The sequence below is a fragment of the Manis pentadactyla genome, chromosome 4 (assembly GCF_030020395.1).
Source record: "Manis pentadactyla isolate mManPen7 chromosome 4, mManPen7.hap1, whole genome shotgun sequence".
In the NCBI taxonomy this organism is placed as follows: Eukaryota; Metazoa; Chordata; class Mammalia; order Pholidota; family Manidae; genus Manis; species Manis pentadactyla.
This window is the reverse complement of record NC_080022.1, coordinates 85,425,747-85,714,104: the sequence shown is the minus strand read 5'-3', so window position 1 is coordinate 85,714,104 and position 288,358 is coordinate 85,425,747. Positions and strand designations below refer to the sequence as shown.

The 288,358-nt window shown below is 37.2% G+C and overlaps 1 protein-coding gene and 1 long non-coding RNA gene across 7 annotated transcripts; one reads left to right on the top strand and one right to left on the bottom strand.

The window, feature by feature from the left end:
• Positions 1 to 88,986: 88,986 nt before the first annotated feature.
• Positions 88,987 to 128,385, bottom strand: LOC118911619 (uncharacterized). Of its 3 annotated transcripts, none has more exons than XR_005024513.2 (4): positions 128,309 to 128,385; positions 98,390 to 98,444; positions 97,096 to 97,131; positions 88,987 to 91,032 (listed from the first exon to the last, which is right to left on the bottom strand). It is a non-coding gene; the product is annotated as an uncharacterized LOC118911619 (long non-coding RNA). The 3 variants fall into 3 exon arrangements; XR_008997069.1 differs by lacking the exon at positions 128,309 to 128,385 and adding an exon at positions 127,797 to 127,900; XR_008997070.1 differs by lacking the exon at positions 128,309 to 128,385 and adding an exon at positions 104,696 to 104,719.
• On the top strand, positions 128,031 to 253,006 carry PLPPR5 (phospholipid phosphatase related 5). 4 transcript variants are annotated; one of them, XM_057500457.1, is made up of 7 exons: positions 128,031 to 128,519; positions 168,133 to 168,265; positions 171,357 to 171,607; positions 214,765 to 214,941; positions 222,767 to 222,886; positions 243,173 to 243,309; positions 251,391 to 253,006. In XM_057500457.1, the coding sequence occupies exons 1-6, from the start codon at positions 128,283 to 128,285 to the stop codon at positions 243,305 to 243,307; spliced, it is 1,053 nt and encodes a 350-aa protein (XP_057356440.1). In that variant the 5' UTR covers positions 128,031 to 128,282; the 3' UTR covers positions 243,308 to 243,309; positions 251,391 to 253,006. The 4 variants fall into 4 exon arrangements, with proteins under 4 accessions (XP_057356440.1, XP_036739774.2, XP_036739777.1 ...); XM_036883879.2 differs by having other exon boundaries at positions 222,767 to 222,901; XM_036883882.2 differs by lacking the exon at positions 243,173 to 243,309.
• Positions 253,007 to 288,358: the final 35,352 nt, after the last annotated feature.

Here is a 288,358-nt window from a genome sequence, read left to right as displayed (position 1 = left end):
ATTGAGGGGTGAGACAGTAGGAAGAGAAAGAAGAAATAAGGGGAAAAGGAAGAGAAACTCAGTTTTTGCATAACTACACCTAAAGGCTGAGCACCCGGCCCTAGATTAGTATAGTCCATGGGAAGCTTTTAAATTACAAAAGTAAATATTAATATCACTCTACTGAGCACTTGTTAGGTGTTCATCTTTAAGTGCATTAGCTTTGATCTTCATAACAACATTGCAAGTTAATTATTTTTATCTCCATCTGACAGATAAGAATACTGAGATTCAAACATGTCAAGTAACTCCCATGGCCACGGTGCTAAGTGTGGGAGATGTCAGTCAATCCTCTTGTCAATTTTGTTCTACAGCTCAAAAGTGTTTTTTTTTTTTCTCTTAATGCTGTGTAGCCTCTGGGAACTGCAACAAATGTGACTATAACTGCTAAAATCAGCCAGAGACAGCGTCTTTTGTGTACTGCGTTACAATGCACAAATAAACAAACTACTCATGTCCCATCTAGAAGATGTTTCTTTTCAGGTTGCCTTCATGTATTTTCTACCTCTCCCCCTTATGACCACCCATGGCCAACGCCACCATTAGGAATTATGGAAGCTCAGATTTACCTGTCACTTTCAACCCCTGAACAGGGAACCACTTTCTGTTAGGTGAGAAATATACTGTTGTGAGTTATCACCAGGAAAATACCTGGCTCCCAGGATGGTAGACCCCTAGCAAATGTCTTGGGACACTGTCAGAGACAGGCAACCAGGTAAAAAGTGAAAATAAGAAAGTTACAACTTCAAATCCAAATCACTTTCATCCCCAAATTCATCCATAGAAGGTGTGAGGTTCAGAACTGCACCTACGAGATTCTTGTGGGTAGATAAGGTCACTCACATAAACCTCGGGTTTGCCATCTGAAGTGCATCCCCTGAAACTTGTATTATCTGAGTAAAAAAATATTTCCTTGGAAAAATATTTCTGTCCTGTTGCCATCGTCATAATTGCACTTTTTTTCTCTTTGTATCATGTGCATGCTTTCTTTTAACTTGACCTATTTTGGGGATGTATTTCAGAAACAGAAAGAGTATTCAAGTTGAGATATTAGCATCTGGTTTTCCGGGATAAAAAGGTTATATTTATTACCTTAATTTTCCCTTTGATTATTAGCGATAGGAGCACTTTAGAGTGTGTTTTGATTTTAAATATTAGGTTCATATGTTTTGAATCACATTTCTAAAATCAATTTGTATCTCTCCAGAAAGTTAGCCACTGGAGTCTTAAAGACAACATCAGCTATGTCTGACATTAGAAGTCAAACAGATACAGACCGTTATATTTAAATATTTTAATTAGTCAAATATTTCCTATGTAAAGATTTAGCAAAAATATTTGTGAAGCCTGTCTTCAGTGGTTTTACTTCTTGTTTCAAGGAGCTTTTAAAGCTTTGAGTTCATTTTGTTATTTTCACCAGATAACAAACAGTCAGATTTCCCAAACTCCTTTATGGATAAATATATGAGTTAATATGTATCCTTAAAAATTTGTCTGTCTTGTTATTGACAAACTAAAAAAAGTCCTGTTTCAGGGAACAAATAATGCATAGCTGTGGGTAATCATATTTTAGAGATTCCTTTGTCCCTGATATAAGAAAAACAAAATCTTGATGTACTCAGGCATACACAAACACACACACACACACGTATTTTCTAAGCAAATAAGAATCAACTCGATTACCTTTGAAATTGACCAAGAAAAATAAAATTCTCAATGATTAAAAATAATAAGAAAGAAAACAGGGTATTTGATCATCTAAGCCAGGAATGTTCAAATAATTTTTTTTTTATCTTTAGTGTATTCTGTAAGTAGGTTATTTGATGTTATGGAGAGACAATAGAAATGTCTAGTTCTATATTTTAAAATAAGCCTTGCATTTTATATTTTTAACATATGTACTCATTTGGAGAGAAAATACCTTAACATAAACTCTACAGTATGAAGACTCAAATGTCAAATTCCAATTATGTCAACAAAGAGCATTTCATAAATTGTGTATGTGAGAATATTGCTTCTTTGAAAAACTCAAGGTTTTCAATTCCTTTTGTCTATATGGATTGATCATTACATAGTAAGAGTTGGACTAGTAGTCTTATTAACTTTATTTGATAGGTGCCATTGATTTTACTAAAATTTTATCAGCAAAAGGTTTTAGTATGGCTTTGTTTTAAAATATGAATAAATGACAGAAACTCAATAACAACTATCATATCTACTTTCACCAGAGCCAACTACACTCCCGGTGTTCAACAAATATTTTTATTTAATCCTTAGAGAAATTCCCCCAGGTAGTTGCTAATTCAATTTTGGAAATGAGAAAACTGAACTTGCAGAAGGTAAGGAACAGTCATAGTCATGCAATTTGTGAATCAACCCCAAAACTGATTTCAAAGCCTATGCTTTTGCTACTAAATTGTCTGTCTTTATTTTCTGTCTGTGTCAACTGTTTTAATGTTCAGTTTAGCTTACACTGCATGTGCTTACAGTCTCTTCTCTATTCGGATCAGTCAGAAGAGACTAGGATTTTCTGTGGTAACAAATTTTAACTCTGAAATGTGCATGACAACATAGTCGAGGCTTAGATCTCACCCACAGGCACTGTTGCTTCGGTGGTGTGAGCTCTCCACAAGTCCCTGAAGGTCCCAGGGTGACGAGGGCTCCCCCGTGTGGAACCTCGCGGGTGCTGCATCAGAGGGAGAGATGGAACATAGCACAGACGTCAGGGCCGTAGCCTGGGGTGACAGAAGTCACTTCTACTCACATATCAAGGACCAGGACTAGTCCCAGGGCCCCACTTAACCTACAAGGTCTTCCCATCTAACTATTTAGGGAAGTCCACCTTTTCTTATAAGACAAGGAAATATTGGAAAATTGTTTATTGGTGAACACTAGTAATGTCTACTAGAAGTTTTGTAACATATTCTAATTTTATTTGCATTAAAAAGTGTCTTAGGAATTCACTGATATAACTAAGACAAAAAAATTCCTTCCAGAGTATTTAAGGAAAAGCACACAATCTAGCAAATGTTGAATATGAAAAGAACAGTAAAAGAAGCACCAGAACAAATAAGCAAAAAGAATGAAATGGATGAGTGAAAAAAAGCCATACATAATTGTATAAAAATATTTATGAGAAAATAACATGAAGCCAGAATTAAATGTTAAAAAAATGGTGTCAGCTGAATTCAAGAAGAAAGAAACAACTTTAACTCCAATACATGCTGTGTGAATGAGTCATACCTCATTCTAGCTGGTTGAAGTATAGGTAATTCTATATGAGTCAAATACAGATAAAAAGATAGAAGAAGAGGCAGTCAAAGATGTACACAGAGCAGCTCATATGATCTACGACAGATTCACTACAAAAAAATGAAAAAACTAAAATCAGCTAATTTTAATTAAACATCTAACCCAAGCAACTTGGAAAGATCACCTAAATATATGTGATGCAAGCAATAGGAATGATGAATTAATAAAGATGTCAATGAATTTTGGAATAAGAGAGGGAAAAAAGTCATATCAATCACAAATTCTGCAGATGTGGTTTTCAGCAATGACAACTGCAAGAGCATGAATTCAACAGATGATGCAAATGAAGAGCAAGAAACCTCACACCTGCTCCCCATAATCACAAGAGGATCAGGGTATGGGAAGGATTAGGATTAAAAAGCTTAGGGACTCATACTTCTCTCAACTAACAATATCTGCAACCCAAGATGAAGCAGCATTGTTGGTCAAATATCTATTACATAATTCGACCCAAGTAGAGAAAAACATCTAGAGTCTAACAACTATAAAATAAATCAAGAAAGTTGTCAAGAGATATCCTTGAAAACTATTTCAAATCCAGATTATTTCAAGTGCAGATTCTTTTAAAATTAATGGAGAGAGAAACATTCTGTTATTTAAACTATGCCTGATCTCATAGAAAGAAGAAAATATTTCCAATTATTTTGTACAGTGAGTATCTGACAAAGATAACACTGGAATCTGGCAAAGATAACATAGAATTGTTAAAAACCAAATTTGCCTGTAATATTGTTGCAAAAACATGACAGTCTCCCAAAATTGTTAATACAACATAATGACATATTTAAAAGTTTTGCATTATGACCAAATGGAATTATCCTTAGAATGAAAGGATAGCTCAACGTCAGGAATGTAGTAATAAGATCAGTTGTATTAGAGAAGTCATATGATCTTATAAAAAAACACTCAAACATTTGCTAAAACTCAACATCTATTTCTTTTTAAAAGCCATGAAAATAAAAAATAGGAATAGAAGGATACTTTCTTATATACTAAAACTGTATTTTATTTAGAAAGAGAATTACATAAATACCAACATATATTACAACATACATCTCATAGTTTGCAAAATGCTTTATAATAAGGTATAAATACATTTTATTAACGTCAAAAATTAGAAATACAAAGATGTTTGCTGCCATCTCTATTATATAATATTGTCAGCAAATGCCAAAGGAGTTAGGGAAGGAAATAAAATGTGTGAGTAATGGAAAGAAAATGAAAATACATGAATGTCTCTAAGTGATATCATCATATGCCTCGAAATGCCAAGAAATTAACTGAAAAACCAATAGAAGCAGTAAGACAGCTTAGTAAATTTCCAAATAATCTAATCTAAATAAATCGCACAGTAATCTAAAAGTATTCTAATAATAAAATAGAAATGAAACGAAGGAAAAAAGATGTCATCTGCAATAATAATAAAAATTTACATGGAAAAAACTTTAAATAAATGTGCAATATGCATAAATATGTATAAACTACAGAACTTATTAAGAGATATAAAAAAGATTTGAGTAGAGATATCCTCTTTTCATCATGTGGGATACTTAAATTAGAATGATATTGACTCCAGTAAATTAATCCAAACATTCAGTGCAATTCTACCAGGGTGTTTGGAACTATATTAAGTGATTCTAAAATTCATCTAGAAGAGCAACCACGGGGATATTTTGAAATATAACAGAAATGTGGTATGTAGTAATAAGCAGTGTAGCACTAGCCCAGAATAGGCAAATCAATAGAAAGAACCAGATATAAGAGAGAAAGCCAAGTCAAAATTTTATTATAAACTATATGATAAAAACAGCATTCCAAATCAGTGGCAGATAGATTGTTCAATAAATAGCATTGAGATAACTAGCTAGCCTAAGAGGAAAAAAAAGTCTGTAATCATGTACACCCACAGCCTGTTGATTTGGCTCCTAAGTTTCCAGTCCTTCCTCTTCTCCCTTCCAGACTGCCAGTGACTAGGGAAGCCATCACCACTTCTCCTGAACGATAAAGACAGTCTTTTAACTACTCCCCCAAAATTCCATTTATCTGGATTAAGTCATGTTTAAATGCCTAGAAATCAAGATGACGTATTCAGAGTTTAAAAGGGTAGGAATTCAGAGTAAGATATTTACATTAGTAGGAATTTTCAAAAAAGTTTTCTGAAACATGTTAGTCATTCCATAATTTTGTTTATGGATGTATTATAAGGGCAATATTTAAAAATATCTCATCTTTTAAATGATTTCAGAGCTAGAATGAAATCTTGAAATGTGATATAAAATGAAAGGCTTCTTCGTTAAACTGCAATTATGCATTGGTTATTCTCTGATTTCACACTAAGGACTAAACTTTGCTGTGAATAATATGCAATAGATGATGCAGAAGTGTTTGCTTTGGAATAAGTTATGTATTTCTGGAAATAGCCTTTTCTTTATAATAATTACATTTAACATAGGCTCACATTAAAATTTGTGGCATTTTCTGGGAGCGGGACTAGACCTTGGAGCTCACAAAGTATGGTCCTCCGACCAGCTGAATCAGCATTCCCTGGGGACTTGTGTGGAATGCAGTATCCTAAGCGACACTCCAGAGAGACCCACTGAACCAGAAACTGAATTTTCACAAAATCCCCCTGACATTCTTGAGAACATTAATGCTATGAATTAAAAATTAATTTAATTGAAAATTCATTTAATTTAGGATTATATTCTAGGATAATCCATGCTCAGTCTACTATTTGAAATTTTCTTTCCACAAAACCTAAAGTCACAAGTGGTATTCAGCTCAGTGTGTCCTTCTACCTGTCCACCTCTTTTCTTCTCTACCCCTTTGCCAAATGTAGAAATTAATTTATATCATAGGAAATGAGAATTGACAAAGACCCTCCCTTTTTTTCTATTATATCAAGTTTTACCAAGCTTCAACTGTAATCACCCAAAGTAAAACATTAATGACATAAGTAGTATATACTTTTTCTTTCCAGAAGAAATTATATTTTGCTTTTAATCATTCCAAGCTATATTTCATTGCTAACTCTAGACTATTTTATTCTATTGCTAAAGGCATTATTTTTTTAAAATTTATAATGCAAAACTATATATACATGAAAACACTGAAATAATTTGTTTCAGTATGTCAATGTATTACTCCCTAGGACATATATAATCTCTGCTTGCAACTATAATTTCAGTTTAATGAATGATCTTGAAAGTACATATTTGAATTATATGTCCTAAATTCTGAGCATATGCCTCTAAAGTTGTCGTCTATTAAATGTATTATATATATATATATTTTTTCTTTTTTTTTCTCCCCAGAAGAGACACATTTTTTCATCTCATTTTATCCCTTCAGTCACAGTAACCTTGGACAATAATTGTGGGTGTGTTTTTGAGGGATAAGCATTTTCTAATCTTTCTACGGTTGTCACAGCAGGAAATTGCTTATTGAAATCATGTATTTCATTTAAAGGCAGACAATCTACCCAATAAGATAAATCTTGGCTGTATGTTTGTAGTCTAAAAAAATGTAATAAACAGAGAACATATTGTGAAAGTAAGGTACTTACAAAATTGTCCAAGCTGTCATTATTTCAGGGGTTTGGTAAAGGTAAACGTAAGATGTATATATGCTGTTCTTCTGGGTCTCAAAATACACAATGATTTTTATTTCTTATAACAATGTATCTCAACTACTGGAGAGTTTTTCAATGTATTTTCTTAGACTATAAAAGAAGGAAGAATCTCTTTTTGTTCCAAAGGGAAACTTCAGATTGAGTGGTTCCTGGAGAGGAGGGATACAGAATATGGAGGGAGGAAAGGAGCTGGTTCTGCAGGGCTTTGCAGTGTGGAGGTGCTGGGTGACTCCAAAGGAGGCAATGGCATCACACGCAAGGCAGTTGGCTCTGTGGGGTCACACAGATATTGGGATTTGCACAATTACAGTCTACCTGCATGTATTCACTCTTTCAGAAACTGTGTATTGAACACCTACAATATTGAACACCTATATATGGAACACCTACACTATCCTAAGCACTCAAATCAAAGTAATAAAGGAGACACACAAAATTGCCTTTAAGCAGCTGTCATTCTAGTGGTTGAAGACAAAAATAAATTGACCGCAAAACAAGTATGTAGAATATTAGGTGATAAGGGACATGGAAAAAAGGGAAAGGAGGAAAGGAGCACAGGCAGTATTAGGAGGGGTCTCCTTGAATAATACAGTGGTCAGTCACATTACAGTAACCAGGTCCACACTGAGTCTCAGAGCTCCTTTCTATTTTGTTAGATGGATGCTGACAAAATGAGAAAGAGAGCCCTATGTTTCAACACTTATTTTTTTTTCCGGTTTTTGTTCACTTAGCCATACAGCTCTATTTTTAAAATATAGGCTTGATTGTAAAATGCTTTAAGGGTTTACTGTCTCTCCTAGGATGGGACCCCAAACCTTTTCCATGCCCTACAGGAGCACTGTGTGAGCTGGCCTGTTGCCGGCTGTCTGGCTTCACCCCCCTGTGCCCCTGGCTCACGCAGCTCCAGCCACCGTGGCCCCCTTGCTCCTCCTCAGACGCACCGACTCTTGTCTAAGCCTTGGCTTGGCCGCTCCCTTTACCTTGAAAATTCATCCTACAGGTATCTAAATGGTTTGTTCTCACCTAGTTTTGGTCTTTCTTCAATATGACATCTTCAGAGCAGTCTTCTTGAACCTTCTACCCCCTATCCTTTTCTGGCCCCATCAATCTGTTTTCTTACTGGATTTCATTTTTTATCTTAAAAAAAGGCTGAGTATTTACCTTGAATTGGATGGTCCATGTAGGACCTCCTCATGTAGGTGACGCTGAGGCTGAGAAAATGACAAAAATTGATTCGGTCACATGAAAATCAAAAGAAATGCTTTCTCGACAAATGGAAATTGATGCAAAGTATCTAAAGCTTGACAAGTTTGAGTTACAGATACATCAACAAGGTGGAGCAAATGGAACAAGGAGAAGTGAGTTTTTAGATGAGGTTAGAAAGGTGGACAAGGGCCAGATCAAGTAAGAACTCTGATTTACAGTGAAGAGGTTAGGTGTTCTTGTGCATCTGAATGGAAGACATGATCAAATTTTAAGTAGGGTAGTAGTATTTTTGAAGGATCACTTTACTCACTTTATAGTGTCCTTTTCCAGATGGCAGAAGACTCCAGGAGAAATCAATAATTTTACTCTGACCCTTTTTTGTTCGATATGTATATATACAAGTCTATATGGACATGAATGAATTTAAAGTTCTGGGGAAATATGGCATCAATAATGTCTTAGTATCTTAACAAAATGAAAATAACAATTAAGCAAGAAGTATTTAATTGAGTACCTTCTATGTGCTGTTCACTATGCAACTTGCCAGAGGGATACAAAAAATATATTAGACATATTTCTTTCACTGAGGAGATGCAAGCTAACCAGCAGTATTTATAAAGTCATAAATTAATTGTAGTGCATTCAAGGGCTAAACTTGATGACTTCACCAGTAAGTATTGGGAGAAGAGGATCAGTTTGAGTGTTAATTGTCAAAGAATAACTTATGATTACTTGCCAGATTTTTTCCTAGGTGAATTACTATTAACTATAAACTCATTCATTCTTTGTAATTGGAACACAATGGTGAGCAAAATATACATAGCTCTGCCCTTCATGGAGTTTACAGTCTATTAAAAAATATTTAAAAATCCATGGCTTAAAACTATAATGATTCCTATAAATGAGCACTCCTGTGCATTCTAAAATCATTTGCGATGCCTGATCAAATCTTTGTTATCAAGTTAAACTTCTGTGCTCAAGTGTCATTTGAGTTAAATCTGAATGAAGAACAGGAAGAAGATGGGTATAGGAGTGGAGGGAAAATTATTGCATGCAGAAAAACACGTGTGAAGCCCCTCACTGGTGGAAGTATGGTGCACTTGAGAAATGGAGAGAAATCCACTGGGACTAGAAGGCAGAGATGCCTGGCCAGAGGAGAGTCAAGAGGTTGGCCCAATAGGTACTTGTAACCCATGTTAGGAGCTACGGAAAATCACTGAAGGATTCTAAATAGGCAATGCCATAATCAGATTCTCACATTTTAAAGCAACTCGCGAGTGAGCATAGGGCAGTTTGGGCAGGAGTAGGAAGTTCTTACAGGATCAAGACCTAAGGCCCTCTGTGCGTGGCTCTTTTATATACGCATCAAAGTAAAGAGGGCCAGTGGTTAGACTGGAATGATATTCTGGTGTTGGGGATGTTGAGAATATATAAATTCATGATTACAGACATCGAATATATATATAGAAAGGTTAAAATTTGCCAGACGTGGCGGCATATTACGTGAGGCCTTGAAGAAGATGGGAGAGTCAAGGGCAACCTCTGGGTCCTTGGTTTGTACAGTCGGAGAAGGCTGGTGCCCTCCACTGAGAGAGGGCGCTTAGTAACACCACGTTGGTTTCTAAAACAGTATGTTGTCCTAGTCACTGCACAGTGATCTGGTAAAGCCAAGTGAAGGTTTAAAGACCACACTATATTATAGGTATTACTTTATTTGTAAAGACTTAATTTTTTTAGAAACAGTTATTGCATTTAAGCGAGATACATTCTCTATAAACAGAAACTCTAATACTTGGTCAATTTTGCATACTTATGAGACATGTTTAGCAAGTTAGTCTGGTTAATTTTCCTCACAAAGGCATATTTAGCAATACATTCCTACCAAGAAAACCTTCTTCTTAGATAATAATTATGACTGATGAAGAGTAATTCTGTTTGCCTCAGATCTAACCTTCTGTTTTCTCACTTTATAAGCTATCTTTATCCTTGGGAGCACAAAGGGGGAATTTAATTCAATGAGCGGCATACACTTGTTACTTTCTTACCTAATTCCAGATAATGGAAATTTAAGAATGCCAAAATTCTTTTCTCCCATCTCCCTTTTTATATTATTTCCTGATGGCATGCCTTTTTAAAACAGTGAATTCCACATCACACAAAACTAATCATTTTAAAGTGTAAAATTTAGTGACATTTAGTACATTCACAATGTGCTATCAAGTTCGTCATCTCTATCAAGTTCCAAAACGTGCTCATCACCCCAAAGGAAAGCCCTACAGCCATTAAGCAGTTATTTCCCATTTCCTTTTCCTGCCAGTGCCTAGCACCCATTCATTTGCTTTCTATCAACAGCATGTTATTTTAAGAATTCTTGTTAATACTACTTTTAAATATAAAAATCTTATAGTTCATCAGAATGCACTTAACATTTAATAATATGGAAATTTTGATATATAAAATTTCAAAACCTCACCAGCACAAAATTAGTATTCAAATATGACTTGTAAATTCTAAGTGAATACACAAATTTAAATTACCCAATTCTATTAAATATTCAAATTCACTCAACAAATATTCACTGATATCTTCTATATGTTAGGGATTGCAAGGATTAAAAAAGGGCATGATTCATGATCCTTACATTTGGGGAATAAATTTCAATAAATTTACTTTGTGTAGTCAGTTTAAATTCAGAATTCATCTTATTTCACAGGTGGAGACACTGAAGCCCGTATGCTAAGAAATGTTTCCATACTACACACTGTCACAACCAGAAGCTATTTGCTAATCAAGGTGCTAGAGTTTTATTGACTGAATCTATGCAATAGAAAAGGTTCAATGGGTGGAGTCTGTCTGGCAGTCTATTAGGAACATGATGTGTTTGGTCTAGTATACAGCAAAAAGAGAATCTAATTGTCTGGTAGGACAATTTCAATGGTTTAAGTGGAATAATTTACATTCTCAATAAAGTTCAAATGCTGCTTCCAAGAAAAGAAAAACGCATTTCAAACTTATGAGGACTGGAGTACATCTTTAACAGATAAATTGATAGATGATAGATAGATAAATAGATTGATAGATGGGCAGGTAGATAGATAAATAAAAAGATGATAGATAGCAATGGGCAGAGAAATGGACAAACTATTTCTTTTTTTGAAAGAAACTATTTCAACTGCTTTTGAAAAAAGAGGGGAGGAGGTGGAAGAAATTTTTTGACAAGACCTTAGACATCTCCAGTAATTCAGAAAAAGTTGAACAATTATGTCATTTAAATCCAAGGACTCTCAAGCTCTGTATCTCTCTTTTCTAAATTTCAAATTCCTTGTGGAGAATTAGATTTTCCTGGCTTGGGTCTGTTGTCTGCCCATGGACCAGTCATTTACAGTGAGGGTTAGAGGGACAAGGAGAATAGTCATGACTTCTGGGGATGTTCCATTCAGTACAGGAATCTTTTCCAGAAAAGAGGAAATAATGTCAGAAGGATAAATAGCTCAGGAGGTTATCTATTATGAAAATATTAATGTTTTTTTATGTGCAATTAGAATATATATATATATTTTTAAGTATGACATTAGAAGTGTCAGATAAACTACATTTTGTAAACGAAGCAACTTATGTGGCCAGACAAGAAAAAACAAAGCAAAATAACTTTAGCACTGCCTTACACAACTACCAGTTTGAACAAAGACACAGGATTATAGTGAAATTATTCAGTGTGTTCTAGCTGTGCAGTTTCTGTGATTGGAGTTGTATGTTTTAGACATTAGAAAATAATAGAATACTAATGCAAAGTTGCCAGTTGTTCTCTGGATTGAAAAATGTTATTCCTAAAAGAACTACTGATCATATTCTTATCTCTCTGATCTTCTGTGAAGAGAGTTCATTTCTTCTGCATGGTCTGATACCCTACCCAGATGCACCAGGGAGGGTAACCTGCAAGTCTAGAGCATCTCTGTATCTTTAGCTCAAGATCTAGAAAAAGGTCTGAACAATTTTTTTTTTTTACCTCCTTAAAGTCTGGACAGTACCTGAGTCATGGCAAACAGATGGCAAGAGGAAACACAGCTCCAGACAGAGGGAAGAGTGAGTGACAACTAATCAGCAGATGTAGAGGTGCAAAGAACTTCCTCCAACACCCGCAATCACATTTTCCATCTTCCAATATTTAATCAGTCATTTTCCTTTTCAAAAAAAATGTTCCTAGGGTTAAGGGGGAGAAAAGGAGTCAGAAAACCAGGGTTGAGTTATGATTATGCTATATAATGGTTGTGATATTTGAGAAATTATTTACCCCTCTAAACCTTTTTTTTCTTATTTGTAAAAGAAGTCTTATAATAACACCTGGTTTATAAAGTCTGTCTTATGGAGTTTACACTCTGTAGGGGAATAGAGACAAAGAAAAACAAAATAAACATAAACAATGCTAACTGATAATAAGGACTAGCTAAAAAATTTAGAGGAAATGTGGTTTAGTTGGGCAGAGCAGTGGAAGGTGTGTGCCTTTTACATGTAGAGACCAGAGGGGTCCTCTGAAAGAACGTCATTTGAGCAAAGACTTGAATGAAATGATGAACCAAACCATGCAGTTTTCTAGAAGAATCTTTTAGGCAAAGAGAATAGCAAATAAAAAGGTCCTGAAGTGGGAGAACATTTGGTATAATCTAAGAAGAGTAAGGAAGCAGAATAGTTGAAGCAGAAGGTCCAAAGATTGAGAATGTTATCAGAGAGAAGCTGCTCTGGGGATGAGGGAACAGAGAATGGAAGGTCTTACGGGTTGTGGTGAAGACCGGATCTTGTCATGAGAGATACAGGAAACCATTGGAGGGTTTTGAGCAGAGAAGTGACATAAAGTGACATACTTTAAATAACCAACTCAGGCTATTCTAAAAATAGACAGCATAAGGTCATGAACAGCAGGGGGATCAGTTAGAAGGTAATTGCAACAGTTCAGGTGAAATATAATGCTATTCTACACATTTTATTTGTAGCTGTAATATAAATAGTTATATTTTCCTTTCCCTCCATTCCAACCCAAGAAAGCCAGTGTACCTTTGAGCATTTTCACATGTTTCTTGCTAGATCCAGGAAGAGAAGAGGAAGAGAAGATTGGCCCACAGAATGCGATTTCCACTAAAACTAATTTTTATTATCTAGTTCCCATTATTAACCAGGTTCTGGTCTGTCCCACTTGACGATACATAGTCACGAATGCTTGAAAATGGGATGTCAGATAGCACAAGAAGGTATTTTGAAATTTGCTTTTTAACTTCACAGGTGTAGAGTTCTCTTTATTGGATAGAAGCAAATAAGAAACATAACTTTTCCTGGGCCAGATTTCTTTTAGACAAGTATCTGTAATGAAAAGCACCTTGCTTAGGGAGGGCTCTTAGCTCAGAAAACTAGAAAGAAAAAAAGACTGGATTAAGGGATATTTTATTATAAGTCCTATGAAAACACTGTAAGTTTAAGAAAAATACAGTATAAACCAGTAATTTTAAAATAGCATATTAGTACTTGCACTGTTTGGTGGTAATGGGTGGTTGTTGACACAATCATGAATACATGGGAGTCATAAATTAGTGCACTGAAGTCAATAAATGTAGTTATTCAAATTTAAAAATAAGACAAACTTTATAAAATGTTGCTCCTTCTTCTTGTCTCTAAATACTTATTTTACAGCTCAGTGTTTTGCAAAGGTGAACAATGAAAGAAGTCTTTAGTAGTTTCTTTTTCTATCCTCAGTGTAGATCTGTTTTAGTACAAAAGCTTTCATCTGGGACTGGCTTAAATGCCACATATACCCAAACCTATGATCTTCTAAGGCCCCAGGTTTAAGGAAAACAGCAGTGAAGAATATTATTTTGGAATCAGTTTTAAAACTGCACATTTTTCTCTTGTGAAAAAACAAAGAATCACCTTATTTGCCCTTCATTTCAAAAGAAGCTGGTGATGATTTGAGAGTTGTTATTTTCATTGGTATTCATCCTGCCACCTCATCTTATATTTTCCACAGAGACTTCTATGTTATAGTGAACCACACTTCCAAAAAAATGCCATCTCCCAAATTTCACTGAAATGACTCAGTTACTGCTTGGATTTTCTGACTTTGTTGCCAAACTGCTGTCATTTCTCTATAATTTTTTAAAGAAATTCAGCAAGCATTCCTTTTCTAGCCCTATTTCTTGCCTGGTAATTTTTTTAATAGACTGCTACCACTCCAGATACTCCATAATTTTTCCAGTAAATAGAGTCATAGATGATATAGGGATCAATAGGGGTATAGGGTGGAGAGGTTAGAGGGATAGAAATATTTATCAGAGACAAGAGAGCTCAGTATAGGTATGGATAGACTTCTATTTCTTCATTTCTCATAGAAAAATTACCATAGAAAACTAATCCATTTTCCAATAAATGAAGCACTCAAAACTCGATGAAAAACACAACTGGAACTACAAAATATATTTTCATTCTTCAGAAGGCTTTGTGAGTAACGCAAGTCAATATTATGGCAAATTATCTTCTTGTGTACAGCCTGTGCATATTATTGAATCTATTTACTTGTCCTAAAGATTTCTGGATAGGAAAAAAAGTATAGGATCAGAACAAAAGGTAGTTGTGTGACTTTGGTCAGTCATTTAAATGTTCTTCTCTTCATTGCTTCATTTTTCTTATTTATATATTTAAACATCTTTATAATCTCATATATATCTCACAGGATTGATATAAGAATAAAATGGGTTACAAATGCAAAAGCGTTTTGAAACCACCAAAATAGTTATTATAAATATTTAATTTATCTAGTTATTTAATTGTTACCATTAAAAAAACTAACAAATGACTTAAAGAAAGGAAAGGCAGATTATCATAATTTAGGCAGATAATAATTTTATACAATGTCTTCTGAATTTGCATGATTTGTACACAATTTATTTTAGTCCTTTCTAGCATATTTCATTTGGATTAAACTGTAAATTAAGGCACTTAAAAAAGAGATCAATTTATCTTTCCATTGTGGACAGAATAGTGAAGATAAAAGGCGAGCCTCTAATGAAGAAGGAACTGTTCTTCATTATAACTGCATCAGAAACAGCGACTTACCTTAATATTTCCAGGTTGTATATGTTGTTGTTTGACAAATACTCCCTCCCCACCCCCAAGAGCTCTATAGAGAGCCACTACCTTAACCCCCAGGTGTTGCCCTGGCTGTGGTCCTTGGCTCTGTCCACTAGGTGGGAGTTAGAGTACGCCAGTTTCAAAACTAAGTCCTTAAGAGACAACAACTCTTCCACTGGTCTTTTTTGGAGCTTCTGATCTTCAGTATGGGACGAATGTGTCCCAGGTATTTGCTGCAACTCCTCTCCGGGCCCCAGAATGTGACACATTGAGCACAACAACACCTTCTCCAGCCTATCTGCAGACCTCATGTGAGCATGAGACCAAGTGGCTGTTGTTCCACCCTACTCATTTGGGGGATGTTTGTCATGGTGCATTATCAGAACAATGGCTAGTTACTGTAGTCAGTTATTATGAAGACTTACTGAGGAAGCTTTTGGAGACTATGAAGTCCAAACTGGGCTTGCTGATTCCTTCTTCCCAGTCTAGTCTCTGGAAGATCCCTCTGGCGGGAAATTTTGAGTCTCCAGAGAAGAACATTAGTACCCAGATCACTTATCCTGTTGCGAGCAAGAGGTAGAGGGAAAAAAGACCAAATGCACCCAGTTTTTTAATTTGAGATAGCCACCAAAGCCACCAAATTGAGGGAAAAAAAACACCAGGTAAAGTGTCAGTTTAACCTCTGGTGGGGGATCAAGGGAGTAAAGCAAGAGGCTCCAGTGTTTCAGGAGGATCCTTCTTCCTGGAAAGTAGAAAATTAGAAATGAAAGATAGTCCTTACACACACATACACACACACACACACACACACACACACACACACACACACACACACACACACACATTATGTGTTCATAATCCACTGGACTTAACTATTCAGTTCAAGACCAAATAGACTGTGTCTATGTCCCTTGGATATGGAAGTCAACAGTTCATCAGATAGTCTGTCTTCTAATAGTGTTCAGAACATCTACCCCAAAATCTGGCACGCTGACAAACTGAATACTTCAAGCTGAAGGAATCTGAGAAGTGGCAGGTGCAAAAAGGATTTTTTTAATCTTCTGAAGCAGGTTATAAGACCTTCATGTGCGAGATGCCCTCCCTCACCTGGAGGAAAGGACCATTCTTAACTCTGATAAGAATTAAGGCTGAGAGGAACCTGAGGGAATGGGTCTTGCTAAGTCCCTCAGGTTACTGCATGTAGCTCATCCCTTTTTGTATGATCCCATTTTTGTAGGACTCTCTACTCTTCATCAGATTTTGCATGAAAACACACAGGTTTCTTCAGATTTTCATTTCCTTAGGAAGTCTCTCCTCTTGTGTGTTTTTCTCTTTTTAATCTGTCTTTTGTTAACAAGGGTTCCAGCCAAGAACTTAGAAGAGTAGATGAAAAAGGTATTTCTCTGTCCTTACATGTCTGTCTTCTTCATAGGGCCCTAACATCTCACTTCCACCCCTTTCTGGGTCCTTCTGGTGGGCAGTAGAGATTTTGTTCAGGAAGACTCTGAAATGTGTCACTATTGTGTGTTAATTAAATTGAACCCAAGGTAATGCTATACTCCAAGCTAAAAGTTTATTCTTTATTTATGTCTTATTTCAAATTCTAACTATCCCTACAGTCCAACAGAGCAAGGAAATTAAGATACTCCAATAATAAATGAAAATATTCTAGAAATGCTGAAAAAATATCTCCTAGAAACCTTGTCATATTTCCAAATTCTCAGGGAGAAATTACTTTTAACGTGAAAATATTCTTATAAATCCATAATTAAAGTCTAAAATGAACCCAATTCTGATATAAAATTCTCTTGTCCAATGAATAAAATGTTTAAGGAAATAAAAAAGTCTCAAACCCATCCTCTAAAATGTCTTATTGTCCTCAGGCTCAGTTGGGGAAGTTTTCCGTATTGGGTGAAGTTGGGATTCCCTCTGAAGTTGAATCCTGGACTGTCCCTTAATGGAATGGGTGATCATTTCAGGGCCTCAGAAGTAACAAGTTAGTAACTGACATTAGTCTAAAGAAGCCCAAAGGCTTAAAAGGACACTTGAGGTTTTTATAGCTGTGCTCCTATGTTCTCAAGATTTAAAGTTAGCTAGTCCAGGAGTTGCCAAAGGAGCTCTCCAGGGAGGTACTCTGTACCCCTGCTTCTACTCAGTGTCGTCAGAGCAGCAGCACAGGTTCAATGGTAACTAGGTAAAGGGGTATGGATGAAGAAAAAAACCTTGATTTTGACCTTATTCTATACCAGTTTGCCAGAGTCAATGACCACTGAACTAAAAGTCATTTGGGAAAACTCTCCTCGAAAAAGGTTAATCTGGCCAATTCTCATCTCTAGGGAAATAAAAAAATCTTGCTCTGCTTAAAATCCTTTAGTTTCCGTTTTGCCTTTGGACACTGAATTTCTGGCACTGTTTTAATGAGTGGAGTGTGAGTTCTATCTACACACTCTCACGAGCATTAGGCATCTTATGCCATCATGGCTATTGTCCCTGCATTTTGTCTTGCTTAGGCCTGTGAAATCATCTGTCAGGAAGATCTTTTCTTCATCCCTGAATTTGTTCAAGTGGAGCAATTCCTTCCACAGATTCCTGAAATGTAGCTACTGTGGATGCTTCTGAAGCTTCTGCCTGTGATGGCTAAGAAGGGCCAATACCTCTGCCATATGCCCAGCTAGACTGTATGCAAACTGGATAAGGAAAAACCTGCAGCCACAGTCAGAGCTGGTGTAATAAATGAATCCAGACCAGTTAGAGACCACAGGACAGGATGTTGACTCTGGAGCCTCTAGACCAGTTACACAATCCATAAGGTTTGTCCCTTGACAGGGCTGCAGATGCAGACTGGAATTTGAGCACTTTTCTAATACTGCCTCTCTAGAACTAATACTGGCAACTTAAAGCCAAAAGTGTACTAATTCACAAACTGGCTTGCAATTAAAAGTAGCAAATAATATGCGGCATACCAGTGTCTGAAAACAGTGGAGTCCCATGTCAGCCTCCCTGCAATGCCAGGCCAAGCTGTCCCCAGGTAGCACATGGTGAAGTTGGCAGCGGCCAAGGGCCTGTGAGCCCTGCCTGGTGTTTGTTGGGTTAAAGCAACTCGGCTGCAATCTCACCTGTACAAGAGCGGCCACTCACACCTAACAGACAAAGGATACCTGCTGCAGGGACACAGTATTTACTACAATTTTATTGCATGTCTGAGCAGGCAGGAGAGATGCTCTCTGCATGCACCAAGCCAAAAGAGAGAGAACAGGGAGAGCTAAGTCAGCTTTTTGTATTCAACCCTCTAATGACTGAAAGGAGTGATGGCAGAAAGGCCAGAGTGCTCAGGAAAATTCAGAAGTGTGGGGAAGAAGTATTACAGATCCCTCAGAGTAAGTGTCCAAAGTTAGTTATTTTTTTCCCAAGCATCTTTTATCAAAAGACACTTGCTCCAACTGACTGGAAATGCCATTTCTTCAATTACTACATTTACATTTATTCATGGGCCTGTATTGCCCATTCCTTCACCAATTACAAACCAGTTAAATTACAAAACTGTTAAACATTATATTTTGAAATATTTAACTAGGTCATTCTTCTCTCTTACTATTTTTGCCCCATTGTGTTAATGTATATCAATGTTAATTTCTCAGATTTTAAAAAATTATATTGTCATATTTTGTTTGAGATAACTTTATAGGTTTGGCTTAGAATTCTAATATAATAAACAAACATTTTATACCATTTATTTGTACATTTTTCTTAAACTTTTAAGTTTTGAGCTCCAAAAGGGCACTTTATTTCACCTCTGCATTTCATAAATAATTAAGTGATACATGCAATGAGATTTTTCCAAATACAATATTCTTCTACATCAATGCTTTTTACCAAAAAAACCCCATAAAACCAAATGTATCCTCTACCTAGATCTCCTTTCCTACCTTCTCTTCTCCTGTAGTTCGCTTGTTCTTCCATACCCACCTAAAGGTGACCTTTGCTGAAAGCCTACACTTACACCTGTCCAGATAGTTTCAGTTTTCACTGTCACTGCATTACTACCTGTCATAAATCTTTTGCCTGACCCAACCATCCTTCACTGTGTAGGTACTAAGCTATCCTCCTAGATGTACCAAGTTAGGCTTCTGGATAGAAGGACTGTGATATTCATCTTTTTTTTTCACTCTGCAAATTTCCTGATATATAATATAGATTTCAATGTATTTGATAAATGAATAATTGCAAAAAGTGAAAATTGGTTTTGCTTTACAGTATTTATCACAATTGAAAGTAACTAAATCCTTCTTGTGTAATTCCCACCTACCTTTTATGATTGTCTTTCCCATCAGAGAGCATGCTTCACAGTCAGAGACCATGTCAGCCTTGTTTACTGCTGTATCCTCAGGGTCTGACATAGAATAATGCATTAATAAATATTTACTGGATAAATTAATATTTTTTATTATTATAAATTAATAATATCAATATTATGATGAGACCATAGAAAATATTCATATTAAACACTTGCGTAAATAAATTGTTATATAAATGATTAATAGATATTTCAGGAAAAGAAATATTACTTTATGAGGTTTTGAGGATTAAATTCCTTATTTTAAAACTCACTAAGATGCTGTGACCACAGGAAGAGATGTCCTTCAACAGAGTAATATCTTTATTTTGCTCTAAGTCAAAATATGATGGGAAGTATACCCACAAAACATTTATATGTTGCTTATAATAGCTGTAGGAACAGCAGCCAACAGATTTACCCTGTCAATAGCAATTTATTAACATGACAAATAGATAACATAAAATGAGCTATATCCTGCTTCATTTTCATTTCAATGGTCACTTCCAAAAGAAACCTTGTCATCATTGTACTTACTTTACTTATTTTTATTTTTATTTATTTATTTTTTATTTTGATATCATTAATATACAATCATATGAGCAACATTGTGGTTACTAGATTCCCCCCATAATCAAGTCCCCACCGCATACCCCATTACAGTCACTGTCCATCAGCACAGTAAGATGCTGTAGAGTCACTACTTGTCTTTGTACTATACTTCCTTCCCTATGCACCCCATTACATTATGTGTGCTAATCATAATGCCCCTTATTCCCCTTATCCCTCCCTTCCCACCCATCCTCCCCAGTCCCTTTCCCTTTGGTAACTGTTAGTTCATTCTTGGGTTCTGTGAGTCTGCTGCTGTTTTGTTCCTTCAGTTTTTTTTTTGTTCTTATACTCCACAGATCAGTGAAATCATTTGATACTTGTCTTTCTCTGCCTGGCTTATTTCACTGAACATAATACCCTCTAGCTCCATCCATGTTGCTGCAAATGTAGGATTTGTTTTCTTCTTATGGCTGAATAATATTCCATTGCATATATGTGCCACCTCTTCTTTATCCATTTATCTACTGATGAATACATAGGTTGCTTCCATTTCCTGGTGATTGTTATAGTGCTGTGATAAACATAGAGGTGCATATGCATTTTTCAAACTGGGCTGCTGTATTCTAGGGTAAATTCCTAGGAGTGGAATTCCTGGGTCAAATGTTATTTCTATTTTGAGCTTTTTGAGGAACCTCCATACTGCTTTCCACAAAGGTTGAACTAATTTACATTCCCACCAGCAGTGTAGGAGGGTTCCCCTTTCTCCACAACCTCGCCAACATTTATTGTTGTTTGTCTTTGGATTTTGGCCATCCTAACTGGTGTGAGGTGATATCTCATTGTGATTTTAATTTGCATTTCTCTGATGATTTGTGATGTGGAGCATCTTTTCATGTGCCTGTTGGCCATCTGAATTTCTTCTTTGGAGAACTGTCTGTTCAGCTCCTCTGCCCATTTTTTAATTGGCTTATTTGCTTTTTGTTTGTTGAGGTGTGTGCGCTGTTTGTGTATTTTGGATGTCAACCCCTTATTGTACATGCCATTTATGAATATATTCTGTAGGATGCCTATTTTTTCTACTGATGGTATCCTTTGCTGTACAGAAGCTTTTTAGTTTGATATAGTCCCACTTGTTCATTTTTGCTTTTGTTTCCCTTGCCTGTGGAGATATGTTCATGAAGAAGTTGCTCGTGTTTATATCGAAGAGATTTTGGCCTATGTTTTCTTCTAAGAGTTTTATAGTTTCATAACTTACATACAGGTCTTTGATCCATTTTGAGTTTACTTTTGTGTATGGAGTTAGACAGTAATCCAGTTTCATTCTCTTGCATGTAGCTGTCCAGTTTCGCCAATACCAGCTGTTGAAGAGGTTGTCATTTCCCCATTGTATGTCCATGGCTCCTTTATCATATATTAATTGTCCACATATGCTTTGGTTAATATCTGGGCTCTCTATTCTGTTCCACTTGTCTATGGGATTGTTCTTGTGTCAGTACCAAATTGTCTTGATTACTGGGGATTTGTAGTACAGCTTGAAGTCAGGGAGTGCAATTCCCCCCGCTTGATTCTTCTTTCTCAAGATTGCTTTGGCTATTCAGGGTCTTTTGTGGTTTCATATAAATTTTAGAACTATTTGTTCCAGTTTGGTGAAGAATGCTGTCGATATTTTGGTAAGGATTGCATTGAATCTGTAGATTGCTTTTGGCAGGATGGCCATTTTGCTTATTTTAATTCTTTCTACCCAAGAGCATGAGATTAATTTCCATTTATTAGTGTCCTCTTTAATTTCTCTTAAGAGTGTCTTGTAGTATTCAGGGTATAGGTTTTTCATTTCTTTAGGCTTATTCCTAGGTATTTTATTCTTTTTGATGCAATTGTGAATGGAATTGTTTTCCTGATTTCTCTTTCTGCTAGTTCATCGTTAGTGTATAGGAATGCAACAGATTTCTGTCTATTAACTTTATACCTTGCAACTTTGCTGAATTCAGATATTAGTTCTAGTAGTTTTGGAGTGGATTCCTTAGGGTATTTTATGTACAATATCATGTCATCTGCAAACAGTGACAGTTTGACTTCTTCCTTACCAATCTGGATGCCTTTTATTTCTTTGTGTTGTTTGATTACTGTTGCTAGGACCTCCAGAACTATGTTGAATTAAAGTGGGGGGGAGTGGGCATCCTTGTCTTGTTCCCGATCTTAAAAGAGAAGCTTTCAGCTTCTCGCTGTTAAGTATAATGTTGGCTGTGGGTTTGTCATATATGGCCTTTATTATGTTGAGGTACTTGCCCTCTATACCCATTTTGTAGAGAGTTTTTATCATGAATGGATGTTGAATTTTGTCAAATGATTCTTCAGCACCTATGGAAATGATCATGTGGTTTTTGTCCTTCTTTTTGTTGATGTGGTGGGTGATGTTGATGGATTTTCAAATGTTGTACCATCCTTGCATCCCTGGGATGAATCCCACTTGATCATGGTGTATGATCCTCCTTATGTATTTTTGAGCTAGGTTTGCTAATATTTTGTAGAGTATTTTTGCATCTATGTTCATTAGGCATATTGGTCTGTACTTTTCTTTTTTGTGATGTTTTTGCCTGGCTTTGGTATTAGAGTGACAGTGGCTTCATAGAATTAGTTTAGAAGTATTCCCTCCTCTTCTATTTTTTGGAAAACTTTAAGGAGAATGAGTATTATGTCTTCTCTAAATGTCTGATAAAGTTCAGTGATGAATCTTTCTGGTCTGGGAGTTTTGTTCTTGGGTAGTTTTTTGATTACCGATAAATTTCATTGCTGGTAATTGGTCTGTTTAGATTTTCTGTTTCTTCCTTGGTTAGTCTTGGAAGGTTCTATTTTTCTAGAAAGCTGTCCATTTCTTCTAGGTTATCCAGTGTGTTAGCATATAGTTTTTCTTAGTATTCTCTAATAATTCTTTGTATTTCGGTGGTATCCATAGTAATTTTTCCTTTCTCATTTCTGATTTTGTTTATGTGTGTTGAATATTTTTTTTCTTAGTAAGTCTTGCTAGGGGTTTATCTATTTTGTTTATTTTCTCAAAGAACCAGCTCGTGGTTTCATTTATTTTTCAATTGTTTTATTCTTCTCAATTTTATTTATTTCTTCTCTGATCTTTATTATGTCCCTCCTTCTGCTGACTTTCGGCCTCATTTGTTCTTCTTTTCCCAGTTTCAATCATTGTAACTTTGGACTATTCATTTGGGATTCTTCTTTCTTCTTTAAATAGGCCTGGATTGCTATATACTTTCTTCTAAGAACTGCCTTTGCTGTGTTGCACAGAAGTTGGGGCACTGTGCTGTTGTTTTTATTTGTCTCCATATATTGCTTGATATCTGTTTTAATTTGATCATTCATCCATTGATTATTTAGGAGCATGTTGTTAAGCCTCCATGTTTTTCTGAGCCTTTTTGTTTTCTTTGTACAATTTATTTCTAGTTTTATACCTTTGTGATCTGAGAAATTGGTTGGTACAATTTCAATCTGTTTGAATTTACTGAGGCTCTTTTTGTGGCCTAGTATATAACCTATTCTTGAAATGTTCCATGTGCACTTGAGAAGAATGTGCATCCTGCTGCTTTTGGGTGGAATGTTCTATAGATGCTTGTTAGGTCCTTCTGTTCTGATGTGTTGTTCCATGCCTCTGTGTCCTTACTTATTTTCTGTGTGGTTGATCTGTCCTTTGGAGTGAGTGGTGAGTTGAAGTCTCCTAAAATGAATGCACTGCCTTCTATTTCATCCTTTGATTCTGTTAGTATTTGTTTCACATATATAGATGCTCCTTTGTTGGGTGCATAGACATTATAATGGTTATATCCTCTTGTTGGACTGACCCCTTTATCATTATGTAATGTCCTTCTTTGTCTCTTGTTACTTTCTTTGTTTTGAAGTCTATTTTCTGATACAAGTACTGCAACACCTGCTCTTTTCTCCCTATTGTTTGCATGAAATATCTTTTTCCATCCCTTCACCTTTAGTCTGTGCATATCTTTGGGTTTGAAGTGAGTCTCTTGTAGGCATCATATAGTTGGGTCTTGCTTCTTTATCCATTCTGTAACTCTGTGTCCTTTGATTGGTGCATTCAGTCCATTTACATTTAGGGTGATTATCAATAGATATGTACTTATCACCATTGCAGGCTTTGGATTCATGGTTACCAAAGGTTCAAGGGCAGCTTCTATACTATCTATCTGGCTACCTTAACTCACTTATTATGCTATTATAAACATAGTCTGATGATTCTTTATTTCTTTCCCTTCTTTTTCTTCCTCCTCCACTTTTTATATGTTAGGTGTTTTATTCTGTACTCTTTCTGTTTCCCTTGACTGATTTTATGGATAGCTGTTTTTATTTTGCATTTAGTTAGTATTTAGTTGGTCTTATTTCCTTTGCTGTGGTTTTATTTTCTCTGTGATAGCTATTTAGCCTTAGGCATACTTCCATCTAGAGCAGTCCCTTTAAAATACACTGTAGAAATGGTTTGTGGGAGGTAAATTACCTCAACTTTTGCTTATCTGGGAAATGTTTAATCCCTTCTTTAAATTTAAATGATAATCTTGCTGATATGGTATGCTTGGTTCAAGGCCCTTCTGTTTCATTGCATTAAATATAACGTGCCATTCTCTTCTGGCCTGTAAGGTTTCTGTTGAGAAATCTGATGATAGCCTGATGGGTTTTCCTTTGTAGGTGACCTTTTTCCTCTCTCTAGATGCCTTTAAAACTCTGTCCTTGTCCTTGATCTTTGCCATTTTAATTATTATATGTCTTGGTGTTGTCCTCCTTTTGTGCCTTGTGTTGGGAGATCTGTGGGCTTTCATGGCCTGAGAGACTATTTCCTTCCCAAGATTGGGGAAGTTTTCAGCAGTTATTTCTTCAAAGACACTTTCTGTCCTTTTTTCTCTCTTCTTCTTCTTCTGGTACCCCTATAATGTGAATATTGTTCCATTTGGATTGGTCATACAATCCTCTTTAAGATTCTTTGATTCCTAGAGATTCTTTTGTCTCTCTCTGCCTCAGCTTCTCTGTATTCCTGTGCTCTGATATCTATTCCATTAACAATCTCTTCCACCTCATCCAGTGTGCTCTTAAATCCTTCCATTGCTTGTTTCATTTCTGTTATCCCCCTCTGGACTTCATCCCTTAGCTCTTGAATATTTCTCTGTAGCTCCATCAGCATGCTTATGACTTTTATTTAAATTCTTTTTCAAGAAGATTTGTGATTTCAGTCTCACCAAGCCCTATCTCTGGTGTTTTAGGGATTTGGGGCTGAACAAGGCTCTTCTGAGTTTTCATGGCGATGGGAATGGTCTCCGGTGAGTGGTGTGTGTGTCGATTGGGAGAACAAAGTCCCTTCCGGCTTGCTGGCCACCTTGCCTGTCTCCACTGTCTGTGCCAGTTAACCACACACAAGAATCAGCCTTTGCATTAATCCCATAGGCTGCTGTGGGCAGGGCAGCCCTTGGGATGGCCTAGGGCACTGCTGGGGGTCACAGGCAACTGGTGTGTGTTCTGCCACAAGAGCAAAGCCCCTTCATGCCTCCTGGTCTCTGTATCTATGCCACTGTCTGTGCCGGTCTACCAGACACAGGGAGCAGCCTCTGGGTCTGGGCTAGTTAGCTGTGCACAGGGAGAAGCTTCTGTGTTAAGCTGTGTGGTTTCTGTAGGCTGCACTGCTCTCCGGCTGGTCTGCAGCAATGTCTGGGACAGCCAGTTTGCTTGCAGGTGCCAGTGTGGAGGAAGGAACAGCAGGCTGCTTATCGTTGTGAGGGGTCTCAGAGCTGTGTTGCATTCACGGGGTTAGGGTGCCTGAAGTTCCTTAGAGTTCCCATCCTGCTGGGCTGAGCGTGCCAGGACGATTTTGTCCATCTGTTAAACCCTTGTGCCATTAAGACTTTTAAAGCATCTGCTTTTCTTTTGTCCCAGAGCAGCCAGCTGTGGGAACCTGTTCGCAGTCTTATTTTTGTATTTTGCATTTCCATGCAGTGTGTGTCTGTGCTCCTAGTGCAGATTACTAAGGCTGGTTATTTAGCAGTACTGTGCTTCCATTCCCTCCCCACACTGATTCTTTTCCTCCTGCCAGTGAGCTGGGGTGTGGGGAGTGCTCAGATCCCCCTGGGTCACAGTTTTGTATCTTACCCTTTTCCATGAGATGTTGGGTTCTTGCAGATGTAGCCTGGCTGATGTACTGTATCTTCTGGCCACTCTTTTAGGAATAGTTGTATTTGCTGTATTTTCAAAATATATATGGTTTTGGGAGGAGATTTCTGCCACCCTACTCACACCACAATCTTTTCCTCATAGCTCTAAGTGATTCTTTATTTAATATTTACAATTGTTTTTAATAAAGAAGGGTATGCAGAATGACAAACATTTTTTAAAAATTACATTCTGTAAGAAGGTTCCCAGAGCTGCACACTTTTGAAGGGAAATAATTCTGAGAATATAGAAAACACAGATTCCACATGAATGTTACAGAAAAGATGTAAATGCCAGTACTGAATAATGGATTAGCTGTGAGTTATCAGTAAGTCACATACTAATATGTGATCACATGCATTATACTTGTGTGAATAACTACAGGCATAGATTCTAATAATAACCTCCCAGGAAAACTAAATCGTATACCCTCTTTGGAAAATTTGGCTAAGATTCATTAATACTAATAACAGCTAATATTTAGTGAGAACTCATTATGCATCAGCACTGTACAAAGCAATTTATACACATTACTTCATAATTTGATCTTTATTATAACCTATGAAGTAGCTACTGCTATTAGTTTAAAATCCTTTAATTTAAAAGGAATAGAAGGCTAACAGTGGTCCATAACAAGACCTGTGTTACCAAAGTTACACAGAGTTCTAGCAGAGCTAGAATTTGAAATTAATTTGACTGTCATAATAAATATTTTAACTACTGAGGTAGGGCAGAGACATGGGACAAGGGTCATGCCACTGTAAAATCTACTTAACCTGTGAAAAAGGCCCGTCTTATTCATTTTTTAAAATTAAGATATCATTGATATACACTCTTATGAAGGTTTCACAAGAAAAACAATGTGGTTATTACATTCACCCTTATTATTGAGTACCTCCCCACACTCCACTGCAGTCACTGTCCATCAGTGTAGTAAGATGCCACAGGGTCCCTATTTGTCTTCCAGATTATTCTTCAGTTTAATCTGTATGCTGTTCTTCCTCTTCTTCCAGCCCCTTAATCAGTTAAATTACTTTGTAATCAGGACAAGAGATAGATCTCCCATTTCTAAATAAGCCTATGTGGATAAAGAATGCCCAGATGCGGACCAACGGTCACCTAAATAACCCTATTGTTAAGACAGGACTTCAGATGAATTATGAATCACCTGTATATATCATGCCTTATGCTGGCCTCTACCAAAAAGGTCCTATAAAACCCTAAACCCTTAAGTGTGCCTCCTCTCTGAGGTTGCTTGCACTCACATCTGAGTGAATACTGTCTTGTATGAAATAAACTTTGTTGCATAAGCAGATTGCACTTGTCTTTGTCACTTTGATATTTTATTCTAGAGTTAACACAATCCTTTTCTCTATCCCTGTTTTATTTCAGACCAGTAGGGAAGTGGAAGTTCTCAGACCATAATCTCACTCCATCTAGTGCTCTGCGGTTCCCAAATCCAGGGGTGGTAGGGGCTTAGTTCCCACACTGTGTAGATTCAAGCGGGCACTGGACACCAGGTGACCATGGCTTTAGGAGTTGGCGAGGGATTTTCCCTATGCTGAGCGGGAATTCAATGAACTTCCCTTTCCTCCCCCTACTCTTACTTGCTCTCTACTGCCTCCATGGCTGCTGCCATTTGTTACCACTTTACCGCTTGAAAGAATTCCTTCCTTACCCACACTCATCTGACCTGGTTGAGAATTCTTTCTCAATCAGAGTCAAGAATCCTCCCCTGTCTGGGTTGAGGTTTCACCTAGTGTGCAGGGAGAGACCTCCCCTGACACAGCTGCCTGGCAAGACCACTGTGCTCTCATCTATAGAACAAACTGGCAGTGAAAGAAACAGATCTGGTTGAAGTATTGGTCAGGACACTATTAAAAATATATTTGAATTTAAATACATTTTGGCATGGTATCACTTTACAGCTCTCAGCATTTTTGCATTTCTTTATTGCCTGATTACCCAGCTGATTTTGCTTGAAACAGTTAGTTCATCTCCCCGGCCACAGAAGATATTTGATTTTGAGACTTCTGTTCTACCACATCAAAGAGGCACAATGGAATAGTAAATGTTGGAGACTGGGAAGAAAAATGAAAGGGCTTAGGATCAAAAAGACTAGTTGAAAATCCAGTTCAAGTATAACTCTAAGGCTCTAATTAATGTCTATGTCTGTATCTACATATGCATGTACTCACCAACCTCTCCATTTGAATTGACTTTTAGTATAGACCTTATTTAGTTTTAAATTAGTATCAGTTTTTGCATGCAGAGACCTCAATTTGGGATTACAGGAAATGGAACTGGCTAGAGAACACAGATCTTGCCCATAATTTGAGATACAGAATTTTGTAACAGAAAAAGCCCAGGCATTTTGGTGTCAGGATAACCTAATAAAAATCCCAGAGTTTATATTTAATAACTCTTACCTCTGGAAAATACCTTAATCATCCTGTTTTACTTCTGATGTATCTAGGGAAGAGAATAACAGAACATTCCCTCTCCCCTAGGAAGAGTTAATGGAGCTCTGACATAAAGTTCATTTATCTCTTTTGTACCTTAACTTTCTAATGGGTGTAAAACTACACCTTTTGTCATCCATTGTTCTTTTCTTTTGAATTATCCTTTCTGCCATTAGACATATGAGATGATTTTCATTTTCAGTATTAAATTTTCAGTTCTAGAGTTATCATTTAATGTTTTATTTCGCATTGTTAATTTTTTGCTAAATTTCTGTATCTGTTCATACCTGTTGTTTACCTTTCCACCAAACACATTAACATATTTAATAATAGTTATTTTAAAGTTGTTGTCTGTTCTAATCTCTGGCGCTCTCCTTCTATTGACCATTTCCTCTTTTGAGAATAGGTTATATTTTTGTGCCTCTTCACATGTCTTTTAATTGTGTTCTGGATATTGGTGAAAAGAATAGTAGAGACTGAAGTAAATTATTTTTGCTCAATTAAAGATCTTGTGCCATCCTAGAACCCATAATTGAGCTGAGTCTGGGAGAGGTTACAGTTTGGGTAAATTTCAGGACACCACTGGTTCCACAATATCTGATGGTCCAATTAATACTGTCCCTCAAGCAGAACTTGGGATTTAAGCGCCAATAAAAATCTTGAGATGCCTGAGTGCTTCACAGTCCAGCTTTTCAGGTTACCAGAAAACTTTCTCTGAACTCTAGACCAGTGTTCATAGTTCCAGATATGGCTCTCTGCCCTCCTTCCCTGCGCTTAGCCCTCAGTGAGCTCTGCCATGCACACAGGGTGGCTCCACACACTTCGTGGGATTTCTTTCAGCATCTCTTCTACTTCCCCATCCTTTGCCCTGTGTTCCAGTGAAGCTCCCATGGGTAGGAACTGGCAGATGGGTACAGACTCACTCTGCATCTGGAGCCCCTCAAGAGCCTCATCTGCCATGCCAACCTACATGTGACCTTCAAAAGTTTGGCTTCTCCTTATGCTGCAAATCTCACCATCTATGCCAGCCTTGTGTCTTCTCTCACTGTGCTTCCAGGGTGTTTCTTCTTTCCTAGAAGTAGCATGTAAGCCTGAAATTGAGTTCCATCAATTTTTTGTGTGTATATTTCACCTCTCTGATGGGTGTAAAAAACTGTACTTTTTGTAGTTTATCCATCCTTTCCATTGTTCTATTGGTAGAAATAATTTCTTGTGATTTTTCTATATTCTGAGCAAGAAAATCTTACCTTAACCATTCTGAGTCACTATTTTGTCATCTTTGAAACTTTGTGAAGATTTAAATATAGCATGTGAAAATTACATAGTATGGTGCCTGACATTGGTAGGTGCTTGATAAATATTAATGTCCTTTCTCCATGAAGTTGGATATCAAGGGATGTCAAGGAGAGAATTAAACAGTTGTGTGGGTTTTGCCTAAATAGTATTTTGAAGGGGTTAAGTTGAGAAGACACAGGCTGTGGACTGACAGAAAACAATTATAAAAACTGAGTCTTTGCTGCTTTTCTTTCTTTCAACCAAGATTTGCAGAATGCTTCCCTATGGACAGTGCTTATGGTAGAGATTATTCTTAAGAAGCCTTATAAATTAGAGATCTTGGGCTCATCTATTAATTATTTTAAATCCTGTCTGTGCTCCATGCATCCAGTGCATTCCACAGAACCAAAGATGGTATTTCCACTTAGGGAATGAAGGATGAAGGGGAAGTTGTGGAAACGTCACAGAATCAGGTAAACTGAGGAGTAAAGCAAACACCACAGGTAACAAATTAAAAGAGGAGGAAGACTCTAAAATCAGGGACAGCAGACAACTGCTGACAGCATTATGTTTCAGGAAGAAAGTGCGTTTGTAAACACTGTCTTATTATAAACTAGGAAAAAGCTGTAGATCACTGTTAAGATTCACCTAAGTGGTCCTCACCTGGAAGAATAAACTGGCTTAGAGAGGGGTGGGGAAAAAACTCAAAAGGAAGTGGCATTGTCAGTTACATTTAGTCCTGCCTGGGTTTTCTCTTGATGGTTTGCATTTACTCACACCAAAAAGAGTCTTTTTGTTCAAACTACTTTTCTCTCACCCAGATAGCCAGATGGGTGACCCCAATAGAAAGGTGAATCAAACCTTTATGTATTAGGAGATTGTTGTTGAACACAATAGTTACATTTGGGAGTATGTGAATTTTCATATTATCCAATTTCAATGTGAATACATTATTCATGAAACAAAAGAAGGGCAGAAAATAAAAAGCAAAGGAAAAAATAAGAAGAGAGCCTCTTGCACATTTTATTTAGGTCAGTAACAAACCAAAACCTCAATGAACTGAAATCCTGTGGGAAAGGGAGCAGGAGCGAATTTATCCATTTGTGATCTTGACCTATCAGCTATTACACGAGGCTTCCCAGCTGCAGGCAAAATCATTCAGTGTTCTCTGGAGGCGGAAGCTGGGCCCTCAGCCTCCCCTCTACCAATTCTTGCAAACCAATTTAACAAACCTTAAAGTGTATATAGAAAGTCAGATACTTTATTTCTCCAAAAGGTACTTTTTTTCATGCATGAGGGTTATGCTGTGTCATTCTGCAGTGCAGCCATTTTATATCCCTTCCCCCCTCCTTCATTTCCTGTATCTCCGTGGAAGGAAACATTCCATAAGAAATTTGCATTGCTATGTAATGCTCTAAAATTGGGAATTAAGAGTCTTTTGATTATGACTTTCTTTGCTGAATATCTAACCATACACATGTTTTTTAATTATGCATATTACTTCTTGCTAGTTTATTTGTGACAATTACTACTCTAGGAAACACAAATACACCCTGAGTGTTTAGTTAATTTATGGCTCACTGACCTTGGTAACTATTTCATGGCTTATCCTTCCCTAGTCTATTTGAAACCATCACCCCTGGGCTTACCTGCATCCCAACATTTATCACATTGTATTTTAATTGGGAGATGTGATGGTACAGTAAAAAGCACATGCGCCTTGATATTCAGAATACTAGCCTAAACACTAGCTGTTCGATATTAGGCAAGTTATTCTAAGATTCATTCTCTTACCTATAAAATGGGCTTAATAAACTTTCTGTTCCACATTTTAGCCCTAAGGGAATGGAGTTGGTGACGAGCAGAAGTAGATGGCAACAGACTGGCTGCCTTAGGATTTCTCCTTTTTATACAGATTCAGATTTTTTTCCCATATCAACTCATTAATTTCTAAGCCTTCTTTGAGGCCAAACAGGGCATCTTAGGCATATTGTCTCTCAGGACAATATGGTTTACTTATGGTCTGTCTGATGCACACCTACCTTATGTTCTCAAGTTCCTTCAGGTTTAAACATTTGCTAAACCCCGATCTCTGAAATTACTAGGGCAAAAGAGCCTGTGATCTGTGAGGGACATTGAGAGGACATTCTGCTTTATTTCCCAATTTAGAGTCTTGGTGGATATTAAATAGTCTGTGATGGCGGCTGTGAGTATCAGAGACCCAGAGGAAAGGAATGGTGGAATTGATCAATTTCCAAATGAACAGATAAAGAACAACAGAACTCTTGCCACCTAGGGAATATGGTTTGTTCTTAAACAAAGGTGAAGGAAAAACCAAATGAAATAATTACAAATTCAAAAGCCTCACACTCCATACCTACACAGTTTGATCTACCATCTCACTGAAAAGTCTGCCCCATTCCTAGAGAATCTCTGTCTTTCAAATGAAAATTTACCAATCAAATATCCAGCCCTGTTAATATCCCAGTATTATTTGCTCTATTCACTCCATATTTAAACAGCATTTAAAAAGGAAATGAAGGATATTAAGAGAGAAGAAATCTTTAAGGAACCCATGACCCCAAATATATTCAGACTTCAACAACCACTACACCCTTACATGTTTCTTAAAGGAGAATTAGAGAACTCAAGGAAAAATGTTGGCAAATAAACACTTTAAAACACTTTACTACTGTCTTAAATTTAAGCCCCTAATGCTAATGAAGTTCTATTTCTTCAAGGAATAATCTATCTTTGCTTGTGATAGTGTCATTGACCCCAACAAGTCAATGACCTCCTCCGCTCTCTCCAAATCTTGCATCTTATCACTCCAATAACAAGAAAAAAGAAATCCAGAATACACACACATCAGAGGAAAAAGGAAACAGTGCTGACCCTGATGCCCAGGTTAGACTGTCCGAGGCTGCAGCTTTTCCATACTGGGCAGCCTCAGTGGCCCCTGAGCCCACCTCTTTTGACCAATTGTGTGTTTGGAGAAATACCTTATTTTTGGCACTGGAAAGATGTATAAAGAGAAATGGCTGGTAATATTTTCCCAGCCCGGGTCAAATTACCTCTGAAACCGAAAACAGTCAAAGGGAGAAATTAAGTGGGAGAAACCTATATATTGCTTCCAAGCAGTCATCCACTTCTGCTCACCCATGTCTCTCACCACCCAGCCCCGAAAAGGGACCCCACCCAACCTCTCCAGTCCAGACATTCCCTTGCTACCCCTTGTAATCACCTATTGATATGGAGATGCACTAAGGCCAGGTGAGAGATTCTGGAAATATTTCAGTTTTACCCACACTGGTCATTTGTCCAAGAACTAGCAGCACTGGCTTTATTTCTATACCAGCTCTTGGGAAGAGCTATATCTAAAAAGAGATTTGAGGCCTGGACTTTATTTCTCATTTGAAAAAAAAATAGTAATATATATTGTAGCTCTCCATTTTCTATTCTACATGTCTATTTTATTATCAGTCTTCTTATTTCTGCTTTCTAGAAGAACATGTCGATTTTTTCTCTCAATTATTTGGTTTCCTTTCTATGGCTTCAGTTCTCCAGTTTATGAACTCAACGGTAAATTTATATTGTCCATATTTCATCTTAAGTTTTCTAATATTTTAACATTATTTCAGCCTCCTTACATTTACTTAGTAATTATTCATGAAGTTCTATATTATTTTACTGCACCGATATTGGATCTTGGCCAATTAAAATATTATATAGTTGTGGTAAGCAATAATTTAAAATTTAGTGGTGACAAATTGATGTTACTTATGAAAGTTACAATATCTAATTTTCAATGTCTATGTGCACAAAAAAGGAGTATCGACTTATACACCTCCTTGTCTCCATATGATGTTTCCACAATACAAAAAATACTGAATGAGATAAAAGAAAATCCTCCAGAATGTACAGGATAAAGACAAAAGCATAAAAAACAATAAAAAGGAGTGACGAGAGATGGAAAATTAAATAAAGAGGTCAAACATACATTAAGAACTGTCAGAGAAAGAGGAAACATTAATAAAAATAATAAAGGGCAGTTATCAGACACAAAGAAAAAGAAAAATCTTAAGATTAAAAGTATCAAGCAATATGATTTTAAAAACCCACAGTTAGGCATATACTCCTAATATTTTTCAAACCAGGAATACAAAGAAGTTTCTAAAAACTTACTTAAAGAGAAAGGAGTAAAATTGGCTATCTACAGAGAAGTGAGAAATGGAATTACACCTTTTTTTTTCAACAGCAGCACTGAATGATAAAAGACAATGAGACATGTTTAACTGAAAAAATTTTAGAATATTAGGAAAATGAAACTTATGCAAGAGTGCACATAAATTTCTCTATAACACCTTACTTAGGTAAGCACCAACTACAAGAAGATGTCTTCAGCTAAGTCTAATGAAGAATTAGCTTTCCTGTTAAACAGTAGAAAATAAAATCCCCTCATTTCCTTGCCAGAGAGAGTGTAGCCATGTAAATAATACAGGGATCGCATCTCAACCAGAAGGTGAACATCCCAGCATCGAACACTCAGAACAAAAGGCAGAAAGACAGAGTTGCTGTATCACAAGATCTCAGGTTAAGTATAAATCAGAATATTGGGGTAAGTAAATCTTTTCACAGACTTTTTATAGTAAAAGCATCATAAATATATAAGCAAAATTATAAAAATTTTAAGCATCCCAAGCCAAGAATTTGCACCACGGTGTGGATAGGGATGACACTCTGACAGAAACCTTAAGAAAACCAAAAAAACCAGAACATCTCCAAATGCTGAGGGTCCCAAGTAAGCTGTTTAGAGTTTCCCTTAGAACTCTGAGTAATGTCATTGTTGCCAAATAATTTATTCTTAAGGTAATATGTCCTGAACTTACTGGTTCACAGTCCACATGGATTGAAGAAGTCTAGAAGAATATATAATACATTGCTAATAGGAGTTACCTTTGGATGGTACGATTATAAATTAACTTTTTCTTTGAATTTTTTAAAGAAAATCAAATATTTCTATATTCAGAAAAAATAAAGCAATTGTTTTCAATTGATAATATAGATATCAAAACTATATGAATAATGGCAAAACTATGCTATGTAAATTCAGGCTGCTGTGATGAGCATACTGCTTAATACAATTAGAAAAACTGAGATTAGCCCAATAGAGCAAAAGAAAACTGAAAGGATTAGTAACCAACTACAGTATTTTTTTTATGGTTACAAAGTGGTAATCACCTAAGTTTATCTCACAGTTTTGTTCCTACTGAGAAAAAAATGCTGTCACGGCACTTGTATGACCACAACTCTGAAATGTACAGTGAGACTCTCTGAATCATTATAAATCACCAGTACATACTGCTGGATGTCAGCCATCCAATTCCATTTTTTAGGTTGAGTTTTACTACATTTCATGCAAAGCCTAAATACATAGGTTGAGTGCCCAACGTGGCATTGCTGGATTCCCAGGTTCACAGGTTCTGAATTAAGATTTGCAAAGATGAAAAAAAATACATTATTCATTCAGGTAGCACAAATCACTGGTCTCCCAACTTCCATCTGTAAACAGAAGTTTCAGCAGAGCATATTTCCCAGCCCCACATGCAGCTAGCTGTAGCCTTTTCAATATGTAAGTGATGAGCACATGGGAGAGAACATGCTCCCCTTCCTCTCCCTTCCTCCCTCTTGTTTCATAGAAAGCAGGCATCGTGAAAATGAGCTATACTGGATTATACAGATGAGGGCGAGGTTAGATGGCAGAACAATATGATAGGAAGAGCCTGGATCTTACCACAGGGCAGCTGTCTTATCATTCCTACACCATGCACACCTGGACTATTACTTAAATGGGAAATAAAATTATTTTTAGTTTAAGCTACTGTGATTTTGGTTTGCTGTTATAGCACTTATATGACTAGTATCCTAAATAATACACTTCTGTTTTCAAAATTAATGGAGCAACAAGGGAATTATTAAGATGGTCATTATAAACATACATACAAGAACTCAATATGAAATCAGTAGCATTTCACAAGGTGCTCCCTCACCTGTTAGAAAGCTCATACATTCACTTAATATTTTAGAATCTCATAAAGCTCATTATTTAAAAAAATTAGACATCAACAGAGGAAATCTTGTATATTCATGTTATTTTTTTCTCTCTTGAAGAAAATGCAGTATAAAAACTACCAGGGAAATTACTGTGGGGGTGAAAAGATAATCTAACTAAATAGTCCCTGAAATTAGACACTACCCATTATGACAGTTCCCTAGGGCATACAAGTTTATTGGTGTTATGGAAGATTTTAATTTCTTTTTGTGAAATTCTTCAATAGAAGCTGCAATCAGTAGTCAATAAAGTTATTTTCTTCTGGAGGGTGAGTTCATATTTACACACTGCTTTAGGCACAAGAGGACAATTAATGTAAATCAATTAATATAGAATAGGGTATTAAAACAATATATAAATGGTAATAAAATGTAGAATAATATTGTAGGAATCTCTGGCAATAATAGAATAGCATTGGTGCAACCAAACTATATTAATTTTGCCTTCAAAATATTATGTGAATTTTTCTGCTGATAGTTACATACTTTAAGAACACAATAATATTACAAAAGTAGCAATAATGTCCAGCCCCCTCATTTTTCTCACTAACGATGAATAGATTATAGCAAAGTAGAGCCAAATTTCTCATCATCCTTAAATCATTTCTAATGGAATGCATTATTTGGTTTGAGGGATAGAAAATGAACAGATTTACCTTCCTAATTATGTTTCTTTGAGACAAATATTAACATTAATTAGCATTCCATTTGCAACCACAAGGAAAAACACTCTAGAATTAAAATTTGCCACAGTTGAGCCATATTCAAATTAAGTAGGTTTTTCTGTGTATATTACTTTCCTTGTGAAAAATGTTAAATATCCCCTGAGTGGGGAAAAAAAAGAGACTTAAAAATGACTTATATTTGAATAATTTTTTCGGCTTTTCAAACTGTTTTATGTAGAAGTTTTTCCAAGACTGTACAACATAATATTTTCAAGGCAAAAAGACCACACTAAAAAAAACCAACAATTTTTTTCTTTCCACTATACTACTGCTCAAATACCAACCAGCTAGTCCCAAATCCATATAGCTAAATGATGACTGAATCTGAAATAGCAAATGAGACCCCACTTGAACACCTTGGTGACTGTTGTCTCAGGCATTAGCTTGCTAAAGGTGGAGGACTGAAACAGCAGAACTTTAATTTTCTCATGATTCTGGAGGCTGGAAGTCTGAGACCAAGGTGCAGGCAGGTTGTTTGTTACAAGGCCTCTCTTGTTGGCTTGATGACCATCTCCTCCCTGCGCCTTCACTTGCTCTTCTTTCTGTGTGTATGTGTGTCCTAACTCCTCTTCCTGTGAGGATCTAAGTCATGTTGGAATAGAATTTACCCTAAGGACTTCATTTTAACATACTTTCCTCTTTAAAACCCCTATCTCCAAATATAGTCTCATTTTGAGATACTGAGAGGTTAAGACTTCAACATATGAATATTGTGAAAGACACTACCTAATTCTTAACACCTAGAAAATATAATATCCTTTTTTCCTATCACAAAGATCCCAACCTAGTTTTACTAGTCAGAAGGGGACAGTTCATCTGTTCGTTTCATCTGAGGTCTGGAGTACCAGGTCTCATATCCAGTCTATTTAGAGTGGACGGTATTCCATAATGTCCTCTTCACACACAATATTTCATTTGATCCTCAAAACAAACTTGTGTTGTGGGTATTATTATTGCACCCTTGAAACAGATGTAAAAACTGAGATCATGAGGTGTAATGACTCGCACAAGGTTACCCAGCGGCTGGCAAAGCCAGGACACCAGCTAGGTCCTCAGGCTGTACTGCCTGCGAGGATTTAACTAACCAAATTCCCTCCTCCTGTTTCCCCCTCTCCCTCCCTTCCTTCTCTCCTTTTTCCCTCCTTGCCTTTAACTTTTTTGTTCTTAAATTTTAGGTGTTCTATTCAATCTTTAAAATGTTTTCAAATTCTGTAGAATCAATGAAGATTGGTCTTTATTATACATATATATAAATAATTATATATTATATATATACATACATATGTTTTATATATAAAATCAAATGAAATTGCCAATATTCAATCAGCTTTGACTGACAAAAGTGGCAATTTCATGATTTAATCAAGAAATGCACACACTGAACACAGTTTCCTTGAATTCTTTCTCTTGAGATTTGCCCACCCGTTTGCCTTTCATCTCACCCCAAAGGGAACCTAGCCATTTGTCAGCCAGTTGTGTGCTTCATGATACCAATCTGGGAACAAACTGGGAAGGGTTGGAGCAGATATAACAATGTGTATGTTGGAAACTTTTCATGACCTAGTCTCTGAAGTCACACAGCATCGCTTTTGCTATTACATTCCCTAGCAGTGAGTCCTTAAGCCCGGGGAGGGAAATCAGTCTTCACCTCTTGAAAGGAGGAGCATCAAAGAATTACTAGACCTCTTCTAAAACTACCACCCTACATACAGGGAATGCCAAGAGGCGCTCAAATCTTTAAGAAAGACTATTGCTCTCAAAAAGTAACTGTAAGTCAAGCACAGGAATTTTTAAGTCTTAACCTTGTACATATACAGTTGAATCCATCAAACAGGTTCAAGTAGCATTAAACTCTTCTGAAAAATAATTCAACAAAACTGAACATAACAGCAGAAAATTGTCTTGGCGTATTTAAAATAACAAGATATTTTATTCTAAACCACTGTATACCTGATATAACATAGGCTAGTTCATCTGTTCCTGCTATGTCTAGCTTCTGACTTTATTTAAATCCCAAGTAATTGATAATTTGCACAGAATTCAAATAAAATTTACAGAAATTATTAGTTTCCTGATGAGTATGACAAATTAGCACATAAAAGTTATCAAATGATCCTCCTTACCTTGCTCCTGGTCTCCAAGAGGGAGTACTAAGGGCTGAAGAATAGCATCTTCATTTTGAAAGGAAGTTTCTGGCAACTTATACTAAGATTGAAGATTGTTTAAAATGCTGCTTGCAATATGCCATTATAGTATTCATCACTATTTTCTTTACAGTTGAATAAAGACCACATTTCCTTTTTCATCACACATTCACTGTGCATTTTAAATTTCATTTAATGATTTACATTAAACAATAAATAAAGGATTACATTATGTTATATTTGGAGTGGGGAAGGTGAATAGTGTGAGAACAAATGGCTACCCTGGTAACCCTGCCTGGCTGGTAGTGCTCGCAGCATGCAGGCAAATAAGGGCTACGTGCATGACCCACAACTGAAGTAAGAATCCCAGTTATCAGCCATCAGCTTTTCTCTCTCTTTCTTTCATTCTCATCTTAATTTTTTTTGGGGGGGGCTCATTTAATTTATTTTCATCATTGTCAGTTAAGATTAGTCTTTGTGGCAGAATTAATTCACAGTCAGCTTTGATTTTTCTCCCAGGGCTCCTGCAAAGGTTCTTTGCCAGGGAGCTCAGAACCCATTCCCTTTCCCACATGCCCTCGGCCCCCACCCAAGCTGGTCCTCCCTGCACCCTCTTTCTGCCTGGATATCCTGGTGGCTTTCTTGAGTGGTGCAAGTAGCCTGAAACCCTGCTGCATGTGTGGGAATATTACTCATCCCTCCTTTGTCACACAGTGGGAGCGCAGACCACTTTTATGCTACCCTTTGTCCTCAGCCTTATCATTTCTTTGCAAGAATGAAGTCAGAATAAAATTTAAAAACATGTGCACCCCCAAAATAAATATTTTGAATATGCAATTTTCCTTACACAGATTTCTTATTATGCTCAAAAAGAAAAACAAGTGTAGGTAGATGATCAACAGATAGAAGTAAAGTGAAATATTTTTAAATGAACTTTATTAATGAAATTCACCTCTCCACTAACTTAATCCACACAAAGGAAACCTATTAATCTAAGTGTGTAGTGGCAAACTATCTTTGGTGAACAGAATGCTCTATGTAAATCAAAATTTTATAATTGTTGAACAATGACATTATTCCATTTCAGCTTCCCTATCCATAATAACCTTGTCTTAAATTATTGGAATTTTCACATAACTTGTATTTTTTTTATTATCACAACTAAACTATAACTGACATATTTAAAATGGGTGTAAGCGAGGAGGACATTAGCAAGTGGGGTAGCAGGCAGAACAGGTCTTCATTGTGTGAAGGACTGTCCTGTGCACTGCAGAAAGTGTAGCTCTCCTGGTCCTTGTCCCTAAGTGCCCATAAAGGGTCCAGTGCATTGTGACAACTCAAGTCCCACATACAATTGCTAAATATCTCTTTAAGTGAGGCTCTCTATTGAAAACTACTGAATTATGGGGAAAGAGTGGGATTTGTGGGGCTGGCTTGGCTCCTCTCAGGAAGGAGGCAGACCCCAGCTGCTGACAACAGTTCAACCTAGAATGGGACATATTTATTTTTGAACTTGGGCATGCTTCTGTGACCCAGAAGAAAAATCACGCTTCACCACCACTTCCGCTTCACCTACAGAGGAATGAAGCAATTTGGATATTTCATTTTTGATGAACTGTTTATGCACATTTATTTTTGCATATCTTTCTTTGCTGGTAATTCCAAATAAACATTTAATTTTGATTCTGTAAGGTCTGGACCCTGTAAGGTTTTGCCTCTTTGACTATCTGAAGGAGATAAACTGTACTTTTTAAAAATAAGAATCAGATCACAATGTATTGATTAATAATTCTGCATATGCATTTCCAACATTTTGACTCATGCACACCTAATCAAGTGATTTTTACATTAAGATCATATTTCATTCTGCAAATTTTCCAAACTCAGTTGTGGGGCTAATGTGGAATGTCCTTGAAATTTGAGCTTCTGCTGCAGATCAGAGTTCAAGTCCTCTTCCTCCTTCACCATATTCCTGGGGTCAGGGGTACCTAGTCAGGTTACTGACAAAGGTCATTTCAAAAATGTTTTAATATTGTGATAAGATTGGGGAGGGAGAATGATAGAGTTGCAGGGTGAGGTGTGGCTAGGGTGCACCCTGACCTCCAACACATTATTTCCACAGTCATAATGTCTATCTCTTTGACAGACATAATCAGACGTTGGATATCTGATTATGCCTGCACCATGGTAGAAGTGGATATGTTTGATGATCTCTCAAGTCAGAAGTAACATTAAAAAAAGAAGGATCTTTGTGGATGCTAGGGGCAATATAGGTAGAAGATATTGATTTTTCTGACATTCCAAATAATAACTTAGGATTCAAGATGTCAGTTCCTAATAAAGACAAATTTAGCTATGTAATGAGAATTTATGGAGCTTCCACAGAGCATATAGCCATGTCCAAGCTGACTTCAAAGTCACTGTATTCTTTCCCCCCATCCTAACAGGAAAACATGTTTCCAAATCATCGAAGCCAAGCATTTAGGAGCTACACAATTTTCCCCTGCTTCATCTTTGTAGAGGTAAGAATATTCTGGAAATTGATCTTCAGAACATATATTATTCAAAATAAAAATGCTGTTTATTAAAAAATTACTCTATGTATTCTCTTCTATCTACACTATTCCATGTATTCTCATCTATTGACACTGAAACTTTAACTGTAGACATCCATGCCATGGCTTCTTTTCCTCTGAAATGTTTTGGCATCATGGTGATGATGGACATGGGTGCCATGACTCAGCAAACACCTTTCTAGATCCAGTTTCATTACCTCATCAGTGCATCCCCTTCTCTCTGATCCCACTTTCTAATATCCACTCCCCTCCCCACAAGCTTTTCCTTCTTCCAGGATCTTTCAGCTTTGTTCTGAAACTCCACAGTGTTGACTTTACTTGATGCTTGATGCAGCTATACCTGCCCCTAAATTAGCCGGCAAGCCCTCGGGTTGTGCATCTTGGGATCTTCCGTCTCTCTCCCAGGATCAGCCCCACTACCTATTTTGGTTCCCTCCACTTCATTTTGCTTTTCTTACCTTCTTTTCCCATCTATCAAGACAAAATCTCTGAGGTCTCACTCATATGCTCTTTTGGACTCATTCAGTCCATCAGGGATTATAAGGAAATTGGCTGATGGGAAGTTAGAATACATCTCCAAGAGTGTTGTAGCACACAACATAATTGTGTGTTCCTATTAAGAGCACATGAGAGATTTAATGTGCATCTGGATGACCCATTACTCATATTGGCCTTTCTAGTGTCTTTTACAGAGCCCTCATCCTTATTGTATGTATATGATTTCCATGTTATCATGAAAAAAATTAATATTTTAATGAGTCCAACAATACTCATTTAGCAATAGCTTCCTTCAATGAAGGCTTTAACAAGATACAGCTTAGTGCTCAGACATTGCAATTGCTTTTTTGGAGTAAGCTTCTTTTTTATGACTGCAATGAAGTATTTAAATTCCACCCAGTCATATGATTCCACACAATCCCATGTATTGAAAGGCAAACTTTACAAGATATTAGGGGAAGGAGGATGATGAAATAACCTAGCAAAGGGATGTTTAATCTTTCAAACTTTTCAATCATTTTAATATACGCCTGAAAGCTTTAGAACTACAAGAGGTAAATCTACTTTAAGAAACTAGGTTTTGGAAAAAATCCAGTAAAAACACAAATGTAAGCTAAAATTAATATGTTTGATATTTATGGAAAGGAACTTCAGCCTAAGCAGGAGCAACATTTATGTAAAGATAAATGAACGAGTGATAGAGTAGAGATTATGTTTTCTTTATAGTTTGGTAACAGATATACAACATCTATTGCTACTAATTTTTCTTTCATGATCTGGAAAGGAAATATCATGGATGGCAGTAGAAAGAATTTGAAAACTCAATCAGACTTTCAAGCAAAGCAAGTAGAAGGTAGCTAAATGTAGCTTAATGGGGCTGGGGATGGGAAGCACAGACACAAGTTTTCACTAAAGCTCTCAAGATTAGATAGAGCAAGAGAACTGGAGCACAGCAGGATAAATGCCACCCTCCAACACCAAATCACATTGTTCTTTAAACTGAAACAATTCTGGCGTTTGGGGAGCAATGGATGTTCTTTAGAAGGATTCTAACAACTGAAAAAAAAATGCTTCAAGGTGAGCTGGTTACACTTGCTGCGTTGTCAGTGAGGTAAATCCAGTAAAACAGACAGTTAAGCAGAGATAGAAAATAGTGGAGACTGAAGGAGAGAAAGCATGATTGGTAACTAGGTGTTTTAAATTAAACAGTATGTTAACTGATGTTAATATATGAACAGACAATGTTAGTCTGCCAATTTACTTTAGGCGCTATTAACCTGTGCCTCAGTAAACTAGAAACTAGATAAAAAAACGTTTAGCACAGCATCCATTAATCTAACGTTGCAGAGCTAGGGGAGAAAAAAAGCAGCATGTCTTTCCTTGCCCTCTCATTTCATCTACTCCACCCACCCTGGACCGAATTACATAGGTCAGACTATAAAACGATACTCTGATCAATCTGGTTTCCTTGATATTTCTTGGGATGTTTTGGGATCAAGAAAGATCCCAAGAAAGCTCAGCTCCTGTGCTTTCACAGGCCGAATGCTGTCAAATGGACTTTGTTTCAACTATTTTCATCAGTCTCAAAGCAGCAAGACAAAACCACCTCTCCTAACTTGACTATCCACCTCGCTCCCTATTTTCCTTCTAGACAGCATTTTTTCATTTTCCTTGAAAATGGAAATAACTTTATTCTTCTGGTTTTAAAGGAATAAAAGCTCATTAAGTTTTAAAAATTGATATTTTTGCAAAGTTTTAAAAATTTCATATATTCTTTCTGTTTACTGAATCCCTCCTGCATAGCAAGCTTTGTTTTAGGCTCTTGGGGACAGAAGATACGAAAAGGGGTAAAATGTCCTTGCTCATGGGTGTTGCATTTTAATGATCTGGGAAAAAACAACAAACACGTAAGTGAACAGAATATTTAGATTATAAATTGTGGATAAGTGTTACGGGGATAAAGCAAGCAAGCAATGAGGATGGAGTCTGCTGATGGCAAGCGGCCTCAAAATGTTCCTTATAGTACGGCCACCCATAGATTCCCATAAATTATACTTCTTAAAATTCATTTTATATTTTATTTATAAATGCATGCACATAGTTTAAATGTTAAAAAGTATTAAAAAGTTGTAACCAAAAGTTGCTGTCTGTTAATCTTGTGTTCTCCTCCCATAAAGAAACATGTTTATCAATTTCTCCAAATAATGTGTGTATACTGCTGTGTCTTGATTCATAAACTTTAGATATCATTTATTGGCTTCTTTTTTAAGGGAATGGAGACTTTAGCTTTTACATTCTCTAGTCTTTTCCCTGTCCTCCATTCTCCTTTAATAGATACACCACAGTTGTCAGCAAAAATCTATCCACATTTTCATTCTTATGGCAATGTAAATTCTATTCAGGTGATATTCTATTGGTTCATTTTCTTGTACAATTTTTTGCTTTTCTTGAAGTTAATAACAGCTTCGTTATCTTATTTGCTTAGTTTACTTTAAATCTCTGAGTGACTCTTCGCACACAATTTAATAGCTCTGTTAAAAATGTCTTGTTATAATTTTCTACATGATCAAAGGTATCAGATAAGCTATTAGTTGCTTTTTTCCCTCTGAATATTTTCCGGTGTCTTTTATGCTCTTCTTTCAGACTGGTCTGGTTGCTTTGTAGGTCTGGTCAAAATGGTTTCCTTTTGGCGCCATCTGGGAAATAATTCTCCTTTCCTCTCTCCTGGGTTGTATTGCCTGTTTGCTCTACCCCAGGTCTCCTGTTCTTGGTTTATTCTGCTGTGTTAGTGGAGAAAACCTAACAGGTCCTCAAAAAAGTACATTATTAGTTTTCTACAGCTTCCGCAACAAATCACTACAAATTTAGTAGCTTGAAATAACACACCCTTATTATCTTGCAGTTCTACATATTAAATGTTGACTGACACAGACTGCATTGGACTAAAACCAAGGTGTGTACAGGGCTGCAATCCTTTCTAGAAGGCTAAGGGCAAATCCTAATCTTTTTTAGTTCCTAGAGGCTGCCCCACTCCTTGACTTGGGACCCCCTCCATCTTCAAAGTCAGCACCAGCAGGTTGAGCCCTTTCCACACCACATCTCTCTGATCCCTCCTGCCTTCCTCTTCTACTTTTAAGGACTTTTGTGATTACATTGGCCCCAGTGGGATAATCTCTCTATTTTAAGGTTAGCTGATTAGTGAACTTTACTCCATTTGCAACCTTAATTTATCTTTATGTAAGATAATATATTCAAGGGTTCCAGAGATTACAACATGGATATCTTTGGGGAATCTATCCACCTCAGGATACATGGCAAATACATTGTTGTTGTACATAGACATCTGGTTAATTGATTCACTGCATATAGAATTTTAGGTTTAAAATAATCCCATTCATAATTTATAAAACATGACTTGATTCTCCTGCAGTGTGCAAATACTTCTCTTCAATTCAGATGACATTTTGGGTCTCAAGATGCCTTAAGGAACTTAATGTTACTGGTATTATATAATTATATAATCAGGTGTCTTAGTTTTTACATTTTTTATTTACTGTTTTATACATGCTTAGTTTATATATTTTTTATTTACTGTTTTATACATACTTAGTTTATATATTTTTCATTTACTGTTTTATACATATGGGCAGGATCCTTCCACTTTGGAGACAGATATCCTTCAGTCCCAAATATTGCTTGCAAGTACTGATTTCCTTCTCATCTTTTATTTTATTTTCTCTATCTTGAATTCCTATGGTTTGGACATTGGACTTCCTGTATATCATGCATATCTGAGATAGAAGAGACATCATATGCACACACATAGATAAAAGTAGAGAAAGAGGAATTATTTTTACATTAAGTTATATATACACATACATAATTTCTTTGTTGTTCTTTTGTTAACTCCTTATCTTATTTTCTGGAAGGGTTCCTCAATTTTATCTTCTAAAATTCTCACTGAGTTTGTAAAAAATTAAAATAGCTATAAAATGGTTAATTTATAAGAACTGAACTCTATTACTCATCCTTTTTTGTCTCATATTTCCATATCTATTTCTTGAAAGAATTTTTTTGAAGTTTTCTTCTGCTTCCTACATTATCTCTGTTCTTTTAATTGCTTTTATTTCTGTGTTCTTTTGTTTTTTGGTCCCTCTCATACTCTTACCAATATATAATGATATTCTAATATCCATCACATATAAGAATAAGACACAAAAGGTGATCAGATATTTTGCATGTAGGGGTCAAACTTATTGATAAGAGTGTTAGGGTACAAGGTGAGAAATAACATTTGGGGATTATTGATTGCATATGGCTCTATGATTGAACTAAATCTATAGTTACTAAAACCCACTGGACTCATAACCAACAAACAGAGAGACTAGAGACCATATCTCTCCCACTCTATTTTATTGCTAATTGTAGAACTTTCTCACATTATGCAAAGTACAGGCACCCCTCAGAGATATGACAGGTTCAGTTCCAGACTGCCACAATAAAATGGGTATTGCAGTAATGTGAGTCAAATGGATTTTTTGGTTTACACTGTTAAAATTATGTTTACACCATACTGTAGTCTAATAAGTCTATACATTATTGCTAGAGATGTGTAAATCTTAATTAGAAATACTTTATTGTTAAAAAATGCTAACCATCTTCTGAGCTTTCAGCAGCACAATCTGTTTGCTGGCAGAGGGTCTTGCCTGAATGCTGATGGCTGCTAACTGATCAGGGTGGTGGTTGCTGAAGGCTGGGGTGGCGGTGGCAATTTCTTCAAATAAGACAACAATGAAGTTTGCTCCATCAATTGACTCTTCCTTTCATGAACAATTTCTCTGTCATATGCAATGCTGTTCGACAGCATTTTACACACAGAACGCCCTTCAAAATTGGAGCCAACCCTCTCAAACCCTGCTGCGGCTTTATTAGCAAAGTTTATGTCATATTCTTTTCATTTCAACAATGTTCACAGTAGGAGTAGCTTCACCAGGAGTAGCTTCTATCTCAGGAAACCACTTCCTTTGCTTATCCATTAAAAAAAAAGGGAAAAAAACTCATCTGTGAAAATTTTATCATGAGATTTCAGCAATTCAGTCACATCTCCAGGCTCCATTTCTCATGCTAGTTCTCTTGCTATTTCCACCATATCCACAGTAACTTCTTCCACTGAAGTCTTGAACCCCTTAAGTCATCCACAGGGGTTGGAATCAACTTCTGCCAAATTTCTGTTAATGTTGATATTTTTACCTCTTCTCATGAATAACACATGTCCTTAGGAATCTAGAATGGTAAATGCTCTCTAGAAGATTTTCAGTTTATTTTTCCCAGATCCATCATAGGAATAGCTATGGCAGCTAGCCTTATGATATGTAATACCTCTGCAGTAATAAGACTTGAAAGTTGAAATGACTCCATAATCCACGGGCTGCAGAATGGATGCTGTGTTAGCAGACATGAAAACATTATTGTCATTGTTCATCTCCCTCAGAGCTATTGGGTGACCAGGTACATTGTAATGAGCAGCCATATTTTGAAAGAAATCTTTTTGTCTGAGCAGTAGATCTCAATAGTGGGCTTCGAATATTCAGTAAGCTATGTTACAAACAGATGGGCTTTCATCCAGGTTTCATTATTCCATTTATGGAGCACAGACAGAGTATATTTGGCATCATTCTTAAGAGCCCTAGGAGTTTTGGAATAATAAGTGAGCACTGGTTTCAACTTATAGTCACCCAGCAAGTCAGCTTGGCCTTTGAAGCTTTGAAGCCTGAAGCCAGCAATGACTCCTCCCTCATACTTAACGTAAGTCCTAGATGAAATCTTCTTCCAATAAAAGGCTGTTTCATCTACATTGAAAATCTATTGTTTAGTGTAGCTCCTTTCATTAATGATCATAGCTGGATCTTCTGGACAATTTGCTGCAGTTCTATATCAGCACTCGCTGCTTCACCTGCACTTTCATGTTACGGAGACGGCCTCTTTCCTTAAACCTCATGATCCAACCTCTGCGAGCTTTCAGCTTTTCTTCTGCAGCGTGCTCACCTCTCTCGGCCTTCATAGAATTGAAGAGAGTTAGGAACTTGCTCTGGATTAGGCTTTGGCTTAAGGGAATGTGGCTGTCCTGATTTTCTATCCAGACCACTAAAACTTTCTCCGTATCAGCCAATAAGCCTCTTTTCTTTTCTTACCATCAGCATGCTCACTGGAGCAGCACTTTTAATTTCTTCATGAACTTTTCCTTTGCGTTCACACAGTGGCTGTCTTGTGCAAGAAGCACAGCTTTTGGTCTGTCTCAGCTTGGGACATGCCTTCCTCACTAATCTGAATCACGCCTGGCTTTGGTTTTAAAGTGAGAGATGTGTGACTCCTCCTGTCACTTGAATGTTTAGAAGTCACTGTAGGGTTTTTAATTGGCCTCATTTCAATATTGTTGTGTCTCATTGGATAGTGAGGCCCGAGGAGAATGAGAAAAACAAGGGAATGAACGGCTGGTCCATGGAACAGTCAGAACACACAATTTTTTTGGTAAATCTACTCTCTTCTATGGGCACAATTCATAGTGCCCAAAAATAATTATGACAGTAACATCAAAGATCACTGATCACAGATACCATAGCAAATACAACAATAATGAAAAAGTTTGAAATATCACAAGGATTTCCAAAATGTGACACAAAATGAACAAATGCTATTGGAAAAATGGTGTTAAGTAGACTTGCTTGTGCAGGGTTGCCACAGACCTCCAACTTATAAAAAAACACAGTATGTGCCAAGTGCAATAGAGTGAAGCACAGTAAGACAAGCTAGGACTGTACCCATCACATATGTTTTTTTAAAAATAATGTTCTGTACCTTTAAGAAGTTTTCTTTTTATTATTTTAAAAATCCTTGACTAATTTATTCAGGTGCTCTTAAGTATTATTGATTGTGACTATTAATACTTAAATAATTATAATTAAGACTGTGACAAGTGTCTATAGTAACTCTATACTTTTTTTAGAACAAGCCAGGAAACAAAATTGTCCTTGTGTTTCTCTTGGTCTGTTGACAAGTATTACTTAAATCCTACCAAATGCAACATAGTGATACATTTTAAAAAGCCCAAAACATATAGCAGTCACTGTCTTGAGCAAGTTGTTTATGTTATGATGCCTTAACTATGATCATATAAATGTGAAACCAGAAAAAAAAATATTGTGTGAAAGTGGACTGTGAAACTTTTATGAAAAAGGTCTTCCTTAAAGGTGCATAGTACTTATTTTGGAAAGAGAGGAAAAAAGACCATTCTAGCTCAATAAACAACAATCCAAATTGTTTTTCAAGTTCCTGTTGCCAAGTGGATCTTAAAATTTGATAGGTTGTGCAGCTCCAGCTTTCATGGAGTTCCATGCAAGACAACAGGAAACTTTATAGCTTTTGTTTGCTTTTTAATGAAGGAAGCTTCACTGGTAAGTAATTTCTAAAATAATTAAATTGGTGCTGGTATTCCAAATGGCTTTTTTTTTTTTTTAAGTGAAGGTTTGGGGCAGGGAGACCACACTGGAGGATATTTTATTAATCAGGCTTTTTGGTGAAAAGATCCTGAACTTTGAGTGCCACTGAGTATGAAGAGGAAATGAGGAGTCTGAGATATTTCTAAAGAAAACATCAATTTTTGCTCAGTGACTAAATATGTAGAAAAGAGGATGGAGAATTGAAGACCACCTAAAGAGTTGAGGCATAGGCAACTAGCTTTAAATAATTTGTATGGTAAGGAATATTTTCAGTATAAGCCCTGAGTGTTTTCTGCTTATGATTTAAAAATTTTATTCACTATTTAGAGCATTGTCACTTTCTTGTCTTCATTTTTGTGACCAAGCTTTGGCTGTTTCTTGAAAAGTGTCATATTTCTAAACAACTTTTTAATTAATTACTTAACATTTGATATGCCAACATGACTGAAATGTCCATGCAATTGCTACCTTCTCTGGAATTTAAAATGGATCATGTGGGAGTGATCTGAATATTATAGCATAGATTCATCATGTGGTATAATCCTCAAGTTGAGATATATATGTTTTATAAATTTCTTAATTGATGATTTTTTAATATCTATTTTTTCTTTCTATTTCCAACATGGGTAAAATTGATAAATTATATATATATTATTTTTTTAATTTGATAAATATTCTTTCCTTGACCAAACTTTGCTCAGGTCTCCCTTGAGCTCTTTTTCAACTAGGTCTTGACTTTTGGACTTTGATGTTCATCTCTGCATTATCCAATCTTAGCAAGGGTCCTGCTAAGTCAGTTTAATCAGAATCCTCCACCTTCCATATTTGATCAGCTCAGATATCCAATCAGTTTCCTCATCACCTTCCCCCCAGGTGGTGTCTGATCACCTTGACCAGCTTTCAGGAAGAAATCTGTTAGGTGGGTTTAGCCAGAATTTCCTCTCACCCCTGATGTTTCCGCTTAGTAATTTTCCATCCACTGACCTCCATCCAGCTCCTGGGCTCTAAGTCCCTACTTGTCTGTGTTATATTGGAAATTGAACTCAATTTCTCCTTCCACCACAAGACCCCATTGCAATGGTTCCTATACTTATCACGATACTACCCCACCTTGAACAAAGTCCTCCTTACCTTCTTCAACAACTACCATGAATAATGTTTTCTTTAAAAGTCTTATGCTCAAGTTTCATTAGCTTCTCATAATTAATATTTGCATAGGAGCAAATGACTGTACCTAAATGCTCAGAGTCTGTGTAGATTAGTGTGTCATCACCAGTCACCCCATAACAATGACAAACTGACCAAACCACCTACTAGTGCATAGAACTGTGCTAGGTTCTGGGGGTACAGGCAGATATAAGACATTTCCATGGCAAATAAAAGATTGCAATTGTTGGAAAGGAAAAATATATATTCCAAATGGCAAATAACTATTTACATCTGCCTTAGGTCAATATTTCATTTCATGGCTTATGTTAAATCCCAATCTTCTCTTCAAAACTAAGCTTTAACTAAAATTGTCGCCGTAAGTCTACCAGAGAAATTTTACATGTATTAATTCTTCAGTATTGTCAGGACAGAGGAATGTGTAAGCAAACAAAATAAAAGAGGAAATGGAACAATATTGCCAATAGACTACTTTCATGTGTCTGAATTTGTCTTATGCTTACACGGTTTACTAGATAATGAGAATGCATACTGCCTCAAAAATCCACCATGGGAAGAAGGTAATGTTTCCTATTCTAATTTATCAGAGAACAAAAGGATATTTATCTAATTCATATTCCATCTGACACATTTAAACTCAGTTGGATGTCTAAAATTTTTGTGGCTCCTGCTGATTCTTCACCTCACCCTCTCATGTTTTCTTTTTATCTTTAGAGAAGCACAGTTTTCAAAAGTTACTTCTAAAGGAACAAAGAGCAGTGTTGTTGCTGTATATAATACTCTTTCCATCAGACAATTTCAATTGCTTTGGTAACCTGGCAATTTACATTCACGTCCTTCAGGTAGCTTTCAGACTCCACAAAAGCATCCTCCCCAGCAGGCTTATTGCTTTTTCATTCCTAGGGAGTCCTGTGCTGAGACAACTTCAGACACAGGTCTTTCATCCAATCAAAATGCTTGGACACAGCAATACCCTGCCGAGGTTCTTATATCCAGTGCAGGACGATTTGATGGTTGACATTGCCATAATTTCCACAGAAATAATAAAAGCAGAAATGTTTAGAGGATTTGGCCTTTTAGTCTCTGTAAGAATTGGCCAATTAAAAACAACTATAAAAAAGAGCTTCCAAACAAAAGCTTTTCTTCATACTGAAGAAATGCAGAATGACCCACTGTGTACTTCACCAAAGAAAGGCAATCTGTCAAGCTTTGTGTAAGTAGCTGTACGGGTATATTCTTAAGAATGTTTGTTTTTTTCTTACTTGGTTCATTTTTTAGGAGAAAAAGAAATAACCGTACTTTAACCGAGGCTGCTAAATACTAATACAAATGAAGAATAGGCAGTGCTAGAGAGGAAGAACACTCAACTGAGATGTTTATTATCCCTAGGAAACCTGGGATTACTTGGTACAGAGTAAGTTTGTTTAGTGGATAATCATGAGTCAGGTTCCTGGATTCAAGTCATCTCCTAATAGAAGGGAAAGCTTAGGAAGTTACTTTAACCACTCTCTGAGACTCAGTTTCTATATTTGAAAAATAAAAATAATCAGAGTGGCTACTTCACAGGATTGTTGTGAGGAATGAATAAAGAATTTTAGCAATGTATTTAACACAATGCCTAGTACATATTTCTTTCTTAATAATGTTAATTGTTAATGTTTTTTGTTTATTCAACAAATGTCTTTTATGCTACTTTTGTGTCCTTTTGGAGTATCTCAAACTGAGAAGTTCCTGGACTCAAGGACCATGACATTTAGTATAAGAGATAACTTTAAACAGGCAAGATCCAATAGTGGTGAGCCTGGGAAGCCATATTTTCTTTCTATAATTTGCTCTTTTCACCAGCTGATTGTACCAGGATTCAGGGTGAATCAGTCAGTTTGTAACTTTGAAGAATTTGGAATTGATAGTAAGAAATACAAATTAGTCTCTGAAAATTGCCTATAATGAGGAGAAGCATATTCAGGAATTGTGTAAATCATGGTCAAAATGAATCTGAGAAATCTGTTACTCCAAAAGAGGAAAAGCCTGAGAATATAACCGCCATGCTTCCTGGTAGTTTTCCAATTTCAGATTCCATTTCTTTGTGAAAGCAAAGAAAGAAAGTGATTTCTGCATATGGGTTACATGAATATATATATATACACACACACCAATAACTGATTTTCCAGTTTTGTTTAAGTTTGTAAGATTTAATTTATGTTACTTAAAGCCAAAGTGCTTTAACTAAGACCCATAATTTGATATAAGCAAGTGAACTGTTATTTAAAGATCTGGAAATAAAGTCAGATCTGCAAAAGGATTTGTTGTCAGTCATAGCTACAAGAAAAGCAATAGAAAAGAAGTCCGTAAGCTCAAGCAAAACTGTGTATCAAGAATAATTCTTACCCAGGGCCCAAACCTAGTTGTGTTGAAGGTGTTTTTGCTTCCTCAGAAGACTTATTCTCAGCCATTCACTATGAAAATTTCAGACCAGATTACATTTAAGGAAGGCATTGTGGGGCTTCTAATAATAGTAATTGTCAAAGGCTGTGGATACTATAATTTGAAAATACTATTTATTAGCAATAGAAACCCTTGCTCCAATACTGTGTGTTCTATTCTAGCAAAGCCTTGAATAGTTTTGTTTTAATATACTTTTCGCATGGAACACACACAATTACTTAATAAAATCTATGCTTTGCATAATTAATAAATATTGGGTTTCTGAGAAATGCTTGATGGAATATAAGTTGATAATTTATACTAATGATATGTCCTAATTAACCAACATAAAATATGTAAATTATCTTCTGGCAACACTACAGTTATTAGTTAATGCTACTGCTTTGAGACTCAAATTTTAGTTAATTAAAAAATAAACCTCAATAATATAAAGATTATTTTGAGATGTATAGAGGATACTTCCTCAGTAATAAAACCAGTTTTATATAGATAAACTTTTTATTCTGATTCTCTGTGTTGTTTGAATAACAAAAATATTTACTTCTCCTACTGTGATTTACTCTGAAAAATTTAAGCACTGTTTCCAGAGGAAGAGAAATGCAAATTTAGTGATCTACATATGAATTGAATGAGATCCTCCAAATTTCTACTTAAAACTTTAAGTATTAGGAAAATATGTTGAATGCTTTACCATGTAACAGTTTCTTTTCCAGGAAGTATTTGGCAGTGCATTTACATACTTAAAAATACCCTTCTCAAGTATTCTTTTAAAACACTTTTGTAGGGTTTTGCATCAGTCCAAGATGGAGGAACAAAAATTATATTTACATTCCCACTTAAAACAATGTAAGAAGTAGCCTAATATGTCAAACAACAGTTTTCACCTATTGAACATCAGGCAGACCAGGGAAATGATTCATGAGACAGATGAACAATTGATGCAGTTCAGTAATTGCTTCAGTATTCCCAGAGAGAGTTTCCAGGCACCGATCAGGGAAGGGGAAGACAAGCAGAGCCCAGTGTTCTCCTTGAGTTGAGGTGATAAAGTTGGGAGTCCAGGCTTAGGTTGTTGATATCTAAAGAGCCGAACAGAGAGAGGAAGAGAGAGGAAGGGAGGAAGGGAAGAAGACACAGAGATTGAGAGCTGCAAAGGGACCCTTCTCAAGTATTCAGCTGACTGTTATTCAGCACATGCATGTGAGAAAACTACTCAAATCTAGGGAAAGAATTATTTGAAGGAGCAGAGAAAACAATTCCTGGAGATTACATAAAGCCAAGAATAGTTTGTGTTGTCATCAGACAAAATTTTTTTAAAAATTCATAATTCAAGTGAAATTTTACAGAGTATTCAAAAGCATACTGCTTTAGTAGTTGGAAAAGCTAGTCCTACATTTAATGCTGCTTTGATCCTGACTAACAAACTTAAAGTAAGCTTTGAAAAGATGTAGCTGTTATCAAATAATTTAATCTCAGAACAAAGCTCAAGAATATTTATAGAAATACAAAACATACCATGCCCAAAAGAGGAAAACTTATAATGCCTTGCATCCAACCAAAAAATACTAGGCATTCAAGGAAGCAGGGAACATGATATATAATGAAAATTAAAATTAACCAATCAAAACCAACATGGAAACTACAAATGTGACAGAATTAGTGGACAAGATCATAATAGTTATCTAACTCTATTTCATATGTTCAAAAAACACAGTAGAGAATGGAAGATACAAAAACCCAAATAAAAAGTCCAAAGATGAAAACTACAAAATCTGAACTAAAAATTATTCTGGATAAGATTAATAGCAAATTAGACCCTGCAGAATAAAAGATTAGTGAACTTGAAGACATATCAATAGAAACTATGTATAGAGAAGAACAGTGAGCTATGGAGATATAGCAACAGAAACTATAGTTTTAACCTAAAATGAAACACAAAGGAAAAAATATGGATATAAATGAACAGACCATCTGTGAAATATGGGACAATTTCAAGTGGTGTAAAGTGCATGGAAATGTAGTATGCTCAAAGAGGAGGAGGGTGGGAAAAATATGTGAAGAAAAGAATGGGTAAAAATTTTCTAAGTTTCATGTAAATTATAAGCCTGCAGATCCAAGAACCTCAGTGAATCACTAAAAAAAATATAAAGAAAAACTCAACAATTCATATTGCAATCAAATTTGTAAAAAGTAGTGATGAAGGAAAAATCTTATGTGCAGAGGAAGAAAGATAGAAATGACAACAGACTTCTGGTGGAAAACAATGTAAGGGAGAAGACCACAGAATAACATCTTTAAATCACTGGAAAATAACTGTTAACCTAAACTTCTATATCCAAAAGAAAAAAAAAAAGTAAAGAAAGAAAGCAAAATAAAGACTTTTTCTGCACATACAGAAGCCAAAACAATTCATTGTCAGCACTCTTTCATTCGCTACAAGAAATGACAAAGAAGACCTCCAGGCAGCAAGAATATTATGCTAAATAGAAAGCTGAATGACACAAAAAATGAGCACTAGAAATGCTAACTGTATGACTAATACAAAATACATTTTTTCTTTTAAAATCTCCTTAAAATATGATTTACAGTCTAAAGCAAAAATAAATAGTTTGGGGGAAGAAAATATTTTTCCCTCTCTGCTCCCAGCTTCTTGGCTAAGATCCCTCTGTAATAAAAAACACATTAACAGGAGAAAAAAAGTAAGTGTAATTATATAAGATATAAAAACCCAAATTAAAAACCTAGAGATGAAGACATGCCACAAAGATTATGAGACTCAAAAAGGCAGCCTGACAATTGAAGTTTATATAGCACCCGAGCTAAAGAAAGGGTAGGGGTCTGGGGCCCAAAGGGGAGAAAGGCAGTTCACAGGAAGCTGAGAAGAGGAAATGTTTGGTAAGCAAGGGTTATCCTACCATACAGGTGGTTTCTCACATGAAAAAGTTAGCTCTGATAATAGCTCTCTTCCTGGTAGAGTCCCCCTTTCTAAAGTAATTTCTCTTACAAAAAGGCAGCATCTAATCTGCTTCAGAGCTTCTCCTATATCTGCCATTTCTCAAAATAATCAGCTCAAAAAATCTTTATGCCAAAGAGGCACATCTTCAGGTGGCATATTGTGCTATGCTACCCTTTAAGAGCAAGGTATTGCAGGGTTTATTACATATATAGAAGTGAAATATTTGACAAGCACAGCAGAAAGACTGATAGATGAGAAACAGAAGTATATCATTTGAAGGTCCTTATACTATAAAGTGGTATGATAGCCATTTTATTATTGCATTTTCCAGCTTCTAGAATGTGTACTGCTGCTCTTCTAGGATACAGAATGTTCAATACTGTGTAGCATAGTATTCTATAATGTATGGGAGTATGGAGTATGGGTGTGGAGTGTTTTACAGCTGTTAATTAAGTCAAGTTGGCTAAGTCAGGTTGAAAATTTAAATTTAAAAAATCATTTACAATAGAATTAAAAATAAAATAAGTAGGCAAAAACTTATTTAATGTGGTATACCCAAAACTTCAAAACTTGTAAGAAATTACAGAAAGCCTAAATATATGTAGAGATATAACATATTCATGGATCACAAAATTTAATTTTATTAAGATGTCAGTTCTACCCAAACCGATCTACATGTTTAATGCAATCCCAATCAAAATCCTGATAGGCATTTTTTTTTGTAGAAGTTAAAAAACTGATACTAAAATATATGTGGAAAATCAAAGGACAAATAAGAGCCCAAGTCAACACTGAAAAAAAGGAATAAATTTGAAGAACATACATTACTTTATTTCAAGATTTATTTTAAAGCTACTGTAATCAACACAGTGTAGTATTTTTACAAAATTAGACAATTAAGTAAATGAAATAGAATGGAAAGTACAGAAACAGATACATACATCCATAGTCAAATAATTTTCAACATAGGTGCAATTCAGTGAGGAAGGAAAAATGTTTTTCTAATTTTCCATGTAACATTGCATTGCTATATACAGAAAACCAAAACCAAAACCAAAAATGAACTTTAATCTCACCATATTTACAAAAATTAATTTGCAATAGACGGTAGACCTAAATGAATAAGTTAGAACTATGAAGACTTCTATAAGAAACCAGGAAATCTTAGCAACTTCGGATTTGGCAAAGATTCTTACACACCAAAAAACCCACAAACTTTTAAAAAGTAAATCAAACTTCATCACAATTAAAATGTTTGCTCTTCAAAAGATACTGTAACAAATATGAGAAGACAAATCACAGACTGGGAAAAATATTTATGAAAACATAGAGTATATATATGATACACTTTCATCTTAATAAGTAAACCAAAGAAACCAGTACAAAAGGAAAAAAAAAGATTTGGATAAACACCACCAAATAATACATATGGGTGGCAAAGCACATGAAAAGATATGTAATATCATTAGTCATTAGGGAAATGCAAATTAAAACCACAATGAGATACCATTACCCATTCAATAAAATGGCTAAACTTAGGAAGACTGACCAAATTAAGTGTTGGCAAAGAAATGAAGCAATTGACACAATCACTTTGGAAAACAAACTATGCGCCCATCAACAAGTGAATGATAAACCAATTGTTGTGTAACCATATAATGTCAGCCTTTCAGCAGTAACAAGGAATAAACTATAAATACAACAGCACACATGAATCTCAATTATGGCAAATGGAAGAAGTGACACCAAAAAAATGGCTGTATCCTATATGATTTCATTTGTGTTTACTTCTAGAATGTGAAAAATAATATACAGTGAAAGAAAGCAGATTAAGTCTTTTCTGAGCCTGGGGAATAGGGAGGTGGCAAGGGGAAGAAGTGATTTATAAAGGGTATGAGAAAACATTAAGCCGATGGATTCGTTTATTACCTTATTATGGGGATGGTTTCATGGGTATATATATTTTCTGAAATTATATTTTAAAATATGTGCAGTGTATTGTATATATGTATATATAAGCAAAATATCTTTTACATGCAGTAAATTGCAGCAGTTTTACCTAATAAAACCAAAAAACTATTTTAAAAAGCAAAACAAAATGCTTTCTTAAATATTAAATATTTCAGCATTTTAAAATTTTCAAATAACGAAACCAATCTAAACCAATTTACATTAAAACACTTGTAAACAATCTTTTATGTCTTTAGGAGGAATGGAAATGTGAGCTGTGCTATTAAATATCAATATTGCTTCAGGGTAATACTTAGCTCTAGGCCTAAGTTACTTATAATCTTCATCACTTAAATCTATGTTCTTTGCTTCCTTGTTCATTTATCTATAAAATAATATACATTTTAAATTAAAAACTGATCCAAATGGCTAATTGATGGGATAAAGGCCAAAATATATTTTATTACTATGCCATGTATTGATGAGGTTATCCATTTGTATATTACCTGTTATAAGCAAAGATTCTTTTGTCTTATTTTAATCAGACAAATTTAGATAATTTACTTAATGAACATTGATGAATGGAGAAATAAAGCATGCTCCATCTCCTTATCATTTCCCATTAAGGAACTTTTGCTGGAAACATATAGCCCTCAGCCGGAGCATGGAGGATAGTTTTGTTTCAGATTTTTAATCGATAAATTGCCATATGTCTAGGCAATGGAATATTGCTCAGCCATAAAAACTTTTGATACATACACTAGCTTAGAAAAGTCTCAAGCATTACGCTCAGTAAGTCAGTCTCAGTAGATTACATATAGTATGATCCCATTTGCATGGCGTTCTGAAAAAGGCAAACTATTGGGTCAGAAAGCAGATCAACGGATACCAGAAGTTAGGGATGTGGGAGGGTCAGACTACAGCGGGACAGCAGGAGGGCCGTCTTCGGGGTGTTGGAATTGTTCTGTGTCCTGTGTTGTCCTGTGTTGCCAGAAAGCTTTCTTTTAAAGTTCTTGTGTTCTAAATCAAAATTCAGATTTTGAATATCTAAATTTTAAATTTAAAGTTTGAAAAAATGCTGACATTTTTATTACTAAATTTATGATTTAAGAAGACTGTTTTTCAAGTTAATAAACTGCCTCAGAAAACTGTACTTAATTTACAAAGAGCTTTGCCTTTTATTAGTAGCATGCAAATTTTAGTGGTCTTTCATAAAGTTTCCCCTTTGATTTCCTCTGTAAATTTTTGGAGTGATCACTAAATCTACTGACAAAAAAGACTTTGCCTTTTGTGGGTAATACAACGTTGCACTCTTTATCAACCTGCCAATGTATTCGGCTTCTATAGCTATTACTCAGAGATTCACTCCGTCTTATCTTGAAGTGGTAGTAGCTTGTAAAAGTTATCTGTGGGGAAAAAATTTCTCCTTAAAGCCCTAGCACCTACCTTTTATAATAAAGTAGCAAAAGAAAAGCTAATTGTTTCTAGAGTATATAAGGATGTAAACACACATATATAATATGGGTAAATATGTATACTGTGTATAGGTAGATAGATAGATAGATAGATAGATAGATAGATAGATAGATAGATAGATAGATAGATAGATAGATGTAAATGCAAAAGCATGGAGTTATCCCCTACAGACATTAAGAAATTTGAGACCTCCTGAACTTGTATTTGAGGAAGTACTATGATTTTAAACAATTAATAAAATACAATGAGGCATTTGCTAATGTTAAGAGAGAGCACAATCTTTTTAACAAGGAGAGAAATAAATCTTATTAAATAAAATTGTATAGAGTATTACTTAGCTACTTTTGTACACTGCCAAAATCAGTGATTCTGGACTGTAATAATCAGGTGGGGTCACTCCAATGTATTATCCATGACATCTAACCCACTTTCTTAGGAGAAAATAGGCATTATACCAAACAGGTGCTTTAACATAGAAAGGAAAACGAATTTCAACAATTCACCATCAGTCTATTGGTAGTGGTTGTCGGGAGCATGTTAGTGAGAAGAAATCTGAAGTTAAGGCTGGGTTTCATGTAGAAGAAGTGATCAAATATTAAGTAGTCAGTGAACGTGCAATCCTCATAAGCATTGGGAAAGTCTTTGGTGGCCTAAGTTTTATAGTTTTTTTCTAGAACTTTATATTTCATATTTGTACCAATGATCTGATAAATTTCTCTAGAATTTTTATGTTAAATCAGAACAGCATGAACAGTTTAAATACAGTTTCTGTTTTGTTAATTGTTATGGCTTTTGCAGAAATTCGGCTAAGCAGTTCATTTGTTACTTATCATGAGCGTCCAGGTCAATACTATTTACTCCATCCCTAGAATATGGTGTTAGCTTGTGCTTGGTTCAAGTCAATTAAATTCAGAACACAGTGTTAGGAAATGTAGGGATTTGCTAAAGAAAATGACACATTTCCTTCAAAGAGTGTCAGTTCTAACATTAGAACTGCAAATTGGGTCTCTTTCTGCCTATGATGCTTGGTCTGTGTCCAGCTGAGTCAGTTCTCATCTTGGTTTCCCAGCTGAAAAATAAAGCTAATAATATCACTGTCAGGAAAAAATAACGGAGAGTAGTAAGGTAATGTTTAGAGTTTGGACTTGTTAGGAAGGTACAGCTTAGGTCAATACTTTCTAGAATGCTTTGGATGTGTGAAACAACAAATAAAGAAAACAGTCTCTTCTAATATCTTTTAGAGCTAGAATATTAGAACTGGAATCCCAACAGTCCTAACAAAAACAACTAACCTAGTATTGTTCAAACTTTTAAAAATTGGAACTGTGTTTAAATGAAATCTAAAGCTGAAGTATAAGCAAGTAAAGTAGTTAAAAGTGGGACTGTGTATCTACCCATAGACTGCTTAAATAGAATCTGACGTCTCTGAGACACGCCTCCTGGGAATCTGTCTCACGTACACATACAGTGACAGTTTTATGGTCACTTGTGCCAATCCAGATAGTTTTCTCTTTGGCACCATTTGACAGAGATTACTCATTTCTGGGGCAGCAGTGTAAGTTGTCAAGCACATAAAAAGGAAGAAACATAGTTGCCTTGGATATGAGATCTCTACTCTTGATCTCAGCAACTTCCTGTACATATTTTGAACTATTGTCAGCCTTCCTTAATGCATGCTATCTCACTCTTGTTTCTGTGATGTTTCCTGAAAAATAAGGAGCCCATCTGTGTCTAACACTCTCCCTATATGATTATCTGTCACACAAATGTATACACACACACACACACACACACACACACACACACACACACATTGTCTGATCCCATTCAAGGTGTTCGTCAGAATTCAAAGTGGCCTTGCTCTTATCTGCTCTACCAAGACTGTGCAGTAAAATATCTTTAGAGCTTGTTCACCATCATATCACAAGCATCTATCACGCTGCCCGTATTCACACATGTATGCATTAATTTATTTATTTATTATTTAGTTAAACACCTACACACTTGCTCTGTATCGGACCCTGTTCTCACCACAGGGAAACAATGTTCGTGGGTCTCCCTGTCCTATGTATGGTTGGTAGTCTATAAATTATTGGTTCAATTAATGAATAAAGTTTCTTTGCTGGCAAATAAAGACAGAAGCAGTCTAGGCTTTTTGAAAAAATAAACTTTATTTTTTATAGCAGGTTTAGGCTCACAGCAAAATTGAGTAGAAAATACAGAGAATTCCACGTAATCCCTGTTCCTCCACACCCACAGCTTCCCCCACTATCGATATCTGGCAATATGTATGTTACAATTAATGGATACACACTGACACATAATTGGCACCCAAAATCCACAGCTTACTTGGGGTTTACTCTTAGCATTGTATATTCAATGGACTTGGACGTATGTATAATGGCATGCATCTGTCATTTTAGTATCATACAGGGTAGTTTCACTGCCTTCTAGACTTGTAAAATTCTATTTAAGGATTGATAGAAATTAGATTGAGTAGCATCTCCTTTCAGATTTTCTGAACAAAAGTTCTGACTTGGATATTATTTGGTTTTCTGAGAAACCAGCCCATTCTGGCTGAACATGCTTTCAGATCAGGTGATCTCACAAAGGGAAAAGGATCTGGCTTCTCATCTTCTCACAGCAAAGTTATTCCTGAAAAGTTGCCAAAATGAGGCCGTGTAGGGAATGAAAAAAAAAATATCTGCCTTTATCATCACTAGACATGAATGTCACTCTGATAATCTTTTGTTTGACCTTTTTTTTTTAAGTTGGAAAAGGTGCCTGAGTTGGCTGATTTCATTTTCAGAAACCCATATAATCTAGGGTGCTTCTTCATAAATTAGAAACTAATTCTGGCATGAACTCCTCCCTAGTCATGACACAGCCATTAGGCCCAACAGGATGACCTCAGATATCCCTTTTATGCTCGACCACTCATAAGTGGTCTCTAGGCTCAGAGCTTAGGGAACCTCAGGCTTCAGAAAACAGGATCTATTGAGCACAGTCCCCCCGCCCCCCCCCCGCCCCCGGGGCAGTGACCCCTGAGGCACCCAACACAATCTGAAAGTCGTATTTCTAGTTCTCTTATTCTTTTAGAAAAGAAAACAGACCCACCCAGGTGACACTGCCTACTTGCTTTAGACCAAATAGCTGGGTAGAGGCAGAGGCTATACGGAACAGTGAGATCCGGAACACTCATTTCAAAGTTATTTCTACTGCTTTGTATTAGTGATGTATTTGCTGATGCACTGATGTCCACCAGTCAAAATAAATTTATCATACATAATCCAAGATTTACTACAATTTTGCATAGAGATAGTAATTTACTAATTTAGTAAAACATTTTATAACAAGATGAATCAAAATTTTCCAATTGAGGAAACAGTTCTCCGAAAACAGTCCCATGATGTTTATACTTCTGCAACTATTTTCTTGTCCTGGAAATGTTTGGGGCACCCTTTGATGACACCACCCCTTCCTTTCTGCCTTCCATGTGCAGGGCACCAGCAGCCATGTGCATGGATTTCTTCAAACTCTGCCTTTTGTTTGGTATGAGTGGTGTGGACATATGAAACAGAACTCAACATATGCACACATATGTAAATATCACACATATGGGAATTTGATCCCATCACTTCAACTTAAATACAAATATGACCAAGACAACTCTGAACTACTAAAATCTGAAGGGAATAATGTCGTAAGCACTGAAATCCCCAGGACCCTTAGGCAAGCCAAATAATAATATTCTGTTGGAAGCTGGATCTGGCATGAGAATAGTCACCGTCACCCCAGAGAAATTTCCATGGTATTTTTAGTAAGAAGATATGGTAAAACGTTAGGTTCTTCCTTCAAAAAAAAGGTATCATATTTAAATCCTTTGAGAGTAGTGCAATAATTCACCACTACTTCCATTTGATCATAGAATTACAGGAAAAAAAATCTGTTTTGAATAGACAGAAGATGAATTCATTAAGCCAAGGGCTACTGCATCCCTCAAGGTTTCACTGGAGTACTCACAACAGATGGACATCTAGACTGCTTTTGAACACTCCAGGGACAAAATTCCACAGTTTTAGTTATGGAAATCATTTATATGATACATTAATATGCTTGTACATGGTTTTCTTACTTTATATAGCAAGGGTGATGATAAAGTGAGAGAACACATGCAAAATGTTGAACAGTCTCTGTGAATATTTCAGAGTTTAATACATTTTATTTTCACTTCCTTTTTGGTCACCAAAGGTGATCAAAAAATAAATTTTAAAGACAGTAAGTGAAGTGCATGTGCATTTTTTTCTTATATATAAGCCCTTAGAGCAGACATTGTCATATTTCTCTCTGCACTTTGCATGCATAATTCAGAGCATTGATGAGTAGCAGGAAAGAGAATGAGATAAATAGAGAAAAAAGGAGGGAAGGAAGGAGGAATAAAGGAAAGAAAAGAAACAGGAAGGGAGAGGATAGGGGACAGCAAGCAGCCAGCCAGCCTGATATTTCTCCAATAATTCCCTGACATTTTCAGGAATGAGATATCCAACCCATTAGTTTGGTTTGCAAGGCAGCTCTTACCTGGCCCTGGCGACCCCAGTAACCTCTATAAATACACCTCCTGGTCAGCCTGTTACACTCAATTAGTAGCCCAGTTGATATTACCTCAGATATGCCCTGTAGTCATAGCCCTGGCTTTTTGCATATGATACACTTCTAACTAGAACATATCCAGATTGTTTTCTGTCCTGTTATCAGCCAAACTATTTTCTCCTCCTCTAAGCCTCAGCTATGAGGCTTATACATGAAATATATTTTATATCAACACAGTTAAGTACATTGTTTTCATTCTTTTCCCTTCTCTTGCCTCCTGATATTTTGTCATTTTTTTCATGTCTTCACACATGATTATATATTTGCTTTCTCAGAATGTAACCCCACTATTTTTTTCTTGTTTCCTATCCTATCCATCTTATTTAGACCAAATCCACCTATACACCTTTAACCAGAATATGTGTGATCTTCTTCCCACTAAATGTTGCTGGTTTTCACCTAGTCTTTTCCTGCTGTGCACTTAGGAATCAGTGTTGCATCCTCCTCCCTTAAATAGATGTTCTTTTTGTCTCTGGAACTCTGGAATACTCTATAGGAGAGCTTTTTTAGATTCCAGTGCTACTATACTTTTTATTAAGATTTTTATTTTACATGATTGTAGTTTTATATGCAATTATAAGAAATAGAACTGAGAGATGCTTAATACTCTTTACCTAGTTTTCTCAAAGGTAACATCTTTCAAACCTCTATTACAGCATCAGAACAGGAATTTAATATTGATATAGTCAAGATACTCAGTTCCATCACCTCAAGGATCCCCGGCCTTGCCTTTTATATTACAAACACTTTCACTTCCCCAATCCTATCCCTGGCAGGGAACAATCATTAATCTGTTCTCTAGTTCTATAATTTTTTTCTCATTTCAAAAATGTCATAATGATGAGATCATGCAGTGTGTGACTTACCAGGATTAGCTTTTTTCACTTAGCATATTTCCTGGAGATTCATCTAGGTTATTGCATGTATCAATAGTCCATTCTTTTATGTGGCTCACTAGCATTCCATGGTATGGTCAGACTTAGTTTGTTTAACCACTCACCCACTGAAGGACATCTAGGTTGTTTCCGGTTTTTGACTATGACAAACAGAAGTGCAATCCATGTGTAGGTTTTGTGTGAAAATTAGTTTTCAGTTTTTTGGAATAAATGCTCAGGAGTGTAATGACTGGGCCATATGGAAATTGCATGTTGAGTTTTGTAAGAAACTATCAGTGTCATTTATAGCTACAATGTTACTATCAGCAACATTTACATTCCCACTCCCCATTCTCACCAGCTTTTGGTGTTGCACCATTTTTTTCATTTAGCCATTTTAATATGTGTATAGTGATATATCGTTGGAGTTTAATTTGAATTTTCCTAACAGCCATGATGTTAAACATCTTTTCATATGCCTTTTTTGCCACTGAGTGTCTTTTCATGAGCTTATTTGCCATCTGCATAGCCTTTTTGGTGAACTGTCTCTTCATGCCTTTTGCCTGTTTTCTATTTGGATTTCTTTTTAGTGTTGAGTTTTAAAGTTCTTTATATTAATATTCATTAACACATTAATATTAATTAAAATTAATGTGTAATGAATACTAGTCCTTTGTTGGTTATGTGGTTTGAAAACATTTTCTTCCAGTCTGTAGTAATATTTTCATCCTCAACAGTGCAGAGCAAAATTTTTAAATTTTGATGAGGTTCAAGTTACTGTTTTTTTCCTTCTATAGGTCATGTTTTTTATGTAAAGTCTAAGAACTTTCTGTCTAGCCCTAGTTCCAAATTTTTTCTCCTAATTTTAAAAATGATTTTGTAGTTTCATGTTTCACATATACATTCCTGATCCATTTTGAGTTAATAAAATGTGTAAAGTTTAAGCCGAGGACCAATTTTTTTCCTTATGTATGACCATTGGCTGTAGCATCATTTGTTGAAAAAGCCACCTTTCTTTCATTGAATTTTGCTGGAATATTTGTAAAAGATCTGCTTGGCATATTTGCATGAGTCTATTTCTGGGTTGTCTATTCTATTCTATTGATCTATCTATGTATTTATTCCTTCATCAATACCAACTATCTTGATTGTTGTAACTGTGGTTGACCTCATAACAGACAGAGTGATTCCCCCCACTTTATTATTTCTCAAGATCATTTGTTATTCTAGGGCCTCTGCGTTTCCATATAAATTTTAGAATAAGTTTGTCCATGTCTACAAAACACCTGTTGAAATTTTGATAGGAATAGCAATAAAACTATAGATCAATTTAGAGATCATTTGTATCTTCATTATGTTGAGTATCCCGATCCATGAACTTGTTCTGTCTCTCCGTTTGTTTAAGTTGTCTTTATTTTCTTTCATCAGCATTTTGGAATTTTTAGCATACAGTTCCTGTACATGTTCTATTAAAGTTATACCTAAGTATCTCATTTTCTTTAGAGAAATTTTAAATGGTACTGTGTTTTTAATTTCAATTACTACATGTTCATTTTTAGTATATAGAAAAGCAATTTATATGTTTTTATTGAGATATAATCAACATATTAAAAAACTCACTATTTTAAAGTGACATGATTTCTTTGAGTTTATCCTTTTTGTGATGTACTCAATTACTTGAATCTGTACTTTTATTTCTTTTGTTAAACTTAGGAAGTTTTAAGCTACTATTTCACAGAATACTTTTTCAGTCCCACTCTCTCCTCTCCTTCTGGAACTCTGATAATATGAATACTAATTATTTTGTTATTATCCCGTTGGTTCTTAAAATGCTGTTCATTTTACTTCTAGTCAATTTTCTCTTTGTTGCTCAAATCATGTAAATTCCATTGATCTGTCCTCAAGTTCACTCACTCTATCTTCTGTCTTCTGCGTTTTACTATTGGTCCCATCCAGCAATTTTTGCAAGTCTTTGGATACTGCATTTTTCAGTCCTCCATTTCCACATGGTTCTTTTTTATGACTTCAATTTTTTTCTTGAGGTTCGTAATTGTTGTTGAAGCACTTTTATGATGGTTGCTTCAAAATCCTCATCAGATATTTCCAACATCTGACTCATGTCAGTGTTGGTGTCTGTTGATTTTCTCTTCTCATTCGTGTTGTATTTTCCCTGGTTCTTGATATGATAAGTGACTTTTTTTTTGCCTTGAACATGCTATGCTGATCTAGTTCCATTAAACAATGCAAGATAGTGATTAGATTCTGCTCACTAATTTTCTCTTTTCTACATTGCACTTTTCACTTATTCATTTATTCATTCACTAACCCAGTTGATCTATCTTTGTTGGCTACCTAAAAACTATAGGAATATAAAGACTAAAATATGTTTTTTATTCATTTTCCAACACTTAGAAGATGACCCTGAATTTACCCAATAGTCCAGTTCAGAAATTTGGATATAATCCTTGACTCCTCTCTCTCCATTAGCCCCACTGCTCCATCCAGTCCATTAACAAGTTTAAAAGTTTTCCTCCAAAATAGATATTGAATCCATCCCATTCTCTCCACAGTCATTGCCAATCTAATTCAAGCTAACACCCTTTCTCTTCTGGGCTATTCATCCACCTTTCAAGCTGGTCTCTCAGCTTCTTCTCTTACCCAGGAGCCAAGCCATCTTTTAAGTGTAAATAGGAACATGTCAGTGCCTTAAAATCCCCCAATGACTTCATATACATAAAAAAGAAAATGTAAATTCTTCATCATGGATCTCAAGGGTTTGCCTACTTTTCCAAACTATCTTGTACCATTATACTTTCTCTCTAGGCTTTACACTTCTCCAGCTGCTCAAACTCCCAACACCTTTTCCACCCTGAGTTCCTTGTCCATGGCACCTTAGCGGGGAGGAGAGGGGAGGAGAGGGTTGTTACAGTTTGGAGGTCATGCCAATACTCTTGAGTCTCTTTCATTCCTCCTCTAGTAATTAACCACCCTCTCCCGGATAAGAGCACCACTATGCTAGCTTTTAAAAGCAACTTAAGTGTTTCTTGTTTTGTCTTGTTTTGTAATCTATGTAATTGGAGTCACACAGTGTGGACTCTCATGTCTTTCACTCACATTTTTCCATGCTGTTGCATGCGGTGGTAGTTTAATTCTCATTCCCATATGTGATTCCAGTAAGTGATTCTCTATATAAGTCTAAACATTTATCTACAGAGATGTGAATTTTTACATTTTATACAAATTTAGTGATTGTCTTATATTTCTTCCCTTTGAAGCCAGAAATGGAAAAAAACTTCTTGTCAGTGTGGTTGAACTTGTAAAATTTTTGCCATTTTTCCATTCTTTGTCTTGTCTTAATAATCTTAATAATCTTAATTTCTTAATTCTTTCTTAGGTCCTGATATCTGTTTGAATTTTAAAAGTTGTTCTTTGAGGATTAAAGCAGCTGTATCAGTAACACTTTATCATTATAAACAGACATATTTGGCAGCTGTATAAATAAAACTTTATCATTATAAATGGACATATCTGTTGTGTAAATTGTGAGTTACTAATCGCTCACCATCTTCGCCTCCTGGCTCTAGCTAATCACGAAATAGAATCAAGGGGCTAAAGAAGGACTAAAATTAAGTACCAAATGTATTACTGGCAGAGCTGGGTTGAAGGCGCAGCCTGTTTCTGTGGCCAAAATAACACTTCCTATGGCCCCTCCTGAACTGCTGCTCCTGGCTCCCAGGGAGCTATTCACTCATTCTCAGGCAAAGATGTTGGTTAGAGCCTGCAGAGGACAAGCGGGGCTCACCATGGCACCTTTAAGTCTGACAACCAGAGGATGGGGGCAGTGCTTGGGTGGCCAAGCCCTCCTCACTTGAGGATACATGGGTGCCTGGAATGGGGGGGTGCACAGGGAATTACTTCCAATACAGCATTTCAACACAGTGATGTTGCCTCCCAGTAAACATGGCCAGGAGACATTGAGTTCTCCTGGAGCTCACCAATCAGACATTTTACCTGTGCTCCTGTATGTGGTGTATGCATAGACTGCCCTCTCTCCATGGAAAAAGGGAACAAGACATCAGTGAATGAGCTTTCTTCTCCAACATTCCCAAACTTCTACTCATTTCATTATTTATGAATAACAAGCAAATCTATGATAAACCAAGGCTGTGGCTCTGCCTCTTCAAAGGAGGGACTAGTAGAGTATCAGAGATATCCTGCTTCCCGCTACTGCCCCTCTTGGCCTCCTGCGGGGTCAATAGTGAGTAGCTCAGTTTTTGCACCCAAAAGTCTGGCAAAGTTCTGAATAAACATTAATTGATGTTCCCACTGAATACTATGTAGTCACTGCCAAATCTCATTCCCTATTCAATTTTCAACCTCAAATTTTGCCTGGCTAACTTTCCCTTTTATAGTCATGAGGAAAGAGGGAATAATTGTGTTCTCTCTTAATATCCAAATGCAGGACACTCAGCCAAGGATGTGACTGCTCACAATTATATTGGAAGAGAACCTGTTGCTTCATTCACCTCGTATGTCTCTTTGTCAAATATTTCTTATTAGAAACTACAAAAAAAAATCCATACAAAAGTAAAAGTACCTCCAATAAAAGAGTATAACTTCATAGTGTATCACACACTTGAACAACATGAAATTCCTCCTGCTATTACATTCTCAGAGAGATACCGAAGACCAAATGCAAAATCTAATTCAACTTAATCTTCAAAGAGATGAAAAGTCCAAAATCTTGCCTATGCAATGTATTTTTCTGTTTTTGGCAGGAAGGGTCTCACTTACTGCAATCTGAGTTCTTTCAGGAATAGACTGGCCTTTCTCTATGGGGATGTGGGTAGCCCTTCAGCAACTTCAAGATTTAATTACTCCAGTTTCAAGACACAGTCCTGTGTGGCGGGTTATCAGAGACAAAGAATCCAAAGAGTCTATAGGACACATAAAATGATTTCAGCTGCAACCCTCACTCATACAATTTTGAAAAGAAAAGATAATGTCAATCCTCCTACTGCCATTATCCCCATACATAATACAGTGTCACCGTGCAATTGCCAGAATTGAGCCATAGTAGAAAAAAAAGAGTGGATTTGATTTCACTTTTGCCAGAATGTCTGATAGTCTCAACAAATTTATTTTGAGTCCTTCAACCATGAACTTAAATTATGAGAATGCTTCCACTAAGAGGGTTAATTGTGACATTTTTTCTCACATTCGTTATATTCCGACATTTTAAAATTATAAATTACAAATAAAGATCATAAATTTGCTGTCTTGGCCTCTCCATCCTCCAGGCTATTTGAAGCTCTCTTTTTTCACTTTATGTACATTTCACATCTTTCCATTTCCATATCTCCTTTGAGCCATACGATTCTGGTGTGATTCTGGCATGTGCATGAGGAGAAGTGAGCATGCTGCCTGCAGAGACGGTCTCCACTTCCCTTTGACAGCTGGGTGCCCTGCACAGCAAAAGAGCTGACATGGTAGAGTTCATGGCTTTGCATTCTCCTCAGTGTCAGTCTTTGGCTCTTTTTCTGGATTTCTTCAACCTCAGAAATATCTGAAGCCATTTTTAGTAGTGTGCCTTGTGCTATTACTGCCTTTCCTGGAGTTCCTGGGGCCCATGAATCCTATATCTAAGGGGAATCTTTCCCTTGCCTCTACATTTGCCCCAGCTGGAGATTTTCCTTCAATATATTCCTGAGCCAAAGCTGTTATTGGTTTTTCCAATGCTTATGCCTTTAGTGGATTAAGAGAAGAGAAATATATCCTTTTCATGTGCATTTTGTCCAACTCCACATTCCCAGATCATTAGAGTTGGTAGAACATATTTCTTATGCTCCTTCCATAATATCCCAAACACTCGCTCATTGCTATCTCATTCTTGCAGTTTCCATTTGCTTCCAGTGTTCTAGTTCTTTCTTGTTTCCCTACTCTTAATCTAGGCCTGGTTTTTAAAATTCTCCTCACTTCTTAAATTCTTCTTTCCTTCTTGAAAGCAACAACTATAATATTAATGGTAACAATCACCATTCATTGATACTTATGAAGTGATAAATCCTATGCCAGGAGATTTAAAGGTAGGCATGTTTATGAGGTTAAGGTATTTTCTGAAGCTTATAAAATTTGGGGGAAGATTAATTATTCATTGTTCACATTTCAATAGAATATCTCTATCCTAAATAATTATAACCGAAGTTTCTTCATTTTGCCAGTCAAATCGCTATTCCTTCAATAGAGAGGAGTCTCATTGTGGTCATGGGCACAAAATCTCTAACTGAGTTGCTGGGGAGACTAAATGATTGGATAAGCTAGCTGTCATTACTAAAATCAGTAATTGCTGCTGCTTTCTCAAGAGTGTTGCAAAATCTCCTCCTTTTTATAGTCATGAGGAAAGAGGGAATAATTGTGTTCTCTCCTAATATCCAAATGCAGGACACTCAGCCAAGGATGTGACTGCTCACAATTATATTGGAAGGAGAACCTGTTGCTTCATTCACCTCGTATGTCTTCCTGTCCTGAAGCATTGCATCAGAGTGTGCTGACTAGAATACACTTGTGATTATGTCCCGCATGATAATGGCACTTGGTCTTTTATGCATAGGGATATATAAAGACCTTAAGGATTTTTTTTCTAAAAAATGGCCTTACTGCTTTTACTGTAAATATGAAGTATGCCATTGCAAATATTTTATACAATTCTTAAACAGGGAAAAGAAAATGAAAATCACTGATTATTCCACTTGCAATAAATGATTATTGTTAACATTTTGGTGGTGACCTTCATTAATATACCTATTTCCTTATGAATGAGTATTTAGGTTCATTCCAGTGTTTCACTATTAAAATATGTGCTAACATGCTTTGTGCATGTATTTTTGTGCATTTTTCACATTATAACCCCAAAGATCAACAAATATATCATTTTTTAATCCTTTTCAGGTGTATTAAAAATTCTGGGACATCTTGCGGTACACAACTCTGTGTATCTGTGAGGGGGGACATATATTGGGAACATATTCTGTTTGTGAAGGCAGAAAGGGTTTAGTCATGAATTGTTGCTCAATTCAGTTTCACTAATCTTGTAATTAGCAGAATTTCCTGTAAGATTTTGGAACTAGTTTGACTGTAAATTTAGTTTCCAATGTCATTATAAACTTCTCTATTATTCAGTGCTTTCATAGGTTTTTAAACTATTTTTTTCATAAAAGTGTATTTTTTAAACAGAATTACAGATAACACAACATTTTTACAACAATTTTTTAAAACACTGTGTCTTTAATATCACAAGAACAGTCTGTTATATTCTACAGCATTTTTCTGTTCCATTGGAAACTTTCTTTATCTCTAGGTTATTCAAGCACTAATTAAAACAATGAGGTTAAAGAGAGAAATTCTCTTCTGGATTAAGTTACAAGGAAGGTCTCTATAATTTTTTAAGGATAAGCATATCTGTTCTAGGGATTCAGAAGTAGCCCATATCTACAGGGCAACAGAGGTGGAGTCTTACAACCCTTGGACTTGTCCATGTTTACTATGGAATCTTTTTAGATCACCAATTAAGAACAGAAGGAAAGTCAATAAACCAAACTCAGGGGTTGGCCTCACAATAAAAATAAGCAGAAGAAAGATAGCTGTGAGTTTTTAGACATTCAGTCTTTCGCAACTTCACTTCAAGAAGACAAACAGCCTCGTAGTGTGCTATGGCTAGCCTGCGAACCTGAACTATGTTTCTTCAATTCTTGATTCTGCTCCCTTGTGTTTCTGGCTTCATCATCCATATTTCATTCTTAATTCATTCACTCATTCATTCAATAAATACTTATTGAACATTTATTATAGTCTAGGATATATTATAGTTCTGGAGATACATCAGTAAACCAAACAGAAAGCAAAACAGAAAGAAATTTCTGTCCTCCTAATTAATCAATGAATATTTTATGATTCAGTAACCTGCTTCAGATATGCCTGGATATTTAATATATAATTCAGACCTTCTAATTTCCTAACATAGGGTTCCCTGACTCCTTCTCAGACTAGTGGTTTGAGTTTTTTATGTTTGACTCCTGACAGTCTTAACATGGACAAACTCACCAGAGTGGTTGGTAACAAAGACTCCCAGAACTGTGCATTCAAACAGTGTCAGAGTTTGCAAATGAGTCCTAAATTTCCATCCATGGAAAACATGGCTTATTTCCAACAACTGAGGTAATCTTTATTTCCAATCATCCTTCTGCTGCCTTTACCAACAATGTTGGGGAACAGAGAAAATATAACTTGGTTTTATGTAGCAACTTAATAATTAAAACTCTTTTCTTTAGATGATGGTCTTATTCAAATAAATTCCCCACCTTTCAGATTTCCTCTCCTTGCCATCTGATATGTTCAAGATGGTCTCAAGTTAGAAGAAAGATAGGGCTGTGTAACTCATGGAAATTGAGAGGAGGTGGGGATTCTTACACATTGGCCCTTATACCTGCTGGCATACTGTGCTAAGTTTGTGCTTGGGAAATTTGTTGCATCCTCTTCAGTTTGATCAAAATCCAGAGATCCTCCTTTCCTGACTCAACCTTAAATTTTGCTTACTGGAGCTTAAGTGGCCTTGGGTGTGGTTGCGGGACACACAATCCCTGTCAGATTTCTGTGGGGCTCCGGCAGTTATTGCAGCTGGACTCTCACCTACCTCCGTATCCCCACATCCGCTCCACTCTGAGGGCATGTGGCATCTTCCAGGTCCTTTCTCTGGCACATAGGAGTTATAGTGCCTCAGGTGACTTATCTAAGGCTCTTATTCTGCCTAAAGACTCTGGGAGGAAGACAGAAAGGGTGCTGTCTGCAGCTAATGTCCTCTTCAAGGTAGACTTGTTTAGACAACTCTTGACCCAGGACTCAGTGCTAGCTGTTATCTTTCATCTGACTATTGACGCTTCCTGTTTGGTGCGGCAGACGTGTGTGTGTGTGTGTGTGTGTGTGTGTGTGTGTGTGTCAGGTATGATAGAACCCCTATATTCCCAGCTTATCCCCAAACTGCCTTTGATTTTCCTCAGGATTTTCCAGTTAAAAAGTTGACCTAGCTTAGGATAGATGATCTTAAGTCACAGCCCATAAAGCAGAACTACCATCACCAAGTGGCTACAGAAATCATTTGACTGAGGCTGATGGGGAGGTTGATACAAACAAGTGTATTAGCGATATGTCCTTTGGCAGGTGAAAAGGTATCTAGATCAGCATTGTCGTATAAAAGTTGTTGCCTGCACTCTTTATTTCTCAAGTCATTTGCAATTTTACAGATGCCCAGTTTGCATTAAAGCATAATGAACCCCATGAGATTTTAACATTGTCGGCCCAGTTTTAAAATGTGGTTAGCTTACTTGTTAATGTAGTGTGAGTTCCTAGGACTGCATTAGGCCAATCAGTCTAATTAGGTTGCAGGCCCACTGGGCGCAGGCTGTGAGTGCTTTACTAAGTGTTTCTTTAAGACAATGCATTTTTTTTTGTCTCAATAAATTTCTTTTGCATTAAATCTCAAAAAGTGGTATGCAAATTACCGGTTAAATATTGTAAATATGAAAACACATGGCATATGAAGCTAATATTTTTACTCAGTTTGAAAACTGACTTCTGATTTTATAAAAGTGCTATGGGACTGTTACATAATGTTTTCCCAAAACAGTGAAGACAGAAGGTAAAAAAACAAAACAAAATGTGCATGTACATTAGATAGATGTTAGGCTTCTGGACCCCAGTAGAACTCTATAATATGTATATATAAAGTAATTACATTGTTTTTGTTCTACATTATTTCCACCCAAAGTTTGGTAGACTGATTTATTAGTTGTTCAGTTATGTAATCAATAGCTCAAGATTTTCATGGGAGTTTTCACTTGGTCCACTCAATTGGTCCACATAAACTTTTGTCTTTCATTGATAGCTCATTTTTAAAACCTTATCAGAACTAGCCTTTTTTCTGCTGTTCACAGGGATTTATACTATTTCTGTATACTCAGAGTTAAAATATTTTTCAAAAGAAATTTTCTAAGCATATGCTATATAGTGGTACTTAAACTATAAGATTTATGAGGGTACCTGGAGTCTTGTCCATCTTTGTTTTACAACACAGAATCTGGCACATGGTAAGGACACAACCAAATATAATGAACAAATACCTGATTTAAATCCCCTAGTGGTAAGGAGCTCTCACCTTGGAAAAGAGAAAGGACAGTGACTCCAGGAGACTCTGCCTATGGAGATCCACAGGACTCCTAAGAACTTCAGTCAGGAGGAACTATTCATTCAAGATGAAAAGATTTGTGTAGAGAGGTATTTTCCTGCAAATAGTATACCTGTATCTTTCTTTGGTCATTGAGACATTAATTTATTTAAGAATACCCAGTAGGTTTCACAGAGTCCATAAGGTCCTTATCAAGTCCACCAAAGAGAAAATAAATTTAACATCTTATGATATTCCATAGTGTCAGAGAATCCTAGAGTTGAGAAGACTCTTAGAGATCATTAGTCCAAGCTTCTATCAAAAGTTAGAGATCCATTCCCAGTTATAGAATCTTCCAGCCTGAATCATTCTACTTATAGGAACTATATACTTTATAATTATATACTTAGGTGCTTATAATCCAAACCAAACAGATCTAGATTTTAAAGAAATGAGTGGGCCTGAAAGAAGAACTGTAAGTATGAGACAGACAAAAAGATTCCAGATACAACAGAAGAAAACTTATCTAATTAGGAATAAGACCTGAATATAAAGCAAGGGAAAACATCATGTTTCAGTGACTAAAATTAATTAAAGTAGCCAAACATATGTTGGAGAGATTGTAACTTCAAGGATAAAATATCTTTCAGGCTGTATCAGAGACTTCTAATTGACACTCCCAACCCATTATCATTCCCCATCTTCTTTTGTAATAAGAGTATTTTAATAAGGCTACCTAAAATTATCATTTTCTTTCTCAACTTCCCTTGCATCTCAGTGAGGTTATGTGCCAAGTTCTGGCCCAAAGAATATGAATGGAATTTGCATATGTGACTTCTAGGTGATACTCTTAGTAAGAAGAGGCATATTCACTCCTTTGCCCACTTTCTCTTTCCAGCTGGCTTAGATGTGAGCATGGTGGTGAGCCATCTTCCATGTAGATGAGAGCAATTTCCTAGAAATGGCAGAACAACAAGATGAAACGACTTCCATATTAACCCTGGATCACTGATGTTTAAACTGTTACAAGAGAGAAAGAAACTTTTGATTTATTTAAACACCTTTTATTTTAGGGTCTTGATTAATGCACAGGTTTCAAGACTGACAAATTGCAAAATATCAGGATCTAAATAATAAAGATATAAATTTAAGTACACCTTAAATATCAAATACAAATATATAATAAATTTAAAATACTTTCTCTTCAAGAGCTGATGAAATATTTTCAAATATTATATTGTCACAAGAAACCCTTTAAATAATAACCAAAATTTGTAAAGATTGTTATCTTTGGTTAACAAATAACAATAATGGAAAACAGATAATCAAAAAATATTTGACTGCTTGGCAGATATTTATACTTTCTAGGTCAAAGAATTAATTAAATTTATAATTATAGAGGACTTAAAAAATAAGTGTTAAGAAGTTTCTATTAAAACTTATGAGCTATGACCACAACCACATGTGACTGTGGTCTGTGGATGTCATTTTCTACTAAAAGGAACTAGGATTCGTGGAAGAAGGCTGATTTCAGGTCTGGGTAAGAAATGTACAATATGAGTCCAGAGCATCTGTCATTACAGAAAGTAAAAATTTCATAATATACTGGGTTTATGTCAGAATGACTCAGGAACAAGCACGAAGAGATTTCCACTAGACAAAGATAAGCATTTTGAACAACACTAAGAATAATGTCTGCTCCGGATTGAAACACATAGAATATGTTTATATCCATATGTTCATGGGATAAATGCCTTCCCCACTCCCTGGCAACTAAAACAAAAATTCTTTGGATACCTATGACAGTACTAGGGAACCAACTCTATATTTCAAAAAATGTAAGAAAAGAAAATAATCAATCATGTATACTACCCTTCCTGTAGGAACTATACCTCAGAATAACAAAATAATGGGTGAGTAGAAGTTTTTTATGGAAATTTTACAGCTAATACATGAAAAAGGAATGGTAAGTGCAAATCACCATTCTTCAACCCCTAAAATAAATCTAATGTAAATAATCTAGGCAGTGATCAGCAATAGTTGTTAATATGACAAAAAGAAAATTGACATAATATCTCTGATAGAAGTATGCAACTGTACTTTTGACCAAAACTAAATCTGCTCTGATAAGGGCTAATCTGTTAAGGACTGGGAAAATAAGGGACAAAGAAAACATGGTAAATTATACCTAAGGAAAATAATCATCAAAATCCAGACTGTGGGAAACTCTAGAATAATAAAAAGTCAGGTTTCTTTTATATAAAATGGAGAGAGATGGAGACTGAGACAAGGATCTGCAGAGTATAAGATACTGAGAAGAATTATCAAGTTATGTACAAATGCTTTTACTTTAGGGATACTTATGGGGGAAATGATAATGTCCAAGAACTAATTCAAAATAATCCAATGGTAGGCAATCTAGCCAGAGGTCTATAAATGAAAGAAGCTGGTCATCAGTCGATACAGTTCCAGTTGGGTAATAAATATACATGGCAGTTCATTATACTGTTCTAGTGCTGAGTATGTTTAAATTTTTCTCAAAAAGTTAAAAAATTTTGGAATAGGAGCAAAGCATATCTCAGAGAAAACATTTTAACCATGAATGTCTTCATTATTAAACAAGATATGAATTAAACATTCAACCCAAAGACTTCAAAAAGAGTAGCGAAGCAAACCCAAAGAATATAAGGCAAATTTTAAAAATTAGAGCAGATTTAAAAATTTTCAAAAGTACATGACTTGTATTTCATAAATGTTCTTCAGTGTTGTAATTAGTTCCTATTCCCTCTCTAACCTATTGAGGGCATAAAAATCATGCAGTTTTACAATCCAGCTTAGCAAAAAATCCATCCAATGTAATTCAGTCAGTCTTCTTTCTTCATGTATAATTCTCATTTCTAAGACTTTGTAGACTTTTTATGGCTTCTGGTATATCACAGAATCCATAGAGGTGATGGTAATGATTTCTTTCAATTATTAGAACACTAGAATCCTGGTCTTTTTTCTGGGACCTCATAGCTATAACCTTAAGACTGTTGACTCTCTTCTGACTTGAACTCTTGCCAGTAATACAAGTGGTAACCCACTATGTAGCCCAAATCACTATCAATGCACCAAATCCTCAAGGAGTTTTCTAGTCATGCCATAGTTATCTATTGCCTTGCCTTCTACAGATTGCTGCCCTACCTCTTCCCATCCCCACCACATCCCTGCCTGTTCCCTGGTGCCTCCATATATAACCTTTATTTAAGACACAGCTATCTGGAAGGCAAACTTCATATGATCCATTTCTTCTACTCAATCAGGATAGATTTCCAAATCAAAATCATTAACACACATCAGATGACAGACTCTTCCATTTATAAAGGATCTTGACATTCAGTTTGTAAAGTGTCTAATGCTGAAAGTCACTTTATAACACACTCCATAAGGAAACAGCAAATATCTAGCCATGGTTTATGATAGGTATTTTCAATATGTGAAGTCATTTCTTTTTTCCTTAAATGTTCTCCCTAAGTTGTGAATTACCAAAAGCTCATGTAAGGCATTATTTTATGTGTCTATGTATCTAATATTTTTGCTAAAGGATCTATGCAATATTGGGAAAAATACTTTGTTTCTCTGAAGCTAAATTTCTTCATAGATGATACCAAGACAGTAACAGCTAATACTGATATGTAAGTTAAATAAAAATGTAAAAGTTCAACATAGTGCCTGATGCATGGTATATACACTGTATGTCTTAAGTTTTTCTTAACAAATTAAAAGGACAAGTATGTAAACACTAAACACATATTCCTTATGAGGCTATACTATAAATATAATATATTCCTTATGAGGTATATTACTACGCTATTACAGTGGCAATACTAAAACACTTTGGCAATAGTGCCTTAGTCATGGCATTCTTTCTGTTTTAATCATAACATTCTTTCCATTCTCATTCAGAAGAAATTTTTAGAGAAAAATCATTTATAAAGTAATACAAGTTACATTTTTTTGACAAATTAATTATGCACTATATGCACCTAAGAGAAAAAAAATGTCATGTGAAGAAAGTCAAAATGAAGCTATTAATGGTAGCTTATTCATGGGGTATTAATTATGGTGATTTAATTGCACACACTTATAAGATTTTAGAGCTAAAAAATCTGGAGATACATCCAGTGCAACCCAGGTCATCTCTTCCTCTGAGTTTGGGAGTATTATTCATCTGTTTAGGGAGAACGTAGGTTCCAATAAAAATAAATAAATATATTGTTCTTCTGTTAAGTCATTTGGGATATAAATTTGACAGAAGCATTGAAGATTTAGCAAAACCTTCAGCTTTCTATATATCTTTAATTCCTTTAATGGGGTGAGGGCAAAAGGTAGGCCAAGAAAAGATGAACAAAGGTGTAATTTGTGTTTATTCTAAGGCATAAGCTAGTATTATTTCTGTCCTTCATGGTATCGAATAGAATACAAAAAAACATTTATTTTCAGAAAAGAAGCAGAAGAAAAATAAACCTACTGAAGTGCATCTTTGATCATAGGTTTCCTAATCAATATCGTTGTTACTGATTTAACTTGTTTCCTTCAGGGAACTTTAAAAATTGAAATCTTTCCCAAATGGATAAAAAATTTTCTTCGCCTTTTTTAGTCTTAGTTTATTTCCTAAATTTGGTGTAGGTTTTCCCAATCCAGAAAAATGTTTTGAGTTAAGTGGGTATAAGGGGTGCAGCCAGTAGGGTTTTCTGTCAAATCAAAAGTTCATGATTCTGCCATGTGTTACATAAGACAACGCAGATCACCAAAATCCATTCCCTTCCAATCACAGCTTTCTCACCTTTCCTTCTTTTTCATCACCACCCATTCCTGCCCACCCAATTAAAATATTTCCACATAATACATAAACCAATAAAGCACCTCTCATTGACAATCTGTGATTCTTTACATCCCTTAGACTTATTTCTCACAATTTACTTCTTTGGAGAGACTGCTCAAACATTTTGGCTATTTGAGGTCTATACAAACCTAGTTGTATCCATCTTCAATCTGTCTCCTGCCAGGAAACCACCTTTGAGTTCTCCATTTGGAATTAATATCTCTGCATTGTAGTTACTTGTGGAAACCCAATCTTAGTTAAATTAAATTTTCTCCTCTCCTTCCCCAAGGAGCTGAACTTGGCTGGAAGAAAACAGGCAGCATGCTGATCAGTATAATTCTTAACTGTCATCAACACTGACTTCAAGTTACAGGCAATTCTACCACATTTGCTAAGTTACACAGTTATGCTGTACTGAATGGAAGGGGGTGCAGTCAGGTGAACTTTGGCTGTTGCCTTATCAAACACATGAAAAAATAATGAACTTCTGATTTGACAGAAAACCGTATGGGATGTATTCTGTTTGCCTATATAATGCAAACATTTTTCTGGGTTTGAAAAACCTGCATTTCCACTGTCTCACTCTCCTAGGTAAACATTCCACATTCTCTTCTATCTCATAAAACTCCAACACACCTTAAGCTTCTATCATTTTATTTCCTTTATTCCTATGTTATTGAGAAAATATGACCAATAAGAAGAAAATTTCCACATGCTCTTACTACCAGATTAGCCCAATGACTTGCATCTGTACTTACCTAACCAGCTTTTCTTCCTCTGACAATGGCAAACTAAGGGTGCCTTTACCTGTGGATGAGCCCCGCCTCTGTGTATGAGATTCTGTCCTTGTCACTTACTCTGGGGTGTTCACTCCTGCAACTGTTCCTTTCTCTCCTGCATCATTTTCCTTCTTTAAGTGGACAATTTTTATCAGCATAAAAACAATCATCATATCTTCCTTGTTAAGAAAAAAGCTTTCTTTACTACACATCCCCTTCCAGCCACACTACAATTTCCTTCCCCTTTATGACAAAATTCTTCGAATGAGTTGTCCATCCTCACACTGTCCATTTATCCTTTTATTCTCTCTTGAACCCAAGAGAGGCATCAGAAAATTGGTTGGTTTTACCTTCAAAAGATATCCAAATCCCAATTATTCACACCTTCACCTACTTCCAAAGAGCCGTGGTTTCTCACCTGAGCTGGTGCTTCAGCGCTGGCTTTCCTACTTCCTTCATTGTCCCCACCCACGCAGTCTGAGTGATGCTTTTAAAACAGCAGTCAGTTAGATCATGACACTCTTTTGCTCATACCCCACTAGGGGTTTTACATCAAACTAATGCAACATGTTCTGCAAAGCTCCCATTGTATGGTCCTCCACTAATTCTATGATGTCATCTTCTACGAATTTCTCCTCTTGCCCTCATCTCATCTCAATCACTGCTGCGGCCACATTGCCCTAGTCGGAGTTCCTCAGGCATGCTGTGCACCCCCCTGCCTCAGAACTTGGTACTGGCTGTTTTCCTGTATGAGGTTTTCCCCTTCTCCAAGGTGTTTGCTTTTCACTTCCTCTAGTCTCTGCTCAAATGCCACTTCCTAATCAAGGAGCCCTCAACTAATCACTCTATGTTATGTCTCTCTCCCTCTCTCTGCATTGTTTTTCTGCATAGCATTTATCACTACCCAAAGAGTAATAGGTATTTGTCTGCCATCAGTTCCCCCTGCTGGGATATAATCTACATAAATTAGGCTTTTTTGTTCCCGTCTCTATTCCTAGCATTTAGAACAATATATTTCATGTAATTGCTCTGAATAAACATTTATTGGCTTAATAGTAATAGCACATGCTTGATCTTTCATTATGTAACTTATAGTGATTTGTTTGCACTATATAATACATAGGCATGTTTTTTTCCTATACATAATGTCTTCTGTAGAGCGACCAATGACCCTTAACACTATTTCCTGCATCATATATACATTATTTGTTTTAGTTCTTAAAACTTTATAAGGGTTATGGTATCCTCATTTTATAGGTATAGAAACAAATCCAAACAGATTAAAATTGTTGAATGTGGTTACCATTCACAAACTCCAGTTCCAACTCCTCAAACTGAAGGTTTTCTCTATTACTTTACATTTGAATTTAGTTTTCTAACATTTAGTCCAAAATGTGCTATTTGTTGGAAATTTAATTAAATTAAGTAACAGGTCAATTAAATGTAAGTATTCTTATATACCTTTGAAACTTGAACCTATAAAAATAGCAGTCGAATTGACTATTTTATAAGAACTATTTCCCCATTTGCCTTTAGTTTCCTCTACATTCATTAATGAAAACACACTTAAGTTCCATGAAATGGAGTTTCCTAAACCACTGGGCATGAAAGGCTGGAAAAATACTCTGTTTCAACTCAGTGAGACATTGAAATTTCTAGTTTTAGACATATTTTTAGAGAGAGTAGGGCTTGATAAAATAAATGAAAACTTGAACCTAAATGTTTTATTCATTGATCTAAATTTTTTTAATAATCCAAACTTTAACATTTTTTTCTGATTTATTTTTATGCCACTAATTTATACTACTTTTTACTCATGTTCCCATATCCCCTCCCTAATACTTTACATTTCTAATTCTTACAGATATAATATAGGCGGAGCAAATTGATGGGAAAAAAGTAGAAATTTGCCTTACAAGATCTGTTCTGTAATTTCCTAGATGTGCTTCCTCTGCTCCCAAACTAGCTACAGTTTAGGAAGTATTGCCACTAAAGCTCCAAACTAAGTGTATGGGAAGATCAAGACATTTGACAGAAGCTGGACTTCACACAGAGTATCTTTTCTGCACTGCTGTCCCTCTCGCTGTTGTTTATGTCCACATGGTTGTGCTGTCCACCCGGGGGCATGAGGTCTATTTCCAAAATGCTTGAGAATCACCCTGGGCATGTCTTTTCCCTCTCTGTGCTTCCATCCCTTCATATCAAATCCATTATTAAATCCTGTTGGCTTTACTTTCCAAATAATCTCTAATCTATGAACTTCTCTGCCTATTTATTGTCATAAATCTGGTCCAGGCCTCTGGCTTATGGCAACATTTTTCAAACATATCTTCCAATGTTCAAACCCTAGATAAACAGCCAGTATGATTTATTTTAAACACAAATCAATTCATATCTATGTAAAACCCTTCAGTGTCTTCCCTCTGTGTCTAGGAAAAAGTCAACTCCTTTCCCAAAGCTGCAATGTCCTCTAGGATTTAGCCCAGTTAAAAGCACTGTCTCCCTCTCACTCCCCACCAACCTGCGCATGAAACTCCGCTGGAAGTCTGCAGATGGTCCTCTGCCCAGGATGCTCTTTCCCAGACTCTGCAAGGCTGGCTTCTTTCACTTTCAGTTTTCGGTTTACGTGACTCTTGCCCAGAGAGCCTCTCCCTGACCACCTGAAGTAAAAAGTGATTGTTCTCCTTGGGCGCTGTCAAACAGTCTTACTTATTTTCTTTGTAATAATCTTTGCATTCACAATGACATATTTGGTTGTTAGTTGTATGTGTCTTTCATCAGACTGTGAGTTTCATGGGGACAGAGACAATGTCTATATTGCCCTCCGGTGTACACCCAGGGTCTATCACAGCACCTGGCATGTGGTAGTTTCTCAATAAATTATGGTTGAATGGTGAATGAATGAACAAAGGAATGGTTTGATAAACTTAGTAAAGCAAATCATTTGTTTTAGAATGTTGTACAAGATGTTTAAATCAAATGAGTTTAATTACAGATAAAATAGAAATGTATATAGTCATCATTTTTATAACAGTGATTTACACTTTTCATAGTATATGAGTAAATTTCTCTTTGTGGAAACACCAGTCTTATCACCAAGACATTAACTATTAAACAGACTATAAATGTTGGGCTCCTTAGTTAAAGGTGAAGGCATAGCTAAGTCAGCACTGCAGGTGCTGTGTCTACATCCCTCGTGAAAGCATCTCTTCCAGTTTATGCTTCATGTCCCTCTTCACAGGGCTAAGATCTGTTTATGTTGTATTGGTCTAGAAGAGGACACCACTCTGTCTACTTCCCATTGCCCTCAAACTCTCCTCGTTCAAATCAGCTCATACAAACAGGTGGCTGAGAGCAACTGTGTCTGTCTCTACCCACTCAGCAAATATGTGTGTATCTTTGTTTAGCTCTACCAGGTCCCATATCATGTGTATCTCCAGATGGCATAAAAATAAAAATTATTTTTTATTTTTAAAGGTAAGTCCTTAATACAAAGACTGAAGCTAAAAGCATAGGATACATACTAATATGGGAAAGAAATCATGGGAAATTTGACCACAAACATAATATGTAAAGTTATGTTATAATCCAAGAAAATTCATTAGAGCAGAGATTAGAAAGCATTTAGTCATATCATTTATTCACTTTTCCAAAATACTGCCAAATGCTGGAAAGAACATGTAGAAAACAATAACAAACATTTCTTGAACCCATGGTTTATGACAGGTACATTTCTAAGCACTTTATTTACATTCATTAGTTGTTTATTCTCCACAAAAATTCAAGGATATAGGTAGTGTTATCCACCCTATTTTACAGATGAGTAAACAGGACACAGATATATTAAGTACCTTGTACAAAGTCACACAGCTAGTAAGTGGTATGGTTAAGATCTGAACCTAAAACTCACATTCTTAAATACTGTGCAATACTGCCTCTGATAAATATGTTATATTCCAATCCATTCTTAAAGAACCAACAGACTAATAAAGTGTGAAGACATGCAAAAGCAAAGTATTAGCCCTTTAATATAATAAATAGTTACAATTTCCAACACACTTCCAATATAGCATTACATTAGTTCATATAGATAAAGAAAAAAACTTTGTAAATAGTATATGTTTGAAAACTCTTTTTCACTGAATGCCCACCTCAACTCTGTGAGATAGGAGAGTATAGGTGTCAGGATTAAGATAAGCTATTCATGATTATAAATTAACCCTGAAATTCCAGTGACATAGTCAATAAAAGTTTATTTCTCACTCATGCAACCATCTGGGTCAAGAAGGGTTCTCCTTCAATCATGCATTAGAGACCGTGGTCACAGCAAAAAACCTCAGTTCTGTTCCATCTCAACACATGGCCACTGCGAGGATAGAGCATAGTCACAGAGGCACACCAGCTGATAATGCCCTCAACCTAATTCAACACAAGCTGTTTCTGCTCACATTTTCTTAATCAGAGCCAGTCATATAACCGGAATGCAAATCCAAGAGTAGTTGGAAAGTATTGTTTTCTTGTGAGCCCAAAAAAGAAAATAATGTAATAAACAAAAGCATTGTCTCTGCTACCAGCATTAGTATTCCTCTTAGTCAAATCACTATAACAAAGCCTATAGGGTACAGTGACCTGTTTTTGACCATTCAGCCAGTAAATGTTGAACTGGACCTTTAAATAATCTTTCTACATTTTAAATTAGTGGTCATTGTGCCACAAATCATACACAGGTAGTTAACATTTTATGAAGAAAGTAATTATTTCAGTTGAGATTTATAGAAAGCCTTCATGGAAGAGGTACCATTGAAATTGTTATTAAAGGGTAGATAGGATTTATGGGGAAAGGGAATCCTAGGAAGAGATACATAAGCAGAGTAGCAGAGAATAGAAACTAACTCAGCCTAGGAAATCAGGATAACTATTTCACATAACATAAGATTATCATGCGTAAGTAAAAAATTTCACCTTGATCACCTGATTTACATAAAAGTCTGATTGCTAAGTTGATGTGGATATTAAGACAATTCATTATTTCATGGTTTGATCACTTCTCCTTTTATTTTTAAACTAGACACAGCCTTAGGTTCTGAAATACACCTATGATACCTGAAAACATATTTTATTTAAAGTTTGTTAGTGGTAAAATGTTTCAAAATATTCTCCTAATTTCAAGAATGGTCATTAATGAGTAAATATTAGTATATGATTGGGAAGATAATCTGAACATCCACTAATATAGAAATAGTAAATTTAAAAAAATACTTGCATTCCTTCACTTATTTATTCATTTGACATTTACCTTTCAAGGATTTATTATGTTCCAGGCAAGGTGCTAGATGCAGGTTGGATATGATTAGATAGGTCACTTTTCTTTTTTAGTTACAAGCTCATGCATTCAATATAGAATCAGGAAAATCTGGATTTGCAATAATAAAGACATACTTTACAAGTACTTGTATTTTTCCCCTTTTTAAAATAACTCAAATGTTAAACTAGCAATAAAATGAAGTTGGGTATAATTATACTGCCATACAAAGAACAGAATTTTATTTAATCATACCTGGGTTTAACCTAAGTACAACAGAGGATCAGCTTTTTCTCTCTTTCTGTATATATTATCCTGAACAAAGGGGAGATTTGGAAATTGTGGCAGTGGACTTGGGTAAGAAGCTCTTATCTGCCTAGGCAAATTTCAAACAAGATTTAAACTCTGTTTCTATGAAACATGCTCTATTTGATATTATTAGGAAGAAGTAGCCGAGGGCATGGAAACTAACAAAAATACTCCAGCTCCCCATTTGTAAAAGATTATCTCCATTTTGAAAATTAGGCAAAGAGGATTCACTCAAGGACATATTAGCTACATTAAACATGACGCATGTACCCACGTTCATGTTTAAGTTCTTTAGTCTCTGTGGTTACAGAAAGCTGGACCACATGAAGACTGGCTTGCCTTCCACTTGGTCATAAAGTGAATGCTGATAGGCAGATACATTGGCCCACAGTTTTACCATGCAGTTGGGACATCAAGGATGATAAAATATCACCACAATTTTCTATATGAAATTTTTTTTAAAGTTAGGGTTGTTGGCATAAGAAGGTAATAGGTGGATTTTGGTTTGACTTATGATGTGTTATAATTTAAAACCAACTATTTATTCTAGAAGGCACTCCAGGATTAAAGGAAGTTCTAATAGCAAACAAAAGTAAATACTCTGATATAAATGTTCTCTAGGGTTACATTTTTGTGACTTCATTATTTACTTCTGATGTGGGAAACCAAAGTATTACTGGAGATAGATGGTGACATATGTTATCTTTGAGAGGTAGACTATGTCAAGTACAGCTTCAAGGTTCAACTGTAGCAGGGAGGTTAACAACCCAAGGAAGGGTCTTTAGGTTTTATGTCTTAAGAAGGAAAAGATTGCCTTCTTTGACTACTAAAATTAACTGACCCACATGATGCTCCCTAATTCTCTTCATGCGTTTCTGTTTCATAGCTTTCCTGACCTCTTTATTTTTTATTGGCTATCTTTCTCCTATAGTATAAGTAAATTCTTTTTGTTTTGTTTTTCATTTTTTCGTTGTTATATTTCCACGGCCTAGAAGAGTGTGTGACATATAGTAGGTGCTCAATAAATATCTTTTCTGATAAATTAAAGACTAAATATTACAAAAATGCTGAAGGAAGTAACAGTAGCAGATTGAATGTAAAGAATTATGGAGAGAAACAAAAACCTAAAATAAGAAATCCAAAGAATTCAGCCTAAAATATTTTTTTTAAATGATAGGAACACTTGGAGAGTTTTTATGCAGTGGTGGGGGATGAGGGTTGGAGTTGATTTTAGGTTGTAACCTTAATCATGTTAGGAAAGCATTATTTGGTTAGCTCTGTCTTTCCCATACTTAACACAGTACCTACAAGTTTGGTGTTCATAAATAGGTTTTGAAAGAATGCATGTGATATTGGGCTTGAGGGTTAGTAAATGTGTTCTGCTTGGAGTTGAAAAGGTAGGACTGGAGAACAGGAACAAAAAGGTAGATTTGGGAATCTTCAGCATAGAAGCTAGATGATCTGGTGTGGCAGAGGAGTTTTCAGAGCTTCGAAATGTGTAGTTTAATGTGTTTATGCAACTAATTTTTTTAAAGAAAGTTTACTCTCATTTGACTAAAAACCCATTTTAACCCATTTAAAAATTAAATGAGAAATTTGCAACCTAGAGGCAGAGCACACAAACGCTGAACTTCTGAATTAATTTTATGCATAGGTGTCTTATTCATTAGGTAAATTTCTGAAAAGTTATGTGCAAATCAAATAAGGGTAATTCTAATTACATTGGCTTACATTAGAAGAGCTATTTTACCTGCATTTCTGATTGATTTGCAATTGGCAATCCTTCCTAACACCTTCACCATTTCTCTGCCCTTCAAGATTTTATGTCAATTAGTTGATGAAGTATCAGCATTTAAATTCATCAGGAGCTTACTATTTAAAGGATGCCTGTAATAAATGCTTCAGTTATATGAGAAAATCACATTTGGATATATATATTTTTTTAGATTTATTTCTTTTTATTGAAGAATAGTTGACTTATAATATTATACTGGTTTTACATATACAACACAACGATTCAACAGTTATATAACCTTATTATTTTTTTTATTAAGGTATTATTGATAAACACTCTTATGAAGGTTTCACATGAAAAACAATGTGGTTACTAAATTTACCCATATTATCAAGTCCCCTCTCATACCCCAATGCAGTCACTGTCCATCAGTGTCGTAAGATGCCTTACTACACTGATTTACTATGTTCCTTCTCTGTGCTACACTGTTCTCCCTGTGATCCCCCACACTATGTGTACTAAACATAATACCCCTCAATCCCCTTCTCCCTCCCTCCCCATCTGCCCTCCCACACCCCTCCCCTTTGGTAACCACTAGTTCCTTCTATGAGTCTCTGAGTCTGCTGCTATTTTGTTCTTTCAGTCTTGCTTGGTTGTTATCTCCACAAATGAGGGAAATCATTTGGCACTTGTCTTTCTCCACCTGACTTATTTTACTGAGCATAATATCCTCCAGCTCCATCCATGTTGTTGCAAATGGTAAGATTTGTTTCTTTCTTATTGCTGAATAGTATTCCATTGTGTATATGCACCACCTCTTCTTTATCCATTCATCTACTGACGGACACTTAGGTTGCTTCCATATCTTGGCTGTTGTAAAAAGTGCTGCAATAAAAATAGGGGTGCGTATGTCTTTTTGAATGTGAGAACTTGTATTCTTTGGGTAAATTCCAAGGAGTGGGATTCCCAGGTCAAATGGTATTTCTATTTTCAGTTTTTTGAGGAACCTCCATATAGCTTTCCACAATGGTTGAACTAGCTTACATGCCCACCAGCAGTGTAGGAGGGTTCCCCTTTCTCCGCATCCTCGCCAGCATTTGTGGTTCTTAGTCTTTTCGATGCTAGCCATCCTTACTGGTGTGAGGTGATATCTCATTGTGGTTTTAATTTGCATTTCCCTGATTATTAATGATGTGGAGCATCTTTTCATGTGTCTGTTGGCCATCTGAATTTCTTCTCTGGAGAACTGTCTCTTCATATTGGATATACTGTTTCATAAGGAGCAATGAACATGTATTATAAAGTCTCAGAAGTTGTTTAGCATTGTAAGTATCATTAAAACATAGGATATAAGATAATAGCTGCTTAAAACAACAAATGTTGATAAAGTAAGGTATATAGTGCTTTTCATCAGTGTCAGAATTTAGTAAACTATTATGATTTCTGAACTCACATTTTCCAAGACTGGGGACTTGATATAGAAACTTAGAAATGTCATTGATTTTCTTCCATTTCATTCTCTTTAATCATAAGACAAGCTTAATATTTTTATTATGGGGATACTTTAATTATGTGTTTTTGTGTGGATAAATGTGTGCTCACCATATACACATACTCATAAGCTATTGATCAATTTATCTTACTTTTTGTTTCTTCTTAGAATACCTTTAGTGCACAGTCTGAGTTCACTTGAACCAACTGATATATTCAAGAAAGTATTTTTTACACCATCTACATGAAACATTGGGGAAATAAGTTTGAATGCATATTGAACATAACCCAGTGAGTCCTGCAAGCAGTGATCCAAGACCAACCTGAGAGGGAAGACCTAGGCGAGCATGAATCCTTGTAGATCCTCCAGTACCAGCTAAAGCTGTGCAGTCAGTACTAATAAAAAATGTGTCCTCTGCTCCAAATATAATTGGATTTATTCGATTATATATTGATATAGTTTTCCTGCTTTTTCCTATCTTCTGAAAAACATAGACAAAAGTGTAAGCAATATGACTGAGTTGGGCCTTGGGCACCAACTCTTTTCTTCCAGACCAAATGCACTTCTTAACTTCTTCACCCTTTCTCAGCTCTACCTTTTCTCTCACCAAAAGTCATGATTTTAGTACTGGTGGTCTAAATTTCTCTCCTTAGGCATTCCTGCTAAAGATATGGGCAGAATCAGCATGGGCATTTCACTATATAACTATTCACAGATTTGATCTTTGCATAGATTAAATATAACTAGAGATGAGATTAAATTAAATAGGGAAATATCATTATATAGTTCTCATATGTGAACATTCAAAGTAGACTAGAATATGTTGCAGTAACAAAAATCCCTAAAAATCTCAGTAGCTTTAAGCAACATAAAGTTTGGATTTCGTTTGTTGCCTTTTCTGTCTTCCTTACTCCTAGAGCATATCCATTTCAGGTTGTTAGTGAGCTCTATTCCTTGCTGCCTTCATTTGGGGGTGCACAATGATATTGTTGCATGTCCAGGAAAGCCAGCACCATCTCCTGACAGCTGCCACCTGGAAGTGGCATGCTCAGCTCCCTTCATGCTGCGCTGGCCAGAGTACATCCCATAACCATGCCCTGCCTCAAAGGGATGGAGAGTGCGGTCCCTGCAGATGCCTGCAAGGAGGAAAGTTACAAATCACAAGTGCTCTCATAACCACCTCACCCTGAAATGAACAAGAGTTATGTGCATGTAATTTATTGTAAATATAAATTTTTGGTTTAAACTAGTTCAAATGCATTTTGGAAAGAATACAGCACTGTGTAAACTTAGGTATTATTACTATTATTAATATATTTTAGACATCATATGATAATTAGAATGGAGAATTTGGTAGTTATAGTAAATGACTCACTTTAAAGTGGCCCTTGATTTTTTTTCTCACTCATAATTGAGTGCTCCTGTCTTCCTAATACTAGGTACGGAGAGATAAACCAGTCACCCAAGAAAATTACAACAACCAAATAGAAGAGTCATTAATACATTAACAATTATGATAGATTATATTAAATATGATGACAGAAACAAATACAGGATGCAAAGAACACACTGAAGAGAGAAATTTCACAATGAGGTCAGAATGATTTTGTGTACCCAGACAGATTGCAAAGAGTAGATGACTTTGAGATATTTTAAATACTGAATAGAAAGTTTTAGGGATAAGGATGGCCTGGGCAAAGGGAATGCCATATCCAAAAGCACAGAAACATGCAAGTTTATATGATGGTGAGAAATTGCAAGGAGTTCTAAATGGCTGGAAAATAGATTTATGGGGGCAAGGGGTACAGACAGCAAAATATAAGGTGAGAGAGGTAGATAGATGTGTGTGCCATGATAAAAAAAACTTAAGCCAAAAGATAATGGTGAAACACAGGAGATTTTTCTCTAGAAAGAACCTTCCATTGGTGGGTGAAGAATGGATCTTCACTGCATTGTAAAATACCTGGGATATAATCAGCATTCAATAAACAATGTTGAGTTAATGAGTGAATAGTGGAATGTAGGGCTAAGGTAAGACTGTCGCACTACAATACTTCAAGCAATTTTTCTAAAATATGAAAATATACACTCAAAGATATTGGTAATATTTATGGTGAGTGACCCTAAATGATGATTCAGAAATGTAACTATTCAGTATTCATTCATTCATTTACTCATCCACTGATTTTTGGTTTAGGGCATTCATGTAACAGATATTTTTTCTATGCATAGCACTATATTAAGTGCCATGAGAAGCAAAGGTGAATATTATAGAGATTTTTTTCCTGAAGGAACTCTAGAGACCAAAAAAAATAAGTAAGACCCATACACAGATAATTGGTGCAATGTGGCCTGTGTCTAAAGGAATAAAAGAAAAACAGATTGATGCTTACCCTAGGCTAATGGTTATAAATGGTTTCTAGAAAAGGTATTATTCAGGCTGGCCTACTGACAGGTTAGATTTACTTTAGAATTCATAGATATTTGAGGTAGAAGTAAATAAGGTAAGCAGCAATATATATTCCAGATAATCTGTTCAATTTTGTTTTTATTGTTATTGTTTATTTAAATCAGCCAAAATTATGAGTCAGGCTAATTTTTAACTAAGCAGCTTATTCCAGCAAAAACAATCAGATAACCCTGAATTTATTTTGCAAACAAATGAGCTTTCAATTCATCAGCTACTCCTATTTAGTTACTTTTTCTGACTTGTGGAACAAATATTGACAGTCTTTCTATCACCAATATTTCCAGAAAATTAAAATTTGGTAGCATTCCAAGGTTTTCAGATTTTATCAGAAAAAACAGTAATGGACAGTAATTAAATGGATGTGTAGATTTTGCAGAAAATGTTACATCTTACAACTTGATAGTTGATGAAGTGCTTTCATTATATTATTGCATTTCACTAATTTATTAATCCTTTGAGCATTTATTGTGTTCCAGAAAATGTACCAAATGATCAATAATAATATCAAATTCATTAAGCTTTTCAGTTTGACAGACACTGAACTGCTCGCTATATATACCTTATCTCACTTCATCCTCAAAATGACAATAGGAGATAAGCATTATATTCTCATTTGACAAATGAGAAAATTTAATTGTAGAGAGTTTAGTAATCTGCCCTAAGTCATATAAAAATATGTGGACATCCAAGATTCAAACCCAGATTTGCCTTTCCAAAATCAGTGCTCTTAATTGCCCTACATACTAATGAGGAAATAATGATACAGGAGGGACTGGAGAAGTAGGAGACATTATCGTATAAGAAGAAATCAAGAGGTTAAATGTCCATTCAATGCCAAACATCTATCTTATCAAAGTGTCTGGGCTTGAACCCAGACCACCTAATTCTAACTCTGTTCTTTCCTGTGAAATCACAGCTGCCTGCTATTGGCACTATTTCAGGAAGATGGCATTTAGAACTAGAGATGACACCTATAATTTACTGAGATGACAATATCCTTGAACTCAGGTTTTAGTCCACATGTACTCCAATGCTCTGGCATGCACCAGGGGACAGACTGCAGTGGCTGAGAGCCCAACCTCTTAGTCAGGTAGAGCAGGTTCAAATTTTGTTTCTGCCCTTTCCTATCTGTGATCCCAGGCAAACTGCTTAAACTCACTAAACCTCAGTATTACTATTTATAAAATGGACATAATAGTGTCTGACCTGTAGAACTGTGAAGATCGAATGTGAAAAGCCATGAAAAATGCTTAGACTAGTCTCAAATGCATATTACATAGCCTGCAAGAACTGGCTATTATTTTATACCACCAGATGTATTAGTTTCCTAAGGTCACCTCAACGAAGTTCCAAAAACTTGGAGGCTTAAAACAATAGAAATTTGTTGCCTCACAGTTTTAGAGGTCCAAAAGTAACGTGTTGGCAAGATCATGCTCTCTCTGATGCATTCTAGGGGAAGAATCTTTCCTTGCCTCTTTTAGCTTCTGTGGTTTGATGGCAATCTTTGGCATTCTTTGGCTGGTAGATACATTACTCCAGTCATATGACGTCTTCTCTCTGTGTGTCCTCACGTCATCTTCTCTCTGAGCATGTCTGTCTCTGTGTTCAAATTTCCCCTTTTATAAGGGCACCAGTCATACTGGATTACAGTCCACTCTAATGACTTCACTTTAAAGAGATTACCTCTGTGAAGACCCAATTTCCAAATACGGTTACATTTTGAGGTTCTGAAGATTAGGGCTTCGACACACACACACACACATATATTTTAGTGGAGGGTGGGAGCTACCATTCTACCTATACACCAAGCATCTACATTTAACACTGCTTCTTAAAGGAGCCATGTAACTTAAAATCTCCCAACCCGTAAGGGCTGTGAAAAAGTACTTTCCTGAGAACTGTCCCTTGTGTGCCCTACTTTTCTTTACCTAGCTTCTCCTGACAGTCTCAATTGAGATTTGCCTCTTGGGTCTGGTTTAGCTTTTGTCTTGGTCTAATTAGGGGAGCCACTTGCTGACCTACAGCTTACATCCCCAGTAGGCCCCAGTTCTGCTTTTCCTGCTTCAATACCTGTCTCTGATGATAGGACTGCCTCCCTTGGAGGCTGACCTTGTCCTCATTTTACCTTCATTAATCCTCTGTTGACATAAATGATGACAGTAACAGTTCATATTCATTGAAAGCTCTTTTGAGCTAGGAGTTATGCCAAACACTATTATTATTGCCTCATTTAATTCCACAACACCCTATGTGTTGTGTTGGCCATTATACAAAGGAGGAAACTGAGGTTCAGATAGGTTAAATTGTCCAAAATTGTGCAGCTAGGAAAAGACAAAACAGGAGTGTAAGTCTGAGTGTGCTTAACACCAAAGATTGGTTCTCAATTATATAGTTTCTGCTGTAAAGGAGTACACAGTGTTTTAGAGAAATAAGATCATGAAAGCAATAATTATAGAAAGTAAAACGAGTGGAATAAGAAGTAAAGTTAGAAAACTATGTGAACACGCGGGAAGGGTCCTAATTCCCATGAGGGTTATCAGAGAAGGCTCCCAAAGGATTATACTTCATCTACCGTATGTGGAAGTGTGTGTCATGAGCAGAGACAGGCAAAAGAAGAGGGATCAGGTAGCATGCAGGAGTCTGAAATCTTAGAGATGATAGAAGAGAGAATACACCCAGAGAAGATGGCATTAAAAATTCTTATTTAAGCAAGGAAATGACATGATCTGTTCAAATGCTGGGAGAGTCATACAGAAAGAAATGTGGAGAGGAGATTAGAGACACACGTTGAGAGGTAGGGCATGTCTATTCCATGAAGTAAACAAGAAATGAGGAGGCTTGAACTAAGATGGGTAGCTGGGGGATGGAGGAAGAAGGGCTTCAGAGAGAGCATGAATAATTCACAGCATTTGAACCTGATTTAATGTGCACATGAAAGAGAAGGTAAACAATGAAATAACTTCCAAGATTCCAGTCAGGTGCCTGGATGGATGCAAAGTCATGCTTTTAATAGGAATAGGGAATGAGAAGAAAAACCATGAGTGGAAAAGGTGGAAGCCAATTCTGCCTGGCATTCCGAATATGTTGCATGACATTTGAGAGGTATCTTAGTGAAGATGAGCATCAGGCAGTTGGACATGTGGGCCCAGAGGTCAGAGCGTCACTGCAATCACTTTCAAACTGGTCTCCTTGCTTCTGCCTCTGCCCTTCTCCATCCTTCTGCAGTCTATGCTCTACACAGTTAGATACTACCACTTCCCTCCTTCTCATCTCATTTAAAGCCAAACCCAAGGCCTGACAGTGACCTCTAAGGCCAGACATAATCTGGTGCCCTGTGAATCTCTCTCCTACTCCTCTTCCCCTCCCACACTCCACTCTAGTCATGCCAACCCTGTTACTTTTTATTCAAGCCAGACAAGTTCTACATCAAGGCCTTTTCACTTGCTGTTTCTTTGACTTGGAATGTTCTTTCCCCCTAGATATAAGTATGGCTGGTTCACTCACTTCTTATAGACCTTTCTTCTCAGTGGGGTCCACCTTGACCATTGTATCTAAAATTTCAACTCCCACCTAATATTTCAAGTCCTCCTCTGCTTTATTTTTTCTCCCTTGTGCTTATTGCTACTTAACCTACACTACAGTTTGCTTACCTATCTTGTTTATCTGCTCAACTGTAAGTTCCGTGGGAACAGGAATTTTGTCTGCTTTTGCTCAATGCTCTATCCCCAGTGTCTAGATGAGTGCCTGCACACAGTAAGTATGCATTAAATATTTGAATAAATGACTGCATGGGAAAACCTGGTCAAGATATATATTATATATGTATATTTTATTCATTTATTCAGCAATTATTTCTTGAATATCTATCTTATGTGCCAAGCATTGTTCTAAGTTCCAGGAAATAACAAAATAGATCATATGTCCACAATCATGGAGCTTACTTCCTAATTAGAGAGAGTAAAAATAACAGGTAGACAATTAAATATACCAGATGCCAGAAGGTAATAATCCGTACAGAAAAAAATAAAGTGAGCTAAGAATAATGGATTTCAGAATCATGAATATAAAATGTTGGATTCCCATGTGAAAATGAGGGCTCCTACAGCCAACCCTAGAGATATTGCAGGCTTTCTCCAGACCACCATGATAAAGCAATATGGCAATAAAGCAAGTCAAGTGAACGGTTAGGCTTCCCAGTGCATACAAAAAGTATGTTTGCTCTATTAAGTATGCAAGAGCTATTTTAAGTGCTCTATTAAGTATTGTGTCTATAAAAACAATGAACAAACCTTAATTTAAATATACTTTATGGACACAGAGGCACAAAGTGAACAAATGTTGGAAAAATGGCTCTGATAGGCATGCTCTATCGGAGGGTTGACACAAACCTTCAATTTGTAAAGAGTGCAATATCTGCAAAGTACATTAAAGCAAAATGCAATAAAACAAAATATGCCTACATGTAGTTTGTGATATGAGGAAACATATCACACTTTTCAAGAAGCTCTGCTTTAAGTTAAAAATAATAGAGAAAAGAAAAAAGAAAGTAATGTAAATAGAGAAACCATGAAAACTGCATTAGAATTTTTCTGTATACAGTCAGGAACTTGAAGCACAGCTTGCACTCTGTACACACACACACACACACACACACACATCCCCACAATAGTTTCATTCATTAATAACCTTAATTTTTAAGCAAAAATGAAGTTCTTAGAAGCTTACATACCTGTGAAAGTTTGGGCCAGGATTCATGGTCAGCAAGCTGCAAGTTCAGTTTTACCCACAGGTTTAATGAAAACAAACAGGTCAGTCACAACATACGTATTAACAGTAAGAATAATAGTAGCAACTTATGTTGATTGATTACTTACTGGAGGTCAAATACTATGACAATTACTTTAAATTTATTTGTCTTCATTTTATAGATGTGGAAACTGTTAAATAATTGCTCAAGTTTACAGAGCTTGATAATAGGGGGAGTCTAGTAACCATAATGTTGTTCAAGTAATTGTACATTAGTGATATTAAAAAAAAAACAACAGAAGGAAAAGAAAAAAAAAGCAGAGCTGAGATTCAAATGCAATCTTTTAACTTTACGAATCTACTATACCAGGCTACCTAAACCGTATAGTGCTTTAGTGTCTTATGCTAATCCAATTTGTGGAAAAATTCCAAGTGGATCAGAGGCCAAAATATAAAATATATGAAACCACATATGAACTAGGATGAATACATGAGTAAATTCTATAACCTGGTTGTGGAAAACTTTCCTGTGATCAAAATTGAGAAAAATAAGGGAAAAGATTAAAAATTTGAGTACTTAAAAATAAAATAATTTCAACTGGGAAAATATTTGAGGTACAGGCAAAGAGATAATAACTCTGACATACAAAGCACTTCTAAAAATAAAAAGAAAACTGCCATTGACCTTATATAAAACTGGGCTAAATGTAGGAACAAGAAAGGAAATGTGGTGTATTAGTAATCTGTTGCAAAACTAACAAATTATCCAAAAATTTTGCACCTGGAAATGAAGGTTCATTAAGGTTTAATCAAGGGTTCGCTGAGGCTGCAGGAACCTTAAAGTTTGACTGAGGAAGGATCTGTTTCTGATTTCTTCTATAAATGATTTATATACTATAAAACCAAATTAGAGGGAAAAAGTAAAAACTCAAAAGCAAACTGAAACAAAATAACCTATCTGGGTGTCAACTTGGTGGTATAAAGACATAGGGAGAAACTATTTAAAATGACTTTAAAACACAGGAATTTGTCTTTACATTTCTAATGACAAATACAGGAAAATCAAACAAACAAATAAAACTATCTCCACCCTGAAGGAAAATACACAACAGAAAAAAATTTTTTATATTGTTTGTGGTGTGTTGATGTTATTCTGTTGTTTATTCATTGTATGATAAACCAGATGTGTAATTCTGCAAGTATCTTTGTGAAGCAAAATTTTCAGAAACAGGGAAAGGAGGTGCAGATGTAGTAAGACAATGAGGTTAAGTACAAACCTGGTATTCCTGACTTTAAATTGGAATATCAGTGTGGACACATGTTGTATTTTCTCTAAAAGGAAAAAAATATATAGCTTGATCATTAAAAAAGCCTATAAGCAATGGCCAATTTGGTGGCAATAAAGCAACCACCATTGACCTGATTGTGGTCTCTAAATACCATTTACCTCTAAAAGGAACCAAAGTACCCTGGAAAAATAGCTGGTTCTAGGTCTGTGGCAAACATGTAAGAGATGATCCTGGAACATTTTATCATGTAAGAAGCAAGGAAACTAACCATGATAATGAAAATTATATCAAAAGGACCTAGGAAACCAATGGGAAGACATTCCTTCTGGCCTAAAATAGTATAATTAGAGTATAAATGAGAATAACAACTTAATGGAATGAAACACTTCAAATACCTTTAAATCTGTATGAGTTTATAATTATATAAAATGTAATGTAAAATTATGTAATATTACTATATATAATGTGTAATTATATTAGTATATTAGAGTATATAATCTTAATAGAATATTTTATTAAAATACTACTATATTAATATAACTAATACATATTAATATTATATATGTAATGTATATTAAACTCTCATTGTTCACCTTTGGAGAATGTTAAGAAACCAACTTATGTTTTTGAACTGGTAAACAAAGGGAACTAATCAAGAATTTATCCTGCTTCTCCTATATAAACTGTACTATTGAATGATCAAATCATTGATTAGGCAAATTTCTCTTATAGGTGTATTAGAGCTAATAAAAAAGGAATGATAAAATTAATATATGATAAAAAAATAATATCAATGTTTTCCAATCCTTAAATGAATGAACAGATCTAAGAATTAAGCATCAATGGTTGATATCACTAATAGAGGTCTGGCCAAAAAAATAAAACTAGACCTCCCTTCCTTTACCCAGAAATACAGGGGATGAGAACATGTTAATTGACCCTCCAGGATGTAATTATCAAAATCTCGACTATGAGACTCTATGGGCTAAATGACTGATTTCTTTAATAAATTTCAATGGAAAAACTTATGATGAGGGATAGAAATAAGAGACATAACAACCAATTGAAAACCTTGAACTTTATTTGGATTTTTATTTAAACAAACTAAAAAAAAAGATGACACAATGAAGAAAATCTGAATCTTAAGTGGACAGATAGCAGATAATATTATAGTTATTAAGTATGATTACTCTAATTTTGTTTCTTTTGAAGAGTACGTATCTTTATGTAGATATATATGCTGAATAATTTATGGATAAAATGATATATTGGGAATTTGCTTCCAAATAATCTAGAAGAATGAAGAATTAAAGATAAAACAAAATTAAGGTGATAATTATTAAAAGTGGCAACAATAATTGAAATTGTCCTTAATTTTTTAAAAACTGAGTGGTGATGGGCCCACAGGTTTTTAAAAATATTATTTTTGTACTTTTCTGAAAGTTTGAAATGCTTCATTATAATAAGGCAAAAGAAATAGGGTAATTAGCATACTGCTGAACATATGCAGGACATAAATTGGATCTCTTACTTTGTTATTACATCCTAAAAGTAGCTAGCCCCCAGCATAACACATTTTGCCCATGTTTTCATGTTAAGACTTTCATTTTCAATTGCTACTAACTTGCTGATTCGAGGAAAATCATTGAAATAATGTATTCTTCTTGGTCCTCTATATTTTTATTTTTAAATGAGATCAAGAGAAGATGGATAATTAATAACTTTATTTTTCTGTGCTTCAAGTTACTTGAATATAATGATTTTATATGTAACCAATGTTGCCTTCAACTACATTGCTTCTGCCTTTTGGTTTTAATACAAACCTGTTTTACTGTACATTTTGAAATGTTTTTATATTAAAAAGGGAAACATAGCACATTACTGATTTTCACTGACAAGAGTTTGACCATGTGAAAAACCTCCTGGGATTAATTTTCCGTTTTGTGTTTTTCCCATGCTATGCTGATTGGACGTGTCCCATGACTTCGTTCAGTCTCAAAACATGGCACTGGATCAATCGGTGGGTTTGGCACAACTTTAGTGTCTTTGATATAGGAGTCATTAAAAAGGGCCACATTCATAAGATATTTTAACTGCTAAAAGAGAAAAATAAGTGTTTTGTTTTCTCGCTGTTTTTTCCCAAAGGGAAAGGGAAGATTGGGGTGTTAAGGGGATTGAAAGGGTTGAAGGAGTGGAAACCATGTTTCCTGGTGGTGCAGATCTCAAGGTCTGCCTTTCAACTTCAAGATCAAGCTTCTTCTCATGGGAGTTTGGGGTTTCTTTCTAAATTGGGATGCCCAGCCCCACATACATACATACACATACACATATACCCTTCAAAAGCTGCTTTTCAATTGGGTTATTGGATTCTGTTTCAGTCCACATCTCACTTACTCTGCAATCTAAAGGAGTGACTTTGATACAGGATCCAAATTAAAGAGGAAACAGTACTTGTTTTCAAAGTGCGTTCCTTCAGCCTTCTTTAGAGCATCACGCTTTGATCCACCTGCTTTCTCGCTGGCTCTTTTCTCTCGGCTTCCCCTTGGCATACGACCTCATCAGCTTCCCTTCTCTGTTTTCATACCTTCACCCTCCAGTCTCAGTGAAGGAAGCCAGCTCCACAGAGCTAACCCTGTCACCCATCTCTCCTTCTCGCTCTCTTCTCTTTCAAAATCTACCCCCATGAACAGGTTCTTCACCTTTAACCTCTTCATTCACTCATACCTGTATGGGTGCTTAATCATCAAATGTGTATGCTGATCTTCCCCTTCTTGGGAAACAAAACAGAACACAAAAGTCTTTACCTTGTGGCCTCCTCCAACCACTATCTAGTCCCCTGAACTAACTGATTGTCAAACAACTGTAACAAATAATCTGGATCTGCTGCTTCTGTTTCTTTACTGCTTCTGGAAATCTGGATTCTTCTTTGACCATTCAATGTAGAGTAAAATTGTACAGGTGATCAGGTATCTAACATCCAAAGCCAGGGGCTCCAGCTCTGTTCTCCTTCTCCCTCCTATTTGGCAGATTTGGGCTGTGCTCCTCTCACACATCCTTTGTGAACTCTCCCTCCTTAGTCTCCTTGACAACAGGAAATCCTTGATATCTTCAAACATTTTCAACATTACTTCTCTGTTTCAGTGGCTGCTCTATTTTCCTTCACCCTTACACTTTCTTTTCTAAACATTTCTAGAATATTGGGGTTCTAAGGGACTAATACATAACATCAATTCATTCTACTGCATAATGTTGAACCAACTGAAAAACTAGACATAAGAGATCAGAAAATGGATATCAACTGTTTCTACAGGTCCATGGCCAAAAAGAAATGCTAATATTCTCTGTCTCTCCACTTATCCCAAGTTCAGAGATTGAAAAAAAATAAAATAAAAATCCTAATTAAAAAAACAAATTAGATCATACCCAGAATTATGTCTCCCACAAAAAGGGGGAAGTATCTCCAGATCTTTCAGCCTTTAAACAGATAAGATTTATCCAGTGGAAAAGACGTGAACCAGTGGCTGTCACTGTCACTCCCAATCACATAAATCACTGCTTCTGCTTGGGGAGAAATGAGTAAGACATTTCAGGAGTGTAACTCTTAGCACAAGTCCCTCCATAAGGAAATATGAAACTATATATACATACACATAGTGTGGGATATTCCTCGTTCTTATTTTAATCACCATTTTTATGTAGATAATTCTCAAATCGGTGTATCTGAGTCTGATGTATTTCTAACCTCTAGAATATTAAATCTACCTGTTCTCCTTCACCCCATGCTCCTCTCCATGGTAGTCAATGGCCTTACCATCCCAAATCATCCAGTGTTCTTTGGCATCATCTTATATTTATCATTTTCCTTTGTTTCTATGGTTCTTTAAAAAAGTCTCTCCTACTCATCTCTTCAATTCATACCTCTACCACCCTTTCTACTCCTTATTTATCACGCATGCATTCAACAACTATTTATTAAGTATGTACCAGGTGTCAGAAAATTTTTTAAGCAGTGGGGTTATAAATGAAAGTTAAAACATTGATTCAGTCCACATGGGCCTGAGAAGAGTGAGCAGCAGGTTAACAAATAGTAATCCAAACAAATGCACAATATCAACATAGATGATTATAATGCCTGAAAGGCACTTGGTACTATGTGAGCCTATAATGGGAGGATTAGGGAGGTAGGAGATGGTGTCTCCAGGAAGTGACACTTTAATTGAAATATCAAGTATAAGCAGAAGTTAATTGGGCCAAGAGGGCAGAAATGAGCATTCCAGGCAGCAGTCTCTAAGCATAAATGCCTTATGACTGGAAGTAGTATGGTGAGTAGACATTCCAAGAAGCAGATTAAAGGGCAGTCTGGTACAGAATAGGGGATCTGGAAAGGTAGATAATGAGTAATGCTATGTAAGGCCTTATACATCATGTTAAGAGGATTTTCTTTATTTTGAGATCAGAGAACATCTCTGAAGTTTTTAGACAATGGGGAAATATGATTAGCCTTGAATTTTTAAAAGATCACTCTTGAATTTTTGGATCACTGTTTTTGCTTCTCAATCGATCATCTGTGTGTCTCCCATCTCTACTTTGTGAATTATCATACAAACTAGTATTCTCATAATCCTCACAATGTGCTGCTTCAACCTTATCCATTTCCTAATCAAATAGTTCAGATGATTTCCCATTATTTTTAGGATAGAGCACAGATTGTTAGATCTGTCTTGCTAGAGCTTGCTACCATCTGGGTTCAGTCTCCTTGTCTAAAACAATTTCCGTCTTCTCCCCAACACTCTAGCCAAGCCTGTCTTCCACCTACCTCCAAAACACACCAGCCTCACTCCTGCCTTCCATTTCTTTGTTCAAACCTTTGAGAGTATGAAACTTCTGCTCAAATTTTTCCTCTTAGTAAAACCCAAACATAGGAGAACTTCCATTCAAATCTTACTTCCTCTTTAAAACTGTAACTCTGGACAACAGCATGAGCTCACTCGTGCTAAACTCAGTATTTGTGCAGTTATGAAAGAGCTTAACAGGAATGGACTTCGTATAGGCCTTTCCTTTGGGGGACACAATTTATTTCCCATTTTATACACTGTCATCTTGGCTTACTGTGTCAATCTAGATGATTTTATGGCCTCAGTGATATCATTTTTTCTTTCCATTATGAATGTGATATATTTTTCCAAAGAAACATTTAGAAACAGAGAAAAAGAAGAGGATGATGAATATAATTGTAATAAAATATTTTCTGTGTTCTTAAATATTTAAAAATATTTTTATGTTCTACATGTTATATATAACTGAATAGTATATATAATATATAGAATATATGTTATATTTGCTATATGACATTGAGTTGCTATTTTACAATTAACTCAAACATGCCCTGTTGCTGGACATTTGAATCTTTTTATTTCACCATATTATAAATAATATGGCTAAGCCATAATTTCTGAAGTTTCGATTATCTTCTAAGGATAGATTTAAAAATGCACTTAATGTGTCAGGGAGCCAGTTTTTGCAGCCTTAGTGATATAGGCTGAAAGCATTCCAATGAAGCCATACTATGAGTAAGTATGAAGATGTTCACTGTAGCACATTCTCACTAGGATTGGGTCTTATCATTGCATATATCATTTGTAACTCAATGTTTAAGAAAAACCAGTATGATGGTATTTTGATTTTAATATCTGTAGCTAAAAAGGTTCAACATTTGTTTCTAAGTTATCTGGTGGAAGTATTCACAAAGTTAATGTGAAAAAGGGTACACGTGAACTCCAACAGCTAGAAGGATTTTTTATCTGAGGCTAGATTCCTCCATTTATCTCCAGATACACATGGAGTGCCAGCCTTCTATCAGTCAGTATAATCTATGTCAGACTAGCCACAAAGTAGCAGTTCCCAAATTTTGCTGCATATCAGTACTGCCTGGTGACTATTAAAAACTACTACTGGCAGCTTCCCACCTCTTGACATTCTGATATAGTTGGTATAGGGTGGGACTTGGGTAGCAAAAGGTTTAAAACCTTTCTAGGAATTCTAATGTGCAGCAAAGTTTGGAAACCATGTTGGAGTAAAGAAGGATGACATCATAGAATATGGTTAGGGTACCAGTGCTCTGAGGTGTATAAAGTGAAAAAGACACACTCACACAGACAAAAACCACAATGTTTTGTCTTGCAGACTTACTCTGCACTAGGTTGCCTCAGACAGAACTCTGAACAGTCCTGCTTGGATGACTTCAAAAGGATAAGGTGGAATGAGACACTAATGATAAAACAAATAGCTATTTACCATTTCAGTGTGAATCTTAGTTTTCATTTAAGAAGCCTGGGAGCCACAGATGCATCAGCTGTGACATTCTCACCATCACTGTGAGTCAGTTGGGTGGAGAGGAGCTCTTCCTGTTAAAGTCATTGTGAAAACAGAGCTCAAGCCTTTGCTCAGTGTGCCTGGGAGAAAGCATCAGTGCAATGTTGTAAATACCTTCATATTTTGATATATGTGAGTTGTTCCTCTAAGCTAGTGCATACTTATATATTTCCTCTCTGAATTGCTCATTATGGAAAAATCTCTCTTCTAGCAAATATATGTAAAATGTGTGCAAAGGTTTTTATCCAGCTCCTTTTGATTTAGTTATAAGAACATCAAACATCTGCTAAAACTGAGGCCCACAGTCTTAGAAATATTTCTTTCATTGCCCCCTCAGTTTGCACATCATTAGTACAATTCAGATGGAAATTCTGTAGAGATGCAACATTGCAAACAGACTGTATTTCCCCAGAAAACTTGACCCCCCGAATCTGATTTATTTAACATATTTCATTTTAATGGGTTTTTCTCAAAGGCTAATCCTATCCAGATGGGTTGCTGTGGTTTTACTAATTTACAATTTTCAGTTCATTTATATGCATCTATTAATGTGAAGTATGAATATTTGCACAATGTGCAGGCACATATGGATTATATCTACCTAAAATGCACATTTAAAAATTTGAAAGATTGAGCTTTGGTATTTGGGCTACTTTACAGATGTTAATCATCAACTTAACATATTCCATTGAGTCAGTCTCCCAGTCTTAAGGTTAATAATAACTAACGCTTCTGTGGTAGCCTACAATTTATAGAGCTCTTTTCTCATACATTAACTCATTTAATAACATGCCTGAAGCCTTGGGAAGGCTCAATATAACCTTTTGAAGCTACAGAAGAACCACTTAAAGGGCCAATTCTTCCCTCCCCAGCTTCGGTACCTAATCTTCAACGATGCAAATTCTTAGGCCAGTGCTGACTCACCTGTTCCATTTAGGTAGGGCAAGTAGATGTGGTCAGTGGGTGTGCCCAGAGGGTAAACCACGATCTGATGTGACCAGATTAAATTCTGGCATCCTCTCCTTCTACCAGCCCCAGCTTCCTTCCAATCTCCATTATCTAAGTGCAGTTGGCACAAATGTGTTTTTTCCAATGTCTCTTTTCTAGTTCTTTAATTTTCCACAGGAATTGGTGCATTTTTCCCCTCATCACAGTGAAAGGGTGCCTATTTCTGCCACCAGGAGCCACGAGAAGGAGCTCTAGCAAAAGGACCCTATCTACACTCTACACTATCAGATGGGATGTCCCTCTTAATACACTGAATTCTTATCTGAAAAGTTCACAACATTCCTTAGGATAATAAATATATATATATGAACTCCACAAGACTGTGGCAGGTACATATCAGTTTTCATTATTCTTCAGCTCATGTTTTATCATCTTGTAAATACAGATAACTCAGAATGTATACCTTCCCATGTGGGATTACAAACTCTCCCAAAAGATGTCACCTTTACTTGTAAGAACAAAACTTATAAAAAATATTAGAAGTTTTATTAGTACATAGTGATGCCTTTTCTACAATTTTCCCATGCTTCAAATATTTCCTTTTCCTTTTTGTATTGATGTTTGGTGTATAGTTCTGTGAATTATAACACATGCACAGTCCAGGTAATTGTCACAACAATTGGGATGTAAAACAGCTCCAGCATCCCAAAGAATTCCCATATGCTGTTCCTCTATAGTCACAGCACACAGACACTTCTAGCCCCTGTCAATCACTAATCTGTTTTCTACCATTGTAAATGTGTCTATTCAATAATGACATATAAATGGACTCATATTTTGAGACTTGCTTCTTTCACTTAACATAATGGCTTTGAGATTTGTCTAGGCTGTGGGACTTATAATTCTTTTTACTGTTAAGTAATATTTTCTAATATGGATATACCACTGCTTGTTTATCTATTAAATATATATATTTTAACATATTTGTATTGAATATAAATAGTACTTATAGAATTGACATAACATAAAAATGTTACTATGACACAGTAGAAATTTCTTGGGAAACAACCAAATCTAGATGTAAACATCAATTCTACTGCTACTTATTAGTTATGAGCAAGAGGGAAAGGGGAAAGTCTTCCTGAAATTCAGATTTGGCAAAGAGCAAGGGTAATGATATTTTTATTTCACAGGGTTCTAAAAATAATTAAATAAGACTGAAGCATGAAAACTGTCTGGCACACAATACATAACCAAACATGTTTATTTTTACTCCCATCTGCCACCAAGCTGAGGTAGCATAATAGATATTTTAGAAATTTTTATCCTTCTGATTCTCAGGTGTGGAAACTCATAATATTGATTTTATTATAATCTGTTTTGTGAGCATAAGGGAGGTAATCTATTGCAGTTTGCTTGGTACATCTTTGCAGAGCATAAATTCTTAATAATTATGTTTCTAAACAAGTGCAAAATACAAGTTTGCATGTTTTTTTAGTACAAGGGTATCTTGTGGGGTGAGTTTCTAGAGGCCAGGAATTTGGTAAACTTGTTTTCAGCAGCACCAGCAGAACTGGGAATCCATTTAGTCTGGTCATGATACATGATAGATGCATATTTATGCGGTCCCTGTCAAGCAGTCACAACCAGCTGGAGAGAAGGAGCCAATATTTAAATACAAAGAGGGCTTGGGTGATTCAGATCGCAACAGTAAGTCCTCTGACGAAGCTGATTTCTAAGCATCCTTATCTCACTTGATACTGGACTCCATTACTTGTCAGTAATTGATTTGTTGCAATTCCTGGATTGACCATTTGGCTTTCTTATCAGCATGAGCAAGAAGAAGCAATTAAAATTTCTGACCCAGAGGTAAAAATATGTGTGTGCTTAGCCCAAACCCCACATATTTTATTCATTTTATGCTTCTAGCTGCACAACTGAGTAACACTGTCCTTCAGATACCAACATTTATAGTCCAAAAATCATGTTGAGGAGGGTTTTAGTGCAGTTGAACTGTCAAGTAAATCATTAAAGTTATGTGCCATTGATTCAGTTTTAACTCACACTTTCTGACTTTTGCAGTGAGGTAATAAAAGTTCAGGTGGTCTCAAACTTAACACTATAAAGAGTTCAACTGGAAATCTATCAGATTGGGGGACATAGACATCATTAAAAATGAGTCAATATAACTCATTATCTCCTAGTTTTACCACAATTTATGAGATAACCACATGGACATTTCAGCAATCAAGCATATTTGTATTGACCATGTACAGGTTGATACATTTGAAGTTACTGATAATCAGCTAGTTTTCACCTGTAGAAATGGCAATTTCATAAGTTTTAACCTAATGAAGCATTCTTATGTTGAATTGGGAAGGCAATGGGATGCTGTTAAGGACTAAATTACACCCCCTCCTAATTCATAGGCTGAAGCTGTAATCTCCGTTGTGACTGTATTTGGAGATAGGGCTTTTAGAGAGATAACTGAGGTAAAATGGGGTCTATAAGTGTGGGTCCCCAATCTGAAAGGACTGGTGTTCTTATAAGAAAAGGAACAAACATCAGAGTTCTCTCTCTCCATGCAAGCACAGAGTAAGGACCATGTGAGGACACAGTGAGAAAGCACTATCTACCAGTTAGAAAGAGAGGTCTCACCAGAAACCAACCCTGATGGGACCTTGATCTTACACTTCAGCTTCCAAAACTGCAACAATACAAATTTCTGTTGTGTAAACTACTCACTCTATGGCACTTTGTTAGGGCAGCCCGAGCTGACTCATACAGGTGCCAATTCCCCATTCTCCATGGGTCTTCCACTCCTGCTTCAGTAGCTAAACTGCATTATCAGATTTGTTAAAGGGACATAAGGGAATCTGCTCCTCAATTCTATGATCTCAATTCCAGATCCACTAAATAGCAAAATGAAAACTCTGTGTCACTCCAAAGTAGCCTTCTTTTATGTTGCTGGAGAACTACAAATAGGTATCTTGATTAGGAAAAACCTGATTTATTTGAATTGGACTCCACACACACTGGAAGCCTCAATTAAGGGAGGTAATTGTTTTTTTTTTTTTTTGCTATCATTAATCTACAATTACATGAAGAACACTATGTTTACCAGGCTCCCCCTCCCACACCAAGTCCCCCCGCCACACCCCACTACAGTCACTGTCCATCAGCATAGCAAGATGCTGTATAATCACCACCTGTCTTCTCTGTGTTGCACAGCCCTCCCTGTACCCCCCACAACACTATACATGCTAATTGTAATGCCCTCTTTCTTTTTCCCTGCCTTTATCCCTCCCTTCCCACCCATCCTCCCCAGTCCCTTTCCCTTTGGTAACTGTTAGTCCATTCTTGGGTTCTGTGATTCTGCTGCTGTTTTGTTCCTTGAGTTTTTCTGTTCTTATACTCCACATATGAGTGAAATCATTTGGTACTTGTCTTTCTCTGCCTGGCTTATTTCACTGACCATAATACCCTCTAGCTCCATCCATGTTGTTGCAAATGGTAGGATTTGTTTTCTTCTTATGGCTGAATAATATTTCATACTGTATATGTACCACATCTTCTTTATCCATTCATCTACTGATGGACATTTAGCATTTCTTGGCTACTGTAAATAGTGCTGTGATAAACATAGGGGTGCATCTGTGTTTTTCAAATTGGAGTGCTGCATTCTTAGGGTAAATTCCTAGAAGTGGAATTCCTGAGTCAAATGGTATTTCTATTTTGAGCATTTTTAGGAACCTCCATACTGCTTTCCACAATGGTTGAACTAATTTACATTCCCACCAGCAGTGTAGGAGGGTTCCCCTTTCTCCACAATCTCGCCAACATTTGTTGTTGACTGTCTTTTGGATGGTAGCCATCCTTATTGGTGTGAGGTGATATCTCATTGTGGTTTTAATTTGCATTTCTCTGATGACAAGCAATGTGGAGCATCTTTTCATGTGTCTGTTGGCCATCTGAATTTCTTCTTTAGAGAACTGTCTATTCAGCTCCTCTGCCCATTTTTTAATTGGATTATTTGCTTTTTGTTTGTTGAGGTTTGTGAGCTCTTTATATATTTTGGATGTCAACCCTTTAGCGAATCTGTCATTTATGAATATATTTTCCCATACTGTAGGATACCTTTTTGTTCTATTGATGGTGTCCTTTGCTGTACAGAAGCTTTTCAGCTTGATATAGTCCCACTTGTTCATTTTTGCTGTTGTTTCCCTTGCCCCGGGAGATATGTTCAAGAAGAGGTCACTCATGTTTATGTCTGAGAGATTTTTGCCTATGTATTTTTCTAAGAGTTTTATGGTTTCATGACTTATGCTCAAGTCTTTGATCCATTTCTAATTTACTTTTGTGTATGGGGTTAGACAGTGATCCAGTTTCATTCTCTTACATGTAGCTGTCCAGTTTTGCCAGCACCATCTGTTGAAGAGACTATTATTTCCCCATTGTATGTCCATGGCTCCTTTATTGAATATTAATTGACCATATATGTTTGGGTTAATGTTTGGAGTCTCTATTCTGTTCCATTGGTCTGTGGCTCTGTTCTTGTGCCAGTACCAAATTGTCTTGATTACTGTGACTTTGTAGTAGAGTTTGAAGTTGGAGAATGAGATCTCCCCCACTTTATTCTTCCTTCTCAGGATTGCTTTGGCTATTTGGGGTCTTTGCTGTTTCCATATGAATTTTTGAACTATTTGTTCCAGTTCATTGAAGAATGCTGTTGGTAATTCGATAAGGATTGCATCGAATCTGTATATTGTTTAGGGTAGGATGGCCATTTTGACAATATTAATTCTTCCTAGCCAGGAGCAGAGGATGAGTTTCCATTTGTTAGTGACCTCTTTAATTTCTCTTAAGAGTGTCTTGTAGTTTTCAGGGTACAGGTCTTTCACTTCCTTAGTTAGGTTTATTCCTAGGTATTTTATTCTTTTTGATGCTATTTTGAATGGAATTGTTTTCCTGATTTCTCTATTAGTTCATTTTTAGTGTATAGGAAAGCCACATATTTCTGTGTATTAATTTTGTATCCTGCAACTTTGCTGAATTCCGATATTAGTTCTAGTAGTTTTGGAGTGGAGTCTTTAGGGTTTTTTATGTACAATATCATGTCATCTGCAAATAGTGGCAGTTTAACTTCTTCTTTACCCATCTCGATTTCTTGTATTTCTTTGTTTTGTCTAATTGCCATGGCTAGGACCTCCAGTACTATGTTGAATAACAGTGGGGAGGGTGGACATCCATCCCTGCCTTGTTCCCGATCTCAGAGGAAAAGCTTTCAGCTTCTCGCTGTTCAGTATGATGTGGGTTTATCATATATGGCCTTTATTATGTTAAGGTACTTGCCCTCTATACCCATGCTAAGAGTTTTTATCATGAATGGATGTTGAATTTTGTTGGATGGTTTTCAGCAACTATGGAGATGATCATGTGGTTTTGGTCCTTCCCTTTGTTGATGTGGTGAATAATGTTGATGGATTTTCGAATGTTGCACCATTCTTGCATCCCTGGGATGAATCCCACTTGGTCATGGTGTATGATCCTTTTGATGTATTTTTGAATTGGTTTTGCTAATATTTTGTTGAGAATTTCTGCATCTACCTTTATCAGGGATATTGGTCTGTAATTTTCTTTTTTGGTGGGGTCTTTGATTGGTTTTGGTATTAGGGTGATGTTGGCTTCATAGAATGAGTTTGGGAGTATTCCCTCCTCTTCTATTTTTGGGAAAACTTTAAGGAGAATGGGTGTTATGTCTTCTCTGTATGTTTGATAAAATTCCGAGGTAAATCCATCTGGCCCAGGGGTTTTGTTATTGGGTAGTTTTTTGATTACCGCTTCAATTTCGTTGCTGGTAATTGGTCTGTTTAGATTTTCTGTTTCTTTCTGGGTCAGTCTTGGAAGGTTGTATTTTTCTAGGAAGTTGTCCATTTCTCCTAGGTTTTCCAGCTTGTTAGCATATAGGTTTTCATAGTATTCTCTAATAATTCTTTGTATTTCTGTGGGGTCTGTCGTGATTTTTCCTTTCTTGTTTCTGATTCTGTTGATGAGTGTTGATTCTCTTTTTCTCTTAATAAGTCTGGCTAGAAGTTTATCTATCTTGTTTATTCTCTCAAAGAATCAGCTCTTGGTTTCATTGATTTTTTCTATTTTTTTATTCTTTTCAATTTTGTTTATTTCTTCTCTTATCTTTATTATGTCCCTCCTTTGGCTGACCTTAGGCCTCATTTGTTCTTTCTTTTCCAATTTTGATAATTGTGACATTAGACTATTCATTTGGGATTGTTCTTTCTTCTTTAAATATGCCTGGATTGCTATATACTTTCCTCTCAAGACTGCTTTACTTGCGTCCCACAGTAGTTGGGGCTTTGTGTTGTTGTTGTCATTTGTTTCCATATATTGCTGGATCTCCATTTTAATTTTGGCCATTGATCCATTGACTATTTAGAAGCATGTTTTAAACCTCCATGTGTTTGTGAGCCTTTTTGCTTTTTTTGTACAATTTATTTCTAGTTTTATATCTTTGTGGTCTGAAAAGTTGGTTGCTAGGATTTCAATCTTTTTGAATTTACTGAGGCTCTTTTTGTGGCCTCGTATGTGGTCTATTCTGGAGAATGTTCCATGTGCACTTGAGAAGAATGTGTATGCTGTTGCTTTTGGACATAAAGTTCTATAGATGTCTATTAGGTCCATCTGTTCTTGTGTGTTTTTCTGTGCCTCTGTGTCCTTACTTATTTTCTGTCTGGTGGATCTATCCTTTGGAGTGAGTGGTGTGTTGAAGTCTCCCAAAATGTATGCATCGCATTCTATTTCCTCCTTTAATTCTGTTAGTATTTGTTTCACATATGTGGTGCTCCTGTATTGGGTGCATGTATATTTATAATGGTTATGTCCTCTTATTGGACTGAGCCCTTTATCCTTATGTAATGTCCTTCTTTATCTCTTGTTACTTTCTTTGTTTTGAAGTCTATTTTGTCTGATGCTAGTACTGCAACACCTGCTTTTTTCTCCCTGTTGTTTTCATGAAAAATCTTTCTCCATCCCTTGACTTTTAATCTGTGCATGTCTTTGGGTTTGAGGTGAGTCTCTTGTAAGCAGCATATAGATGGGTCTTGCTTTTTTATCCATTGTATTACTCTGTGTCTTTTGATTGGTGCATTCAGTCCATTTACATTTAGGGTGATTATTGAAAGATACATACTTACTGCCATTGCAGGCTTTAAGTTTCTGGTTACCAAAGGTTCAAGGTTAGCTTCTTTACTATCTTACTGTCTAACTTAACTCGCTTATTGAGCTATTTTAAACACTGTCTGATGATTCTTTATTTCTCTCCCTTCTTATTCTTCCTCCTCCATTCTTCATATGTTGGGTATTTTGTTCTGTGCTCTTTTTAGGTGTGCTCCCATCCAGAGCAGTCCTTCTAAGATACCTTGTAGAGGTCGTTTGTGGGAGGCAAATTCCCTCAAGTTTTGCTTGTCTGAGAATTATTTAATCCCTCCTTCATATTTAAATGATAATCGTGGTGGATACAGTATTCTTGGTTCAAGTCTCTTTTGTTTCATTGCATTAAATATATCATGCCATTCTCTTCTGGCCTGTAAGGTTTCTGTTGAGAAGTCTGATGATAGCCTGATGGGTTTTCCTTTGTTGGTGACCTGTTTTTTTCTCTCTGGCTTCCTTTAATACTCTGTCCTTGTCTTTGATCTTTGCCATTTTAATTATTATGTGTCTTGGTGTTACCCTCCTTGGGTCCCTTGTCATGGGAGTTCTGTGTGCTTCCTCCCCCGGTTTGGGGAAGTTTTCAGCAATTATTTCTTCAAAGACATTTTCTATCCCTTTTTCTCTCTCTTCTTCTTCTGGTACTCCTATAATGCGAATATTGTTCTGTTTCTATTGGTCACACAGTTCCCTTAATATTCTTTCATTCCTGGAGATCCATTTATCTCTCTCTGCATCAGCTTCTCTGTGTTTCTGTTCTCTGATTTCTAGTCCATTAATGGTCTCTTGCATCTTGTCCATTCTGCTTTGAAGTCCTTCCAGAGATTGTTTTATTTCTGTATTCTCCCCCCTTAGCTCTTGCATATTCTCTGCAAGTCCATCAGCATGGTTATGACTTTTAGTTTGAATTCTTTTTCAGGAAGATTAGTTAACTCTATCTTCCCAGATTCCTTCTCAGGGGACAATGTGGAGAATGTCTGGGTTAGTCTGGTCTGGATCAAATTTTTCTGCCTTTTCATGTTGATAGATGCAGTGGTATGCTGTTGGCTCATCTGTTCAGCTGGGAGAACCAAGACCCTTTCATATTGCTCTTGGCCTTTCTTTACTGGGACAATGGCGACCCCTATCAGCTTGTGTTGGGCAGTTGTGCACAGATGGGGTCTCTGTTTCTTGCCTGGCTGCTATGGAGGAAGGTCCCTTTCTGTGGGGGTGGCCAGCCTCAGGCTGCTGTTCTGCTATGGCGGGGCCGCACTGGAAGGGGAACAGGTGGGGTGCTGTTTATCACCGTGAGGGGTCTCAGAGCTGCACTGCTGCCCAGGAGGTTAGGGCTCCCAGAATTCCCCGGGATTCCCAGTTGCCGGGCTATGTGTCCCGGGATGCTGCCGTCCAGCTGTGGGGTCCCTGTCCCTTTAAGACTTTCAAAAAGCACTTGCTTTTCTTTGTCCCAGGGGAGCCGGCTGCAAGGGCCCACTTGCAGGTTTTACTGTCCCGTTTCACTAGTTTCCCACACTCTTCACACTGTGTGTCTGCATTCGAGGCACGGAAGGCTAGGGCTAGCTATTTAGCAATCCTGGACTCCCTCTCCCTCCCTGCTCTGACTCCTCTCCTCCCACTGGGAGCTGGGGTGAGGGGGGCTTAGGTCCCGCCAGGCCAGTGCTTGTATCTTACTCCCTTCATGAGGCACTGGGTTCTCACAGGTGTGGATGTAGTCTGGTTGTTGTCCTATACCTTCTGGTCTCTCTTTTAAGGATAGTTGTATTTGTTGTATTTTCAAAAATATATATGTTTTTGGGAGGAGATTCCCACTGTCCTACTCATGCCACCATCTTGGCTCCGCCCCCGGGGAATAGTTTTATTGGTAGTATTCTGCACGTTTCTTTTTGGAAGACAGGCAAACCAAGACTGATTCTATCACATCTCTTCACTAAACTGGGGCTACTTATAGGGATCAGAGATATACGAATAAAACACCTCTCTTTATTTCTAGCATAGAGTAGTCACTCAATAAACATTATTGCTATTTCAAGGAAACAAACATTTAGGCATCTTTTTTCATAAAATATCCAGAGTTTATCCTACCATAAGTATGTACATAAATTAAACTCCTACATCTTGTACCACTATAGTAATGAACAATAAGAACTGAACTTCAAAATAAAGACCCCTATGCCAGATCATCAAAGAAAAATGTAGTATGTTCAGCACCCTTTGTTTATTAATTTAAGTGCATGACAGAGACATCACCAAGATGGTGACATAGGTCATTGCTGACTTTGCTCCCCCTCACAAGAAGAACAACTAACAACTATTCAAGAATAAGACATTATTCATAGACTCCTAGAACACGGGCATGGGCCTGAAGCAGTCTCTGCACCACAACAGCCTGCATTAGAAGGGTAAGAAAGGAGGCTATACCTCCATGCAGAGAGGTCACCTGTGAGTGGAGAGATCTCTGGCTCCTCCAGTGGGAAAAGAGAACATGGGGAGACAACCAATACTGCACAACATTTAGGAAGGGCTCCCTCCTTTAGGCTTACAGCACAGGGATTGCAGAGGAATCTGCAGGACTCAATGATTGGAACTCTGACTATGACAGAAAAGGAGGGAGGGGTTTGCAACACCAGCACACAGACTTTGGTAGACCAAATTCATACTGGCAGTGCCCAAGTAGTAATCCAAACCAGTGGTTTTGTTCATCTGCAAAACTGACTTGAGAGTGTATCTAAATCAGGGAATTCAGTAGGGTGCAGAACTGCCTCATTCAGGCACCCAAACAAGGAGGTTTGTCAACCCTAGACACTGGTTTGCACACATCCAGGCAAGGAGCTGAATCACAACCCAACTTGTGCTGTGGAGAGTGTCTTCTGGACATCTGAACACAAGGGCTGGTGACAACTCCTGGAAGTTGTACAGCTCAGCAGCACTCACGCTGAGAGGCAGGTAGGGACAGCTAATCATTTGCAGATTAAAGACAGTGGCCCTGTTTGATCAGAGAACTTAGGGTGTGGGTCATTTTGAATTAAGACAACAAAGAGCATTACAAGTTTTAGAGCTGTGTCTGGGCAGGACATTTAATCCATAGCCAAACTTATCACTGAATACAGCCTTCAGTCTGCCCAAACAGAGCAGACCACATGGGAAACTGCACAGCTCATTCAATAGCCATTTGTACAGTGGCTATTGAACAGAGAACACAGATGATGGGTTCCTCATTGCACAGGAAAAACCAGTGGTCTTACCTGACCAGGGAATTCAGTGAAAATGGTATCCTGATTCAGATCTTCAAACAATGAACTATAAAAGCCCTGGGTCACATCCTACTTCAGGAAAACTAATTCATAGTCCCATCCAATACTGAATATAGTACCCAGTTCTAAACATTAGAAAGCTTGGACCAGAAAATCCAGACAAACACAGACCCTATCTTACAGCATCTCTTGGGTAGGAAACCAAATAATCAGTCTATTCTACTGTACTCAGCCAGTGGCATATATATTCATCCACATCCTCAGGGCTCAAACAGTTGGCTTGCCCCAAAATAGACTGCCCCACCTTCCCCAGGACATTATAGGCAGACACACACAGAAACCCAAGTTGAGTTGACTGGTGAAGAGCTGTCTCTGCCAAAACAAATCTGTAAAGTCTAGATGAAGAGCCTGATTACTCAAATGTATTACCAACATAAGGGATCAAGAATCACGAAAGACATGACACTACCAAAGGAAACTAATAAAGCTATGGAAAGCTATGAATTTAATTCAAAGAATTCAGAGTAATCCTTTAAGGAAGCTAGTGAACAGTAAGAAAACACAAACATCTAAACAAAATAAAGAAAACAATGAATGAACAAAATGAGAAATTTGATAAGGAAATAACAATATCATAAAAACAAAGAAAAATCCTAGAATTGAAAAAATACAATAGCAAAACAGAAGAATTCAACAAGAGTTTAAAAACTATATTTGGCTATGCATAAAATGCAAATCAATGACCTGGAGGACAGGACATTAGGAATTACCTAGAGCAGCAAAAAAAAAAAAAAAAGAAAGAAAAAAGAAAAAGAATGAAGCTACAGGAATTATCAGACACAATGAAAAGAAATAATATATTCACACTAGGGGAATTCCAGAAGGAAAAGAGATAGAAAAAGGGACAAAAATTGCATTTGAAGTAATAATGGCTAAAAACTTACCAAACATGAGGAAAAAAATGGACATTCATACCCATGAAGCCCAAAGGATCACAAATAGATACAACCTGAATAGGGCTCCATCAACACACATTATATTTAAATTGTCTAAAGTCAACAATAAAGAGAGAACTTTCAAAGCAGCAAGAGAAAAAAGAGAAATTACATATAAAGAAGCCTTCATAAGACAATAGGCAGATTTTTCAACAGATACTTTATAGGCCAGGAGAGAATAGGAAGACATTGAAAATACTGAAAGAAAAAAACTGTCAATAGAATTTGATACCCAGTGAAGCTGTCCTTCAGAAAAAAAGAAGAGATAGTTTCCTGAGTAAACAAAAGCTGAGGGATTTCTTACCACCAGACCTGACTTATAAGAAAAGCCAAAGGGATTTCTTTGATTAGAAGTAAACAAATGCTAATTTATATCATAAAAACATAAAGATCATATAAATCTCACTGGCAATGGTAAATATATAGTCATGCTTAGATTTTGCAAAACATTAATAGTGTTTCAAAATTCACTTACAACTCTAGTTTAAAAGTTAAAAAAAAACATAGTAAAACTAACAATAATTATAATTATCTGTTTTAGTCACACAATACCATGTAAATTCTAACAGCAATAACTTAAAGTGTTAGAGAGAGGAGAAAAAAAAAGTGTAAAATTTACAAATTCAACTCATGTTAAGTTGTTTAAAATAGGGTGTTATAAGTTTAAGATATTTTATGTAAGCCTCATGATAATTACAGAGGAAAATCCTGTAGTAATACACACACACACACACACACAAAAAAAAAAAAAAAAAAAAAAACACATCAAAAAAGTCAAACTGTACTGATACCAAAGACATCAAAATGCACACAAAAAAGGCAGCAAGATAAGAAACAAGGAACAATGGGCCTATAAAACAACCAGAAAAACAATCAATAAAATAGCAATAGTAATTCCTTACCTATCAATAATTACTTAAATGTAAGTGGATTAAGTTATCAAATTAAAAGACACAGAATGGCTGAATGGATTTAAAAAAAAAAACCAAGATCCAAAAATATGCCTACAAGAGACTCACTTTTGCCTTAAAGACACATTAGACTGACAGTGAAGGGGCAGAAAAAAGACACTTCAAGCAAATGGTAAACAAAAGAATTTTTTTTAAGAAAGGAGTAGCTATACTTATATCTGACAAAGTAGACTTTAATCTAAAAATGGTAAAAAAGAGAGAAAGAAAGTTATTATATAATATTAAAAGGATCAATTAATCAAGATATAATAATTGTGAATATTTATGCAACCAATGCTGGAGCATCTACATATATAAAGCAAAACCTAACTGGGCTAAAAAGACAAATAATCAGTAATACAATAATAACTGTGGTTTTAATACTCCACTCTGAAAAATATATAGATTACTCAGAAAGAAACTCAGCAAAGAAACAGAAGATTTGAACAGCACTATAGACCAAATGTACCTAATAGACATATACAAAACATTCTGTCAAACAACAGAAGAATACACATTACTTTCAAACGAGCATGGAACTTTTCTTAGTTAGACCATATGTCAGTACACAAAACAACTCATCAAATTCAAGAAGACTGCAATCATATCAAGTATCTTCTCTGATAACAATGGCATGAAACTAAAAATCAATAACAAGAAGAAAACTGGAAAATCCATGAACTCATGGATAAGAACAATACTTTCCTGAACAACCAATGCATCAAAAAGAAATTAAAGGGGAAACTGAAAGTTTATTGAGTCAAAAGAGAATGGCAACACAACAAACCAGAAACTGTTGAATGTAGCAGAAGCATTGCTAAGAGGGAAGTTTATAGCCATGAATCAAGGAGCAAGAGAGATCCCAAATAAACAACCTAACTCTACACCTTAAGGAACTAGAAAAAGAACAAACTGGTCCCAAAGTTAGCAGAAGAAAGGAAATAATAAAAATTAGAGTAAAAATAAATAAAATAAATATTTTTTTTTCTATTAGAAAAGAAAATTAAAGGTAAATATCCCTGGTGACTATAGATGCAACAATTCTCAATACAATACTAGCAAACAAAATTCAGCAGCACATCAAAAGAATCATTCACCATGATCAAGTGGGATTTATCCCTAGGATTCAAGGATGGTTCAATATACACAAATCAACCAATGTGATATACCATACTAATAAAATTAAAGAAAAGAATCATCTCAGCAGATGCAGAAAAAACATTTGACAAAATTCAATATCCATTCATGATAAAAACTTAATAAATTAGGCATAGAAAGAATATTATCAACATAATAAAGGCCATATATGACAAGTCCATTTCTAGCTAACATCATATTTAATGATGAAAGGATGAAATTTTTTCCTGTAAGATCAGGAATAAAACAAGAGTGCTTATTGTCACCACTCTTATTTAACATAGTACTGAAAGTCCTACCTAGAACAATTACACAATAAAAAGGACTAACAGACATCAGAATTAGAAAGGCAGAAGTAAAATTGTCTCTATTTGCTTATGACATGATTTTATATATAGAAAATCCTAGAGATTCAATCATAAAACTGTTAATGAATTCAGTGAAGTTGCAGGATATGAAATTAACTTAGCAAAATCAGTACTTTTTCTGTACACTAAGAATAAAATTTCTGAAAAAGAAATAAAGAAATTGATCCAATTTACAATTGGATCAAAACAATAAAATACTTTGGAATAAATTCAACCAAGGAGGTGAAAGATCTCTATGTGGAAAACTATAAGACATTGAAAGAAATCAAAGGAGACACAAATAAATAGAAAGGTATCTCATGTTCATGGATTGGAAGATTAATATTGTTACAATGCCAATTCTACAGAAAGCCATCTATAGATTCAATGCAATGCTTATCAAGATTCCAATGTCATTTTTTACAGAAGTAGAAAAAAAATGACCCTAAAATTTATACAGAAGCACAAATGATCCCAAATAGCCAAATAAATCCTGAGAAAAAAGAACAAAGCAGGAGGCATCACACTTCCCAGTTTTAAGCTACACTATAAAGCAATAGTCATCAAAAGAGTATGGTACTGGCATAAAAACAGGCAAATAAACCAATAGAACAGAATCAAGAACCCAAAATAAACCCAAGTATATATGTCCAAATAGTATTTGACAAGGGAGCCAAGAATATTCAATGGAGAAAAGAGAGTCTCTTCAATAAATTGCGCTGGGATAATTGGAAATTCACATGTAAAAAAATGAAACTGGACCCCTACCTTACACATGAAAATTAACTCAAAATGGATTAAAGACTTAAATGTAAGACCTGAAACTGTGAAACTCTTAGAAGAAAATACAGGAATAAAGCTCCTTGATGTGAGTCTTCATTATATTTTTGGATATGCCACCAATAAAATTTAAAATAAACAAGTGGGATTACATCAAACTAAAAAGCTTCTTCACAGCAAAAGAAACAACCAACAAAATGGAAAGACAACCCATGGAATGGGAAAAAATACTTGCAAACCATTTATCTGATAAGGGCTTAATATCCAAAGTATATACAGAACTCAGTAGAAAAACCCAATGCAACTCAAAAATGGACAAGCAACCTGAACAGACATTTCTCCAAGGAAGACATACAGGTACATGAAAAGATACTCAATATCATTAGTCATTAAGGAAATGCAAATTTAAACTACAATGAGATATCACCTCACACCTGTTAGAAGGACCATGATCAAAAAGACAAGAGATAACAAAAGCTCATGTGGATGGGGAGAAAAGGATGTCTTTATGTACTATTAGTGGGATTGTATTTCCACAGTGTGGAAGATCCTCAAAAACTTAAAAATGGAACTATTATTTGATCCAACAATTCTACTTCTGGGAATATATTTCAAAAGAAACTAGAGAAGTAGAAAAGATATCTAAATCCCCAGGTTAATAGTAGCATTATTTATAACAGCCAAGACATGGAAACAAATAAAGTGTCCATTGATGAATGAAAGGATAAAGAAGTTGTGGTATATATATGTAATTGATAATATTCAGCCATAAAAAATGAGGAAGTCCTATCATTTTTAACAATGTGGATGGACCTTGAAGACATTATGCTAAGTAAATAATTAATCAAAGATAAATAATGTATGATCTCACTTATATGTGGAATACAAGTAAGTGAATAAAACCAGTCTCAGAAAAAGAGATCAGACTTAACAGAAATGGAGGGAGGACAGGAGGGGGAACTGGAGGCAAGTGGTCAAAAGTTACAAACTTCCATTTATAAATATAAATAAGTACTAGGGATGCAATGTACACATGATGACTACAGCTAACATTGCTGTATGACATATAGGAAAGTTGCTAAGAGATTAAATCCTAAGAGTTCTAATCACAAGAGGAATGTTTTTTTTTTTTTTAAATTTTCAGTGTACCTGTGTGAGAAGATGGATATTAGCCATCCCTATTGTGGAATCTTTTCACAATATTTGTAAATCAAGCCACCATGTTGTATACTTTAAACTTACACATTGATGGATATCAGTTATTTCTTGATAAAACTGGAATAAGAAAAGAATTCTGGCAAAAAACACATAGGGTTTCTATTAATAAAAGCAGTAGTTCCCCAAGATGTCCTATTTCATGAGACTTTTGTTAATTAAGATTTTACCATTCATGTTCTATTTTTATTGGAGATCTATATTAGCTGAAAGTAGCAAGTCATCATTGAATGGAAAACAAACACATTTTGTTCTTTTCCATGACATTAAATTGGAGACATTATTACACACCAAAGCTGTGATTATAAGAAGATAAAATTGATATAATGAAATGATTAATCAATACCTGATCTAATAACAAAGAGTGATAATCTGAAGAGTCAACAAAATAAATACACATTTCTTTTCCAATTAGTTCCCCCAACTCTCATTCAAGGTGGTACAATGTATAAATACTTAATTTTTGCTATCTTCCAATTCAGCAATTAATTTAATAATTCATTCAAGTATGATGATATTCAGGGCAGAAATTCATCAAGCCAAAAGCCTTGGTGCCCTCATTAAAATAGCATTCTGAAAATCATCTGATTCTAAACTAATCAATGAGTATGGTCCATATATGAATATAAGGAACCATGAGGAAAGCTGTATTTTTGTTTCATTCATTACGTAGGACACTGAAGGACAACCAAATGCTGATTAGCATTCACATTCTGTATCTTTGACAAAGGACCTGCAGCTGTCATCAGCATAGTTTGCCCCACGTGTTCCATATCATTGCTAAAGAAGCTCTGTTTTTCAAAGTGTTAGCAGGATTTGTGATTTTGTTTAGGATGGTCCTCGTTTATCATAGCATACATAACGACTTTCAGGTATCTTCAAGTAACATGAAGTACACAGACAATTCAGCAGTATTTTATGTGGGCACATATCCAAATGGATCAATGAAAGTTTTGCTAATCCAGCAGTGGTGGGATTATTATACCGGCGGAGTAACAATTACCCTAATGATAGTTTATTGTCATGAGTAGACTAGTTTCTGGACTACATGCTGGTGAAGTAGGCAACATCCTCATTTTAGGATATTATAGGAACTGAGAATGCAAAATGTCCTGTCAAGGTCCCATAATTATGAATCTACAGAGCAAAGATATGAACTCAATTCTATTGAGTCCCTAGTCCTTGGGCTTAACCATCACTTCACTGGCACACCCCTATGTCCTTATCCTTAATAGTTGTTTAAAGTTATTCTCAGAGAAATTGAATATTTTGAAGCTTCCCTTGATGTGATGTACCAGTGGATTTGTAATTAGCCAAACAATGTGATTTTTTAATGATTAAATATACGGTAAATAATGAACATTCACAGTTGTGGAAACAGACTGGGCACCAATTAATCTGAGTTTTTGTAAGATAGACCTCAGTGCTGGGGAGAAAATTCAGGATCCACTTAGATTAGGGATTCTCTCTTCATAATTATAATGTTTTCTAATGCAGATTTACCCACTGCTTTAATATTTATGAAGCATTTCATAAATATGAGCCTATCAATGTCTTTGTAAAGATTCATTAACCCAGTTTTACAGATGAGCAAACTGAGAGTCAGGGGGGCTAATTGGTATGGCCACTCAGAAGGTATTATCATGTTCCAATTAAATTTTGCTAACTTAATAATTTAAAATCTTTATTTTAATATAGGAGCATTCAAATGATATATTGAATTTTTTTAGCTTCCTATTTTTATAAATTTTGGCTGTTTTACATCAATTTCCTACCTATGCCTTCAGTTTAATATGTTACCTCATAAAATATGTTTTTTGACATTTTGAAAGTGAAAACTTAAAATACAAAAAAAAAAAATGTAGATGAATAGAATAAACTATAAAACAGTCGCAAAGTAAGGCACTTTAAAGATATCTTAGTGGTTCTCTCTGAAGATAAGTATCACTTGTCCAAGTCAGAAGCATCTGGCCTTTGAGATAAACATCCCATTACAGCTGGAACCTCATAGACAGACCTACAAATGACTACAGGAGCTGTTTTTCTTCCTCTAGCAGCTGCCTCCTCAGTCAAGCACTGAAGATCATGCTGTGAGGTTGCAGTGCACTGTGATGGCAATAGTAAGAGATCAAAGGTGTAATCTAAAAAATCCCTTGCTCTCTTTAGTTTTCCTTTGAGGATATTGTATTTTTGAATTTATATGTATGTTTGTGTTTGAGCACATTTCTTGAGGTAACCAGTCCTACATCTTATTTTTTATTCCAACTTCATGGGTGTTCTCTGCAATTGTCGAGGAGTTAGTAAACTAGTTGTATTTATTCTCTAGGTCTGTTCAATAAAGATCTGTTAAGATATTGCCTGTAGTTAAACAGTTATTCAAATGAATTGCCAGATGCCCTTAACTTATTCTAAAAGCAGTTACCTGACCTATTCAAAATTTATCTTTTCAAATTTATTCCCATGAGCTGTTCCACCAATCTATATGTTAATATTTAAAGTTTCTCATTAGCACAAAGTCATCTAACTTTTCACACTTGTGATTCTCCTTAAACATCTCTAGCTCAGATGTAGCATTATGAGTACAGATCTGTGTTGCTGCTGTTACAAGAGGACTCTATTGGAAAGGCTTACCTAATTTGTCTTACTAAAAGACTTCTGAATCCTTCAGACCTCACCATCTCAACCATGCACTGAAAGTAATGTTCCTTTTCACTGTTTTGCAAAGGGAATGAGAGCATTTTTGGAAAATACCTGGGTTTATCTCTCATCTTCGACAAAAACATTCTGTCTATAAACTAATGAGGGCAAAATTCTTGAGTCTTATCAGAAAATCTCAAGCTGGCTTTCTTGATAGTCACAGATTTGTTGTATAGAACCCATTTGGTAATAATCTTGAGGAGCCAGGTATCTTCTGTTCACTTCTAACAGGCACCTTAGGTTTTCATGGCTAAAGAAAAAGACTACATTCACTCACTCATCTAGCTATCTACAAATATTCAGTGATTGGTTTCCCCAGGACTATTTAGTTCGTCTTTTCATTGCACCACCATGAAGGTTCCCTCCACCCTGACTTTTTGCACTTTGGAAGAATATTTATAAACCTTAAAGATAAGAACCACATCCTCTTATGTTGTCTAGTACCTTACTAGTTCTTACTAGAACATGAGTATTGGGGTGAGGAGATGGGACGTATTAGAACTGATAAATTGTTCTCCAAGATTTGTCTCAGTATTTATTGTGGTTCACATTTTATTGGTGGAGAAACATAGTGGGATAGGAGTGGTTTGTAAATCATGCACATACATATACAATATGAAACACTGGAAGTTGGAAAATAAAAGTTAAAAATGCCACATTTTTCACCCATATTATCCACCTTGGTAGGAGCTGAGATGGAAAGAGTTTGAAGAACAGGACAATGTTGTGTTAAAAAAGATTGTTGTGATACGTTGGAAAGCCCAATGATGTATCTCAGAATTCAATTAAATTAAGAATTTAGGTAAGGATTCCAAAGGATTAAATAGGAGTAGGGCTGTTGTTCTTCTAGAAAGGGAAAGTTAAATTAAGAATTGAGGTAGGATTCCCAAAGAATCTTTGAAGTAGAAAAAGTGTATTTTGGAAAAGAATTAGCATAAATGATTTTTAAGAAAGTGAAGAATCACAGTAAGTACCTTCTTCAGGCCAGGCATTTGACATATTCTCATTTAATTGTCAAAGTGAGCCCAGAGGTAGAAAAAATTGGTTTGTTTTGTCCCCAAAGAAGCTCAGACTCAGGAAAGTAAAGTAACCAGCCCAAGGGCATATAGCTCATGCTCTTTCATCTACCTTAAACCATTTCTATGAATAACCAATCTGTTCAAATATTCATGGAGCTGAATAATGTTGGTATATTTACAATATGAGTTAAAGAGTCAGGATTAACTGTGAATTTCAGCATTGGATTGCTAGGCAACCGTGAATCAATCAACAGTGCTCTCTGACCACCTAATATGGAAAAACGATGGGATACTGAGAATTCTGTAGGAAAGTAATATCTTATTCCTGAGATGGATAGTATTTTTCTCAGCAAAGAGAAAACAGAATGTAAATAAATCTATAGCAAAATGTATACACGTGGATACACCCTGAACCATTTAGTAAGCAATAAAATGTGAAGGAAGTGACTGCTGACTGATGCGGGAGTGACCGGAATTAAAGCTAGTCTATATATAGAGAGGTCTAGAGTTAATTTTTTATAGAATTTAAACATGATGTAGGTGTTTATTATGAGCTAGATATAATAAATTAAGCACCATTAATTCTCATCAACCTTGTAAAGTAGGTGGATTATCCTGATTTTCTTGATGCTGAAACTATGGCACAAAGAGGTCAAACAACTTGTCCAGGTTTCTACAGCTTGTAAGTGGCAGAGCTGGGATTTGAACTGAAGCAATACCAGAGTTGCTACTCTTACACTGAACTTAAGCCTTCAGTGTCAGTGTGCCATGGAAGAATGTGAGCTATATTTATTTGGAGACATAAAGATTGTCATTCCTAACCCCTTGACATAAGTTTTATATGTGAAAACACTTCCCCATTATTCTCGGAGTAAATTTATTAATTTATTTAACAGATATTTATTGAATACCTACCATGTGTGATATATTGATCGCACTGGGGTAAAGCAGTGAACAGGACAGACAAGGAAGGACTCATGCTTTCCTACACACAAAGTACCAGGCACTCAATACATATTAACGATGCATCACAATGCTTTACTTTCAAATATATATAATGCACATTTTCATTAGCTTGGATAAGATACCTACAGTAGACTCTCCTTAATCCAAAATTACCCTTAAAAATGACTACCATTCATCAAAAACTCTACTAAGTAGTAAGGTTTGGGAGCTTCCTATTTAGAACCAGAGGAGCAGTCCAAACACCCTTATAGTCTCCCAATGACTTTCTGAATGGAGCATTAAACTATGTATCTTTGTAATAGTTACACTTTGACAGTATGGTAAACCACTCTAATCCATTTAGGCACAATTTACTCCCACTGCCCCAACATTGCTCATTATATATTTGTTCAGTGTCTTTTATGTGGTAAGAATTAAGCAATTAGTTATCAAATGATGTTTGTAATAATGTGGAGGGTAAGGTATTCTACGTTAAAGCAATTCCCGTTACGATCCCATCCCCAAATTACTCATCATTTGCCAAATTTAATCAGTCTTTTTTGCCAATGCTGTGTTTCCCTGATTCTAAAGGCCCACATCTAAAAATCATCAAACTGCAACCCATTAAAATGAATGTACATTCTAGAAACTGCTAAGGTAATCCACATTTTAATGAGAAGGGCAAGGCTGTAGGAGTATTTCCATTCCCTTGCCTTTTATATATACTCCCTTACCTGCTCTCTGGAGTGGAGGGGGAGAGCAGTGTTGGGCTCCACAAGGACCCCCTTCCAGTCTGCTGCCTCAGCTTGCACACTGGGGACCCCCATGGCACGCCATAGGGGCTCTTTACATATATGCAGTTCCGTGTATGCCCGTGTATGGGTGTGCTCTGTAGGCATGGTGTGAGCCCACGTTGGTCTTCCTCTCCCCTTGACCCCTAGGGAATCCCGGCAGTTCCCAGGAACTCAGGGAATGGGAAGCTGAGGCAAACAGCCCCTTTCCCTTCCCTGGTGGCTGGCCACAGTGGGCCCAGGAATCTGCAAAGCCTCGTCTCTTAAGCAGCGAACAACGGGAGACTGAAAAGACGAACGACAGGAGAACACATGAACGAGGACGGGGCCATTGTACAAGAGATGATGCTTCGGGAGCTACTCAACTGTGATTTTTCTGTTTTTACACGCAAAGCCCTAGGAAGCCGGAAGGGAGGCAAATAAACTCCGAATCTAAAATCCTGAGATTATTTTTTTAATTGCAACAAGAAACTACCGCCTGCCGTGTGTCCTGCGCGAGGTCAAGGCAGCCTAGGGAGCGCGGACTAAAAGTCGCCGCGCCGCATCCTGCACTTAGCCCACTGGAAGGGTCTGCGCCCCGAGCGCAAAAATAAAAACGGGGCTCCGCACCATTTTCTCAGGCATTGTGAGGGTTTCTTAAACCGCCCAGCTGTTGCCTCAGAAGGGAGTTTCTAGAAGCTCCTTCTCCACTGCCTCCCCGCCCCCTCCCTTTTTTTTTTTTGGTTTTTACCCCTGCGAGGAGCTTCTCCAGCTCCAGTGCGTCCGCCCTCCAAGGGGTACAGGTGCAGCCGTCCCAGCTGTTGCCGCCCAGTTCGCCACCGCCGCCGCCTCCTCCGGGCGGGCCGGGGGCTTGACCCCGCGCTGCCGCATCGCCAGCTGCCTCCTGCCCGCGCGCTGCGGCCGCGGCCCGCCGCCGGGGACTCCCCGCCCTCCCGCGCGACCCCGCGCTGGGTCGGGCGGCGTTTGCGGCGGGCGGGGGGCGGCGAGGGGAGCGGGGGCTCGTCCGGGGATAGCCGCCTCCGCCGCAGCCTGCCGGCGCCTGGAAACCTGGACCTATCTCCGCGTCTTTCTCCGGCGGCTCCATCGCTCCTCCCGCGCCTCGTCCTCCCGCCGCCCCCGCCGCCGCGCCCCCGGTGGCTGCCTGCGAGGCCCCGGGAGGGGGCCCGGCGCGTCCGCCGCCCGCTCGGCGCGGCTCGGCCCGGCCCGGGAGGCGTGCATGCCCCTGCTGCCCGCGGCGCTCACCAGCAGCATGCTCTATTTCCAGATGGTGATCATGGCAGGGACGGTGATGCTGGCTTACTACTTCGAGTACACGGACACGTTCACCGTGAACGTGCAGGGCTTCTTCTGCCACGACAGCGCCTACCGCAAGCCCTACCCGGGCCCGGAGGACAGCAGCGCCGTGCCCCCCGTGCTCCTCTACTCGCTGGCCGCCGGGGTCCCCGTGCTCGTGGTAAGTCCGGGGGCTCGCGCTCGCCTCCGACTCGCTTCTCTCTCCCTCGCCTTCGGGGCTGAGGCCCCGTCGGGGGTCGGGGCGCGGCAGCCTTTGCCATCTAAGTTCCTCCAAGTTGTGGGCAGCCCTTTTCCAGAGAACATTCTTCTGGGGGCTTCAGGGTGGGTGCAGAGGAAGCCCGCATATCTCCTACATGCCACCCCGCACCCCCTGCGGTGGCTGTAGTGCTGGTGACCCGGAGGGAAGGGGGCTGTAGGAAGTGATGATGGATGGAGATCGGGGCTGGGGATGAGGTGAGCCACTGGGATGGATTTTTACTTCATCCACCGCGTAGCCTCGCTCCGCTGGCCGCCTTCTCTCAGACTGCGCCTGGAAGGGGAGCAGCCGCGGGCCAGCGGGAGGGAGATGGGGGTCAGTTGCTGGGCGTGTAAGGGACTCCTGCTTCCCAAATCGGGCGCGTATTCCTATTTTACCACCCCCTGTCTCTCAGATGAAAGTGCCAGGGGGACTAAGCCGACCAGGGAACAAATATTAAAAAAAGAGTATAAGAACTCTTAAATGAAGAGACTGCAGCAGCATCCGTGCTGGCTGAAAAGCAGGAGCTGTGCCTAAATTACAAGGTTTATTTAAAGGCTGCTCCGCTCCCTGGGCAGCTTAAACACCTTCCTCGCGGAGCCTCACTGGGAATGCCTTTTGGATTTATGCATTGGGTGTGTGTTTACACAGATACAAGCACACATACGCACACACATACACATACATGATTGCTAGGATACTAGTCACATATTTTACATAGGTGAATATGGTGTAAAGTTATTGGTAGGGGAATTAATGGTGTTTCTTCAGGAAACATTACAGTTCCTTTAATATTGTCAAAGTATTGGAGATTCTCTTACTGTGGTACTGCTTCTGTCTTTCAACAGATAACAAATTGGAAATTAGAAAATGAAAGAGAGGGAAAGGGAAGTTCTTTTCCAGTGGTTGAATGTGTAAATTTCAGTAATGAATGTTATGAACACCGGTTGTACCTGTTAGGTTTGGATATTCATATTTTCTCTGCGTTTAGGATAAATTATTTAATAATTTACAAAATGGAGAATTCCTAACACACGTAATGGAATTCCACTAACAAACCACATAACTCCTCAGTAACTTCAAAGTAACTTTATCACAGGTACTGTGATAGTTGACTTCAACCACAGCTCCAGAATACAGGTTTGAAAAGTGTTAGATCTTGCACCAGAAAATGTTTTGTTTTCTCCTTTTAATATTGTAATTTGTTAAAATACATTGGAAACACCAAATCCAGCTTCGTGTTTGTGTTTCCGCTCCTCCTTTTGAAAAGTTGAAAGAGAACAACAACAACAAAAAAGGCTTTTCTTGGGGCCCTCTCTGCTTTCTGGGGAAGTTGAGTGTTCAGGCCCATGTTTTCTAGGAGACTAAATAGCTCAGAGATTTTTCAAAGATTTTTTAAAAGAGAAAATAATCCTGTCACTTTCAGGTCACTGATTTGGTTGCAACCATATTCAATAATGTTTGGAATGCCAATGATGTCTGGGATGCATCCCTTGGGAATTACCATTCTGTGTCTTATTTAAATGAGGTACCACTCTTCCCATCCTAAGCTTCTATCCATGGTGGCAGGTGCTAGTTAGAGACAAGAACACACTAGCCCAGAGATTTTGATTTTTTCTCCACTTAAGGGGAACTTAGGAGGGGGAAAGGAATTAGTCATTAGTGAGTACCCACTTTGTGCTGGGCACTGAACAGTCATGGCTACATATTTTCCTCAGAGCAGCCCTTTCCAGAGATATTCTCTCTAGTTAATATTTGAGGACACTGAAGATCTGCAAACAAATTAGAAACACCTGAATACAAAAATGGTGGGGCTGGTGCTGCCTGGCCATGGGACTGATGTCAAACACTGCGCTGCTTCTACTGCTTCTAAACACTGTTTTCTGAGAGAAGATGAGATGGCTGATGGAGCAGGCATCTAGAATGAAAACTAAGGGATTTTTAAAGGGAGGATCCAACTCGACTTCCTTATTTTGACTCTTAGTTCTTTGGGGATCAGCCTGTAGAGAAGGAAGCATTGGGTTTTAGAGACTAGCTGCACCAGTGGCCTCTGTTTCCCCTCTGGTCTTTGGAGCAGAGTACTCTCACAATGGGAAAAGTTGGGAACAGTAATTCAAGCTCTGCCTTTCCATTCCTCTCAAGAATACTGGATTAGCACAGTCACTTTGCATGAACAGAATATTATTAATAATAATGTTAGTAGTGCCCATCATTTGTTGAGTCATATTGCTTATGTCCATCTAACATTTGCATTATCTGTGAAAGCAACTATTATTATTGTCACCGAATATTTGGGAAAACTGGGACTTGGAAAGATTAAGTTGTCCAAGGACCAGGGCTAAAGGGTTATCCTCCTAATTTTAACCCTATTCTGTCCAACTCCTAAGCCTGTGCCTTTTCAATTATGATATGCAAATTAAGTTTGCTCATAGACCATTCTTCTAAATAATCCATGGTGTCTGTCCCCATCTCTTACATTTGGACTATAGTGATAAAGGTTCTTTATGTTATGTATTTGTTTACCTTCAAAACTAATTTCTGATCCCTTAGATTAATTTTGAAAAGCAATTCTCCTCACTAGCACAATCTGTGAGTTTGTTTCATACTTGCTAAATTCATCTGAAAATTAAAAGCAATGTATTTTTTCAGTTTTATCACTTCAGTATGGTGTTGAGTTGGGGTCTAGATTTTGAGCCTAACAAATTTGGATTCAGATTCAAAGTATATCCTGCTGATATGTTAATAGTTGGTAACTCTATTTGCTGTGTAACCTTGAATAATTTATTCAAGCTCATTAAGTCTCGATTCCCTAAGTCACAGGATTTTGAATATTAAATTAGATACATAAATGTCATCCTTGGCCCAAAGTTGATAAGAAATACATGATACATCACTATATTAGCATTATTAATAAAATAATAATTGAGAAAATGTTTATTGAATTCCTGTGTTGCAAGAAACATATCAGGCAGAGAAGAGGTTATAAGGGAAACTTCAGAAGTAAACCATGGTCACTAACCCTAAGGAGTTTACATCCTAATTTGAGAAATAAGGTAAGCATGCCAAAGGTCATAATATAAAGCCATAATAATAAAAGTGTTATATATGTGTGTGTGTGTGTGTATGAGAAAGAGAAAGATTATAAAAGAATATACACACACACACATATATATGTGTGTATGTATATATATATGTATATGTATATATGTACCACAAAGACCTCTGGTAGTTCAGAAGAGGAAGAGATGATCTTTATCGGAGGGGTGAAGAAAGGCTTCATGAATAAAATGGTGACATTTGAGAGCAACTTGAAGAAGATGCCAAAATGGAGTTTGGTTGAGTCAGGACATCACAAAAGCAGCCACATGAGCAGCTGCTTGGTAGCAGAAAATGCAGGCTGTACTCTTGAAACAGGGTCATTTATCGTGTTTCTAAGAATGGTGTGTGGGGAACACAGCAGGTATGTGGCTGAAGAGGAAGACTAAGGTCTCTTTGATGAGTCCTGGAATAGCAGGGTGAGTTTTTCTCAATTGTTGGGAATTGGGGGAGGGGGTATTGTATGATAGGTGGTGTTTTAGGACATTTTAGGGACACTAGAGTAGGGCTCTTCCATTATTAAAATATCTACATAGGAAAATTTTAAACTCTTTATTATCCTCCTTAATTGTGCTTTCAGAAAATACCTATAATGTGGGCTCATCTAAACATCTGCTGTTCAGTTTGGTCTGTATAGCATTTGCCGAAGCACCAGGAACAGAATTTACAGATATAAATTTAATTAGTGATCTTTAGTGCTCAGTGGTTTGAAGATCTGGTGGTGACAATGCTTTCTGTTCAAATTTGGATACAGTGGCTGACTAGCATTGTGCCTTTGATCTCTGAGCAGTACACATGGTTTGAAGGAGACAGAGCTAGCCCATTCATCATCATAGAGCGAGAACCAAGTCGGAGAAAACTTGCACTGAGCAGGCAGGCATGAGGGTTAGGGAATATCTGATTCCTTATGTCTGCCTTAGGACTCTGAGACTGAGCAGTGTAACCACTGCTCCTATCCTGAGGGTGTTGTGTGGTGGTGGTAGATGATGACAGAAAGCATCTCGCATCCAGAGCTCCACCTTGTGAGATCCAAGTGCCCACCATTTTCCCACGACTCTCCTTGCTCAACCTGGCCTTGAGTGCCCGCTCCTTTGCCCTAACCTAAGTTAAGTAGGTACATGCTTCACATATGTAAGTAGCAGAGTGGTGTCCAGATATATAGGCATTAGCTACCATTAGTCCTCCCAGGGTTATGATGATTAATCAAGATAACCTATTTAAAGCAACTAGCAAAATACCTTTGTGTGTTAGTGGATTCCAGGGTTGGCAAAATATCAGAGGTAGGCAGAGGCCACCTAGCTCAATCCACTCACCTACAAAAGCTGGGGAGTCGGAATGGCAAAAATAATAAAACTCAAGTCAGAACTTATTTTCGGAATTAAGTCGATGATTTCTAACTTTGACGACATCTTCATTTCTTCAAGTGGGCTCACATTAGCTCAAACTTCCAGGCACCAGGCACTGGTTAGGTACATTCAGTGCAGGGCTTCATTTAACGCACAGCACGGTAGTACCTACTCTAAGCATAGGTACTACCTTTAAACACACTTATACATGAGAAATCTGATGTCTAGTGAGATTGTATTTTAGACTTTATTAAATTATTTAAATCCATTAATGTAATTAATTTTACAATAAACTTAACGAAGGAGACTTGGATGTAAAAAGGTTAGGTGACCAATCTGGAATCCCACAATCATCAAAACCTGTTCATTTAGTTCTTTTTGTTTTATACCTTTTTTCCAATACAGTAAACAAATCCTTAAAAGTTTTTTTGTTATAGTGATTCAATACTAGAAAAGTCAAAATTTTCTCAAACCTGTTATTTTCAGTTTTAGCTTTTCTGGTTTGATGGGAAGCGTTGTGTTCCAGGGTAAAAAATGCTTTCAGTGTGTGGTGGAGGAAACTGTTTCTTATTAAGTTTGATACATGGAGAGGTGGGTGGCAGCAGAAAGAGTTCACAAGTATTTCTGTTGTTCTGATCTGAAGCCATATTTCTTTTCTCTGTAGCACACACTCACACAGTGCTTTTATGTAGGTCCACTCTCTGGTTCTAGATTTGCAAACTACTATTCACAGAGCACTGAGGACCTTCTTTTTCTAAAACATGTTTCTCATAACGGGACCTAGCACTAGATTCGGGGAGCGGTGGGCACACTGACATTGTGTATAAATACTGTCTGTATGTATATATGCATTTTTCTAGTGAGAGCCTCCATGGCTTTATCAGATTGTTAGAGATGTCCAAGTTTCCCTTAACATTAGAAATGACTGAGGGTTTATGGATCTGTTTAAACTCCTCCTTCTGTCTCTTAGGATCTTGCTTTAGATATTCTCATTCTTATTCACTCATTCATGTGCTCTCTCCTCCTTACCCTCCTTACCTCCCTGCATTCCATTTTGTCTCTTTTCCTGTTTATCCCCTTTCCTTTGCATACGAATAAGAACTTGTGATGCTCAGGGGAGAACAAAGGCTCAGGAATCTGAACACTAGCTAGCTTTTCCTCCCCTGTTCTCCCTTTCCTTCTCCCTGTCTCCTCCTTCCCCTGCATCCCAATCACACATTAACCCTGTGGCTTCTCTGAGCCAGTTACCTTACCTAAAAAATGTTGAATTATTCCCTCTACCTTTCTGAACAGTTGTGAGAATCAAATGTACTGGAATGTGCTTTGGAAACGATAAACTTCCTACATACGAGGAAAACATAGTGTAAGCAGATTACATGAGTTCTGTAGCCAGCTGGTCACTGGAGGTAGCTATACTGCTCATAGTATAGCTTTGCCAGTCTAATACACTTACTTTGTGGTGTGAAAAAAATGAATAAGCCTTTTATACTTCTTTTCTAATTTTCCTGAATAGCAAAAATAAATAAAGTGAAAATCCAACAGTATGAAATGGTGTCCTATGACAGACTATTACTCTAATACCCAATGTTGTTTTTCAAAATATTCCAAGATTATTTCAAGATAGTTTCAAGATTATTTTAATAATCATCCCATTCATTTGAGTAGTTTGAAGTGTTTCCAGGGAGCAATGTTGGCACCATCTGTTAAGTGGGCATGGTATCATGTTAATTTTTAAATTTGTACTGTGCCAAAAAGGCATTATTTGTAAAAGTTTTGAATGATAATACATCACTTATGTACTAGGTACAATGCTATTACTTGAGCTTGCATAATGAGTAGGGCATATTCACTGCCCTTCCGAAGTTCAGATAATATACATGAAATTATATTTCCAAGCTTCAGTTCTGTCTGTAAGATCTAGATAATGATACTTAGCATGATACCTTATGAGAATTAAATATAGCATGTGGTAAGTACTTAATAAGTGATAGCTTCTCTTTTAGCATAAATTCCAATACATATTTATTCATAGAACACAGCAAAATGACATCATGTGTACGTAATCATTTTTGTTGAATGACTGAGGTAAAGTATTTACTCTTCACGTTAACCCTTTCAGATAATATATGCAGTAACACATCTAGGGAGCTTAAACAATTCTCTCCAGTTGGTAAATGACACATAGAGGATCTGAATCTATTATTTCAAGTCCAATTCTCTGATGGCTACGTGCATTTGCACACTAATTGATTCACAGCATTAATGGTGGCATTCCTAGAAGATGGGAGAATTAGAGAATATTGATTATGTATCAGTGTGGTCTTTACAGTATTCATGTGCTTTTTAATGTATAGGCTCAGTTACAGTCAAACATGAACAGGGGAATTTAAAATATATGTTCCAAAGACAAAACTTCATTGGTTCCTAAGATGGGTGGAATAGCCAATAGAACTTGATTTTCCCAGCTCAGCATTCCCCACTATACAAGTCGAGAAGGCAGGCTCTGATGTCAGAGTTCTTAACCTCAGTTACGTTAGGAGGATCCTTTCATCAGACTTCAGAAAATCATAGGAATATCATTTTGATGGAAGATATTTTGAAATATGTGAAATGGAGTTCTATATTCAGTACTATTTAAACTATTTCTGAGAATGCCAGTTTTCACTCAGCAGGCTGGTTACTTTTTTCATCTTATTATGACAGTTGTAGTTTGAGAATCACTGTCAGTAAAATCACCACTTTTTTTTTGGTAAAAACAAAATCCTAGAGATGTTTTTCCAGACCAGGTGCATTTAAAACTATAAAGAGTCTTTTGTGGACATTTCTCAGTGGGAGAACATGTATGAGTGAGGGCATATATAATGTGTGTGTGTGTATTTGTAGTGTGTACTGTGTAATTGCATGTTGTGTGTGTGTGTCTATATATATTTGGCATATAATGAATTTGGAATTTCTTGTACGAATTCATTTTTAGCTCCCTTACTTCTAAGTTCTGTAATGGTTAGAAAACAACTTTTGGGGACACTTGGCTCTATCCTTCCAGATCTAGCAACAACTCCTCTGAGCAGATCTTGGACTCCTCTAGGTAAAACAACTGTATTCTCCTCTATGATTCTTTTACCTCTTTAACAAATCAAGGCATTAAAATAACCTTCTATCATGCTTTATGTTGTATTTATTTTTATTCATTTTATCACCACTAGACTTGAGCATCTCAAAGTTAGAGTGTGATCATCTGACTGAGGCCAGTTTTGTCACATCCAGCTCTTCAGTTATTTTTGGTAGATAAGTTATCCAGGTACCAGTTGAAGTTTGTGAGGGTGAGGTTGTAATGACCAAATCTTCTGAGCATGGAGTTACTTAATTATCATTCCTTAAAACATGCAGAATGGTCCATATACCTGTTATGTAAGTCTAGTGAACTGACAACTTCCGGTCCTTTGAGGTGTCGGTGTATGAAGCCCTGCATGAAAGGTTCAGCACAGCCAAGGGATGATTCCCTGTCCTCAGGGTGACATGCTTCAAGCTCCCAAACTAGTGGCTGGACCATAGATTCATTGGGAATAAGCCATTGGGGTATAAGGTTACAGGCTTCACTGGTTTCTTATACCATGTTCATTCAAGGGTGGGAAAAGCTCCAAACTATTTTAGTCAATCCACGTGGCTTAAAATTCTTTAATTTTGCTGATGAACAGTCCATTTTTAGCATTCAGCATGCTAATTAAAAGTCAGTATTTTCATCAATAAAAAAAATCATTTATCTTTGCAATGCTAATTAAATTCATTGTTAATTAACATATGGACAGCAAAAGACTGTAGCAGCCTCTGTGGAGTGAGACCTTTCTGATAAAATGCTAATGACTGCCCAGGCTTCCTCCTCCCTGCCTTCCGTTTCCCTCTTTCCCTGAACAGAAATTTGCTGAGCATGTTCCATGGGTGGCATATCTTGAAAATAAGGCTAAAAGAGGTTACTTGACTTCTCTAAATCCCCAGCCCACGATTAAAGTTGATTTCTCCCTTCCCCAAATCTGTCAAAGTGGTACCATGACAAAAAAAAAAAACAACTTATGGAATCCACAGACTAGTTAAGTACAGATATAGTCCTGCCATAGCTATGTATTGCTGCAATAACTTGTGACCTTGCCACTCTAAGGGAAGCAGGAGTTGTACTGATAGAACCAGAACCTCTATGCAGAGTAAATTGTGTACTGTTTCTAGTCTGCTGATCCCTTTCTTTTTTTAAGAGTGCTTTCAGCAGTACCAGCAAAAACTGTACTTTCCTGTCAAGATTTTTTATCGAGATTTCAGTTTTAGCTTTTCCTCACACTGGGGTAGACAAAGCACTTTTCACACTGAGAGGCATCTTATACGTCCAGAGATCTCATCAAAGCAGAAGACCATGCCCTCACAGACACCAAAACTGAGCAGTGTCAGATACAGTGCACCTGGAGCCTCCTCTTGTAATTTAAAATGAACCCCTGACATTCCTAATTAAAAAGCAGAACGACGTCTTTGGGCTGGGGCGACACCCTCCACCTGCACATGCGCCTTTGCTGCATAGGGTTTGCTCAGCACTTCAGTGAATGAAGAGACTTAGTCAAAACTACGTGACGCCCCTTTGGGTCTTTCACAAAGAGACCTTTGTTTCCTTGGCTCTGTGGCTCCTCAGCACATGATTACTTGGGGGTCCCCTTTTCATTTTTCCTGAGGCTAAGTCTAGAATACAGATATAGGAATCCAGTAGCACTTTATTCAAGCAACACTATCAGGCTTTTTCTGCCATTCCATTTTTGGAAAAGATGGATGAATTCAGTGTGAGAGAGAACATGCTTCTTTGTAGCTGGGATTTTTTGGTCTTGAAAGAGGCCTTAGAGATCATTTAGTTTTGTCTCTTAATTTTCAAATGAACGGCCAGAGAGATTAAGTGACTTACCCAAGGCCATGCAACTAATGAGAAGTAACACAACTAGTTAACATATATGGGTACTCGGCATATATCAGCTAATGCTGTAGGTGCATTACACAGATTAACTAATCAAATCCTCATAACAGTGGAAGTGGATACTATTGTTTCAATTTACAGATGAGGACGCCAAGGCACAGAAAGATTAAGCAACTAGCCTGTGACTCCACAGCAAGGAAGTGACCTACATTGGCAGAATGGCTCCATGTGCTTTTAACACAGGAATGGTCCTCGTCCCCAGCACCAAGTTTTTTGTTGTCTAGGGGAGTGGGGCTTAAGACCACCTGTGACAAATATTTCTGTATACCTGAATTAGTTGGGAGAAAGAGAGGAAGAGTATGTCATTAGTATGATAGCTTTTTTTCTTGTGACTTTATAGATGGGTCAAAATGATTTTGCTGAACATTATATTTATAATTAGCATTTATATGATAGTAAAGAGATAGTAGCAAATAAGAAAAAAGAGCACTTAATTCCCAAATCATTTGGTTCTGTGGGGCCTTCTTTTATGTTTCTAACATCAAATCTTTTCAGACAAAAAATAGAACTACATTTGAAACTCTCTACAAGTGGATAAAACAAAAACCTACCCATTTTGGTTCATGGATTTCAAATTCTTACAGTGTGATTTTAACATAACACAATCTAATGTAGTTTAACACTATACATAATTAACATATAGCAGATCTGCTGCACCCAAGGCATAGTCATTACATTAACTGTGGCAACTCGTTAGAAGCATTGAAGAACTATTCAGTGGTTTAAGTATTCCAAGGAAAAGTGTAGACATTGATATATTTTGCAGTCTTTTATTTTTTTTGGAAGGGACTTAGGGACTCTCAAAATGATTGCAAAAACCCTTGGTCCAGTCCTGTGGTGCCATTTCCTTGGAAGCAGCAGTGATGTGAGACCGCAGTTCTCTGCTGTGCTGGGCTTTATGTTTTTCCACCTGCTCCTCATTACCATCTATTTACATACTTCCTATGCTTTAATGTAGTTGACTCCAGTCCCACCTCCTTGATAAGTCTTTGATGCTTCTAGTCAACAGTGATCTGTCTTTCCTATAAGCTCCTTTTTTGAATAATCATCTTTCCCCTTATCTCATACACTTTCCATAAAAGAGAAGAGTAGTTGCAGGTATGGGATGGGGAACTAGAGAGAAAGCCAGACAGAATAAAGGAACAGTAACAATAATGCATTATTTTATGGAAATAGTGAATGCAGAGTATTGATAATGAATTCTGTGTATGCAGATTTCATGATGATCTGAAATTAAAACAAGTAAGTAAAAGGAACAGTGACTCACTGGCCTGACAGGCAGATAACCTGAGATTTCCTCCTCGCTCTGCTGCTTTCTACCTTTGTGGCCTTGAGGAAATCAAGTAGCTTTTTATCTTCTGTCTCACAGGATAATGGTTTGGAAGAGTTTGAACTCCATGCCCTCAGGGCAGGAGACCCTCTCATTGCTCCCCGGGGCAGGCTTCCCTGCGTACAAAGCAAGCTTCACTATTAGATCGCTGTATCTTACAATGAAATAAAGCCTGTCTCCCTGTAGCTTCTGGTCATTGGCCTCCTTTACCTTTTGAAGCCTTATAGAACAACCTGTGTGGTCTCTCAATGTGTAAAGCTACTTTTCAGTTCTCTGACTCTTCTTTAAAAAAGATATTTAGAGTTTTCATCGTCACATGACATAGATTTGAGTCCTTGCCACCATTCTGGCTGCTCACATCGGACTGCACTTGAGAGGTCCTATGTTCTTAAATGTGGTATCAGCGCTGAATGGTGTTTTCAGGTATACCTGCACCCCTGGCAAAGAGAGCAAGAGTTTTACACACGATTTTTTCGTTAATGCATTAACTTTGGAGTCTGTATAATGTCACCTGTGATGTTATCTCATCTGTAAAGGGAGTAGTTTAAACTTTTTGTCAAGTTGGCAAAAACACAGCACCAGTGATGTACACTATCCCCTCCACATGACCACAGCAGACATGGCTAAGAGACTGGGGCATTTCTTTCCAGCCGATACTGATTCTGGGCTTTCAATCTTTAAGACAGAACTCCAGGCACCCTCATCTCACTGGATTTGTCATTGCCATCATTTGTCAGATGATTATTAAAATTATTTGAGTTGTATATAGCTTATACAATATAGTCTGTTACATGGTTTTTCATTATAATTACATACAAATAATTTGGCCATCAAAAGGTGATAAATTCCTATAGACCAGCAACTATGTCTTGTATATCTTTGCTTCTTGCTGACCACATAGTGCCTAGTACAATACCTTTTAAATGGTAGATATAAGCAATGATCTGTATATTTTAAGAAAACAGAATTAGAGAAGCAAAAATTAAAATTATTTGGTACCCTTTCATAGATATTTAGGTTATAAAGTCCAAATTATTTTTCTAAAATCTGTCTTTAATGTTTTACTTTATTTACCTGTCCCTGACTTCAGGTAGTTTCCCTTGTATATTCATTTAATCAGTTTTACAGAATGTAGTTCAAAATAAATCTTACTTACCTCAAATGGAGAATATTTTAAAGACTATCATTTTGCTTAAAAAAATATTTAACATCATTTTTTGGCTCTGTAACACTATTTTATTTCCCTATGTCTTTAATTGTCCATAGCACATACTTTTATAACTTTAAATTGCCATTATTTAAGCATTTATGCAACACATGATCTTTTTTCATCAGGTGTGACATTTTCTGTATTTTAAATGCTTTGCCATTTTCTAAAACAAATTGGTTGATTTGAAGAGCATATCATCTTCCATTCTATTTTGCAAATCAAACTAATGATATAATTTATACCTGAAATTTATATATGTGGTAAATTAGGAAACTTTTTGATGTTCTGATGTAGAAGTCAGATAGCTGGCAGTGTTTCTAAATGAGATGAGTCATGATTTTATTGTCAGTCAGGGTCTATGAGTCATACTCTGTACATTTTCATTAGTAATCATAAATTAAGAGTTGAAACATTTGACACAATACATGAACTATTTTTGAGAAGAATTTCCTCAGAGAGTGATAAAAATTAATAGTTCTTTAGAGAGTAACATTAATGAGTAAAGAAAGTTTCAATGCTGGTTGGACAGACAAATTACTTATGACTTCAATTAACTTGAGGAGGAATCAGGGAAAATGAAATTGGGATTTTATTGTTTATGGATACTTTGCATTGAGATTCAGGATTTCCCAATGAGAGTGAAATATCAAACAAGTGCACATTAGCTTCTCACCTTATCAGATGGGTACAAATGCAATAGCCCTCTAACAATCATATTAAAGCACAATGATGTGGTATTCAGTAACTCATTCCTTCATTTATTCATTTAAAAAAACTTACTGAGTCCTCCTTGGACAAGGCTTTGTGTGTATAATACATCTACATGTTCAAAGGTGGAAGAAAGGATCCTGCCCTCAAGGAACTCAATATAAGATGTGAGTGAAGAGTTAAAGTATATGAATTCTGATAACTGGCCATGGGAGTGGGGTGAAGAAGATAGAAGGAATCAAGAAAGAAAATTCTGAGAGGAGGTGATCTTGGCTGGTCAGGGAAGCCAGAGGAGGTCTGTTCCAAACAAAGAGCAAACATGAAGTGATTGTGGCTGGAGAAAACTTCATAGGTTGAAGGAACTCCAAGAATGTCTGGAATGGAAAGGAATATAGCACAGAAGTAATTAGGATCAGAATATAAGGATGTTCAATAGAAAATACATTACAATAATACCCAGAGATTGGAATCAAAATTCTCTTAGCAGCCTGAAGAGGTGAACCTGAGGTACACCTCTTATCTTCACTCTGTCTGTCTACAAAATGGAACATCTAAATCTAATCTACCTTACAAAGTAATTCTATTTCTGTGACTGCTATTAATTTAGTAAACCAAAATAAAAAAAAATTAGGATATCATTTGAGAGTTTTTAGGAATCTAGTGCAACCTTCATCATATAAATCTTGGCTTTGGCAGCCAAATGTGTTCCAGAATACTTATATTTTTCTATTTTAAATAAAAATAAAACTGTGACATAAACTTTCAATTAGATGCTGATACATTAATCCCTCTACACATATATTGCATGATTTTAAATTATTACTTGCAACATGGACACTGCTAAAAACCGATATTTGTGTAATTATGAAAGCTTATGTTGGTATGCACAATTAAAATTTAAACTGGCAAGCATATTTTTGTTACTCTTGCTATGTTTTGATTCTATAATTAGGTCATTTTGACTGCTTTTTCTAAATGATATCCCAGGTGTGCTCACCTGTATAGTAAATGTCTTCAATCTCCTCATTTCAAATTGGAAATTAAAGTGAAATATATATACATCTGTATATTGCTCTATAAATTTGAGGATATGATCATGCAGTTCTTTTAGGAAGTATGGATTGAAATTTATGTGAAATTAAACAGTACTATTCTTGGTAGGTGAAACTCAGGTTTTCCAGTTTATGATATTAAGAATTAGATGTGCTTGGTTTTCTTATAAGATGCTCTATCCTTCTAAGTTTAGTCATCTAATTAAGGTTTCCATTCATGGGAAATGACTTTAAAGAGCACATAAGACAGGCTTTTACACAAACAAGCTTTGATTGGATTAATTGGATTTGCATAAATTGTATGATGTGAATGTGCTAGTGTCTTGGCTTTATTCATTTAGAAAGGAGAACTTAGAGGAATTTGAAAGAGGAAAGACATTAAAGATTGCAAAGGAAGCATATAAACTTAGTCAGGTTAATGGCAAAAACAAACCATCCAGAGGTAACGCAGTGAATGCTTCGACAACAGAAAAGCTGGCCAAGCCTGGAAATGCACGGCAGAGGGAAAAGAGATGGGACATTCAGACAGACCACAGAATTCTGGTTTTGTATTTTTTTCAAAAGAGCAGGGATCTAGAGCAGCCCTGTGTCTGCCATGGGTGTAGTTACAGACCAGAGGCGCTGGTGGCATACACTTAGGACTGAGGGGGCCAAGGCGAGGATGGCAGCTTGGGTTATGGGCAGTTAGGCTTCTGGCAAGTGGCTGTAATAGAGGGCATCAGATCATCAGAGACTGGTGCTACCCTAGAGTTACTGAAGAGATGGCAGCTGGGAACTGGGACACTGGAGAGTAGGGCAATATGGAGGAAGCAAAGAGGCAGTAAGGAGGAGGAAGTCACCTGTGAGTAAGACAAGGTGGGCTGGTCAGAACAGGCAAGTCCAGAGGGTCACAGGACAGGATCAGTGGTGTGATGAGGTCTTGGGCATGCACTGGGGCACTGGGGCTTGGTGGCCTGAGTGATCACCAGCATCCGAGACTAGGAACCCTTCCAGCAAGCAGCAACCAGGGTCTCAGAAATCAGTCCTGAGCAGGCCTGAACAACAGATGTGAGGTAATGGAATTAAGAAAGTCTTGATTTGGAATCAAACTTCTGACCTTACCACTGCTAGTGCAGAAAGGATCTGCAGAACATTCATTCTGGCATTCATGTATTAAATAATAATAAAGTGCCATCAACAATAGTAACAACGGGACCCGTTATAATTGCATGAAGCTCTGTCAGTCACAGAATGGCTCACAATAATCACATACATGATGAGTATTATAATCATTCAGAGATGATAAAACCCAGCTTCAGGAAAATGAGCTTCTTCATGGTTTTTCAGTCAAAACAGTGGCAAAGCTTAAATTAGAACCTGTCCCTGGTGTTGTAGACCTTTGTAAAGTACTTTGCAGTGAGTAAAGAAAACAATTGGTGTGAAAATAAATGAAGAGGGTGCTTTTGACCTCAGGCAGTTTATAGCCTAGTCAAGAATCCAGGCTGATGCAGAAATAACCTTAACATTTCAAAAACTCACCCCTCAGTGCGAGGAATACCTGGGACTTGGATGGGGGCACTCAGACACTGTTTTATGTATTAATAAATAGTGAAATGCCATGGCCATCTAGTGAAGAAAATAAATCAGTTTGGACTAACTCTATAGAGAAGGCTTCTGTGAGAGCATGACATTTTAGCTACTCAATGGCAGGATGCTACCATGAGGGACAGGTGTGTTTGGATGTGTTAGAAGGGAAAAACAACTAATTTCCTGAGGTCTATTTAGAATCAGACATACTTGGGTGGATCCTGGATCTACTACTAATTAGTTTAATATGGCGCCAGTTACTTGGCTGCATTAAGTCTCTGTTTTCTTGCAATAGGTGCTCATTGTATAGGAGCTAATGATTTTGATCGTATTAATTTGTGTCTGTGGGGTAATTTAATTTTCACAACAGTTCTATCATTTTGTTTTATCATCATCCTTTTGCAAAAGAGGAACCTGAGACAAAAAATGTTAAGTAACTTACATAATGTTAAGTAATTTGAAAGCAGAAGGTCTTCCTGGCTTCAAAACATTCTTTCTACCACTGTCCAATGACATGCACGGGATGTATTGAAAGGATCCAGGGGGAGTTTTGAAATGAAGGATTGTGCTTCTTCCATTTAGTCCATTTGATTGAATTAGAGAATGTAGAAGGAGAAAGAGCTGGGTACAAACGAAGAGAGCAATAATTTATGTGTGACTGAAGCAAGTCCAAAATGTAGCAATGAACCATCACTGATGGAGAAAAGGAGGTTTAGAGGATGGGATAAAAATTCCATATGAACATCAAATAGCTGAGATGCCAACTGAAAATATAATACCTGTAAAGTTAGGTAAAGTAGGTCTAAAGATATAAATAGATCCAACTAATGAATCAGACAATATTGAGTTGAAATAAACAACCAGAATAATTTATGTCTTGTGGGTGTTTTGAATTAGGAAAAAATAGCTAGGCCAGTAAGAACATTAAGTAGGATGGACATGAACAAAAAAGTGGCTTCTAGTCTCTTTCCAGAGAAATATGTGTGATCTATTTGGATTTAACTATCTTTTCATATCTCCTTCTGTCAATTTTGCTTTTCCTAAATTATTCTCAATTGATGTAGGATCCCAGATAAGTAGATACCATAAAAGTGTAAATGGTGAGGGCTTGTGGAGTCTCATAGTACCATAAAAGTGGAAGCTGTCCTGTGACTGGGTATGTGATATGAATCAAGAAATTTTACTATCTTAGAGTATTGGCAAAGGCATGAATTCTGAGCCACACAGTTTGTATATGAGTGTGTGGCAGGGTGATGAAACATTAACACCAAGGCACGGCCATCATGTAAGGTACACAAAGTGTCTGTCCCAGTCAGATCTTACATCTACCATAGATTGACGCCATTTATTCAGACAGCATCTATTCCACTTTGTGCATCAACCAAGCCAAGTCTCTTTTCATTTGTCCAAAATCTCTGTCCTTCCCTTACTTCCTCCTTTCCTCTGTTCCTTTCTTTCTTCAGCAAACATTCATTGATTATCTTCTCTGTTCCAGGAACTGAGCAAAGTTCTGATAATTCAAAGATAAGTTAAAGAGTTAGGAATTCATAGTTGAGACTTGACCATTGTAGACATTAGAGGAATTGAAATTCATTTCTACTTTTCTCCCTTTACCTTTTGATTGACAAAAGTTTGGAGCTGTCAAAAGAATTTACAACTTTTGTCTGAAGTTACATTCATGATCTATGTGATAGCTTTAATTATCAGAGATAGTTATGACTGAGTTTTGCAGGGTCATTTTGAAAGAGTTAACATTCTTGCTATTCCACCATCTCCTTAGAATTTGTTATCTTTGGTTGCTGCTTTGTAAGACTGATTGATAGGTACTTCCTAAATGTTCCATCTACTATATGGATGTGAATGTTCTGTAAGAATCTTCTTTACAAAAGAGGACATTTCCCTACCAGAGGATAAGCCATCCCTCCCTAGCAAACATCAGCAAGCATTAGCCACTTGCAGGGGAGCTAGCCTGATCAAAAGTATACCAAGAAGAAGGTATGCTTAAATTATACCAAGATGATGAACTAGGTAAAGGGAGGAGCTGGTTCACTTAAAAGAGTTTATTGAACTGACTGTATTTACATAGCTGATGTTTCAAGAGCTGATTTAAGAATCCTAGTTGATGGGCAAAAAAAATTTCAAGGAAAACCAAGTTAGAAATTCTAGATATATTAGCATACTTTCATAGAGATAATAATAACAGTGCTTTCAGAAAGAAAGGTAGAAAAAAAATCAAGGTATAAATTTTGTTAGTTGAGTCCTTTCTGATCTGTTTGTTTTGATTAGAATATGTAGGAATAATGGATAGTGAATTGATTATTTCAGATTAGACCTCAAATGTGATTGACATGTCAGAGCTGGGTCTAATTCAGGAACATGACAGATGTCAGGACAGCTGATTAAAATATGCAGTCAGCATACTCGAGTTTCACGTGTATTTATTTAATCCATCGTCAAATGTATGCTCATTTGTTTGGTGGAGTCTGTATTAGAGAGCATGTTGTCTTTTAAAGGTCAAGGTGCTATAATAAATTTGATGAAAAGTTTTCTAAAAGCTCTCCTCATATTTAATTTTATATTTGTACTTTACAAAATCAGTTAGCTGTGCATTAAATAAATGCATTAAAGTCTACATTGATAGAACCCGTGCAGCTCCTCTCTCTGCTCTGACTCCTCTGAAAACCCAGGACCAATTGAGCCATTTGCAGGTATGATGGACTAGAGGATGTGAAAATGGAACCTAGCCCCATGATGTCCAATATAATGAAATATAGTACAATAGAAGTATATCCAACTGAAATATAGAGTCCAGTAGAAAGCTAATAGAAATATAATATGAAACATATTTTTAATTCTCTAATAGCCACAATTTTTCAATATTAAAAAAAGGAAAACAGATGAAATTAATTTTAATAATATGTATCATTAATCCTTTATATCCAAAATATTATTTCAACAAGTAGTTAATACAAAAACTTACTAATAATTTTTTTCCCATTGCTTTTTGTACGAAGTCTTTGAAATCCAGTGTGTTTCACAGCACATCTCAATTTGGAGCAGTCATCTTTTGAATACTCAATAGCCAAGTGATCAAGCCTAGTGGCACCAGTATTAGATATATACAGTTAGATATATATATATTAGATATATAAAATATTTGGGCTAAATATTCTTTCTCCTGTTATTATAAAGAAGCATAGTGGTTTCCTAGTCTACTTTTTCTCTAATTTTAGGGAATACTGTTGTATTGATATGTACCATTTTGATCTGTACTTCAGAAGACAGCTGAAGAGATTTTTGAAAGAAGTGTTCTCAAATTGACAGTTTACTGTAATTGTTTCAAATGTGATTTAAAAAACACTTTAAGTAAAATATTCTTTGTCATCAAATTTGGAAATAGAGAAGGATGTGAAAATATTAGAACACTTTTGAAGCTTAAACTCGGAGTGCAGTGTATTACAGATTTCCTTCCCATTTGTCCTATTGGAGGAAAGAAGATTAATTTCTGTGTGTAGGTTCTCCCCCAGTTGCCTCTTCCTTTTTTCCAGCTCTTTATATATATTCATGACATCATTTAGTCATTCTTGCTTTTTTATATATATATATATAATAGCCTAATATCTTATCTTCAGCACACATGGGGGCAGTAAGTGACCTAAAGATTGTAGTTCTATATAAATTTATAAATATTCATTCATTTATATAACCGAATGAGTATCTGTTACATGCTAAACAACTTGCTAGGCATGGAAGACAAATGACAGGAAGGATCTCACAATGTCATGGGGAAATTGTGTCAATAAATTATAAATATGAAAATCTGGTGTCCATCACTTCCCTAAAGTAGGCGTATTTATTCTTTGTTGGTATCATAGAGCTTGGGCCCAGATGTCTTGGAAATGGGAACATGTTCCTCTCTTCTTTCAGTTTTATTAAAGATGCTAATTTTGTGAATATTCCTGAGTTCTAGCTAATTCTTTTTTCAAGCAAACACCTCTTTCAAGAGAAGCTTATATTTCTTTCTGTGCTCAACTATCAGAGGTATCAGATCAATTGGATAGATATGAGGAGAAATTAATACTTTACTATTTGAAATTATACTTACTATATTCACATTTTTATTTCAAGTATTGTCACCAAAATATCATTGTTGACAACTTCATTTATACAGCCAATACTGACAACATATATGGTGCTGAGACCTTCAGTTTCATCTATGTGCATGGATCAGTGCTTCTCAACACTTCCTATATATCTTCAAGTACATGAATCACATGCCATGATTTTTGTTAATAGATAGGGACAGTGCTGAATCTGTTTTCCTCTGATTCCAATTTACAAGTGTTCCTTCCCACTTTCCTGATGTTCTTTGCAAAAGTGAGATTGGATTTGAAAACCTGTTACCATGTGTCAGGGTAAGTAAGGCAGAGACCCACTCTGTAACCCAATGTGATGGATTGAGTCAGGAAGCTGGAGTTGGGCATGGAAAAGATTAAGGAATGGGTACAGAAGGACAGACTCCCCAGAAGTGCTCCAGGTATCTGGTCTTGTAGTAGAACTTGGTCCTTGGAAGGAATAGTTGCAGAAGGCAGGTGTTCTAGGAAAGTCTGTCCAGGGAGGTTGGTGGGGAGTAGTGGCATGTGCTGGTACTGAGAAGAACACAGCTCCCAGAAATCTAGGAGCTGGTGGGTGTTTGGAGAATCTGTTGCTAAGTAAGATTCAGTAAGTAAATAAGTATTCTGAGTAAGAGAATAGGGCCTTAGCCACCATATAGGGATAAATAGAAGAACTCCAGTGCCTGGAAGACAGACGGGAACCCACAGTCTTACCCTTAGAGGGACTGGAGTGCTAAGTAGGTGACTGAAGCAGAGACTTAGGAACAGGGATCAGCTAGCAGAAATCAGGCATAATATAGAAGTTGCATTTCAGGAACAATGCGTAAATCTCATTATCAAAATAGGGCAGAATGTGAAATCTGAGTTATCAGCAGAGACTTGGTGCTGAATCACAGAGATGGGGCTAGCTGTGTAAATCTCTCCTGCCTAAGGTCAAGTCTTTTCAGAGATCAGGGAGAGCTTGGGAACATGGGGAAGAAGTATATTTAAGTGATGCTGGCTTGTGAAGAGGGTGAGAGGTTGGAGGTTGCAGAGCTAGGAATGAAGTAGGATGTAATCCATTTCAGAGACCCATTGTCTACTCCTCCCTGAATTGATTTCATTATTTAAGTCAAACCCATTGTGAGGTTATTTAAGGTCAGACCTTGGAGAATAACTCCACTGATTCAGCTATCAAGTTTTCTATAAGGCAAAGGCAATGTGAAAAAGTTTTCTGCAGTCATCACTGTCAAACCTTTCCTGGGAGGTCACCATCAACAGCCTTCTTGTGTGGACATCAACTTCTCCACTTTGCAACCCTGAAGGCAGCTGGTCAAGGACTCCCTACTCCCCTTGAAATCCCTCTCCTGGTCTCTTCGGTGTGACCATTCTCTTCCATCTCACCAGCACTCCTGCTCTGCGTCCTTTGTTCGCTCCTCTTTTTGTTTCCCGCTCCCTAGTTGTAGGTGATCTTAACATTTACCCCGAGCCTTTCTTTCTCTCTGCTCACCTCTCTATACTTGCAGGCATGGGCCCCTTTGCTTTCCCACTGCTGTAAGCCTGGCTCATTACCTGGAAGGATTACTGCAACAGCTACTTACCGAGCTGTTCCCCTCTGTCGCTAATCTCCTCTGCTTCCAGATTGATTTTCCTGAAGTGTAGGTCAGATCACACTATTCCCCTGCCCAGAAACTTCACAGCCTCCCTCTGTGAGCAAAATTAAGTACAAACTTCTCCCTTGGATCTTAAGGCATTTACATCATGGTCGCAAGATAATCTCCCACTAGGCCCCAGTCACCTGTCTACATTCCAGCCAAACTGGGCCACTTACTGTTTTTCAAGGGCATTCTATACGTTTCCTCTTCTGAGACTTTATGTTTTCCTTTTGCCCTATAATCAAGGTAACCTTGTGTCCCAGTTTGCCTGGGTCGATCCCGATTTATTCCTGTCATCTTGAATATTCCTGAACTCCTATTTTACACTCAAAAGTGTAGTAGTTTGGGTGATAAATTATATGGTCACCATACCTAGAAGGCTCTTTTTCCTTTTTCTTCTCAGTCTTAATTCCCCAGTCTGCACCCTGTTTAACTTTGATTGTGGTAAACATAGCCCTATCTTTTTAAGCTATGTGCCTTACAAAAAACCTTAACTTTCGTGAGATTTTTTTTTTTTTCTTCTTACTTTCCACCTTATCCTCATTCCCTTCCTACTTTCAGCCTCTACATTTACCAACATGGTATGGTACTTGTTTACATTTACATGTAGTTATTCACATATTTTTAAAACATTTATCCACCTTTGTACTTCATAAGTTCAAGACCTTATTCTTTGTATCAACTACATTCTTTTTCACTTGTAAATAACAGAAAACTATGACTTAAAGTTTATACAATAAGGAAAATTATTATGTTAGGTAACAGGGACTGCCGAGTTAGGATGGCTCAAAAATGACTAATTCAGTATCCGAACAACAGGTTAAAGTTCCAGGTTTCTCTTCTCTTTCTACTCTGAAGTCATATATGTCTGCTCTGCTCTTGGCTGGCTCCTCTCCAGATTGTACAATGGCCACACTTGTTCTAGAAATCATATGCAGACATGATGATGTTTAGCAGATTATTTCTTATGTGAGTTTCTTTTTAAAACAAGAAGCCCTATTTCAAAGCACCTCTCTCTAGCAAAAGTCTTCTCATTCTTCCTTGTGTGGAATTTCAACCCACACCCAGGCCTAAATATGCAGAGATGGGACCAGGATTTGGCAGATCATTCATCCTTTGAGGCTTAGGATGGCCCTGATTCCCCAGAAGATCATGGCCACAAGAGAAGATTGGTAACTGAACAAAATCAAGGCCCTGGGAGGAAGAGGGATAGTTAACATTGATTAGGCAAACAACAATGCCTGCTACATATAAGCTAGAGTTCAATCAATGTTTATTAAATAGGGTTTTAGTTTTATTCCAGGATATGAATAATTTTAATTATCTTGAATATTCTCATGCTGCCATGAATTCTAAGTACTGAAATTAAATAAACATTTAAAATGATCAGAGCTACGCATAACAGGTTCATTTCAATACTATCTTGCTTCAGTTCATATGGAAGGATTATAATTAAGATTTTGAAAGAAAACTTGATTGAGATTTTAATAGCCATCTAAAACTGCTGGCCAGCAAACTGCACAGAATTGCTCATTAAGTAGAATTGTTTCCTCCTGATTTTGAGGGAATGTTTTTCTGAGTATTTGAGTTCTATATTTATTGGAAATCTATACTCATTGAGTCAAATGTTCATAGGATTTCAATGATCTGTTACAAATTTTCCTTTTGATGCTGAATTTCAGAATTCTCAAAATGTCTGCCAATTGTGAAATGCAATAAACAATTGCTCAAAACACAGTGATTTTGAAATGTGCTGTGGCACCAAGGGAGCTTGGAAAGAGAGACTGCTAAATGAGGACCATCTTCTTGCACGTCCATAACAGGAGGTGGTCTTCCCACCCACTGTCTGTTCGGGCCCAACCTTTCCCTCAGTCCTCTGTGGATAAGTCAGAGGTGGAAGCCTGAGAATCCAGGGCAGAGCTCACATCCTCTGCACAGCAGTTAGGACCAAGTTCTGCAAATGGGGGCTTGTCCTACCTTCTGAAGTGTTGTCACCAGTCTGCAACACAGATGGTCTCAGCAGGGAAACCACAGGGCCCAGCACCCTCTGGTCAACATGACAAGGAGCCAGTACTATTAACATGAAAATATTCTATGCAATAAAAGGATTGGAAAGAATCACTTTGTATTTGAATGATATAGAAAGAACGGAACAAAGGAAAATCGCTTTCAAACCTTTCATTGGGTTTTGCTGCTCAGAGTTATGGACCGTGGTGCCAGAGGGCTTGGAGGTGGTACTTTATGTTTTCAGCAACTCTTGCTAACTGCTAAGATGTGATGACTCTAAATGTTTTGACAGCCCACAATTGGAATCAATAGAGAAGAAGAATCTAAGATTATGCATGGTTTAGAGATTTGAACAAGTTTTCTGAAGGACAAAGGACCTGCATAAGATTGAATTCCTTCCAAGTGTAAAAGTCAAGCAGTCTTATCTGAGGGCAGATCTTTACATGCATATTCAAATACATGTTAAAGCTAATCTGAATCTTGCAGCGAGCAGTGGAAAGAAAACAGCATAGAAACAGGAAATTACATATGGAAGAGAGAACAGATTTCAGTCATCCTTTTTTTTTCTCTTAATTCAATTCAATAGAAAGGCTTTCACATCAGTTCTATAGGCTTCTGCTATTCTATTTCACTTCTGCAAATAAATATTGGCTCATTCTTCTTTTGAGAAATAACATGAATCTGTAACTTTTTTTCAGATTTTATCTTTTAAAAAAAAATTAACTTCCTGTTAATATTATTTGAACTTCCCATCAAATGGCCTCATTGTCAAAATGGATTCAAAATGACATTTCAGAGTAACAGGCTGATTCTAAAAATAATATGCAGTAGGCTGGGGAGACATTGTTGAAATCAATATTCCCAGGCCCACTGTGCTCTGTTTACCCATACAGACCCTGTCCTTTACTCTTCATTTGAATAAATGTAACTGTTAGACCATCTTCTCTTTAAGCCTTTCTTATTTATCTAGCTTTTCTTTTGTTGTTGTTTTAAAGAACAGATTCCCATATTTGTGCTTTGTGCAGAAAAGCTAATTGGAGGCCATATTCATAAGTGCAGAAGTTCAGATGAAAGAGTCTTAATGCTAGACTTTTCTTCCTAAACTAAAGCAAAATAATAAAATATAATGTGAAGTTAGACACTGAGTGATAAAGTAAGTTAATATGTATTTTATGAGGTGCTGTGGCTCCATCCTGCAAAACTCTTTGCTGATGAATATAATATTAAAATTGGAGTCATACTGCTTGTGTTTGAATTTCAGCCCTGCCAGTTACTAGCTCATGAGACCTTGGAAAAATTACTGAACTTCTTTGTGTCTCCATTTCCTTATCTGTAAATAGGGATAATACCTACCTCATAGGGTGTTGTAAGGACCAAATCAAATTAATGTATGTTAAGTGTTTAGAGCATACCTGGTCCATGGTAAATGCTATATGTCACTTTTCAAAATGACAGTGAAGGGAATGTATTTATGAATTTATACAATAAACATGTCTGTGTCCTAATCTTAAAGACATCTAGAGTAATAATCAATTTCTAAAATGTATTCATGATAAATTAGAAATCTTTAAATTGGCTTGCTTAATAAATTCAACCTAATCAGAGCTAATAGAGTTTCACATTTAAATTATAATTATATCTTTTCTTAATACACTGTGAGCAGTAAGCTGGAAAGTTGCACAGTTGAGACGGGACTGCAAAATGAGTTTTTGCCCCGAGATTCATCTCATTCATGTATTTTTGGGTTCCAATCATGCTTTTTCTTTGTACGTTTTTATCATTTTTAATGGCTTGGTAAACTATAAGGATTTCCTATGTCATCAACATTTACTCTTCCTGTGAAAGTGTTTTAAAAATAAAGTGCTTCAAATGTCATGGGTTTTCTTGTTCTTCAGTAAAAATGAATGGCCTTCAAAGACATTTGTTCTGGCAGTCTGTTTTAGGATGAGAGAAACGAAGGTCACGGAGCCCGGAAGAAGACTGCCTCCAGGGAAAGAGCTGTACGATGAATCTGAATCTGAAACTCTGCTTTCCCAGGCAGGGCTGTCACTTCACAAGCCTATTTTCATGGAAAGGAGAGTGTGAGCCAGACTTTCCCAGTTTAGCCTACTGAATGCACATTCCCTTAACTTGGGCAGGGCCCTTGGAGGTGACGGCTGATAATTCAGGCCTGCGGCACAACAGAAACTTGTATTTTGGTACAGAAGAAATCTCAATCATACAGAAACATAGGTTTTCTGAACTAGAAACAAAAAGATAGGAGTACTGTCTGCTACACGACAGTAATCAAAAGCTACCACTGGCTTAGGTCCCTTGATGATTCTCCCTAGATTCAGTTGCCAATGAATACCCAGAGGAAGGCCAGTGGGGAAAAGTATGGCTCTTCTGTGCTGCAGGAAAGGACGGTTTCTCTTTCTTAGATTGCAGAGGTCAGGTAAATCCCACTATTGTTCTGAGGCCACTTTCTGTTGCACAAATGCACAACTTAAATGCCTTTTTATTTCCCACCTGTGTCACTTTTTAGAGTAATGTTTTTCTCTCTCATTGTGTGAATTAATACTTGTTCTTTTTTATTTCAAACATTCTCTGCTTTTGTTAACAACCAGACCTTTTACAGGTCCCAGACCTAATTCCAACGTAGGAGAGGAAGTTGCTTCACATACAACACTGAGCGATTTCTGATTTCTGATAATTCAACTCAATTCTGACACTTTCTACCTGGAGATAGCATCAGATTCCAGAGATTAAGGGTTCAGTCCTATAAGACTGCCCTCCACTCCCGACTTCAGATGCCAGTCACAGGCCCCAGGCTGTTATCTGTGCCCTTGACTGATCAGATACAGATTGGAGGTTCCAAAAATCTCCTCTTAGCTTTGATTTATTTGCTAGAGCAGTTCACAGAATTCAGAAAAACATTTAATTACATCTGCCATTTTATTAAAGGATATGAATCAATGCCCAGATAAAGAGATAGATAGGGTGAGGTACCAAACAAAGGAGTTTCTGTCCTCATGGAGCTTGGGGCCCAGCTTGGTGACACATGTCAGTCTTCTGGTTCCCCCACTGTGGAAGCTCTCAGAAAAAGGGCCAGGAAACTGTTCTCTTGGGTTTTTATAAAGTCTTCATTACATGATATGATTGACTAAGGCATTAGCCATTGGCTGATTCAGCTTCCAGCCCACCCTGCCCAGAGGTCACTGGGCGGCCTGGAAGTTCCAGCCCTTGAAGCACATGGTTGGTGCTCACACCTCTGGGTGAGATGCAAAAGTCAGCCTCTAATAATGAGACAGTCCTTTCACCTTTATGGCTCTGAAATGTTTTCAAGAACTGTGGATGAACAGCAAATATATCTGAGAAATGACCAAATATATACTTCTTACAAATCATTTATTGAACCAGGGAAGCAGTGAATGAGTTTGTCATCCCTTCATAAAGTTAGCCTTTCTCAGCTTTACTTTTTTCTTTCTGAAGAGCCCTAGTTCTTTTATCCAATTACCATACATCACTATACTAGCTAATACTTCCTAAATGCAAATTTCTCTCATTGAAAAAGGAAGACATCGGCTTTTACTTCATCTCCCTAGTGTTTCTGGATACAAGCTCTACCAGATATTTAGGATTGTCCTTAAAACATAGATATCTGAGATCAAATAAGTTTGGGAAATACTGGGCAGCAAAGTTAGTTCTCTTTAATAGTCTGTCATGCTTTTGGTCATGCAGAAAAGCTAATTGGGAGGAAATTACACTCTTAAATGCAGAAGTTCAGACAAGAAAGCTTTAATTGTCAGACTTTTCTCCCTAAAATAAAGCCAAATAATTAAACATTATAATGCCAAGTTGAACTCCACAGCTGAACTGCATGGAGTTGAGTCCTGGCGTTATGGGTTATTAGCTAAATGACCTTAGGTAAGTCATATAATCTCTTCGTGCCTTAGTGCCCTTATCAATAAAATGAAGACAATAAAATAATGCTCTCAGGGTCAGCTAGAATTTATGAATCCTGAGGTGCTAATATGCGTAATGAATCTCTGGGAGGGATTAGAGTTTGTAGCTTTTAGCTGATGTTTTTTCTTTAACCAAGAATCTTTCCCCTTATCCAAATCCACTGCAAGAAAGAAAAGAAAAAAACAGCTAATATCCTGCTGAGCATAATTTTATAAGCATTGGCATAGGGGCAATTAATAATTTATTGTGCTTCGAAAGCTTATTTCTAAAAACTTCCTATCTCAAATTCCCAAAGAATTTCAATTTTATCATGTTGCTTATTTATTGTTGATAAAATACAGGAAAAATTAATTTAAATATGTATTTTAGAAGATCTGAAAAATAAGCTAATAACCTGTATACTGGTTTTATTAGTTATGAGTTAGGTCTTTGGGGAATGACAGATACATTATAACAATACTGGCCTATAGTAGGTTTGTGAAGGTGGAGAATTTGACCTTACATATTAAACGCTTTGTAGTTTAATGAATTTGTTGTACAGTACCCATATAATTCAATTTTTCTTATAGCTTATGTCCTCTATGTTTATATGAATGCTTGGGTAATGGATGAAGATCATGTAAAGTTTAATTAGCAGCAATTATTTTAAGTAGAAAGATGTTTTTTAATGTTTTTCACAAACTTCTTGTCATTAAAAAGACAGTGTGCACAGCTTGTAAACCTGTCCCTTCTATTAGGCAGACAGTGCTTGTTTTTTCTGTATCCCTGGCCCCACTGGCACACACACACACACACACACACACACACACAAACACACACACACACACTCACTCCAAGGTTAGTGTCAGGACTTTCACACTATCCCAACTTATCAAACTACTCTGTATTATCCTATTCTAGGCATCCCAGATTCTATCACCACAAGCATTAAACCTTCACATATATGACTTGCACAGAACCTACAAGGTCATCTAATAATAGCTAAAATTTTCGTGGTACTTATTCTGTGCTAGTTCCTGTTCTACAAGTTCTGTAACAGTTAGCCCATTTAATCCTTACAACAGCCCATGATGGTATTACTTCTATTATCTTCATTTATAAATGAGGACACTGAGGTGAAGAGAAGTTCTGTGACTCGCCTAAGGTCATTCTGCTAAAATGAGGTAAAGCCAAGATTCAACCCCTGCTGTCAGGTTCTAGTGTTCATCCTCACTGTGCTGCCCTTGGAGACACAAATGTGCCTTTCTAGTGCTTGGAACAAACATTACAGGTAGTACTTCCCCATTCTACACTCTTTGGTCCTCAGGCCCTGGAGGTTAATATCAGCCACATTGTTTGGATTGAAGAAGACTGGATGCCTTTCTGCAAGAGTGTTCCAGAAACGAGCATTATGTTTGGTCGTTTGCATACTGAGACCTCAGTCAGCACTCACTGCTTATCTCATCCTTTATTCATTCATTAATATTATTTGTGTGTGGGTCTGTTTTGGCAGGTAAGTTGTAAGTTTCTTTGATGGCCTCCTGCATTTCAGCCAGAGTGAGAAGAATAGCAGACTCCATACCTCAAGAAGACGAGCAAAGACCTGCTGGGGTGCTGAGCATAGAGCAGCTTGTCGGGACACTTCCTCTGTCCAAGTCTCATTTAAAACATCTGAAAAGTGAGACCACTGGATTTCTTTTAATTTTTGGTTTCATTTAACCTCCCCTACTATAATCCCACCCTTCACTACAATGCCTAGAATAGCTCTTTGCACAGTACAAGTACATAGTAATTATTTGTTCAATGAAATACCTAGAAATCTTTTAAGATACTCCTGACAAATTTAAAACATGGTAATCAGGAGTGTTAGACCCCTTGAAATAGCCCTTAGAGAGCTTTGAGGGTGTATTAAAACACAGATGGACCCCACGCCCAGAGTCTCTGCATCAGTTGGTCTGGGGTAGACCCAGGAATGTGTATTTCCAACAAGTTCCTGGACGCTGCCAGTGTGGATGGCCTGGGGACCACATTTGGGAACTGCACCCAGAGAGCACTCCCCAAACCGACATGTGCCCCTCCTCTGGCTTCCCAATTGAAAAATAATTCAACAAGCTTGTCCAGCATCCCCCAACATCCCCAGTGGTGGGGACAGCAGCTTCTTATGGTTCTTATACCCTCCCCTACTATCTGCATCTTAACAGGAGTTTCTTAAAGATGGTAAACCTTAACTCAAAGGAACAAATCCAATTTTTGGCCTCATATCACTCTATCAAAGCTTTCTTTTGACCCATCGCTGCACTAAGCTGTCTTCTCCCTGGGATCTTGGGGCATCCTGGTTGCCACACACCATGTGACCACTGCTAGCAACATGGAAAGGTTCAGAGCATGGCTTCCAGAGATGGGCTGCCCTGGTCCAGACCTGGTTCCTTATTCTGTACTCAGCCCTTGGCAGTTTATCTGTACTTTATTTTCTTCATCTGTCACTGGATTTTAATAACAATACCTACCTCATATGGTTGCTTTAAATCTTAAATTGGTAAATATTAACAAAGCACTCAGAACAATCCAAAAACCCAGTAAATGTCATGTAAAGTCAGGTTTTAAAATCTCTCTGGCTTTATTGTGATATAATTGTTGTGTAACACTTTGTAAGTTTAAGGTGTACAACCTGTTCATTTGACACATTTACATATTGCAAAATGATTACCACCATAGCATTAGCCAACACCTCCATCCCCTCACATAATTACTTCTTTTGTGCTTGTGGTGAGAACATTTAAGATCTACCCTTTTAGCAACATTCAAGTATATAATACAGTATTATTGGCTTTAATCACCACGCTGTACATTAGATCCCCAGACCTCATTCATCTTTTGCCTGGAAGTCTGTGCTCTTGACTAATATCTCTCCATTTCCCCCACTCTCTACTTCCTGGCAACCACCATTCTACTCTCTGTTTCTATGAATTTAACTTCTTTTTAAAAATGATCCCACATATAAATGATACCATGCAGTATTTGTCTTTGTCTGATTTGTTTCACTTAGCATAATGCCTTCAAGTCTCACCCAAGTTGTCAAAACAGCAGGGTTTCCTTCCCCATGGCTCAGTAATATTTGATTATATATATATACCACACCTTCTTTATCCTTTTATCCATAGATGGACACTTAGATTGTTTCCACATCTTAGCTACTAAAAATAATGCCATGGGATTACTGGATCATATTGTGGTTCTAGTTCAATTTTTTTGAAGAAGCTCCATACTGTTTTCAACAGTGTCTGCACCAGTTTTCACTCCCAGCAAGAGTGCACAAAGTTTCCCTTTTCTCCACATTATCACCAGCACTTGTTGTCTTTTGGCTTTTTGATAATATCCATTCTAACAGGTATGAGGTAATAGCTTGTGGTTGTGGTTTGTATTTCCCTGATGATTAGTGATGTTGAGCATCTTTTCAAGTGCCTGTTGGCCATCTGTATGTCTTCTTTGGGAAAATATCTATTCAGTTCTTCTGCCCATTTTTAAATTGTTTGTTTTTTTCCAATTGAGTTGTATGAGTTCTTTATATACTTGGATATTATTATCAAGTACATGATTTGCATACGTATTTTCTCCCATTCCTTAGGTTGCCTTTTCATTTTGTTGACTTTCTTTTTTTGCTGTGTAGAAGCTTTAAGTTAGCTTTTATTTTATGTTAAATATTTCCCAAATTTGCCTTTCACAGTACCACTTTCTTATTTCTATGATGTACCACCTCAACTATCATTTATTTTTTTCTTTAAATCATTCCGCTTTACTAGCAAATTATTGTAGAAGAAAAATCATATCATTTCCATAAATGGAATAGCAAGGCCACTTGGTAAATAGGAGGTAATCATAAAATAAACACAATAAAAACCAATATATTTTTATTCTGTTTTCTGCAGAAGACTCTGAGCCTGAGACTTGCTCCTTCTTTATCAAAAACAGGGAAATTAGAAAGTTCTAGCTTATATAACAAATAAACCTCCACATTTCACATAAGAGTTTATCTTTCACTCAAGAAACAGTCCAGTGCAGGGCTGTTGGCTGAGGGACTTAATCCTTCAGTCTTGTGGCACCAATAACTGCTGGTCCCAGTGATCTCTCTGCTTCCAGCCAGCAGCTAGGGAAAGAAAACAGGGAGGAGGCACACCTGATCTTTTACCTTTTGGTCTGAAATCAGGCACATCATTTATCCTAATGCTCCTTTGGTGTAAGTCACCCAGAGGCAAGCATGCAAGGAATGTTGGTCTAGGCTAAGGTGGCCACTTGCCACAGCAATGTGACAGTGTGAAAGTGAGACCACAACTTTTCTTGGTCAAATTATACATATATATATATATATATATAGTTACAGCAAGATATAACCATAATTTCTTCACTTCTGGGAGGGCTTGTGCAAGTCTTATATCATTAACCAAATGTTCGATCAATTCTCCTCTCTCCTAACCTCAATTCACTCAAGAAACCATGTTGTGAGAAGTTAGCAACTGCTTACTTAGCAAGGTGCTGAAATCTATACATACACAGAGGAAGACTTTGTTTCTCTGTACAGTGACACAAAGTTAGTGTCATAGTACCCAGTGTAGCTTTTAACTTCTTAGCATAGCTTAGAACTTCCTTGGCTAGCTTGAAATTGATGATGGGAAATAGTTTGAAATTAATGATGGTAAATGAGCTCTTTCTCTATATATATGTATGTGTATAAAAACAAGAATGTACCATGTGTTTGTTAGGAACCAAAATAGAAACTCTATACCCACCCACATTTTAAAATTTAAGTGTGTCCCATGACTATAGTTTAATGGATTAAAGTTGCTTCTTGGATATTATCTCACATATATCTGGACTGTATGAGACACGTTACATACTGTCACACTGAGTACATGATCTTTACTGCTGCGTTGCATCTGAACTGGTTTTCTTGTTCCAATTTCAAACCAATGATGTATTGATATCTTTGAGTCACCACCAGTTGAAGGGGAGAGGAATTTCTAATTGGGTTTTATAAATGAAAATGTAGAGCTATTTGGAGCTACAATAATTTTTTCTTCCTGGAAGAGCTTACTTCAGTATTTTATCATTAAGAAATATGGATAACAGAGAGTCAGCCTCTGGGAGTTGAGATATGAGAGCAACGTTATGTGCTCATAACAGAGACGTTTAGACATCGGTGCTGGAGATTGATGTTTCACACCTGTGTTTTTGTAGGTTGCTGTTCATCAGCAAAATGGGGCTTTTTATTCACTGCTAAACTGCCATTATGTTATCCAGGGCAATGGATAAAACATAGGACCTCATACCAGATCTACCCTCAAAGACAGGATGGAGACATGGATGAGTTAGTTAGGAGGTGTAGGGGTGTGTAGGTCCAGCTTGATGTGCAGGGTGGGGCTTAGGGGGCTTCGTAACATCAACACGGAGTTCAGAAAAAGCATAATGGAGTTACTCAGTGAGAGGGTGGGGTATAATAGGGAACATGGTTCCAATTTGGGAAGGTCTGTGGAATGTAGGGTTCTCATTTATCAGGCTGGGTGAGGTTCAGAAGCACAAGCTTGCCTCCAAGGATGTAGACTGTCAGGTTGCAGGTGGGAGAGATCTGTGACTCAAGGAATCATCAGTTGCTCAGACAGGGAAGCAGTGCTCAGGTAGGTGAAGCAGTGAGGGCCCTCCTATCAGCCCCTAAGCTTTTTTTTTGAGAGGGCATCTCTCATATTTATTGATCAAATGGTTGTTAACAACAATAAAATTCTGTACAGGGGACTCAATGCACAGTCATTAATCAACCCCAAGCCTATATCTCAACAGTCTCCAATCTTCTGAAGCATAACAAACAAGTTCTTACATGGTGAACAAGGTCTTACATAGTGAATAAGTTCTTACATGGTGAACAGTGCAAGGGCAGTCATATCACAGAAACTTTCAGTTTTGATCACGCATCATGAACTATAAACAATCAAGTCAGATATGATTATTCGTTTGATTTTTATACATGATTTATATGTGAATCCCACATTTCTCCCTTATTGTTGTTATTATTTTTTTAAAATAAAATGCTGAAGTGGTAGGTAGATGCAAGATAAAGGTAGAAAACATAATTTAGTGCTGTAAGAGGGCAAATGTAGATGATCAGGTCTGTGCCTATAGACTAAGTATTAATCCAAGCTAGACAAAGCCCCTAAGCTTTTGGAGTACATCTTATCACATTCTATATCAGATGACATCGATCATAAATAGACACCACCAACCTTCCACAGAGGTAGCTTGGGGGCTTCCTGTAGAACTGGGGATCAGGCAGGGCTTCTGTCTGGTACGGGAGGTGCAGGAGTGGGATGAGGTTAGTGAGTCCAGGGAGGGAACTGGAAGGCAGATGCGAGAAATGAAGAGAAGTTTGACAGCTATAAATGAATTTACTGTGCAGCTTGTACTCTTTCTACCAGTGAAGTCTTTTTCCTCCCTTTTTCTTTTATGTCTCAGCGAATGGAGAACTTTTGCTAGGATGGGGGAGAAGTGCCTCTTCTGAATAGCTGACCCATGGGAAGTGGGTTGAACCTCCGTGCTGGGGCCACAGGTGCCCTTCCCCATGTTCTGCTCCTTTCTCACTCTCTGTGGAAAGGCTGGAGCCTGTGACAGGCGGGAGGAGGGCCATGTGCCCTCACAGTCAATCTCAGTTATCACTGTTCATCACTTCAACTCTCTCTGGAAACAGCTTTCATTTATTAGTTCACAGAAGGGAATTTTGATCAAGGAAAACTACAAAGTGACAAAGCTTTTAGCATCCCCGTGTCTGGCTTTTGTGCTCTTGTACGGCCATGTTTACCCTTCTCCTCGCATGAGAGAAAGCAGACTAATTGTGCTGTTCACCCAAAGGCTGCTTTGGGAATCTAATGAAAATGGCAACCAGTGATTCCAGAGTAAGAACCCCTTCTTGAGAATGGTGAGAAAGTGACCAAACCTCCAGGTCCCCAAATCCACATAAGGACCAAGGGTATGCACAGGAAGCATGAAGAAATCTCATTGCAAATATAATCTCAAAGATATAAGGGCAGTCAGAAAAGGTGGCATGAAGCTTTTGGTCTTTGTCTTAAGACTGGCCTGTGTCTGTCGAAAGAATCACTTAAATCCTTGTCTAAGTGAGTTCTCTTACACCTGGAGACCCCAGGAGGTGTTAAAGGTGTTTTGTAACCCAACATCTTCCCCTTAAAACTGTAGAAATACTGAGAATGTGGTGGAGTGTGACCTGGGCACCGGGGACTGTGTGGGGACGGGGCCAACCAGGCTTAACCTGGAAAAGTTGGAAGAAAATGTCAGAAGTTCCTAGGCAGAAGCTGTGGTCAAAAATAGCTCTAAACTTGGATTCAGAGTAACTCTGTGACTCAGGCATATTTAACTTTTCAATTTCTCTCTGGATAGGTGACCTTATCTATAGAATGGGCAGATTGAGCTGGATTTCACTCATTCATACAGCCATTTATATTCATGGCCAGTCATTCTGCTTTAATATGGAAATTTAAAAATAAACATTATACAGTCCCTGCCTCAGAGTAACTCACTTGAGTGGAGGAGACAGCTGTTACTGATAGCTATGAAGCCGTGGGAAAGGACCATCATAAGTGTTCAAAGTGCTTTTGGAGCGCAGAGCGGATTGTACCAGGAGTAGACAGAAAGTTGCGACAGAGGAAGCAATATTTAAATTATGTCTCAGACATAGAACCCTGTCCTGCCTACCAAGTTATATGAAGCCACAGACCAGGTACAAGAGCCTGGATGTATGGAAATGCCTGGTATGTTGGGAAATTAAATGGTTAGTGGTGACTAGAACATGGCATATCTGGAGGCTGTGTTTGAGTTGCCGAAGCTGAAAAAGATGGGTTTGTGCTCAGCTGTAAACAGTTCCATATGACAATTCCTGTTACTTCATTGACTATGAAGACATGCTGAGAATGGTGAGTAGGAAATTTGGATTGCACTAATTTGTTCCCAATATCACCCTGGCAGTAGACAGTTTGAAGAGCAGAGAAAATGGAAGCATAGAGGTGAGTTATGGGGATGCTGTATTCAGGGAAAAAGTGAGAGGGACTGAATTTTAAAATGGCAAAAGTGATAAAAATGGACACATTTGAAATATAATTGAGATATAAATGCAGCATGGTTTAGCAATTGATGGAGAATGGAGAAATGGAGGTGTCAGCACGGTGTGAAATGGCATGTCCAAGCGGAGGACAGTGGTCAGCTGAGACAGGGAAATGGAGGAGCAAGAGGCTTAGGGTGAGAGACAGGGGTTTCATTTGGGACGGAAGGCTTTGAGGACTTCAGTATGTATATTTGAGCTTGTTGAGATGTTGCTGTTTAGCAGGTGATTGGAGACCTGCATCAGGAGTTCAGGATTGAAAGAAATATTTAGGATTATTTGGAGCAGCAGTGGCTGGTAAAGCCTTAGGGGGAATGAAGTCCTCCAAGGAGGGCTTCTGACAGGAAAAGAAGAGAAGAACCAAAATAAAATACTGGGGAACCCAGAATTAGATCTGTACTTCACCAGCCAGAGCCTCTGCCCCTGAAGCGCACTCAGTTCACACTCATTTCTGTTCAGGTCAAGCTGAAAGCCACCAGGAGGAGGGCTACCTCCTCTCCTCTCCTAGCCCGCCTCCCTGGTAGGGCTGGCACCCCGGCCCTCTACACCTGTCTCATAACTGCCCTTCCTTTAAGAGTGATCAGGATCACATCCTGTCTTTCTTTGATGCTGTGTTAATTCAGATTCTCCTAGAAGCAGTAGCAAGTGTGATTAAATATATGTGAGATTTATCAGGGGAAACACAGGTAAAAGATAAAGACTGGGGGAGGGGTAGGCCAGAGAAGGCTGGGAGAGCCTTCAGACTCGGAGGGAGGTGTCATCCCTCCTGTGAAAGAACTGAAGGATGGAGGGTTGGGTAGGAAGCACCTCAAGAGGGCAGCATAATTCTAATAAAGAGGAGGCCAGGCTCACGGGGAGTTTTCAAACCAAAATTGGCAGTGGGAGGTATCCACATCTCAGACGAATAAGCTCACTGGGTACCCCCACCATGATCAGTCGTTAGCTAGGAGAATTCTACAGGAAGTGTGGCCTTCGCAGGAACTTAGCAGTCAGTCCACCAATAGCAGCAGCTAGGGCCATCAGTACAAAAGCCTCACAGGAGCCCGAGATGCAATGGCACATTTCACAGCCACCTCAGTGACTCTGTGACACTTCTTCCTGAATATTCTATTAGCACTTATTGTGCAAACCAGTCAAAACTGAACATGGGCAGCCTTATACCATTATTATTTCTACCCAACTAGATGATAAATCCATCTTTAAACATCAGTGCCTACCAGTGCTTCCTAACTCTTATTATTCATCATAACAAGAATTGTTTTATTTTCATTGCTTGAATTCATCTGACCGTAGTTGACTTTGGGGGTTTTGACTTAGGAGGTCAGAATGGGGGAAGTTAAGAGAGATGAGGCTCTGGATGAGGAGTTCCATGGATGTCACAGTGAGGGACGGAAACCTAGAGCGTGCGAAGCGGACATACCCACTGGAGGAATGCAGACACTAGCCTCTAGGCACATTCGACGAAGTCCAAGTAGGCAGACAGAACACAGTATCCAGAGAAGATGGTAGAAAGGTTAGTCTAGGGTAAGAACTAGTCTGGGGGAGGCCCAGCAAGATGTATCGGGTGGGAGTTTGAAGTAGACGTCACTGCAACTCCCTTTTTTTGAGAACTACCCTTTCTACTTGGAGAGGCAGTTTTCATACACTGTGACACATCTCCTTAACCTTGGTTGGATAGACCACAAAAGATGCCTGTCCCAAGCTGAACCTCCTGGGAATTGGAGTTGTGGTTTAGTAAGTCAGATTAGTTGAAGAGTAACTGAACAGAACTGACAGGTTGAAGACAGGGCTGTTAGAAACTGTTGAGGTGATCACGTACACTAGGAAGCAGGAGAATTGGCTTGCAGAAAGATAAGAATGAGTCAGGCATTCAGGGAAGAGCTGAGCAGAGAGACGGTGTGACTCCAGAGAAAGAGAATGGGACAGAGTAGTTGCCTGGATTCCTGAGGAATTTCCATTCCTGGACCTAATCCTGAGCCCCATCCCCTTATGTTCTGAAATAACCCACCAAGCCTAGAATAAATTCCCAATTTTGCTTAATCCGGTTTGAGTAGGCTTCTTTAGTAGCAACCAAACAGTTGTGAGACAGTGTTTGGCAAGTTCGCTGAAGACACAAACAGGAAATTCAGAAACATGCAATATGCTGAGATGCAGGCAAGACATTAGCATTAGGAAACTGGGAAGAGGGGTCTAGATAGGGCAGTTCTTAGTCTGGTAGGAACCTGGCAACTAAACCAGGTCAGGGACTAAGCACACATACGATCTGGTCATAGGGACTGTCTAGCTTAGAGTAGAGCCTTCATAACAGGAGGAAGGCTGACGTTGGTTATTAGGAGTCAGGCAAAAGGTCAGAGGCAGAGGCAAAAGGTCAAAAGACCTCTGATACATTGAATATGAGATCTATTGAGGATGGAATTCATTCATGCATTCAGTAAGAATTATTGGGTATCTATTACATTCTGGGGAGTTCAGTGTTAACAGACTGAGTTGGGAGATCAGTGGACTGGGGTGTACTCCAGCCTGGGGGTGGAGACCCCAGGGTACCTGCTGTGAATAAGAGCAGGCTGAGGAAACAGAATCAGGCAGGCAGCCAGTCAACTCTATGTGGAATTGATGATAGAGTTAGAATTGGGGGTATTCTAGAGAAAAACAGACCTGGAGGAAATTAAATCCAAAAACTCAGAGAGTAACTTCTTCCAAGGAGCAGCAGAGAAGAGGTAGGGCATCAAAAAGTGATTTAGAAAGGGAGATAAAAAAGTGTCAAACACACAGCTTGTCTATTTGTCAGTCTCTCTCAGGGCCCTGGTGGCAGCTGATGACACTTTTTGTGCCTCTTTAGGCTGGACCAACTGTTTCATCACACGCCTCCTCTACTTTACCAAAGTCAAAATTTCAGGAGGATTTGGAAGGCAATAAACTCTAGCCTTTCCCAATTCAGCCCAGTTTCACCAGATAGGCAAGACTAGATAGAGTTCTTTATTATAATTCAACTCATCTTCTGGTTTAACCTTGAATCCCAACCTACTTGGAAAAAGAGCTATAGTAAGAAAAGAGGAAAAAGAGGTAGAAAGAATATCAATTAAGAGATGCCTCATAATCTGTTGTTCATATTGGAGTAAAATTAGGTCAAACACCTGATCTCCTGTGATCCCCTTCTCTACCTTATAATTTGGTATAGCTTGTAATCATAGATACTACTTTTCATGAAGACCCTAAGCATTTCCCCAGGGGATGTCTGGGACTCCCTATAGAGTACATTATTTAACCTTGACATGATGTATTAAAAACTAATCTTAACAATGACAAATTAGGAGACATACTACTAGATCAGTTTTTTTTCTCTTCATCTTATTTCTAGGGCTGCTGTTCAGAGTATTAAATAGAGTGAAAAGATCTGGAGCTGAGTCAGAAATTTCTGCTTAGCTCTTGACGGGCCTTATGGAGCTTAAATTATTTAACCTCCCTAAGACTCCATTTCCTACCTGTAAAATGGAATAATAACACGTGGCTCTGATACCTTGCTGGGGGATTTTAAAGACCACGTATGTAAACCACAGCAAATGGTACAACACTAGTGGAAGATAACCAGGCCCTTCAATAAATCAGCATAGTAGAGCAAAGAATTTGAACCAGAACATATTTTTTCTCTTTACTTGCTCATGGCCTTGGGCAATTCATTTGAATTCCAAATCTTATTTTATTCACTTGTAAAAGAGGTGTGATGATATTCTGTTACACATGTTTTATATGAAGATTCAAATGGCACATGTACACTGAAGTATAAAGAGTATGTTAATTTCTTTATAATCTTTATAATTATTAAGATTATAATTCTTAATAATATCCCAGAATAGAATAATGAGATTTTGGGAAAGGATAACCTCAAGGCCAAACACAAGTGAACTGATCTGCTTTCTTGTTATAAAAATATTAGTATAGTTTTAAATTAGTACGTCTATATCAGATCCTTTCGAGACTATTTTCATAGACAATTGTTCCAATTTCTGTGGCAGAGTCAGATTTAAACAAGACATAATCTCTTAAAAATAAAACATGAACTCAATTACACACCAAAAATAAGAGAGTGCTTCCTTAAAGCAAAAATCCTTTGTATATTTTATTTTTTAATGAAGTCTTTCAGAAAACAAAAATATTATAGTCCATTTGTATTCATAATTTATCAGTTTAATACTCACTTGAACTGAGAGAAGTATGGGTTACATGCAGAAGGATAAGCTTAAAGTTAAAGTTTAGTTAAGCAAGTATGCTTCAGTTTTATATAGAAATTGCTACCATTCAAAGGAGGGGTTTTTTGCATTTTTTTGAAAAAATTAAAATATTCTATGTTTACAGTGGTTAAATTCTAATGTTCTTTAACCTTTTATTTTCTTGCAAGATAATAGTTGGAGAAACTGCTGTGTTTTGCCTACAACTAGCCACAAGGGATTTTGAAAACCAGGAGAAAACTATTTTAACTGGAGACTGTTGCTATATAAACCCACTGGTGCGGCGAACTGTACGGTTTCTTGGTATGTGTTCCTTGAATTGTTTTTAATTGTTGCTGAAACAGTGCTTATGTGTAAGCTAACCTTTAGAATGATCAGCATTTTAACTGTGTGCAAACATTTATTTTTTTCTTTGAATGTTTCAATTTGGTTTGAAAAATAAGTGGTGTGTACTACTGTCTCTTTCATACCGTAAGACCACTTCAGGGGTGATTTCCATATTATTTTAAGGAACAAAAACCAACACACTTGGATGTTTGATATTCTTTAAGAAACTAAAAATTACATAATTAAAATAAATTATTCTGTTTATGAAATTTTAGGAACAGTGCTTGGGGAGAAATGATAATCTAGTTAGTTTGTTGAACACCTAACGAAGGATAAGAAAAATAGCTTGGCAAATAAATGCTGTATTTGTTAACGACCATATGTGGCACAGCACTCCATGCACTTCAGAGCAACAAAAATGAATTGGTGACTTCATTAGAAGTTTTATTGATATTTTATTATTAAATTTGAATTCTAGCACCGATATGAACAGTGACGATTTGTTGAAAAAATCTCTCAATTCAATAGAAACTTGGCCAAGACAGATTTTTGAACTGACATAATAAAATTTAATATAAATTACTACTTCCTAGATTTATCATATAAAAAGTATGTCTGTTTATAGTAAATAACATTTAAGATGAATTCTGATTAGTGTTAAGATTGACATTAATGATACTATAACTCTTCAATGCATTTCTCATATTGATGGGATCATGAAGAGTTTGAAGACACTATGCAGAGATCACCTAATCTATATATAAACCCACTTAAAGACTAATCAAACATCATCATGCCTTTTAAATTTCTGTGAAGATTAAAGGTCTTTGTATCTAAGACTACTTTTTATTGCAATGAAGTTAAACATCTCCAAAAGCCTCATTTATATTGTTGAAGGGATAATTCTATATGAAACTTTATAGTATTTTTTTCACATGCATCAATGCTGTGTTCTTGACTCACTTATCTTTGCATAAGTCATTTAATAACAAAATAAGCCATAATTTAGTCATAACTAAAAGTGATGAAATTGACATTTTCCTAAACACTGTTGAGCAAATTATATTATGCCTACTTAAGTAAAAATATTTTTCTGCATTTGCACACAAAATTCTAAAGAATATATGGTGCAAAGTAAAGTGTGCTTTTAAGACTGCATTTTCTTAAATGATTTTATGAAATTTTTGGAGTACTTGATTTTTTCTTGTTCCCTTGTTTATCATGATTTGGATGTTTCTATTTGCTATAATAAAATGGAAAGCTCGTAAGCAAAACGTTATTGCATAATAAGGCCATTTTTTATAGTAACTTTATTCAGCACAGTGGATACACTTGTCGGATTTCACTTTAATAAGTATCTGTGTAGTCAACTACAGTACTGGCCTTGGGCCTGATGCCCTGGCATTTTAGTTCTAAAGAACATGTGGGAACTTTACAAGTATCATTCCATATCCTTATCAAATATTTCTCTCTATTTGAAAGAGGAAAAGCTTATTACACTTATAAAGAGAATGGTGTGGTTAAATAAAATGAGTGCATTGTAGCCTCAATTTCAAAGGACTAGAGAAGAAAACCTGTCACTTAGGTACTTGCACCAGGCCATGGTATTTGGAAGGAGAGGTTGTGTACATTAACATTTTGAGCTCCCTTCTCTTTAATTTCTCTGACTTTCCCAAATTTCTGCTATTGAGAACATTTACTGGTATGACTCCTGGAATGATGGGAAGATGTAAAGAAAAACCCTTTATCATTACCTTTTAACATTTTTAGGTAAAGAGAGGACTAAGGTCTTTGTTTCATTGCCATTTTTATATACGTATACTTCTGAAACATACTTTTTTGGGTGTATGAAGCTTTTATAGTCTTACATAATATTTTGAAAATTAAAAGAATATCTATGTGTCTAATGGTTGGAAATTGTTTGATACTGCACAACTTCCCTTGTGATTTCTTACACAATAGCCAATAATATGTAAAGACTTAGAAAATAAAACATCCCAGAAATATATGACTAAGAAGAAAAATGTCTGAGTATTATAATAAAATTATATGAGTTTTTAGTGAACCAACTGTTTGGGAATTATTATTTTTATATAGTTTTAAAATGTCCTGGTGGATTTTATTTCTCAAAGTTATGAAAGAATGGATCTCTTTACATCAGTACCACATCCTTGAATGTTGTATCTATAAGCTTAATTGCAAATGATGCCTAAGAATTTAGTTTTCCTACTCTATCTGAATAGATAATAACCAATGATAATGACCAATGGCACTGAATTTAGAAAATGTTTTTTTGGATTTGAGTAAATTGGCAGGTTCCTTGTCAACAAAAAAGGACAAAGAAATCTGTTTTTAATTTTAAACCTTCAGGTAACCAAAGCAAATAAATGTTAATATTGTGAAGATAATGTAAACATTTTAATTTTGATTGCTTTATTTTTTATTCAAATGCCACAAACTTGATAAATAAAAACTCAATTATGAAAGATAAGATGGGACTAAGTTACTTTCTGTTATGTAACTTTTAAAAATGTATTTCTGAAGGTAATGTAGTGATTAACCTGAACACATTCTGTTTTACTTAAGATTTTCTATATCTAAAGATGGCATTGGGTTTTACTGCTAATTGGCACCTCCAACAGAGTTAATATCAGTCTGAATGAGTTTAAGAGGCATAATCAAAGGGATATAACTGCTTTGCTTTATGTTAATAAGAGAAAAAGTATTTCCAAAATAGGGGAAAATAAATTGCTCACATTAGTAGAAGGTGAGAGACATGTATCAGGGAAACATGTTTCCATTTTAAAGCTCACATTTTATGACCCAAACACAGTCTTAGAATATATCTTATTCTTTTATCTCATGTGTCTTATAAACCCTCCATGCATAAAAATGTAGCCAGTGGTAGACAGCTCAATATGTTCAGTAATTTAACACTCCCACCAGTAAAGGGAGGAACTGGAGAGGAGTGAAATGGAAGCAACCATATAGCATATTTCCATGTTGGTCTGTTGTAAACTGAAGTACAAAAACCTAAAGAGTTAAAATGGTTTGTTTTCTTTGGCAGGAATTTATACATTTGGACTATTTGCTACTGATATCTTCGTAAATGCTGGGCAAGTAGTTACAGGGAATCTGGCTCCCCATTTTCTTGCCCTGTGTAAGCCCAACTACACAGCACTTGGATGTCAGCAGTATACACAGTTCATCAGTGGGGAAGAGGCCTGCACAGGCAACCCAGATCTCATCATGAGAGCAAGGAAGACATTTCCATCCAAAGAAGCAGCTCTCAGTGTCTATGCAGCTATGTATCTGACAGTAAGTAAGGACTATAAAGCAGACCTAGTCTGCCTTTCTGTTAATTCTCCCAATGTAGAAATTATTTCTCCCTGTCATAATGGAAGTCACATTAACAGCTTTCTGCAGGACATTTAATTTATTTTTAATAATAGCTGTTTGTACTGTGAACAAAATTAAGTCATTTGAGTCTCATGAGATTTTGTGTGGGTAGAGTTGGTTGTATTAAAAAATACAGCCATTAGCATTTCTATTTGGGAATGTTTGTCTGTATATTAAATAGGGCTTAATGGAAACAAATTTGTCCTGTAGCAGTCCCCAGGAACTAGTAATAGAGCAATTAAGAGAACTGCCCAGGCCTCTTAGCTGCCTACTCGGGCCCTAATGTTCTCTGGTGGGGATGGTGAAAAGGGACCTCTTTTTCTAGAATATTCTTTCATTATTGATAACATATCTCAACCAGTGTTTTAATATTTTCTCGTGGAACTAACCAAAATGTCCTTATAAATTATATTTTTCCTTTGTTCTTGAGTATTTGCCGTCATTTTAGTGGTAAGAACCAGGTCCAAGGGCAGCTGTCTTGGGACCGTTAGTTAGCCGGCCCTTAGTGTCTGAGCTGAGTGCTTTACTGATACTCAGGAGCACAAGGAAGCCTTGCAGAGAGCTCTTGATGCCAGCATTCTGTCATCAGTCAGCCTCTCCCTCTAGTACCAGGATCCGCCCTGCAGCAGTGGCACTGGACTCCAAAAAGTGTACCGAATAGGCTTTTCCACAGCTACCTATAGTTAAGAGTTCGGAGATTTTAAATGTCTTTTTGGATTCTCCTTTCCAGTGGTGCCAATAGCTACTTCATTCTGATTTCGATTCATTGACAAGAGATCCCAAGACTGATTTGGAACCAAATTTGATGATTTCTCACGACTTGAAAAAACTTGAACTTATTTTTACCCTCAAAGATCTATATAATTATGGAACTTTTTCTAATGTTGCTAATGCAATTGTGTTTAGAATCAGGCTTGAGTGACTCAGAAGTTACAAAATACCTTTCATTCATTGTCATCACATCTTAATCTGATATTTATATTTGTATCTAGGTGTGAATCAAAAATATATTTGTATATACATATGTGATCAGGCTAATGACTTGAGACAAATTCCAGAATACTTTCTGACCACACACACTGTTACATGGTTATCTCAGCACTAATAGGTGATAGAATTTGCCGTATAACCAGGGTTTGAGATGGTGGAGAATGTGCTAGTCTAGTAAAATACTTGGTCTTTTTGTTCTGCCAAAATGGTGTCTTCAGAGGCATTGCTGTGGAAGAAGACATTAATTCCTTTTATGTACTGGAAAAATCTTAATGTATTGTCTTGTTCCTGGTCTGATGGTCTGACTTTTTACTTGATTTGTTTTAGCAACTTACTTGCAGGCATTTATTTAAGCAACTTCTGAATTATAAACCATACTGTTCTAGTTTGTGATAGACTTGGAGATGTTTGTAATAATAATAATAATAATTTATAATTACATATTTTGAGTTTAATTTTATATTCATTTATATTTAATTTATATTTTTATTTCATTTTTATTTTATTATTTAATAACATGTTTTATTAATTGTAATTATTGTTATTATACCACACATTTATTGATCATTTACTATGTATCAGATGCTAAGTGCTTCACTTTAACTAATTTATTTAATATATTACTAATTCTTATTTTGGTATTATTAAAACTTATTCTTTATCATTATTATTGTTTACATAACAGTTAATTATCTGTGCTGATTTATTGAATTCTCCAAACAACACCTTGAAGTAGGTACTATTTTTATGCTTATTTTACAGTGCAGCTACTCAGAAAGTGAAATAACTTGTCCAGAACCGTAGAACCACAAATTTTCCTGTCTACAATAGTTCCAAGTAGTCCAGAGATCATTGATCCATACTAGCCCTAATGCGTGCATGGTCAGCTGAATTCCCTCCTGTTTTTGCATAATCTCAGCATCCATAAAGGTTAAAACCAAGGGTTCAGATGGTAGATAAGTTTGGAGAAAAAACATTTAATCACATTCCCAACACCCGGAAATCTTCTATCATTAAACAGCTATTCAGTCTAAAAGTTAGGATTCCTGCTAGTAATTATACTGAAGAGTGTACCTCTGTCTTTTCAACAATAGATTCTGTTCTCTGCTAACTGCTTTTCTCTCTTCTCTTCCACCCCTTTGTGTGTGTGTGAGTGTGGGTGGCTGCTATGGCAACTCTGAATGTAACTCTTGCTGCAAATGTAGGCACTACAGTCATGTTTTGCTGTTACATTTGAACCCATATACATATATATTTCTTCCCAGCTTCACTAGACACACATTAAAAGCCTTTATAATATGAATGTTGGTGTGTTTCAAATTAATACAGTCTCATGAGATGTTTGCCAGAATTTTGATGAGTAGGTAAATATGGGGCAACAGCTGTATATTTGATATTCTCTGTGGAAACAAGCTCATTGCTATATTTAGATAGAGATATATTTGTTAAATGTTATATAGCTGCTATAAACATATGTAAACACATCAATAAAAATAAATAAACCCTATTATGAAGTATTTGAACAAGGATGGAGGAATCTTTTTTTGATGCTTCTCTATGTGAATTAGAAATAAAATTAAGGCACTGAACTCTCCCTTAGCATTTGACTTTAATTAAAGCTTTGGGAATAATTTGATCACATAGTTGTTCTCTTTTACTTTACTGAGAACTTTCAGAGAAAAAAAGATCCCTATGCCTGTTTTTGCAAATATAGTTGGCTTCCCAGGAAAAAATTCCGAGGGTTACTGAACCCTCAACTGTTAAATTTATAATTCAGTGTTAAGTCTTATTAGAATAATATTTAAATTTGGCTTTGTGATATTTCTTTTCATATAAAATGGGTGAATCTTTTTCCAGTTAAAGTTAAATGAACTTCAAAAAGTTGAGAATGAGAAGTGATGTTTGGTGACTTTCCAGTTAACCTCATAAACCACTGAAACAGCCAGACATAAAATGATCTTAGGTTACTTCCAATTCTGATCTTACAATGATTTTCTGAAAATCTTTTAAAAAGAAGAAAAAAAAGGGTCAGCTTCCTTTGTTGGCCTGTTTCCATTATTTGTTGCTGCACAGCAAGCCATGCTAGACCCTGAAACAACAAGAATGTTTTATCCTGAAAATTCTGTGGGTTGACCTGAGGTTTTCCTGGTAGTCAGTCCTTGCTTCCCCTGGGTCCTATTTAGCTGACCAGTTGGTTGGGGATGGACTGCACTGGACACTGAATACCTGAGCCTCTCTCGTTCTCAGAAGGGTTTCTCACAGGCTGTGTTCCTGACAGTGTCTTAGAGCAAGCAGCCTCCCAATAGAGCAGAGGTCTGAGCTGCAAGCTATCATGAGGCTTGAGCTTCAGCATCCCATCCCCAGGGCTAAATTCTCTTGGTCCAAGCAAACCAGGAGGCTGGCCCAGGGTGCTGGCGGGGAGAAGCAGACTCCACCTATAAATGGGGGGTAGAGCAAAGTCAGATCATGAAGTGGTGAATATCCTGCGATAGGATGATTTGTGGACATTAAGCAATGTACTGTAGTCTTCCCAGAATATTAGTGGAAAGCTCCAAAATACCATTTCCCTCTCTCTTCCTCCTTGCTGGAGTCCAGTCTTCCACATTCTCCTGCTCTCGCTTCCTACACAGCCACCTGTGTAAGTCCCATGGGCAGCAGTTAGTGCTCACAGGCTGCCAGGACAGGGTGAAATAAACACAGCCCACCACTGTGTGTTCCTCCCTCCTTTAGTAACATTCCACCTAATTCTGCAAGGGGCATGAGCAGGCCCTCTTTGGGGTACAGGGACTTGGGGAATGCATGCCAGTCTGCTTGCAGTGGTTGATCTCCTGAGGCTGGTCAGAGACCGTGTTTGCAGGAGGGCTGGCGCGGGTAAGAAGAAAAGCCCTGGGCTGCCTTCATGTATTTGTCTTCACTGACTGAGGAGATCTGGCCGCCAACAGAAAGCCATTCCTCCGAATCTTCCCTACTCAGGAGTAATTTAGAGCTGAAATGTTTAAGGTTCCTGTGCTTTAGATTGCAAATGAGCAAATTTGTGTCTAAATTTATATCAAAAAGTATTTATTGAGCCCCTACTCATAATGTGACTGCTCTACTATTACTCTGACTACTGGTGCTGTGACCACAATTATTAGTCAGTTGGCATTGTTCCTGTCAGTCTTCAGCTAAGTGTTATTGGTGGGGGATGGGGAGAGGTGCGAAAGACATATGCGAAGTACCCCTTGGGTTCCAATATTTTCATGACTGTGGAGTCCTTTTATAATTTACTCTCTTCCCCTTCCTGCACACTCCTCCATGATCTCCATGTTCTTAAATCTCCTAACATATTAATACTTTCCCATCTCAACTTAGGCCCAGATATTAAATAATGGTGCATAATAATAATAAATAAAACAGTTGTTTTGAAATTGCACACATATAATGGTTAAATAATAATGCATAATAATTAAATGTAATTATTGTCCAGATATTAAATAATGGTCCATAATAATAAATATGACAAAGCTGTTTTGCAATTGCACACATACAATAATTAAATAATAAGCCGTAAATAACCTGACACATCACTACTCTGCATCTTCACCTTAGTTTACCCAGCTACTGTAAGGTTGCACTTGCACTTGGGTATTCTGTGACTGACGTCTGGTCCTGTCATGGTTTCTGGCTCAGCAGTCACATCACAGAAATTCCCACATCTTCCACAGTTTACGAGAACCACTGAACAGTGTGAGATCACCAGAATTGCCACATGATTTAATATAGTTCCAGCCCAAAGCAAAGAGTACTGACATTTTAGCTAGTGTATGTGGGCTTATTATGTGTAAATATACTATGCTATTAGGTTCTTTGAAATATTGAAAAACATGTCACAGAGTTCCATTAATATATCTGGGGTTTCTTAGGTGTAAGCAAACTCCATCTTGGGGATTGCTGTCAGCACTTGCATATTTACTCAGAAAAACAGGGCTTACTATATTATAGGGCAATATTAAATAGTCAGGGCTACATTATGACTTTTGTAGGCCCTAGGCACTTAACTTGTGCCTTCATGGGCCCCTTCTGCTATTAAATAAATATATGCATTATCTGTAATACACATGACCTATATATATATATATATATATATATTTATGTGTATATGTCTCTTATTTTTATTTTTATTTTTTATTGTGGTATCATTAATCTACAATTACATGAAGGATATTATGTTTACTAGGTACCCCCTTCACCAGGTCCCCCCCACATACCCCTTCACAGTCACTGTCCATCAGCATAGAAAGATGCTATAAAATCACTATTTGTCTTCTCTGTGTTGCACATCCTCCCCATGCTGCCCCCACTATACATGCTAATCATAATACCCCCTTTCTTCCGCCCCCCTTATACCTCCCTTCCCACCCATCCTCCCCAGTCCCTTTCCCTTTGGTAACTGTTAGTCCATTCTTGGATTCTGTGATTCTGCTGCTGTTTTGTTCCTTCAGTTTTCCTTTGTTCTTATACTCCACATATGAGTGAAATCATTTGGTACTTGTCTTTCTCCGCCTGGCTTATTTCACTGAGCATAATACCCTCTAGCTCCATCCATGTTGTTGCAAATGGTAGGATCTGTTTTTTTCTTATGGCTGAGTAATATTCCATTGTGTATATGTACCACATCTTCTTTATCCATTCGTCTACTGATGGACATTTAGATTGCTTCCATATCTTGGCTATTGTAAACAGCACAGAGATAAACATAGGGGTGCATCTGTCTTTTTTAAATTGGAGTGCTGCATTCTTAGGGTAAATTCCTAGAAGTGGAATTCCTGGGTCAAATGGTATTTCTATTTTGAGCATTTTTAGGAACCTCCATACTGCTTTCCACAATGGTTGAACTAATTTACATTCCCACCAGCAGTGTAGGAGGGTTCCCCTTTCTCCACAATCTCGCCAACATTTGTTGTTGACTGTCTTTTGGATGGTAGCCATCCTTATTGGTGTGAGGTGATATCTCATTGTGGTTTTAATTTGCATTTCTCTGATGACAAGCAATGTGGAGCATCTTTTCATGTGTCTGTTGGCCATCTGAATTTCTTCTTTAGAGAACTGTCTATTCAGCTCCTCTGCCCATTTTTTAATTGGATTATTTGCTTTTTGTTTGTTGAGGTTTGTGAGCTCTTTATATATTTTGGATGTCAACCCTTTAGCGAATCTGTCATTTATGAATATATTTTCCCATACTGTAGGATACCTTTTTGTTCTATTGATGGTGTCCTTTGCTGTACAGAAGCTTTTCAGCTTGATATAGTCCCACTTGTTCATTTTTGCTGTTGTTTCCCTTGCCCCGGGAGATATGTTCAAGAAGAGGTCACTCATGTTTATGTCTGAGAGATTTTTGCCTATGTATTTTTCTAAGAGTTTTATGGTTTCATGACTTATGCTCAAGTCTTTGATCCATTTCTAATTTACTTTTGTGTATGGGGTTAGACAGTGATCCAGTTTCATTCTCTTACATGTAGCTGTCCAGTTTTGCCAGCACCATCTGTTGAAGAGACTGTCATTTCCCCATTGTATGTCCATGGCTCCTTTATTGAATATTAACTGACCATATATGTTTGGGTTAATGTTTGGAGTCTCTATTCTGTTCCATTGGTCTGTGGCTCTGTTCTTGTGCCAGTACCAAATTGTCTTGATTACTGTGGCTTTGTTGTAGAGCTTGAAGTTGGGGAGTGAGCTCCCCCCAACTTTTTTCATTCTTCTCAGGATTGCTTTAGCTATTCAAGGTCTTTGTTGTTTCCATATGAATTTTTGAACTATTTGTTCCAGTTCATTGAAGAATGCTGTTGGTAATTTGATAGGGATTGCATTGAATCTGTATATTGTTTTGGGCAGGATGGCCATTCTGACAATATTAATTCTTCCTAGCCAGGAGCATGGGATGAGTTTCCATTTGTTAGTGACCTCTTTAATTTATCTTAAGAGTGTCTTGTAGTTTTCAGGGTATAACCAAGGAAGTTATACCTTGGTTAGGTTTATTCCTAGGTATTTTATTCTTTTTGAAGCTATTGTGAATGGATTTGTTTTCCTGATTTCTCTTTCTATTAGTTCATTGTTAGTGTACAGGAAAGCCACAGATTTCTGTTTTAATTTTATATCCTGCAACTTTGCTTAATTCCAATATTAGTTCTAGTAGTTTTGGAGTGGAGTCTTTAGGGTTTTTTATGTACAGTATCATGTCATCTGAAAATAGTGACAGTTTAACTTTACCAATCTGGATTACTTGTATTTCTTTGTTTTGTCTAATTGTCGTGGCTAGGACCTCCAGTACTATGTTGAATAACAAAGGGGAGAGTGGGCATCCCTGTCTTCTTCCTAATCTCAGAGGAAAAGCTTTCAGCTTCTCGCTGTTCAGTATGATGTTGGCTGTGGGTTTATCATATATGGCCTTTATTATGTTGAGGTACTTGCCCTCTATTCCCATTTTGTTAAGAGTTTTTATCATGAATGGATGTTGAATTTTGTCGAATGATTTTTCAGCATCTATGGAGATGTTCATGTGGTTTTTGTCCTTCTTTTTGTTGTTGTGGTGGGTGATGTTGATGGATTTTTGAATGTTGTACCATCCTTGCATCCTGGCATGAATCCCACTTGGTCATGGTGTATGATCCTTTTGATGTATTTTTGAATTCGGTTTGCTAATATTTTGTTGAGTATTTTTGCATCTACGTTCATCAGGGATATTGGTCTGTAGTTTTCTTTTTTGGTGGGGTCTTTGCCTGGTTTTGGTATTAAGGTGATGTTGACTTCATCAAATGAGTTTGGGAGTATTTCCTCCTCTTCTATTTTTTCGAAAACTTAAAGGAGAATGGCTATTATGTCTTCTCTGTACGTCTGATCAAATTCCTAGGTAAATCCATCTGGCCCGGGGGGTTTGTTCTTTGGTAGTTTTTTGATTACCGCTTCAATTTCATTGCTGGTAATTGGTCTGTTTAGATTTTCTGTTTCTTTCTGGGTCAATCTTGGAAGGTTGTATTTTTCTAGGAAGTTGTCCATTTCTCCTAGGTTTCCCAGCTTGTTAGCATATAGGTTTTCACAGTATTCTCTAACAATTCTTTGTATTTCTGTGGGGTCCATCGTGATTTTTCCTTACTCCTTTCTGATTCTGTTGATGTGTGTTGACTCTCTTTTCCTCTTAATAAGTCTGGCTAGAGGCTTATCTATTTTGTTTATTCTCTTAAAGAACCAGCTCTTTGTTTCATTGATTTTTTTCTGTTGTTTTATTCTTCTCAATTTATTTATTTCTTCTCTGATCTTTATTATGTCCCTCCCTCTGCTGACCTTAGGCCTCATTTGTTCTTCTTTTCCAATTTCGATAATTGTGACATTAGACTATTCATTTGGGATTGTTCTTCCTTCTTTAAATATGCCTGGATTGCTATATACTTTCCTCTTAAGACTGCTTTCTCTGCGTCCTACAGTATTTGGGGCTTTGTGTTGTTATTGTCATTTGCTTCCATATATTGTTGAATCTCCATTTTAATTTGGTCATTGATCCATTGATTATTTAGGAGCATGTTGTTAGGCCTCCAAGTGTTTGTGAGCCTTTTTGCTTTCTTTGTACAATTTATTTCTAGTTTTATACCTTTGTGGTCTGCAAAGTTGGTTGGTAGGATTTCAATCTTTTAGAATTTACTGAGGCTCTTTTTGTGGCCTAGTATGTGGTCTATTCTGGAGAATGTTCCATGTGCACTTCAGAAGAATGTGTATCCTGTTGTTTTTGGGTGTAGAGTTCTCTAGATGTCTATTAGGTCCATCTGTTCTAATGTGTTGTTCAGTGCCTCTGTGTCCTTACTTATTTTCTGTCTGGTGGATCTGTCCTTTGGAGTGAGTGTTGTGTTGAAGTCTCCCAAAATGAATGCATTGCATTCTATTTCCTCCTTTAATTCTCTTACTATTTGTTTCACATATGTTGGTGCTCCTGTATTGGGTATGCATATATTTATAATGGCTATGTCCTCTTGTTGGACTGAGCTCTTTATCATTATGTAATGTCCTTCTTTATCTCTTGTTACTTTCTTTGTTTTGAAGTCTATTTTGTCTGATACTAGTATTGCAGCACCTGCTTTTTTCTCCGTTGTTTGCATGAAATATCTTTTTCCATCCTTTGACTTTTAATCTGTGCATGTCTTTGGGTTTGAGGTGAGTCTCCTGTAAACAGCATATAGATGGGTCTTGCTTTTTTATCCATTCTATTACTCTGTGTCCGTTTCCATTGGTCACACAGTTCTCTTAATATTCTTTCATTCCTGGAGATCCTTTTATCTCTCTCTGCATCAGCTTCCCTGTATTCCTGTTCTCTGATTTCTAGTCCATTAATGGTCTCTTGCATCTTGTCCATTCTGCTTTGACGTCCTTCCAGAGATTGTTTTATTTATGTATTCTCCCTCCTTAGTTCTTGCATATTTCTCTACAAGTCCATCAGCATGGTTATGATTTTTGTTTTGAATTGTTTTTCAGGAAGATTGGTTAAATCTATCTCCCCAGATTCCTTCTCAGGGGAGGATGTGGAAGATGTCTGGGTCAGTCTCGTCTGGATCAAATTTTTTTGCCCTTTCGTGTTGATAGATGCAGTGGTATGCTGTTAGTTCGTCTGTCAGCTGGGAGAACCAAGACCCTTTCCACTTGCTCCTGGCCTTTCTTTACTGGGACAACGGCGACCCCTAGCGGCTTGTGTTGGGCAGTTGCGCGTAGACTGGGTCTGTGTTTCTTGCCCAGCCTCCATGGAGGAAGCTCCCTTGCTGTGGGCGTGGCCATCCTCAGGCTGCTGCTCGGCTATGGTGGGGCCGCACTGGAGGGGGAATGGGCGAGGAGCTGTTTATCGCTGTGAGGGGTCTTAGAGCTGCTGCCCAGGGGGTTATTGCACCCAGAGTTCCCTGGTATTCCCAGCTGCTGGGCTAAGTGTTCCAAGATGCTACTGTCCAGCTGTGGGGTCCCTGTCCCTTTAAGACTTTCAAAAAGCACTCGCTTTTCTTTGTCCCAGGGGCGCCAGCTGCAGGGACCCACTCACAGGTTTTTACTGTCCCATTTTGCTAGTCACCTGTGCTCCTTGTACTGTGTGTCTGCACTCTGGGTGCGGATGGCTAGGGCTGGGTGTTTAGCAGTCCTGGGCTCCCTCTCCCTCCCCGCTCTGATTCCTCTCCTCCTGCTGGGAGCTGGGGTGAGGGGCATGCAGGTCCCGCCCAGCCAGGGCTTGTGTCTTACCCCCTTCGCGAGGCACTGGGTTCTTGTGGGTGTGGATGTAGTCTGGCTGTTTTCCTGTATCTTCTGGTCTCTCTTTTAGGGATAGTTGTATTTGTTGAATTTTCAAAAATATATATGCTTTTGGCAGGAGATTCCCCCTGTCCTACTCACACCACCATCTTGGCTCCACCTCTATATGTCTCTTTCTATAGTTATTATGACCTCATTGCTTTTAAAATTAGTTTGTAAATAATATATATGAAACACTTTCTTCTATTTAAATGTTCACTTCTTCCTTCTGATTTTAAAAGAATTAAGACAGTTTCGTGAGTCCCTACAGGTATCATGGGCCCCAGTGCCATGGCTACTGGACAAATTTGCCATGATGATACAGTTCTAGGTGGAATGTGATTGTTAGGATGTCTGGTAATGACAGTGAGAGCCACTTAACGCCCAGGAGAGACGAGATCACAGTTGGCAAGCACTGTCTGGAGTGCTTCAGAAGTAAGTGGTACTTGGCATGTGTCTTGGAGATGAATATGATTTGAATGGGTAAAGAAGGGGCACTCCAGGTAAGGACACAGTGAGAGGAAAGGCAGGGAGCAGGAAACAGCCAGTGCAATTAGGAATGAGTGAGGAGGGACCTCAATGGGGAATATATGTTGATTAAGGAATTAATGAGAATAAATACATCAGAAAGACCTTGGAAACCAACCTGAGGTTGGTTTAAGATAAGAAGATAAGAAGTAATACAGAGTTGGAAAGTAGCATTACAGAAGCAGTACTTCAGAATTATTTTATTTAATTGAATTCCCTAACTGTATATTGAATACCTAGAGTGCTTCAATCCTGTACCTATTGACATAAATTCCTTCTGAAGTTTAATGTGGTCCTATAGAGAGTAAAGAGGGAACCATAAAGGAGAGAAACTGAAAGGGAGCATTTTAAGATCGTTGAAGAATCTCAGACATGAAATGATAAGGATTTGAGTTCAGCTGGTTTCCTTAAGACTGGGAGGTCTTGTGCTGATGAGACCAGAGTTGTACAAAATGAAGTGAAATGCATAATTTCTGAGGGATGGCATGAGCTTGGACTCTATGAGCTGCAGAGAACCTGAGGCATGGCAAGGTAAGTGCAGAACTGAGCAGCTGGGGAATCCCTAGGTATTTGCTCTTTGAGCACAGAAATAGGCAAGTCAGACGCAGGCCCAGAGCCTGTGCTCTGATGTGCACCTCAGGGATTATACACCCTTGCCAGCTTACCTAGATGCTTGCTAAACATAGCCTAGTCCTTGGGCCCAAGTTTAGTTTTCCATACTGCTTCTGCATGTCAGGCCCCTGACCCCCAGGTCCCATTTATTGAAAAGTAGCTGTTTGTTTAGCATCATTTAAAATATTTCATATGCCTTAATCTTCACAGCAGCTGGAATGAAAATATACCTACTTCATTTTATAGGTACAAAGCCGGGGTTATGAGATGGTAGTTAACTTGCCCAAGGTCATTCAGCTAATATTTGGTAGAAACAGGAATGTGACCCACGTCAGTATGACTCCAAAGCCAGTGTATGGTCCCTTACATCATACTATCTCCTGAGATGTGCCCCAGGGAACAGAAAGCAGCCCAATTTGATGTATGCTCATTTTGTGATTACCTAACACAGTAGGTAAAGAAAACTATTTCTTTGATTTTAACTGAATGTTGCATAATATAAATTAGGGAGGTTATTGAAAAAGTGTGCACTCCATGAATTCCTTCTCATGTTCTATTTCTCAGGCAGCCAAGTAGCTCAGACATTAAAAGTAGTATAAATGGTTGTGACTATTGGATTTTAATTGTACTTTGATTATAAGTGAACACATATTATATTCTTATGACTCTTAATTTTTAATATCTTATGTTCTGCACATCATTTGAGATGTTAAGTTTCATTGCTTTTAAAATGATAACTGCTAAGTTGTCTTTTACTTCTTTACAATGTTCAGTCATTAGCTACATAATAACTAATTAGCCCTGGCAGTGCTTAATGCTGATTAAACCTCCTTGGTAAGCAATATTGCTTCAGTGGGATCTGGGAGCACCCAGATTACCATGGGCAGTTTTGAATATGCAGTTATTTGATATCCTGGGGCCAAACCTCCCATCTCTGCCAGGCCCAATAACATGGTCAAATCCATCTTTTCAGAAGACACTCCATTCTTTGCTGCAGACAGCAGGGCCTCACCCCTGAATTCCAGGAGCTGACACTGTGCTTCTTTCACGAGGGTTTACCTTAATCTCCAGACTTAATTTCCACCACTGATACCTCCAGCACCCTGTAACTTGCCCTACAACCTGTACTTGCTGTAAAGCCCTGGCCTCCTTTCATGTTATTTGGTATATGAGACCATAGCAGTATCCTTAGGGGTAGGATGTGTTTCCCCAGGAACAAAACAAGTTCTAAAGATGTTGTGCCTCTTTGTGGTAGGGGTCTAAGATGCAGTAGTTTGTCCTTAACTTTGGAGGGGATGTCTAGCATGCCCTTGACCAATGGATCCCTAAAAAGTTTACCAATGTCTCAGGCCCCTGAATATTGTAGGACTTACCTCCTAAGATCTGGGATGTATGTGTCTTACCAAAGTCTCGAGTGTGCTAACCACCTCTTGTTTATCTTGCCTGATCGGCATGGTGTCTTTGATGTAACAGATCAATATAATGGTCTGTGGGATGTCCAAAATGTCCACATCATTCAGACTATGATATAACAAAGAACAGGAGAAATAACATAGTGCTGACATAAACTGTGGTATAAATAATTGCCTGTTCCATGTGAGTGTGACCCATTTCTCATCTTTTTTCTTGAATAAGAAAAGAATGGATTTGATGAATCAATAGTCACTACTACTTGGTTGAAGATTCAATAGTCTACAGTCATTCTCCAGAATCTGTCCAGACTGGTGAATTAAATGGAGGTGTGATAAGAACTACCACTCTTGCATTCTTGAGATCCTAAGGGGTGGCATTAAATCGTCACCATCCTCCCTCCCTTAATGCAATATTGTTTTTGATTTACTATCTTGGCAGGAGTGGGAGGCTATAGTTGCATAAGCTTCCAGTTGAATTCCCCTAATACTCCACTGAATATGTTTGCAGACCAGTAGATCTACTCTGAGCCAGATTTTGGCCTTGACTCATTTATCAGCTAGTCCCCATATGACTCTATTCTAATGGGGACTTTGATGACCTCAATTCAGGTCTCTAGGTGTCAGGGTTCCCTTAGATCCTGTGTCCAGTTGTCCTCAAAATATCTGGATATTCCCTTTTCCCCAGTGTATAGTCACCTGAATAAATGGGCATGGGTCCTCTGGGGAAGGACTGGGAAAATCATTATAATCAACACTTTCTGTAGTGTTGCAGTGTCCTTCCCTCTGGGGACTTGCTGCCCCTTCAAACAATGAGTTTCCCTTAGGCGTGGTAATTGCACCAAGGTTTCAGACTTTTTGTTGCAGACATACACACTCAGCTCTGCATTCTTGTTTTCTTGAATTGATGTATTAAGTAGTTTCATTGACTCTCCATCCCTAGCGGACACTATGTTCTATAAATCATTTCCAAAGATTTCTGCTGGCCAAGTCCCTTTAGCTGTCATTCATGCCTTCTGCATTATCGTAATTGAGATGCCCCACCACTACCCTGCCCCTGCTTTTGATGGTTAAGCACCAGCCATTGGCTTCTCTTTCCTCAGGTTCCCCATAATCGAACAGATATTAAGCAACCCAGCTCCTTGACAGTAGTCTCTCCTCCCACCAACCCTGGCCTGTAGAGGAGAGGCACCACTGAACTTCTGTGCCATGCTGGTGCCCCTCTCACTAGCACATTCCTGATGCCTCAGCAAACAGTGTGTCCGCTGGCCCTCCTGTGGCACATAATCCTCCAGTGGGTCTTTGAGGCTCCATGTCAGCAATGCCCACCTCTCTGAGTCTTCTGTACCATCCTCCACCATCTGCCAAGGCAATTCGAGCATGTCATTCAGAGGAAGTAACCACCTCCTCTATGCTTTTAGAAGCAAGCACAGCAGGGAGTTTTTACCATCCACTAGGGCCTTGCAGGAGTAATAAATCCCACATTCCCAGGGTGAGTGTCCTCATGTCAATAAACATTCCCTTATCCTGTTTATGTTTCAGCCTCCTTGAAGCAACCTCAGAATCCAGCCATACAGGTCTCACCTAGCTTTAGCTGGTATGTGCTGGTGAATTCGTACAGCTCTTTGGGTAAAAGTCTCTTTCCTCCCTTATCAAGTTCACCTCATCCTGAGTGACTTAGCCCTAGTTGTTGATCTGCAGCGAGAAGAGGTAGGGCCAGATCCTGAGGGGGACCCTGTTGCACTGGGCTGGGAGAGACTTCTCACTCTACTATATGGATGTATTCTGGCATGAGTTAGGTTTGGGGAGGGCTAGCATTAAATAATAGGGGTGAGCCACATCTGAAGACTCTGGGGGTTTAAAGGAGTCTTTTGAACCAAGATCTTCAGGCACATCCATACAGATGTCCCCATCCTTATGTCAAGTCATAGATTTTCCTAACCAGGGTCCTGACCTTCACATAATAGACCTGCCCTAGCTGAGCATTCAGTCATCTTGGAAGGTCCCCCTACTCTTAACTAGTAGGGCATAAATTTGGTCTCCAGCTTTTCCTACTCTCTGAGGGCAAAATTAAAGTCTTCCTTGTAAATTACCGAAGAGGACCTCTGGTCTTGACACTGTTTCCGTTTGTTTGTTGACTACCTCAGCTTTCCATTTGCCCTCTGTAGGATACCAACACAACTTAATAAGAGCCTGCTAGTTTCATTATCCCTCTAGATATTGTTTCCATGGGCTTCTCAACTGCCTATATCATTGACCTGGTTAGGTTATTCCTTGCATTAATCATCAGACTTGAGACTTTTAATGCTAAAATCAGGAAAATTCATGTAAACTGGGATGAATTGATTACGCCTTACCAGAACATTCCTTCAACTCACTGCTGGTGGGTTTTAGCAACTAGATCGCCACCTAATGGACTATCTGTGCCTGACATTCCACATGCGATGAAGTCCTCATTTCCATCCGGGACATGTCTCCAAAATCCGTCTTACTCCTTGTTTTCTTAGACCACTACTGTTACCAACGCTGTTAGTTAGGGTCCTCCAAGACGCAGAAGGTGAGATAGATTTAGGAGTGGAAGAGATTTTATTGGAGGATTGGAGGAGGCTAATTCTTGAAAAAGATAGAGGGAAAAGCAAGATCAGAAAGGGAAAGTCTTAGACTGCAATGCAGATCTGACAAAGTCTCAGCCAGTCTTGTGCAGAGATTTCCCATTAGAAGGGCCCCACATTGGGTATAAATGGCCAAGCCCTGGTACCCTTGCCATGCTCAATCATTGTTTGGGGGCTGGCTGGGAAAATTGTTACCTCTACTCAAACACTGTGAAGAAGCTGAATGACCTACAGGTGGAAATTCTCTGCCCTTATTCCAGTAGAATGGTTTGATCTTTCCTGAAAGGAGATCAGAGCAACTTTCCTCTTTGATGCCCTGACTCTTTAATCCGGTTCTAATTCAAAGAGGATGTAATAAGCTAGTGCACAGCAAGGGGTTAATAGTGTGATGTATTATCTTCTGTGATCCTCCCTGCGTTGAATATATTTGCAAATTGTCCTAACATAGAGGAAAAAAATTATAGCACTGTTACTTCAGTCATCAAACGCCTCCTAAATTGAGGATATGGTTCAAATCAAGGAGATTTCTTGGCAGCTCTTCCACTGCATTACAAAAGGGGTTAACTTTTATGAACACAGTCTCCTTTGAGCCATTTGTTTGTTTATGCCATTTAAAGAGAATCTTAGAAGAGGAACAAAAGACTTCAAATAACAAGTAAAAACCCCTCTATAATAATGCAGAAATTTAAAGTATAAAAATAATAACTGTTATTACTGAGAGTTTACTGTGCTAAACACTTTACATGCTATATATTAACTGCTTTCTTTCCTTTGTCAAACATACTCATCAGGCATCTTTCCATATATACAGATGTGAGCTATTAGTTTATGTATAATGTAGGGAAATATGATTTTTTTAGACATGCTAAAATTTTCCCCATCAAGAAACAAAGCCAACAACCACACAAAAGCCTTCCATTAATTTGACCTACCATCCCGTTTCTAAAGAAGCTTCTAGAAAGGCTAGGTTATAGTTTCTCACCTTATAAACTACATACAGTGCAGGTTTTCTCCCTCCCTCAACACACACAGTCTTCCAATACTACTCAGACTTCATCCAAGTGATCTTATCAAAAGCCTCTTCAGATCCTTGTCTTGCTGCCAACCCAGCAATGCTGAAATTCTTGATCACCCCCTCCAAACTGAGCTTTCCACTTTTTAAAAAGACTTTGAGAACATTACATTTTTCAAATATGCTTCCTGCCTCATTAAGTGCTTTATTGCACTATCAGAAAACCATCTACCAGTGTTCACTAGGCTTCTATTCCCGACATTTCCTTCCCTCTGTTATCCCTCCCAAGGGTGATCTATTTCATCACCACTTCCAGGTTTTTTCAAATGAACCCAAAACTCTTTAACTGACCTTAACCTCTCTCCTGGACTCCAGACTTTATCTCTTACTTCAATGTATCTATGTACTGTCCCATCATCTCCTTAAACACAACATTTCTAAAACCAAAATCATGATCTTTCCATTGCTTCAAACTAGGTCTTGCTTTTGTATCTTCTGATTTGATTATTGGCATTCCTACACTCCCAGTTATTCAAGCCTGAAATCTGAGTCATCATCAGCTCCTCTCACTTCCACACCCCCACATCCAGATGTCTGATTAATTCTGTTGGTTCCATATTTGAAATATATCTCAAAACCAACCTGTTCTTCTCCACCCTGCCCCCCATACTTCTGCTGCTTGAATTAGGGCCTCCTTTACATCGCTTGCCTTGACTGTTGTCGGATCCTCCCAAATAAGCATCCTAAGAAAATTATTTCCTGACCCTATGCATTCTACATTCTGCCAATAGAGAATGTAGAATGCCACTCCAAAAGCATGAGTTTTAATTGAGTCTGTCTTCCCACAGAAGCTTTCCATAGCCTGTCCTCACCAGCCCTCCAAGAGTCAGACGCCTACATATGGCTACAAGGCCCTCTTAATCCTGCCTAAAATTTGTATTGACTGACTTGTGTCCCCACCAAATTCATATGTTGAAGCCCTAACCTGCAATTATTGCTGTTTGGAGATGGGGTCTTGAAAATATAATTAGGTTTAGATGAAGACATGAGGGTGGGGATTAGTGCCCTTATAAGAAAATCATCAAAGAGTTTATTCTCTCTCTCAGCTCTATGGGGGCACAGTAAGACGATAGCCACCTGCAAATGAGGAAGGGGGCTTCTTTCCAGAACCAGGTCATGCTGGCCCCTGCCCTTGGACTTCCAGCATCCTGAACTGTGAGAAAATAAATGTTTGTTGTTTATACCACCCAGTATGTGGTATTTTGTTATGACAGCTTGAGCGGCGAAGACTTACTTCATAATACCTTCTTTCGTGAGCTCAGTTCTCAGATCATGTGAACTCAGTTCGCAGTGGACTGGTACCAGTTACTAACTACAGTATTTTTGCTACTTCAGTATACTTTTATTTTTGTTTTTCTTCCCACTTACAATACCTCCGTTACCTCCTACCTTTATATGCATCTGATCAAAATTCTGTTCACCTTTTATGCATTGGTCAGAGTTCTCTACTATAAGTAATAGAAAGTGAGTCTGGCTGATTTAGACAAAATGAGGTGAAAGGGCAGGTTGAAAAGTTAGAGTTCAGGAATAAGCAGGAAATTATAGAACCTGAACAGCCAAAACAACAGCCATAATCGGCCCCCAGGGAGGGTGTGGTGAGGATACAGTGACACAGGACCCTGGACACCCTGCTACTGTCCTCTCTGGATGCCTCCGCCAGCATGGCTGCCAATGGAATGGATTTCTCTTGATCTGCTTCTCTGTGTCACTTGCAGGAGCATCTGGTTGATTGAGTGTGGATCCTGTGCCAGCAGCCTGCTTGCCAGGCCTTTGAGGAAGGTGATGGTCAGCTTTTTTTAGCTATGGATGCAGAATGAGTACATGCTTCCCATCCAGGAGATGTACTGTGAGGACTTTTTCAATTACAAAAAAGGAGTTCAGATGCTTTGTAGTGAAAAAAAGTCTCTTCACCTCTGTGACCTGGATCAAGGCTCTTTTTTTGAAGTTTTGGCTCATTTTTTAATTGAAATTAATCTGCCCATCTTCAGTGGTACCATATTGACAACAAAGCATATCATTTTTTAACATCCTTTCCTCTACACAGAAAAAAGTATTTCCAACAGTAGTTACGTGATAATAGTAATAATCATTTTTTTATTGATTCACTTTTCAGTTCTAGAAGAAACATAAGAATATATTTTAAAGACAAAAATTCATACACTGTTTCATTATGAGTTAAAATTTTGCACTTAGCTAGCAAAATACTACACTTTACATTATTTCATTATTTTCTAGTAATGAAGTATTTCATTGTTGCATTATTTCATTAGGTTAAACATAAAAACTCCAAATAGTCACATTGATTGGCAGAATTGAAATAAATTCTCTTTTTTCATCTTTACAATTACTAAGCTATTGTGTATTTCTTCCCTTCTCAAATCTACTGTCTAAATGTGGCACCATTGGTGTTGAACACACTCTGTGGCCAAAACATGCTTGAGCAGCCCCCACCCTTTACAAATTTACTCTCCAGACAAGTATGTGTAGCTAACTCCACGTGTTGGAAATCAAATGCATAGCTAGGAGTTCTTCAAATGAGCTTCCTGTACAATATTTTTTATTAAGAATATACAGTAAAAATGTGCTGATTTGAGCTTACGTATGTATTATTAACACTCAACAGTAACTGCAGCAATTATTCCAACCTAGACCATGACCCACTTACTGTTGCTCCATAACAAACTACCCTGATCTTGGTGGTGTAAGAGAGTTCATTATGTTCACGAATTCTATAGGTCACATATTTGAAAAAGACATAGAATGGCTGGTTCTCTGTTCCATGGCATTTCTGGCCTTGATTGGGAAAACTCAAAGTTCTGATCAGGAAAGGCCTTGGTAATGTTAAAAAGGGTAAAGATTAGCCTTGTTGTTTCATCATTTATCTATATCTGCCTCTAGTTGATTATGTATTTACTTTGACTTGAAGCCTGTCTTGATATCTGGGGCACAGAGTCAACTGAAAGACTGTTCATTCAGATGTCAGCATCTGGGCTGGGAGGACTTAGATACTAGAGCTAAATGCACATGACCTTTCTATATGTCTTGGCTTCCTGACAGCCCCAGGTGGTCAGGTTTCTTATGGGACTCCAAATGTAACTGTTCCAGTGAGCTAGACAGAAGTTCATCAACTTTTGAGTTCATAGTGGCACATCTGCTGCACTTTAAACAAGTCACAAGGCTTCCCAGATTCAAAGAAAAGAGAATTTGACTTCACCTCTTAACTGGGGGAGTGGCAGGTGAGCTAGGGGTGGGGGACTGTTGGAGCCATCTATGAAGAATGCAATCTGCCACACCAACCACAGATTCTGTGGGGCAGGAGTATGTTATCAGGAACACTGTTTAGATTTGCCTGGCAACCATAGAGAGCAGATAGACTTATGTGGATTGTATTTTTTCATCCCCTCATTGCCCTTGTCCTGGCAGACTGCCACTACTATTCCACCCTTAGTGAGCTACTGCCCGGGTTCTGATCAGGAAAGGCCTTGGTAATGTTAAAAAGGGTAAAGATTAGCCTTGTTGTTTCATTATTTATCTATATCTGCCTCTAGTTGATTATGTATTTGCTCAGATTAGAGACCATTTCTGTATAGCCACCACAATGCTAGCAGTAGCACAAATATAATATAGATTTAGAGATGTATGTTGATTGGTTCAAACAATTACAACCAAATGTCATATGCTCATCATTTGTAACCAGGAGGTTTAAATAGATGCCTTGTGGCGGTCCCCTAATAAATCTGTAATCTCAAAGTGTAGTGATGCAAAAAATGGTACTCAGACTTTGGAGGCTGTGCCTACACAAAGCACTGGATCGATTATTCTGAAAAAATAGGTCTAATTGCTTAAATAAATTAAGCATTTACATTAATGGGGATATATCTTACCATTTATCTAAGACCTTCAGGCCCTTCCACTGAGCCTCTTGACCACTCTAAGCCCAACTGGGACAACCTTTAATCAATCTCATAATTGGAGATGATGCCTGAAAAGGATCCAGACACATGCTGAGGTCTTGCTACACACCCATAAATGATCTTCATTACTGGTACTTGCCCGTGGACTTGGAGACAGCTGAGCTGGATTCACAGAGATGCTTGCCGGTAGGGTCCCTGTGTCTGGCCGAGTCTGTGGCTGCTCATAGCCATTTCCTGTACAGCCCCACTTTGGGCCCCTAGTAGCCAACTTCAGAATACTCTTTATACACTTCAGATGCTCTAAAGCTTACAACCCTTCTGACTCTCCCTTTCCTTAAAAAGCATATGCTGCATTTGTGTGAACAGCTGAATAATACATAACGTCATTTTACTGTGTGTGCCAGTACTGTGCTAAGCGCTCTCCATATATGACCTTGTTCATGCTTCACACTCATTTGCCATAGATACTGTTTAATTCCAAATGATGGATGAGAAAACTGAGGCTCAGAGAGAGACTTAATAACTTGCCTAGAGTCACACAGCTGGTATGCAAAGCCCATATCTGAATCCAGTATTCCTTTCAGGTGCACTTGAACCACTTCCCTCCACTACCTCTCCAAGGCACCCAGTAAACACACTGGCATGCTGGCAGTGCAGAATTCCAGCTCCCTTAACCCGACCCTTGGTTCTGGATGGCTTATGTCTCTGTGGTTTCCCAGGAGTGGAATTTCAATTCGTATGTTAGCCCTTTGCTGTTTGCATGGCAATGACATAATGCAGTGTTCTAGCAGTCCTGGCTTCTTAGAGAGCCAGAAATCACAGCGCACCCACCACATAAGGAGCACTAAAGGAAGCCGCTGCGCATAAATCAGGCATATTTCACATATTTAAGTGTTCTTAATGTCCCTGGTGTTCTCAGATATTCATTGCTATTCAGTTTGCCTTACCTACAATGACATTCCTTAATTCAGCTGGCCATTTTTAACATAAAATCACAGGTCCTTTTAACTCATTCTGTAATTGGTTTTTCTTATTCATAAAGTTTTCTTATTGGGTACTTGTGTTTCATGAAGCTCTGTGGTGTTAAGATTTTAGCTTTGGGTTATTTACAAATACAGTTTAAAAAGGGACAATTAAATGGTAAAGTCTAAGCCATAGGAGGCGTTACTTTAGCATGAGAAGACTTCTCTCCCACTTCCATGGACCTGGCTCAGGCCCTCATCATCACTTGCCCGGATTGCCAATAAAACCTTCCCAGTAGCCTCTCTTCTTGCCCATTGTAATCCATTCATTCTTCATGTAATTTCTTAAGTAGTTTTCTAAAATGGAAATCCTGACATTGTAGGCCAGCTTCATGGGTGTATAACGTGTGCTATCATCACACAGGCTCTGTGCTCATAAGGGCCCCGTGCTTGGTTTAATGCTCTCTTGTCACCATTGTGACATTATTAATGATTTTCACAAATGTCCTTTTAATTTTGCACTGGACCCTACAAATTAGACAATCAGTCCTGGTAACATATAAGCATGCAACCCACCCTCCTCCTGTGCACCTCCCTCCTAGTAAATGCTCTAGAAGCTTCTCTATAATTTTCTTAAGAATTTATGGTTTAGAAGCATCTAGTTTTTCTGTAAACTTGCTTCTTTTACAATTCAACAATTTTATGATCATAAAATGCTTTATAAATGTAATTATTAAGGGATATGCAATATTTGCACAAACACCTCAAAAAGTGATCCAATGCCAACAAACCTAAGGTGGCATTAATCTTTGTTTTGGTCGATCTGCTTGATTGTTTTATTAGGCACATCACAATATTGACTTGTATTGACCTGGTGGCTACACAAGTCACAGGATTCTTCTTTAGCAATGACTTATAGTTTCCATTAAATTCACGTATTTAGATTGAGTGTTTTAGTTTCAGTAATTTTCAGTTTCATCAATTATCTTAGTGTCTGATAAGTGTCTAAAAGGTCTCAGAATAAAACAATTTTGATTCACTATGTTTTTATATCAACTTATAGTGCTTTTATCACATTTTAAAGAAGAAATTTAGATAAAAAATATTAAATAATTACAAGTTCATTTAATTCCAAAACACTGAAAATAACTATTATTCAATTATATATTAATTTAACAATCATTGAGAACCTATGAGGTTCAGAAGATTCAAAGACAAAGATACTCAGCCCCTGATCTCAGGATGCTTAACACTTAGGTGTGTCTGGGAGGTGGAAGGTATATTAATCTACTACAACTGCCATAACAAAATGCCACAGATTAAGTGGCTTAAACAACAGAAGCTTATTTTCTCACAATTCTAAAAAGCCAGGGTTTGTGGCTGGTGAAGCCTTTCTTGGACTGCAGACTACTATCTTCTCACTGTGTCCTCACATGGCCTTTCCTCTGCACTCAGGTTAAAGAGAGGGCTCTTAGGCATCTCTTCCTTCTTATAAGGACACCAATCCTATCTGATTAGGGCCCCACTCTTACAAGCTCATTTCATTTTAGTTATCTTCCTAAAGGCCTTATTTCTAAATATAGTCACATTGTGGGTAGGATTTCAACATAAGGATTTTGAGGGCACACAGTTAAATTCATAACTTGCCAAGTACCCTACACTACAATAAAATTTGTTCTAAGTGCTTTCACAGAGATGTATAGAGGGTGAAGTGGGGGTGCCAGAAGATTTCTGGGAAACAGAAATGATATCTCAGGGAGAAAGACTCAGGCAACAATGGTGAGCCGTGAGAAAGTATGTTAGTTCCCTGCGGCTGTTGTAATAAATTACCACAACCTAGATGGCTTAACACAACAGAAATATATTCTCTCACAGCTCTGGCAGCCAGAAATCTGAAATTAAGATGTCAGCAGGGCTGCTTTCTCTCTGAAGACTCTAGGGGATAATCCTTCCTTGCCTCTGCCAGCTTCTGGTGGCTGTAGGCCTTCCTTGGCTGAGGCAACACCTTCAGTCCCTGCGTCCTCCCTTGCGTGGCTTTCTCCTGTGTATCTCCCTTTCTTATCTATCGGTGTCTCCTTTTTTCCTTACAAGGACACTTACTCATATCAAGATTCTTAACTTAATAACATCTACCTATATGCTTTTTTCCAAAAAGAGAACATTCAGAGGTTCCAGGGATTGGAACTTGAACATATTTTTGGGGTGGTCACTATTCGACCCACTACAAGGAGTCAGAGAGATGGGATGACAGAGAACATGGCTCTCTGTGTTGGGGGGCATTGCGTATTGTCCTTGGTTCTTGTCCCTCCTGCAACAAAGAATTGAAGGGCAGAGAAACAATAGTGAAGCAGAGTAAAAGTTTTATTTAAAGTTACTTACTTAAAGAGAGAAATGGTGCAGGCAACCTCAGGGAGGAGAGGCGCCTTGAAAGGTTTAAGTTTTATTTAAAGAGAGAAAGTGAACACTTAGAGAAAGGAGAGTATGGGCTACTTCAGAGAGAAGTGCACTGAAAGATTGGGAAAAAGTTATAAAGTTACGCACATAGAAAGCATGGGTGACTTCAGAGAGAGGTGCATACTGAAAGGTTGTTCCCCCTTTTAAGGACTTTTCAGGAATGTGACAAAGGGCTAGGGGTGTGAACTTGTTAAGTGGTCTTAAGATGTTTATCTTTGATGAGGCATTAAATCTCTTCTTATCTGTCTTCCAGATAGTTCTACAAAATTAACATAAGAAATTTACTTCTCTGATCCCCTCCCAGGATAGCAGCTTCTTGGTTTGGGAGCATATCAATTAAGACTGTCTGCCCTGCCTCCAAGGTGGGCTGAGTTGTTGTCTGTTTGCTAAAGAGTATGTTAAGAATCTTACTTCTTAACTTCTTGGTTTTTTTTTTAATGCAATTTTAGCTTTAAGATGAAATCTTTCTGTCTTTATTATGCTGTTTATAGGTGGACCTTTTAGCAGGCTAGAGTAAATCTTATTAATGGCATGATCTGATTGACACAATGAAGACATGGGCTGTTCGCAGACACTTTTCTTTATCTGGGGAGTAGTCAAACATTCCAGGCCAAGTTGCTCTTAACCTTTTGAGCTTTAACTGATTAACTCATTAACTCTGAGTCTTTTCTGGCTTTTTGGTTTTAACTGGTTAACTGGATCCTTTTTAGTGGGCTTTATTGACATTATTCTCTTTCTACCCCGCTCATATCTATTTTCCTGCCTAATATCTGCAGGGAATTATAAGCAGTTTAGCATGTCTGGAGCATAGACTCTGGGAAGAGAATGAGATGACACGGGAGAAATAAGGAAGGGCCACTTTGGAAGGGACTTCTACATCAAAAAAAGCTGAAATTCTATTCTGAAATCAGTAGGGAGTCATGTAACTACTTGCCCTCCTGTGAGCTTTCCAGCTTTGCTCTTGCCCTTTTAAGGATGTGAACTAGTGGTGCATGTCTAATCCAATTCACATATGTATCTATACTTATACAGCACACTTAAAAATTTTTAATTACTTGCCAAGATTTTTTAATTGGAGAATTCATATTAGAAAAACATGTCTACTTATTTTTGAAATATTAATGTAGTGGCCTTGTACTTAAATTCACCAGTGACCATGACTGGTTGGCATTAAGCACAGCTCCCCGCTCTTGAGGCACAAGTCCTTGTCTGTTGACTTCAATCCCTCTCATTCATTATTTTCTCAACACAAGCCCAAGGCCGTTTACATCTATCACTGTTGCTGCTGGTTTTTTCTCTACTGGGTCCAGTGGGCTCATTGGTGTTACCAAACTTGCCCTTCAGCTCAGCGAATTTCTAATCCTCTGTTTAAATTCCCTCTTTTCACTCCCATCTTCTTATCTTTCAATCTTATACAAAGGCCCCTGTAGGAAACTGCCCAGCTCTTCTCCCCATGTCTGAGCTGATGCTTCAGTTTTTCTTGAAGCAAAGAAAAGGTCTTAGATGTCATTTTATAGTCAAGACCTAGAAAAAACTGTTGATCAATTTGAGTTCTATTTTCTGTGAATTCATTCTGGGATTTGTGCCCCTGTACCCACACCTCAATTCCTAGTGACTTGTATTTGAAGTGTCTTTTTACATGTCTCTCTTTACTCTTCATTAAGAGTTTTTTAACATCAGCAGTGAAAGACTTCTCTACCTTTATATCCCTAGCCCAAGTGTATTGTCCAGAACAAAGTAAAAGCACAATAAATGTTAATTGAAAAGGAGTAAGGGAATGAATTAATGAATTCCATTTGCATCTTTTTCCTTCTCATGAAGACTCACCTCACCTTTAAACTTTTAATCAATAACTTTTCTGGCATATAGTGTCTCTTTAATAGTATTCTAGGAAGTTTTTTCTGTTTGTTCAGAAGTATATAACCTGCATTTCTTTTCTGCCATATTTACCCAGGGGTATAACATGCTTATCAGACACCAGTTCCTATCTATCTATCTGCAAGCACACTCCCACCTATTCCTGCCCCTCAGCTACATCTTGTCACCACCCAAGTTCAAGTCACAGCAAAGCAAAAGAGTATAGGAAGGGTGCCTGTGAAATAATCTATCCTGTCCCTCAACTCCCCATTGAGGTTTATCCCCTGAGTGTGGTCAAATTTCCATGCCTCCTGATTCGCTGAAGCAGTGAGAGCCCAAAGTCCATGCCTTCTGCCTTCCCCTGTAGCACGTGATGCACTACCTACCAGGCATATCTCCTTTAGCACCTTAAGCACCTATATTACCTACCCCCTCTCCTCAGGTTAAGTAACAAATTCCTTCACAAAGCTTTCAAGGTGTAGCTCTGGGAGGAGAGGTTCCCTGCCTGGAGCAAGTTCCTTATGAATTTGATGAGATGAATTAAGGCAAGGGCAAGAAGTTGGGAATTAAAGGATTTATTCTCATAGCTCAGCCTCCCCTTGCTCGTATAGGTTGGGACCCCCTTACAGCTCCCAAACACTTCCTCGGGCTGCTCCCCCCAGCCCCCCTCTTATACCAGGGGGAACTCCTTGGTCAGGTCCCTGGTGACTGGTGGAAGCCCAACCAATTACGTACCAGGAACAGAGAGGAGGAGAGAATGGGTGTTTCCTCTCTACCCCTGCCCTGCCCTTGCCCTGCAATCCCATGACTGACCAGCAGCTCTGTCCCTGGTAAAACATCCCATAGATGTTCAAACAGGGTACAGTAGGCGCTATTAAGGCCAGGCAGGAATCCTGGTCAGAAAGGTCCATTTTCCCCACACAAGGCCAGGCTAGTTTTCCCAGCACAATTCTCTGACTTTATCCAGATGTGCCTACTCTCTCTTCTGAGAACATGCCTTACTCTGTACCCCTTAGTGACTTTGCTCACTTCGCTACATGCATCTAATGCACCCCTGACTCTGGCCTCTCCTTTATAAGGAGAGGCCTTCCCAAATCAACACATTTCTACTATTTGAATGGTAAATGTATCTAATACTTTCACCAGTTTTTAAAGTTGGATCAGAATCCTCCTATATCTAGTTATTCACAGCTCTTCAACTACCATAGTTGGAATTACCAAGAAGTTACAGCACGGGCTTTGGCTATGTGGGGCTCATCACCTCATCTCCATCCTTGGTCATTTTTAGTGTCATTATGGCATCTGGTTCTGGTCTTCAAAACAGCTGACCATTTCACAGTCCTTTATCATCGATTCTGAAGTTTCCAAAAACAAAAACACTCTCAAAGCAAGGTTATTTCTTATTTTGGTTTTTTTTTGGGGGGTGGCTGCAATATTGTGCTTTATAAGAATATATATTTGGTCATTTAGATAATCAAAATATATTTGTTATATATCCTTGGTCTTCCACCACAGTTCCCGAATCTAAGCTCCTAAAACTCTTAGAAATTCCTGTGAAATGAGAGATGAAGGTGTCCTTGTTATGTTAATGAGGTGATTTTTAGAAAGCCCTTAGGTAACTTAAGGATGGGGGCTGGTTGCCAGGGAAACCACCCTTGTGTTCAGAGCCTTGAAACGTTCAGCCTTCCCCCCTGAAATCCTGGAAGGGGAGAGGGGCTAGAGGTTAAATCAGTCACCAACGGCCAGTGATTTAATCAATCATGCTTATGTAATGAAGCATCCGTAGAAACCCAAAGAGACGGGGTTCAGAGACACATAGAGATTTGAGGGGAGTGGCACACTTGGAGAGGGTATGGAAGCTCAGGGCCCTTTCTCCATTTTTCTTTACCCTGTGCATCTCTTCCATCTGGCTGTTTCTGAGCAATATCATTTCCTAATAAACTGATATCTGGTAAGTAAAAAGTTTCATTGAGTTCTGTGAGTCACTCTACCAAATTAATCAAACCCAAAGAGAAGGGATATTTAGAATGTCTAATTTACTTCTAAGCTGGGTCAGTCAGAAGTACAGTGATAACCTGGTTTTGCATTTGATGTCTAAAGGTGGTGATGGGGGATAGTCTGAGCTCTGAGCCTGTGAAATCTGGGGCTATCTCCTGGTAGATATTGTCAGAACTGAGTTGAATTCTAGGACACCCAGCTGGTGTCTAGAGAATTGCTTGTTGGTGTGAGGGAATCCCCCAACAAACACACATGCTGGACTTGGTGATCAAATCTAAACCTTTGTAATGGCAAACCTGATCTGACCTGAATTAATTTGGTGAATTAATGTAAAGCTACTTTATAGTCTTTTTATTCTCCTTACTGTAAATATCCGTATACTTCAGGGTAGAAATGTTGGGAAGGAATTCGGTTTGGAGACGCAGGGAAGTCAGAGTGAAAGGTAAGGAAGGAATTCATTAAAGCAGTAACAGCAGGGAATGGCAGCTGCCTTGCAGGCAGCAGAGAGCAAGGAAGGACAGAGGGAAGAAAGGAAAGTTCGTTGAACTCCTGCTCGGCACAGGGCAGATCCCTTGCCAACTCCTAAAGTCAGTGTCACCTGGTTGGTGTCCAGTGTCCACATGAGTCTGCATGGCATGGGAACTAAGTCCCTAACACCCCAGGATTTGGGGGAGCTGCAGAGCCCTGGGTGGAGTGAGATTATATTTGGAGAACTTCCCAAAGGCAAAGAAAGAGATTGTCAGGCAGGTTACTAAAGAGCATGATCGTATAGCTATGGTCCTATCTGGGTCACCAAGGCAACAGGAGTTTTCAAGCCCAAATCAGAGCTCTCAGTAGCCCCTCCCTACTTATCTGGAGTAGAACAAAGACAGAGTGGAGACTTGTTCTTAAGTCTGGAGAACAGAATGAAATAGCAAAGCGACAAAGAAGCTTAACACTGGAAGAGCACAGAGACAAAATGTAATAAGTTGGGTAGTAAGAAGTCTTTATTTAAGGCAAAAAGTGCACATTCAAAGAAAAGGGAGTGCGGGCAACTTTGAAGAGGAGGTGCCCTTAAAAGTTTAGGGCTTGGGGTTTTATTGGGCTTTTTGGGTAGCGGTTAGCATAAGGCATGATGTATACAGGTGATTTATAATTCCTTTGAAGTTTTGCCTTAAGAATAGGGCTATTTAGATGACTGTGTTGGTCTGGATCTTGGCATTCTTTATCTACATAGGTTCATTTACACTTCAGAGGTCTATCTCCTGCCCTAGTTACAAAGTTACTTAATTGATTAAGGGGCTGGAAGAAGAGGAAGAATAGAATACAGATACATTTAAAGAATAAGCTGGGTCATTTTCACAGACTAAATAGATTTTACGACTGCATGACCTTTGTCTAATTTCTAAGGGCAGAGAAGTCCTTGATTGACAATCTTTGGTCTTGGAGGCCTGATCTAATTGGTATAATAAAGACATGGGCTGCACTCTGATGTTTTTCTTTATCTGGGGAATTGTTTTTCATCTGGGTAATATCTGGACATTCCTAGTCACTCCTGACTTTTGAAGCTTCAACTAATTAACTAATTAACTCTGTGAGCCCTTTCTGGCTCTCTTGTTTTATCTGGTTAACTCTTTGAGTCCCTTTTAGTGGGCTTCACTGGCTTTATTCTCTCTCTCCACCTTGCTCATGTCTGTCTTTCCGCCTAACAGAAATGTTTCATTGTGGGGTGTGACATCTGACCCCAGTGGGGGTATCATGAAATGAGGAGTACATGCACATTATCTTTCTAAAATCTGAAAATACTCTGAATTCTGAAATATTTCTCTATTCAAGGGTTCATATGAAGGATTGTGGAACTGTAGCAAGGCAGGCATTGCTACTTTCCACATTTCACCAGTGATGGAATAAGGCTCAGAGAGGATAAGAGATGATGTCATATCTCCAATCTAGTGGAAGTTAGGACTTGACCTCAGATCCTCTGATTCCACTCAGAGAATTCCACCCACCCACCATGGCCACCATATACAGATGCTTCCTTCAGGGTAGATAGGAGAAAAAGTAGAAATTCTTTTACCACAGCATTATTTTTCAGAAATCAGTAGATTCCTGAAAAACATCCAGCTTCTTAGAGATCATTTCTGAAATATAAAAACTATTGCATACTTAAAAAATAGCCAAGGTAGCACATAAGGTCAAAATGCCATGGAGATCATTATGAAATTTGCTGCAAATTTTGAAAATATTTTTGTTCTGGTAAGATGTTACCAATGTAATACAGACACACATCCAGTTCACAAAAGCAGTAAGCTCACTCATTCACTTACTCATTTAGTACTTTCTATATATTCCCACCTCTTCCTATATTCCCAGCCCCTGTGGTAAGGGCTGCATACAGAGTTGGAAATAAGACAAAAATCAAAAATCACCCCTGTCCTTGGGGACTTCCAGTTAAGTGTTTTAACTCAGTTGTTGAAACTCACCTGATGGCAGTCATGTCATACATGGAGTTTTGGTACCTAGCTCATCCATCAAAAGCCTGTTAAACACATTAAAGTACTTAACATGTATTACCAATAGTGCTTCAGCACTACCCCCATTGCAGCTCCCCATTGCACAGCTCCCCATTGCAGTACAATGTTTCAGTGAGAAAACAGGTAAAATTTTTGATTCATAGTGTATGTGTGAATATAATCGCCCCTCCAGGTAAGAATAGGACTTCGTCACTAGAAGCTTCTGTTGTCTGTTAGGCTTTACTCTTCACTCACCTTACTTTCCACCCCTATCAGTCTCCACTCACTTCAGACTCATCCACTTGAATGTAATACACACATACATCCAGTAAACCAACAAGTCTTACCAATTCAACTTCCTAAATATTTACCTAATCTGTTCATAACTGTAGCCATTACTCCAGTTCAGGACATGACAATCCAACTCTGGGAACTACTTCAGCCAAAGTGGTATTTAAAACTCTAATCTTCTCCTGTCATTTCCTCATGTCCTTTTAGTGGTTTTCCATTTTACTTTTGATAAAAGTCCAGACTCTTTCACTTGACACACAAAGCCTTTGACAGCCTCGCCTCTGTTAACCTCTTTGGCCTAATTTCCAGCCACTCCCCTTTCTGCATGTTCCTCCCAGTGCTCACCCACACTCACACCCACAGAGCCTTCAGTCTGACACACTGAGGTATCTGCAGTTCCTCCCATGTCTCTTTGTGCTGCTCTCACCTCTGCTTGATGGACTCCTTGAGTAACCACCTTGTACTGTGTAAAGCATCGCCTTCCCCTGAGCAGAACTTTGTAGGTAAACTGCTTGTGTTTGGGTCCTTGCTTCATCACTATTAGCCTTAAGTCCATGGGCAAGTTAGTTAACCTGTCTATGTCTTAGTTACCTCCTATTAAGATTATTTGGATTGTATAATTGATACACATACAGCATTTAATGACCCTTAATTACTAGCAAGCATTCAGTAAATCTTAATAATTGACATGATCAGTTATTGAGAGCTGGCCACTGTGGTGACAAAGGGGACAAGATATTTCTATCCTAATAAACTGTGAAAGGAGAAAATATATTGTTTCGATACAAACTTGATGTCTTTTCATAACAAATAGTATGAAACAAAATTATGGGTATCAAAATGAGAATGAGATTGCCCTCCCAACAACTGGGACTGAGGCTAGTAATGTGGTCTGAGGTGCAGGGCAGGCACCACAATTTGGGACACCTGACTATTCGGTTGCCCCACAGTGGGAGCACCTGGTGGGCGTGGCAGAAGAGAGGCTGCCCAAGGTGGTTCATCCTTGCCATGGGCCTTAACGGGGGTGAGGTGAGGACTGGAAATTGGGTGAGGGCACAATAGGGGTGAATCTAGGGAGCTTTCAGTTAATGAAAATGGTGGGAGGGTGGATCTTCAACTTGAAGAGGGAAAACAAAAGGCACCTCCTAGACCTCCCTGAGTGACCAACTGGGAAAACTTCTGGCCCCCATGTGACTTAGCCAGATAAGGGTAATAAATTAGGTCACTGATACCCTATAAGCACACTCTCCATTTTTGAGACATACCCTTGAAATGTCATGCTGTGGTTAGTATTTATGATGTTTTTTGAACTGAATGTGAAATTGACAGAGAAGTACTTTGCTCCTAATTGCACACAGTGCTTATGAAACTTATAGTGTGTGTGTGTGTGTGTGTGTGTGTGTGTGTGTGTATGCATGCCTTCTGGCATACATTTCTTTTACCTATTATGATATCACATTTATCTTTTCAAAGTATATGAATCTTTTCTTTTTATTGTATAATTTAAGACTGTATCTCAAGATCTGAAATCCAGTGTATAATATTAAAAAATTTTCTGATTCTATAGGGTATATGAGTATATTATATATTTATAAGTCATATAGAGATCATATGTATGGATATCACACATTCATTTATTATAGTTTCCATAACTGAAGAAAGTCTAAGGAACATTGTGAATCTTAATAGTCATCTACAAATTCAAACAATTTTGAGGGTTAGTCAAAGATATTTGAGATGTGCTTTCACCATTTTACTAATTTCTTGTCCCTGACATTAAACTTAAATTTATTTGCATATTTTAATAGTTTTGCAGGTTCTTTCTTCATTTGCTTTTAATTTAAATTAAAGTAATTCCTAAATTCATCTAAAGATCTAATGTACATTTTTGTACTACTTAAAGATCTCCAGATTGATCATTTACATATTAAGTTCCTAACTTGCTAGTCAGCAAATTTTAAATCATAGAGATGATACAGTTCTTAAATACATAGAAATCAAGTATTTCTTTCACCTGCATGTAACTCCTTACATGTCACACCATGTTCTTTTCCTTGTATCACAAAAACAAGAAGACAGCCTATCTTTATCTAAATATTTCATATCTGGTGTGTGGAAAACAAATGTTAAATGGTGAATATATGTGACTCTAGATTTTACAGATGACAGAGAAAATGTCAAGTAGAAGTGTTTTTGTTCTTTCAGCGGGTGGACGAAATGCATGTGTACAATGTATTTATCAGGGAAATCATACTGCAGAGAAATGATCTCCGTGTAAAATCAGCCATGACTGAACTTCAGGGATAAGGTAAATGTGTCAGTGATGAAGGGGCTGTTATTCACAACCAAACCATCAATTGGCCCTTGTGCTGCGGGCAGCTGAGTCACTAAGCATATTCTGATCTTAACCGCACGTACCAGCTGGTCCTGAACACTGAGGTGGTTGTTATTTACATCACACTGTGGTTCCTTAGAGTTGCCCATTCAAGGACATCAATTTACATGATAAATTCTGCTTGTGATTATGTCATCTTTTGTAAGTACCCGCTAAGTATTTTGTAAAGGAAATGGATGGTTACTCTTCATTTTTCAAATACAGTGTGTTTAAGGACCCTTTTCCCTATGCCCATAGTTAGGCAATTGAATTTACAATTTCCCCCAGCAAATGTATAGTTTTAATCTAAATAATATTGTTTTAATCCTTAGATTTATTCCAGTTGCAAAGCAAACAAAATTCCTTGTGATACCATGTGGCAATAATAAAACTTATACTCCTTGTACGATTTCTGTGCTAAATCTTACAAACAGCTATTCTTTCATTTTACAAATGATATGAAAGACTTAGAGAAGTTAACAATTGGTCTAAGGTCACAGAACTGATGAGTAGTAGAATGACATTTTAACCCAGATGACTAAACTCCTCAAACTGAGCTTTTCCTCCCACTTTATACTAAGTACAGATTCTCTCAAGTATCTAAAGGGTATCAATAAAATACAAAACAATTGATTAACTCTGATGAAGTCAAATATAAAAAAGTAGATGTTATGATAATTTGAACCTGAATAAAAGACTACATGCTATAATCTTAACTCTGAAAATAAGTCTGTCTTACCGTTTATTACATTATGTGCTATTTAAACAGTAATATATTAATAGATATAAAAGGTATAGCTTAAAAGATGTATATGAGTATTGTCTGACAAAGCACACATGTCCTAAAAAAATGGTTTTAGGTTCAGTGCCAACTCCAACCATATAATAAATAAATAATAATAATAAAATGGCAACAAATTCTGAAACAGGTACAATCTTCTTTGAATATTAACTGATGTATTTTCATTCCCTTAAATGAAATGCTGCTCTTGTCTAGGTCAGCACTGTCCAATAGAAATATAAAATGAGCCACATATATGATTTTTAATTCTCTAGTAGTCCCTTTTTATCCTGCTGAAATATTTGATCTGTATTGAGAGTTCATAAAATTTATAGTATAAAAAGTAGATGCACATACCCAATTTGTTCCAGACATATTTAAGTTTTCCAATGATCAAATCAAGTACTAATTTTGAAATTTAACTAAAATTAATTAAAAACAAAAATTCAGTCCGCTGGTCCTATTAGACACGTTTCAAGTGCTCGATTACTGTGGTAACCAGTGGCTATCATATTGGAAAATACAGCTCTAAGATGATTATTATTACCATATCATTATAATCAGTCTATTGTTCAGTGCCTTACAGAAGGAGAGGTTGTAAGAGAAGGGCCGACACTCCCCATTATCCCATCTCTTGGCAAACATCACTGTACTCTCTACTTCTATGACTTTGGCTGTTGTAGATTCCACATGTAAGTGAGATCATGCAGCATTTGTCTTACTGTGCTTGGCTTTTATCACTTAGCATAACGTCCTTCAGGTCCATCTGTCTTGTCTCAAATGGCAGAATTTCCTTTTTTTTATAGCTGATGATATTACATTATATGTATATGTACCACACAGAGGTCTAATGTACAGCAGCGTGACTACAGTTAATAAAACTGTATTGTTTACTTGAAATTTGCTAAGAGGGTAGGTAAGTACTAAATGTTTTCACCATTATACATACACACAAAATGGTCCCAAGGCAAGGTAGTGGATCTCTTAGCTTGATTGCGGCAATCACTTCACAATGTATGTGTATATCAAAATATCAAGGTGTATACCTCAACTGTGTACTTTTTTTTTTGGCAATTATACCTCAGAAAAGCTGGGTGAGTGGGGAGGAGATATGGGCCGATACCAATCAGAAAAGGAGGACAGTGTGTAGCTTTATAGGAAGATCTCTCTTTGTCAGGAGAGAACAGGAATTTCTAAATTTCAAGGCTACCTTTACATACCAAAAACAGAATTTGAAGATCTGAATATTATATTATAAGCAAGTATTACGGGAAATACATATATAATGTAAGAAATGGTACTGTCAACCCAGGAGAGGAGAAGGCAGCATTTCTGGGCCTAGGAAGCAGGAGAACTAGAGGGAAGCAAAGAGCAGAATGGCAGACGTGATCATTTGGGGGAGCACCCTTATGCAAAATAAAAGTAGCTGCATAATTTATACAATCTAGACTGTAGTATATAAAATTTATGATTTCAGTATACCACTCTCCGTCACAGACCTGAGAGGTCTGGATTCGGTGAGGACAACTCTGCCTGGCACAGCGACCATGGTCTTCCCCTCATTGAATTACCTCCATCGCAGTTTTGTCACATACACTATCAGACACTTCTCCACTCCTGGTGGGCAACTTTATGAACACGGATAGAAAGTATGGATACAACAACTTCCAGGACTCTGCACAGCCTGCTTAATAAGTGATCCTCAAAATTTTTGTCAGATATCTCTGTACCAAATTGCAAATAAATCCCTAGTGGAGTGCCGTGAGGTTCTGTCTTTGATTCTGTCTTGTTAATGGTAATCTGTATGGAACTAGCTGGAAGCTCAGAGAAAGAACTAATATGATAGATGTCAATGTGAAAGCTCAAAAAGGTCATTTTGCAAACAATTAAGAAATTTTGTTTTTTTGTGCAATTCCAGGAGTCCAAAGTGAGGGGAACTTGCTGGGGCATCAGCCCATGTCAGGAAGTCATGGCAGGTTTAATAAATCCCAAACACTGTTGACCAACAGAGCTATGTGGTTATTAAAAAAAAAAATAGAAAACAAGTTAGTGCATTCCTTTTTTAGACTGCATTAATCAAAATAGTCAAAACCTGGAAATCAAATTAGATATAAGACAATCCTAACCTAATTATGAAATACAGATCCATGACTAAGACGATAGGGTGCCATCCAGAAAAGTTACGATTGCACTCAGCTGGTCAGAGAATACGGGTTCTAGTGGGCTTAACTTTGAATTTGACATTTTGAGAGAAGGGCTAGAGTATGTCAAAAGCACTAGAATGTCCAGGTGGGTGAAGAATCCGGTCACAGATATTTCCATACTAATGGGTGGAATCCAGGTTGTTTTGTCTATAGGAAAGAAGAGGCAAAGGATAGGAGAGTACATGATAACCTGCGAATAAATACATCATGCATGTCTTTAGGAAGAGAACTGAAAAGAGAAAAAAAAACAAATGCAAATGGCACAAGGAGAAACTGAAAGAAGCACAAAAACAAGAGAAGGAACCCAATTCTCCACCTGCTCAACAGCAGTGCCACCATAAACCTAATGATCTCCAGGGTCCTGCTCTCAGGTTCCCAGCCCAGTAGGTCCTGGGCTTATTGTGCTCTCCTGACTTAACCCTTCAGTTACCGAGGACTCACTGTGGGCCAGCCTCTGTGCTAAGTACTTTACCTAAATCATCTCATCCTTTCAATACTGTGTGGCAATACTTTGACTACTGTTTGCATTTCATACATAAGGGACCTAGGCTTAGACAGATTGAATAAATTGTCTGACTAAATGCCCACACTAGTTCTTAAACAAGATCCTACTAGCTACAAAATAAACAGTCTAATCACTATGTCACAGTTATCTCCTGCTAGGAATCATTTTTATTGAATCCCAGTACATTCATTTATTCACACATAAAGCAGATATTGATTGAATGTAGTTTTCTTTTGATACCATGACTGATTATCTTACACTTAGTGACTTAAAACAACCCAAATATATTGTCTTAGAGTTTTGTAGGTTTGAAGTCCAGCATAGTTCTCTCTGTGCTAAAATCAGCCTGCCTGCATATCTTCAGGAGGATCCAGAGGAGTATTCATTCCTTGCCTGTCACAACTTCTAGAGGCTGTCTGAATCCCTTGGCTTGCATTCCCTTCCTCCTTCTTCAAAGACAGCAAGCAGCATAGCATCAGATCTCTCTCTCTGACCACAACCAGGGAAGGTTCTTCACTGTTAAAACTCACTGATTAACTGACATATTTACAAATTCCTATGCTTAGTGCATGAGCATCTTTAGGGGCAAATAATCTTCCTATCACAGGTGCCCACCCTGTACTAGGTATTGCTCCAGGCAATATAAGATAAACAAGGAGTAGAAAGGGGCAATCATAAATAAACAAATATATATGCAAGACAATTTCAGATCATGATATGTAATTCAGACAGTAAAACGTTAAAAATTTCACTTTTTGCCAAGCATGCCACTCATGTGTCCATTCACACAATAATTTTGAATGCCTACTATGTAAAAGGTGATCCGTACATTTCAGGTAGAACTTTTCAAGTGAATGCACAGAGGTTCGATTCTAATGGAGTATTCTAGTGGAGGGCTAGAGTATGTCAAAAGCACTAGAATGTCCAGGTGGCTGAAGAATCCGGAGAACACAGTTTTAGATAGTAACAAATGCTATGAAGGAAATACTCTTTACTTTCTCCCCTGTCCATTTGCATTTTTTATTTATCCATTATTTTGTTTAGTAAACTGAGTAAGTCTTTACAGAGTGCTTATTCTGTCAGGCAAAGCACTAAGCACAGGGTTTACAATGTAGAACCCAGAAGTGTCTTCTATGTTCTCACTCTCATCAAGGAAACAACTAAAATTAATAAAAACCATACCCTAAAGAATCCACTCGAAAACTACTAGAACTAATATCTGAATTCAGCAAAGGTTCAGAATACAAAATTAATACACAGAAATCTGTAGCATTCCTATACACTAATGATAAACCAGCAGAAAGAGAAATCAGGAAAACAATTCCATTCACAATTGCATCAAAAAGAATAAAATGCCAAGGATTAAATCCAACCAAGGAAGTGAAAGACCTATACCCTGAAAACTACAAGAAACTCTTAAGAGAAATTAAAGAGGACACTAACAAATGGAACTTCATCCCATGCTCTTGGCTAGGAAGAATTAGTATTGTCAAAATGGCCATCCTGCCTAAAGCAATCCACAGATTCAATCCCTATCAAAATATTGACAGCATTCTTCAATGAACTGGAACAAATAGTTCTAAAATTCATATGAAACAACAAAAGACCCCGAATAGCCAAAGCAATCCTGAGAAGGAAGAATAAAGCAGGGGGGATTACACTCTCCAACTTCAGGCTCTACTACAAAGCCACAGTAATCAAGACAATTTGGTACTGGCACAAGAACAGACCCATAGACCAGTGGAACAGAATAGAGAGTCCAGATATTAACCCAAGCATATATGGTCAATTAATATATGATAAAGGAGCCATGAATATACAATGGGGAAATGACAGCCTCTTCAACAGCTGGTTTTGGCAAAACTGGACAGTTATATGCAAGAGAATGAAACTAGATTATTGTCTAACTCCATACACAAAAATGAACTCAAAATGGACCAAAGACATGAATGTAAGTCAAAGACCTGAAACCATAAAGCTCTTAGAAAAAAATATAGGCAAAAATCTCTTGACCATAAACATGAGCAAATTCTTCATGAACATACCTCCCTGGGCAAGGGAAACAAAAGCAAAAATGGACAAGTAGGACTATATCAAACTAAAACTTCTGTACAGCAAAGGACACCATCAGGAGGAGAACAAAAAGACATCCTACAATATGGGAGAATATATTCATAAATGACATATCTGATAAGGGGTTGACATCCAAAATATATAAAGAGCTCACAAACCTCAAAAAACAAAAAGCAAGCAAGTCAATTAAAAAATGGGCAGAGGAGCTGAACACACTTCTACAAAGAAGAAATTCAAATGGCCAACAGGCACATGAAAAGATGCTCCACATCACTAATCACCAGAGAAATGCAAATTAAAACCACAATGAGCTATCACCTCACACTAGTTAGGATGGCCACCATCCAAAAGACAAACAACAGCAAATGTTGGCAAGGATGTGGAGAAAGGGGAACCCTCCTACACTGCTGGTGGGAATGTAAATCAGTTCAACCATTGTGGAAAGCAGTATGGAGGTTCCTCAAAAAACTAGAAATAGAAATATCATTTGACCCAGGAATTCCACTCCTAGGAATTTACCCTAAGAATGCAGCATCCCAGTTTGAAAAAGACATATGCACCCCAATGTTTATTCAGCACTATTTACAATAGCCAAGAAATCGAAGCAATTTAAGTGTCCATAAGTAGATGAATGGATAAAGAAGAGGTGGTACATATACACAATGGAATATTATTCAGCCATAAAAAGAAAACAAATCCTACCATTTGCAACAACATGGATGGAGCTAGAGAGTGTTGTGCTCAGTGGAATAAGCCAGGTAGGGAAAGATAAGTATCAAATGATTTCACTCATCTGTGGAGTATAAGAACAAAGAAAAAACTAAAGGAACAAAACAGCAGCAGATTCACAGAACCCAAGAATGGACTAACAGTTACCAAAGGAAAAGGGACTGGGGAGGATGAATGGGAAGGGATGGATAAGGGGGAAAAAGGGACATTATGATCAGCACACACAATGTAGGGGGGGGGCATGGGGAAGGCAATACAACAGAGAGAAGCCAAGTAGTGATTCTATAGCATCTTACTGATGGACAGTGACTGTAATGGGGTATGTGGTAGAGACTTCAGAATGGGGAGAGTGTAGTAGTCGTAATGTTGCTCCTGTAATTATACATTAATGATACCAAAATTTAAAAAATGAAATAAATAAAGTATTTCTCAGGGAAAACAAACAAACAAAGAAACAAAAAAACATACATTGTGGTAATTGGTCTAAGAGAACAAATAAGTTGCTTAGAGAGCACATAACAGGCTGAATCCATCCCTTGGGCCTAGGACATCTTTCCCCACCGCTTTCCCTTTACTGGGAAATTTCATACTCATCCTTCTGGATCCAAACTTCGGTGTCTCCTCTTTGAAGAAACAGTTTGAGGGGTATAGTAAGTGCTTAACACACACAAATGTTTGTGTGTTTTTATATGTATTTAGGTAATAGTGTAGTTTCAAAATTGTGCAATGTTTTCTCAATTTACCCAACAGTTGGACATTTACTATCACAATTAGTCAGCTCACATTACTGATAATCTGGGCATTCTGATTACATTTTGATAAAAGCAAACAAGTAAACAAACCCTTTATATGTGTGTCAATTATTATATATATTTATATAAGCAAGGAGAAAAGTATAGAAGCATATATACCAGGCTGTTAGCAAGGAGTAAATGGTCAGCTTTGGATTTCTGCATCTTTGTGCTAATAGATATTCATAGAATGGAGGAATAAGGACTGCTAATAATAGTTCAGTGGGGGGCCTATAAGATAGATAGCAGCCACTGACCCTTCAAGATTGACTGAATACCATCCAGCTCAAATCATACACCCTTATGTTTGTGTTTTATTTTAGCTACATTTGACATCGAGTTAACCTCCATGGTTTCATAAATGAATTAAAAATCAAGAGAGCATAAATAATCAATCCTTGTCCTGTAACCAACTTGCTTAATAGATTCTTATGCCATAATTTCCTCTTCTGCAAATTAGGAATAATAGACTTTCTGTAAGGTTAACACAATTAGGCTGGTTAAGAGGCACTTCTATTTATGATGTATTAGGGAGTTGCTGAGTGTAAATGAAAACTTCTTATTTTCTTCTGTGACATACATGTCAACTTGTGGTGTTATAGACAAATCTGTGCCTTATAAAGCACGGCTATGATCACCTTAAAGTTGAGTGTATTTGAAAAAATGTCACCTTTTTCCCATGACTTTTAAAATTCAATCTTCTACCTTTCTGGGTCTGGATGTTATGTGAAGATCTGGTGCAAGAAGAACCAATTCCTGGTCTAGTCCCAACATAGAAGCTTTTCTATGAATATGCACAGCAGCCAGACTGTGTCTTTGCACTCCCTGTAAACAACACTTGAGTCATTAGAGAAATGAAGTAATGAACTCAACATTCAAGAGAAACCTCAGAGGGCCTTAGCCAAGCTCACATATTGCTATTGGCCACCGAGTTGGAAAAATAAGGGCTGGGCAGCATCTGAGAGGGCCGCTGGGGATGAGGGGTGTAGCAAGTGTTTCCCAAAGCCACATTGATTCTGTGGATTTTCCACACAGACCACACTTAACAATGCTCCCTACTTCTCCCTCATAGTATATGATGTAGCCTCCTTCCTATGCGACTACAATGGCCTTCTTCTATCTTTAAAGTCAACTATTTTGCATTCACTGATACTCAGGCTTATGTCCCTTGGCCATTTCTTCTAGACAAGGTTTCTAGAAAGAATAAAGAAAAGGAGGTACCAATATGCCTTCCCCCCACTTGCCATTTACATCTCTCTTTTCTCAACAGTGCCACTCCCAATAGTCAAATTGTTTATTCTTCATAATAAGCTTTATCTTGCTTCAGTTTTTTCATCTGTATAATGACGGTAATGAGGATATCTGACTTATATGGATATTTTGAGGACTTAATAAGATAATCACTGTAAAATGCTTAGATTGCCTTGAAGAGTAATCACTCATTAAATCATAGCTGTAATGAATATTAGCACTATTGACACTATTCAGTTGTCATTCCACCTTTATTTGGTCTTCATAAGGATAAGATGTCTTTAGAGGTCTGACAGATGCTAAGAAATGCAAAGGAAAGGGATCATTTATCAGCCTTAGAGTTGTGTTCAAGAAAATCTCACCAACAGCCCCGAATTTCATTCCCTGTTCATACACAGTAGTCAAATAAGGAATTACTCTGTTCGACGCCTCGCTGGGAATCGGAAGTGCAGTGGTAGCCTTGGCCTCATATTCATGTGGGCAAGGCTCTTTAACATACTCTTTCAGAATGGCAAAAGCAAACACTTTCTCATCTCTCCCTGTTCCTTCTTGTGTACTTACTCCCCGTGACTGAAATTTTTCACCTCTTCCAAGCACAGGTTTGGAATGTACTTAGCACTGAAGGCCACATGTCCAAGATGAGACGAGCCAGCTTTTCTTTATTCTCCTAGAGTACTGGGACCTGGGATAGATGGCAAAGGGCTAGAACTTCGATAGATAGGAGCCTGTGTTATATGGGCTGTTTAAATATTCATACAGCCTCTTTTGGCAGCTAACTGGACTGAGAACTTTGCCCAGAAAAAAAAAAGAAAAGATAATTACTGAATTTCATAGCATTCTAAAATGGCTGCTATGAACTGAAACCTCACACAATAATTTTGGTTTGATCTCTTAGGCAAACATAATTTTTATTCAGTATAATGCAAGTGGTTAAACTCATTTCTAAGTATTGTTCTGCATATGTCATCAGGATTAGATACTTACTGACTGCAGTGCCTTAAAATCTTACTGTACTGTCAAAGCCAGCTCTTTCATAATTACTGGTGACTTGAAATAATAACTGACACATTCCCCTTACCATCAACAGATTTGCTTATTAGTAACACAAGGTGTAAATTATAAGCAACTAAGCTATAGAATGAAGCAGATTGCTATTCTTGAGCACAGTGGCCTACAACTTGAAGACATTTCATTTAGTGCAATCAATTGACACTACATGTCCCTCATTGGCAGAGGTGAACACACCAAAAATGTAGATATCTATTCATTGTTTCATTTAAACTGACATTTTCCCATTGTAATTAAGTTTTTTGTTGCCCTAATTCTCGCCGGTAAAATTTATTTTAATTGATTTCACAATTTCAGTAACAACATAAAAGCAAACCTTGGCATTGTGTTGAACCTTCAATTACATCTTCAAAGTACTATCTATTTAATGAAAATCTATTTTATTTCTTAAAGGTATATTCACAAGTTCTGATTTTATCAAGTACACATTCTTTCAGCAGTGTACAAAAATGTACACAGTAAAACCACTCTTTCATCGACTCTCACCTTCTTATAGTAGTGATCCAAAATGCAAATTCAAATAAAACAGAATAGGCACATTAAAAAGTTAAAGGAAAAAAGCACTTGGACTATCCATGCTCAGTGTATCACAGTGTTTCTAATGTTACATAAGAATTGGCCGTGAGTAAATATCAGGTAAGCAAAGTTAAATAATCACTACTCTTTAAGTTTACTTCCAAGGAACTTTCTTCAAAACATTCATAAACTATAGTTAATTATTTGAACCATACAGGCATATATGTATCTAAATATATATGTGTACATACACATGTATAAGGTATGCATTCATGAAAAGTCTGTTTTTTCCTTTAATGTTTCAGATGTACATTACCAACACAATCAAAGCCAAAGGAACGAGACTTGCTAAGCCCGTTCTGTGTTTGGGATTAATGTGTTTGGCCTTTCTTACTGGACTCAACAGAGTAGCAGAATATCGAAATCACTGGTCAGATGTGATAGCAGGCTTTCTGGTTGGAATATCTATAGCAGTATTTCTGGTAAGTACAAATTTATTTGGATAACATTGTGTTTTTAATTCACTTTTATAAGCACCTGTAAGAAAATACAAGTGTGGATCACTGAGTTTGTCTAAAAGTGGTTTATCAAATGATAATATATATTTTGTCATTCATTTCTTCCTCCTCCCTCAGTTGTTCTGCTCTGAACCTAAAGGCAGGTTGGGGATGAAAAAAGTATAAATCCTACTCTTCAGAGTGAACAGAATATTTTTCAGATAAAATGGAAGAGGGCTAAAATAATCTCCTTGGATAGTTTTTAACCCTTGGTTACCTGGATGTTGTTTAAATTTCCCCAGGGCACTTTGCATCCTGCAGTATCTAAAGCACCCCAAAGCACACCAGGACTTCAGCCTAGTCCTCCCCGGGAGCCCCCATGTCACAGTGCTCGCTGACAGGTAAACCTCACTTGTGAGACGGACTGGTCCCCATCAGTAACTGAAAACACATGGGTAGTTTAGAAGACAATACAATCTCAAGTCAGATTTTACCAAGTGGTAAAGAGCACATGCGGGTACTTCTAATGAAGTGAGTGTACCATACCTACTCCTATTATAAAATCTCCTTGGAATATTCCTGTAGGTTTGGGTTATTGGAAAATATTTTATCAGTCCAGCTTTAGAATTAATCAGTCAGTTGTAAGTATAGGTATGTAGCATTTGACCCAGAAGGAAGATGTATAGACTTGGGCTAACACATTATAAGAAGCACTTTATTTCCATCTTGATCACGTTTAAATTGCTTCTCATACTCAACTTCCCTCCCTCAGCTTCCTTTCCCTAGTTCATAACCTGTAAGCAAAAACTTATATGAAACTTCCCAGCTAACAAAGATTTGAATACAATTCATGTGCCAGAAATGTTAAACAGGTTATTTTCTCTAGAACCCCTGTGGTAAAGTAGTGACCCTGCCCTCATCTCTGCTCTGTGCCCTGTGCTGCCTTTCTTCCTGATACCACTCGCCCTGATTCACAAGGTCCAGAGAAGAGATCACGGGAGATGCAGGCTCGCCCGTCTCTCTCTCTCCCAGAGCTATCTTACAGCCTCATGGAAACTGGGGCCCAGGCTTGGGCCAGAAACTCTTCCTGGTTTTCTTACCACAGTTGGAATAGGTTGAAATGGTAAAAACAAAATAAAACACGCACCTTACATACACCCTAAGGAAATAATCATAGGCAAGACAAAGAGCATTCCAAACATGAAAATTTGAAAACACTAGTGTCAGGTGTAACTGTGAGTCAGCTCCACAGGTCCAGAACATCTTCACTGGCATCTCATCAGCCTTCTTGCCTACCTTCTGTGGCTGTTGCCACCTTCCCTTTACTTTCAGTGAACATTTTGATGCCTTGCAAGACCAAACCTAGAAGCCTAGTGTGTTTTCACTCACATCCCATCTGTGGTGAGTGAAGAGTTGGACTGTGGATCCCCTTGGGCTCAAGACCCTCCTACTGCACATACTCAAACACTCCATCCTGGCCCTTCAAGCATAATCACACACCCAGGAAAATGACCTTATGGAAAGGTCATGTGAAAATAATGCTATAACTATGTAGTAACTCAGCAAGAATTTGTGCTTTCATTCATAGCCGTTTGTAGGTGTGAGTGAGTGCCTATAGGCACTAGGCACTGAGCCAAGAAGTGGGGATGCGAGGAGGCTCAGGTAAACGTGACCTGTCTCCTGTGAGAATTATCATCTGCCTCAGGGATCAGACAATAATAGATTATTCCCTCAAACATTCGCTCCCTCTCTCCGTTCATAAAATAAACATTCACTGAGCCCCTACTATAATCCAGGCACTGTGCTTCTTGTTGGGAGTAAGGATGTGAAGAGGGACAGTCCATGTCCTTAAATAGATTGCTGTCAGGTGGGACAAGACAGACACAGAGAGTTTTATAAAAGGGTTACATGTAATGATAGATAAAGGAATATGAATACAAATATATATTAATAATAAAGGTTTGTATACTCAAGAGATCAACTCTGTTGGGATTAGGGGCCATTCTGAAAGGAGACGGGATAAACAAATTTGAAAAGTTTGTGAAGCAGACAGGTCTAGGCTTGGGTAAAAGAGATGAGGGACAAAAAGCACAGTGACTAGACATAAGAGTTTATAGAGACCTTAGTATAGTCCAGGCCAGGGACACAGCAGGTGCATGACAGAGCGTGGTGTTCTGGAATGACACCAGCCATCCAGCGTGAGTGACAAGAGGAGGAGGGAGTGGAAAGCCACACTGGGGGAATATCCTGGACGACCATGCATCTCAGAATAATCTGGTGATTGGGGGCCACTGTCAGGGTTCAAGTGAGTTGAAACTGGTTAAATCTCAGCTTCTTTATGCACTCAGTTTGTTCCATTAAGCAATTTACTTAACCTTCTGAGCTTCAGGTTCTTCCTTTTTAAATAAGTTAGTAACAGCCTCCTTAAAGATCGTAAGGATTTATAAAGGTTAAATGAAATAGTATATGTTCAGTCAATGGCCACATGAATGAACTGAAGTAAGTCCTATAAATGACAATTATTTCCTTTCAATCCCTTTTATTCTATGATACAATTTGTGCATTGAAAAATATGTTTGCAGGAAAGTAAAACAGGTGAGAATACAGAAGACAACTTATGCAGAACCAGGGAAATAAGATGGCACCAGTGGGCACAAAGAGAAGGGGGGTAGCCTGGAGGTGTTTAGGAGGTGGAATGGTTGGAGCTTGATGGAACACTGGAAATGATGGAGGCGAAGAGAAAGAGCAATCTGATGATTCCCAGGTCTCTCTCACTGGGGCAACGAAGTAGGACATTTATTTTGAGCAGTGACTACAGCTCTGGCTTGCAGTATCCTGGGGTGCTTCCAGTTATCTCAGTATGTGCAGAACTCTAAAATGATCCCAGAATAAAATGAACGTGAACCTACTTCAAGCCTCTGTGCCTTGGATATGGGCATCCACAGCCCCGTCACTCAGAGCCAATGTCTGGCGTCTGCCTTTGACTCATTCTCATTTATCCCCCACATCCTGTGATTCACCTAGTCGCAGTTCATTTCCACTACAAAAGCATCTCTTCCATGTTGTATTTCTTCACCACTTTGACGCTAACCTCTCGGTTTGAGACATCTGTGCTTCTTACCTCTATTGTATCTATAGGTTCCTAGCTGCCTCCTCACTTCAGCCTGTTCTCCAAATACCGCCATTCTGCTTTTTACACATTATAATATAATTCACTGCTGATAGCAAAACAAAAAGCTAAACAAACTTAAATCCAGATACTTCCACTGGACGTCTGGAATCCTCTGTAATCTGGCTATACCCTTCCTAGCCTCATTTATTTTTTCCTCCTTACAGTGAAATCCTGTGTTTCAAAGCCATTCCTATATATATATATGTTAGAGAGCAAAACTGGGGTCTGGGAGTCAGGCAACCTAGACTTGAATTCTGCCTTTACCACATGCTGGATGTGTGACCCTGAACAGGTCACTTAGCCCTCATTATTCCTAAAACAGTGAGGGCTTCCCTGACTATTTAAAATGGCTACCCCTCCTTGAGGACGCCTTTCCTCTTCCTCTATTCACTTTCCTCCATAGCATGTGTCAGCTTTTATTATGCCACATATAATTTTTTTTTCTGTCAAACCCACTAGAAAAGTAAGCTGCTCATGGAGAGAAGGCATTTGTTTTCTTCACTGTGTATTCCCAGTACAGGGTCTGGCACATAGGAAGTTCTCAGGAAGCAGTTGAATGAATGAGAACTGTTTTATTTACTTCCCAGAGCTCTTTTGAGGGTTAAATGAAAGTACATATGTAAAAAGTGCAATCTAGAGTGTGGTACAGAGAAGGCCCTGTATCTTGATGAGTATTCAAATCCTTTACCCACTTGAGATTTTTCTCAGGAAGTCCCAACTTCCCCAGGAAGTGTCCCTGACTACCTGGTTCTTCCATTTTTTTCCTGTATTTCCACTGCCCTTGAAATCTTTCCTGTTGGCAATAGTACAAGTAATTTCTCTTATCCCATATGCATTTCCTTTAATGAACAGAATTATCATACTTAGGAAAACACAACACAAATACTAGTTGAACAGTAGTTGTAGATTGGTCAATATTATTTTATACAAATCTATGTCTCAATCTATTTCCAGAAAAGATGTATATTACAGTGTCAGGTGGAATAGTTCAAGTTTCCTGAGCCACAGTAAGGGCTTGTCATGTTATTACATGCAATATCGTGGTGACAATTTGAGTTATATGTTACTCTTTGCTACATTCACTCAGTCCTCACAACAGCGCATTGGATGTAGTTATTATTGTCCTCATTCTCCAGATAAAAGGAGCAGATGTAGTTATATTAAGTAGCTTGCCAAGGCTCACAAAGTTAGTACATAATAGACCCCAAGATTAAAACTCAGACCTGTTTGACCCCAAAGCCCGTGCACTTAACCCCATGCCACATGGATATCTTATTTAACACGGAAAGAGGGGAAAATGATCACAAATGGGTCAGATTATTTATTACCACTATGGAAAAAAAGAAAAAAAAGATACATATGTAATGGTGACTTATTAGTATCATTTTTATAGGAGAAGGTGGAATTAGACACATGAAAGCCACTCATGTAAAAACAGAATGTTTCAAAGGAGTGTCACTTTAAATTATATAGGAATATCAGAAAATTTGAGAATTTTTGGCTTAGATGTATGCTCATTCATTAATCTATTCATTCACTGTGACATTAGGAATACAATGGTGAGCAAAAAGGAGACGGTGTCTCTGCTTTCATGAACCTTACAACCTTGGAAGAAACTCAAATCAACCAAAGTATCATGCCAATGGACGTATACCTGCCTACAGTGGTAGGTGCATGGATGAAAAGAATCGTAGGTCCACGTCCATGTGAGCAAACGTACACACAAAAGCAGCCTGAGGTCAGGGGAGGCTTGCGAGTAGTCCTGAGATGAGATATCATCGATAAGCAAGATACAAGTCCAAGGACAGTGGAGATGAGTGTCCCACACAAAGGAAGTGGAAGGGAACAGAGGTTTCTGGGAAACTGAGAAAAGAACGACTACAAAGTTTATAATTTGGGGCAGAGTTTACATTTTAAGAGAAATGGGAAGCTAAGCTACAAAATGGTTTGAAGGAGGATGACATGATCCAGTTTACATTTTGGAAAGATCACTGTCACATCATTGTAGACATGGACTGGAGGGAGTCAAGCCTGGGTTTAGGGAGACGTGGGAAAACTGGGCAGGGATCCAGGCAAGTGATGGTGATTGCTTAGTCTTTGGAGTTGGTAGTAGAGATAAAACAAGCAGATATAAGAAATCGGAATATTTAGGAAAGAAAATGAACCAAATCAATTGATTGGATGAGTATAGGAGGTGTAATGGGTAAATCCAAGTTTTCAGCCTTGGGCAGCTGCATCAAGGGAGTGGGAGCTTGGAGGATGTTGCCTTTCCTTGGGAAGATCCAGAAAAAGATCAAGTTTTGGAATAGGGTCAGGAGATGGGCAGATCTTGGGTTTCATTTTGAACATTTGTTGAATTTTTCATAACTTTGACAACCAAAGAAATGGAGCTAACTTGATTATCTATTGCAACCTCTTCACTTTCAAATTGAGAAAACAGATCCAGGGGACTGTCCCAGAACATGCAGACCCAGAATGAAAAACCACATCTACTGTTTCTACCTATGAGCATTTTCCTATAGCAAATCAATTCCATGTTAGCAGAAAAGACATTAAATATTTGAATGTGATTCTACAGAAGATTTGGTAATTTCCTTCCTTACAATTTAAATAATAATAGTAATGAAGAATAATCATTATGCTATTAGATACCACTTAATGAATATCTACTGTGTACTAGTTGTTTAAATATTTCACATAAGAATTCTCAGCTGCTTCAGTGGAATTGTCCTGACCCTCAATTAAAGCAAAGAGATATAACTGATATAACCTTTCAAAGAGTTTTCTAAACCTAAGGAATATAAAAAGCAATTATACTAATTTCAGAAGCCCATATTAACTCTAGATGAACTTTTCTTCATCTCATGATTTCTATGTCAATATGGATAGTTATTTCATTTCAACAAATTTCAACAAATTCAACTTCAGAAGACTTTATAGCAAATTGTTTTTTTTACATCTGCTCAATTTTCCATTATTATAATATTAAAGAAAAGGAAAATGTGTGTGTATGTTTATGTACACTTTATGAAATGGGTGTGAAACTACTTGCTTGTGTTGTTGTTGGCCAACATTCTTGATTATATCCTTTGTATTCTAGGCAGTGGTCAGTTGGCAAACTGCAGCCTATAAATGAAGTTTGGCCCGCTGCCTGATTATGTAAAAAATGTTATATTGGAACACTTACATACCCATTCACTTATGAGTTGTCTATGGCTGTTTTCACATCAAGATAGCAGAGTTGAGTAGTTACTGTGCAAATATTTACTATCTGTCCATTACAGACTAAATTTGCTAACCCTTGCTCTAGAGTAATCACTATCTATTAATCTTTTGTGAGGGGCATCATCTCCAAACTATGACCAATCCCTTACTTCAAAGATATTCATGGCAGTTAAAAAGCTGAGGTGTCAAATTATCAGGCTTTTGATCTATGCTTTGATCTGTAATTATTCAGGAAAGTGGAAGGATAATACGTTTATAACAATTTTCAAGGAAATACTTTTCTGGGATAAAATCTCACAGTGTGTGTTATTATCTTGGAGATGTGTAAATTTTATTTAAAAACAGAAGAATAACCAAGGTCTAATTGGTCTTTGAAAATATTTCATAATGAGCCCTACCAAAGAAAAGGCTTTCCAATGGAGCATTTGTGAAAATATACAATGTAAATGTATAATTATATATGAAGCATTTATTTTTAAAAAATGAATGTTAGGCTATAACTGCAAGTAAGCTCTACATTTTGGTTTGATAATAGAATATAAAACTTATATTTAAGAATATCTTAGTTACTAGTTAATATAAGTGAATAATAAGTAATTTTCCTATGTTGTTTTAATTCATTATTTCTTGAAGTATGATCCACATGCGTCAGAAGCTTCTGGAATGCATTTTAAAAGTGGCTACTCCTGGGCCCCATCTTTCATCTACAAAATCAGAATCTTTAAGGGGGGGGTTAGGAATATGCATTTTTAGCAGTGCCAGAACTTTATTTTTATGCACATTAGCATATGAGAACCTCTGGTTTAGTTCAAATTTTGTCATATCTGGGATATAATCAATTGAAACAAGAGTCAATTTCTTTTATGTAAAAGGTCTACTATTTCAATAGTAGCCCAGGAAACTGTTGTTGAAAGGCCAAGTATATATGGGATATGATAATAGGCAATAGACTAGGTTTATTAAAGGGATGCTACTAAATTTGAAAGTGTCAATTGTAGAAGGCTTGTTATGAATGTAATGATTTTGAAGCAATGGGAAATAATTAGCATTTAAATTAAATTGTAGGTTAGCCACATTAGGGAAAGGTTAGCTTGCTGTGAATTTTTATAAGGTTATGATGTTATTTTTGGATTGATTTGAGCATTGTCTGTAACCTAACTAAATGAAAATTTTGGAATAATAAAATTGTCATTATTAACTGAGCTACATATGAACTGATGCATTTTCTTGAGTACATTTGCACTAGGATAACTATCAAAATGTATACAAGCTCAATTTGGATGTAAAGTTACATACATGTAATATTGAAGTAATTTTAATACTTAATGATTAGACTTATTAAGCTACTCAAAAGAGTCATCATTGTGGGGAGCATGGCTTTTCTTTAACTGTATTTTTCTCCTGGAATTTTAGGTTGTGTGTGTGGTAAATAATTTCAAAGGAAGACAACCGGAAAATGAGCACATACACATGGATGATCTGGCACAAATGCCAATGATCAGTATCCCTCGAGTAGAAAGTCCCTTGGAAAAGGTAACATCTATACAGGTGATTCATAAGTTAAATTTTAAAATGTGATTGTTATCTAGAGCAAATGAATGATCATTCCTGGGAGTTCCTGCAGAGTCATTTTTGATTTACTGAAACAAGCTCAGAGTCTCATATGGTGTTTAGCAAGAACTTAGTCACTGAAGACATAATCTTTGAAAAATGCTTATCACATTGAAAATATTTCTTTGAATCCTCATGCTAAAAGCTGAATACCTATACATGGAATATGTTCTGTCCTTTTCCATAGATTCAAGATAAGGAACACTGTGCAAGCATGTCACACATAAGAAAAATATTCAGATAATTTTATTTGAGAATATAGGCATTTTTTTTTATGAAATAGAGTCCATTTTTTCATGCTCCATTTATATGAGAAACTACTTAGTATAATGCCTGCCACATTATCAGTGCTGAGTAAATTTTGAGGAATCTTTGTGTATAAGCATCTGGCAGCAGGAAAACACCAGTCATGTTCTAATCATTGAGGCACTGGGGGTCAGGTTGGGCTGAATGGATCCAGGCAGAGAGCACTCTGAATGGCAGGTCAAGGCCTCACTGGGCATGGCAATGAACATGGAAGCTAGGTATTTAATAAAAGCTTTTCTGGAGACTTTTGACAGTAGGGCAATATTAATTAAATGATGATGCAGTTATGCACATTTTTAATTGTTAAATGACTGCTCAGAGGATTACCCATGGCTTCTCCTCAGCCCCATCCATGTCCACATTTTGATCAATGTTTAGATGAGCAGTTCAGTTACGTGTTGATCAGGAGTTTAGATGGTATGATCTAAAGATCAGTGAGGGTTAATTAATACATTGGATGAAAGAATAAAAGTTCTTGAGAGATTACAATAAGATGCAGTTAACAATTAACTAGAAATAAAGAAGGTGTTTTGTTTTTGGATTTTAAAAAGTTCTATTGGGTAAAGTGGGTCTAGGTGACCTGCACAAATGATAAAACCTCAGAGGGTATAGTAGTTTACCACTCAGCATGCATTGACAGCATGATATGGCTGCCAGGAGTTAATAGGATCCTAAGTCCCTCCTAGGGAAAATGACATCTTGAATGATAGGACTGATGTTTTGCTCTGCTCAGACCGGCTTGGAAACCTGTTGACTGCTTGGCAGTAGTTTAAAGATAGACGTTGATAAGATAGAACATTCAGCACTGAATAAACATTTGTTAAGTGAGCAAATGAATGTGTCCAGGACAGTGAATGGACTCAAAGTCATGGATTGTGCGATACTGTCTAAGGAACAAAAAATGACTAAAGAAAAAGGAAATTTATGGAAGGAACAATAGCTTCCCTTTAATATCTAAGAACTATTGTGTGGCAAGGGGATGCGATTTATTCCTCATGGTCTCAGAGATCACAGTGAGGGTGAGAGAAAAGAAAGTGTAAGACAGTAAGTCATGTCTGGAAAAAAGAAAAAAATTTCTAAAAATGGAATGGCTTCCTTAAGGGCAATGAAGTTCTCTTTTCTTATAAAGATTGGAGAATAGCTAAATAATCACTTATTCATAACACTGTGGAGGGAATGCAAGCATTCTGGTCAGGATAAAGGTAATAATAACAACAATAATAATAATAATAATGGCTACCATTTAGTAATCATCCTGCATGTGTCAAGTACTATGCTGATTGCTTATGTAAATTCCACAGAAATACTTCTATTCTCTACAAATGCAATTTCACTCCTTGCAACAATTTTTTTAAGCTTGATATCCTTATAGTGGCAAAGACTGCTAAAATTCTCCCTTTCTTCCTTTTAGTAACTGAATTCCCTAATCCAATTTTAGTCACACCTATGACTGTCAGCTAATAGTGTATATTTCCCATCTGCAACTAAGTTTAGAGCAATGGAATGTAGGTAGAAGGAGTAAGTGCAATCTCTGGTTTGTCATTTTGAAGATTCTTGTCCTGGACATTCTCTACCACTTTTTGCCAGGAGAAAGGTAAAGACTGGAGTAATCTTTGTGGTTTTAAGAAAACCGATCCACCTTGACAGCCTGAGTTTCTGGGTGAGCTCATGGATCAGTCCACATAACACAGCCTAGATGGTTGTGAGAAAGAAACTCCTTTCCTCTCGGAATCACTGAATAATTTTTCTCTCTTTTCTACAGTGTTTAGCTGATGCCCTATTACATGCAATAAATTTCCCTATTGTGCAGTTAAGAAAACTGACCTGCCAAGTGGCTAAGGTATTTGCAAAAGTCCACATCATTGATAAGCAGCCAAGAAAAATTATACAATATATTTCAAGATACATGCTTATATGATAAAATATGCTTTGAAAAACTGAACAGTATGCATAAAATTAAATCTTCTTTAATAAAAATAAAGGTAGAAAGCAGCATAATTTAGGAATAGATCTTGAACATATTCAAGAAAGTGGTCAGGGTAACAGAGTCTTCATTTCATATACCTCTGAAATTAACTTGAACAATAATCCCAGTCTTTTGCTTTTTAACATATTTATTTGCATAAGCATTCTTTAGTAGCCTTACATTGTCAAATATTTTTGTATACCTTTACATCATTCTATATGTTGAATAATTAAAAATTCCTGTTGCTGAATTTATGTAAATTTATTTTTATTTACAGTGAGTTTTCAACTATTGAATGGCAAAGGTAAAAATGTATTCTATTAGAGTCCATAGATTGCAAGAGATCAGTGTTTATTAACTTATTTCTTTCATTAATGTTTTTGTTTATGAGAAATTCACATGCTTTGTTTTCACTCTGGTAGTTAGGGAATAAAGATTATTTGAACCTGAATCGATTCTTCCCTTTACCTGCAGAGTTCATTAGCTTACACCCTGCTGAGCTCCGACTTTGCTCTCTGCTCTTTTCATTCCTGTTCCCAGGCAGCAGGGTGCTGTCTGCGCTGTGTGGTCTGCTCCTGCACTCACAGAAGAAGATCATAAGTTGAGGTGCTAGGAATTCATCTCAGGCTTCCCTTTGGAGCTCTGCTGCTGAGGATATTTATTTGTGCTCAACAACAAGAAAGGGAGGAAGGCTGTCACTTAAGAGACGCCCACAATAGCAGCTGTTCCCTTTGGAATAAGGAGTATTTGGAGTAAATATACTGCTTTTCATCATAGTTCACAAAGGGAAAGAAGAGAATGCAAAATTACTTCCGATGATTTGATTTTAATAATTGGTAGTTGAAGAATGACCTTAGATCCTTAAAAAGTTTAAATGGTCCCCTGAGGAAAGCAAGAGAGCTTGGTGTGAAAGTTTGTTAGCCAGTAGTTTTAGCATGATTATGCAAGCTATCATTTTCTCCTTGTCAGTGTTGTGTGAAGAAGGCAAAGGGTTTCTTTTAGAAGCTATATGCTTATATAACCTCATGTTCAAAGTACATGTTTGATAAACTGTAAGCTACAGAGTAATTATAGCATGCAAGCATTCTTTATTTTTATGCCAGCAATTTATCCCTTAATTAGAGGGAGTTTGTCGTATAGTTAATTACCAGAGTTTATGAGGAAAAGTCATGATTTTTCTGAAAGCTAAGTAAATGAACATTCATTAAATTTGGTTTTATGAAAAGAATTAATCATCTGTGGAAACTGGCACATCATATCCCAATGTCCACTAAATATTTAAGTTACCAGTAACTTCGTTACAGCTGGTGTAGTATCAGATCATGAAAAGTTTAAAAGTGTATCAGTAGTGAATTATTATATTAATTTAGGCAAATTCCTACCATGGAATCCAGTACATTATAGTGTAGTGTTTCTGCTCACAGGTTCTAGAGGTAGACTGGCTGGGAATTTTGGACAATTTTGACCTTGGGTAGCTTACTTAAATGCTCTGTGACTCAGTTTTCTCATTCATGGAATGGTTGCTACGAGAGTTCAGCAAACTAATAATAAAGCACTTAGAACAGTGTCTGGAAGGTATGAAACCCTGAATTATTGCCAATTAGGATTATTATGACTATTTAACAGTTAAAATGGATAAGGTAAATCAAGATGTGGAAATTTTTCTGATACATACTGTAAAGTGTTTTTTTTTAAGCTATACATAAAATTTGTATATAATGAAGCCTGTTATGTAAAATACCATACAAGGTATTTCTGGTAAGATAGAAAAGAGCACATAGATTAAACAGAAAGAGACAGACAGAAGGGAAAAGTAACTACAGACACCAGTCTAAGAGCAATGCTTAAACTTAAGGAGGCAACTAAAATTGTGAACCTGATTCATTTTCTTCCTTTTTTCCTTTCTCTATTTCCTGCTCAACTTAAGGAGGCAACTAAAATTGTGAACCTGATTCATTTTCTTCCTTTTTTCCTTTCTCTATTTCCTGCTCTATCTCCCTTTATTCCTTCCTTCTTTCCTTCTCTGTTTCCTTCCTTTTCTCTTTTTTTTTCTTTTCTCCCTCCCTCTCTTCTCTTTTTCTTTGTATAATGAGGCTATATTCATGAGTAATTGTGCAACTAAAATAACTATAATTTCAAAAAATTATTCACTTTTCTTAACCTGCTTTCTAAGAAGGCCCTGGTTATGCTTCTTTATATTGATCACCAATATGATCAGATTATCCCAAGTCCCTTGGAAAAATTTCCACAGAGTGATTTCAGTCCCATGCTCTTTCCTTGTGACTCACATGATTCTTTGAAAGTGTTTGGTTTATTTTGTCTCTGCCAGATGAGGCATGGAGATCTTTGCTGTAGCTCCCATGCCTTCTTTCCTTCATGCTCAGGACCCAGCTTCCCTTGGCATAACTGCAGCCATCCCCAGTTCAGGTTCCATCTGTCCTGGGACTCTGCCTCTCATTCATAGGATCCACACAATTCTCACCCACCCAAGGCCCCAAGGAGCCAACTTTCTTCATAGATCACACCACCTGTCCTTTCAAACTCATCCTTTTCTGACTCCTGCCTTCAAGGATGCATGCATCCCAAACAAAAGCTTCAGTGGTGCTGGCTTCAGGGTGCCTCCACACACAGGAAGCTGCTATCAATTACTCTTGGGAGTCCATGAAACCAAAGTCTGACTTCCTGAAGAAGTGGAGGTGGAAGCATTTTCAAATTCATTATCTTAATTTCCTGTATTAGCAAGAGTAAAGCAGGAGTTAATATCATAATAGCTGTATCAGTACTAAGAGTAGAAACAGCTAAGAGTAAAAACTAGGTGGGGTAAAATTTTAGGCATTTTGTTAGACGTAGTATCAATCCAGTTTGAGGATGTCACCAAGAGATGATGAAAATTTGTCTTTGCCAATAAAGAAGTTCAGTGTTGCAGAAGTGGCTAAAATTCTCTAGGAGCCCAGTAATACCCCCAAATTTCAAAGAGTGAGGACAAGGAATAGGAGCAAACTCTGAAAGAATGAGTCCATTCTATTTAGAGCATAATTAAGCAACATGTACCAACACCATTTGAGACACAGTTAACAAACAGGCAAATACAGAGCAAAAGAAAGCCTTCAAGCAGGAACCTTTCCGCTGATCAGACTTCTCATTATTATGAGTTCATGCTGGATGAAGAAACCCTTTCCTCAACCAAATGGGTACCTTAAAATGGGACGGGAGCTAACTTCATTAAAAGAAAAAAGGCTGTTTCCCAGGATGACTGTACTGTCTACCTGGTAGAGGTTAGGCTGGACAGAATAGCAGTCCTTCCAATGTTTGAACAACCATAATAATGAAATTGTATAAAAACAAAGTGCTCCTCCTGGAAATGTCCAGGGCCTCAACTTCTTCTCTCATTCATTCCCCTCAGGCTGATGAATCATCAAAGTGATGTCATAAAATTTCATCCTCCAGCTTTCAACTCAAGATCTAAGTGGAGGATTCCCTGAGTATTCATGGAAACAAGGGATGTTTGATGAATCTTCTCCCACTTGTTTTAGGAAAATAAACTGAGCTAAATCTATCCCGATTCAAATATAAATAATCAGGACAATTGCTTAAATCCTTTAAAATGATTTCATGACACAGTTGAAAGAGACAGATATATTTCAAGAGTTAGAATATGTTTTTGATAAAAAGGTTAACTGTAAGAAATTTAATTAAACTTATTGTAGATAGCATGTCTTTTCCACTGTCAAGGAGATTAAAGAAAATACATGGAACAAAATATAAAGGATTGGTGGCACAATGGCACAATTAAGAAACTAATGTAGAAAAACAAATAATGTCATTGCAGAATTAAAACCAATACTAAAAACCATGAAGAACAAAATCCACATGGAGAAAGTCAAATCCGTAATATTAAGGTCAGGTTTCAGCATATGTAGTAAAAGAGCTAAAGAATAAAATGGATCTGAGAAAAGGTAATAGACATGGAAGACATACCATAGAAGCTTGGCATATGAATCATTATAGATCTTGAAGAAAAGGACAAATGGAGCTAAAGCAATATTCAGGAGACTTTTCCTTTAAATAAATACTTTTAGGCAAGAAGGGTTAAAGAGATACAAGGTAAAATTAAAATATGTACTAGAACATAGGTATTTCTCAGTGAAGCTTATGAATATCAATACTGAAGAAAGAGACCTATAAATTCTATTGTAGATGGTAGTATTGTTCTGAATGATTAATTACCCACTCCCTTAGGCAGAGTATCCTTACTGTTCCAATTATTTCAGACTTGGTCAATGATGTGTAAATGAACCTGACATATACTCCATCAATCAGAAATTTGTAGAGACATTGAGAGGCTTTGCCATGTTCCAGATGGGGGTTGCTCCTTCAGTCTGGGTCCCACATTCAGAGTACATGGAAGGTAGATGAGCATCCAACCTGTAGCCTGGAGCAGATCCATAGAACTTGATTGCCAGCATGTAGTATGAGGAAGAAATATGTATATGTTGTTGGAAGCCATGGAGCTTTTGAGGTTATACTATAGTATACCTAGTGCAAAACTAATATACACACCAAGGCAGAAAAAGTAGATTACCAAGACTGACAATGTGCTGGCCTCAGAATTCTTCCTTCGTGACATTAGATGCCAAAATGGAGTGGAGTAGTATCTTCAGAATTTTCTAGGAATAACTTTATAACAAAAGAATTATATTCCCACCCAAAATGTCATTTAAGTTTTAGGATAACGATAAAATGTCAGATATGCAAGAATTCAGGAATTATATTACTCATGAAAAGGTATCAGAAGGTGTTACCAGCTAACTGAGCAATATACCAAGATCTAGAACTTTCATATTGAGCAAGTCTTGATGTAAATGAATTGGCAAAAAGAATGGAAAGCATTTAAATAAAAGATCAAATGGAATTGATTATGGGAAATACAGCAAGACAAGCAGTGCTAAATGACAAAATTTATATAAAGCAAACATATTAAAAATGAAAAGAAAACAGTAACAAAATGAGACAGAAATCCTAGATAATACCAACAAAAGTGTAAAAGTATGAAAACTGCCAGAGTTTAAAAAGGGGGGATCCAGTATTGTTTCATTCTTAGCATTGCTAATTAACAAAATATATGTTCAAGCAATTTTAAAAATAAAAATTATAAAGAAGGATTAAAAACCACTTTAAATGGCCAGTTACAAAATATATATGTAAACAACATACATATGAAAAGGTTGATGTCTGTCATGTATAAAACCCAAAATTGAAAAATGGGTAAAGTTCATGAATATGCAAATTATTAGAGATAAAATACAAGTGGGAAATAAATACATGAAAAAGCATTCTCTGTCACCTTTTTTCCCTTTCTTTTTTTTACGGAGGTATAATTGACATATAACATTATATTAGATTCAGATGTACAAAAAAATGATTCAGTATTTGTGTACATTGTGAAATAATCATCACAATAAGTCCAGTTAGTATCTGTCACCATACATAGCTACAAATATTTTTCTTATGATGAGGACATATTATTAACTATGGTCACCATGTTGTATATTATGTCCTCATGACTTATTTTATAACTGGAAGTTTGTACCTTTTTACTCGCTTCACCCATTTCACCCACCCATCCATGCCTGACACCCACCAACCTGTTCTCTGTATTTATGAGCTTTGTCTTTTTACTTTTTTAGAGTCCACATATAAGTGAGATCATATGGTATTTGTCTTTCTCTGTCTGACGTATTTCACTTAGCACAGTGCCCTCATGGCCCATCCATGTTGTTGCAAATGGCAAGATTTGGGGCTTTTATGGCTGAGTAATATTCCATCATATGTATACATACCACATTTTGTTTATCCATTCATCCATCAATGGACACTTAGGTTGTTTACATATCTTGGCTACTGTAAGTAATCCTGCAGTGAACATGGGGTGTGTATAACTTTTCAAGTTAGTTTTTCTTCAGATAAATACCAGAATTGGAATTGGTGGATCATATGGTAGTTCTTGTTTTAATTTTTCAGGAAACCTCCATATTGCTTTCTACAGTGACTTCACCAATTTACATTCCCACCAACAGTGCACAAAGTTTATCTTTTCTACACATCATTAACAACACTTGTTATTTCTTGTCATTTTGATAATAGTTATTCCAACAGGTATGAAGTGATAACCTCATTATAGTTGTAGTTTGCATTTCCCTGATGATTAGTGATGTTGACATCTTTTCATGTGCCTGCTGGCCATCTGTATGTCTTCTTTGGAAAAGTGTCTATTCAGATATTCTGCCCATTTTTTAATTAGTTGTTTTTTTGCTATTGAGTTGTATGAGTTCTTTATATATTTTGTATATTGACCCCTTATCAAATACATTATTTGTGTATATATTTCCTCCTATTTAGTAGGTTGCCTTTTCATTTTGTTGGTGATTTACTTGCTGTGCAGAAGCTTTTTAGTTTGATGTAATCCTATTTGTTTATTTTTGATTCTGTTGCCTTTGCTTTTGGAGTCAGATCTAACAAATGATCACTATAGTCAATGTCAAGTAGCTTACTACTCGTATTTTCTTCCAGGAGTTTTGTGGTTTCAGGTCTTACATTCAAGTCATTACACCACTTTGAGTTGATTGTTGTGTATGATGTAAGATAGTGGTCAAGTTTCTTTCTGTTCATGTGGCAGCCCAGGTTTTCCAACACCATTATTGAAGAGACTGTCCTTTCCCCATTGTATATTCTTGTCTCTTTTGTTGTATATCAACTGACACTATGTGTGTAGGTTTACTTCCAGGCCCTCTATTCTGTTCCACTGATTTCTCTTTTTGATAGTTTGTTATTAGTGTATAGAAATACAACAGATTTTTGTATATTGACTTTGTATCCTGCAACGTTACTGAATTTGTTTATTAGTTTTAGCAGTTTTTTGATGGGAGTCTTTAGGGTTTTCTATATGTAATGTCATGACATCGTGAAATGGTTTTACTTCTTCCTTTCCAATTTAGACGCCTTTTATTTCTTTTACTTGCCTAATTGCTCTGTCTAGGACTTCCATTACTATGTTGAATATAAGTGGTGAGAGTGGGCATCCTTGTCTTCATCCTTATTTTAGAGGAAAAGCTTTGAACTTTTCACCATGGAGCATGATGTCAGCTGTGGGCTTGTCCAAGCATGTGATCTTTATTATGCTGAGGTACAATCCCTCTATCCCCATTTTGTTGAGAGTTTTATCATGAATGTATATTGAATTTTGTCAAATGCTTTTTCTGCATCTACTGAGATGATCATATGATTTTTATCAATAATTTTGTTAATGTGGTGTATCACATTGATTGATTTGTGGAATGTGAGTTATCTTGCATCCCCAGGATAAATCCTGCTTGATCATGGTATGTGATCCTTTTAATGCATTGTTGAATTTGGTTTGCTTGTATTTTATTGAGGATTTTTACATCTATGCTTGTCAGGAATATTGGCCTATAATTTTCTTTTCTTGTGGTATCCCTTTCTGGTTTTCATGTCAGGGTAATGCTGGCCTCTTAAAATGAGATTGGAAGTATCTCTTCCTCTTGTTTTTTGTAGGAGTTTGAGAAGGATTGGTATTTGAATGTTTGGTAGAACTCAACAGTATAGCTGTTGGTCCAAGACTTTTGTTTGTTAGGAGGTTTTTAATTACTGACTCAATGTCCTTACTACAAATTGCTCTGTTCAGGTTTTCTATTTCTTCATGATTCAGTCTTGGAAGGTTGTATGTTTCTAGAAATTCAACCTTTTCTTCAGGTTGTCCAATCTGTTGGCATTTAATTGTTTATAGTAGTGTCTTATGGGCCAATGTATGTTTGTGGTAGCAGTTGTAATGTCTCCCCTTTCATTTCTGATTTTACTTATTTGAGCACTTTTTTTCTGCTTGGTGAGACTAGCTAAAGCTTTGCCACCTTTGTTTATCTTTTCACAGTCCCTGTCACTTACATGAGAATTCATGAAGGGTCTTTTATGAGACACTTAAGAAGTCAGTTTTTGCCCTGTAAGCAATGGGGAGCCATTAAGGAGTTTAAGAAACAGCATTTTCAAAATTTCAACTGAAGGAAAGCAACACCAGAACAAAACAAAACAAAATTAAACTAAAACTAACCTGGGAAGCTATTGTAAAAATCCACAAAAATGATAAAGATCACACAGCCTTATTATGCCATTTGGACTGACCAGGCATCATTTGCAAAGTCTGTTTTCAGTCAGGTGCTGATTCTGATCAGTGGAGTCTTCTTAGTCTGTATTGCCTATGTAACAAAGTATCATAACCTATGTGGCTTACAAAGAATAGAAATTAATTTCTTACTGTTCTAGAGGCTGAGAAGTCCAAGATTAAGGTTCCAGGAAATTCAGTGTCTGCTGAGGGCTCACTTCCTGTGTCCTCACATGGTGGAAGGCAGAGGGCGCTCCCATAGTCTCTTTTTTAAGGGCAGGAATCCCACTCATGAGGCTGAAGCCCTCATGAACTAATCACTTCCAAATGCCATCATGTTGGGAGTTCAGTTTTAACACTGAATTTTGGGGGGATGCAAGCATTCAGTCTACAGCAGGAGTTATCTAACCATGCCAATGGTTTACAGTAAAAAAAAAAGGGCTAACTGCTAGTCAGGGTGTCACTAAGAAAATTGTACCCCAAGAAACCTACTGATCTTTCATCTGTGGCATTTTATTCTCCTCTCTTCAGAGATTTCTTTTGTCCGTAACTAATAATGTAAGGAGTACACTGACATTCCTTGCAGAGATCCTTCCTGGTCCTGCTGCATCACTGCATCAGCAAAGCACTGCTCACTCTTGTCCTTCTCTCTTTTCCCCTGCTTATTCTCACTCTCAGGTAGAATGTTGGCATTCAGATTTGCATAGGTAAGTATACACAAATAATGACTGCGTGTGTGTTATCAGTTTTAACTGATGCCATACAAAAAATCTAAAGAAAGGAGTATTTTATCTGGCAAGACAACAGAAATATTTAAAAGTAAATTAAAAAATGGATGGGATTTAATAGAAAATGGGATATTTTCCATAGTTCTAAGAAGAATCACTACCTACAAAGCTTTATTAAGACAAACAGAACAGGGAACTGTAGCTATTTCTGACTAACTTGGGATAACTTTGAGCATTAACTTAGTGGATACAGCCAAGAATTAAAAACTGCTTTTTAAGGAATTTTTCTTTTTTTAATCTACCTAGGCATTATTTTTTCTTAGGTTTAGGTGATCTAATCAATTGAAACAAAAGGAATTCCTTCTTGCCAAAAAAAATAAAGGGAAGGTCATGATAGGAATGATTTACAAGATTACAGTTTTGTACTTAAGGCAAGGGTCTTTTCACTATCCTGTACTACCCAAAAAGCTCATAGTGTAAAACATACCCTGAGTAACAGTAGCATCACCTGGTGAAAATGGTAAGCAGTGATGACAGTTCCAAAAATCTGGAAATGTCATAATGAGTATGCTATTACAGATAGAAATGATCATGTTTAATTTCCATGGTAATTGCAGAGGAAAATTATCTGGATAGGAAAATTCTGAGGGAATTCATGACGACCCAGCATAGCATCTGCATTTACCTTTGCATTTACTGTTTTGCAAATTATAAAATCACAAGAGGCAAGACAAAGCCTGAGCTGAAATTTAGGTAGAGTGAGACTGAGGTGTGGATGGAGAGCCAGGCTTTTGCAACTGGAAATCCTGGGTTTAAACCTATTTTGCTGCATAATAACTAAGTGAGATTAGACAAATTACTTATCCTTACCTGAAGTATTGATACAGTAACATAATGGTTCTTTGTAAGGTATTTGGAATTAACAGATCACAAATAAGCTTTCTGACACATAGTAGGTGGTTAACACAAGTTAGTTCCCTCCTGCCACAATAATGATTCCTGTTTTATTTCAGACTGTATACCCCTATAGATATATTTCACAGACTTAAAAGACTTTACAGATTGTCTATGTCATACTAGGACATGTGGCAGAAAATATAATAGTATAAAATGGTGCATACATTAGTGTCATAGCAACAGCAAAACAATCCTGTGGTTTCTTGCCAAGACAACTATTATACATTACTGTGCTCTCTGTGATACATTCCTTTGAGGATTCAGAATATTGTGCATGAATAACTATGGCAATCTATTTAAGATTCAGTTGCCTTTCTATAATGTAAATCTTTGTTTAACAGAGCTGCTGAACTGTAACCTAAATGTTACATAGGACCTTGTCAAAACAACTTTATTAGCAATCAGATATTAGAATAATTAGTGCAACTAAGTATGTTCATGTTTTAGGCATTTCTTCCTAGTGTAAGCTTGAGCAATTATGAAATTTTAAGTAAATACATGCTGTACTGTGTTCTCATTTATCAAATTTAATTTTGCTTAAAAACATCAGTCAAAATGGAAGCTTAAAAATTCCAACAGTCATCAGCATTTTATGTTAAAAAACTAGCACATTCTGTTATTTCTTGCCATATGTCATTTTTCTTATTTGTGCTCACTTCTATTAGGTATTTATTTTTCCACACTATTTATAAATTATACTATACAAAGAACAAAAGTCAGATATATTTTTTCAGCTACCTAACAAGTCTTTTATAAAAGTGCCTTTTTAATAAATTACCTTATAATATAGACAAGCTCTTTCTTATTTGTGTGAATAAATATAATGTTAATGACTGCATCTTTATATGATTCTGGCAGTCATTTTTATTTTTATTTATTTTATTTTTTATTGAAATACAGTTGATATACAATCTTATCTATTGTTTTCAAGTATACAACACAATGGTTCAACAGTTATCCACATTAGTAAATCTTCACCCCCAACTAATGCAGTTACTGTCTGTCAACATAGGAAGATGTTACAGAATCACTGACTACATTCTCCATGACCTACTACTATCCCAGTGACCAACTTATATTATGACAGAACTTTTGTGCCCTTTTATCCCCCTCACTCTCTCCACCCACCCACCCCAACCACCAGTTACTTCTCAGTGTCTGTGAGTCTACCCTGCAATCATTTTTAAGGAGAGGATAAAACAATGAAGGATTACAAAATCATTCCCAGTGAATCCATAGTTATACATGGGAAACTGCTCACACCCATTCATCCCCATCTTCTCTCAGGTTTATTCCCAAGTGGTGAACCATCGAAAAGACATTGTTGAGGTTTTCAAAATTAATCAGAAGGACCTTGACACTATAAACATTTTTTGTAGAAAAAAAAGTAAAATTTTATTTGACTAAGACCAAGAAGATAAACAATGAACCCATTCACAGTCTTAGGAAACAATCATGCTTTTTTTTGTTTGTGGTTTCTGTTAAAGAACCAACAACAAATTCATGCTTATTGTTTAAAATTTGAAATCCAAATAAGCAAATCAAAAACAAATGGGAAATATCCATATCCCACCACAGTAGTCACTTTTTTCCTGAAATATCGTTGAAGACTCCATTTCTATAGTATGGGTACGTGTAGTACATGATCTCCCTGGATGTTCTTTTCTGGGCCCTGCTTTTGTTCACATAACAGTGTATCCCAGATATGGTTACAGAGCAATAAAAGTAATAATCACATCAAGCATGACAATAAAAGCTAATCCTTAGTGAGAACTTAACATGTGTCTGGAATTATGCAAAGACCTTCACATAAAATATCATTTATAGTTGTGGGAAACTGGAAGTGGAAGTAATCCTCAATGCCTAATAAAGATAATGGTTAATTTATATGGGTTAGTACTTTTCCAATATAATTGTGTAATATTGTATGGCACAGTGATTATGAGTTTGCACTCTGAAGTGATAAATATTTAATTTGTATAAACATAAAATACCATTTTTGTGTTTATAGAAATCATTTGAGGATGTCTGATTATATTTGTTTTACAGATAAGAAGACAGAGGTTAAATAACTTGCCCTAGGTCACACAACTGGTTTGTGTTCTGAAACAAGAATTCTCCATTTCCCATTTTCATTTCCAAATATGTCCCATATTTATCACAAAATTTTCCAAAGTATCTATCTACATCATGGCTAATTGCCCTTATCTGCTGGAGTCCAGCTCCAGTGGGGGGGGGCGGTGAAGCCCAAAAGGGTGAGACGGAGTCGGCACACGGAGAGACAGGACCCAGAGTCAAATGGAGGCGGTCTCTCGACAAAGTGCTGATGACAGCTTTATTTATACCATTTTGCACAAGGATATGATTATTTTTTATTCTGTAGATTAATTGGTATAGGCAGTTGATTAATAGGTATAGGCAAGCTTTTTCCTTTCTTTTTCTTTCTCATCTATTCATGGTTGGTCAAGCATTAGACAGGTGATTGTTTTTCTGTTCCTTGACTGAAACTTTTCCTATCAACATGGACTCTATTGTGTTTTACGTTTCTATGCAACGCAGTTTCTAAGTAGTGCATGTGACTGTAGGAGCGTGCAGTATGTAGCAGCGACTATGGAGTCTATCAGCTCAGGGTGAAATACAGGTCACCTAGTGCCACACTTAGCTAGGATTCTTTCCCACAAAAATATTCTTAGCAGCTTTAATAAATTTATAATCAATCTAAAATCATAAACTCATATTTTCACCTTATACCCCTTTATAGGGCACAGTAGGCAGCAAACTAAAGTTCCCCTTCTTATCTACATTTCTCTTTCGTCTGTGTGGATACCAAAATCTCCCTGACATATGCTACACAGGTCTCCGTGACTCCACTACTGCAGGGACTAAACAAGTTCTTACATGGTGAACAATGCAAGGGCATTCATATCATAGAAACTGTTTCTGTTTTAACTACAAACCTTAAACTATAAACAATCAAGTCAAATATGATGTATGATGATTCATTTGATTTTTATACTTTATATATGAATCTCACATTTTCTCCTTTACGTTTCTAATAAAATGCTAAAGTAGTAGGTAGATGCAAGATATAGATAGAAAGCATGATTTAGTGCTGTAAGAAGGCAAGTGTAGATGATCAGGTCTGTGCCTACAGACTAGGTATTAATCCAAGCCGAACAAGGGCAACAAAACATCCACGGGTGTAGACAATTTCTCTCAAAACTGGGGGGATGAGGTTCTAAGCCTCACCTCTGTTGACCCCCATTTTCTCACCTGATGACCCCCTGTGATTGTGCCTGTCTTAGGTTGTTCCTCCCTTGAGGAATCTTACCCGTCTCTGGCTAACCAGCCATCTTATGGGGCCATACAGGGAGATGTAAAGCTGGTAAGTGAGAGAGAAGTAATATTCTTTGAAAAGGTTAGTTTTTCACTTCTTTGCAGATTTATGTTCCGTGGCTTCTATGCCCAGCACTTGTCTTGAGGTATCTTTACTTCCTGGAAAACTATGGTATTTGTTAATCTCACATATAAGACACAAAGTTTAGTAAATGGCTGTAATTAGGAAAGAAGAAAAAAAAACTATAGAAGTAGCAGAGGGAAGAAAACATGAGAAGATTAATTGTCAGACAGGGTTATTCTATTCAACATTCTCTCATAACTCTATTTCTAGAAAACTTTCCATCACTAGTTTCACTAGCATTGTAATAATAAAAAAGGGGGGGTAATCTCAGTGGAAATGGGGTGGTCAATGTTTGACTAACTAACAGTAGGTTTCGGTACTTTATGCCAAGATCGCCATCTGGCCCCTGCGTGTTCCATTCTTCAGGAGCACTGTCTTGAAAAGCTTCTGGGAAGCTTATGTTTTCATCTTTTCCACACTGCTCAGCAAAGGTTAGTTAACCCTTAGCAAAAAATGCAGGTGAAAGCAAAGCCAATAGTATAATAAAAAAAGAAAAATCAAGGTGGGTAATAGGGGGAGCCAGCTGTGAAGGCCCCTGCTTTGTGGGGGTCTTCTTCCAGCCTGAGCTTCGCTACACAGCTTGAGTAGCATGGCTCCCGGCACTTACCATTTTCAGTCATGATGTAGTTCGTCCATATTTTTACTGATTGGTACCTCTTTGTGAAAAAAGGCAACTTTTAAGTGAGGAGTTTTAATCAGCTCCTGGTTGTATAAGAATTTATCATACACGTGATCCATTACCCACATGCTCTGATTCTTCTCTGTCAAGTAGAATTTTAAAAAGGTAGAAAGAAATGTAATAAGCCAATTAGTTAGATTAAAACAATGGTATGAAATAAGGCATGGAAACAATTAATGGATGAGATACCTTTTTTACCATTTGTTATGTAAAGTTTTATTTGTAATTAGATTTGTAATATATGAAACACGTAACAAATATCAACTAAGAAGTACTGTACATTTCCCAGGACTCATGAGCTTACAGTCTAGTGGGAAGATAGATAACGTTATAAGCAAATACAGAACGGAGCCCCTCTGTGCTAGAGGAGCATATAAAGGAGGACCTAGCCAGACTTAGCAATCTTGCAACATCCTCTAAGGGGAGGATGCAGGTAAGAGTACAGGGGCTAGAGACTTGGGGATGCCATTTAAGAATGTTTAGGCAATGTCTTACCTGAGGGTTTCAGCCCTGGGCTAGTTCACTACAGATTCAGTGAGACTGAGAAACAACAATGGAACATTTTGGGGTAAAAGGGTTTATGCCCAGCTTTATTCTCACAGTGGTGGGTTGAGCATTAGGATCACATGTGCCTCCAGCAGTCTGCAGGTCCACAATCTACCTCCACCTCTCTTTGCCCAGAGCACTGGGGTAGAGCTCTTAATATAGAGACTCATGACTCATTCAGCAATAACTCATTGCCTACAGGTGTGTAAGCATTAGCCTAGCAGTAGGCCAATTATGTCATCAAATAGCTTAGGGTCAGGTAAGGATCCTGGTTAGAGGAACTTCCATTTTCCCCACAGGTGGGGTTCCAGAATGAGTGTAAAGGAAATAGAATTGAAAAGGAGCAAAATGGTGGGCAGGTTGTTAGAGTTAAGGAAGTTAAGAAATTTCAAAGAGAGTACATGTATACCCACATCCATCAAATACATAAACACATCAAGATTAATAGACTTATGAGTTGCCTGTTAATACATTGGGAAACACTGAGTTAAAGTGTATCTTGCCAGTGGGTTTCAGCCCTGGGCAAGTTCACTATGAATTCAATGAGATCAAAAATGACAATGGAATGTTCTTGGGGTGGAAGGGTTTATACCAAACTTTATTCACACAGTGGCAGGCCAATCACTAGAGTTTTGTCCACTCAGAGCAAATCTGCATGCAGCAAGCTGATCTCTGCCTCTGGGCCTCTCTGCCCCCACTGCCATCTCAGTCTCTGTCCTCAGTGCTTCCACCACTCCAGTCTTGTCTCTGGGTAGTGAGTGTGCCAACCAGGGCCAGGTGAAAATCCTGGCAATAGGAACCTTCACTTTCTCCACAAGTGAACCACAAGTCTTTACTACAGGTGCTCCCAACACCTTTATGCACTGAACTCTAAACAAGGAATAAATACAATGTGAAGTTGTACCTTGGGTAGGTAAGTTCTGAACAGAAATATTTTATTTTTTGGAGAATCATTCAGGATTACTGCTTTTTTAAGCAATGCTCTTTTTACCAGAGAAATATAGCATTTAAATAAATAATTGATTTTATGTACCTGACAATACTTACATTACAAACTAATCATTTTTCCACACCTTTAAGCATCTCAGAATGGTGGCAAAGGGAATCCTTTTATATTACATGCAGCACTTGCAAAAAGGTCAAATTTCTGGGATGCGTTCCCAGAGATTCTGATCCAGTAGGCCTGGGGATCTGTAGTGTATTGGGTATTTCAGGTGATTTGAATATGGATCCAGCAGTTGGCCTGGATCTAGTTGGGCCTGCAGAGCTTCTGAAACAGTAGTTTTCAGTAATGGCCTCACATTAGAATCATCTGGAGAGCCTTTAAAAACCCCGTTGAGGAGGCCACACCTCAAATCAATTAAATCCAAGTCTCCGGGATTGTATCAGCATATTGTTAAAGCTCCCATGTGATTGAGATGCAGCCAAGATTGAGAGCCTATGCTCCTGAAGATCCCGTGTGGAAAACCTTACATTTTGGGCTCTTCGGGACTTGGAAATATTTTGTAAGCTCTATAGCTAGTGCTCCTATGCCCGCTGGGCCTGCTTTGGTTTAATTAGTTTATCAGAGAATGCCACCTAGAGATTTCTCCTTTCTTTAGGGAAAAACAGTTTTCTCAGCAAGTAGCTCTTAGACCGTTTCTCCACATAGTACCAAAAGGAAATTCCTGAATGGAAACAGAAGTATGAGTTAATGTAAAACTCTGAACTGAAACAAAACTGCTGTAAAGAAAGAAACGGTTCAAAATAAATCTTTCCCAAGAGAACTCTGGTTCTATCACATCCCCAGTTTTTTAGGTCTTCATATGCCCAATTTCTTAAAGTACAAAATTACTTAACATGAATTTTGCCATCAGTTTCACAGCCTCATGTCTGAAGTTCTCCAATAATTTCTTCGTAGACATTATTTGTATTTACTAAAATACCAACTTCACCATCTGCCAGGAGAAAAACACAATGTGACAAAGAAGAGTCTTAGCGCCCACACCCCTTGCATTACTGCTTTTCCACCTTTGCTTCTCGTTCCCATCTTGCCCTCCTCAAAGGACACAGAGTGAAGGAAGAAAGCAAATAGCAAAATGAAGAGCACCAGTATTTGGGAGTATGGCCTCCATCCACTTCCCCTGATAAAATGTAGGTTGCATCTATATGGCATCAGAATTGATTTTTATAGGATCATGATTCCTCTTAGTGCTAGATGTTTTTCAGAATTAAAAATATATTTTAGGGGAAAATGCTGTGTGTTCTGTTACATAAGTAGGGTCTTGGGCAGCACTTTGTAGTCAAAGACAGATATTTCTATATACATGGAGTATAAATCACCTCACAGTAATTTAGATGTGGCTTTTACCATCTGTCTTGCCAGTGGGTTTCAGCCCCAGGCAAGTTCACAGTAGATTCAGTGAAACCAAGAAATGACAATGGAACGTTCTTGGGGTAAAAGGGTTTATACCCAGCTTTATTCTGCCAGTGGTAGGTTGAGCACTAGAATCATGTCTGCATACAGTAGTGTGCAGGTCCATAATCCACCTCTGTGTCTGCCTCTGCCCAAAGAACTGGGCAGAGCTCTTTATATCGTGCCTCAGTCAGTAATAGCTCATTGCCGATGGGTGTGGAAGCATTAGCCTAGCAGCAGGCCAGTTACATCATCAAGTAGTTTAGGGTCAGGTGAGGATCCTGGCCATAGGAACTTCCATTTTCCCCACACCATCAACAAAGTTTGCACCAATCTTATAAAAACATTTGCTTTTAAGGTTTGTTTGGCTATTAGAATTGTAAACTATAGCACTGTGAGATTCCAACCAATTATAAAGTTATTGATGTTTTCCTTTAACTTTTTCTTTCTCTTATTCCCTTTACTTTTTATCTTGTTTCTCTGGCATTTATAGACTACTACAATGATGTGTTTGAGTAAAGACAAGGTCCCTTGTGCTTACAATCTCATTTCATCTTAAGGAGAATCCTTTCAAGTAGGTATTATTACCTCCATCTCACAGATGAGGAAGCTGGGTCTCTGAAAGTTGAAATTGCTCACGAAAATTCCATTTGTTAGGGACCTCACCTTACCAGGCAGTCACACTACTTGCCTGCAGAGTCCACCCACCCCAAAGCTTCCTTACCAATGGAGCTGCAGGCATAAATGGTTGAATTAAAGGTATTTTATTCATGGATCTTACTTTATGTTTAGGTTCAAAACCTAAGATGATTGCTGACAACCTCCTATTTAAACACAAAAGCTGTTGATTATCATCTTGAAAGAAAGAAACTGGAACAATATTTAGCCTCGGTATTTGGTCTAACAATGTAACAAGATAGAACTTAATTAGCACTTTGCCCAAGTAAAAAGTCACTATTTAAATAAGCATTAAATAATATATGAAACACATTTTGTAGGTGTCCCAAATCCAAACTATTGAAAATGGTCAAGAAGAAAATTCACAGGGAAGGTCCTTTAAAGACTGTCTTGCAAGGCTCTTTAGGTGGATAATGGGAATAAGCCACTGTGAGCACCTTCAATTAAGGCAATAAACGTATGTGCACTGGAGCGCACTGGTGTTACTGTTGGGTTGCCAAGCTAAGGCAAATACAGAAATATGTCCTTCTGTGCAGGCTTTATTACATACAAAAATCTAGGCACTAGATTCTTGTTGTTATTATTATCTTTCAATTATATTTTATTTTTTCACCAATTTCTCACTCATTCATGGGAATTTAACATTCCTCAGTCAAATAGCCCTTAATAATAATAATGGCTATTTTTGTTTTCCTATCTTTTTACACTTCCCCTATTTTTTTAAGGGAAATGGTGAATGGCATATCTTGTCAGATGGCAAGTCATTGCCATATTTTCATGTCATAAATAAATGACAATTGTGTTTTAAATAACGTTTTTAAAATTTACAGAGTATAATTTTTACAAATGAAGGTATAGAATAAATAGTAAAAGAGATTCTCATATAGAATTTAGAACTTCAAAACTGACATTCTATATAGACTTTAGAATTTACCAAATTTAAGAATCCAAAAATACTTTCAGAAATGAGTGTTTGTTTCTCCATGGGACCTCTGCACTCAAGGACTGGATTCAGTATTTTGCTGACTGATTTGCTGTGAACTTGCATGAGCACTTTCTAATGTGTGTAGCATAACCTAATCTTCAACTTTTTGGGCTGAAGCTCTGATATCTCCACTGTAATTTACGTCTTCATATGTGTAATTGCAGAAGGCACCAGTAAACTGCACTGATAAATTATATGACCATTTTCTTCTTGTGACTTTGAATTAAACTTTTATGCATGAGTTTTTGGTTTGCCTACTACATATTTGCACTATCATCCACTAATAAGATTTAGTATTGCAGATTAAGTATTCAGCCAGATAAAAATGAGAAACCCTTTGTCATCTAGTTTGCTTCATAAGGAGTCCATTCCTCAGGACAGGTGATCTGAAAGTATTAAATGCAAAAATTCTGTCGTTTCATATTACTGAGAAAAGTGCTAGTGGAGAAATGAGCTCCAGTGTGACTTCCTGCATAGGAATTATGCCATTTGTATAATTCAAATCATGCATTTACATACCTTGCTAATGTAATTTATAATATAGAATCATTGAGTCTTACATATGGTAAGGACCTTAAATAATTAGCTTTCTCTATACTTCAGGGAAAACCATCTCTATGCTAGAAGAGAATTAATCTTATTTTTAAAATCTTACTGAGATAAGTAATCCATCTCCTTCTTCCTATGGTGTGGGTTCATTTGCTCTTAGACAGTGAAATTAATGAACAGATGGCCCCTGTGCTTTCATGTACTTAGAACCTATTATTAAATTTGCTCTTCCCTATGTACAGTCATTTCAGTGTTTTATTTTCATCTCTTTATCTTTCTGCTAGTGATCACCTTTAAATGTTAAGCCTGAGCAGATTCCTTTCAATTCCAGTCAAATAGGAACAGTCATCATAGAGGTTAAAATTTAAGTGTGATGTCAAACTGAAAGGATGCTAATTGGAAAAAGCTGGAGTTTCCCCAGAGCCCTGGGATATAAAAATGTAATCAGTCTGGAAACAAACTGTTACCCCTATCATTTAGCTTGGTAATGACTTACAATAGGAAAAGGGCAATATCATTTGGAATTGATGGGCAGTAAAGGCAGATCTACTGGCCATCTAAAACATGATTTTAAATGCCAAGACTGAAGTCAGTGTTTCCTAGATTTCCATAGCATACTTACAGTTTTAAGTTCAGTAGCGCATTTCTAAGGAGACTTTATGTCTTTATTTGATATAGTCCCAACTTAAATCTGTTGTCCCTGTGTATTATTAAGCATCTCCTTTCCCCACAGTATGTCCAGGATTAGATGACAATTTACATGATTTCCCTATGTAAATCATGATTTCCCTATGTAATGTCATTGCACATTCTTTGTCACTCTCTCCAGCTTGCACCTGTCACTTGGTTTTTTTCTCTGCTTCTGTCCTGTCTTGCACTGATTATCAGTGATTTGTTTCTGATACTCTCTGTGCTTTAAGGTCTTTTAATATTTGAGTTCTATGGTCCAAGGTAGTGGTTGTCCCATTCCCTTAGGGTCATTCTCAGCAAATTAAATGAGCTCTATGGGACACCTCATTATCTGGGACAAGGAAATATGGATACCTAAGCCAGTGGCCGTTGGAACACCACCTATTTTCTCTTTTTTCTTTATTACCTTTCCTTTCTTTCTACTGTCACTTTTCACCCTTTCCATAACCACCAGTTGCTACTGACTAATTAATCTTCAATTTATATCTTAACATGCTTCCAGCAATTACTATATGCTAGGTACTGTACAGAGGTGTCAATACTTATCCTGTCAGTTTTGTGCTGAAACACTGTACATCAAATTGTATTTTCTTAGTTCACAGATTTCAAGTACCTATGCGACCACTGGAAATGAAACTATGACACACTGTTTCCATAGTTTTTATGGCTTTTATTCAATCATAGGACATTACATAACACTGACAAGTCTTTTTAATTTTGATATTGTTAATGTACAATTACAATTACTTGAACAACATTGTGGTTACTAGACTCCCCCTATTATCAAGTCCCCCCCACATTCGCCATTACAGTCACTGTCCATCAGTGTAGTAAAATGCTACAGAATCATTACTTGTACTGACAAGTCTTTTTTGTCCTAAAATCATGCTTGTGCTTCTATAGGGAAAAATCAAGAAAAGTCAGAGATGAATTGCTGAATTCCCCAACATTTTCACCATACTTTTTTAAAAGAGAAATTTAAGTTTCTAAGGTCTTATCAGGAGTTAGTGGAAAAGATAGCATATATACTCTGTTCACTACTGATTTTTACTGATATCGTTTCTCAAATAACACCTTAAGCAATACAGTGATATCCTTCTACTTGTGGTTTAACATGCCTAAACCCAGTGAAAATGAATTTTAATTTCTTCACTTCACACACATTTAAAAAAATTTTAACTGGTTAAAACACTTTAACTTTAAAACAGCTACATATTCATGGAAGAAATCTCATGGCAGGCATTCATTCAATGAAATTCTATTTATGATGTCTCTGACTTATAAAGAGTCAATACAAGAAAAGCATTCAAAATGTGTAAAATATTGGTAAAACACCTTTGTATTACTGCTATTATTTGTCGGAGCTATCGCAGATCTTAGCTCTTGAGATAATCCTTTATGTGGCATGATTATGTCACATTGATTTTTCATTGCAATTTTTCAGAAGCCATGATATGGCCTGATATATGTCATGTTTGAATCCATTTAAGTATTAGCCATTCTAAAGGATTTCTTTGTACACAATTCTGTTGCTTAAAAAATAAAGTAAAAAGGCTCTGTAGAGAAAACTGTGGTTAGAGTAAACAACAGATATTCCAATTTGTAGTCTGTATTCATACATCAAAAATGTATGGATAGATGTCACACATTTGGATAGATGTCACCAAGATGGCAACATAAGTTGTTCCTGTTTTGGCTCCTGCACAAGGAGAACAACTAACAACTATTGGAAAACAAGGTGCCACTGAGAGAACCCTAGAACTTGGGGGTGAGACTGAAGCTCCCCTGCACCATGGAGACAAGAGAGATTGCACCAGAAGGGAAGTGACTACACATGGACAGCATGACCTTCCCCCAGGATAATGCAGTACTCCATGGAGTGCTCTCCTTTGAGCCTCTGATTCCTCCAGTGGAAAAAAGAGACCCTTGGGGAACAACTGGCCCCTGTCAGCATTGCAGGTCATTTTGTTTGGGAGTTCCTTCTCTGATTTCATGTCATGGGGATTGCAGGTGGACCTTCAGGGGCCATTTAATCATGTAGAGCAAAAATAAACAGCTAAAAGGAAAAATAAACAGTAATGCAATAATAGTTGGAGAATTCAATATACCACTCTCAACAATGGATCACCCAGAGAATCAATAAGGAAATAGATTTGAGCAATACTATAGATAAATGTACATAAGAGACATACAAAAGTATTCTATCTAGCAATAACAAAATACACATTACTCCAAAGTGCACATGAAACATTTTAGATAGACCAGGCATTAAGCCACAACTCTTAGCAAATTCAAGAAGATTGAAATCATACCAGTGTCTTTTCTGATAGCAATGGCATGAAACTAGGAATCAATAACAGGAAATAATAGAAAGAAAACTGGAAAATTCATGAATACATGAATATTAAACAAAACTTTTCTAAACAAACAATTCATCAAAAAAGAAATCAAAGGAGAAATTTTTTGAGTCAAACAAAAATGGAAACACATATACGGAACTTGTAGGATGCAGCAAAATCAGTTCTAAGAGAGAAGTTCATAGAAATAAATGCCTACATTAAAAGCAAGTGAGATCCTAAATAAACAACCTAACTCTACACTTTAAAGAATCAGGAAAAGAAGAGCAAACTGAACCAAAGCTTACCAGAAGAAAGGAAATTATATAATCAAGATTAGAGCAGAAGTGAATGGAATAGAGAAAAGAAAAAGACTTGAAAAGATTAACCAAATTGGAGTTGATTCTTCGAAAAAGATAAAATCAACAAGCTCTTATATAGACTAGCCACAGAAAAAAGAGAGAGGACCCAAATCAATACAATCATTAATGTAAAAGGACACATTACAACTGATACCACAGAAACTCAAAGAGTCATAATAGGATACTATGAACAACTGTATCTCTAAAAACTGGAAAACCTATAAGAAATGGAAAAATCCTTGGAAATACATGACTTACAATGACTGAATCAGGAAGAAGTAGAAAATATGAACAGATTCTGATGATTACTAGTAAGGAGATTAAATCAGTATTAACAAATCTCCCAAGGAAGAAAATTTCAGAACCAAATGGCTTCACTGGTGAATTTTACCAAATATTTAAAAAAGAATCAACACCAATCCTTTTAAACTCTTCCAACATCTCGAAGGGAATACTACCAACTCATTTTGTAAGGTCAGCATTCTCCTGATATCCAAACCAAAAATGGATGTCACTAGAAAAGAAAATTACATCCCAGCACCCTGGAAAAATATAGATGCAAAAATTCTCAATAAAATACTAGCAAACTAAACTTAGCAGTATGTTAAAAGGATAGTTCACCATGCTCAAATGGGATTTATCCCTGGGATGCAAGGATGGCTCAACATATGCAAATCGATCAATATGATACATTACATTAATAGAATAAAATAAAAGATCATATGACCATCTCCATAGATGCAAAAAAAGCTTTTGACAAAATTCAACATCCATTCATGAAAGAAACTCCTAACACAATAGGCATGGAAGGAACATACTCAATATAATAAAGCACACCGCTAGTGTCACAATGGTGAAATGTTGAAAGTTTTTTCTCTAAGATCAAGAACAAGACAAGGGTACCCACTCTTACCACTCCTGTTCAACATAGTGCTAGAAGTCCTACCTAGGGTCACCAGCCAAGTAAAAGAAATAAAAAGTATCAGAATTGGAAAAGAAGAAATGAAATTATCTCTGTTTGCAAGTGACATGATTTTATATATAGAAAATCCTAAAGGCTCAACCAAAAAACTGTTAAATGTAATCAATGAATTCAGTAAAATTTCAGGATACAAAATTAACCAGCAAAAATCAGTAACATTTCTACATGCTGACAATAAATATTCTGAAAAAGAAATAAAGAAGTTGATACCATTTACAATAGCAACAAAAACAATAAATTGAACTAAGAAGGTCAAAAATCTCTACTCTGATAACTATGAACATTGATGAAAGAAATCAAAGTAGACAAATAAATGGAAAGGTATTCGATGTTCAAGAATTGGAAGATGTAATTTTGTTAAAATGTCAATACTACCAAAGCCATCCATAGTTTCAATGCAATCCTTAAGATTCCAATGATATTTTTTATAGGAATAGAAAAAATCCTCAAATTTATATGGAACCATAAAATGTCCTGAATAGCCAAAGCAATCCTGAGAAAAAAGAACAGAACAGGAAACATCATACTTACTGATTTCTAGCAATACTACAAAGCTATAGTCAGCAAAACATTATAATACTGGCATAAAAAAAGACAAATACAGATCAGGAGCCCAGAAATAAACCCAAGCATATGCTGTCAAACTTTGACAAAGAAACCTTGAATATTCAGTGAAGAAAAGGCGGTCTGTTGAATTAATGGTGTTGTGATAATTGGATGTTCACATGTAAAAGAATGAAACTGCAACCACATCTTACACCACTCACAAAAATTAACTCAAAATGGATTAAAGGCTTATATGGAATACCTGAAGCCATGAAATTTACAGAAGAAAGCAAAGGAATAAAGCTTCTTGACCAGGGTCTTGGTAATGATTTTTTGGTATGACACCGAAAGCATAAGCAACAAAATAAAAAATGAACAAGTGGGACTCCATCAAACTAAAAAGCTCCTGCACACACACACAAAAAAAGAAAAAACAAAAAACAAAAACAACTATTAACAAGGTAAAAATAAACCTACAGGATCGGAAAAAGTATTTGCACACCATATATCTGATAAAGGGTTAATAACCTCAATATAAAAAAACTCACAACTTAATAGCAAAAAATAAATAACCAAATAAAAAAAATAGGTAGAGTATCTGAATAGACATTTCTCCAGAGAAGATCTACAAAAGGCCAACAAGCACATGAAAGGATACCCAACATTGCTAGTCATTAGGAAAATACAAACTAAAACCAATAAGACATCATCCATGCCTCTTAGACTGGCCTTCATCAGAAAGACAAGAAGTAAGAAGTGCTGGCATGAATGTGGAGAAAAGCTAACCCTTGTGCATAGTTGGTGGGATTTTAAACTGGTACAACCACTATGGAAAACAGCTTTGAAGATCCTCAGAAAATTAAATCTACAAATGCCACATGACCCAGCAATTCCATTTCTGGGAATATGTCCAAAGGAAATGAAAACACTAACTTGAAAAGATACCTGTACTCCCATGTTCATAGGAGCATTATTTACAATAACCAAGACATGAAAACAAACTAAGTGCCCACTGATGGATGAATGGGTAAAGAAGTTGTGTTTTCCATGTATATATACATATATACATATGTATATATATATATGTATATATATATATACATATGTATGTAATGAAATGTTATTCAGCAACAAGGAAATCCTACCATTAGTGACAATGATGGATCTTGAAAACATTATGCTAAGCAAAATAAATCCAAAGGAGAAAGGCAAATGCTGTATGATCTCACTTGTATGTGTAATCTAAAAAAAAAAAAAAAAACACAAAAGACCCCCACAAACTCGCAGAAAAAAAGATCAGACTGGGGTTACCAGTGGCAAAGGGATGGAGGAGGGGGAATTGGAGGAAGGTGGTCAAAAAACACAAATTTCCCAGTTTTAAGTTAAATAAGTACTAGGGATGTAGTGTAGGGATGAAGGGATGTTGTACTGTATGGTATATAGGAAACAGTTCTCATCACAAGGAAAAACTATTCCTTTTTTTCTTGTTTTTCTTTTTATTATATCTATATGATGGACGTTAGCTGACCCGATTGTGATAATCATTTTGCAACATATATAAATCAAGCCATCATGCTGTATGCTTTAAATTTATACAGTAATATATGTCAATTCTCAATAAAATTGGGGAAAAAATGAAGTGTTTAAGTATATCTTTGTCAACTAGCAAATGCCATTTCACTCTGAACATTCCACCATCTCACTGTATGCCATCTGTCTCACAGGGAGCAATTAATCTGGAACTCCGGCGTGCAGCATTAAAATTCCATTAACACCGAACAGAATATTAACACGTCTGGCATTGCCTCTCTTACCTCACCAAATTTCATTTTAATTTTGAACAAAGCAGGAATAACATTTTAGTCTCTTTGGTTAATTAAGAATATTGAATAAAATAAATCATTAGCAACTAAATTTACGTAATAATACATAGAACTTAGTTGAAAAATGGTGTATGTTTTTTCAAAGTAAACATATATGGGTTACAGTTATATCTTAGGCTAATGATAATTTGTAAAAGCACTAACTATTTTACAACGCCAACTTTTCCCAAGCTTCTGACTTTGTAATTCCTTTTTCTTTTGACAGAACCACATCACCGCCTTTGCAGAAGTCACATGATATTGAAGCAAGTGGTTTTTCACTGCACTGGACATCATCCCTTTTCACCATCCATTCATAACACCCAAAGTTTGTTTGATTACAAAAGAAGTTTATAAAGTTGTCTAATAATTTTTTAATTTAAAAATCATGTCAACTTATCTGTTTCCCCCACTAGACTGTGAGCTCCTCAAGGGTAGGACTGTGTCTTTTCTTCTCTGTATCCCCAGCACCTACAGCAAAGCCTCACAGAAAGTAGGTGCTCAGTAATGCGATGACCGAATGGACAAATTGATTCCTAAATAAAACATTCACTTTAGTTTCTCTCAGAATCACTGAGACTACATGAAAAGTGACCTCTACACAAGTCACATTTGTATAAGAAATCCTTCCATTTGGGGCTAGTGCAGCTTTTAAAATTTTTCATTTATCTATTCACCAGTATACCACATTTCATTTGAAGTGGACTTTGAAGGTCATGGGGGTTTTGATTTTATTCAGCATGACATTATTTCCATTCTAACAGATTTCAGCGTGTGAAATTATTTTACTTTTAGAAAGTATGTTCTATACTAAAATAATGTTTGCACATGATATTATGCTGTGTTTCACTTAAAATATTGTTCATACTATACATTCTATGACTGGTGCTTCTGCTTTTGAAGGGGAAAATGCCAATTTTTACTGTAATAAGTAATGTATCATAATTAAAAATTATTTATTTGGACTTTTGTTCCTGACAATTGTGGTCTAATTGTTGACTTGTTGCTTTTGAATGCAGCCAGTGTTTAGGATAGTTTAAGGACTAAATTCATCAATCTTACCTACTTATTGAGCAATTTTCCATTGATAATAGTGTCTTCAGAGCTCGAAGTCTCCATTCTCAGGTTTTTTACCTATAAAGATTCCCAATAATTTAAGTAGGGGAGAGCCAACCCTGAAACATCATTTAGATTATATAAATGCCAGAAATGTGGTCACTGTATTTGACTTTGCACTTGTGTAGCACTTTATAGTTTACAAAGTACTTTTCATTTATAATTTCATTTAATTCCTCACAATAACCCCATGTAAACAGTGAGAAAAATATAGCGAAAGCAGGGTAAATAATGTGCCCAATTCTACACAACTGATAAGAAGCAGTTAAAAGTTAAATTCTTACTGTCTGACCCCAAACTAGTATTCTTTTCAAATATACCACAACTGCCATGTCATGTTGGAGGCATGAAGGCCTTTCAGAGGTCAGCAGAGTCCTGGACAACTACCTATGTTTTTAAAAATGAAGAAATGCCAAAATAGAGTACAAAAGCTATGCTATATTTTAAATATTTATGTTTTAAGAAATGAGCACTTTTCAAATATACAAAAGTATAGCAGACTATTTTTAATTCTATTTAAAAATAATGTCAAGAGTCTAGATGTGAGGTCTTTTATAAAGTCAAAACCTAAATCAGATATCTCTCCTGCCAGCCCTGCCTCCATGCTCTAACCCCTACCCCCCAAGAGAGTCCCCAAGGGACATACCTTATACTGAGCATGTGGAATTAAGGGTGAAAATCATGATCACATAAGGAAGATGAACTGGACTATGAGAAAACCATTCCAATTACAATAATTATTCCATTGTTAAAGCTACTCTTGAGTGGTTTGTCTTACATGAACAGTAGTTCATTGACTGAAATGAATCTTCCTAACCTTGACAGTACTAAACAAAATAAACTTTTAATATTATCTGTAATTTCAGGAGAAATCCACAAATAAATATAACCAAAGACTTGACCATTACTCCCAAAATAGATGTTACCTGCTCTATTTCCATCATTGTGGGAGTTAAAGCACTTCTCATCAGGCCAAAACTAGGAAATCCATATTTTTACCAATTTCAGACTTTTATAGCAATTACAGTTCTGTGGCATATTTAGAACATGAGAAAACTTGGAACATGTTGATCCTCTCTAAAGTCTTTCAGGCAGTAACAGTAATGAGGAATTCACTTACTGGGAATGGACGTGAAAGGGGTGATTGTGATGTTTTAGGAGGCAGGGTTACCAGTAAGACTTTTGAGAGGTAGATCAGTTCTCTCAGTTCTAGTGTCAGTCTTCCAAGGAGCCAATTAGGAATATTTTTCCTGTTGGAAGCCAGAGCTATATATTCATATGTAAATTGTATATTTGCACCTTACTAAACCTGGTAGGAATTCAGGAGTTAGAAATTACTCAGAAATTAAACCCAGATTTAACCCAGGATCAGAGTAAGGTCATCTCTAATATTAAACGTCATGGGCCCTTGGTTGTGCAGTGAAGGGTCCTACCAGGAAGGAAATTCAGAAGAATGAAAAGATACACATGCATAAGGGAGAAAGCAAGCAAAGAGCCCTTAACCATGATGCTGTTACTAGGAATAATGAAAAACACACTGAAGAAAATACTAATTTGTAAATATGTACGTATATAGACTAGTAAAAGCAGGCAAACATGTATCTTTCTAATAGATCTTTTTATTCCACTTACTTGGGGCCCAGGTCAGTATAAATTGGTCAGCCTGAAAATTTCAGTAGTCTCTGTTTGCATGGCAGAAATTCTGCTCATGTTTTATCTGATTCCTAAGATTATTTTAAAGGCTCTTTTATGTTAAAAGAGAGGTGAACCTTCTTTGACAGACTTTGTCTACTCCACTTCTAGCTGGGCCTCTCTTTTCTCAGGATCTGTCCTAGCCAAATATCACAGCTACATTTACCATACAATTTCCTTTGTGAAAGAACAGAAATAATTCTCTGCTGTGTATTGTATTTTTCAAATAAAATTTTAAAAATTAAATTTAAAAAATTGTTTGATTTTTTCTTTGTCCCACATAAATCCTTTTCTTGAGGACAGAGAAATAGAACATGCTTGTTAGTGTGATGAAGTCAGGTTGTCAGAGTGACTGGAGAATGTTTGGAAAGGGACCCAGTGGTTCAGATTAGACTGTTCTTTGGGCAGTAAGTGGCCCTCTGCATCCCATGGCCCATCCTGAGATCTCATCAACCTTTTTATTTGCAAATCACACCCCCCTGGAAACTTCCTGGAACCCTGAGCAAGTCGGTCTACTACCTACTCTGCCTCCTATGCACAAACAAGTTGCTAAAGTAGAGGTGAAAATGATCTTGCTCTTGCCTCTAGGGCATTGTTTACTAAATTTTGCTTGTATGCTCTAAAAAGGTGCCCTGGACATATACCAAATCATTCCATTTACACCTTGCAAAACATGAACTTCTCACAATACCAGGCCTAGGTTTTCTAATGAATTTTGTGAGTAATGATTCCTTTAAAACATCAATTAAAGAAATTTCTTCCAGGTGGTAAGTGAATGATTCTCTTCTAAGAAAAAAAAAAGGAGTATTCATATTCTTGCCTGTACCATTCATTTTGTATTCTAGATGTTTCTTAGTAGGATAGAGCCTTTAGGACATGGTCGAGTTTTTATAAAAAATTAAATCTGCTCTCCCCACACCAAGCTTTGTGACCCATGGATGGATTATAGGATTGAATTCTAAACTTAGACTGCCATTTTCAAATCTGCGGCCTTGCTCACAAGGACCTCTAGAGAAGAAAATATGGGTGAGTGCATACACACCCTCTCCTGCATTGAGATAAAAACCCAAAAGTTTACCTCTTCCACATGCCATTCCTAAAGAGGGTGATCCTGACATATACCATCCTCTGGCCTGTTTACCTTCATATTGTTGCATTTACAAATGTGCTTCCTTTTGCACTGAAAGTATCATGGGAAAAGGGGAAAAGAAATATTTTTAAATTGATCCTTTTTTAAAAAGGGACACTTTTTGAAAATTGTGAGACACTTTGAGTATTACTCAGTTTTCCCTAGAGGTATTTCTCCTGCTCTAGAAGGCCTTTCAGCCTTCTTTCATTCAGCAAATATTTACTGACTGATTTCGTGCACCTGCAATGTGCTGACTAAACAGTGGTTAGAAAGACAGACATGGTCCCTGCCATCCCAGGTGGGCAGTTGAGCAACCCCCACATTATTGGCATCCGAAGAGGTGGAAGAATTGGCTTGGATTTAACTTAGTTAATTTTTAATCACTATGGTTTAATAACTGTGAGTAATTGTATAAAGTACAAACATTGCTGCTAATTCTTCTGTGCTCAATATGAGCAGCAGTATGAAAAAAACACATGCACACTGTGATAGGTGAAAAATCATGCCTCTTTTTTTAGAGTCTGCCAGTGGTTACCATGCATTTCTTATTCCGTTCATGCACAGACAGCAAGCATGCAGCAGTGTTGACTCCTTGTGCCCCAGTGATAAATCCCTTTGACATTTTTTCAAAAATGTGTAATTGGAAGAGGGCACCAGCCAACAAAGATGGAAGTGCGGCAAAGAAGAAAAGGCGCCGATGGCTGAAAATAAAATTCAATCCAACATAAGTGGGTGTAGAGAAGACCCAGATGACCATGGGAATGTGGGCCCTGCTATCCATATCTGAGAGACTCTGGAAATGTAGCCAGAAGATGTGCAGAGAGAAAGTGAGTTTATCAACAAAAGGGAGGAAAGAATCTGTGATGAAAAAAGATGAAGATGTCTGAGAGGACATGGTTCTCACAAAAATCCTCACATTACAGGGACTCTTGGAGATATTTACTGCATTGAAAGTGCAAATCATAAAACGTTAGTAGCTGATCCAAAATTAGAAAAGAGCATGGCAATTAGCCAAGGCATAGGGAAAAATAGTCACTCCGTGTTGTAAGTTATATGACAGGAAGAAGGTGGCAACACACTGTTCAAATGGCTGGGGATAAATTTTCCCGAAAGAAATTAAACATTTAATACTCAGTGTTTCTAATATTTTAAATTACAGTATATTGAATACATTCTGTTTTGCTTTTTATCTTTCATTTCCTATACATTTAAAATTGGCAGTAAAAGAATAGTGCTTTGGCAAAAGTTTAAAGAAAACATTGATCTGTAATTTTTTCCATTACTTATTAAGATTTCTTTATACCAGCTCCATTCACATAGTTATGGTCCCAACTACCGTGTAAAGATTTTCTGTCTATATGTATATGTGTATGTGTATGTGTATGTATATGTCTATATATACAGACCTGTGCAGAGAAACATAGATATATAATTCCTAACATACATAATATATAGAGCTTTCTTTTTAAAGGAATGTTATCGATACTTTATATTAATAAACAACATAAGAACTTATAGTCTCATGATTGTTCATTATTAAATCTTTTTATTGTGATTATTCAGTCACCTCAGTATAAATGACTGAATACCGGTCTTATCAGTGTGTGGAAATGTATTTGTATTAGGGTGCCATCTCAGCTATTCAGGAGGTGTAGGAGGATAATCAACAAAAGGTTTTTTTCCAAATAACTTGAACTTGATACTTCAGGGAAACTTTCTAAATTATACTGCACACTTTCTGACTTAGTCTATAAATACACATAATTTAACCCAGTCTTTTGAAAAATAATAAATAATTACTTTCAATAATAAAGTGTTCAAATAAAGTAAAGCTCCTAGGAGTTATAAAGCATTATATAGGGGAGTTTATTTCTTCCATTTAAAAAATTTTGGGAGACTATAATTGTTTGATTTTTTCCTATTTATTTCTTAGAGCTTGCTCTGCCCTCTGCTCTTAATGCTCATTATTTCTTGTCTTCAAACCTATCTTTTTTAGAAGCCTTTTTGCATGCTTCCAGTCTGCTATCATCAGTCAAATCAGACCATCATAACAGAATACACAGGCTGGGGGCTTAACCCACAGACATCTGTTTTCCCACAGTTCCGGAGCCTGTTGCATTGGGATTGGGGTCCGGTGGGACATTCCCCCCTGTTGTACTGCAGATTGCTGCCTCCTTGCTGGGTCTTCACATGGACTTTCCCTGGTGCACATGCAGGGAAGGAGAAGGAGAGCTCTGGTGTCTCTACCTCTTCTCAAAAAGACACCAGCTCTTTCGGACTGTGGCACAATTTTACGGCCTCATTTAACCTTAATTATCTCCCAGCAGGCCTTGTCACATCCAAACACAGCCACACTGGGAGTTAGGACCTCAGTAGAAATTGTGGGGGAGGGATGCAATCCAGTCCACATTGGCTATCCACTGCCATAAAATTCCAACCCCTGTAGTTATGTCCTACAGAAGAACTAAAGGATGCCAAAGGAACACAGATAACCAGGTGTTACTTTATGTAAAATTAAGTCAGTTCACCTGAACAGACTCTTCTCTTCTGAAATAAAGTAAATGAGCTTTGTGTGCAACATTCTTTACTGCTGTTACTCTGATTTATTTGCTGTGCTGCTGATCTCAGACAGTCCTCTATAGTTTAAATCGGTCCTCTCATCATCAAAAGTGGGGCCATGATCATATATCTCTTGTGGGTAAGTATATCTTGAAGCAGATTTTTTCTGTTTTTCCTCACTTATAAAAAAATGTAACATGAGATTCCTGGATGTTATCTTAAGGCGTAGTCTTCAAGAACTCAAATAGATGTCAAATAACTATGTTTGCTCTCTTAGAGAACGCAGTTAGCATATGGTTCGATGTTAATACAGTTTTATTATAAATGAAATTTAAACCTTTTAGACCGTAAATTGCAATGATTGAATGTGAAATATCAATGCTATGAAAATTTCAAGCTCTCCCAGGTAGCTTGCTTTATTTGTGATTTGGCTCTTTGTGTTAAGGGAGATCAACTTGCATATTATGCCAGATAAGCCAAAGGATGTAGACCTGTTATTTTTCAAATGCAAGATTCATAAAACATACGGTGACAGCATCTGGGATCATAGCCATACCATTTCAGATGCCTTTATATTTATTCTGAATACTTGGTCCTAATCTTGAAATGTTAAAAACATATGGACATACCAGCTGGGCCACCATCAATTGAGACTCTAACACTGTTCACTTGAACGACATATATTTTCAAACGATAACAGTGCTATTTTTCAACTCCCATTCTTTTTTTCATTGTTGCTAGCACTTTCTAATGCAACTGATTTCCAGGAACATTGCAAAAGTAATGGAAGTGATAGTAAGGTAAATTCTTTTCTATCCAGGTTAATCTAAATGTAGTTACAGAATTGTTATACACTGTTTATATCCTGACATAAACTCATAGTATTTATTTTTAAATATATATATATGTGTGTGTGTGTATATATATATGATTTATATACAATATACAATTTCATTTTTGTTAACAGACCAAGCAAGTATTGCTCTTCCTATTGTTATGGGTAGGATTGTGTCCCTCTAAAATTAATATATTGAAGTCCTAACCTGAAGTATCTCAAAAAGGAGCTTACTTGGAAATATAATAGTTGCAGATATAATTAGTTAAGGTGAGGTCATCCCAGAGTAGAGTAGGCCCCCAATCTAATATGACTGGCATCCTTATAGAAAGGGGAAATTTGGACACAGACACAGAGATCAAGTCATTTGAAGATAAGGCTGAGATTGGAGCTATGCTTCCACCTGCCAGAGAAGGCCAAAAGTTGCCAGCAAACTGACAGAAGTTGGGCAGGAGCATGAAAATAATTTTCCTTCACAGTCTTCAGAAGTAACACTCTGCTAAAACCTTGATTTCTGATTCCTAGCCCCCAAAACTGTGAAACAACAAATTTCTCTTCTTTATCCCACCCAGTTTGTGGTACACAGCCCTAGCAGACTAACACATCTATCAGCTGCCTATGGTACTCTGGAATAGTGGAAAAGATGCAGACAGAAATAGGTTTGAATCTTGGCTTCTCCACTGCCAGTGCTGTGATTGAAATCATGTTATTGAAACCTGTACCTCTGTGTCAGTCAGGTTACACTAGGTTTTATTACACTAACAGTCAACCTTCAAATCTCATTCTAAAGTTAGTACTGTTTATTTCTGGTTCACACAACATGCCCACCAAGGGTCACTTAGAGGCTCTGTTAATAACTATCCTAAATTAAGAATCAGGGTGGCAGAGGAGGTGTTATTTGGAACATAGGCATTAACACTAGCAGAGGAGAAAGAGACCAGTGGTGAGTGTGCCTGGCTCTTAAATAGTTGACCCGAAACAGACACACACCACTTCTGCTCATCTTTCATTGGCCAAAGCATAAAGCAAATTGAGCATGGCTGACCATGCTTGAGTGCAATAGAATGGGGAAGTACCCAGAAAGGAGGAGACAGAGCCGAGTTATCTACCAACAGTCCCAGTGGCCATCTGTCTGAGTTGATATGACTGCAAATTGAATTAAACTAATTAAATCCTTCATATTTTCATTCAAGAACATTTATTCAGGCCCTATTGTGTCAAGTATTATCCCAGATAGCAACACACATAAAAAAACACTGCCTCTAGAGAGTTGTCATTTTATTAGAAGAGTTAGTAAAATAAAGAACAAAAATGTGAAAAAAATTCCAAATACTTGTATTATGAAGGAAAGGTAAACAACCAAGGATATTGAAAGACAGTGGAAGACCGAATCTAGATGGCGGCAGGGGAAGAGACAGAGAACTCCTCCAAAAACCACATATAAGATGAAAATATAATTAATACAACTAATCCTAAAAGAACAACAGGAAAGAAGGCTGCACCAGACTGCATACACCGGGAGAACAGAGCAGACCTCACAAAACAGTGTAACATACCAAAGTCTTGATCCAGCAGGACCCAAGCTCTTCCCCCAACCCAGCTCACCAGCAGGAGGAAGAGAAATGGAGTGGGAAGGGGGTGGAAGCCTAGGACTGCTGAACACCCAGCCCTGGAAATCTGCTTTGGGAGCACAAACCTACACTGCATGGTGTTCTGGAGATTAGTAGGATTGGAAAGGCAGAATACTTGGAGAGCCTGAGATTCCAGCCATTTTTGGAGGACAGGGATCCACATCCACTACTCTGAAACAAAGGAAAGGTGGGCAGTCCTAGCAACGAGAGGGCTGCTGAAGGGGCGGAGTTTGCATGGAGCTTGCTGTGCAGGAGATGGGATAGGTGGGCAAGGTTCTCTGGGTGCCCTCTGCCCAGAAGGTTGGGAATTTTCAGGAGCTTCAGGTGCTCCATCTCCCTGGCTGGCTATTCAGCTCCAAGGCCCCCCACTGTGATATCCTATTTCACCATCCTCCTGGCCTGCCGGCACCTGCTCACAAACTGGCAGTCCTTGCCCTGGCATCAGGCCAGCCAGAGGAAGCCCCCACCTATTGCAGCTACAGACAAAAAGCATAGAGGCTTACACTGAGTGCTTGGCCCACTGGTTCTGACAGTGGAGACAGGCTCTACAGCCAGGAAGCAGGAAACAGCTCTTTCCTCTCCCCAGGCAACAGTGCTGCTCCCCTGTGATCCCTGACATGATTCCAGGGGCTGAGCAGCTCCAGAGACTAGGACTTCTGGGCACTACAGGGTGCCACATACAAATATGAAATGTCAAAGGAAACTGGCTCAAACAAAAATCTCACAAACACCAGAAAAAGGGCCAAATGATACTAAACTCACCAATGTTCCTGAAAGAGAGTTCAAAATAAAAATCATAAACATGCTCATGGAGGTACAGAAAAATATTCAAGAACTCAGGGACAAATTTAGGATGGAAATTCAATCATTAAGAAATTCCATATCTTATGAAATGAAACATACAATGAAGGGATTTAAAAGCAGACTGGATGTAGTAGAAGAAACGGTAAATGGAATAGAAATTAAAGAGGAGGAATACAAAGAAGCTGAAGTGCAGAGAGAAAAAAAGGATCCCTAAGAATGAAAGAATATTGAGAGAACTATGTGACCAATCCAAACAGAACAATATTTGCATTATAGGGGTACAGGAAGAAGAAGAGACAGAAAAAGGGATAAAAAGTATCTTTGAGGAGGTAATTGCTGAAAACTTCCCCAGTCTGGGGAAGGTGATAGTCTCTCAGGCCATGGAGGTACACAGGTCTCCCAACACAAGGGACCCAAGGAAGACAACGCCAAGACATATAATAATTAAAATGGCAAAGATTAAGGATAAGGACAGACATTTAAGAACAGCTAGAGAGAGAAAAAAAAATCACATACAAAAGAAAACCCATCAGGCTATCATCAGACTTCTCAATAAAAACCTTACAGGCCAGAAGGGATTGGCGTGATATATTTAATGCAATGAAAAAGAAGGGCCTCAAACCAAGAATACTCCATCCAGAAAGATTATCACTTAAATTTGAAAGAGGGATTAAACAATTTCCAGATAAGCAAAAGCTGAGAGAATTTACCTCCCACAAACCACCTCTACAGTGCATTTTGGTGGGACTGCTATAGTTGGAAGTGTTCCTAAGGTTTAATAGCTGTCACCAGAGGTAATAAAACCACAGTAAAGAAAGTAGAATAATTAATTACTAAGCAGATGCAAAATTAAATCAACTATCCCCAAAGTCAACCAAGGGATAGACAAAGAGTACAGAATGTGATACCTAATATTTAAGAATGGAGGAGGAAGAGAAAGGAGTAAAAATAAAAAAGAACCATTAGGTTGTGTTTGTAACAGTATACTGAGTTAAATTACACTGTTAGATAGTAAGGAAATTGACCTAGAAACTTTGGTAACCACGAATCTAAAGCATTCAATTGTAATAAGTACATATTTATCGATAATCACCCTAAATGTAAATGGTCTGAATGCACCAATCAAAAGATATAGAGTCACTGAATGGATAAAAAAACAAGACCTGTCTATATGCTGCCTACAAGAGACTCACTTCAAACCCAAAGACATACATGAAAGTAGAGGGATGGAAAAAGATATTTCATGCAACTAATAGGGAGAAAAAAGCAGGAGTTGCAGTACTTGCAACAGACAAAATAGACTTCAAAACAAAGAGGGGCACAAGAGACAAAGAAGGACATTACCTAATGAAAAAGGGGTCACTCCATCAAGAGGATATAACTATTATAAATATCTGTGCACCAAACACAGGATCACTTACATATGAGAAACAAATACTAACAGAATTAAAGGAGGAAATAGAATGCAATGCATTCATTTTAGGAGATTTCAACACACCACTCACTCCAAAAGACAGACCAACCAGTCAGAAAATAAGTAAGGAGACAGAGGTACAGAACAACACAGTAGAGCAGATGGGCCTAACGGACATCTACAGAACACTTGATCCAAAAGCAATAGGATACACATTCTTCTGAAGGGCACATGGAACACTTTCAAGAATAGATCATATACTAGCCCACAAAAAGAGCCTGAGTAAATTCAAAATGTTGAAATTGTACCAACCAGCTTCTCAGATCACAAAGGTATGAAACTAGAAATAAATTACACAAAGAAAACAAAAAAGCCCACAAATACATGGAGGCTTAGTAACATGCTCCTAAATAATCAACGGATCAATGATCAAATAAAAACAGAGATCAAGCAATATAGGGAGACAAATGACAACAATAACTCAACACCACAAAATCTGTGGGACACAGCAAAGGCCATGCTAAGATGGAAGTACATTGCAATACAGCCTTACCTCTGGAAAGAAAAACGATCCCATGAAAACAGTCTAAACTAGAAAAAGAAGAACAAATATGGACCAAAGTCAGTAGAAGGAGGGACATAATAAAGATTGGAGGAGAATAAATAAAATTGAGAAGAATACAACAATAGAAAGAATCAATGAAAGCAGGAGCTGGTTCTTTGAGAAAATAAACAAAATAGATAAACCCCTAGACAGACTTATCAAGAAAAAAAGAGAGTCTACATGCAAATAGAATCAGAAATGAGAAATGAAAAATAACTACTTATACCACAGAATACAAAGAATTATTAGAGAATACTATGAAAAATTATATGCTAACAAACAGGATAACCTAGAAGAAATGGACAACTTTCTAGAAAAATACAACCTTCCAAGGCTGATCAGGGAAGAAACAGAAAATCTGAACAGATCAATTACCAGCAACAAAATTGAACTGGTAATCAAAAACCTACCTAAGAACAAAACCCCTGAACTACATGGTTTCACTGCTGAATTTTATCAAACATTTAGTGATGACCTAATACCTATCCTCTTTAAAGTTTTCCAAAAAGTAGAGGAGGAGGGAACACTCCCAAATTCATTCTATGAGACCAACAAGACTCTAATACCAAAACAAGGCAAAAAAAAACACAAAAAAAGAAAACTACAGACCAATATCCCCTAATGAACATAGATGCAAAAATAATCAACAAAATATTAACAAACCAAATTCAAAAACACATCAAGAGGATCATATACCATGATCAAGTGGGATTCATCCCAGGGATGCAAGGATGGTACAACATTCGAAAATCCATCAACATCATCCACCACATCAACAAAAAGAAGAACAAAAACCACATGATCATCATTTCCATAGATGCTGAAAAAGCATTTGACAAAATTCAACATCCATTCATGATAAAAACTCTCAACAAAATGGGTATAGAGGGCAAGTACCTCACCATAATAAAGGTCATATATGACAAACCCACAGTCAACATCATACTTAACAGTGAGAAGCTGTAACTTTTTCCCCTAACATCAGGAACAGGACAAGGATGCCCATTCTCACCACTGTTATTCAACATAGTACTGGAGGTCCTAGCCATGGCAATCAGACAACACAAAGAAATAAAAGGCATCCAGATTGGCAAGGAAGGAGTTAAACTGTTCCTGTTTGCAGATGACATGATACTGTACGTAAAAAACCCTAAAGAATCCACTCCAAAACTACTAGAACTAATATTTGAATTCAGCAAAGTTGCAGGATACAAAATTAATACACAGAAATCTGTTGCATTCTTATACACTAACGAACTAGCAGAAAGAGAAATCAGAAAAACAATTCCATTCCATTCACAATTGCATCAAAAAGAATAAAATACCTAAGAATAACCCTAAACAAGGAAGTGAAAGACCTATATCCTGAAAACTGAGAAGGAAGAATAAATCTGGGGGAATTATATGCTCCCCAACTTCAAGTTTTACTACAAAGCCACAGTAATCAAGACTATTTGGTACTGGCAAAAGAACAGACCCATAGACCAATGGAACAGACTAAAGAGCCCTAGTATAAACCCAGCCATATATGGTCAATCAATATATGATAAAGGCACCATGGACAAACAGTGTGGAAATGACAGCCTCTTCAACAGCTGGTGCTGGGAAAACTGGACAGCTACATGCAAGAGAATGAAACTGGATTACTGTCTAACTCCATACACAAAACTAAACTCAAAATAGATCAAAGACCTGAATGTAAGTCATGAAACCATAAAACTCTTAGAAGAAAACAGGCAAAAATCTCTCGAATATAAACATGAGCAAATTTTTCCTGAATGCCTCTCCTTGGGCAAGGCAAATGAAATAAAAAATAAACAAATGGGACTACATCAAACTAAAAAGCTTCTGTACAGCAAAGGACACCATCAGCAGAACAAAAAGGCATCCTATAGTATGGGAGAATATATTTGTAAATGACATATCCAACAAGGGGTTAACATCCAAAATGTATAAAGAACCCACATGCCTCAACACCCAAAAGGCAAATAACCCAATTAAAAAATGGGTGGAGGACCTGAACAGACACTTCTCCAAAGAAATTCAGATGGCCACCAGGCACATGAAAAGATGCTCCACATCGCTAATCATCAGAGAAATGCAAATTAAAACCACAATAAGATATCACCTTATACCAGTTAGGATGGCCACTATCCAAAAGACAAACAACAACAAGTGTTGGTGAGGATGTAGAGAAAGGGGACCCTCCTACACTGCTAATGGGAATGTAAATTAGTTCAACCGTTGTGGAAAGCAGTATGGAGATTCCTCAAAAAACTAAAAATAGGAATGTCATTTGACCCAGGAAATCCACTCCTAGGAATTTTCCCTAAGAATGAAGGATCCCAGTTTCAAAAGGACATATGCACCTGTATGTTTCTCGCAGCACTATTTACACTAGCCAAGAAATGGAAGCAAACTAAGTGTCCATCAGTAGATGAATGGATAAAGAAGATGTGGCACATATACGCAATCAAATATTATTCAACCATAAGAAGAAAACAAATCCTACCATTTGCAAAAATATGGATGGAGCTAGAGGGTATTATGCTCAGTGAAATAAGCTAGGTGGAGAAAGACAAGTATCAAATGATTTCACTCTTCTGTGGAGCGTAAGAACAAAGCAAAAACTGAAGGAACAAAACAGCAGCAGACTCAAAGAACCTAAGAATGGACTAACAGTTGCCAAAGGGAAAGGGACCAGGGACTGGGGAGGGTGGGTGGGAAGGGAGGGATAAAGGGAATAAGGGGCATTGTGATTAGTACACATAATGTGGGGGTGGGGTACGGGGAAGGCAGTATAGCACAGAGAAAACAAGTAGTAATTCTACAGCATCTTACTATGCTGATGGACAGCGACTGTAATGGGTTATGTGGTGGGGACTTGATAATGGGGCAATCTAGTAACCACAGTGTTGCTCATGTGATTGTATATTAATGATACCAAAATTTGAAAAAATACTAAAAAGAAAGACAGTGTAGAGAGAAGTTTCAGGCAGGTGGGGAGAGAGAGAAGGCTCAGGTAAGGCTGACATTTTAAGCAGTGGGTACAAATGCCCTCACACGGTCCATGTCAAGTATAGGATCTCAAGAAATGTTTGTTTTCTTTCTCCCAACACTCTAGATCATTAGCAGCAACAACAGAAGATGCAAAGTGAATTTTATGACTATTAAATTATAAAACATAGAGAAAAATTAAAATGCCCAGTTCTGGAAAGGATGTAATCTAACTGATACAAGCATGTATTTCTGCTGGCAGTGTAAATCCCTTTGGAAAGCAATTTGGCAATACATTTCATCACCTACTAAAAAGCTTATAAACCTGGCTCAGTAATTTTTTTATTCCTATGAATTTGTCTCCAAGTGTAATATAATTTAATAATCACAGAGATGATTATTGCAGTGTTATTTGTGATCTCAGAAACAACCTGAATATTCAGCAATACAGGAATGTTTAAATGAATTATGGCTTACCAACTACATAGAATATTATGTTGTCATTAACATGATGATCATGCACATTATGTAGCAATAGGAAAAATGTTTATGATATAGTTTTAAATTTAAAAAAGGGATGCAAATTATACCCTGTAATTACTATGCTATAAAAATCATATGTGTAAATGAATAAGATTTAAAAGAAAATATGGAAAGCGAACTCTAGGAGTGTAAATTTATTGTAATTAAAAAATACGCTTGTCATTTTGTTGCCTTTGTCAAATGTTTAACAAGTAGTTCCACAGGATTGATTTTGTAGTGGGGTAGGCAGTAGGAAGAATACCAGCTTGACAAGAAAGAAACATAATTTGGTTTTTTCCCACTGCTAAAGGAAGACCTTGAGATAGCCACTTAAGTTCTAGCCCTCAATTTGCTTATTAGTACCATGAAGTAAGTAGTATTTATCCTACCTAAATGGGGTAATTCTGAGAGTAAAATGTGAGGCATAACATGACAGTGCTTTGAGACACTAAAAGGTACCATGTAACTATTGTCATCACATATATTTGAAAAGTCTCTTGAAGGTGATTACAAAAAAATTAATGAAGGTAGAAGCAATTATCCAATAGCTTAGAAGTAATTGCTGTTGACATTTTTAATTTGCCCTTTTCCCTAGGAATATTAATGAAAACCATAACAAAATAGTTCCACCTTACTGATATTTTCCAGGTGAAATAGTCTAGATTCTGCCCCCACCTTGTGTCTTGCATTTCTCCATTGTCACTGGGTCATTGCCTTGAGCCACAAGCCTGTGCAGGATCCTTTGGTGACCATCCAGCCTCCACTTCAAGCTGTCAGTTCCCTTCTACTATTTTTTACTTGTTACTGTAAATGTCTCACTTCCTATTCACCCTGCTGCCCTCTGATGTAGAACTCATCCATTTCTGCATTGCAGCTGCTCAGATTAACCTCCCCCTCCTTTATGCATTTCCCATATACAAGAGAATGGCCTGGAAGCAATGACAGCCCAGTAGCAATAAGCACACTCAGTGCCTATATGGTGGTTTCAATACATCCTCCAATCAGAGGCGCTAGGCTTTTCTGAGAAATGGCTGACTCTAGGACTGGGACAGGAATATGCAAGATGAGCCTGGGCATTTTGTAGTGCCAGAAAGGAAGGAAGTGATAATATACGCTTGAAACAATGTGATGAGAATGTCACTTTACCTCTGTGGTCTTCCCAAAACTCGTCAACCCTGTCTAACCACAAGACAAATATCAAAGAAATCTCCACTGAGAGATATTCTAATAACACCTGATCAATGTTCTTCAAGGCTTTCAAGATCATCAAAAAGAAAGCAAGTCTGGGAAACAGTCTCAGCCAAGAGAAGTGTAAGGAGGTGTGACAAACAAATGCAATATGGCATCCTGGATGGGATGTGAAGTGGAATAAGACATTAGATAGTAACTAATAAAATCAGAATAAAGTACGGACATTAGAGAGTAATATGTGATTATTGGTTCATTAACTGTGAAAATGTGCTATGCTAATGTAAGATGTTAATAGTAAGAGAAACTGGCTGTAGGTATATGATGATGATATTTTATGCTATCATCACAGCTTCTGTGTAAACCTAAATATTCTGAAATAAAGCTTACTTTAAAATAATGCTTATTAAAAAAAAGTTCTCAGAGATTAGTCAGTACATCTTCTTTGCTGGACTACCTGAGAGTCACAGACAGACCAAAAGTCCAAATTCTTTACTATCTAGACTTTAACTTCATCCATGGTCTATTACTAATTATTTATAAATTTGCCTAATATCTGCTTGTCAGCCTCTCTAACCATATTACTTTACATATCAATTAAGAAGTAAAGATAATTGATGAAAAAGAGAAGAATATTGGAGAAAAATAAGTCTCATGCTTCTGTCGAGGAGCAGGGTTTAAGGGCTGGACTGCAGTGGGGTAGATGGGACCAAGGTGTGGGGCCGAGGAGCAGCTGGGGTGGCTACTGCTGATCCAAGCCAGCCCAGTAGGTCATAAGACAATACCCCCAAAGAGCAGAGAAATAGAAAACAAGAGGTCATCTAGCATGTTAGCCTGTCTCAGGAGAGGCCAGTGTGGATCAGCAAGGATGAAAGACACACAGAACGGGATCCAAGAGTGCTTGCTGGTGCACATCCAACAGGCAGTTGCCACTGAATGAATTACCAGCAGCACAATGATTCAGAAGCCACTGAGTTGGTGGGATACTGGGGCAGAGCCTCTGACATCCTTCTCTTCTCTGCCCTCCCCTCCAAAGAAAAATATGTTTCATTTCAATCCCAATTCTGAAATGATCACAGTACTTAATAGACATTTACCACAATAGGCATGAAAAGTAAGGATAAAGTAAGGGTCTGATAACGAGTGGAAATAGAAGATTAAGATCAGACGTTGGAAGTGAAGCAGAAACCCAGGTTTATTTAACAAACACCTACAGAGCATTATAGAGCTCAGTCTGTTCTAAAGCACTTCAGAAGTATTAATTAATTCATTGGATCCTCATAGGAGAAGAAAAATGTTTATTATCATTTTATTCCCAATGCCTATGTCAGTACACGCTTCATAATAGGTCCTCAATAAATGTCTTTTGTAAGGAACAAATGAATAAAGGAGGAAGGGAGAGGATAGAGGGGAAAGGAAGGGGTGAGAAGGGGAGATGGAAGTAGGGGAGGGAAAGAAAGAGGGAAGAAAGGATTAATCACTAATTCTCTAAGTCTAGATTGAATCTACTTACATATCTCTTGTCTGGATGAGGACTGGCTCTAGAGAATGGAATGGAGCAGAGAATGTCAGGGAAGGATTAAGAAGGTTATGCTATCTTTGAGGAAGGGATGGGCAACAACAAAACAGCTAACATTTATTATCACTCACTGTATGCTGGCATTGCACATATGTAAGTCCAAAGCCTATAAATCACCTTGTTATTTACATTACTGTTATCTCCCACTTTACATATCAGGAAAGTTAACACTTATATTTAATAACTGAGTCTAAGTGACACAGATTATCATTTTATTCCCTTTAAACCCTACAAAGCTGAAGTTCAAACTCAAGTTAAAGTTTCTGCTCTTAGCCCCTGTACAAAACCCTAGGCTAGGAGCAGATAGAGCTGACACAGTAGATCAAAACGTGGGCCTGTTTCTGAAACAAGCAATGTGGTGCCCATTTTAAACAATCTACTTGTAAGTGTAAGAAGCACATTCTACAGAGTCAACATAGTCAGTATTTGTGAAAATGAGTCAGAGAGAGATGTACAGGGACATGGCCAGGAAAGGGGGCGGTGGGGAAAAAGGGTGGAGAAGATAAGATAAAAGGCCTGGGCATATTACATCGAATATATACAACAGCAAGTAAAATAGTCTAAAAAAAAAGTCAATTTGTATGACAGGAATTTTGAAAACCAAACGTAGCACATATTCATATACAAATTATTCTTTGGTTAATTTTTTTTTTTTTGGTCTTATACTGTCACTAATACTGGAAGGGGGAAACTTATAATAGTAAAATATTAACTAATCCAAACTTGAGGAACTCAAAATATCAGATTTAGAGTTTTGATAAAGTCCCCTTTAAGCAAGAACCAAAAGTGTCCTCATTTTTATGCACTTTGTTCAGAGTTCCATCTTTAAGAGTTTCAGAGATACATTCAAAGGATCATAATCATGAAGCTCAGGAGATGACCTGTGTCCTGACTTCTTGTATCCTTGTTCTTGAACTTCAGCTCTTCAATCTTGGGTTTAGTCCCAGATCTGGGGTATTAACCTTACTCTTTTGAACTTAGTGTAAAATTGTGTTAGCTCAGAATCTGGTCTTGGACCAGGAGTGTCACATTCACTTCCTATCACATCCCAGCCCAATTTATTAGTAATTGTTGAATGGATTGCTCAGTTAAGGCTGGTTGTAAATTTGCATCCTGACTCAGGAAAGAATTCAGTAATCAACTAGTGATGTCTGCTGTGATTGCTGAGGGGAGAACTGTGGCAAATGTGCCATGTGTGACATCTATGGCCCCTTGAGGTGTCCATTTCTTTTTTTTTTTTTTATTGAAGGGTAATTGACAACAGTATTACATTACATTAGTTTCAGGTGTACAACACAGTGATTCAACATTTATATACATGATAATTCTAGGTACCAGCTATCACCATACCAAGTTGTTACAATATTTTGACTATATTCCTTATGCTATACATTACATCCCGGTTACTTATTTATTTTACAATTGGAAGTGTGTTTATATATATATATATATATATATATTTTGTGAGGGCATCTCTCATATTTATTGATCAAATAGTTGTTAACCACAATAAATTTCTGTATAGGGGGGTCAATACTCAATGCACAATCATTAATCCACCCCAAGCCTAATTTTCATTCAGTCCCAATCTTCTGATGCATAACGAACAAATTCTTACATGGAGTACAAATTTTTACATAGTGAATAAGTTACATGGTGAACAGTGCAAGGGCAGTCATCACAGAAGCTTTCGGTTTTGTTCATGCATTATGAACTATACACAGTCAGTTCAAATATGAATATTCATTTGATTTTTAAACTTGATTTATATGTGGATACCACATTTCTCTCTTTATTATTATTATTTTTAATAAAATGCTGAAGTGGTAGGTAGATACGAGATAAAGGTAGAAAACAGAGTTTAGTGTTGTAAGAGAGCAAATGTAGATGATCAGGTGTGTGCCTGTAGACTATGTGTTAATCCAAGCTAGACAAGGGCAATAAACATCCATGTATGCAGAAGATTTCTCTCAGAACATGAGGGGGGAGGTTCTAAGCCTCACCTCTGCTGCTCCCCATTTTCTCACCAGATGGCCCCCTGCGACTGTGCCTGTCTTAGGTTGTTCCTCCCTTGAGGAATCTTACCCGTCTCTGGCTAACCAGTCATCTTCCGGGGCCATACAGGGAAATGTTAAGTTGGTAAGTGAGAGAGAAGCCTTATTGTTTGAAAAGGTTAGCTTTTTACTTCTTTGCATATTTATGCCCTGTGGCTTCTATGCCCAGCATTTGTCTTGAGGTGTCTTTACCACTTGGAAGAATTATGATACTCGGTAAATTCGACATGTGGCACGAGTTCTATTTAAAGGTTGTGATTAGGTAGGAAGAAGAAAAGCTATAGAAGTAGCAGGCAGAAGAAAACCTGGGAAGATTGATTATTTCTTTGACATATCTTCTTGTAGAGTAATTTCAGCATGGATAGGTTTTAAACTACTAATTAAATTGTGCACACACATTAACATAATATGAATATATAGTTACCTAACCAAAGCATACCTGTAATTACAAGCCATCTCCAGTGAAACCAAGAAAACCAGTTAGGCACCTTAGGCATTTGTGAAAACTTATCTATGATATGGTGGATATTGTCCGACTGAATTTAAACAGTCTGAGAGAATTCAGATAAACTAGAACAACTCATTCCTGGGGACTGTTCATATCCCATATGTTCTTTTAACGATAAATAGTCTGTGGTTGTAAGATTTTGGAGTGCTACAATTTGCACTTCTCCTAATTCTTGGTTGAGTTCCAACAGTATAGATCCAGTCCAATTTTTTGTTTTACTGTATGCACAGGCCAGCTTAGATATCTCCTTCCTCATTCCCATGGCAAGTCCAGGAACTGGTGGGATGAGTGCATCTACAGCTGTAGCAGTGCGTGAATCTTTGTTGGGGTTTTTTGATGATCATCTTCTGGCATGAGTCTTCCAGAGAGTGCTGATGTTGGAAGTTGTTTTTCATATCGTATCTTAGTTCATTTTCGGGGTAGCCAAATTAGGCTTTGATCCTCTGTATAAACACAAACAGACCCTTTGCCTACACTTTTATATGCCCTTTATAACATTGTGTAGAACTCATTAGAGGTCACCACATAGGAACTGCTTTTTTTTTTTTTTTAATCATTAGTCTACACTTACATGACGAATACTTTGTTTACTAGGCTCTCCCCTATACCAGGTCCCCCCTATATACTCCTTTACAGTCACTGTCCATCAGCGTAGCAAACTGTTGTAGAATCACTAATTGTCTTCTCTGTGTTGTACAGCCCTCCCCTTTCTCCCACCCCGCTATGGATGCTAATCTTAATACCCCTCTTTTTCTGCCCCCCGTTATCCCTCCCTACCCACCCATCCTCCCTAGTCCCTTTCCCTTTGGTACCTGTTAGTCCATTCTTGAGTTCTGTGATTCTGTTTCTGTTTTGTTCCTTCAGTTTTTCCTTTGTTCTTATATTCCACAGATGAGTGAAATCATTTGGTATTTCTCTTTCTCTGCTTGGCTTGTTTCACTGAGCATAATACCCTCCAGCTCCATCCATGTTGCTGCAAATGGTAGGATTTGCCCTTTTCTTATGGCTGAGTAGTATTCCTTCGTGTATATGTACCACATCTTCTTTATCCATTCATCTATCGATGGACATTTAGGTTGCTTCCAATTCTTGGCTATTGTAAATAGTGCTGCGATAAACATAGGGGTGCATTGGTCTTTCTCATACTTGATTGGTGCATTCTTAGGGTAAATTCCTAGGAGTGCAATTCCTGGGTCAAATGGTATGTCTGTTTTGAGCATTTTGATGTACCTACATACTGCTTTCCACAATGGTTGAACTAACTTACATTCCCACCAGCAGTGTAGGAGGGTTCCCCTTTCTCCACAGCCTCACCAACATTTGTTGTTGTTTGTCTTTTGGATGGCAGCCATCCTTACTGGTGTGAGGTGATACCTCATTGTAGTTTTAATTTGCATTTCTCTGATAATTAGCGATGTGGAGCATCTTTTCATGTGTCTGTTGGCCATCTGTATTTCTTTTTTGGAGAACTCTCTGTTCAGTTCCTCTGCCCATTTTATAATTGGGTTATTTGTTTTTTGTTTGTTGAGACGTGTGAGCTCTTTATATGTTCTGGACGTCAAGCCTTTATCGGATGTGTCATTTTCAAATATATTCTCCCATACCGTAGGGATCCTTTTTGTTCTATTGATGGTGTCTTTTGCTGTACAGAAGCTTTTCAGCTTAATATAGTCCCACTTGTTCATTTTTGCTGTTGTTTTCCTTGCCCGGGGAGATATGTTCAAGAAGAGGTCACTCATGTTTATGTCTAAGAGGTTTGTGCCTATGTTTTCTTCCAAGAGTTTAATGGTTTCATGACTTACATTCAGGTCTTTGATCCATTTTGAGTTTACTTTTGTATATGGGGTTAGACAATGGTCCAGTTTCATTCTCCTACATGTAGCTATCCAGTTTTGCGGCACCATCTGTTGAAGAGACTGTCATTTCGCCATTGTATGTCCATGGCTCCTTTATCAAATATTAATTGACCATATATGTCTGGGTTAATGTCTGGATTGTCTAGTCTGTTCCATTGGTCTGTGGCTCTGTTCTTGTGCCAGTACCAAATTGTCTTGATTACTATGGCTTTATAATAAAGCTTGAAGTTGGGGAGTGAGATCCCCCCTACTTTATTCTTCTTTCTCAGGATTGCTTTGGCTATTCGGGGTCTTTGGTTGTTCCATATGAATTTTTGAATTATTTGTTCCAGTTCATTGAAGAATGTTGCTGGTAGTTTCATAGGGATTGCATCAAATCTGTATATTGCTTTGGGCAGGATGGCCATTTTGACGATATTAATTCTTCCTAGCCATGAGCATGGGATGCGTTTCCATCTGTTAGTGTCCCCTTTAATTTCTTTTAAGAGTGACTTGTAGTTTTCAGAATATAAGTCTTTCACTTCTTTGGTTAGGTTTATTCCTAGGTATTTTATTTTTTTTGATGCAATTGTGAATGGAGTTGTTTTCCTGATTTCTCTTTCTGTTGGTTCATTGTTGGTATATAGGAAAGCCACAGATTTCTGTGTGTTAATTTTGTATCCTGCAACTTTGCTGTATTCTGATATCAGTTCTAGTAGTTCTGGGGTGGAGTCTTTAGGGTTTTTTATGTACAGTATCATCTCATCTGCAAATAGTGACAGTTTGACTTCTTCTTTGCCAATCTGGATTCCTTGTATTTTTTTGTTTTGTCTGATTGCCGTGGCTAGGACCTCCAGTACTATGTTAAATAACAGTGGGGAGAGTGGGCATCCCTGTCTAGTTCCTGATCTCAGCGGAAATGCTTTCAGCTTCTCGCTATTCAATATAATGTTGGCTGTGGGTTTTTCATAGATGGCCTTTATTATGTTGAGGTACTTGCCCTCTATTCCCATTTTGCTGAGAGTTTTTATCATGAATGGATGTTGAACTTGTCAAATGCTTTTTCAGCATCTATGGAGATGATCATGTGGTTTTTGTCTTTCTTTTTGTTGATGTGGTGGATGATATTGATGGACTTTCGAATGTTGTGCGATCCTTGCATCCCTGGGATGAATCCCACTTGGTCATGTTGTACGATCGTTTTGATGTATTTTTGAATTCGGTTTGCTAAAATTTTGTTGAGTATTTTTGCGTCTACGTTCATCAGGGATATTGGTCTGTAGTTTTCTTTTTTGGTGGTGTCTTTGCCTTGTTTTGGTATTAGGGTGATGTTAGCTTCATAGAATGAGTTTGGAAGTATCCCCTCCTCTTCTATTTCTTGGAAAACTTAAGGAAAATGGGTATTATGTTTTCCCTGTATGTCTGATAAAATTCCGAGGTAAATCCATCTGGCCCGGGAGTTTTGTTCTTTGGTAGTTTTTTGATTACTGCTTCAATTTCGTTGCTGGTAATTGGTCTGTTGAGATTTTCTGTTTCTTTTTGGGTCAGTCTTGGAAGGTTGTGTTTTTCTAGGAAGTTTTCCATTTCTCCTAGGTTTCCCAGCTTGTTAGCATATAGGTTTTCATAGTAGTCCCTAATAATTCTTTGTATTTCTGTGGGGTCCGTCGTAATTTTTCCTTTCTCATTTCTGATACTGTTGATTTGTGTTGACTCTCTTTTCCTCTTAATAAGTCTGGCTAGAGGCTTATCTATTTTGTTTATTTTCTCGAAGAACCAGCTCTTAGTTTCATTGATTTTTGCTATTGTTTTATTTTTCTCAATTTTATTTATTTCTTCTCTGATCTTTATTATGTCCCTCCTTCTGCTGACCTTAGGCCTCATTTGTTCTTCTTTTTCCAATTTCGATAGTTGTGACATTAGACCGTTCATTTGGGATTGCTCTTCCTTTTTTAAATATGCTTGGATTGCTATATACTTTCCTCTTAAGACTGCTTTTGCTGTGTCCCACAGAAGTTGGGGCTTAGTGTTGTTGTTGTCATTTGTTTCCATATATTGCTGGATCTCCATTTTGATTTGGTCATTGATCCATTGATTATTTAGGAGTGTGTTGTTTAGCCTCCATGTGTTTGTGAGCCTTTCTGCTTTCTTTGAACAGTTTATTTCTAGTTTAATGCCTTTGTGGTCTGAAAAGTTGGTTGGTGGGGTTTCAATCTTTTGGAATTTACTGAGGCTCTTTTTGTGTCCTAGTATGTGGTCTATTCTGGAGAATGTTCCATGTGCACTTGAGAAGAACGTGTATCCTGTTGCTTTTGGATGTAGAGTTCTGTAGATGTCTATTAGGTCCATCTGTTCTAGTGTGTTGTTCAGTGCCTCTGTGTCCTTACTTATTTTCTGTCTGGTGGATCTGTCCTTTGGAGTGAGTGCTGTGTTGAAGTCTCCTAGAATGAATGCATTGCATTCTATTTCCTCCTTTAGTTCTATTAATATTTGTTTCAGGTATGTTGGTGCTCCTGTATTGGGTGCATATATATTTATAATGGTTATATCCTCTTGATGGACTGAGCCCTTTATCATTATGTAATGTCCTTCTTTGTCTTTTGTTACTTTCTTTATTTTGAAGTCTATTTTGTCTGATACCAGAATTGCAACACCTGCTTTCTTCTCTCTGTTGTTTGCTTGAAATATCTTTTTCCATCCCTTGACTTTAAGTCTGTGCTCGTCTTTGGGTTTGATGTGAGTCTCTTGTAAGCAGCATATGGATGGATCTTGCTTTTTTATCCATTCTATTACTCTGTGTCTTTTGATTGGTGCATTCAGTCCATTTACATTTAGGGTGATTATTGAAATTTATGAATTTATTGCCATTGCAGACTTTAAGTTTGTGGTTACCAAAGGTTTAGGGTTAGCTTCTTTACTATCTTACTGTCTAACTTAACTCGCTTGTTGAGCTATTATAAACACAGTCTGATGATTCTTTATTTCTCTCCCTTCTTATTCCTCCTCCTCCCTTCTTCATTTGTTTGTTGTTTTGTTGTGTGCTCTTTTTAGGGGTGCTCCCATCTAGAGCAGTCCCTGTAGGATGTCCTGTAGAGGTGGTTTGTGGGAGGCAAATTCCCTCAACTTTTGCTTGTCTGGGAATTGTTTAATCCCTCCTTCATATTTGAATGATATTCTTGCTGGATACAGTAGTCTTGGTTCGACGCCCTTCTGTTTCATTGCATTAAGTATATCATGCCATTCTCTTCTGGCCTGTAGGGTTTCTGTTGAGAAGTCTGATGATAGCCTGATGGGTTTTCTTTGTAGGTAACCTTTTTTTTTCTCTCTGGCTGCCTGTAATACTTTGTCCTTGTCTTTGATCTTTGCCATTTTAATTATTATGTGTCTTGGTGTTGCCCTCCTTGGATCCGTTGTCATGGGAGTTCTGTGTACCTCTGTGGTCTGAGAGGCCATTTCTTCCCCTAGTTTGGGGAAATTTTTGGCAATTATTTCTTCAAAGACATTTTCTATCCCCTTTTCTCTCTCTACTTCTTCTGGTATACCTATAATTCTTATATTGTTCCTTTTCGATTGGCCACTCAGCTCTCTTAAAATTCTTTCATTCCTTGAGATCCTTTTATCTCTCTCTGCATCAGCTTCTCTGCGTTCCTGTTCTCTGTTTTCTAGTCCATTAATGGTCTCTTGCATCTCGTCCATTCTGTTGTGAAGTCCTTCCAGAGCTTGTTTTATTTCTGAATTCTCCTTCCTTAGTTCTTGCATATTTCTCTGCAAGTCCATCAGCATAGTTATGACTTTTGTTTTGAATTCTTTTTCAGGAAGACTGGCTAAATCTATCTCCCCAGATTCCTTCTCAGGGGAAGATGTAGCAGATGCCGAAGCTGTCTGGGTTAGTCTTGTCTGGATCATATTTTTTTGCCTTTTCATGTTGACAGGTGCTATTGACTGTCAGCTGGGAGGGCCAAAATTTTCACTTGCTACTGGCCTTTCTTTACTGGGACAACTGCGACCCCTAGTGGCTTGTGTTGGGTAATTGCGTGTAGAGTGGGTCTTTGTGTCTTGCCTGGCCGGAAGGGAGAAATTTCCCTTTCTGTGGGCGGAATTTGTCTCAGGCTGCTTCTCTGCTTTCGCAGCGCCTGGTGGGGTAATGGATGGGGGAGCTGCTTGACTGTTTGCCTCCGTGAGGGGTCTCAGAGCTGTTGCCCAGGGGGTTAGTGCACCCGGTTTTCCCTGTAATTTCCAGCTGCTGTACTGTGACCTGGGTTGTTTCCATCAAGCTGTTAAGTCCCTGTCCCGTTAAGACTTTCATAAAGCCCCCGCTTTTCTTTGTCACAGGGGCATCAGCTTCGGCACCCGCTCAGAGGTCTTACTCCCTGTTCCCCCAGTATCCAGGGCCCCCTGGGCACGTACTGTGTCTGCGCTCTGGCCCGGATGGCTGGGGCTGGGTGTTCAGCAGTCCTGGGCTCCATCTCCCTCCCGCTCTGCCTATTCTTCTCCCGCCGTGAGCTGGGGGGAGGGGCGCTCGGGTCCCGCCGGGCCGGGGCTTGTATCTCACCCCTTTCACCAGTCGCTGGGTTCTCGCTGGTGTAGCTGCAGTCTGGCCACTGTCCTGCATCTTCTGGTCTCTCTTTTAGGGCTAGTTGTGTTTGTTGTATTTTCAAAAGTATATATGTTTTTGGGAGGAGATTCCCACTGTCCTACTCACGCCGCCATGTTGTCTCCACCCCTGAGGTGTCCATTTCTAGTGTAACCTAGAGAGGACTCTATTTGTGTGATTCCCATCCACCAACCCTGAAAACAATGGATGAGTCAACTAATCCTCTGCCAGTCCTAAGCACTTGCTCTTCCATGCATAGACTCAGGGTACTTCTCACAGTTGGAGAATCAGCCAACTGTGAACAGCTCCTCCCAGCCCTGGGCTGCCCACACTCAATTCCATTTGCTTCTCTCCATGTGACAAATTTATTCCAAGATCTACCAAGTGTTCTGGGACACTGCCCTGGGAACTTGCCTGGCTCTTACTATTCTTGCCCTAAACATATAGGTCAAGACACTCCTAAAGGTAGACTTATGTCAAATCATTTGGTCCCTTTTGTCAAACTTTATTTCCCACCCCTCATTTCTCATGGCACACATTGCTAATCTATCGCTGAATCTATTCTCACTGAACTCAGACAACATTATGAAGGAGACTAAATTTAGCTTGAAGTTTCCCTCCCCATGTCCTGCTTTTAGTTTCTCCCTAATCCAGCCTGCCTGGAGTCTTTCACCACAGTTCCTCCCCTGGCAAAATACCTTTTTTTCGTCTAATGACGTCCTTCACCCCAAAATAAAATAATTCATTGCTTCATTCCTTCAAAACTAAGCTCTCAGCCTGAGTACATCTGAGGCATTTAGAGATGCTGGCTATGTGAATAGAGGTAAATAAAAGTGTCAAGAAAAAAAATGCCCATTCGATGCAGGGGGTTCATCCCAGAAGAAAATGAAATACACTGAATGCTGTCAATTTGTGTACACAACACAGCAGATTGTGACTGTTCACTTGAGCCCTGCGTGGAATGGCTATGAAACAGTTAATGAGCAAGCCCCAGCTAGGTGGCACTGTATTTTAAGTAAATAATTTAAAACCCAACTACAATAATCCTACAACGCTGGGAATTTTGTTACACTGAAAATGGCTTCCATAGCATAAGGGGCAATTATTCAAGTGACAGGACACCATGAAACAACTGGAGTTTTCTGGGCATAAGGTTGTCACATTTAGCAAACTAAAATACCAAAGTCCAGTTAGCTTTGACTTTCAGAAAACAATGAATGTTTTTTAGTATGTCTTATGCAGTATCTGGGACACACACTTGCACAAAAAATTATTTATCATCTATCTGAAATTCAAAGTTAACTGTGCATCTTGTTTTTTATCTGGCAACTCTATGTGGATGGACATCTATTGCACGTCTGGCATAGCATTAGGCATTACACACACATTTGCTTGTCTCTTACTCCCATGTAAGATCCCCAGCCCCTTGCTGCCCAACTTTCAAGTTTCTCTAGAGATCTCCAGGCACATCTCTCATGTACAAAGAGTTAGTTATTCTATCACTCTGTGTCACATCTGTCCATTTTCTTTCTCTGGGCTTCCCATCATGGCCAGGATAGTCTGGTCATGACATCAAGACAGTAACACTGATACTGCCACTCCTGCCAAGTGCCACAGCATTTTCTGGGTACCACACTGCTCCTCAGGCGGCTCCAGCATCAACAGGCAGGGGCTGAGTACCACCACTCCCTCTGCACACCACATGCTTTCTAGGTACTACGGCAGCCTCCGCTAAGAAGTGCCACATTCACCAGGAGCTATCTCATCCATTCAACTGTGATACACCTTCTCTGGGGGTGGACATCTCATGCCAGGTAGGTGTGTGGCCACTGAAGCCAAGGTGCTGAAGCTGGCTGTGGGCTATGTCCTCTGAAGAAACAGACAGAAGGAGTATACAGACCTGTTAGATTTGTACTTTTGTATATGGACCCCAAAGAACTTTTGCATGTGTTTCAATATGTTAAAGAGTTGTAAGTGTAAGTAAATAGCACTTTGAAGTTTTCACTTCAAGCTCACCCTGTCATATTGTCCAACACCAACGTAATTCCTCATACTGCACAGTAGTCAGAAATGAATTGGATATAGGACTGAATTTGGCACCCTGCCCCCGAGACTCCCTGGCTCTGCTCAGAAGCCTGTCTCCTCTCCTATGAAACAGACATTTGTTACTGGGTAAGGCAGGTCCACTTATTCCTCCCCAAAGATGAATTTTCTCCTAAGAAGTTGTATAATCATACAGAAATGGCCCCAAAGGTGAATGTTCAATCTTTGATTGTATTTAATCCTTATATAACCCAGTAGGAAAGCTGTTACTTCCATTTTATAGTAAGGAATCTGAGATCAGAAGTAAGTTATACATGTGAGAAATAAACCTCAGTCATAATCACCTGCTGCTCTCTTCCTCACTGAATTTCAGTCTGCCTCTGGAACGTGTCAAGGTCCTTCCTGACTTTACACTGTCCAGAAACTGTCTACCCTGAGGCTGACTCCTCATTACTCTGTTTAGTTCAAATGTCATCCTTCAGAGAGGTCTTCCATGACCTGCCTTTCTACAGCAACTTTCACAGCCATGAGCCACTCTCCAACCCCAAAACCCTTTCATTCTTCTTAGCTCTTATCAATTTGCAAAATCATTTGTCTATTACTATTATTTATCAGTTATCTGTCTTCCCCACTAGAATTTAAGCTCCAAGAAAGAAAGAACCTTGAACCTGATTTACCCAGGAGCTGAATAGTTGCTAAATGAATAAATGAGTCTAAAACATAAACTTTTGTGGCACGCCATAGTTAAAGCTAGGGATAATTATCAAATCTCCTTCTTCTTAGCTACTGAAAATATTTTAGCAGATGCTTTATAAATATGAATATGTAAATAAACACACATGCACACACACACTCTACAGACAGCATTAATAAAGACCAAAGAATCTGGTTATGTAGTTAGTTCAATATTGAAGAGAAAGCAAAGGGCAATGGTTGAAATGTGGCTTTTTTTGACCCAAAATAAGATTTAGCCATGTAATAATTTGTCCTTATCAGAAAATCTACTTAATCTAATTCAGTTAAAAGCCTCTTTTCTAGGTGTCAGCCTTCATGCTGGGGACATTTTTTGAAGAATTTCATTTTATTTTTCAAAATAAATAACCTCAATTCCTTGATCCTTCTCTTAGGGGTTCCACTGCCTCTTCTCAATGGGATCCAGATATAAATATATTATCCCTTGAGACTTCTTCTGTAACTTAAATCAAGTACTGTGAACTTCAATGACTACAAGGCAAGGAAGATAATAAAAATGAGTTATCCTTTGGTGTTTGTGTGACTGTGTTTACATTGTATGCATGAGGGGTACATGCCCAGGGAAAGTATTGGTGGCTGCAAGGGGCAGTATCTTGCCACTGACCCTCAGTTGCTGGATCTTCGAAGATTCCAAGAGAAGCCAGAAATCAAAGATTTTATGAGATGTTTTTAGTTTCAGTTTATAAACCACTTTAGGCTACACAAGTCTGTTTGTGTATGCAATGAAACAAGCCAGCAGTTGGTTTGTGATTCCCACATAATGATTCTCTAGTTGCCCTTCTTAAGATGCATGCAGCCTTTGGCTCTTGAAGACCTCCAACTCTCCATGTCAGGACACGTTATCCAACTAGACTGTGCTGGTCAAGCAGCATGTCATGTGGCACCCTCAGTGATGATTATAGTCTTCTCAGCTCATGTAAACGCCTAAGGCAGCCCTGCTATTGTTAGTACTGAATATTAGAATCAACTTTCCTTTATTTTGGGTCATACATTCTTTTTTTTATATTGGGGTTTTCTCTGTTCATCCTTATTACAGATTTCCTTTATTTGTAGCTTGTTGGCAGTCAAGCCACTAATATAGTCTAGTCATATCATCAAAGAGTAATGATTCTCAGTTACCTAGTGTATGGAGTGATTTTTTTTCTTTTTCTTTCTGAGGTCTTCCTTAGCTAGTAACCTAATGTATCATGTTTAATGTGGTACTTCAACAGCATGTTGTATATTCAATACCTGAACTATTAATTATACACTAAAATTATCTCATAAATTCATCTCTTCCTCTGCACCAAATCAGTTCCCGTCAGTTTAATTCCTCTTTTTCCATTACAATAGACTTTCAATTGTTTCCTGACCTCAAGATTCATGCCCATTTTGCCAATCATTCACACTGTTTCCCAAATAAATATTCTAAGATGGTTTGACCAAAATCAGATAAATATTCATAGCTAATTATCCATAGGATAAGTCTATCCTATGTTGCATTATTACAAGACCCTAATATATAATTAAAATGGCAGCTTTTGGCATTCTCCCAAACAACCTAATATTCAGTCCCAGTTCTGCAGACACCACTTCTTTTCTACCCTCTCTGACTTTGCCATGTCCACATGATGCATATGGTGTAGATACGGCACACCCCTGATCATTCTTTTCTGCTGAGAGCGATTGTACCATTCAGACTCTGATCAAACATCACCTCTATTTGATCATTTCTTCAACAATCCCAGGTAGTAAGTCATGTCATGTCTGTGTTTTGTATCTTTATTAGTTAATGCATAGGCCCACTACTCAAGAAATAAAGCTAAAAAACAGTAGGCCCTCATTAAGATATTTCAATATAGGTAAATGAATTGTTTCAAGATTCTTCAGTAATAACACAAGGGCTAAAACCTAGGATTTGGAAAACAAAAAAGCCTGATTTCAAATTCCAATCTCACACTTACTAGACGGGTAAATTTAAGCAAGTCAAATTACCTGTCTTGCAAGTAGTGATTTTACAGCATCTTACTATGTTGATGGACAGTGACTGTGAATGAGGATGTGGGAGGGGGCTTGGTGAAGGGGGGAGCCTAGTAAACATAATGTCCTTCATGTAATTGTAGATTAATGATACCAAAATAAAAAAAAAAAAATTACCTGTCTTGGCCTCAGTTTGCTCTTTGAAAGATGTCATTATAAAAATGAAAGGGCAAACCCTGGCAGAAAAATCTTGAAACATATATGTGAGAGAGTATATACATATGTATGAAGCAATAGGCATAGGAAGAACATTTTAATATCTTTAGGTGTCACAGAAATACAAATCAAAACCATAGTGAGATATCACTATATACCCATTACAATGGCTAAAATAAAAAAATAATAAAAAGTCTGACCATATCATAAGTTGAGAATGTGGAGTAAGTAAAACTCTCATTAACTGCTATTGAGAATATAGAATAAGAACCATAACTTTAATATAAAGTTTAGTGGCTTGGTAAAAAGTTAAACATGCATTCACTATACATCTAGCCATTCCATTACTATGCATTTACTCAAGAGAAACAAAAACATATGCTCATTCAAATTGTATGTGAATATTCATAGGAGCTTTATTTGTAATAGTCAAAAATTGAGTAGAATCCACAAGTCCATCAGCAGTTAAATGAATAAACAAATTGCAGTTGAGCTATGCAATGGAAGACTATTCAGCAAGAAAAAGAGGAAAGAATTAATGACAGACACACTTAAATTAATGCAAAAATCATTATGCTGAGTGAAGGAAGCCAAGTAAAAATAGTGCATCTTTGTAATTTCATTTATATAAAATTCTAGAAAATGCAAACTAATCCATAGTGACAGAAAGTAAACTAGGAATGGAGGAAGGCTGGACTACAAAGGGACATGAGGAAACTTTGGGGGATGAAGGATATATTTACTGTCTTTATTGTGATGGTGGCTTCACAGGGCATGCATATATCAAAACATATCAAGTTGTACATTTTACATATTTTGTACTTCAATTTTATCTTAAAGATGTGTAAAAAAAGAGTAACTATAATTAGCTGATAGATTAAAAAGAAGTTAAAGATAAAAATAATTAAAAGAAGAAATTATTTTCACATAACTTCATAATTTTTAATCATCCTCCTCTCCAATTACTCAAGACAAGCTGGGAATTAGATGGCCATCTGAAATGAATTAGTGATGTAAGACCCAAAATAGCAAAAAATAGACTGGCACAATATTTTGCACCCCTGAAAACCTTTAGTATGACACATGCACTGAATTATTCTTGTGATCATGATGGATTTTCAACTGATTTCATGCAAAATCAACTGGATATAATTATGAGGGTCAGAATGGTGTCTGTGGTTAGGCACCAAGGGAAAGAAACTAATTAACCTATAGAGAAATTAAGGGTATCTCTGTGTTATAACCACTTCAGCTGTTCAGCTCTCTAGCTATACTCTGCAGGGAACCAGTCCACAGTTTAGACTCATGAAGAATGCACCCAGACATGCACTTGGGTGAGAGAAGGATAGGAGAGACAGGGAGAGAGAGGAGAGAAAATAAAATTCACAAAAATTATGGAAGAAAACAAGTTTACCTTTTCATTCAAAATGTACATATCCCCAAGGAGAGTATCTTATAGGAGATATGGATCTGCTGTTTCTCCAGTTTCCTCTCTTAGTATAAGGACTAAGTGTGATCTAGTGTCTATTGATATGTTTTCATGTAACAGAGTCAACTTCTTCATCTGGTGCTTAAAGAAGTGGAACAACTATCTGTTGGACTTTATAAAAAATGGTATATAAATCTCCATTCTAAGGAGTTTTCAATAATAATTTTGAGTATATGCAATAGTCTTATATGCCAGCTTTATAAAACTTACCCTCTACATGCACACACAAACACACACAAAAAACTCTACCACCACCATCAGTACTTAAAATTTGATTTCACTATATTAATTACTCATAATTTCCTAATTTCTGCAGCACATTTTCTAAGACTGATTAAAGCATGCTATTTAAAAATATTTTTCTTTAGGGAAAACTTAAAACTCCATGGGAAATATTTAAAAGAGAACAAAATCATGATTCAGTTCATGTTCAAGGAACTAGTATTAGACTTACTTTAATGTAATCAAAAAACTAAAACTAGAGAAAAATTTTTTTTCACTGTTTTTAAATATTGAAAAATGAATAGGACAAGACTGTGATCCCTGGGAGAAGAAAGGCTCCTGGGGTCAACTTCCCATTCATTCTAGCATTCTGTTTGGGAGAGATTTCCAAACCATTTCTCAGAAAATTGAAGAAGCAGAAAAGAGCTAATAACTGGAAGGAGGAAAAGGTAACTGTGTAAAAGAAATGTATATTAGACTTGGGGGAATTTAAGACATCTGGAATTGTTTGGGCAGTGCCCTGGAGAAAGGAAACCACTGAGAAGATGCCTGAGCGATTAGCACATTCTCCACAAGTCAGCTAGAATTCTGGATTGTGCATATGCAGGGTATGAGTCTGTGAGGACAAACAAAGAATAAGTTCTGGAGGACTGAGAGGCTAACAAACATTGAGACATCTCAGCGTGCTGCAGAAACTTTGGCACTCCCAGATGGAGATACCCTGGTGAACTACTTGGACATTCAATTGACAGCTGAGGAAGCATGTGCCTTAGAAGTCAGGACCACATCCTAAAATACTGCTCTTGTAACATGATAGGACCAAGAACGAATGAGAGCAAAGTAATCTACCACAAATATAACTGTTCATCAGAACAAAACCCCCTCTTTAAAGGAAGATGATGGAATCCAGAAGCTCTATGAAATATCATTCACAATGTTCAGCATACAATAAAGTGAATAGACATGCAAGAAACAAGGTCAAACATAAGACCCATCTCAACAGAAAAGTATCCAATAAAAGACACATAAACGATTCAAATGTTGGAATTAGCAATGGAGAGCTTAAAAGAGCTTTTATAAATATGTTAAAGAATTTAGTACAAAATATGGACAAAAAGTACGAACAGATGGAGAATTTCAGCAAAAAGTTGGAACTCTAGAAAAGGACCAAATGAAAATTTTAGAACTTAAAAGAAAACCTCTCTGAAAAAGAATTTATTGAAATACTTGAAAAGGCTTGAAAAATCAGAAAAGTTCTAGTAATCTCAAAATCAGTGATCTTAATCAATATAAATTATTTAATCTGCCATACAGATAGGAGAGATGAAGGAATAAAAAATGCAAGCCAAAGTTTCCATTTCATGTAGGGCTAACATCAAACAGTTTAGCACATAGGAAACTATAGTCCAAAAAGAGTGGAAAGAGAAAAATTGAGCAGAATACAAAATATTTGAAAAGATAGTGGTCAAAAATTTTTCAGAATTGATTAAAAGTATCAGTCCACAAATGAAGGAATTCCAACAAATTCCAGGAGAATGAATAAATATAAAAACCACACTGGGGCATGTGGATGAAACTGAAGCATGCCAAAGGAAAAAAGAGCCAACGAGGTCACAAAAAACACATTAAACCAACAAGGGGCAAAAAGCACATTGCATTCAGGAGTAGAACCATAAAAATGATACTGTCTTCTCATCATATAGAAGTAGAAACCAAAAGAAAATGGAATGACATCTTTAATATTTTGAAAGGAAAAACCAATTAACCTAGAATCCTATCTCCAGCAAAAATATCTACCCCAAAATGAAGGCAAAATAAAACCCACACACATACCAAGGAAGCTCTTAAGTTGGAGAAGTGTTCCCAGTTGAAGGTCTGGACTTGCAGGAAATGAAGAACATTGAAACAGTATGTATGAAGTCAAATATAAAAGGTTATTTTAAAATTTTTCTTTCAAAGGAACAAATAACAGATGGGACATATATAAAACAAAGGACAAATGTCAATTTAAACTCACCATATCAGTAATTATAATAAATCTGAGTAGACTAAACCACTCTATTTAAAGACAGTGATGGCCAGACTAGAAACAGAAAACACCCAAATAAACACTATTTACAAACGATCTGTTTTAAGTATAAGGACACAGCTATGTTGAAAGTAAAAGGATAGGGAATTATATACCAAGCAAACACTGGTTATGAAAAGCCAGTGTAGGTATCAAAGTTATATTGGTATTAGACAAAGAAGATATGCTTTATAGTTTAAAGACAAGGAGTATTAACAGAGATAAGGAAGAAGAATTCCCAATGATAGAAATGTCAATTCATTAGGAAGATCTAATGAACCTAAATATATTTCACTGAATAACACAGCTGCAAAGTAACTGATAAAAATGGGAACAAAAGAAAAGAAAAAATTAGGTAATTCCCCAATCACACGTGGAGATTTTCACATGCTTCTCTCAGTAATTAAATGATAAAGCAGACAAAAATTCCATAAGGACATAGAAAATTGGAGGAACACTATTAACTAACTTGACCTAATTGACATTTGTAGTACACTCTGCCCAACAATGCAGAAAATATATTACTTTCAAGTGTACATGGAACATTCATCAAAGCAGACAATATGCTAGACCATAAAATTGAATCAATAAATTTAAAAGATTGGGGTCATGTGGAGAAAAATGGAATTAAACAAAGATCCTTTAAAACAATGCGATTAAAATTAGAAATCAATTTAGGAAATTAGAAAAACTCCTAATGTATGAAAGCCGAATATCACACTTTTAAATAGCCTCTGGATCAAAGAATAAATTGTAATGGAAATTAGAAATTATTTTGAATTCCTCTGATTACTGTGTATGAACAGAGAAGTGGGAGAGAGCAAGGGCAGAAATATGGAGACCAGCTAGGTGATCATTATGCTTTTTAAAGGTGAAAGAAGATTGTGTGATGAGAGTGGCAACAGAGTATGATAATTGGTCAGGTTCTTAATATGTTTGAAATATAGACAATAGAATTTGTGAACAGACAAATAAATATGAAGTTTGAGAGAAAGAAAGAAGTCAAAGATTATTTAGGGATTTTGGCATGAGCGTTCAAAAGGATGGAGCTGCTAGTAACTGAATTGAGGAAGATGGAATAAGAAACAGGTTTTAAGCATGAGCTGCATTTTGATCACAGATACCAGTTACAGATGTCTATTATCTGTTTGAGAGATGTCCAGTAGATGGTTGCACATATGAGTCTGTTATTCAGGGGAAAGGTTGGAACTGGGATATAATTTTAGAGGGAAAGAATGTATACTTTATACCTGAAATGAATCCAATGCTATAGGGAGAATTGGGTGAGGAAAGGATTTTTTTTTAATGAAGTTGGGTGAGGAAAGGATTTTTTTTTAATGAAGAAAGGATATCATTTTGTGTATTAATGAAAAATCGAATAGAGAG

What these genes read in the sequence shown, in the direction of transcription:
- PLPPR5 (XM_036883879.2), top strand. Translation starts at nt 128,283, where the DNA reads ATGCCCCTGCTGCCCGCGGCGCTCACCAGCAGCATGCTCTATTTCCAG. An exon ending in GCGAACTGTACGGTTTCTTG is followed by an intron (nt 168,266 to 171,356) that starts GTATGTGTTCCT and finishes TTTCTTTGGCAG; the next exon opens with GAATTTATACATTTGGACTA. An exon ending in ATGCAGCTATGTATCTGACA is followed by an intron (nt 171,608 to 214,764) that starts GTAAGTAAGGAC and finishes TTAATGTTTCAG; the next exon opens with ATGTACATTACCAACACAAT.